Source organism: Tachyglossus aculeatus, chromosome 20, assembly GCF_015852505.1.
Source record: "Tachyglossus aculeatus isolate mTacAcu1 chromosome 20, mTacAcu1.pri, whole genome shotgun sequence".
NCBI classification, from domain to species: domain Eukaryota; kingdom Metazoa; phylum Chordata; class Mammalia; order Monotremata; family Tachyglossidae; genus Tachyglossus; species Tachyglossus aculeatus.
In genome coordinates, this window is record NC_052085.1 from 19,883,730 (window position 1) to 20,139,793 (window position 256,064).

At 44.4% G+C, this 256,064-nt stretch overlaps 1 protein-coding gene and 1 long non-coding RNA gene across 2 annotated transcripts; both read right to left on the reverse strand.

Moving 5' to 3' along the window:
- Nucleotides 1-11,021: 11,021 nt before the first annotated feature.
- On the reverse strand, nucleotides 11,022-37,235 carry LOC119941472. The gene is made up of 2 exons (XR_005455216.1): nucleotides 37,098-37,235; nucleotides 11,022-11,709 (listed from the first exon to the last, which is right to left on the reverse strand). It is a non-coding gene; the product is annotated as an uncharacterized LOC119941472 (long non-coding RNA).
- Nucleotides 37,236-81,932: 44,697 nt separating this feature from the next.
- Nucleotides 81,933-231,456, reverse strand: DDX10 (DEAD-box helicase 10). The gene is made up of 17 exons (XM_038761668.1): nucleotides 231,088-231,456; nucleotides 217,804-217,864; nucleotides 217,350-217,480; nucleotides 213,638-213,796; nucleotides 211,944-212,064; nucleotides 210,960-211,149; nucleotides 208,080-208,206; nucleotides 206,777-206,939; nucleotides 205,466-205,550; nucleotides 185,858-185,959; nucleotides 181,538-181,625; nucleotides 172,459-172,547; nucleotides 157,573-158,008; nucleotides 85,262-85,381; nucleotides 84,177-84,338; nucleotides 82,259-82,375; nucleotides 81,933-82,028 (listed from the first exon to the last, which is right to left on the reverse strand). The coding sequence occupies exons 1-17, from the start codon at nucleotides 231,454-231,456 to the stop codon at nucleotides 81,933-81,935; spliced, it is 2,616 nt and encodes an 871-aa protein (XP_038617596.1).
- Nucleotides 231,457-256,064: the final 24,608 nt, after the last annotated feature.

A 256,064-nucleotide genomic window follows, 5' to 3' on the forward strand; every position in this document is an offset into this window, starting at 1 on the left:
GAAGGGGAGACAGACATTAAGGAAGAAGGAAATAGAGTAGGGGAAATGAAGGCTTTAGTTGGAAGGATTTATACAAAACAGCTGCCTCTGTAATTATTCATTGCTTCTCCTCACTGTTACTACTGATGGAGGAATGTCTCATTTTATCAGTCAGTCAATCAGTGGTAATAATAATGATAGCATTTGTTAAGCCCTTACTATGTGCAGAGCACTGTTCTAATAATACTAATAGTAATAATAATAATTATGGTATTTGTTAAGTGCTTAACAATGTGCCAGGCACTGTACTAAGCACTGGGGTGGATACAAGCCAATTGCATTGGACACAGTCCCTGTCTCAAGTAGGACTCACAGTCTCAGTACCCATTTTACAAATGAGGGAACTGAGGCCCAGAGAAGTGAAGTGACTTGCCCAAGGTCACAAATCAGACAATGGGCAAGGCTGGGATTAGAACCCATGACCTTCTAAGGCCTGTGCCCTTTCCACTTTGCCATGCTGCTTCTACTAAGTGGTATTTACAGAGCACTTACTATGTACAGAGTATTAAGCCCTTGGGAGAATACAATATAGTAGATTTGGCAGGCATGATCCCTTTCCCCATGAAGCTTATAGTCTAAAGGGAGATTTGATTGGACTGTTATTTTTCCAGACTTTATAAGCCTGAGGTGAGTAGAAAAGCCTAAATATTGCCCAGCAGCAATCAGGAAGGCTGGTTGACTTCAGGCTCTCAAAGGAGATTTTTTCAGAAAGAACTGTTTAGTTTGCCTAGTGTGATCCCTGCAGACATTTGCTTGGCATATGCATCTTGCCCCATGCAGACACTTATTAAAAATAGATATTTCCACTGGACGAAGTATCTCAAAAAGTACAACAGCACCTTTTAGACAGGGATCTAGCATTTCCCAGTCACACCAGTAAGCCTGTGGAATTTACAGAATGCCTCGGGTGTGCCGAGCACTGTGCTAATGGCTGGTTAAAATTCAACTGAGAGGTTGTTCCTACTCTCAAGGAATTTATCACCTAACTTGCCAAAGGGCAATCCTCAGGTTTTTTTCCTAGGAATGATTCTTCCAAACTGGATCACTGGTTTTCAAACTTCTCTTCTTTTCCTGTTCTTCTTACGCCCATTTTCCCTCCAAAAAAGACCAGCGTTAGAACGATTAATAGGATGGTATTTAGGAAACGCTTACTCTGTGCTAAGCGATGGAGTGAATATAAGATAAAAATCCTCTCCCACACGGGGTTCACAATCTAAGCAGCGAAGCCTAGTGGAAAAGCAAGTGATTGGGAGTCCTTCTTTTGGTGATTATTGAGCTTTAACTCACTGCCACTATTTGGCTTCTATTCTGATACTAATAATAATGATGGTATTTGTTAAGTGCTCACCCTGTGCCAGGCACTATACTAAGCGCTGGATGGTGCTCTGCACACTGTAAGCGCTCAGTAAATACGACTGAATGAATATAAGATAATCCAGTTGGACACAATCCCTGTCCCACGTGGCTCACAGTCTCAATCTCCATTTTACAGATGAGGGAACTGAAGTAGGGAGAAATGAAGTGACTTACCTGCTGCTTCTCGTTTTTTTTTAGCTATCAATCCTTACCCATTTACATCGTGAGCCCTAACTAGGGTTAGGATTACGGACAGGGACTGGGTTTGAATTAATTTTTGTGTAAATGTGCAGTACTTAGTGTAGTGCTTCGTTCATTTTAAGTACATAATAATAATAATAAAATAGTGCCCTCATTAAATCTTTCATGTATTCGAAGACCTCTGTCGAATCCCCATTTTGCAGATGTCACAGAGAAGTGAGGTGATTTGCCCAAGGTCACACAGCACACAAGTATCGGAGCCTAGATTAGAATGCATTTTACTTGTACATATTTATTCTACTTATTTTATTTTGTTAATATGTTTTGTTTTGTTCTCTGTCTCCCCATTCTAGACCGTGAGCCCGCTGTTGGGTAGGGACCGTCTCTATATGTTGCCAACTTGGACTTCCCAAGCGCTTAGTACAGTGCTCTGCACATAGTAAGCGCTCAATAAATACGATTGAATGAATGAATGAATCCAGGATCTGCCACTCACCTGTCAGTCAATCGTATTTATTGAGCACTTATCTGGTGCAGAGCACTGTACTATATGCTTGGGAAAGTAAACTGTAACAAAAAACAGAGACATTCCCTGCCCACGGTGAGCATATCGTCTAGAGGGGGAGGACAGAGAATAAAGGGAGCAAGTCTGGGTGATGCAGAAGGGAGTGGGAGAAGAGGAAAGAAGGGCTTAGTCAGGGAAGGCCTGCTGTGTGACCATGGTCAAAACATTTCACATCTCCGTGCCTCTGTTTCCTCATCAATAAAATCGGGTTTCAATACCTGTTCTCCCTCCTACTGAGACTCTGAGCACAATGAGGGATGACCTTGTGTCTGAACTAGTTATCTTATATTAATATTTACCCCAGTGCTTGACCTATAATAAGCACTTACCAAATTTTACCCTCATTATTTATATAGGAAGTTGCCCTGAAAAACAGCAAAGCAAATTAAGCTTCCTTTTCAAATGTCAGGATGTTTTGGGAATTTGCTACCACTTTCATTCATAGTTCATATTCTGCCTAAAAGGTAAGCAGGATGTTTCTCCTCTCTCTATTTTAGCGTCTATCTGCCCCAGCTAGATTAGCACTTAGTATAGTCCTCTGCCCATGAAGTGTTTAATAAATGCTGTTGATTGATAGATTTTAGCTCCCCGAGGGCAGGAATCTTGTCTGCTAATTTTCTTATACTCTTCCAAGTGCTTAGTACAGTGCTCTGCACAGTTTACACACTTGATATAGTCTAGCGATTGATTATCTCATACCCACTGAGAAACCCATACCAAGGTTATTTTTTAAACCTAATTTCTTTAGACACACCTGAGCCTGGCTAATCATCATTTTCTGTCAACTCAATAGCTCTGGTGCAGGAAAAAAAAAAAAAAAGCAGTCTGGAACAAAGCCCTCCAGGGGCCTCATCTCACATCTCAGCAAAAACAGAGTAGTAAGAAGCAGCAGGAAAGTCTTGTATCTCGTCAGTACAGTACACTCCATTTATTTGCTTAATCAGAAGAGTGAAAGCAATTATATCTGTCCAAATAAACACTCCCTAGCCTTGATTTTCGTCACAGTTGCTCACACAGTCACTAAACTGAAAAAAAAAAAATCATTCCTGGATAATACTAATGAACCTTGACACTTCCAGGGCCATTAACGAAGTCTTGCTGTGACTGAATTACGCAGCCTGAGCTTAATCAATTCGAAAGATCCTGAAATCAGATTCTTAGATGATTTGGTGGGTTTTTTCCTCATTCTTCCGCCAACCCCCTTTATCAGGGACACTGTATTGACTGTACTCATCATCATCATCATCATCAATCGTATTTATTGAGCGCTTACTATGTGCAGAGCACTGTACTAAGCACTTGGGAAGTACAAATTGGCAACATATAGAGACAGTCCCTACCCAACAGTGGGCTCACAGTCTAAAAGGGGGAATTACTCAGAGAATTAGCATGGTGTAGGGGAAAGAGCACACAATTCAGAAGGTCATGGCTTCTAACTCTGGCTCTGCCACTTACCTGCTGTGTGACCCTGGGCAAGTCACTTCACTCCCTCAGTTACCTCATCTGTAAAATGGGGATTGAAACTGTGTGAGCCCCTTAGGGGACAGCGACTGTGTCCAACCTGATTTGCTTGTATCCACCTCAGTGCTTGGTAGAGTGCCTGGCACACAGTAAGCGCTTAACGAAGCGCTTAGTACAGTGCTCTGCACACAGTAAGCGCTCAATAAATACGACTGAATGAAATACCAGAATTATTACTGCTGTTTACTGGCAGTTGGAATCTGAGATTTTCCTAAGAATTTGAACTGTCAGGCAAACCCATTCTACAGCTTCACTGCTGTTCTTATTAAGAGTTGTGCTTCTGGTCGGTCGTTCATTCATTCATTCATTCATTCAATCAATCGTATTTATTGAGCACTTACTGTGTGCAGAACACTTTATCTTTTCATTATCTTTATCTCTTTTTTCTTTATCTTATCATTTCATGATCTGTATAACGGAGATTCCGAGATTCAGTTGATCCACTGCAGTGGTAATTATGGAGCGTCTACTGAATGTATAGTAATAATTGTGGTATTTATGCACTTATTGTGTGCCAAGCACTGTACTAAGCGCTTGGGTAGATACGGGATAGTCCAGTCCCAATCTGAATGCGCAGTCAAAGTAGGAGGGAAACTAGGTATTGAATCCCCATTTTACAGATGAGGAAACTGAGGCAAGGAGAAGTGAAGTGACTTGTCCAAGGTCACACAGCAGACAAGTGGCAGAGCTGGAATTAGAACCCAGGGCCTCTGACACCCAGGCACATGCTCTTCCCACCAGGCCGGGCTGTTTTTCCAACACTTGGGAAAGTGCCACAATGGCAAGACGCACGTCCCCTTCTCCCCAGGAGCTCATGATCCAATGCGGGAGATAATAATAATGGTGACATTGGCTAAGTGATTTGTAAACCAATAAATGATTGATCAATTGATTCCCGGGAGTAGGTAAATGAACAATGCTTATTGGCATAGTGTGTTTCTGCAGCTTTAGTCTCTGCAGAAGCAGCATGACGTAAGGAAGAGAGCACGGGCCTGGGCGTCATAAGGTCAATCAATCAATCAATCGTATTTATTGAGCACTTACTGTGTGCAGAGCACTGTACTAAGCGCTTGGGAAGTACAAGTTGGTCAATAGGGTCATGGGTTCTAATCCTGACTCTGCCACTTGAGTGCTTTGTGCCCTTGGGCAACTCACTTTACTTTTCCTTGCCTCAGTTTCCTCAATGGGGATTGAGACTGGGAACCCCACCTGGGACAGGGATTGTGTCCAACCCGTTTGCTTGTATCCACCCCAGTGCTTGGTACAATGTCTGGCACATAGTAAGCTCTTAACAAATACTACAAGTATAAGTGATCAATAAGTACCACTGATTGATCGATTGATATATGCCATTTCTTCCCACGGAACCAGATTATGCCACCATCAGGGAACAGGGAGCATGGAAAAATGAAAGAACTGTACACACAGGCATTTTGTTGGCACATTATTTCCTCTTTAGTGGCTAACGGTGACTGTGTAAAAGAGGTTATTTGAGAATGGCAAACATTTAGAAAGAAAAAACAATGCATTGGGGTGACGAGTGATAGGGCAGTAAGGAGACTGTGAGCCCACTGTTGGGTAGGGACTGTACATGTTGCCAACTTGTACTTCCCAAGCGCTTAGTACAGTGCTCTGCACACAGTAAGTGCTCAATAAATACGATTGATTGATTGATTGACCAAGATGACCTCTCATTTTCAAGGGATCTCAGTATCGTGCCACAATTTACTTGAACATATCCATATTTTATAGCCAACACCAAAAGCCGAGATGCTATGCTAATCTTGTAAAATGGCAGGCCTGCGGGGTTAATCTGATCTCAGACATTCGGTAAGTAACAAAAGGGATTTTGCCTGATATTCTCCCGAATGGGCACGAGCCAAGCACCAACAATCAATCAATTATATTTATTGAGCGCTTACTACGTGCAGAGCACTGTACTAAGCGCTTGGGAAGTACAAATTGGCAACGTATAGAGACAGTCCCTACCCAACATTGGGTTCACAGTCTAAAAGGAGAATTCCAACAAGAATTCTCAATGCGCTCAGCTTGAAAAAACACCAAGATATTTTCTTAAAGCCTCATGTCTGCTGAAGCTCACTTGCGGAAGGGGCTCCCAAACCCAAGTCCTCCCCAGGCGTGTTTCACTTGAGGTCCCCTTTCCTGATTCATCTCTCCTTTTCTGTTTTGTTTTCCTGTGGCCCTGAAGGCAAGGTGGCTGCAGCCGCTTTATTCCTATTTAGATTTGCTGTGGCTAAATCTCGCATCCAGCTTGCCGGCGCGGGTGAGTCCACCCTGGGGCTGTTTTGGAATCTGAGCTCACCTTGGCTTGCTAGTATTTAAGATGGGAGACCATCCAGGAAATTCCAGGGATTGTGGTACGATGGACAGAGTATGAGGTCTCTTCCATCTCTGTGATCCTTAGAATCCGGATTCTTACCGTGACTTTTCTTCTGACCTATAATAATAATAATGGCATTTGTTAAGCGCTTACTATGTGCAAAGCACTGTTCTAAGCGCTGGGGGGGGGGGAAACAAGGTGATCAGGTTGTCCCACATGGGGCTCACAATCTTAATCCTCACTTTACAGAGGAGGTAACTGAGGCTCAGAGAAATTAAGCGATTTGCCCGAGGTCACACAGCAGACATGTGGCAGAGCCGGGATTCGAACCAATGATCTCTGACTCCCAAGCCTGTGCTCTTTCCTCTGAGCCATGCTGCTCCTCCATAAATATGCTTCTCCAATAAACTGCTTCTCCAACGAACATGAGTGAATTCCATCTCAACAGATCAAATAATTTGCACAAAATTCTCAAATGTTAACATCTTCCCAAATGGAAATTTCCCAGCAACCTCGGCACGGTGGAAAATGACCTAGCTGATGTACTCAGTGTCAGGGAATCTGGAGATGTCTCAGGGCCTCAGTTCCCTCATCTGCAAAATGGAGGTTCAATCCCTGTTAATAATAATAATAATAATGGCATTTACTGAGCGCTTACTATGTGCAAAGCACTGTTCTAAGCACTGGGGAGGTTACAAAGTGATCAGGTTGTCCCACGGGGGGGCTCACAGTCTTAATCCCCATTTGACGGATGAGGTAACTGAGGCCCAGAGAAGTTGTGACTTGCCCAAAGTGACACAGTTGACAAGTGGGGAGCTGGAATTTGAACCCATGACCTCGGACTCCAAAGCCCGGGCTATTTCCACTGAGCCGCGCTGCTGTTCTCCCTCCTACCTAGACTGTGAGCCCCATGTGGGACCTGATTGTCTTCCGTCTACCCCAGTGCTTAGTACAGTGCTTGGCACATAGCAAGTGTTCATACCACTTGCAGCGGTATAAAGCGAAGCAGCGTGGCTCACTGGAAAGAGCCCGGGCTTTGGAGTCAGAGGTCATGGGTTCAAATCCCAGCTCCGCCGCTTGTCAGCTGTGTGACTTTGGGCAAGTCACTTCACTTCTCTGCGCCTCAGTTCCCTCACCTGTAAAATGGGGATTAAGACTGTGAGCCCCCCGTGGGACAGCCTGATCACCTTGTAACCTCCCCAGCGCTTAGAACAGGGCTTTGCACATAGTAAGCGCTTAATAAATGCCATCATTATTATTATACCACGATTATCATTAATGTGCATAAAAACGGAACCCTAGCCCCAGTAAAAAGAAAGCTCTTGGTGGTGTGCCCCTAATGGTAGTGGTATTTGTGAGTTTAATTCCAACAACTGCCCTCTCTATTAGTTCAGAACGCTCTTTTGGCCAAGTGGAAAGAGGCTGGGAATCAGGGGACTTGGCTTCTAATCCTGCTTCTCGGCCTCAGCCGCTGGGCGACCTTGGCCAAGTCACTTAACTTCTCTGGGCCTCAGAGTAAAGTAGCGATTGGGCCAAGGGCTGTGTCCCGCCTGATGAGCTTGTATCTACCCCGGGCCTTAGTACGGTGCTTGGCACAGAATGAGCTCTTAATGGTGTTTTTATGATCACAACCGTGGTATTTTTTAAGTGCTTATCGTGTGCCAAGCACTGTACTAAGTCCTGGGGCAAATACAGTGTAAGCAGATCGGACCCAATCCCTATCCCACATGGAGCCTACTGTTGGATAGTTAATGCTTCTCAGTTGAAGAGACTGTTTGAAGATGTCTACCCTGCCCACAGGTAAATCCTGTCTTGCGTTATCCTAGTAGCCATTTGCGGAGCCTGAAGCCGTTTACTAATTTGCCCCTTGGACTCTCTTATCATCATCAATCGTATTTATTGAGCGCTTACTATATGCAGAGCACTGTACTCAGCGCTTGGGAAGTACAAATTGGCAACATCTAGAGACAGTCCCTACCCAACAGTGGGCTCACAGTCTAAAAGGGGGAGACGGAGAACAAAACCAAACATACTAACAAAATAAAATAAATAGAATAGATATGTACAAGTAAAATAAATCAATAAATAGAGTAATAAATATGTACAAACATATATACAGGTGCCGTGGGGAAGGGAAGGAGGTAAGGCGGGGGGATGGAGAGGGGGACGAGGGGGAGAGGAAGGAAGGGGCTCAGTGTGGGAAGGCCTCCTGGAGGAGGTGAGCTCTCAGCAGGGCCTTGAAGGGAGGAAGAGAGCGAGCTTGGCGGATGGGCAGAGGGAGGGCATTCCAGGCTCTTATCTGCCAGAACCTTTTGTTGGAAACAAACCACTCCATTCCAGACTGTTGCATGCCAAACTCGTTTGTCAGCCGCTGTAGTCTCTCCGCTTCATCACTTAATAACAGCAATAATAATAATTGAGGTATTTGTTAAGTGCTACTTTATGCCGGGCACTGAACTAAGCACTGGGATGGATTCAAGCAACTTAGGTATAACAATAATAATGAGAGAAGCAGCGTGGCTCAGTGGAAAGAGCCCGGGCTTTGGAGTCAGAGGTCGTGGGTTCAAATCCCCGCTCTGCCAACTGTCAGCTGTGTGACTTTGGGCAAATCACTTAACTTCTCTGGGCCTCAGTTACCTCATCGGGAAAATGGGGATTAAGACTGTGAGCCCACTGCGGGACAACCTCATCACCTTGTAACCTCTCCAGCGCTTAGAACAGTGCTTTGCACATAGTAAGCACTTAATGCCATTATTATTATTATTATTATTATTATTATTGTTAATGATGATGGTATTTGTTAAAGCGCTTACTATGTGCCAAGCACTGTTCTAAGTGCTGATAATAATACTGATGGTATTTGTTAAGCACTTACTATGTGCCAAGCACTGTTCTAAGCGCTGATAATAATACTGATGGTATTTGTTAAGCACTTACTATGTGCCAAGTACTGTTCTAAGCGCTGGGGGGGGATACAAGGTAATCAGGTTGTCCCACATGGGGCTCACAGTCTTCACCCCCATTTTACAGATGAGGTAGCCGAGGCCCAGAGAAGTGAAGTGACTTGTCCAAGTTCTCACAGTAGAGAAGTGCTGGAGCTGGGATTAGAACCCAGGCCCCTCTGGCTCCCAGGCCGGTGCTGTATCTACTAGGTCATGCTGCTTCTGATTTATTATAATAATACATATAGTGATTACGATATTTAAGTGCTTACCGTGCAGCAAGCACTGGGGTAGATATATGACATAAAAGTTTTAATAATAATGATGGTGTTCTAAGAGCTGGATTTACACAGTCCCTGTCAATCAATTAATCATATTTATTGAGCGCTTACTGTGTGCAGAGCACTGTACTAAGCGCTTGGGAAGTACAAGTTGGCAACATACAGAGACGGTCCCTACCCAACAGTGGGCTCACAGTCCCTGTCCCATATGGGGCTCACAGTCTAAGTCAGAGGGGGGTAGGACTGAATCCCCATTTTATAGATGAGGAAACTGAGGCGTAGAAGTTAAGTGATTCACCCAAAGTCACGCAGCAGGTGAGTGGCAGAGCCAGGATTAGAACCCGTGCTCTCTCCGTTAAGCCGAGCTGCTTCCCACTCTGTAAAATGTTTTCTTTACGCACCTTGCTTGAGCCCACCATACCAACAGCATCTTAGGAATGTGGCCATCATCCATTCTCCCGGCGTTCCACCCAGAATGAAGTGTGATACCGGAATCCAGGGCCCGACTGTATGTGACGGTCCTGTCATTTGGAAACAAGTTGGGCACATAATACAGGTGAGACGGGGCCCAAACAGTATGCAGTGTCTGTATGTGAGGGGGCCAGATCTAAAAGCAACATAGGGAGGCAGTGGAAAGAGCAAGGGCCTGGATTCTAATCAGCTCCATCACTTGCCTGCTGTGTGACCCTGGGCAAATCACTTTGCCTCTCTGTGCCTCGGTTTCTTCTGCTGTAAAATGGTATTTCAATACCTGTTCTCCCTCCCACTTAGACCGGGAGCTCCATGTGGGACAGGGACCGCGTCCAACACGCCAGCGCTCAGAACAGTGCCTGGCACATAGTAAGCGCTTAATACCGTAATTATTATTATGATGATGATGGTATTTGTTAAGCACTTACTATGTGCCAAACACTGTTTGTGGGACAATGGACACTACTCTGGCACAATACAGTCTGTCATCATCATCATCAATCGTATTTATTGAGCGCTTACTATGTGCAGAGCACTGTCAGTCTTTTAATGACGGGACTTAGACCGCTCAGTGACGGATGAAGGGGAAAAAAATGCCTTTGATTCTGATATACTGTCATACCGTAGCCCAAGAGAAGCATTATTTGTAAGTAACTGCTAAAACCCTGGTCCAACGATGTCAAATACTTTGGAGCCTAAGGAAATAAAATAGGTCTCGATGTTGTTTCCCTAAATTTCTCCTGTATCTGCTGTGCAGCCCAGAGTTTGTCTGTCTGCTGTGTTGCACTGAAATTCTGGAAGCACAAAGTTCACGATCTTCAGAAAGTTCCTGCCAACAAGGGAGAGAAATGAAAGGCCAAAGCAAATGATTCTGTCACGTTCTTCACAAATCTACTGCTACCAGAAGTGAGGATTGTGGAGGGGAAGGAAAGAGAGGGAAAGGGAGAGAAATGAATTTGCACAACGCAGTTGGACCCAGGTTCAACGGAAATTGCCAGGGAAATTCTTTCATTCCGAAGGCCTTGCTGATGAGTTATTTTTACACCACAAGGAACGGGGTTCAAATCTCAAGCAGATATAAAATGAGTACAGGGTAAGTGGATAAGCGCGTAAGTGGATCATTTTCAGGAAAGGACAGGAGCTTTTCTAGGTGCTGTGAAAGTTGCTAGGGCAAGAGGAATGACAGTGACTTTTAGGAAAATCATTTGGGATGATGAAAGACTCATCGTCTGGGAACCGATGAAGTATCTTTATCTTAAGACTTTCCCCCTGTGAAGGCTCTCTTAAAAAGGCATCAGACAAAATGAAAACAAATCTGCATTTTATTTTGTGAGAAACACTCTTATTGCTCATCGCCAGCCACTTACAAAAATACCCTTTCTCAGGAACTCCTCTGCCGCTTTCTTTGTCTTTTCAGATGTTGCAGTTGTCGGGGCTACGTGGAGTTTTACGGGAAGAATTTAGAAACGAAAGACCAACGAAGATCTTCACCTCTCCTGGTAAGGTTCAAACAGAAGCTGTCCGTTTAAAACGGAGAGAGACGGGGAACAGACAGGGAGGGATTGCACTAGAAAGCTGGCTCGGAGACCTTGAAAAACCACCACATCCTGGGCACATTCGGAGACAGGGCATGCACAGACCTATTGTAATTTCTGGTTGCTGCCCAGAGACAAGGATCCTTCCTTCCTAGAACTCATTTATCAATATGAAGGGTAGCCAATGTGCCCTAAAACAAATTGTGTTTATATCACTTGTCAACATAATGGCAACAATGACTTTAAGAGGGAAGGGGAGAGAAATAATTATCTGTGACTGTTGAGTAAATGCAGCACCAACTCTTCATCTTCTGCCAAAGAAAGGCCCGTATCCAGTGGCTCAAATGCTTCTTTCTTCTGCATGGCCTTTTTATTTCGCTTGACCTTGGGCACCTCTTCTTCACCTTCACTGCTGCTGTAGTTTCTTTTCCGCACTTTCCATGCCTTTCCGGGGTCACTGTTGGGAAGAGATCCATTGATGATTTTTAACACGTGGGCTAATCAATTGGACGCATCATACAATCCAACCATTTATAATAATGATAATTTGGTAAGCACTTGCTATGTGTCTAGCACTGTACTAAGCGCTGGGGTAGGTACAAGGGAATCAGATCCCAAATAGGGCTCAGAGTGTAACTAGGAGGGAGAACAGGTACTGAATCCCCACTCTGCAGATGTGGGGACTGAAGCAAAGAGAAGAGAGGTCACACAGCAGACAAGTGGTGGAGGTGGAATTAGAACCCAGGTCCTCTGACTAGGCAGGTTCAGGCCTGATATGAATAAAAGGTGAAAATAAAACTGTGATTTGGAGTGAGAAAGTAGTGAAACAAGATGAAGTCATATGGCTAAACTACAACAACCTTCAGATAATAATAATAATGGTATTTGTTAAGCACTTACTATGTGGAAAGCACTGTTCTAAGCACTGTGGGGGGATACAAGGTGATCATGTTGTCCCACTTGGGGCTCACAGTCCTACTCCCCATTTTACAGATGAGGTAACTGAGGCCCAGAGAAGTCGAGTGGCTTGCCCAAGGTCACCCAGCTGACAAGTGGCGGAGCTGGAATTCGAACCCACGACCTCTGACTCCCAAGCCCGCGCTCTTTCCACTGAGCCACGCTGCTTCCCCTACAGAAGTGGGGTGGATTCACTGACAGGATCAGTTGGTTTACTAGGTAAGATTATTCCTTATTCAACACTGGTTACATTTGTCAGTAATAATAGTAATTATGGCATTTGTTTAGTGCTTACCCGGTGTCAAGTAGCGTACTAAGCATTGGGTAGATACAAGTTAATCAAGTCGGACCCAGCCCCTACCCACCATGGAGCTCACAATCTAGAGGAGAGGGAGAATAGGTTGCATCTACCCCAGTACTTAGTACGGTGCCTGGCACAGAGTACGGGTTTAACAGACACCATTAAAAAAAAACCCCAACAACAAAAATCAGGTGCTGAGCCCCCATTTTACAGATGAGGAAACCAACACAAAAGTCAAATGACTTTCCCGAGGTCACACAGCAGGCAAGCAGTGGTGCTGGGATTAGAACTCGGGTCCTCTGAATACCGGGCCCATGCCAGGAAGGCAAAACCAGATCAGTTTAAACAGGCAAATTCTGTCTGAATTAGATTTCTTTTCCTGTTTTAAAATGCTCTGCGGTTGTGGGAAGCAGTCCTTTTGGGAACCCAAGCCCTTGAGGCTACAGCCCACCTGTCTGGGAAGCAGAAACAATTTTTTTAATGGCATTTTTTAAGTACTTATTATGTGTCAGGCACTGTATTAAGCGCTGGGGTAGATATATGAAATACTCAGGGTGGACATAGACTGCATCCCCCACAGGGCTCATAATCTTAATCCCCATTTTACAGATGGTGAGGCACAGAGAATTAATTACGGTTTTAAGCACTTACTATGTGCAAAGCACTGTTCTAAACGCTGGGGAGGTTACAAGGGGATCAGGTTGTCCCACGGGGGGCTCACAGTCTTAATCCCCATTTTACAGATAAGGTAACTGAGGCCCAGAGAAGTGAAGTGACTTGCCCAAAGTCACACAGCTGACAGTTGGTGGAGCGGGGATTTGAACCCATGACCTCTGACTCCAAAGCCCGGGCTCTTTCCACTGAGCTCACAGTTTTAATCCCCATTTTACAGATGAGGTCACTGAGGCACAGAGAAGTGAAGCGACTTGCCCACGGTCACACAACAGACAGGTGGCGGAGCCAGGATTAGAACCCAGGTCCTTCCGGTTGCCAACTCAAGGGGATTTTACTCTCCCATGCACATAGTACAGTATTATGCACACAGTAGGTGCTCAATGCGGCCTAGTGGAAAGAGCACAGGCCCGAGAGTCAGAGGAGCTGAGTTCTAATCTCTGCCACCACTCATAAGGGCAATACCCCAGAAGCATCTTACCACCTGAGAGACTCTGATTCCATTTTTCCTGGGCCTCTAAGCATCCGACTGCTCTCTGTTGCTAAAATTTGGGTGGAAACCGGTAAAAATGCCCCTGAAGCGGCGCATTAAAACAGCACAGCTGAGAGTCCGCAATTTATCGTAGTGTGGGAGACTGAATTCATTCTACAGACTGCTGTAAAGAAGCCCCCCAAAATATGAACGTTTCCAGCCCCTGAATAATAATAATGATATTTATTATATGTATATATGTTTGTACATATTTATTACTCTAGTTATTTTACTTGTACATATCTATCCTATTTATTTTATTTTGTTAGTATGTTTGGTTATGTTCTCTGTCTCCCCCTTTTAGACTGTGAGCCCACTGTTGGGTAGGGACTGTCTCTATATGTTGCCAATTTGTACTTCCCAAGCGCTTAGTACAGTGCTCTGCACATAGTAAGCGCTCAATAAATACGATTGATGATGATGATGATTAAGCGCTCACTATGTGCAAAGCACTGCTCTGCTGTAAAGAAGCCCCCCAAAATATGAACGTTTCCAGCCCCTGAATAATAATAATGATATTTATTAAGCGCTCACTATGTGCAAAGCACTGTCCTGCTGTAAAGAAGCCCCCCAAAATATGAACGTTTCCAGCCCCTGAATAATAATAGTAATGCATTTATTAAGCGCTCACTATGTGCAAAGCACTGTTCTAAGCGCTTGGGAGGTTACAAGTTGATCAGGTTGCCCCACAGGGGGCTCACAGTCTTAAGTACATGCCTTCAACTCGTACTTCACAGCGCTCTGCACACAGTAAGTGCTCAATAAATTCGACTGACTGAATGAATGAATAATCCCCATTTTACAGACGAGGTAACTGAGGCACCGAGAAGTTAAGTGACTTGCCCGAAGCATCTGCCTCCCCCAAATCCCAGGAACGAAGGGCACGGCGGTCAGGTAAGGCTGTAACTTCAAGAGGCTGGCAGGTGTTGAAAAATACAACACAAACCCTCTGGATTGAGGATGGAGAGAATAAACCGGAACTGACAATTGTGACAAACCTTCACTAATTCTTCTGACTTTTAAAGCGGGAACGAAAACAAAAAGAAACCGGGCAAAGTGCTGATGTGTAGCCCCTGGGTGGAAAGTTCAATGATTCAGAGGCTCAAGGCTGGAAGTACTAGCCTCCGCAACCTACTCGCCACCACAAATGTGACCAGGGTTGGGTCCCACAGGTGAGCCTTCTCTGCGGGGCGGAGGTAGGTCCCAATGGAGAGCCTGGGGGTGAAAGGTAGGATCCACGCGGGTCTGTGTATCCAATCCGATATTCTGTCTCCACCTCCAGTGACAAGATAATAATAATAATAATAATAATAATAATCATCATCATCATCATCTGCGCATCAGGCAGAAACTCCTCACCCTGGGCTTCAAGGCTGTCCATCACCTGGCCCCCTCCTACCTCACCTCCCTTCTCTCCTTCTCCAGCCCAGCCCGCACCCTCCGCTCCTCCGCCTCTAATCTCCTCACCGTACCTCGCTCTCGCCTGTCCCGCCATCGACCCCCGGCCCACGTCATCCCCCGGGCCTGGAATGCCCTCCCTCTGCCCATCCGCCAAGCTGGCTCTCTTCCTCCCTTCAAGGCCCTGCTGAGAGCTCACCTCCTCCAGGAGGCCTTCCCAGACTGAGCCCCTTCCTTCCTCTCCCCCTCGTCCCCCTCTCCATCCCCCCCATCTTACCTCCTTCCCTTCCCCACAGCACCTGTATATATGTTTGTACATATTTATTACTCTATTTATTGATTTATTTTACTTGTACATATCTATTCTATTTATTTTATTTGGTTAGTATGTTTGGTTTTGTTCTCTGTCTCCCCCTTTTAGACTGTGAGCCCACTGTTGGGTAGGGACTGTCTCTATTTGTCTATTTTATTTTGTTAGTATGTTTGGTTTTGTTCTCTGTCTCCCCCTTTTAGACTGTGAGCCCAATGTTGGGTAGGGACTGTCTCTATATGTTGCCAATTTGTACTTCCCAAGCGCTTAGTACAGTGCTCTGCACATAGTAAGCGCTCAATAAATATGATTGATGGCATTTATTAAGCGCTTACAATGTGCAAAGCACTGTTCTAAGCGCTGGGAAGGTTACAAGGTGATCAGGTTGTCCCATGGGGGGGCTCACAGCCTTCATTCCCATTTTACAGATGAGGGAACTGAGGCCCAGAGAAGTTAAGTGACTTGCCCAAAGTCACACAGCTGACAATCGGCAGAGCCGGGATTTGAACCCATGACCTCTGACTCCAAAGCCCAGGCTCTTTTCCACTGAGCCACGATGCCTGAAGGAATCTGAGGGCCGCCCTTCTCAACAGTCCTCCGGATGTTCAAGGAAGGAGCAGTGTGGCCTGGTGGAAAACGCACAGGCCTGGGTGTCAAGGGGCTTCGGTTTTAATCCCGGCTCCGCCACTTGCTGGCTGTGTGACCTTGGGCAAGCCACTCTGTGCCCCAGTTTCCTCATCTGTTAAATGGGGATTCAATAGCTGTTCTCCCTCCTACTAAGACCGTGAGCTCCACTTGGGACTTTGCCCAAAATAATTATCTTACAACTACCCCACACTTAGAACACATAGTAAGTGCTTAACAAATATCTCCCCCTCTCCCCCTCGTCATCCCCATCTTACCTCCTTCCCTTCCCCACAGCACCTGTATATATGTATATATGTTTGTACATATTTATTACTCTATTTTACTTGTACATATCTATTCTATTTATTTTATTTTGTTAGTATGTTTGGTTTTGTTCTCTGTCTCCCCCTTTTAGACTGTGAGCCCACTGTTGGGTAGGGACTGTCTCTATATGTTGCCAATTTGTACTTCCCAAGCGCTTAGTACAGTGCTCTGCACATAGTAAGTGCTCAATAAATACGATTGATGATGATGATGAAATATCACCATTAGTATTACCACCTCATGTACCTAACTTTCCCCAACTCTATGCCTGACTTGCCTTCCATCTCCAATTTATCCTGACTCTTCATGAACCCACTGGGTAGGGAATGTGAATCTTGTTTCTGTTGTTCTTGCCTCCGAATAGATACCCCTGATTTGATTGATATTTTTTGCCCGTACAACTTTCTGAGGTAATGAATTCCATAAACTTACCTCCCATCAATCACTGATATTTATTGAGTCCTCACAGATCTTATAATCCAGTGGAAGACTGATGTTAAAAGGAATCACTGAGAGAAGCAGCTACTGGATGTCATGGCTCATTCCGAATTTCCCTTTTATCATCATCATCATCAATCATATTTATTGAGTGCTTACTATGTGCAGAGCACTGTACTAAGCGCTTGGGAAGTACAAATTGGCAACACATAGAGACAGTCCCTACCCAACAGTGGGCTCACAGTCTAAAAGGGGGAGACAGAGAACAAAACCAAACATACTAACAAAATAAAATAAATAGGATAGATATGTACAAGTAAAATAAATAGAGTAATAAATATGTACAACCATATATACATATATATATACAGGTGCTGTGGGGAAGGGAAGGAGGTAAGATGGGGGGATGGAGAGGGGGACGAGGGGGAGAGGAAGGAAGGGGCTCAGTCTGGGAAGGCCTCCTGGAGTTTTAGTTTTCCTTTAGTCCTGGCCTAAAGGGCACTTACTTGACACTTCTTTTGGGAAATTCTAACAATGTTTCGTTGCTAGACTGACAACTTTCAAAAGTCTGCATCGAGCTCAAGCTTTTAATATCTTATTCTCTAAATAGCTCCACACAATTTGGATTGATTGCAGCCTTCTGTTATTGCATAGATTTCTATTTATTACAATGAGGGCTTACGTACATCCAGTTTCTGCCATTGCACGTGCTTGTAGTCCACATTTGGCATAGAATGATGCTAAGGAACTGGGAAAGGTACTTCAAACACCACACATCTCTTTGGGTGCATATGCAGGTCTAAGCACATATGCCACCTGTGGTGACTATTTTCCTTAATGCGGGGCTCGTTAGGTAACAACAATTATTTGTTAAGCACGTACTATGTGCCAAGCACTGTTCTAAGCACTGGGGTAGATAAAAGGTAATCAGGTGGCCCCACGTTGAGCGCACAGTCTCAATCCCCATCTTACAGATGAGGTCACTGGGGCCCAGAGAAGTTAAGGGAGTTGCCCAAGGTCACACAGCAGACAAAGGGGCAGAGCTGGGATTAGAACCCAGGTCCTATGACTCATAAACCCGGGCTCTTGCCACTAGGCGATGGAGCTGGGATTGGAACCCAGATCCTCCGACTCTCAAACTCTTGCTCTTTCCACTAGGCCAGGCTGCTTCTCCTTCCTTTCCCTCCCATCCCCTCTCTTCCTCTTCCTTCCCCCTTCTTCTGTTTTCCCTCTTCCTCCCTTCTCTTCTCTCATCCACCTCTCCCTTTCCCCTCTCCCCCCAGTTCTGTTACCGTATCCCCTCGATAGTTGCATCTATTGATAGTTGCATCTATTGCATCAAGCTCATCTGTAAAATGGGGATTCAGATTGGGACTTGACTATCCCGCATCTACCCTAGCGCTTAGTACAGTGCTTGGCACACAGTAAGTGCATAAATACCACAATTATTACTATACATTCAGTAGACACTCCATAATTACCACTGCAGTGGATCAACTGAATCTCGGAATCTCCATTATGCAGATCATGAAATGAAGGCACAAAAGATAAAGTGCTCTGCACACAGTAAGCGCTCAATAAATACGATTGATTGAATGAATGAATGAATGAATGAATGAATATACGACCAGAAGCACAACTCTTAATAAGAACAGCAGTGAAGCTGTAGAATGGGTTTGCCTGACAGTTCAAATTCTCAGGAAAATCTCAGATTCCAACTGCCAGTAAACAGCAATAATAATTCTGGTATTTCATTCAATCATATTTATTGAGCGCTTACTGTGTGCAGGGCACTGTACTAAGCGCTTCGTTAAGCGCTGTGTGCCAGGCACTCTACCAAGCACTGGGGTGGATGCAAGAAAACCCAGGTTGGACACAGCCGCTGTCCCATTACGGGCCCACAGTGTCAATCCCCATTTTACAGATGAAGTAACTGAGGGAGTGAAGTGACTTGCCCAGAGTCACACAGCAGGTAAGTGGCGGAGCCAGAGTTAGAAGCCATGACCTTCTGAATCGTGTGCTCTTTCCACTACACCACGCTAATTCTCTGAGTACAGTCAATACGTGGGAATGGCATTTCTTCCATTCAAGTAATTTCACATCTTTTCTTTTTAATACTGACAAAACTCTCTCCTGCGGCAGCCACCCTGCAAATGTATTCCGGGAGCACTGTAAACCCAACTCCACATATACCAGAAAGTCAACCACCTGGGCTGGGCAAGATGGAAGGAGTCGGGAGCCGGTCCATTTACGAAAGGTCCAGAATGGAATCTAATTTAAAGAAATAAACAGCATTCTACTCTTCTATGCAACGTAGCCAATTAAATTCAAAACTCTCTTCAAAACGGGTGCTACCTCCGTAATTGGCTGGTGCTTCACTCTGGAACACTAGTTCCGAAACAAATCCAGTGAGCTAAAGCACTACTGAAAGTCAGATCTCAGGGGGAAAGAAGGGAGGCAATAGAAAAAAAGAAAACATCTTAAAACTTGGGTCACCAACCAGTATACTCCATTTCTGGTCGCATTCCTAAATCCCCGACCCCCTCCGACTTCCCCCACACAGAAAAGCGACCAAACAACCACCACAAAAACAATTCAAGCCCCATAAAAGAATCCTCCTACATTCTGGTAAGGTCTGCGGTAGGGCAAACTAGTTGATTACTGTTCCTCTTTTTGCCTCCAAAGGCTCTGTGATTTAGGGAAAGAGAGAAATCTCCTGAATATACTGACAAGCAAGGCAAATTAACTTAGGCCTGGTGTCAAACAGAAGGATGAGAAAATATTTCACTGACAGCTGAAAATATGACATGCCACCTTGGGATGGAACTTTTTATGCTAACTACCATCAGATGTAACTGTCACGATCAAGGATTGAAAACCAGACGGGAAGGCCACAAAGGAAAGGGATGCAATCTGTGTGGCCTTCAGAAAAACCTTCGGATTTCACCCCATAATGACAGTCTCTTGGACAAGGAAAAAATGTAGTCTTGACTGCTTGGCACTGGCCAGCTAGCCCAAGACAGACCATGTCCTACTTTTCTAGTTGTCTGTACCTTAACAATCCCTATTGTCCGGTTACCTTATGAATCAGGAATATTGTGTCTGCTCCACTAGATGGTAAGTTCCTTATGGGCTGGAAACGTGTGCCAACTCAAGAGCTCAGTACCATGCTTTGCACAGAATAAGGGTTTAATAAAGACCACTGATTGATAACTTGGGTGAAAGTTGCTGGTTATTTATGATGGAACTGCACTGTCAAACCCCAAGCTGAAAAGTGAACCAAACTCCCAAGGAGCAGTGCCAATGCCACAGAATGAATGACCCCGCTGGCAAGAGAAGTGAGGAAAAAAAGATTGAGTCACAGCAAACCGCTAGCGAAGAAAAACAAGAGGAAAGCAAGCAAACACCTGCGCGGCCTCCAGATGAGACCCTGAGAGGGAGGTTGACTTTGAAGTGTTCCCCAAAACAAGAAGTTCCTAATGAGTTACTCTTCCTGACCTTAGAAGCAGTGTGGTTTAGTGGATAAAGCACTGGCCCAGGAGTCAGAAGGACCTGGGTTCGAGTCGCAGCTCTGCCACTTGTCTGCTGTGTGATCTTGGGCAAGTCACTTCATTTCTCTGGGCCTCAGTTACCTCATCTGTAAAATGGGGATTAAGACTGTGAGCCCCATGTGGGACAGGGACTGTGTCCAACCTGATTAAGTTTTATCTGCTCCAGTGCTTGGCACATAGTAAGAGCTTAACAAGTACCATAATTATGGGACACAGCATGGCCTAGTGGATGAAGCCTGGGAGCCTGGGAGTCCGAAGGACCTGGGTTCTAATCTTGGGCACGTCAATTCACTTCTCTGGGTCTCAGTTCCCTCATCTGGAAAATAGTTATTAAGGCTGTGAGCCCCATGTGGGACATGGACTATTCCAATCTCAATAGCTTGTATCTACCCCAGCGCTTAGTAACAGTGCCTGGCCCATTACCACGTAAAGGAAAAAACAAACCAGAAACAAACAAAAAAAACCCCAGGCCCAGCAGAAATCCTGAAAAGGGGCTGGGTAACATAGGAAGCAAAGATGGCAGTAACTTTACATATATATAAAACGTATATGCAAGACAAGTCAGACGCTGCTGTGTCCCTCGTGACGCTCAAAGGCTAGACAGAAAGGAGAACAGGCATTAACCCCTATTTTACTGATGAGGAAAATGATGCACAGAGAAGTTAAGTGACTTGCCAATAACCACACAGCAGGCAAGCGGAACAGCCGGAACTAGAACCCAGGTCCCACTATTCCCATCATCATCATCAATCGTATTTATTGAGCGCTTACTATGTGCAGAGCACTGTACTAAGCGCTTGGGAAGTACAAATTGGCAACATATAGAGACAGTCCCTACCCAACAGTGGGCTCACAGTCCACACAAGGGGGAAACAGAGAACAAAACCAAACATACTAACAAAATAAAATAAATAGAATAGATATGTACAAATAAAATAGAGTAAAAAAATATGTACAAACATATATACATATATACAGGTGCTGTGGGGAAGGGAAGGAGGTAAGATGGGGGGGATGGAGAGGGGGACGAGCCCCCGCTCCTTCCCTAGGCCACGTTGCTTCTCAGCGTGCATTTGGATCTGTGCCAATCTGGGGCAGCCCCAAAGCACTTACGAACTTAACTATAAATTATTCATTAATACTAATGTCGGTCTCCCGCTCTAGACCGTAAACTCACAGGGGACAGGATTAACTGAGTGTAGTATGTGGCGTGGTGCAGCCCAGGCACTACGCCACAGTCACTTCCATTGGAAGTGGATAAACTTTTTCACTCACATGGCAGCATGCCACACCCCTACCCTTGAGAACTCCATGCCCCACTGGCAGGAACAAGAATGCCAGGGGATCCCTGTAAACGCTATAAGCGCTTAGTACAGTGCTCTGCACACAGTAAGCGCTCAATATATACGATTGATGATGTAAAATCTAAACACTCTGATCCATTCCTTGTGAATGGATCCAGTGAGCTCTCAACTGTTATCTCGACAGAAGATGAGCTCATCGTGAGGCGAAGTGCTGGACCGGCTCATGGATTACACCCAAGGTTACCTATCAATGGCTCGATGTCAGACCAGTGGATGTATCGAGCAGAGTGCCTTGGGCATTGATTTTGGACTGCTCTCACGCAATCTTTCTTGATGACTCAGCCCGGAAAAATCAAGAGGACGCGTGGCTTTGCAGATGACGTTCAACTGGACAGGGCTCCTAACTATTTTGGGAGACCGGGATAAACTTTTAAAGAAACCATAAGAAGTCGGAAACATGTCCCTACCAGAAAAAAAGCACGTGATTTAGCAAGGGCAAGTACGAGACCCGACGCCCAGGGACAAAGAGCACAACTACAGAACTTGGGGGGCCGGTTGCTTCAGCAGAAAAATAAGAGAGCCGTAACTACAGTGCTCCGCACACAGTCAGCGCTCAATAAATACGATTGACTGACTGGATGAATTAACAACATATTAAATGTCAACATGGCCCAGGGTTAGATAAGAACCAGCAACTTGGGCTCAGCAGGAGTTAGATCCTTATTAAATTCCACTGTCCAGTGGTAGTCACTGTAGTTTGATCAAGCTATAAAGGAACTGGAGAAAGTTAACGCGAAAGTAACAGAAAAAATTAAAAAGGTAAGAAAATGAGACAAGTGAGAAAAGGCTACAGTAATTGTTTAGCTTGGCTAAGGGAAGTGTAAAAGTGCCTTAGTAATTGGCTTCACATACAGACAATTTTAGGACTTGAAACAAAACTGGTTCCGGTGAAAGCGCGCCACTTGAAAAGCGCTAAATTGGAACACATTTCCCCACGGAAACAATGTTATGGATGGGAGATGGTTCCTCAACCAAGGTCAGATACTCCATTTTTTCCAGTTACCCAGAATTATGCCCCCAATCAATCAGGGTTGAACAATCCAGATACACACCCATGAACTGAGGCAGAGAAATTCCACAATAGGGTAGCCGAACTTCACTTCATTGGAAGCAAAATAGATACATTAACCCTCCCTGCCAATCTGGTAGTATGCTCTTCCCGCTCCCAAGCCCAGCAGCTTTTTCCAATCCATCTCTCTCTACTTCTCCTTCCAAATTTTCCCCTTACTCTACTCCCCAATTACAGCTTTTAAAATTGTTTCCCCTCCAACCCTCACTGTCTGTGCCCCCGGGGCTAATGACACAAAGCTTAGTGATATAAGGTCAAAACTGATGTGATCGGCTTTGATGTGCCGCAAAACTGAAAAACAAAATGAACTGCTGCTCATAACTTGTGGTGTTACTTAACATCAAGGGTTGCCTGAATAGGAAAAAATTTTCTAAGTAAGGCACTGATCTTTTTTCCTTGTCAAGGGAGGATCTAAGAAAAAATGGGATTAAATTGTAGGAGGAGAAAATTTGGTTGGCCTGAAGAAATATTTGAATGTTGGAATGATAAGACATATGGATAGGCCACTGAGGGCAGTTACGGAGTCTCCATCTCTTTCATGCTGGCTGATGGAATACAGTAACATCTCCATTATCTAGACTGCATCAGATACAAATGGATCATCCGTGTTTGGGCTAAATTTAGCCCGTCAGTTCATCAGGGAAGATTCCAGGATAGCATTCTGTCAGCAATCCGATACTGAGGGGTTCCCCCTCACCCCCCTACCACTTTTTATGGTATTTTTAAAGTGTTTACTATGTGTCAGGCACTGTACTAAGTGCTGGGGTGGATTCAAGCTAATCAGGTTGGACACAGTCCATGTCCCACGTGGGACTCACAGTCTTTATCCCCCTTTTACAGGTGAGGTAACTGAGGCACAGGGAAGTGAAGTCACTTGCCCAAGGTCACACAGCAGGCAAAAGGCGGAGACAGGATTAGAACCCAGGGGTTCCAAGATCAAGGGGTGTTACATAAAGCAGGTCTTTTCTTCGAACCTCAGGAATTCAAACGGCTACTGTGGCTAGTAGAGCAGGTCTCTGCTCTTCCTATAAAGAAAGTATTTCAAGGACATCTCCCATCAGTTGGATTTTCAATTCTGAATGCCCTCTGGAGGAAGAGTTCATCAGTCCTGTAGTGCAGAAAAACTGAGGTTTTTCCTACTCAGCTTATTTCTGCATGATATTATTTTGGGACTCAAAATATTCAATAAGACAAGAAGGCTTCTAATCTTAAAAAAAAAGGGGGGGTGGGGGGAATCCAAAATGAAACAGCTACTAGATTTCTGCCAAGGTTTCCAACTTCATTCCATTTGGCAGGCTGTAATGCCCCCAGGAGGGGTGGGAAGGGGGCAAAAATGACTTGGGCCTAAGAGGGTATGAAGAACTGAGGGGAAGGGGAGTTTTAAATACGATGCTGTGGGAGTTGGTTCTGAGAGAGCCTGGGACTTCCTTCTTCCTCCCCCCCATCTTTGCCCATGGGGTCCTGGTTTTCATCCACTCCCTTCCACACTCTCTTACTCCTCCCTGCCACACTCCCCTCCGATATCTGCTCCCCTTCGCAACTCCCGCAGGGTCAGTTCTGCTCTGCCAACCAAGGTGACTCATGCCACGATAACGTCACCATCCCTGGCTCCCTCCACTCGGAGCCGACAGGGAATGGGAGAGGGGAAGAGGCGGAATGGAGACGAAGCCTTGTGACGCCAGTCACTGGTTACCCATGTTGTCGCTGGTCAGTAAGAAACGAAGCGGCGCAGATTATTGGCAAGTTCTCAGCGCCGGGCAACGACAGTTCCCTAGACTAAGGCTTTCAAAATGACCATTTTTCCCATTTGGCCCTCTGACTCTTCCAGGTGGGAGAGGGGCATTCTTGGCTTGGTATCATTTAGCAATCAAAGCCACTCCTCTAATTCGTTCCCGAGAATACTGTCAGGCAGGTGGTTTTCCGCAGATAAAACAGGACGGTAGAGAGCCGATCAGGTTATTGATAGAGGGCAGAGCGCAGCAAATATGTACAAAACAAGTGGGGTCCATCGCCTTTCTCTTTCCGCCTCATAAAGGAGCAGACAACTGAGGTTTCATTCCAAACCAAGGGTCGCTTACATCCCACCCCATTTGGGGCTGCCCTGCAGAGTTTACGACCAATCTGTGGTAGAAGCACAGCTCAGAGGTCCGGCCCGCAACCCCGAGTTGGGGTGATGTGCGTGGGCACTGAGAAGACAGCCTCCTATCACGTTCACGGCCTCGTGAATTCATCGGCCAAACCGATGGTTCTACACAACAAACGCTCCCGGGGGTGATTCGGGCTGGGAAATTGGCAACTGCCGCAGGCGGCGAGGGGAAGGGAGGAAGGAAGAGAGGAGGGTTTGGTCAACTCAGATGCTCTCAGCTAGCTCCCGGCTAAACTAGCTCCCAAGCTTTAGCCAGGAGCTAGTTGAGAGCATCCAATCGACATCCCGTTTCACTACCAATTCCCTGTAAAAAGTTGATTTTGTAAGATGAATAATAATAATGGTATTAAGTGCTTATTACGTATCAAGCACTGGGGTAGATACATGCTAATCAGGTGGGACACAGTCCCTGTCCCACATGGGGCTCACAGTCTTCACCCCCTTTTACAGATGAGGTAACTGAGGCACAGAGAAGTGAAGCGACTTGCCCAAGGTCACACAGCAGGCAAGTGGTCAAGTCCGCATTAGAATCCGGGTTCTTCTGACTCCCGTTAGGTGGGTGGGTGAGTGGAGGACGGTAGTGGGAGGGGACAAATTAACGATATGTGTAGGGTGAGAAGAATCACCAGAGATCTGCTTCTCAAAAGGGACACCAAAGGATGCCTAGAGGAACAGGGGGGTGGTTGTTCTCCTTCTGTCTATTCTCATAGTTTGAAATGTACCAGAGAAGCAGCGTGGCTCAGTGGAAAGAGCCCGGGCTTTGGAGTCAGAGGTCGTGGGTTCAAATCCCAGCTCGGCCACTGGTCAGCTGTGTGACTTTGGGCAAGTCACTTCACTTCTCTGTGCCTCAGTTACCTCATCTGTAAAATGGGGATTAAGACTGTGAGGCCCCTGTGGGACAACCTGATCACCTTGTAACCTCCCCAGCGCTTAGAACAGTGCTTTGCACACAGTAAACGCTTAATAAATGCCATTATTATTATTATTATTATTATTATTATTATTATTACCAGCTAGCACTTTAACTTACCAATCAACCAATGGTATTTACTGAGCACTTACTGTGGTACAGCACTGTACTAAGCACTTAGGAGAGTACACTACAACAGAGTTGGTGGTCACATTCTCCCCCACCACCACCCAGGGATCTTACGGTCTAGCGGGGGAGAAAGACATTAAAATATATTGTGGATATGTACGTAAGCACCATGGGGGTGAGGATGAGGTGAGTATCAGCAGCTTAAAGTCGAACTTTTCCTTCTGATAACTATTACGCATTGCTCTTTCCTGAATCTAAACCTTTGGGACTTCCTAATTGTCCCCACTTACATAACCAGCTTTGGATCTCTCACCCATGAGTTTTGCCAAACCCATTTTGCATCATTTGGCTTTTCCTACCTGTACTATTTTCCGATCTAACTGCTCCAGTTGTGAAACCCTAGTCTCCTTGAAACACTGGAACAGGTTCTGATAAAAACCTACGGTTCCCAATAACCTCCTTTAACCCTTAATAAGCTCCCCACCCCACCCCAAAGTCCTTTCTTAAATCCCCATGGTCAAGAAACCCTCACATCGATGCAAGATCAAACCAACCAAGTCACAGCGATTTCAAAAAAAGGATAGATGATTAAATTTGAATTAGGAGCTAACCCTCGATACAACCCCGCCCCTTATATTTGGATATAGGCTCTCTGTAGCTGGGTGTTGATGCTTCCCCTCCTGCCATCTGCTGAATTTGAGCTCTTTGCTCAGCCATCAATCTGAATTGTCTTCAATTTGGCGGGGCCTGACAAGCTGACCTGTGACACTCATCTGTGATGGGAATGGTGGAGAATAAGAGGGAAACATCTAAAAGACCTGCCTGGCCCTCCCCAACGCACCTGTTCAGGAAGCTTACAGAAGTTCAGGGGCGTACTAGGGGTGGAAACAACTTCACAAGCGCTACTTGTTTTTCCTGTCGCAGGCTTTGCGTATTTGGGTAACGGGGAGGTACGGGAGAGGGGGAGTGGGGGCAAGATTAGTCTCCAAAATTCTAGGGCAACATTTTGTGTTTGTTACGTCGTTGCTCCGAAGCCTCCCGGATAGCCCAAATGAAGCACCTGAGGGGTGAGACTGTTTTATTATGCAGCATTATGCCTAGCTTCTTGGATGCGTTCTTAATTGAATCAGTTCCAGTTAGCCCTGAGCTGAAAACTGCTAACAAATGCATCTGTTAACAAAACACAGTTCTGAACGTTTAGAAATAACCTATCCCTTAAGTATTAGCATTTTGATATTCAAATACGTTGTGCCACCAACTTTTCTCCATATCGTAAATTTTAATTTACCGGGCCATGGCGACAGTCCTAACGAAGATTAATCACTGTAGTCTCTTCCAGGAAGCTCAGTGCTGCTTCCTTCTGACCTGTCAGAAATCTGCCATGTATAGAAACGGGAATTGAAAATAGATCACGCTGTGGTCACTCTCTTTCCTGGCCGCTCTGTGGATGTTTAAATCAAAAACGGCCTAAAATCGGATCTGCAAAACCATTTAGTCCGAAGTAAGGATTGATCTCCTTGGGCTTTCATACCAAGTTACGATTGCAAAGAGCCACAGGACAGAATGTACCTCACTCAGAAGAGAATCGGAAACATCTAAAATCAGAAAAAGCGGCCACGCCACAAAGCTGCACATTCAAACTTTCCAATTCATCTCTCTACATAGAAAATGCCCAGGGAACTTCATGATGAATGGCGTCTCTGGCCTTCTGTCCTCTACTTTAAATTATCAGTTGTACCCTACAATATCTACTTCTAAATGATTAAACCGGGGCTCTTCAGGATGTTTACAAAAGCTCCACTTCTTCCTGCCACCGGCATATCCGTTAACATTCCTCCTTTCCCTACAGCGCAGCAGGATCCCAAATTACTTTCACTCATTTACTTTCAATACCCAGAACTGCCCGTCATCAACTCAAACATATCTTCAATATCCTATTGATCTTGCAGAACAAAGACATCCTACGGTTTTGTAAATTAGCTCCATGGAGTAACTGCTTTACTTTTCAGTAGTTTCTCCGGTGATTCTAAAGCCAAGAGGTGTGAAAATCAACAAAGGTGGGTTTCCTTTCTGCTCTCTTCTCAGATGGGAGGGTGGTGATGAATGTGATCATCATCATCATCATCATCACTCGTATTTATTGAGCGCTTACTGTGTGCAGAGCACTGTACTAAGCGCTTGGGAAGTACAAGTTGGTAACATATAGAGACAGTCCCTACCCAGCAGTGGGCTCACAGTCTAAAAGGGGGAGACAGAGAACAAAACCAAACATACTAACAAAATAAAATAAATAGAATAGATATGTACAAGTAAAATAAATAAATAAATAAATAGAGTAATGTGATGGCTAGAGAGCAGGCAGGAGAATGGAGAAGAGGAAAATACCTTTAGGGAAATGGTTTATCCAAAGTCCGGCTACATGACTGGAAGACCACTGAGAAAAAACTCTTCGGATGACTCTACCCTAAGCAGGTAGATTTCATTTCGGAACAGAATTGCAAATGGGCAGGGCTCATGGTGAAAACACCCCTAAAATTACTGGGGCATTGCCCCACACTAACAAAAACAAAACGATGCTCAAACTACAGAATAATCCACCGTCCGGTTTCCTAGAAACGTTGCCACCGGCAAGTCTGCATGTCTGTCTGTGATGATGCTTCAGGCTTTTGCATCTTGCTCAGCCCCGAAACACCCACCTCACTGCTGCCTCGAGACTGTAAGCTCCTTGTGGGCAGGGAATGTGCCTGTCAACTCTGTTATATTGTATGCTCCCAAGTGCTTAATACAGTGCTCTGCACTCAGAGCTCGATAAATACGACTGATGGATGCCTGAGGGTATGTTCACTGGCTGAACTACTGGAGACATAATGCCTGAGACAGAGGTCAAATGGCTATTTGACCTCCAATTTGCTAGAAGTCATGACTTATTCCTGTTCTCTTAAATCTACCATGCTTCCTAAAGGGTTACCCTCCAAATCAATCTCAAGAGAACAGAAAGAGTTCCTTTCTCATAGTCTGTACAGCACGTAGCCCTCAATGGATGCTCATAGTAATTAGACTGTAGGCGCCTTATAAGAAAGAAAGTGTCTCTGGCTTTTCATATTACAGTTACTAGTTAACCTTGTCCCTGTAAAGCCACTAGATTTATGAATTCAATGGGCCATTTTAGACTTGATCCAAGATAAGGGCGAATTCCTTGAGAAACCTACTGTAGGAAAAAACAACAGGAGTTTTGGAATTTGTTAAGCGCTTACTATGTGACAGACACTGTACTAAGCACTGGGGTGGGTACAAGCTAATTGGGTTGGACACAGTCCCTGTCCCACATGGGCTCGTTTTACCCATTTTAACACAGGAGATAACTGAGGCCCAGAGAAGTGAAGCAACTGGCCCAAGGTCACACAGCAGACAAGTGGCAGAGCCGGGATTAGAACCCATGACCTCCTGATTCCCGGGTCCGTGCTCTAACCACTACACCAGGCTGCTTCTGGAGGCATATTGAAGCAGGCACAAATGTCTCTTTTGCTCCCATTTCCCACTCTCTTTATTGAGAGTGGCTGTCTTTCACGTTGAAGAAGCTCTGATCCTCCCTAAGAGCAGTAGTAATAATAGCATTTATTGAGCACCCACTGGGCGTAATACATTTTACTACAGTCCAAAAGATTGCCACTGTGCCAATCAATCAATCAACCATATTTATTAAGTGCTTACTCTGTAAAGGGCCATGTACTAAGTGCTTGGGAGAGAACAGTACTGTAGAGTTGGTCGATATGATTCCCTGCCCACATGGAGCTTACACTCTAGAGGGGAGATAGCCAGCGGTATAAATAAATAAATTAAGAATGTGTAGCATAGAGAAGCAGCATGGCCTTGTGGCAAGAGCATCGCTTGGGAGTCAGAAGATGTGGGTTCTAATGCCGGCTCTGCCACTTGTCCGCTGTGTGACCGTGGGCAAGTCACTTCACTTCTCTGGGCCTCGGTTACCTCACCTGTAAAATGGGAATTAAGACTGTGAGCTCCAGGTGGGACATGGCCTGTGTCCAACCTGATTACCTTGAATCCACTCCAGTGCTTGGAACAGTGCTTGGCACTGAGTAGGCACTTAACAAATACCAGAATTATAATTATTACATAAGTGCCGCAGGGCTGAGGGAGGGGTGAATAAAGGGTGCAAATTCCAGTGCAAAGGTGATGCCTAAGGGAGAGCGAGAAGAAGAAATGAGAGTATAGTCGGGGAAGACGGCTTGGAGGAGATGTGGGTTCTAATCCCAGCTCCGCCACTTATCAGCTGTGTGACTTTAGGCAGGTCATTTAACTTCTTTGTGCCTCAGTTACCTCATCTGTAAAATGGGGATTAAGACTGTGAGCACCACGTGGGACAACCTGAAAACCTCGTTTCCATCCCAGCGCTTAGAACAATGCACATAGTAAGGACTTAACAAATACCATTATTATTATTATTATAAGGCTTTGAAGGTGGAGAGAGTGAAGGTCTGTTGGATCTCAAGGGGGAGAGAGCTCCAAACCAGAGGCCAGACACGAGCGAGGGGATGATGGCTATATGGAAGTACAGTGAGTAGGTGGGTATTTCAGGAGCAAAGCGTGCGGGCTGGGTTGGAGTATGAAATCAGCGAGGTGAGATAGAAGTGATTGAGGGCCTTAAAGCCGGGCCAGGTCTCCGAGGTCCAAGGACTGACCACTGCCTTCATCCTATCGGATTTTTGAGGTGGGTGAGCAGCTTGTTGCAACTGGGAAGGTGCGGGAAATGCATCCAGGAGGTCGGTTCTAATTCTTACCCCCTGCAGACACCCCCGCAGATGGAGATTCCATCTCCAGCCTCATTCAATCGTATTTATTGAGCGCTTGCTGTATGCAGAGCACTGTACTAAGCGCTTGGGAAGTGCACGTTGGCAAAAGAAAGAGACGGTCCCTACCCAACAACGGGCTCACAGTCTAGAAAAGGGAGACAGACAATAAAACAAAACATGTGGACAGGTGTCAAATCGTCAGAACAAATAAAGCTAGATGCACGTCACTAACAAAATAAATAGAATAGTAAATATGTACAAGTAAAATAAATAGAGTAATAAATCTGTACAAACAAATATACAGGTGCTGTGGAGAGGGGGGAGGGGAGGAGGAGAGGAGAAAGGGGGCTCACTCTGGGAAGGCCTCTTGGAGGAGGTGGGCTCTCAGTAAGGCTTTGAAGGGAGGAAGAGAGTGTCCTCTCAGGGTGGGCTTAGAAACCTCTCCAGAGTCCTGGGGGTGGTCTGCAATAAGACAGATACCGGTACCACCGTGACCCGAGGTGGTTGGCGGGGACGGGATGGTAGGAGGAGGAGGTACACGGCCATAAAGCTTGGAAAGGACTTAAGAAATCTACCCAGGATACAACTGCAGTTGCCTCACAAACCTCCAGCTCGGAAAAAGCTCACCAAATTTCCTTCCATTTTAGGGTTTCGATGCTTCTGGCTAGTATCTATAAGTGTCCCAAAGCAGCAGAAGGGGAAGATGAGACAAAAGAAAAAAAAGATTCAAGGTAGTCAAAGAAATCCTCTCCTCTTATCACATGCCGTTAGTCCTGGTGCTGGATGCCGGCCGTTCAGCTCCATTTTTCAAGCGAGGTTACATGTGCGTCAATACACAGAAAAAGAACAAGTCTTTTCCAGAGAAGGTCATTCTCTTTTGTACGCTTCAAAGGCAAGCAAGTGTCCAAAGCAGTCCAAAGTAAAGAAAGATGGGGGGAACGCACATGCAAATCCATCTTTTCCACCTCACCTTTTCATGCGGGCACTCAAACACACCAAATGATTAGAAGTTTGAGTTGAGTTATTCTCAGGGCAGAACATGTGAAAAATACCTGCCTCAGGGAATTGACCCTCTTACAGTCATCAGGGTTCAGGAGAATTCACACATATCCCAGAAGGTCCTATGAGAAGCCTGGGAGGACTTCAAGACACTAATTTTCAACGCCACGATCCTTTCTGAAAAACACCCAAGAAAACTACTCTAATTTAAATACGTGCAAAACAACAGCAGCAGGAACTCAGCTTTGATCAGTCCAGCTTAATCCATACATAGCACAGGAGTAATAGCATTTCTTGAGCACCCATGGGGTAAAACGCACTTTACAAAACACTTCATTCCACTGGAATGAAAGCATTATTATGAGCCATCAAGTCAAGGTCCCGGCAGCTACATCTTGCCAGTGTTTGTTGTGAAAAGTCTATAAAATCATCTTTTGTTTTCGAGGTCAGGGCAATCTGGCAAAGATGAATCCTTTATAATCAATGTATCAACTCAGCTCCCTAGGACAGGACAGAAGAACAGGGAACGAAGAGCAACTTGTCGAGAAGTTGCAGAACAATTTTACTTAAGAAGTATCAGTGATCAATTCTACACAGGAACAGTTAGTTCAAACTTATGTGTGCAAATGATGCATTCCTAATGACTCTACGGCACCTATGATTTATTCGACAGATCTTTCTGCACCAGAAACCCCGTTTTGGTCTCTTCCCAAGGTCTACAGTGCATAGTATGGATGAACAAAACACACTGAAGAGTCCAATCACAACTGTGCCATTTCTCATTTATGAAAAAGGTTAAAGGATTATAAATATTAGAAATTCAATTTGACTGCATGATGAATATTTAAAACCCCCAGCTGCTTCTTTTCCACCCTCTCCAACCCTCTTTGCAAATTTTTCACTTCATTAACACATTCACATTAGAGTAGCCTTAAACCAAATATGATGAATGCTACTAGATACATAAAAATTAATCTTATATTACATGATCAGAGCCATTAATTATTCAACTGTTAGGGGTGTGGCTAGGAGGAGGTTTGATTCAGAGTTTAACACAATATTGTGAAACCTTGAGAGGGGGAAGGAAATCAAAACCCTTATCGGAGGATTTTGCTAAAGCAAGAAGCAGATGGTCCATTTTGATGACAGAATAAAGCACAATGCTCCATGTGGTATTTTTTAATCTCTTTCAAGTACGTAGACTGTGATGCAGTGCAATGCATTTCCATACCAGGTCGAAGCCCAGAGAATATAAAGTCTGGGTGACAAAATGGCATATTTTCTCTAAGAAAAGTTTAGCAAGTTAGGGAAAAAAAACATAAGGAAACAAGAAGGCTCAAGAATGGTTAACATGAATTATTGTTATTACTGTAATATTTCTTAAGCCCTTACTATGTGTCAGGCTCTATTCCAAGCGCTGGGGTAGATACAAGATAATCGGGTTGGACATAGTCCCGTCCCACGTGATGCTCACCGTCTTAATCCCCATTTTATAGATGAGGGAATTGAAGCATAGAAAATTTAAGTGACTTGCCCAAGGTCACACAGCAGACCCGGTAATAGAATTTATGACCCTCTAACTCCCAGACCTGTGCTCTATCCACTAGGCCACGGTGCTCTGGACAAAAGGCTCACAGTGCCATGTTAAGGTCACGGTTAAGGGTGCAAAAAAGGAATCCATAACCATGCGAATAAATGGGAAGGAGAGCATTGTTCTTTCAAGCGTATTTTGGGGTTAAAGTTGGAGGCCGATTGCTGGGATTGGAAGGATAACTGAGCCAGCCTAGAATTCCTAACGTTTCCATAGGACGGTTTAGAAGAAAAGGTTAAATTGCTTCTTGAAGCCTCTTCCTGACCAATGAATTCAATGATTCTCTGGATGTTGATTAATCATACAGTTTGCTCTGCCAACCAGATTAACTACTGAGTCTTCCTTTAATTCTTCTTATTCTTCAGAGTTTTCTTAGACTGTGAGCCCTGGGGGGGATGGTGTCCCGCCTGATTTACCTGTCTACTTCAGTGCTTGGCACACAGAAAGCTCTTAACAAGTACCATTTTTGTTATCACTAAAAAAACAAAAATCCCTGAGTGCCAAAATGACAATTCTTTATAACAGCACTGAAGTAAGAATTATCATATCATATTTATTTATTGAGCGCTCACTGTGTGCAGAGCACTATACTAAGAACTTGAGAAAGTAAAACACAACATAACAGACACAGTCCCTGCCCATAACGAGCTTACAGTCTAGAGGGGGAGACAGACCTTGATGTAAATAAATGGATTATGGATATGTACATACGTGGCGTGGGGCTTGGTGAGAACAGGGTGAACAAGGGAGCAAGTCAGGGTGACAGGAGAGAGTGGGAAAAAAGGAAATGAGGGCTTAGTTAGGGAAGGTTTCTTGGAGGAGGTGTGACTTCAATAAGGCTTTGAAAGTGGGGACAGTAATTGTCTACTGGATATGAAGAGGGAGGGCGGTCCAGGCCAGATGCAGCATGTGAATGAGAGGTCAGTGGTGAGATAGATTAAATCAAAATACAGTGAGTACATTGGCACCAGAGAAAAGAAGTGTGCAGGCTGGGTTATGGGAGGAGAGTATCAATGTGAGGTAGGAGGGGGCAAGGTGATTGAGTGCATTAAAACCAATGGTAAGGAGTTTCTGTTTCATGTGGAGGTGGATGCAGAGGTAAGCATTTAGTACAGTGCTTTGCACACAGTAAATGCTCAATAAATACGATAATATGAATGAAAGGATGAACTGGAGGTCCTTGAGGAATGGGGAAACATGGACTGAACGTTTTGGTAGAAAAACGATCTGGGCAGCAGAGTGAAGTATGAACTGGAGGCGGGGGCGAGACAGGAGGCTGGGAGGTCAGCAAGGATACAGTAATCAGTCAGGGACAGGAGAGGTGCTTGGGTTAATGTGTTGGCGGTTTGGAAAGGGTGGATTTAGTGATGTTGTAAAGGTGGAACCGACAGGATTTAGCGATACATTACGTGGGTTGAAAGAAAGAAGAGTCGAGGATAACACCAAGGTTATGGACTTGAGACAGGAAGGCTAGTGGTGTCCACAGCGATGGGAAAGTCAGGGAGAGGACAGGGCTTGGGTGGGAAGATAAGGAGCTCTGTTTCTGACATGTTAAGACTGAAGTGACAGTGGGACATTCAAGTACAGCTGTCTTGAAGGCAGGAGGAAATGTGAGACTGCAGTGAGGGAGAGACATCAGGGCTGGAGATGTAGATTTGGGAATCATCTGCATAGAGGGGCAGCTGAAGGCATGGGAGTGAATAAGTTCTCCCAGGGAGTGGGTGTAGTAGATGGAGAAGACAAGGGGACCCAAAACTGAGCCTTGAAGGACACCCACAGTTATGGGGGGAAGGCACAGAAGGAGCCTGTGAAAGCGACTGAAAATGAGCAGCCAGAGAGATAGGAGGGGAACCGTCGGCAGCATCCAAGGCAGCTGAGAGGTCGAGGAGGATTGGGATGAAGTAGAAGCCGTTGGATCTGGCAAGGAGGAGAGCATTTGTGACCTCTGAGAGAGTGGTTTCTGTGGAGTGAAGGGGACAGAAGCCAGTTTGGAGGGGGTCAAGGAGGGAATTGGAGAAGAGGAACTTGGGACAGTGGGCATAGACCATTTGCTCAAGGAGTCTGGAGAGGAATGGTAAGGAGGGATATAGGGTAATAACTGGAGGTAACCCTTGGGGTCAAAGGAGGGTGTTTTTTTTTTTTTTAGGATAGGGGAGACATGAGCATGTTTGAACACAGTGGGACAGAAGCCACTGGAGAGCAAACAGTTGAAGATGGCGGTCATGGAGGGAAGCAGAGAGGGGGAAAGTGTTTTGACAAGGTGAGAAGGGATGGGGTTGGATGCGCAGGTGGGGGTGGATTTTGAGGTGTGATGTTTCTGCTCAAGGCTTTATAAGCATGAAATGGTTGATGAGGGTATAATAATAATATTGATGATATTTGTTAAGTGCTTACTATGTGCCAAGCACTGCTCTAAGCACTGGGGTAGATACCATTGTCCCATGTGGGGCTCACAGTCTTAATCCCCGTTTTACAGATGAGGTAACCGAGGCACAGAGAAGTGAAGTGACTTGCCCAAAGTCACACAGCTCATAAGCAGCGGAGCCAGGATTAGAACCCACGACCTCTGACTCCCAAGCCCGGGCTCTTTCTATTAAGTCACCCTGTAAGTGGTACTCTCTGGGAATAGCCTCTGTTCCATGTTATCACACCTGTACAGAAAGTTTGAGCTCTTGTGGGAGAGGAAAGGGATATAGGTTATAATCTCAAATCTGCTACTGATTTGCTAGGGAGGTCACAAACTAAGCCAATTTTTTTTTCATCTGCCTGTTCTTTACTTGTAGAAACACTGTGAGGTCAAATGGGAACACACAAGAGCGGGACTTGGAGCTCTTCTGAAGAAGTACAAGGTATTATTTTTTTCTACCAAGAAAAATGGTATAAACACCGAGCACATAGGATTCTGGAAACTCTAACATGCTGAAATGAGATTTGCAAGGATTCTTCAAAAAGAGGTGCACTTGGAATATAAATGCACAAGATTCAAAGATGTGATATCTGCCTCTCAAAGTCTAGCATTTGGAATGCTTAGGTTCCACCAAACATATCAGTTCATCAGACTTCATCCTTTTAGCATGACAGTATGGACACTGCCTGTATCCATTCTGACCATCTATTAATCAATCAAAGGTATTTAGTAAGCTCTTACTGTGTGTAGAGCACTGTACTAAGCACCTGGGAGAAAACAATACTATCTAGAGGGAGAATTAAGTAGTCTAGAAATGAAAAAGCACTCCAAGCCAACATATATTTTTAATACTGCCCACTCAAAAAAACCCTGTATTGGGAAAGATACTCAATTCATTTTGCCATTTCACTCGGAAATTCAGCCACTATTTTTGTGTGAATTATATCAACAAGATTCCTTTGACACCAAGTCTAACCACATTTTCTAACAGCCCTACAAAAAAATCCTCTAGGCTTCCAGTATCTAACTTTATGCAGAGACAGCGCTTAGCTTAAGAGCCTAAACTAGTGGGAGACAGGAGAAGGCAGCAAAAAGATGACGGAAAGGAACCAAAACATGATATTAAAAGATCTACTGGGGTGTTAGGACATTATAAAGTAGACTCCAAAATTCAGACTGGGGGTACAAAAGAAAGTGTGGTAGTATTATAGCTACATTTTCCTTGTTGTCCAAGAAGGATCGATTCTCTTTTATGGTATTCTTTTGAATTATGTATTTTGTTTTCAGGAAAGAGAAAGAAGATCGAACTTACCCGTCGTTATCTTCCATATTACAATCCTCTTCATCGCCGGAGTCTCTGTGTTTATCGGGATCTGGAAGAGTGCTCGGATCAAACTCCTTGTCATCATCATCGCTCCAATCCAGGAAGGCTTCTCCTTCGTCTTCAGCCTAAGAAAGAAATCAAGGAAAGTTCGATTAAAACAGCTGTCGGGCAGAGGTACCGTGGTTTCCTTCTCCACCTCCATTACGAAGGGTGACTATGTGACAGCTCCCAGGCTGGTCACTTTTGGCCTTTCAAAGGACTCCAACACTAGGCCTCTTTCTTGAAGATGGGGATGGGCATGGGACCGTCCCCGGAATCAGTCATCGACACCCGAGAGAACGCCATATCGTGTTCACCTCAGGGGAGAAAAAACAGGATTCAGCAGGTCAGTTCCTGTCAATCCCAGGAAGCTTTGAATAAGCACAAGCTTCAGAATTATCGCCTCAAAATAATGGGATCCTGCCAGTCCCACAGGTTTTAGAGGAGTGAACCCACTCCAACACTCTCAGTGAAAAGAAATTGCTTTTAAAATATAAACTGGAGGTCATCCCAGGTTTAATAATCCCATTAAAATCAACCCTGTTATAAAATAAAATTGCTTCAACATTCTTCCCGGAAGAAGGCATCTGAGCTCCCAAATTACTCACACTTCTTGTGAACGTAAAGAGGCTTCTAGGGCCCGCTAGGTTATGTTGGTCTGACAGTTTTACAGCCAATCAATGGTATTTACTCGATACTTTCTGTGTGCTAAGACCTTGCGAAAGTACAATACAAAAGAGTAAGCATAGATGACCCCTGCCCACAAGGAGCTTACAGCTTTTAGGAGCAGACACACATTAAAGTCGATTAGGAAAAGGGGAAATACTAGAGGACAAGAATACTGAAAAACTGCAGTGGCTGGGGGAGTATCAAGGTGCTTAAGGGGACGCAACCAAATTCGCAATCAACAGAGGGGAGGGCGGACAGAGGAAATGCACGACTTGGCTGGGGAAGCCCTCTTGGAAGAGGGGTGACTTTAGGAGGGTTTTGAAGATGGGGAGAGTGATGGACTGGTGGATATGAAGGGGGAGGGAGTTCCAGGGGAAACATGGACAAGGGGTCAGAGGCGGGACACCCAAGGTACAGACAGTAGGTTGGTGTTAGAAAAGTGGAGTGCGTGGGTTGGGTTGTAGGAGGAAAGCTGGTTCACTGACTTCAAGCTGAGGGGTACTCGGCAGGAAATGATGAGTGCTTGGATCGCGGCGGTAGCGGCTCCGACGGAGAGGAAACGGAGGAGTCTACAGATGTTGTGAAGGCAGAACAGACGGGATTTCACGACAGATTGAATTCGTGGGTTGAATGAGCGATGAGTTGAGGAGAATGCCAAGATCACAGGCTTTTCAGACAGAGAGGACAGTGGTGCTGTCTACAGTGATATGAAAGCCACGAGGGGGAGGGGGTTTGGATGGGAAGATGTTCAGTTTGAGAAGTGGGTGTGGCTTCCAAGTAGTGATGTGTTGAGGGCAAGAAGCTACAGAGAAGGAGAGAGGTCGGGGTTGGAGAGGTGGGTTTGGGAACCTTCCACATAGAAATGGCACATGAAGCAGTGGGAGTGAACGAGTTCTCCAAGGGAGTGAGTGTAGACGGAGAATAGAAAAAGACCCATAACTGAGCCTTGAGGGACTTCCAGAGTTAAAGGATAAGAGGCAGAGGAGGAGGCTGCAAAAGAGACTGAGCAACGGGAGAACCAGGAGAGGATTCTTTCGGTGAAGCCGAGGTTAGATAACGCGTCCACAGAGACCAGGTCGAATGGCTTCAATTTTATCGACGACATCGGTGGTGGGAGAGGCAGGGGGTTTGAGGAGGGAGTTAAACGTCTGAAACAAACGGCCGAGGCCATTTTTTCTCACGGAGCTCCCTTGATGTTTAAGAAAGGGCACGAAAGTGCAAGTTTGCTATTAAAAGGATTATGCAGCACTCGTAATGCTATATTTTCCCCCAGCAAACTTACGGATAAGCAAAAGCAAAGAACTGTTAAATCTCATTTCACACCCAGCAACACTGACTTCTGGGATTGTCCGGGTCATATCTATATTCATGACTCCGGATTGATCGTATCCAGATTCAGATGTAAAAGCCACGGCATCCTTCAGGATATCCGACCAAATAAAAACACACTGTGGTCCTTGGGCGAAGGAAAGGACAGTGTGACTGAAATACCACAAAGCTACCCTTATCACTGACCTCAGCCCCAACATAAATGCACGCATTTTTGGGGTGACTGATTTTGTCAGGGATAGGTACCTCAAATCATTACCTCGAGTTCAGCCAATGTTTGAACACTGGCTTGATTTCCACCACTACATTGTTAGGCAATTATTATCACTCGCATCTCTCTCTGAGCTCCAAAAACCTGGTCATTCCTATTTATACACAAGCCAAGACAAAAAAGCAATGGCGTAGAAAAGGAAAATAAATGCAGGCTATTTTAGAGAGAAGAATCTTTAACTGAACAGCTTGACTGCCTGCTTGACTCTTACCTGCTCAAATACTAAACTAAAAAAGGTAGGTTATTTGTGAGTTTGATTCTTGCAAAAGGAGTTTCTTTTTCTTTTCTAGCCATCAGACTGCCTTTGGCAGTATTCAAAAAGTAAACGAACAAAAATCATAAAGTCAAGAGTGATTTTTGTAAATCACGTTCTAACAATGGAATGTTACTTGTCAGCTTGTCAGCTGTGTGACTTTGGAGAGGTCACAACTTCTCTGTGCCTCAGGTACCTCATCTGTAAAATGGAGATTGAGATTGTGAGCCCCACATGGGACAACCTGATCACCTTGTATCCTCCCCAGTGCTTTGCACATGGTAAGCACTTGACAAATACCAAAACTAATTAATTAATTAAACCAGTTTGAGATTAGAGGACACGTAGTGCTTGTTAAACATTTCATTATCCACCCCCTATTAATTGTCTTGCTTTGGAACTACATTAGTCTCACTGGGGAAGTACATTATACTCCAATTCCACTACAGTAAAGGGCTTCAGTCTGGATCCTTCCAAACATCATTATTCTCCTGATTCATTAAAAATGGTATGCCACCTGATAGAATGTCCTTGAATGTTAATTAGCAAAGGCCCAAAGTATGCTGTGGGTGCATTATAAAAACCACACCAGTAGAATGAGTATTCGGCTAGGAGATAAGTGTTCATATATCCATTCGGGTTTCCAGTTATTCACAGCGAAAATATGTCTAAAATGTGCTTCCTTTAGAAACCCATTTTCTCCTCAATTTAGGGAGATGCCGTGAATCTACTGTCAGTAAATTTAAATAATGATATTTGTTAAGCACTTACGCTCTGCCAAGCACTGTACTAAGTGCTGGGAGTGCTCTGCACATAGTAAGCGCTTAATAAATGCCATTACGCATGAACAAGATAATTGGTATCACATGGGGTGCACATTCTAAGTAAGAGGGCGCACAGGTATTGAATCTCTATTTTACAGATGAGGTATCAGGCACAGAGACATCAAGTGACTTGGCCAAGGTCACACAGCGGACAAGTGGAGGATTAGAACCCAGGTCCTCTGACCCCCAGAGCCATGACCTTTCCCTGCATGTTATTCTGTCCCTCTACTCTCCCCCAACTCACAACATTGTTACGCAAAGCAGGACTAAGGAGCAACTGTCCCTTTCAGTATCCGGGGTCCCTGAAGAGAATGGCAATATTTCCCTTTGTATTCTATTACTTCATTCAGCTTAATTTCAAACCATAAGCTTAACTGAGGAAGATAGGCATGTAAAAAAAAAATTGGAAATGCCCTTTCAAAGATCAGTTGAAGTACACTTTGACAGGTTTGGGACTTTTCTCCACTTAATTCACCACTACAGACCTTGTTGGAATCCAGAATGAGGAAGAGAAATGTTCGGACTTGGTCATATTTGACCCTCAGTAACTTACTACAAAATGATACGGTATTTCTACCTGAATGAGTCCATTAAATTTAAGAATGCCTGTTTTGTTTGGATGTTCATCTGAAATAGGTGTGGCTCTCATGAAATATTCATTTTATTATATTAAAACAGCTAACGGCTTTTGCCTCATGCCGTCTTTACTACTCATTACTTGGAATTTGTTTCTGGAGTATCCCTGGATTCCTTCAGATTTAAACAATTACAAGCAAAACTACATGAAAATACACTAATATTTTATGATCTGAGAGAAAACACTCATCAGCCTATCAAAAATGGTGCTTTTTAAACAGATGAAATATTATTTTGGTTTACGGTTGGAACACCTTCTTGTTCTATACGACAGAATCTTGTGCCTCACTGATGTGACTGACGATGGCTACTGCACTGTTGATGTCACACTACATTGCTTGTGTTATCATATTCTCATCCATTGTATGACAGTGACAAATGAATTTAAGCTGACAACCAGGCCCGTCAGGGGCACAATTTCAAGCTACGGAAAGTGTAGGGGGTATTGGGAAGACATTTCAATTTCTGGCTTTCAGTATTAAATCTGTTCTTTCTTCTTTCCATCACAATTCCAGAGATGTGTCCACTCTGTCTTCAATTACACTATGCAACCCTGGGCAGGAAAACAGCCCACCACAATCTTATTAGTGATTCACTTGAAACTCAATCTGATACAACCTTTTGAACACACTTTCCCTAACAGAATGATAAGAATCAAAACTGCGGCATTCGTTAAGGGCTTTCAACGTGCCAAACACGGTATTGGGGTAGAATACGAGATAATCAGCGTGGCTCAGTGGAAAGAGCCCAGGCTTTGGAGTCAGAGATCATCGGTTCAAATCCCGGCTCCGCTGTGTGACTTTGGGCAAGTCACTTCACTTCTCTGGGCCTCAGTTGCCTCATCTGTAAAATGGGGATTAAGACCGTGAGCCCCACGTGGGACAACCTGATCACCTTGTAATCTCCCCAGCGCTTAGAACAGTGCTTTGCACATAGTAAGCGCTTAATAAATGCCATCATTATTATTGTTATTATTACAATCAGGTTGAACACAGCTCCTGTCCCACATGGGTCTCCCTGTATAAGGAAGAGGGAGGACAGGTATTGAATCCCCATTTTACAGAAGAGGAAATTGAGGTCCAGAGAAGTTAAGTGACTTGACCAGGTTCACACAACAGACAAGTGGCAGGGATGGGATTAGAACCCAGGTCCACTGATTCCCAGGCCTGTGCTCTTTTGATTAGTCGGGGCCACTTTCTATACCATCCCTGTAACTTCTGGTTTACCTTCTATCCTTTCCTCCCCGCCTGTCATTTCCCAACGAGCCTCTCCATCCGCAGCCCACAACCTCTATATTATCCTCACTCTCTTTCAACTCTCACATTTGGGCTTTCACGAAATCATTTTGGTTTTTCTTCCACAGCAGGCAATGGTCACCACTCTAATCCCAGGAGTTGTCATATACAGCCTCATCACCGGTCTCTCTACATCCACGCTCATTCTCTTGACTTATCTCCCTGCTCTAGTCCATGCTTCGTTCTCCTGCCCAAATCATTTTTCTAAAATGTCATTCTGCTCACTTCTCCTCACTCAAGACAGTCAATCAATAATAAATGCAGTCTCCCATTTCCTCCTGCCTTTGGGATATCTCTTCTTGGATGTTCTGTCACCACCTCAAACAACCTATCCAAAACAGAATTCCTCATCTTCCTACCCAAATCCTCTCCCTTCCCCGCTGACTCACAAACCCCTCATTTGGGCATTATTCTCAACTTATCCTTATATATCCTGCATGTTCAGTCTGTCACTAAATTAAGTTCTTCCTTCACAACGTCTCTAGAATCCGCCCTTTCCTCTCCACTCAAACCATCACTTTGGTCCAAGCACGTACAGCCCACCTCAACAAGTGCTTCGGTCTCCTCGCTGTCCTCCCTGCCTCCTGTCTCTCCCCCCATCTAGTTAATACTTCATTCTAGGGGAAAGAGCATGGACCTGGGCATGGGTTCTAATCATGGTTCCTCCAGCTAGCCTGCTATATGACCTTGGACAAGTCACTGTGCCTCATCTGCAAAAATGGGGATTCAACACCTGTTCTTCCTCCTTCTTAGACTGTGGGCTCTGTGTGGGATAGGGACTTTTCCCAAACTGATTATCTTGGATCTACTTCCAATAGTGTACTTGGCATGTAGTGAGTGCTTAACAAAAGCACAGTTATTATTATTATTCCATCTGTTGTCTGAATCATTTAATCATCCTGTGCACATGTCCCCATTCCTCAATGGCTGCCCATCCCATTAAACAGAAACTTCTTTCCATTGACTGCAAAGCACTCAATCAGTTCCCCCCATCCTACCTAGCTTCACGTTTCCTACTAAAATCCAGTCCACCCATTTGGCTCCTCTAATGTCAACCTACATCCTCTACCTGGATTTCACTCACATTCCCTTGTCCACTCGCTCCTGCTCCATATAATAATAATAATGATAGCATTTATTAAGCGCTTACTATGTGCAAAGCACTGTTCTAAGCGCTGGGGAGGTTACAAGGTGATCAGGTTGTCCCACGGGGGGCTCACAATCTTAATCCCCATTTTACAGATGAGGTAACAGGCACAGAGAAGTGAAGCGACTTGCCCAAAGTCACACAGCGGGCAAGTGGCCGAGCCGGGATTTGAACCCACGACCTCAGACTCCAAAGCCCGGGCTCTTTCCACTGAGCCACGCTGCTTCTCTATCCAACAGGCCACCACTCTCCCCATCTTCAGTCTTACCGAAATCCTATCTCCTCAAGGAATTCTTCCCCACTAACTTCACATTTCCCCACCTATCCACCCTTCCTTCTGCACCGGCAACGCTCTCGGGTCTGTACCCCTTACGGAGTGTTGATATTCTTCCCACCCCAGGCCCACAGCACTGATGTCCAAATCCTCATACTCTGCGGCTTCCCTTATTTGTAACTTATTTCAGCGTCTGTCTCCCTCTACTAACTCGATTGTACTCTCCCAGTGCTTGTTCAAGTGGACTGCACACAGCAAGTGTTTACTATTGATTGACCGATTTAATATTTCTCCCTGGGAAATTCTAACCTCTCGCAAGTGTTGTTTGTAAAATTGTATATGCCGCTTACCTGTTCTGAACGCCACCCTTCCTATTTCGATTAACTGCAACTTTTGCTTTACCTGCACAGAATATGTGAAAACCTGAACTTACCCTCCCACCCAAACTCTGTCCTCTCCCTGACTTCCCCATCACTGTAGATGGCACCATCATCTTTCCTATTTCACAAGCCCGAAACCTAAGCGTAATCTTGGACTCCTTTCTCTCATTCATCCCACATATCCTATCTATCACTAAATCCCGTCGGTTCGAGCTTCACATCACCAAAATCACCCTTCCCTCTCCATCCAAACTGCTACCGCATTCATCTAGTCACTTATTTTACCCTGGCTTGATTACTCTATCGGCCCCCTTGCTGACCGCCCAGCCTCCTGTCTCTCCCCACTCCAGTCCATACTTCATTCTGCTGTCTTGTGCCTTGCTGTGCTGTGCACAGCAAGCATACTTCACAACAGGATACCGAAGTGGTGCTGGGGAGGGGGAAATGAAAAGGGGCACCCCCAAACCCAGACCACAGTCAAAATGTCCTAAAGCCCTAGTGAAGTAGTCTCTCAAAAACTGTGACAAAGCAGTTGGGTAGTGTAGCAGACGGAGCTGCCTGGAAGAGAAAAAAAAAAAAATTGGGATGGGGTTGCTCCTAGATCAGAGGGAAGGCCAAGTTCTAAGGTAGCAGCGTTCAAAGCACAGACTCAGTATGGGGGAAGTTCTCGATATAAATCTTTAGAGATTTTTCTTTCATCTAACTTTCCATACCGAATTACAGAAGGCAGGGGAGTCCGTAACCCATCGCAGACGATCAGAGCCTTATCTTTTGGTTTTACTCCTAAACCCGCTTGCTTTTTTTCTAGATTCTCACGCGGTCCTTTAGCGTCCACGGTGCCTCCACTTTGACAGCTCTTTATGGTGATCCTTCTACACTGAACCCAGTGTGGGCCAAATCCATCTGGGCACCAACAATTCGGTGGGTGAGGTGCTGATCTCCCATTGATCTCTTCGCCAATCACACACTGATAGGGCCCCACTACCAGTCAGAGGTCATGGGTTCAAATCCCAGCTCCGCCAATTGTCAGCTGGGTGACCTTGGGCAAGTCACTTAGCTTCTCTGTGCCTCAGTTACCTCAACTGTAAAATGGGGATTAAGACCGTGAGCCCCACGTGGGACAATCTGATGACCTTGTAACCTCCCCAGCGCTTAGAACAGTGCTTTGCACATAGTAAGCGCTTAACAAATGCCATCATTATTACCAGCACTGTCATCTTCGAAAACACAGGACAGCTGTATAGACATCCAATTAATAAAATGTGACTTCAATCTGTGCTAAAGGACAAAGCAGTACTTTTCTCCAGGGGTAGAGTTAAATGCACCTTTTAAAGACAAGAGTTTAGGAAAAAAAAAATTCTCTGAGCAGAATTTTTATGATTGTTCTTCTGGTATAGCTTAAAAAGAATGTAATAATATGTCAAGGCATGCCAACTGCATCTTCCTTTCCACAATGCATCCTCCTCTTGCAGGCTGTAGAGGCCTTTAGCCTGTAGAAACTCTCCTTTGCAGAAGCTTTTACGTGTTCATAATTGCAACCCTGGCAGACAAGCTTTCATATGGCATTTGGCCTTTACCAAGGGCCAGGTTGTGATTTTCAAATGTAAGGATCACACTTTCATATTAGTTAATTTCTAGGGAGGAAACCTTTCAGGAGCAATTGGGGAAAATGCTTGCCTTTAAGCACTGCCTATTTTCCTCCTCTATTCAGCTTCACATAATCTTCATACCTGGTTTCCAATTATACATGGAGTACAATTCAAGTTAACGGATTCTCCATTCGGGGTCACAACCGCAAGAAATACCTTTGCTTTATGCAGAGGAAAAGTATTTTGAAGAGACGGATGAATGTCTGGAATCCACAGCAAACCCTCACGCCACAGAAATCTACATTAAATTATTTTCAATTCCTTTCATTCTTCGGAAAAAATCAAGCTATTCTCCTTCAGCAAATTCATCAATATTCTATTAACACTCATTGGCAGACCCATAAGTCACAGAGGGAAAGTGGCAAAGTGGTCCTTTTTAGGCAGCTTGGGTTTCTGATTCCAAGATGAAATCATTTATCTAAAGAAAAATTATTTAAGACTAAAAAAGTTTTTGGGTATTTACTGTTCCACAAAACCCTAGATCTTTTGGACTGTCAGCTCGTTGACAACTCTCTTGTACTGTATTCTCCCAAACTCTTAGAACAGTGCTCTGCACATGGTAAGTGCTCACTGACTGACTTTGTACCTTGATGGGCATGAAGCATTGCCTCTTTGCCTTGGTTTGGGTTGGAGAAACATGACATCCAATGATGAAAACTCAGACTTCTAGGGCATTTTCAGAGAGCCTGCAAAATGGCACGGGCTGGAAGAACTACTAAAACTGTAATTTTGCCTAATGGCCTCATTTCAATCACTCAATCCATCGTATTTACTGAGCACATACTGTGTGCGGCACTGTATAAAGCTCTTGTACAAAGTACAATATGGCATAATAACAAACACATTCCCTGCCCACATTGAGCTCATAGTCTATATTTATTAAAATAAATCAATACATTATGAATATGTACATAAGTGCGGAGGGGCTGGGTTTGGGGGGGTGAAATAAAGGGAACAACTCAGGGAGACACAGAAGGGAGTGGAAAAAGAGGAAATGAGGGGAGGGTTTAGTCAGGGAAGGCCTCTTGGAGGAGATGTGCCTTCAATAAGGCTTTGAAATGGGGAGAGATTAATTGTCAGTCGGATATAAAGAGAGAGGGCATTCCAGACCAGAGGCAGGACATGGGCGAGTGGTCAGGGGCAAGATAAACTGAGGTAGCGTGAGAAGGTTGGCATTACAGCATGTGCGTGAATAAATTGATGGCCTCTGCTTCTAAATGCCAGAACAGGATGGGGGGACTTCCAGGAACCACAGTGCTTTTGGAAAAGTGAACCAGAACAGCCCGCCTGACATTCACTTAGAGCTAACAGGACAGACATCAGCAGGGATAATACAAGTAGACGCATGCAGAAATAGGAAATGGAAACTTGCTTCAGCTCTGGAGGAGACATCTTCCTCCTAACAATCTAGAGCTTTCCTAGTTACATGTGGCCTGAGAATTTACTCTTCAGGAAGGGCCAAGTCACCACGTCCTGCAAATGGCAAATAAATTTCCCAGGACTGTGTGGTCTTCATCCACAGTCCCTGTCCCACATGGGGCTCGCAGTTTTCATCCTCATTTTACAAATGGGGAAACCGAGGCACAGAGAACTGAACTGACTTGCCCAAGGTCACAGAGCAGACAAGTAGTGGAGCCGGGATTAGATCCCAGATCCTTCTGACTCCCATGCCTATGCTCTATCCCCTAGGCCTGGCTGCTTCCCAGTTTGACCATAAATTCATTCAATCGTATTTATTGAGCGCTTACTATGTACACAGCACTGTACTAAGCACTTGGAAAGCACAATTTGGCAACATATAGAGACGGTACCTACCCAACAGTGGGCTCACAGTCTAGAAATCCAATCTCTCCTAATACAATCCAAAAATGGATATGAGTACAGAATAGTGATACTCAACTTTAACAGAGACTGGGGAAGGAAAAGTGATGAGGAACAGATGGGAATGGAACTTTAAGGGAGACAACAAAAAGGAGATGAAAACTAGACATTATATGACAGCATCAATAGTGCTTTGGGATTTTTTGGAACTGCTAAAAACTGAATCCAGAGTTTTAAAAATGTGTAACTATTGTAACTACTGAAATGGTCAAATATTACTTGGATAATAATAACAATGACGATGATGATGATGAGACAAAGAAGAATAGAGTTCATTATTCTTCATCTTTCATTATGCCCTTATTATAATGGAGTCTCCCTTCATAAACAAGCGGATGAAATTCAGGCCAAGGGTGAAGACTTCAGGATCAAGAAACCGAACGAAATAACTGATCATAGTGTTAGTGGACACACTGTCTAATCCCTGCTAGTTGAAATCCGGCTGGAACAGCGGGTGTAAAAGGGGGGCCGGAGAGCAGTACATGACAAAACACATGCAAAAATGTAATATTTAAAACCCATTGATGGCCCAAATGGCCACAGTATTCTGCCAATACTGTGCCAGGGCACCCAACAGCAGCAACGGTTGCCAGGGTAGCAACCTCAATAACCACTGTGGAGTTTGGATTCCCGCTGAGTGGTCCTTCATACAGCAACCTTCACCACGTGGTGACATTTAAGCCTTCAATCAGTCCTCTCCCTCCTATCTAACCTCGCTCCTCTCCCATTTCAACTTAGACCACACACTTCACTTTTCCAACACCAACCTACTCACTGTGCTGTATCTCGTCCCTCTCACCATCGACCTCTTTGGAAATTCCTCTCCCTTCATAGCCAACGGACCACTCTTCCCTATCTTCAAAGCCTGACTAAAATCACATCTCCTTCAGGTAGCCTGTCTTTACCCATCTTACCCATCCTCCCTTCCGCATCACCTATTACAAACTTCTAATCTACTCTCAATATCACCCATGCACTGAAGTGTGTACCCCTTAAGCAGTTTGACAGCCTCCCAATCTTCCCCTCCACCCCCAGAATACTTCTTTATATACCCTTATATTCTGCTGCTTTCCCTTCTTTGTCTTCCCGACTAGTCTAGAAGTTCCTTGAGGGCAGGCATGATGTTAACCAACTCTACTGTGCTGTACTCTCCCTGTATGGTACTGTACTCACAGAGTAAGTGATGAATAAATGTACTGATTGACTAGCCATAGCAGCCCCTATTTAGATTGGATTTACAAAACTGATATAAAAGGATGATGTCAAGTTGAGACCTATGTTTTTCCTAGGTAGTACAGTATTCAGTCATATTTATTTATTATTTATGCATTTATTTAGTCATATTGTCTGTCTCCCCCTTTAGAAAGTATGCTCATTGTGGGAAGGGAATGTGCCCGTTTACCGTTGATTTGTACTCTCCCAAGCACTTAGTATAGTGCTTTGCAAACAGTAAGTGCTCAATAAATACGACTGAATTTAACTGAAGGCATACTACCCAAGCTGGCCTTAACTACTCAGTGGAACAAAATGTGATCACCCAAACTTTACAATAATAATAATAATAATGATAGCATTTATTAAGCGCTTACTATTTGCAAAGCACTGTTCTAAGTGCTGGGGAGGTTACAGGGTGATCAGGTTATCCCACGGGGGGCTCACAGTCTTAATCCCCATTTCACAGATAAGGTAACGGAGGCACAGAGAAGTTAAGTGACTCGCCCAAAATCACACAGCTGACAATTGGCAGAGCTGGGGTCTGAACCCATGGCCTCTGACTCCAAAGCCCAGGCTCTTTCCACTGAGCCATGCTGCTTCTCTAGACTTGGGTGAGTGTTGACAGATTATTAGGTAACAGGTTAAATGATCACTTTGTCAATTCTGAGGTAAAAATAGTTTGATCAAATTTTCTCTAAACAAGCAACAACTCAATGCCTGTGGCTAGAGATTTATTTCACTTTTTATTAATGGAGCTTTTTTATTTCCAAGTGGGGTTTTGGAAGTATCTTTAAGTGAGATTCCACTCCCCTCAAGGACCTTGCGATTGGATATACATTTCTACGGACAAAAAAGTGGATTTTTCTTATCTGGCTGGTTCCTTTCAAAATAAACCTGAAAATTCCCAACATCCATCTTGGGTATCTGACAACTCAGTGGGGAAAATCACACCCTTCGAGACAGGACCGTCACTTACTAAGGGTCTATTAAACAGATGCTTGAATTTGTGGGGAAATATTCCAACAAGAAGTGGCAACATAGTTTATCTCCCCACAAAAGCTTCTTTAAAAAAATCAGTGGCGAGCCGTAAGTGAGACCCAATTTCCCTTATGATAGATACGTTGCAAAAGCGTTTTCCTGCTTCACTCTCTATTTTACACGATGAACTTATTAAGAATTCTCCAACCTTGGCTTCACGGACTCCGTCCTCTCCTGGCTGTCATCTCTCTGGTTGTACATTCTCAGTCTCCTTCACAGGCTCCCCCTCCGATCCCCTTATTTTAGGGGTTCCTCAAGGGTCAGTCCTTGGTCCCCTTCTGTTCTCCATCTACACTCACTCCCTTGGTGAACTCATTCGCTCCCACGGCTTCAACTATCATCTCGACACAGATGACACACAAATCTCCACCTCCTCCCCTGTTCTCTCTCCTTCCCTCCAGGCTCGTATCTCCTCCTGCCTTCAGGACATCTCCAGCTGAATGTCCGCCTGCCACCTAAAACTCAACACGTCCAAGACTGAGCTCCTCAAGTGCTTTCAACAAGTCAATCAATCAATCAATCGTATTTATTGAGCGCTTACTATGTGCAGAGCACTGTACTAAGTGCTTGGGAAGTCCAAATTGGCAACATAGAGAGACAGTCCCTACCCAACAGTGGGCTCACAGTCTAAAAGGGGGAGACAGAGAACAAAACCAAACATACTAACAAAATAAAATAAATAGAATAGATATGTACAAGTAAAATAAATAAATAAATAGAGTAATAAATGTGTACAAACATATGTACATATATACAGGTGCTGTGGGGAAGGGAAGGGGGTAAGATGGTGGGGAGGGAGAGGGGGAGAGGAAGGAAGTCAACCACTGTGGGATTCACGGTCTCAAGTATCAATTTTAAAAACTTCTAGTCATGCACTCATATTGATTGAGCACTTACTGTGAGCAGAGTACTGTACTAAGCGCTTGAGAGAGTAGAATACAACAATAAACAGTCACATTCCCTGCCCACAGTGAACTTCCAAGTCTAGAGATTATAAGCTTACAGTCTAGAGACGGGTTGTTTTCCTCCAAGAAAGGATTCAGCGCAGATGATTTCCCGCGTTGTCTGGAGGGGCAGGGGACTGTGAGTAAGGTTACTCAACAATGTGGGTCTTATGAATGGACGCTCGGAACAGCTCTTTTTAGTGGTAAGAAAACTCTTTACAAAGAAAACGCTCTTTGCTCCATAAATGCTCCGCCTGGAGTTTGAAGCAAGAACGCTCACGAAAATGACCAGAGTGCAACTTCGGCCAAGTAAACTGGCACGAACCCCAGAAATGCAGGGGGGCTGGATCACAGCATTTCCCATTCCTTTATGAGAAGCAGTGTGGCTCAGTGGAAAGAGCCCGGGCTTTGGAGTCAGAGGTCATGGGTTCTAATCCCTGCTCTGCCACTTGTCAGCTGTGTGACTTTGGGCAAGTCACTTAACTTCCCTGTCCCTCAGTTACCTCATCTATAAAATGGGGATTAAGACTGTGAGCCCTCCATGGGACAACCTGATCACCTTGTAACCTCCCCAGCACTTAGAACAGTGCTTTGCACATGGTAAGCAGTTAACAAATGCCATTATTATTATTATTATTTATGCCTAGGATTCAGAGTAGACTCAGGTTTTAAGTACGAACTACACTTCTGTCACACCACTAAGGAGCACGGTGGCTACTAGGATAGATGTGAGCTCACAAGGACCTGCAATTCCCCTGGCCTTGCTTTGTTCTCCTATAACTGAGGTCAAAATGAGCAGATACTACTCCCTGCCTTTAACCTAATCAACCAGGGCGAGCGGTTATCACTCCTCCTCCTCCCTTCAAAGCCCTACTGAAGGCATACCTCCTCCAAGAGGCCTTCCCAGACTAAGCCCCCTTTTCCTCGGCTCCCCCTCCCTTCCACGTTAACTCCCTTCCCGCCCCACAGCACTTAGGAATATAGCTATAATTCTACTCATTTTTACTGATGCCTGTTTACTTATTATGATGGCTGTCTCTCCTTCCTCTAGACTGTAAGCCCATTATGGGCAGGGACTGTCTCCCTCTTTTGCTGTACTGCACTTTGTAAGCGCTTAGTACAGTGCTCTGCACACAGTAAGCACTCAGTGAATAGGACTGAATGAATGAATGCAAGAAAAGAAAAGCATCCAGGACTCTCAAGTCCTTGGGTGCCATTGATTATTCTCCATCCCCACCGTCTTACCTCCTTCCCTTCCCAACAGCACCTGTATGTACGTATATATGTTCGTACTTATTTATTACTCCATTTATTTATTTATTTTACTTGTACATATCTATTCTATTTATTTTATTTTGTTAATATGTTTGGTTTTGTTCTATGTCTCCCCCTTCTAGACTGGGAGCCCACTGCTGGGTAGGGACTGTCTCTATATGTTGCCAACTTTACTTTCCAAGCGCTTAGTACAGTGCTCTGCACACAGTAAGCGCTCAATAAATACGATTGATTGACTGATTGATTGGGAGGCCTGGGTTCTGACCCCGGTCTGCTGTCTGCTGTGTGACTTTGGGCAAGTCACTTAACTATCTGCCTCAGTTTCCCCTTCTGCAAGATGGGGTTAAAAGACCCATTTTCTCTCCCCCTTAGGCTATGAGTCCATGTGGGGCAGGGCTGTATCTGACCTGATTTCCCTGTATCTACCTAAGCGTGTAGTACAGGGAATGACACAGAATAAATGTTCATTCATTCATTCATTCAATCGTATTTACTGAGCGCTTACTGTGTGCACAGCACTGTACTAAGTGCTTGGGAAGTACAAGTTGGCAACATATAGAGACAGTCCCTACCCAACAGCAGGCTCACAGTCTAGAATGTGTAACAAATATCGCTGTTATCATAATCACGATTATCATCATCATCATCATCAACCGTATTTATTGAGCGCTTACTGTGTGCAGAGCACTGTACTAAGCGCTTGGGAAGTCCAAGTTGGCAACATATAGAGACAGTCCCTACCCAACAGTGGGCTCACAGTCTAAAAGGGGGAGACAGAGAACAAAACCAAACATACTAACAAAATAAAATAGAATAGATATGTACAAGTAAAATAAATGGAGTAATAAATATGTACAAACATATATACATATATACAGGTGCTGTGGGGAAGGGAAGGAGGTAAGATGGAGGGATGGAGGGGGGGACGAGGGGGAGAGGAAGGAAGGGGCTCAGTCTGGGAAGGCCTCCTGGAGGAGGTGAGCTCTCAGTAGGGCCTAATTATTATCCCTATTAAGGGAACAAATCAAACAGTTGCACTGGCCCGCTCGTTTGTGTCCTGAATTTTATTCTTAGTGATGCTACAGGAGGCCCACGTATTAGCAATCCCTAGATGGCTGCCACTGAATCCCCGCACCATGCTATGTGGGGTGAAGTGAGGTGCCAGGAGAAGTTACACAATAGGAGTACAATGCAAATCTAAGCCGGGGGAGGAAGTTCTGAGAAGTCACCAAATTGTTCTGCACTGCACTGCAAAATTATAGGTGAGACTGCCGGGGGACTTTTTCCCCCCCCTACCTCTCCACACTTTACCTTGTATGGGAAATACTCAGGAAGTACAAAAGAAGTCTTGCAAAAGCGAAGCGACCTAAGCTGAAATTTGAAATGGGGAAAGCCAAAGGCAGGAAATAAGAATTTCAATCGAGCAGTGGTATTTATTGAACACTTACTATAGGCAGAGTACCGTACTCAGTGTGTGGGAGAGTACAATGCAGTAGAAATGATAGACAAAATCCCAGTCCACTTGTCTTGTTTTGTTGTCTGCCTCACCACTTCTAGACTGTGAGCCCACTGGGGAGGGATTGTCTCTATCACAGTAGCCACATTGTACTTTCCAAGGACTCTCTGAACACAGTAAGAGCTCAATAAATATGACTGAACTGAATGAATGAATGAGTCCACTGACCAGGGAGAAGGGGAAATGACAGGCTCTTTGATTTCCTTCTGATCTCCTCAAAGCTCTAAAAATTTAATTTGCTCAAAACAACCCAGCCCAGTGCAATTAGTAATCTGTGAAACCGTGACCCACTGAAAGTTGACTTTGAGTTATTTCTGGAAGACAAACAAAATCTTGCTGAAGAAAGTTTGCTGAAGGTATATTAGAAAATACAACAGCATCACACATCTCTTGGAGATTTTTGGAAAACTCAGCTCTTGTGCATCGCTCAAAATCAGTTATAAATACGCGACGTCTTTTATGGCTGACAACCGAACTGATCATCTAATTTTAGCGGCAGCGTCGTTATCTGAAATGAGGAGGGCACCGACAAATCAACGGAGAGCACCTGTAACATCTTTTTATGCTAGAATCTGAGAGCCATTCCAGAAACGCGTGATTCTATGTTACAGTAATAACTGAGGTACTGAAACCAAATTAAGTAAAGGTGAGACACTTTTAAAAAACCCACCTCCCTACAAAAAGGGGTTCGCGAGCCATCACCTCACAGCCTGTGGCTCGCTCAAGCTCCGACTGGCCCAGACACCACCTTATTGACCCCAGAAAGCTACAGTGGGAGGAAGAAATCCACTTCCCTGTCAGAGGAACCCTAATAATAATAATGATGGCATTTATTAAGCGCTTACTATGTGTAAAGCACTGTTCTAAGCGCTGGGGAGGTTACAAGGTGATCAGGTTGTCCCACGGGGGGCTCACAGTCTTCACCCCGCTTTTACAGATGAGGGAACTGAGGCCCAGAGAAGTGAAGTGACTTGCCCGAAGTCACACAGCTGACAGTTGGCGGAGCTGGGATTTGAACCCATGACCCTTGACTCCAAAGCCCGGGCTCTTTCCACTAAGTCATGCTGCTTCTCCTCCCAGCCTGCGCCTCACTCAGACCCTAACTGTGGCCTGGAAACAATCGCAGTGATCTGCAAAAGATGCAGGAAAGAGACGGGAGGAAGGAAGGCCGGTGATGAGGCTGGCCGGGAGGGCGTCCATCACATGGTCCCTCCGAAGCATCCTGGTACGTTCTTAGAGACAAAATACAGACTTCAACACACCATCGGTCTAACCGAGGAATGGCGTTTTCCCATTCTCATGTTGGCTACTAGAACCAGTTAAATACTCTCTGCTGCTGCAATTTAATTTGGACCACCTTCCCAACAAAATCCTGTCCTCCCCTGTCTTTCCCATCACTGTAGACAGCACTACTATCCTCCCTGTCTCACAAGCATGAACACTTGGCATTATTTTGGGCTCATCCCTCATTCAGCACCCGTATTATATGACCTAAACAGGCACATAACATCCCACAGGGTGAGAACACAGGTTTGATTGATCTATTACATAAAGAGACTTAAGGCTCACTAGGTACGCCCTAAGACGCTGAATGCCTGGGTTATGTTGGAAGAAAGAGATATTGATGTAACCTAAAAAGACTCCTTAAGGGAACATCCATTCATTCATTCAATCGTATTTATTGAGCGCTTACTGTGTGCAGAGCACCGTACTAAGCGCTTGAAAACTACAATTCAGCAACAAAGACAATCCCTGCCCACAATGAGCTCACAGTCTAGAAGTCGAGAACATTCATCCGGGGCACACACTTCTGGAACTGGAAAAATCACCTCGGGGGAGGCAAATGCCCTAGGGAATATTCTTTTTATTCATTCATTCATTCAATCGTATTTATTGAGCGCTTACTGTGTGCAGAGCACCGTACTAAGCGCTTGGGAAGTACAAGTGGGCAACATACAGAGACGGTTCTTACCCAACAACGGGCTCACAGTCTAGAAGGGGGAGGCAGACAACAAAAGAAAACACGGGGGCAGGTGCCAAGTCATCAGAATAAATAGAAGTAAAGCTAGATGCACATCATTAACAAAATAAATAGAATAATAAATATCAGAATAAACAGAAGTCAAGCTAGATGCACATCATTAACAAAATCAATAGAATAGTAAATATGTACAAGTAAAATAAAAAAGAGTAATAAAACTGTACAAACATATATACAGGTGCTGTGGGGAGGGGAAGGAGGTAGGGCTGGCGGGGTGGAGAGGGGGAGAGGAAGGAAGGGGCTCAGTCTGGGAAGGCCTCCTGGAGGAGGTGACCTCTCCTTAGGGCTTTGAAGGGATTTTTATCAATTGCTGGGTTGCTTCAGAGAAAGAACAGTATATCGAAAAATGTGATGGGAGATGGGGACCACACTTTCTGCGGCTATCGCTCTAAGTGACCACAGACGAAAGCTTAATGCACTTCTGAAAACGACTCCAAATTGATGAGAAACTTCGGAAGTGTTATCTAGAAGTCTGTGGCACATATGCCAGCCGGTCAGTCAGCGATCAGTATTTACTGACTGACTTCCAATGCAGTGGGCAATCAGGAGCGTACACTAAAAGAAGGGAGTGATGTTTAAATCTTTGTGGATCTCTGTTACATTGATTTGGGAAAGGTCAGTTGGCCTTCTTTTACAGTGAGAATTGAGGGTTAAATCAACAATAATAAAAAAAAAGAACGGTCTCATCTACAAGCCTCCGCTTCCTGAATGAATGTAACCATTCCTACGTTGGACATTTTCTCTCCAGGGTAGGCTTGAACAGAGAAGATTTAGAGTGAAAGATTATCCATGTATTCCTTTTGCAGGCCCAGTCAAAGAAAATAACACCTCTTCAGGACTTTTTTTAACCTCTGAAATTAAGGTTAACAGGAAGTCCAAGAGCGATGGATAATTATGGATATTTTGCTGGACAGTTAAGGGAAAGATATGAGTGTAAAATCCACTCCAAGCTGTGATAAATACTCCCCACATCTAGGCTGCAGATCCAGACGATTCTGTCTTCTTAATTAGTGGAGTGTAGCTGCAGGAATAATGTTCGGCCAGTAATTTACATTTAGAGATGCTTTGTATCACCTGAGCAAGGGGGCCTCGGGGTCAGCAGGTTGTCTGCACTGTCATTCCACGGAGGGGTGGCTGCTAGTGAAATAGTGCGGAGAGCTGGAGCCTTTGAATTCATACTCAATAATATGAAATATTTGGTTCAGTGACTGACTGACCTGATCCCTGCACAAAAGGAGCTCACAGTCTCTATGGGGAAACTGACATTAAAATAAATTAGCGATACGGTCATAAATGCTGTGGGGCTGTGAGTTGGGGGAATATCAAGCGCTTCAAGGGGACAGATCCAAGTCCATAGAAGACACAGGAGGGAGGGGGAGAAAAGGTGGCTTAGCCAGGGAAGGCCTTTTGCAGGGTATGTGATTTTAATATGGCTTTGGAGGAGTATGTTGGATAAGGAAGGGGGAAGGAGATCCAGGCCAAGGGAAGGATGTGGAAAGGGGGTCAGCAGCAAGATAGACAAGATTAAGATACAGTGAGTAAGTTACCATTAGCGGAACAAAGCGTGCAGACTGGGCTGTAGTTGGACGTTATCAAGGTAAGGAAGAAGGGGGCTAACTGGTTGAGTGCTTTAAAACTGATGGTAAGGAGTTACTGTTTGATACGGAGGTGGATGGGCAAAAATTGGAGGTTCTTGAGGAGTGGGGAGAGATGGACTGCATGTTTTTTGAGAAAAACAATCTGGGTAACAGAGTAGAGTACAGGATGGAGTGGGGAGAGATGAGGCAGGGGGGTCAGAGATGTGGATGATGGCAGAAGTCGAGGCGGAATAGGAATGCTATCATTAGCTCAGTAGCAGTTTGGATGGAAAGGGAGGACTTGGGTGATACTGTGAAAGAAGAACAAATGGAATATGGTGACAGATTCAATGTGGGTGGAATGAGAGAGATGAGTCAAGGATAAGGCCAAATTTACTGACTTGTGAGATGGGAAGAAGAGTGGTGTTGTCTACAGTGGTGGGAAAGGCGGGGAGGACAGGTAGAAAGATGGGGTGTTCTGTTTTGCACATGTTTAGTTTGAGATGCTGGCAGGGCATCTGGTGTAATTCTGTGTCAGTATTCAATTTCGGCTGGCCAACGGAGATTTGTCTGAGTGCCTTGCTTGTCTGTCACAGGCCTGTAACATGATCTCAGCCTTCTTCACACTGTTACTTCATAGTGCTTTCCTAAGTATTAAAAGGTTCATAATCATTGGTGTGTGTGTATGTGTGTTTTGGCACTTTCAGCAGCACAAGGAAGCTTTCTAACATCTTCAAGAACCTGCTTGACTTCATTGGCTTGAGGGAGATGATCACATAAACCCCTCGGATTCTCCTATATCCATTTTGTGTGATTTTAGGACCTAGATAGACTTTTCAAGGCAGTAAAAGTGGCTATGCAGTTGTCACAGCCCAGGCTGCTGATTATGTCAAGTACTCCTGAGTGAATGAAATTACTGGCTTGAGATAGCAATAACGATAATAATAATGGTGATAATAATACTACTAATGATAAATGATAACAACAATTGGGGTATTTGTTAAGTGCTTACTAGAAAAGCAGCATTATTATTATTTACCTGACAAAAATTGTGAGGGCAGGGGATGGGGATTGGGCTCACCTGACACGACCAACCCGAGCCTGGAAATTAGGGAAAAAAAGATCGTCACTGCAGCAGGGCTGACTTTTAGAGCACACGGGCTGCCTGCACGGGAGCAAGCCCCCTATCAAGGCTTTGACAGAAACAATATGAAGGAGGGAAGAGACTGGATTTATTTCTCTCCCAGAGATATAAAACCCACGACAAAGAACACTTTACAATGAATTAAACACTTTTCTCCTTGCCTACCTTAGCAGCATGCCCAGTTCTCTGACATCCAAAATAATCAGGACTACAGTATGCACACACTATGAATACACATTCATACATAATACACACACATATGCATATATTTATATTTATATATCTATACATATGTAGATGTGCATATGACTATATCTAGTTCTTGATCCTGCATAGATCTACACTCACACTACTGGCTTGGCATTCTTCCCGAATAATTATCTAGAACATGAAAAATGAAGGTGGAGAGGATAAAATGCTCAAAGAAGAGCAAAGTAAATTAAAAAATACATATTTGCCGGTTGGAGCTTTGTTCCATTAGACATCATGCAAGCTGAGCTCTTTCCAAATGACTGTATTTGTACTTGGATTTTTACTGTATTTGTACTATTAATTCACCCCACCCTCAGCCCTTATGCATATCTCCCCCTCAAGACTGTAAGCTCTTTGTGGGCACGTAATGTGTCTCCCAACTCTCCCATGTGCTTAGAGCAGTGCTCTCCCCCTCACCTCCTTCCCCTCCACACAGCACCTGTATATATGTATATATGTTTGTACGTATTTATTACTCTATTTATTTTACTTGTACATATTCTATTCATTTTATTTTGTTAATATGTTTTGTTTTGTTGTCTGTCTCCCCCTTCTAGACTGTGAGCCCGCTGTTGGGTAGGGACCATCTCTATATGTTGCCAACTTGTACTTCCCAAGTGCTTAGTACAATGATCTGCACACAGTAAGCGCTCCATAAATATGAATGAATGAATGAATATGTGCTCAATAAATATGACTGATCATCTAGTAAATATTTTCTCCTTTTATAGAACTTGAAAAATTGATCGAGGAAAGCTACTGTGGGAATTGAAACAAGGTTTTATCAACAGATGACATTTTGAAGTATGTTAAGCCACGCTCAATGTACCCAGCTTTATTAATTCAAAGGAATAACAATTAAAGGGTCCGGCTAATTGCTTTAGGGTAGGGTCTCTCCTAGGAGAGCTAAGTAAAATGGGGAGTGTGCAATTTAGAGGTCTGATGAGCAGGGAGTCTACATTTTTGGTCAGTTTCAGTTCCGTAATCAGAGGTAAGGAGCAAGTGTTCTACTCCCAGGTTTATCAATGGAAATAAATGACTATTTACATTATCCAGTATTTTAACTGACCCCAAAGCTCCTGGAGCTAATGAATCTCATCTCTTGGCCAATCATAAGAGGATCAACAGCAATTCCTTCACTGCGTCACTGCTAAACTACTCAGACTTACAGCGAGGCTCCACAGCCTTTCGTTGAGAATTGTCATCTCAGAGTTTTTGGGTGGAGTTCGTTAATATCAAAGGGTAATTTGTGACACTCGGCTTTACAAAATGCAACAAAGTTCACTTCAATTCAGCTAAGGGGGACAGTTTTCATAAGAGGCACTGAAGACAGCGGTCCAGCCCAGTGGACAGAGCCCAGCTGGTTCTATGGTGCAATGGTTAGCACTCTGGACTTTGAATCCAGCGATCCGAGTTCAAATTCTTCTAGACTGTGAGCCCACTGTTGGGTAGGGACCGTCTCTACATGTTGCCAACTTGTACTTCCAAGTGCTTAGTACAGTGCTCTGCACGCAGTAAGCACTCAATACGATTGAATGAATGAATGAATGAATGATGCTAGATCATTATCTATCACCTATGTATTTACCTCTTACCTCCTTCCCTTCCCCACAGCACCTGTATATATGTATATATGTTTGTACATATTTATTACTCTATTTATTTATTTATTTAAATTGTACATATCTATTCTATTTATTTTATTTTGTTAGTATGTTTGGTTTTGTTCTCTGTTTCCCCCTTTTAGACCGTGAGCCCACTGTTGGGTAGGGACTGTTTCTATATGTTGCCAACTTGTACTTCCCAAGCGCTTAGCACAGTACTCTGAACACAGTAAGCGCTCAATAAATACGATTGATTGATCAACCAATTAATCAATGCTATTTACGGAGCACTTTCTGTGTGCCGAGCACTATATGAGGCACTTGGGTGAGTATGCTACAACAGGGAAAGTAGGGAAGAACCCTTCCCACAAGGAATTAACAGGATTTCTCTCCTGTGAGACTCCCAGCTCTGCCACTTGGCTGCCGTGGGACCTTGGGCAAGTCACAACTTCTCCGTGCCTCAGTTCCCTTATCTGCACAATGGAGATTAATCATCATCATCATCCTCAATCGTATTTACTGAGCGCTTACTGTGTGCAGAGCACTGTACTAAGTGCTTGGGAAGTACAAGTTGGCACATAGAGAGACAGTCCCTACCCAACAGTGGGCTCACAGTCTAAAAGGGGGGGACAGAGAACAAAACCAAACATACTAACAAAATAAAATAAATAGAATAGATACGTACAAGTAAAATAAATAAATAAACAAATAGAGTAATAAATAAATAGAGTAATCCTGTGAGCCCTGTGTGGGACATGGACCGTTTCCAACCTGATTAACTTATATCTACCCCAGCGCTTAGTACGATGACTGGCATATAGTAAGTGCTTAACAAATACCATAAAAAAGTAAGCTCCCAGGGACAGGGAATCAAACAGTCAGAGGTAGATATCGAGCATTTACTGTGGGCAGACCACTGTACTAAGCGCCTTTTAGAGAGTGCAATGCAACAGAGTTGGTAGACACACTCCCTGCTGAGAGTCTAGGGGAATGCATCTCCTCTCTCTGGAGTTTTCTCATGAGTCACAGAACCAGACAGGTGCGCAAACACTCTTACTAGAAGAATTTCAAACTCCAGGTTATGGAAAATTACCTGAATAACAGGCACAAGGAACCATGAGTCTGATTGTTCTGAGTGTGAATTATCAATTAACCCAGTTGGATTTGGGAGAGTCCAATCTGGCAGAATTAGCAGACACGTTCCCTGCCCATAACGAGCGTATGATTTGGAACAGCATCAGTTTATTTTCGACCGCTAATCCCCATCAGTGGCTCCTTTTTTGCTTATCGTTCCAAGATGAAAGGTAGCTATATTTTGGCCACAAACTCTACAAAAGGGTAAATCTGCTGAAGGTCTATCCGGGTTGAAAACTCTGGGCACCGGTGAATATGGCAATTAAGTTAGCTCCTTTTGCAAAAAGAAATGGAACAGCAACAGTGCCAGAAAGGATTTCAACAAGTCAGATGAGAAAGCTAGGACACTGAACTAAAATGAGCTCATAATTTTGCTGTCAAAAACAGTTTTGTTATAAAAACCTCTGCTGTCTGGCCATAAGCAGAATACTCTTAGCTCAGAGTGGAATCAGTTTTGGGCGACTCAGATGTTGCTTGTGGAAAATACTTTTCCCCTCTCTTATATAAATGCTAATTTGAGGAAGAAAACATGACCTCCTCAAAAGTGATTTCTTCACTGAAATTTTTCTCCCTAACGCTGAATTACTGGGGAAACTGAGCTGTTTTGGAGATGGTTTCTAAAGCGGAATTTAACGTTCTTAAAGGATTGTCAGTAAACACCACTGCTTAATGGCCAACCAATTATGTAACGTTGACCTTAGCTCTAATTAAATAGATCTTAATCTTATTCATTTTGTGATTTATATTACTAATCTGTACCCCTGTACCATTAATTAAAAGTTCACAAGTACAAAAATATGCAAAAATGAGAGGAAGAACTAGAAATAACTAAAGGATTTTAACAAAATTCACTGCCTTTCCAAAAATTACTATCATTATTATTATTATTATTATTATTTACCTACACAGCTCTTCCTATTTTTATGCCAACTCTCGAGGACAGAGTCTGTGCTTTTTACTTTGCAATGTTCCCCAGGACTTTGCATGCGGTAAGCAATCAATGAACAGTATTTAATGAGCGCTTACTATATGCACATCGCTGTACTAAGCGCTAGGAAGAGTAAAACATAACAGAATCAGCACACATGCTCCCTGTCCATAACAAGTTTGCAGTGTAGAGGGGGAGAATAAAGCCTCAATTAATACAGATACTGATATTAACATTTAGAGAAGCAGCATGGCTTAGTGGAAAGAAGTCAGGCCTGAGAGTCAGGGGACCTGGGTTCTAATCCTAGATTTAATGGTTTGCTGTGTGACATTGGGCAAACCATTTAACTTCTCGGTGCCTCAGTTTCCCCATATATAAAGTGTGGATTCAATACCAATTTTCCCTCCTACTTAGACTGCGAGCCCCATGTGGGACAGGGACTGTGTCCAAACTGATTAACCTGTATCTACCCCAGCACTTCGGACAATGCTTAACACAAAGTAAGCGCTCAACAAATGTAACACTCAGTAATTCTGCGTTCTTCTAACTTCCTGGATAAAATTAAGGGCAGAGTAGTTGGAAGCCCTCAGAAAAGTCAGAGTGTATCTTTCTGTTTTATGCCTAATACTAATCATAACTGTGGTATTTGTTATGTGCTTACTATGCCCAGCACTGCACTAAGCACTGGAGTAGATACAAAATAATGAGGGCGCAGAGTCTATGTTGGAGGGATAACAGGTATTGAATTGCCCGCAAATGAGGGAACTGAGGCACACAGAAGTTCACAATGCTGGCACACGGCAGAGCCGGGATTAGAACCCAAGTCCCAGGCCCATGCTTTCCACTAGGCCATGCTCCTTCTTCGGTCAACTGCCTACCATTTCCACTGGATTTGCAGAAATCCTCTAGGGCCAGTGGCACCTAACACGAAACTCTCCGATTTTACATTTCTTTGGATAGAATGACAGTATTGAAAATTATGTCCCTTATGTCCCGATTATGAAATGAACTTCCATATTTTTTTAGTCACACGTTAGACTCTCCTCAGCCCAATTCCTAATGATAATCTTTTATTCCAGCTTTGCCTCTATTTCTCATTTCCCAGAGGCCTCTAAAGCCAATCCTAAAGCTTACTGGTGCCTTTAGAACAGTTTTCCGAATCCCCCATAAAAAGATTGGGTCACTCACATCTTCGTGACTGGGGCTCATGAGAGACTTTTCTTCCCTCACACTGACAAGGCCTCTTCCCCTAAAGCCAAAATAAGTGCACCTGAAGCAGGGGATAGCAGCCCTTACCTTAAATCAATCACATTTACTGAATGCTTACTGTACGCTGAGCCCTGTTTTAAGTGTTTGGGAGGAACAACAAGCTTATTCATTCAGTCAATTTTATTGAGCGCTTACTGTGCAAAGCACTGAACCAGTCCACCTTTTGGATGAGGGTGAATTGGACAGAACTGAAACGATTTCAGGTAACCTCTTGTTGTACTTTATTTGCTTAGAATAGTAATCCAGAAAGTGATTTGGTGATTGATATATATGTGTATATATGTGTATGTGATATATATGTGTATTACTCTATTTATTTAATTTGTACATATTTATTCTATTTATTTTATTTTGTTCTAGACTGTGAGCCCGCTGTCGGGTAGGGACTGTCTCTATGTGCTGACGACTTGTACTTCCCAAGCACTTAGTACAGTGCTCTGCACACAGTAAGCGCTCAATAAATACGACTGATTGATTGAACTAAGGACTTGGAAGAGTCAATAAACTGACTCATTTCCTGTCCACAACCAGCTCACGGTCTAGGGGGGTAACCGACATTAAAATGAATAAATAAATGATGGATCTGTATGTAAGTGGACAGGGAATGTGTCTGCTTATTGTTATAGTGTACTTTCCCAAGCACTTAGTGTAGTGCTCTGCACACAGTAAGCGCTCAATAAATTCATTCATTCATTCAATCGTATTTATTGAGCGCTTACTGTGTGCAGAGCACTGTACTAAGCGCTTGGGAAGTACAAGTTGGCAACACAGAGACGGTCCCTACCCAACTGCGGGCTCACAGTCTAGAAGGGGGAGATCAAGGCGGAGTGAGCGGGTTGGCATTGGAGAAGCGAGGTGCGATTGTAGGACGACAGCAGTGGGGTGAGTTAGGAGGGGGCAAGGTGATGGAAGGCTTTAAAGCCAATGGTGAGAAGTTTCTTTTGGATGTGGAGGCGGATGGGAAACCACTGGATGTTCTGGAAGAGTCGGGGAGCATGGACTGAACGTTTTGGGAGAAAAATGAAATAACAAAGCAAAATATGGGCTAGAGTGGGGAGAGATAGGAGGCAGGGAGGTCGGCAAGGAGTCAAGGCGAGCTCGTATACGTGCTTGGATTAAGGTGGAAGCAGTTTGGATAATAATAATAATAATAATGATGGCATTTGTTAAGCACTTACTATGTGCAAAGCACTGTTCTAAGCGCTGGGGGTGGATACAGGGTGATCAAGTTGTCCCACATGGGGCTCACAGTCTTAATCCCCATTTTGCAGATGAGGTAACTGAGGCTCAGAGAAGTTAAGTGATTTGCCCAAGGTCACACAGCATGTCCACAGACATCATCATCAATCGTATTTATTGAGGGCTTACTAGGTGCAGAGCACTGTACTAAGCGCTTGGGAAGTACAAATTGGCAGCATATAGAGACAGTCCCTACCCAACAGTGGGCTCACAGTCTAAAAACAGTGGGCTCACATGTGGCAGAGCCGGGATTCGAACCCATGATCTCTGCCTCCAAAGCCCGTGCTCTTCTCCACTGAGCCACGCTGCTCCTCTGGATGGAGGGAAGCTGGATTTTAGTGAAGTTGTGGAGGATTTAGTAATAGACTGACCACGTGGGTTGGAAGAGAGAGAGGAGTCAGGGATAATCAATCACATTCATTTGAGTCCTTACTGTGTGAACAGCACTGTTCTAAGCGCTGGGGAGATTACAAGGTGATCGGGTTGTCCCACATGGGACTCTCAGTCTTAATCCCCATTTTACAGATAAGTCAATTGAGGCACCGAGAAGTTAAATGACATGCCCGAAGTCACACAGCTGACAATTGGCGGAGCCGGGATTTGAACCCATGACCTCTGACTCCAAAGCCCGGGCTCTTTCCACTGAGCCACGCTGCTTCTGTACCAAGCGCTTCAGAGAGTACAACAGAGCTGGTAGACACGTTCCCTGCCCACAGTGAGCTCATAGTCTCGACGGGGAGGTAGACATTAATATAAACAACTGCGGATACACTCATAAGTGCTGAGGGCTGAGAGAGGGGTGAATAAATGGAGCAAATCCAAGTGTAAGGGTAATAATAATAATAATAATGATGGCATTTATTAAGCGCTTACTATGTGCAAAGCACTGATGATGCAGAAGGGTGCGGGAAAAGTAGAATTGAGGGCCCAGTCAAGGAAGGCCTCTTGGAGGAGATCAGTTTTTAATAAGGCTTGCTTTGGGGATGTGGCACACTCTTTGTTTTTCCCTTTTCTCACATCCCTTTTACACGGAAGCAGCAGCAGCAAAAAAAAAAAAAAAAGCTTCTTCCTCCTCCCCCCACCTTCCCACATGGATTCAGCATTTACAATTTACAACTACTCTCTCCTCAAATGCAGAAAACCAGGGCGAATCGAAAGAGTGTGAACCGCAGGAATAAAAAATGAAGAATGTAATTTCATCCATTCTAACATCTTACTCGAAACTGGAAAAAATGACAAGGCAGACATAAATTTCCAACATAAGTAATGGCACGAAGTCATTTCTGGTACACTTTTCGGAACAGCTATTAGGTAGTGCCCCAAAATACATGCTATTCTACCCTAAAAGCGTACGATTCCACTCAGGAACTGTACAAACGCACAGCATTTTGTGCTGAAGTGGTTCACCCTGTTGCTATTCAGAGTCCTGCTTCTCGGCTAGGCGTGCTTTGGTCAGGTTATTTTTTTCTTTTAACCAAGCAGTTTAAAAATAGGATTCGGAAAATCAATCCGCAAAACCAAGTTTGCAACCGTTTAGCAAGGTCCTGATTGAAGCAAGCTGCAGGAAGTACTTTGGGCTCGCCAGTAGACAGAGTGCAAGACATCCAGGGGGTGGGCTAATGAAAATGGGTGGCTAGAAGGGGATGGGGCCACTCGAGTCCCATGCTCTTACATTCCCTTTCTCCCGAATGGTGAGCATGCCATAATCTGGATCAGTTAGGAGTCGCTCTAACATTTCGAGCAAATCATAATTACGGTGTTTGTTAAGCACTCACTATGTTCTAAGCGCTGGGGTGATCAGGTTGTCCCACGTGGGGCTCACAGTCCTTAATTTTCATTTTACAGATGAGGTAACAGGCACAGAGAAGTTAAGTGGCTCGCCCAAGGTCACACAGCAGTACAGTGGCCGAGTCAGGATTAGAACCCATGACCTCTGACTCCCGAGCCCATACTCTTTCCACTAAGCCACGCTGCTTCTAAGGGTGAGGAGAATAGTGGGTCTTAACTGTTCAATTGCAGAGACAAAACAACATTGACTGGTGAGGTTATAGTGAAATGTGCCGATATGGTAAAGAATATAAAGGGTATTAAAAAAAAGGCAAAATCTCCCACTAATGAAAACTATAAGAGGTTGAAGAGAAGGCACCTGATTTCACGTAATGTATTCTGCCACCTGAAATGGTTCAAGAATATTCACTAAGAAATCCATCTGCTACACATTAGGGTGAGTGCACTGATTTCAACTGAAAAGAGAGAGAAATGATTATAACGGAGCACATGATCGCACTCGATTACCAAAGGCTTAGTGAGGGGAGTCCCAATAAAAGGTCCCTTCACAAAAGGTTCCTTGTTTCCCCTGAAATACGTTCACTTTCAGACATTTTGCTATTATAGCCAACAGTGATTTGGGGGTGAGGCGGAGAGAACGCATCATGGGAATGGCCGAGATCAAAGTGCAGATGCGAATGTGCTCGGGATATTTTCATTTTGCAAAGGACTGGCTAATGGGAAGATAATTAGAAAGAAAACAGAGGGGTGAGGTGTGATGGGGAAGCAGCAGCTCAGATTTTTTAAGTAGTGCAAACTGGATAATATTTACAAAAACACTCATATTATGAGCCTAACGTCAAGAAATGTTATTAAACACAATTCAACCCAAGAAATCCTTTTTTACATTCAGTTTCAATAGATTTGGGGATATGATTCAAAAAGCCCAGCTAATAAAGCTCATCTTTGAACTGTGTAGCCTTTTAGACTGTGAGCCCACTGTTGGGTAGGGACTGTCTCTATATGTTGCCAACTTGTACTTCCCAAGCGCTTAGTACAGTGCTCTGCAAACAGTAAGCGCTCAATAAATATGATTGATTGACTGATTGTAGCCAGTTTCAGGTAAGATCCGTGAAAGAACACATTTCCCCCCAAATCCCTGTCCCCTTTATGCTCTTCTGCTCCAAATGAGAAGGTAGCAGCTTTGCATTAAAGGGCAATCTTAGGAGACAAAAAATCCCCAACAACAACAAAATAAACCCCTACACCTACACCGCAACCTTGGATAATAAGGGGATTGCTGGAAGCAATAAGTAAATTTAAGCATCTCTTCTGATAGTGAACCCAAAATTTTGGTCTGTTTAACCTCAGCTGATGAATCATTCACCATCTGCTGAAGCACAGGGTTTAATAGAAAAGCATATAATATGTTGATTTTCAGAGAAGAGAAAGATCCTGAGAAAAATGAAATCACCAACCGAAAAGTTATCAGTGCAATGCAGAAAAACATATACAAAATAATAAAGCAAGGAATCACTGCAACTCTCTTACAATTCATTTTTGTCAGCTTACCGACATGTCCAATTCTAAATGACTTGCTTCGGAAGTTTAAGTACCAACGCTTTCTGATTTGAACATTAAATGATGAAAAGCATTTTTTTCCTATTCAGACCCATCCAAAGAGAAAATGAGGGATGGAAAGTATTACAGGCTGTGACAGAGCATAATGGTGGTTTTAGACCACTGTGTCTAATGCATAAATATATCAGAATTTCTCTAAGACCACAATAAACTTTATCCCAAAAGAGAACAGAGGCAAATTCATATAGCTATCCCAAGGTAAGGAAAAACAAATGCAGCTTGAATCTTGCTTTTACTTGAATAGATAGCTAAAGAGCTATCTTACACGTCAAAACACTTGTTATAAATTTACTTCCAAAGAAAAACATAGCATGTCCTTCCTAGTACAATCTGCAGGTTTCCTTTTTTATAATTCATTCAAGAGGATAAGCTGGTGATGGAAATTCAGTCTCCAACTAAGCGATTTTAAGACCCAACTATGGAAAGAAGTGGCCTGAGTAAGGCAGTACATAAAAGAGCAATAAAGTGACAGAGACTGGAAAAATGTCTTGAAACCCCCGACAGAGAAAGGAAATTTAAGTGAGGGGAGGGGGGGAAGGAGGAAAGATTAAATTGTTCCATTTCAGACATGATGAATTTGAGATGCCGGCAGGATATTCATGAGGCGAGATGAGATGAGAGATGGAATAGTGGGAGAGAGGTAAGGAGTGGCAAGGCAGAACTGGGCATTTGTAAGCATAGAGGTGGTAGCTAAAGCCACGGAGCGAGATGATGATTATAGGACAAGAAGAATATGGAAACCAGAACGGCAGCTTGTGAGAGTCATCCGAATTAGGAGATGAGACAGAAGAGGAGTCAGCAAATGATCCTGGTATGGAGCTTTCCGTGAAGTAAGAGAACGAGGTGAATACCATGCCAGCAAAAGCTAGATCGAAGGTCGTTCTACTAAGGGGAGAGTGGAAAACACCGTAGAAGGCGGATGAGGCATCAAAGCTTCGAGGAGATTCTTGGTGACTTTGGTGAGGCAGTCTCCAGGAAGTGAGGAGGGTGGAGATCTGAATGCAGTGGTCCGTACTAGTGGAGAGAAGGTGGAGACAGAGGGTAAGGATCGGGACCGGAAACTTCTGGCTTGTGAAGGAGCTGTAGCTCTGCAAAGCCCCCAGCTGATGCTATGGGCATGGGAACTGAGGACGGAGAAGTAGGAGCAGGTGAGGGTGAATCTGAAAAAAGGCGCAAGTAGGCCCAGTCAATGGATTTCCAACAACGATGCTCGGCTCCAAGACTGCAGGGGTGGAGGAGGGAGGTTGTGGGAGTGGTGGAGGGCTAGAGATTGGGATTCAGAGAGGGAAGGAAGTAGAGGGAGGCAAGAGTTTGAGCTTAGAGCTTGGAGCAGCCAGCGTGTCCAGGAGGGGATTTCACGGGAGCTTAGGATAGTGGAGGAAGTCCAAGGTGGGAGATCTCTGTGGGGGAGAAGAACAGTTGTGGTGGAGTGGAGGGGTGAGGTGGTTGTTAAGGGATACGGCTGTGGTGTCGGTTTAGGCTTTGTGGTTGAAAAGTGGAATTTCAGAATAAATAAAGTTAGTAACACAAAGAGAAGCAGTAAGACCTGGTTGGAAAGTGCTTGACTTAAATACCACAATTATTACAAAATACAAATGTGTATACATTTTTAAACTATGTAATCAATCGATCATATTTTTCAAGTGCTTACTGTGTGCAGAGCATTGTACTTAAGAGTTTGGGAGAGTACAATCTAACAAAGCTGGGTAAACACCTTCCCTGCCCACATCGAGCTTATGGTCCAGAGGGGGAGACAGACATTTATTATTAATAAATAAATTATGGATATGCCCCCATAAATGCTGTGAGGCTGAGGGAGGGATGAAAAAGGGTGCAAACATTAGTGGAAGGGAGATACAGAAGGGAGTGGAGAATAGGAAACGAGGGCTTAGTCACGGAAGGACTCTTGGGGGAGATGTGATTTTGATGGGGCTTTTAAAGTGGGGAGAGTGATTGTCTGTAAAATATGAAGTGGGAGGGCATTTCGGGCCAGAGGCAGGATGAGGGTGAGAGGTTGGTGGTAAGATACTTGAGATTGAGGTAGAGTGAGTGGGTTGCGTTAGAGAAGGAACAGGTGCAGCCTAAGTTGGAAGGAAAGTCAGAGAGGCAAATTAGAAGGGGGCAAGGTGACTGAAGCCTTTAACGCCCTATGGTAAGGAGTTTCTGGTTGATGCAGAGGTGGATGGGCAATCATTGGAGGTTCCTATGGAGTGGCGAAACATGGACTGAACGGTTTTGGAAAAAAAAAATGATCTGGGTAGCACAGTGAAGTATGCACTGGAGTGGGAAGACAGAAGAGGCAGGGAGGTCAGCAAGGTGGCTGATACAGTAATCGAGGTGGGATAGGATAAGTGATTTGACTGAATGATCAACTGACGGATTTCTGAGTGGAAAAATGTGAATGAAGATAAAGAAAGAGCTCTGCCCAGTCCACAATATTTCCATACTTTGCCTATGTCATGCTTTAGTTTATCTGATGGCTGCGCTCGGAGTTGTGGCTCCAATTTTACTACATTTTGAGAAGAGAAATGGATTTTCCAAGGACTTTTTACGCAGCCAGCTTCTTCTGGATTTCTTGGTTGCGTGGAATGACGTTTTCAACGATTTGCATACCTGTATGCAGGCTTGCATAATGAGTCTTAAAATAAGCTAAGGCAACAGGAAAACAAGGAGAACAAGGGAAAAGCCCTAACCTCCTGTTAGAAAACAGTTTAAATGTTTCCTCTGCGGCAAAAAACGGCAAACTAGATGGATTGGAATTTCTTCATCTTTCATTTCTTCTCTAGTAGAGGTGCGAAGGACCAATGAAAGATTTTACCCCTAGTATTTAGATCTATAAAGAGAAGTGGGCATTAAGGACCTGAATAAAGGAAGCCTGAATAAGTCAGAAATTACTGGAAAAGTATGCGCAAGTTTGAAAAGGATACCTTGCGGATAACTGCCAGGCAGCCTAGGGCTGGGCTGTGGAAAAATCGGACAAGAACCCACCCAACTTGGGCCGTGTTGAAGAGCTACATGTGGAGCAGCATGGTCTAGTGGAAAGAGCTTGGGGCTGGGAGCCAGAGGTTCTGTGTTCTAATCCTGGCTCCGCCACCTGCCTGCTGCGCCACCTGTCACTTCACTCCTTGGGGCCTCGGTTTCCCCAATCTGTAAAATGTGGATTCGATGGCAGGCAAGAGGAGAGAAGGTAATCAGGCTGTCCCACATTGGGCTCACGCTCTTAATCCTCATTTTACAGATGAGATAACTGAGACACAGAGACGTGACTTACCCGAAGTCACACAGCTGACGTGGCGGAGCCGGGGATCGGAACCCACGACCTCTGACTCCCAAGCCCGGGCTCTTTCCACTAAGCCACGCTGCTTCTCCTAAAGGCAATACAGGCGAGCCTTAGCTTTATGGGAACAAGCAGAGTCCTCTAGTGACATGCTAGACTGCTGTGAATCATCAGTAACAACCCAGGAGAACCAGAGAACCATTAGCCCTTCGAAGGCTTGTTGGCTCATGGGCTGGCAGTCAGTCAGTCAATCAAATTTATTGAGTGCTTACTGCATGAACGGCCCTGTACTAAGTGCTTGGGAGAGTACGATATAACAGACATTCCCTGCCCACGACAAATTTACGGTCTAGAGGGGGAGAAGGCTAGAGGTTAGATGGCTGCTAAGGATTGCGGGACTCTCACCCTTTCCATTTGCCCTCTGTCAGTTTCCAGCCAGGGATGGGAGTTAAGGCCAGGGCCAAGCCCAGAAACGTTATGCCTAAACTCCTTCTCAGAGATTGAGGCAAACGCCAAACTCTACCATATTATGTGTGGAGCTCTAGCAGCTGCAGGTTGTTTAAATGTACCCCTTCTCTTTCAAACACGTCTCACTAAAATGCCAAAAATAAAACTTTGCGAAAATAATCTCACGAACACACTCCGCTGATTAGATCGGCTAAAGAGATAACCTGGAACTTGGGGGTAAAGTTAATCTCAAAACCCCAAGTCTATGCACAGACATTAACCGATAATCTCATTCTTTTATGATGGCTTACGTTCCATCCAGTCAGCGATGAATATTGACTTAGAGATCGTTTTTCCTCTACGCTTCTGGCCTTTCATCTTCACACTGGCACCAGAGAAATGTGCTGGACCAGTGAAGGCTGAAAACCTTAAGGGTTGGATGCCAGCAAGGGGCAATCAATGGCAGAGATAATGTTCTTTGAATTCAGAACGGACTTCTGTTAACAACTTAATCACGCTGAACCCTTGCCAAGGGAAAGCGGCACCAAAACAAACAAATTGATGAGGACGGTGCAATGTGTTATTTGAAACTGCCAGACACAAGACGTAGTTTTAAGGGAAAAAAATGGTCAAGTCAACGGGATCGGGGAAAAAAGCACAAAAACAGGAATCGCCAAGGCCACAAAGGCGTGCTCCTCCCATAACCTCTCCAGCATTTTCTAACCGTACCTAAGATGACTTTGAACCGGCTGAGAAAATGGGCAGTGCAAAAATATGTGAAAAGTGGCAACAGCTGGATGGAAATTCATTCATTCAGTCGTATTTATTGAGCGCTTACTGTGTGCAGAGCACTGTACTGAGCGCTTGGGAAGTACAAGTTGGTAACTTATAGAGACGGTCCCTACCCAACAACGGGCTCACAGTCTAGATGGTAGCAGGCCTCAAAAATGAACTATTCCACCATTCCCCCAAACCCTAACTTCGGAACATCTGAAAACTTTTCCTGAGATCCATCAGATCACTAGCATTTGGGTCTCGGATGCTGTTAAACTATTTAGAACGAGGGCTCTGGACAAACAATAATATTTACTGAGTGCCTAGTCTATGTGGAGCACTATACCAAATACTCAATACAGTGCTTTGCATAAAGTAAGTGCTCAATAAATATGATTGACTGAATGAATGTATATACTAAGGGCTTGGGAGAGAACATGGAATTAGATAAAATCTCTGTCCTCATATAAAAGCAGCGATGTCTAGTGGATAGTGCCTGGGAATCAGAAGGACCTGGGTTCTAATTCTGACTCTGCCACTTGTCGGCTGTAAGACCCTGGGCAAGTTGCCTAACTTCTCTGGGTCTCAGTTACCTCATCTGTAAAACGGGGATTAAGACAGTGAGTCCCACATGGGACATTGTCTATGTCCAACCTGATTAGCTTGTATCTACATCACTTCTACAGTGCCTAGCACATAGTAAGCTCTTAATACAATTAAAAAGAATAGTTTACCACCTAAAGGAAGAGACAGACATCAAATAATTGAAGATGGGATATGGAAAGAACCATAGTCACTCCAATTTCTGCAGAACGCCCGCTTTATAAATCAAGTAAAGTCACATGGGCCTGGAAAGTTATTTCTCTAACTGCTAAACCAGCATGAAAACCATCTGCCTTCAATCCGAAAACAATTCGTCACAGCTCAAAAAACTAAAAGATGCTAAAAAATATCACATTTTAGAGGCACATGTACTGCTACAATGTAACCTTGGGCCCCCCTATTATGAGGAGATCTCTTAGCAATCAAAAGGAGAATGCTTGTTTCTGACTGATTTTTTTTTCTTTCCTGCCATTTCTTTCTTTCCCTCTCTCTTTCAGCTCATATCTGAGGATGCTGATCAGGATGTCAAGAACAGCTTTTTCTTCTTCCTCAGATTTATCTGGAATTTAAAGTGTTCAAGGATACAAAAGCCAAATTCAACTCTCTTATCCTTTGGTACAGATCACGATGCTCAGCTCCTATCCCTAAATAATGTGATGGATATTCTCATATAAAGCAATTGGGGGCTAGGGTGGAAACGGCATATCTCATAATAAGGAAGGAAAATTATTTGAGAAAGAGAAGTAAAAGATTCAAACTCCCATCACAGAGTCTGAGAGTCAGCCCTGAAAGAAAGTTACAAGATCAAGGCCAAGGGAGCCCTAACTGTGGCAAATTGTTGCCAATGTCAGAGGCAAATTGCAAATGTACAATTGGTCTGATCCGGTAATGACATTTTTTATGGCATGCTTACTCGTTATTTTTCAGCCCAGAAAAGCAGCCACTGAGGAAGTGAAGGTGGAGGTCGGGGGGTGGGAGAAAAGAAGGCTCTTCTGGGGATTACTGCAGGCAGTCTCGAATCAGTGGGGGATCATAGGTGGATAACCCAGTCTTGTCCCTCTTTGTGGAAAATAAATCAAGAAACACTCCCCAGAGGAAAGAGCACAGGTATGGAAATCAGAGAATCTGGGTTCTAAACTGCCACTTGCCTGCTGGGTGACTCTGGGCAAATCACTTAACTTCTTGTGCTTTACTTTCCGGTAAAATGGGAATTAAATAGCTGTTCTCCCTCCCACTCAGACTACGATCCCCATGTGGGACAGGGGCTGTGTCCAACCTGATTATCCTGTGACTATCTCAGTGCTTAGTACAGTGCTTGGCACTCAGTGAGTGCTTAGCAAATACCACAGTTAAGATGTATCTTATTGACCGCGTAACTCCTCAGCAAAATGGGCTTCGTAATCAGAGGCTAAAAAAAGAAAATTTACTAAACGGTAATACTTCTGAGCTGATGCAACATGGTTCTCTACTAGGCCATAAAGTTACTGCCCATTTTAGTTCGGGCACATACAAAAATGGATGGTTATCTCCTTTCTAATATGTCAGCTATACAAAAGAACCTTGCTTACGGAGGCTGAGAAATTTCCACTCGGAAAACGAGCAGTTGGAAATGTTAGAGAATTAAAAATGAAAAAAATAAAAACAACCACCACCTCAGAAGCACCAGAACACTAATAATACAATTTGTTCTCAGATAAAACACAAAGCAGATTTGGGGGCTAGTGGAACTTTACAAACTAACACTGGTTCATGAATATTGTATCTTCTCTAGAGGCTGTTATCAGACCTCAAGTTACCCATGAAGGAGCCAAGTTTTCACTTATGTTTGCAGGTTTATTCTCCTCTTCTTTCAAGTCTATCCTTCCACCATCACCACTGCTGAAATGGCTTAAATACCAGATAATGTAACCAAAAAAGCCCGATCACAACTGAGCTGGAGTTTAACACAGCGATGGATTAGCACAGGACCACGGGCCAGAAAATCTAGGCCAGAACAAAAATGAAATCACGCTTCGGGCAAAGCAGAAATTTAATAATTGAAAATCTGATCCATGGCCCTGCTTATTCAGGATAGTAAGCCTCACTGTCATCAATTTCATCATCTTTTTTTCCATGAACTGGTTAAGCGTTATTACAATTTTTAATCTCTGATGACTTTTTAAGCTGTCAGCAAAACTGGTTTCATGAATATGATGAGATCCCTAGGGAAAATACTATAGTGTCATAATAAGAATATGTTGAGGCTAAAATTTATAGAGAACTGGGACTCCTTTATAATGAAGTGGCTAGCAAACTCTTGCCACTGGCCACTAGTCATTGTGTATCTCAGAGCTTCTTTTTGGGATGGGAGGCTTGAATCTAATTGTAGGTAAGAAGCTTTGAATCTCTACAGGAAATCTGCTGTGGTAATGGGGTAATTTACAACTTTTCACTTGGATCTTACAAAGCTGTAAATTAGTACACCTACATTTTGCACTGTGAAAATGATTGCGTTTCTACTCCTCAGCTGACTTCGGAAAACATCCAAAAGAGCTGCTTAGGATCCTATTTCATTCATTCAATCGTATTTACTGAGCGCATACTGCATGGAAAGCTCTGTACTAAACACTTGGGAGAGTACAATATAACAATTAACAGACACATTCCCTGCCCAAAACTAGCTTACAGTCTAGAGGACGAGCTTACAGTCTGTCTTGTGGCATCAGTGAATAGACATTTGGACGTCGGCTTAGCTAAGTCACAATATTCGTTCATTCATTCAAACGTATTTATCGAACGCTTACTGTGTGCAGAGCACTGTACAAAGCGCTTGGAAAGTACAATACGGTAATAAAGAGAGACAATTCCTGCCCACAATGAGCTCAAAGCATAGGCGGGGGGGTTCATCACCTATTCTGGACACCTAAGAATGACATATTGTTAGTGTGATATATGACAAGTGTTAGCAGTGCCATTATGGAGCACAGCATTAATAATATTTTATGGTTGGCCATCGGGACTGGTAAAAAAAAAAAGTACCCAACCAGGTAACAAACCCGTGATCTTGTATTTTCATTGGTACATCTTTACGCCATTATACCCCCAGTTTGACATTCAGCGTCTCCCAGGGCTGTCTTTCAGAGGCACAGGACTAAGAAAAGCCACTTAACCTCTAGATGTCTCAAGTATTTCATCTATTAAGTGAGAATTAAGACTGTGAGCCCCTTGTGAGACATGGACTATGTCCAACCTGATTAACTGGTATCTACCTCAGCACTTAGTACAGTGTCTGGAACAAGGTAAAGTGCTTAACAAATATCATTATATGTGTGTGTATATATATAGGATATAGATACATACATATATATGTGTGTGTGTGTGTGTATATATATATACATACATATATACATATGTACATGTATAATACATATATATATGAAAAAGCCACTTGTTTAAATCCATCTAAACTTCAGTAGGCTGAAAAAACAGTCCTTTAACTCAGATGCACCTCCCCACCTGATCTGGCCCAAAGATTCATTTGCACAAAGGACTAAAAGTCCACCTCCATGGTCACTGTAAACTCCTACACTGGACTGTAAACTCCTTGAGGGCTGGGATCATGCCAACTCTATTGCATTATACTCTCCCAAGGACTTAGCACAGTGCTCTGCTCACAGTAAATGCTCAATAAACACCACTGATAGATTGACTCAGCCAGTCACAAGCTTGTCAGCAATCCCGACTCAAAGGCTGCTCTTAGATGCTGACAGTACTCTAACTGGGGCAGACTCAAAGCTAGGTAGAAGCCATCCTGAGTATCTGCAAGGCCCTTCTCCGTCTCAAACACCTCTCTCCACACGTCCCCTACTCTCCCTAAACCAGCATGAGGAATCTGAGAATAATCTCGGGAAGTGCCTGCCCTCGATTTAAAACACATTCTGGGCTTCCTGGTATGCTTAACACTTCCCTCCAAAAGTCCATTTGGGATCCACTGGCATGAATTTATCCAACTCCCTCTTGAGCCTATTTATATATCTGCCTACACAACTTTCTGTGGTAACAAATTCCAGGCTTATACCCGCCCTCTCTGCTCCCACTGCATGGAAGTGCTTTTGCTTATTTTAAATCTACCACTTTCAAGCTTCAGGAAGTTGCCCTCTTGTCCCGGGATTCTGTGATTTGGTGAACATTCTGGGTTAGCTCGCTTCAAATCCGTTACGGTGTTAGAGACTTCTATCGCGGTGCTCTCAGTCTTCGTCTTTCCAAGCTGAAATGCCCCCATTTCCTCAGGCAATCTTCTTCGAAACCGGAAATAGTGTTTATGTTTCTACGAAGTTGCTTTTCGTTTCAACAAAATCTGTCCTATAGTTGGTGGCTCAACAATTTATTTTTTAAATTAATCATGGCGAGGCGCCACTTCTGGATACCACAATTATGTGTTAGGGCATGAGACGCAAGAAATTGTTCCTGAGAATTTCATGGCGTAAAGACAAATAAAAATTATTGAGAATATTTTGGAAACTTTTAAATGAATGGAAAAACTCTTCCCTTCAGTTGATAAAGTCCTGTCGGTAACATAGGTATAATTTCTTTCTCCAAATGGGCCAAATTAAAAAGAAGTGGAAATAATTCCCATTCCCTCCTGCCTCTCTTCCTCCTATTTCTCCAGACCAAGCCCAGGCATTATGATTATTATTACTTTATCTGAGAAGCAGATTTCACAATCTCCCAAAGCCAACAGTTTAAGGCACAGTTCCATAATCCTCCAGGACCTGGAAGCATTTCCTTCCAGAGCTTAGTGTCTGTCCCAATCCTGACATCCTAAAATTGGGGAAGATCTGTATTTGAACCTCGGTTTGGGGAGTGATTTTCCAGGGTCAGTGCACGGTGCGTAGCCTGCTAGGGAGCAAGGAGGCTCTCTCCGGTGCAACGTACTCCCCCCAAAAAACAGAACTACAGAGCAATAAAAGAACAGAGGAAGACCAAAGAAATCCTTCAGTTGCCTTTGCTTGTTTTTACTTTCCAACTCTGTTGGCTATCTGTATAGCCAACATGATGAACAAATACTTACAGGGATTTTGGGAAGGTTCAGCTTAGTCTGACCCTGTAATCAATTAAATCGGTGGCATGTGTTGAGTGTTTTACGGAGTTAAGAGGGCTGTAGTAAGCACTAGGAACAGTACAATGAGAAGCAGCATGGCCTAGTGGATACAGCACAGGCCTGGGAGTTAGAAGGACCTGGTTCCTATCCCGGCTCCATCACTTGTCGGCTGTGTGACCCGGGGCAAGGTCGCGTCACTTCTCGGTGCCTCGGGGACCTCACTGGTAAAATGGGGGTTAAGACTGTGAGCCTCAGGTGGGACAGGTTCTGTGTCCAACCCGATTACCTTGTAGCTGTCCCAGCTCCGAGTACAGTGCTTGGCACATACATATTAAGCGTTTAACAAACACTATATCATTATTATTACCATTATTACAATACAACCGAGTTCTTAGATACGATCCCTGTAAGCCTGGGACCCAAGGGCCAATCAGTTCTGGGTGCTTTGCTTCCGATAACCTCCCCAGTAGTAGTGACAGAATTTAACCATCGTAGTAAGCGCCGGGACAGAATACCCAGTTGGGAGTTAGATACAACCCCTGTTCCTCAGGGGGCTCACACCAATCCAGCTCCTCTCACCTAATTCTCCCTCTCCCCACTCTCCTGCTTCCTCCATCCCATTTGTACAATGGCTATCCACAACTGCTCAGTTGGTGGCAGATTTCAAAGAGGGCCTGAGGAGGAAATTGAGAAGATATTTCCTGGCTGAACTCTCTGGGGCGACAATTGTCCCTTGAGTAGACTTCCCTAAAAGATCTACACATTAATGGATTGGGACATCATAGGTCATGAGCCTCTGGAGGGAAAGGGTTTGTGTCTAATCCCCACCTGAATACCCTTTCCCAAAGCTTACTGTAGTCTTCTGCACACAGTAACTACATGTTTTTATGGCACTTGCTGGGTGCTTACTAAGTGCCAAGCACTATACTAAGTGCTGGGGTAGATATAAGGTAACCAGGTTGGATACAGGTCCTGTCCCACAAAGGGTTCAACAGTCTTAATCGCCATTTTACAGATGAGGTGACTAAGGCATAGAAGAGTTAAGTGACTTGCCCATGGTCACACAGCAGACTCTTAATAATAATAATAATAATAATGGCATTTATTAAGTGCTTACTATAATAATAATAATAATAATAATAATAATAATAATAACGGCATTTGTTAAACGCTTACTATGTGCAAAGCACCGTTCTAAGCGCTGGGGAGGTTATAAGGTGATCAGGTTGTCCCACGTGGGGCTCACAGTCTTAATCCCCATTTTACAGTTGAGGTAACAGAGAAGTTAAGCGACTTGCCCAAAGTCACACAGCTGACAATTGGCAGAGCCGGGATTTGAACCCACGACCTCTGACTCCAAAGCCCTGGCTCTTTCCACTGAGCCATGCTGCTTCTCTTAATAAATACCACTGCTGTTATTATTATTATTATTACTAATGGAGGCTTTTACAGCTAAGGATACATTAAGAGGAGAAGAGAGGAATATCAAAACCACAATCTTTATTCTGAAAGAAGGCTCAAAGGTTAAGGTTCACCCTGAGGCTAGACTACAAATTTCTTAAGAGATCATCACCTTCTAATGAAGGCTGAACACAGAACTGAGTTTTCTACTTACCTAATCTGCTTTTCGCTCACATCTAGCCAATTCCAAAGGAGGCTTTACTTCTGAATCACTCACATACACTTTCATTTTACTGTCTGTCGTATCTCAAGGCCCTGCGTCACGAAGCCTTCATTCAATCTCCGCTGTTCGGTCCTATGGGTCCGGCTGTCTTGCCTGGCCTTTTGGGAGCCAAGCAGGCCGTCACACGTTGTCACTTCCATTCCAAGAAATGCAGAGGGAATGACTCAAGTTAATTCCTCAGGCTCTGCTAGCCAGACTGGGCCTGTCAAGGCGGTTGCTTGGTCTGGGCTGGAAACTGTGCCTTTGTGCCCCTGGAAGTATTATTCTTTCCAAAGGGCAGGGGCTACTTTGTTATTTCGGTGACAGGGAAGGTGCTGAAATGAATTTGGGTCCACAGTTCTGAGCAAGGATGACTCAAAGCGGTCTACTGAAAATCCCAGACCGAGGAGCAAAGATGTGAAATCGCTGTTGGGTAGGGACCGTCTCTAGACGCTGCCAACTTTCAAGCGCTTAGTACAGTGCTCTGCACACAGTAAGCACTCAATAAATACGATTGAATGAATACAGAATCCCCTGTTGGGAATGTAGCCTTCTGAGGTTGTGGCAACCAGGGATGAAAGACAGAGAGGCGGATACCTCAGAACTGGGCTCCCAAGTATTTCTTCCAGCCGCGTTTCTATCCGAAAGATGTCAAGAATCCAATAAACAGAAGGTACGGAACAAAGACAACCTGAGTTTGAAGAGTTTGTTTACAGAAATACCCTTCCCTCAGAAACAGAATCAGGGAACCTGACATCGGTAAAAACGTGGGGCAGTTCAGACTGCAGTGGGCTCAGTTGTGCCCAAGCAGAGAAGAAAAAAGAATCCAATGTGAAAGCAGCTCGTCACCAAAAATTCAAATGAACCACATCAACTGCATCTAAAAACAAGGTGTTCGAATTACCTAAAGAAACAAATTCTTCCCCCAAGAGTGGAAAAGGTTTCTTTTTAATTCCGGGCTGTCATTTCATTTGAGACATTTTAATGCTCACTTACTGTGAAATAAGGCAAACTTCCTTGAGTGTGAAGATCAAAACAAATTCCACATATAATATTTGTGAAGATTAAATACCTCCGATTAGGGTCAGACGCTCCTCCTTCTTAAATTGAAACTTGCCAGTTCACCCTCCCCAGAATACAATTTTGTACCATTGGTACACGCTTACATATTAAAAACTTGATGCACAAATCGACTATCGATTTAGCGGTCAAACTGCATATGCACCATTTTTGAAGATAAAGGGTATTTAATACTGACTCCGGATAGTCTTTTCATCTTATATTGTAGAGGAACTGTCACATGAGTTATCTCACACTTGTTCTCTTTAGTACCATGGCCGGCATGGAAAAATCTGACATGGAACATTATGCCTTTGCTCAGGGGACTCGGATCTTTGCTAACTGCCAGGCAGAAATCATGACCATTCAGCCACAGCATAATGAGACACGGAACGAAAAATGACATATGCTATTGGGCCCCTGTCCTAGGAAATCACTTTAGCTGAACGCCCTCCGATCGGCACAAGCCAAACTCTCTGCAGTACTGAATATGCCAGAGAAAAATGATTACTCTACATAGCCTGGATGTGTTTACAATCGTACACGCACATCTGAGACTTAGCATTTCTTGGCATTATCATTTATGGAGTGTAATAAACTGAAATTGAGACACAGAACATTTCCTCCTGAATTTTCCAACATGACGGGAAGATACAAAATATTTTCAGAGTTAATTGCTGCCAGGTTGACTATTCAGACTCTTGGGCACACAGCCTTAAGAAGAGGAAGCTTAAAACTACATCAAATTTGACATGAAGAGCGGCCAGACTATTGCTCTCAATGGGCTGAGAAGAGAACCAGAGAGAGAGAAAATAAAAGCCACGTAACCTAGCACCAATGATTACGAAAATTGCACGCTTTCTCTCCTATTGAGCTGCAAGTTGTCACATCAGAGACGGGAAGTATGTGAGGGAAAATGGCAGGCAACCGAGAAGAAAATATGTTAGCATAACACTAATTCCATTCTGAGGAAATGGAATAGAAAGCACTTCAATTAATGACTTTGAAGAGCAACTGCACTTGAATTATATTTCAACATTATGCTCGTGATTCTGGTTAAAATACAAATTCTTACCGCTGTTTGTTTCTTCCGGGCATCTCTCTTCAATAACTTTTCTTTCAGTCGCTTCTCCTGGTGGGGGGAGAAATTCACAAAAGTTTAGTCAGTTATTATTCCGTCTAGGTGTTTAAAAAAATTAAAAATCATATTCTGCAGTTGTTTTAAAACCCTATAATAATCTTGTCACCGGTTACCAGTGGAAGAAACAAATAGAAGATGAAGATTATTTAGATTTCTTTTTCTCAGAATGAGGCATTTACGGATAACATTAACACGTGGGAACCTTCTGATTCTCACAAAGGATGCAACACCATCTACTAGAGGTTGCTGTATTGAATTGCCCATAACTCTCTCCGTTGTTTCCACTGTCCAGACATTTATTCAGGGCTTGTAATGCCTAGAAAATGGAGGGAATGAAGTGCATTTATTTCTACGAGAGCCTTACAGCTATATTACCAAAGGTCTTTTGACCTTTACACATGCTTTTCCAATAATTACAAATATACAGGTTGTCCTCGGCAGCCAGCATTTTCCCAACTGCAGCTCCGGTTCTTGTGTTTAAGCTTCTCCAGACCACTCTGACTACTATGGAATGTAATTTTTGCTGGCCCTGGATAACATGTTCTGTCTCTACAGGGATCACAGAGTAGGTCATTAGCATTAAACAGAAAATAAATGCAATTGCCTGGAGTTCAGGCATACTGAAGGGACAGAAAAGCAGTGTGGCCTAGTGATAAGGAGCATGGGCTTGGATGGTATTTATTGAATGCTTACTCTAGGCACAGCACTGTACTAAGCACTTGGGTTCTAATCCTGGCTCCGCTACCTGACTGCCGTGTGAGCTTGGGCAAGTCATTTCACCTCACTAGGCCTCAGTATCGTCATCTCCAAAATGGGGACTCAAAACCAGCTCTCCCTCCTACTTGGACTGTGAGCCTCGATTATTTTCTATCTACCACAGTACTTGGCGTGTAATAAGTGCTTAATAGATTCCACAATTACTACTACTATATTACACATCAAATATCCAAGAGCTGTCCAGAATTCTTTATGGCTGTACAACCTGGATTTACTGGCAAAGCCACAATTATGTTATTGAGTAGTTTCACCAACATTTGAGAACTAAATGTTCAGTGACAGGCCCTGGAATGCAGTTTAGCCCCAGTTTCAGAGCAATGAGGAGTGATAATGATTCATTCATTCATTCAACCGTATTTATTGAGCACTAACTGTGTACAGAGAATCACACTTGATTCCTCGTGAGGTTATACAGCAAATGCTCACTCAATACTACTGATCAACTGACAGAACTACCATTACCATCTTCCAAATGTGAGGTCCACTCTAAAACGATAAACTGAAAAGTGAGGCTGGAGTGAGGATACTAATGCTATAAGGTTTTTGTGGGCAGGGAACGTGTCTGCTTAATTCCATTGTTTTATGCTCTTTCAAGTGCTTAGTGCTGTGCTCAATAAGTATGGCCGACTGATTGATCGACTGACTGAATGTGTTATCAACCGCCAAATATCGGAATGTTTCACTCTGGTCTGATGACAGATAAATATTTTGAGAAGCTGTGTGAAAAACTAATCAGTAATGTTACAATTTATGAACGCCAGTGGTGTCTGGCAGAAATATGACCACTGTATGAATATGAGCGATTAATGACAATTTCTGAATAATCTGGGCCAGCATTTTTTGTTTTGCCAAAATTGGATACGCTCAGCTCGCTGCAATTGCTAAACTGAATAAAAACTGTAAACTGTCTAAAATACCTGGAACATTCTTTCTAAGATTCAACACACTGAAAGAAATCTAATTCTTGTTTGACAGGGTCCCATCTCCCCACCATTCTTTCCAAGTAAAGACTTACCCTATGCTTTGCTTTAATTTTCTGCCTATATTCTTCTTTATCGAATTTGTCCTCTTCCTGTAGTCTCTCTTTGGCTTTATCCAGGTCGATGCCAGCAGAATCATCGCCCTCGTCAGTTTCATTCACGTTGGATTTCTGGGCAGGTGGCCACTGCTGAACTAACTAAACACACGAACGAGGAAGGAAACATTAAGGGAAACTTGTACCCCCTTCAGTAGCGAAACCGGCATTTCCGATTGTACATCTAGCAGAAATCACCATAGAGCAACGTTAACTTTTACTCCTTAAAGCTGAAGTGAGGGGTAACTATTGCAGTGAATATAGCGGTTATCGGCTTAGGAGCCTTATCTCTCAGGTTTCATTATCATCATCATCAATCGTATTTATTGAGAGCTTACTATGTGCAGAGCACTGTACTAAGCGCTTGGGAAGTACAAATTGGCAACATATAGAGACAGTCCCTACCCAACAGTGGGCTCACAGTCTAAAATCTAATTCATTATATGGACACTTCCTTTACTTAGTGTGGACTGGAAAACTTCAGTAGCCAATTTCACATGCATTTGACCTTCCCCTTTAGGACTTTGGGGAGTGGCGGTATCTTTTAAGGTCCTGCCCGCAGGTGTTTTAATCATATAAGAGGTACCACGGACCATGTCATTTATGCCACAAAACACCACCTCCTAGGGCATCGGATCTTCTGAAGCCTGTTGGGTTCTTTTTTTTTCTCTTTTGCTGAATATTTTACTAGAAGTACACGGCTCAGATATTTGTCAGGGTAAACCAGAATAAAAGGGGATATGCAGAGGTGGCAAACTCCACATTAGTTGAAAAGGAGGCAAGACGGCCACCAACTGTCTCTCTCAGCTAGTTCTTCATCCTTTGCCTCGGTCCTCTAAAGGGTATAAAATAGGGGGCTTGCGGTGATTTCGGCGCTTCGACATCACGATGCCTGGGCCACCCAGCCAGCAAGTGGCCTACGATTTCAGGCAACTGCCTTTCCTTTGATGCTGAACCTGAGTCATCCCTGTTCTGAAAACAGTAACACAATTTGGCAGCACAAAAAGGATGTGATTGAGCCTTACCTCGCCCTCTTCGGTAAAGGTGATTTTTGTGTTGACTTTGAATTTCCTCTTCAAAACTTTTTTAGCTTCTGCAGCTTTCGTTCCTTTCTTCTTGATGCCAGAATTTGATGATTCTTTCTTCTGTGTAGGAAAAGACACACAAAACACAGATGGCTGAGCACATGGTTGCTTTTCGCTAACAATTTAACATTTGGCGATGCTCTTTCCAAAACTGAGCGCATTTTATTTCTTAATAGGGTGCTGGAAAGTGAACTATTATGTAAAAGGCTATATCCTGGAAAGGCCAAAGCCACAATGCAAACAAACATTTTTCTATCTGCAGGTGTCAAAAGGTAAAACCTAGGTTTGCCACGGAAGCTTGCTTTAAATTAGGACGAATCCAGCTGGAAAATGAACTATTATGTAAAAGGCTAAATCCTGAAAAGGCCAAAGCCAAAATGCAAACAAACATTTTTCTATCTGCAGGTGTCAAAAGGTAAAACCTAGGTTTGCCACGGAAGCTTGCTTTAAATTAGGACAAATCCACAAATGAAATTTTAAAATGTTACATTTAGGAGGGGGGAAAAAACCCAACAATGTAACAAGAAACACAACACCTACTTTGGCAGTCAGTTCAGACACAGACACAATCAAGGTGTTTAAGGTAACGCTGCCCTCATTAAAACAAGGGTTTGTAGATCATTCAATCGATCAATAATAATAATAATAATAATAATGGCATTTATTAAGCGCTTACTATGTGCAAAGCACTGTTCTAAGCGCTGAATAAGCAGCGGATACAGCACAAGCCTGGGAATCAGATTGTCATGGGTTCTAATCCCGGCTCCGCCACTTGTCTGCTGTGTGACCTTGGGCGAATCACTTCACTTTTCTCTGTCTCAGTTACCTCATCTGTAAAACGGGGATGGAGACTGTGACTCTCACACGGGTCAGGGACTGTGTCCAAAATGATTTGCTTCTAAGTGCTTAACAGATATAAACATCATTAATCAATCATATTTACTGAGCACTCACTGGGTGTAGAGCACCGTACTAAGTACTTGGGAGAGTACAACACAACAATAGAACGGACATATTCCCTGTCCACAATGAGCTTACAGTCTAGAGGGGGAGACAGACATTAATATAAGTAAATAAATTACGGATATGTACCGAAGTGCTGTGGGGCCGGGACGGGGGAGTTTGAATAAAGGGAGCAAGCCACGGCAACGCAGAAGGGAATGGGATAAAAATAAATGACGACCTAATCAGGAAAGGCCTCTTGGTGGAGATGTGTCTTCAATAAGGTTTTATAGATGTGTTACCATCATAGATAATAATCATAAATAATAATTACGGTATTTGCTAAGCGCTTACTATGTGCCAAGCACTGTTCTAAGTAGGCACTGGGTACAAGGTAATCAGGTTGTCCCACGTGGGGCTCAGTCTTAATCCCCATTTTACAGATGAGGTAACTGAGGCATAGAGAATCAATCAATCGTATTTACTGAGCGCTTACTGTGTGCAGAGCACTGTACTAAGCGCTTGGGAAGTACAAGCTGGCAACATATAGAGACAGTCCCTACCCAACAGTGGGCTCGCAGTCTAGAAACTAAGTGTTTTGCCCAAGGTGACACAGCAGACAAGTGGCGGTGTCGGGATTAGAACCCACGTCCTCTGACTCCCAAGCCCGAGCTCCTTCCACTAAGCCACGCTCCTTCTCTAAAAGAGTCACCACTGGGTCTTCGAAAGAGAGGAAGAAAGTACAGTCTCTGTCTCTCTGATTCCAGGGGTCCTGAGGACATTCTTTCTTTCTGCGGCCGATTCGGTCCATTGGGCCCAGGAGCTATGCTCGGGGGTGGTGGGGAGGAAGAAGTGGGGAGTTTAGTATTTTCCTCCATTGTGTCATACTCGCCCATGCTCTCTGCACACAGTAAGTGCTCAATAACCACTGATTGACCTTTTAGGCTGTGAGCCCACTGTTGGGTAGGGACTGTCTCTATATGTTGCCAACTTGTACTTCCCAAGCGCTTAGTACAGTGCTCTGCACATAGTAAGCGCTCAATAAATACGACTGATTGATTGATTGATTGACCAAGTGCTCATTGCGACTCCCTCCACAAGGTCAATATTACCTGTGGCAATCAAGTGACCGGACTCTTTTCCGTAGCATGCGACAGTATCGATATGTACCTCAATTCAGGGCAGAGAAAAAAAAATAATAATAATGATGACATTTAATAAGCGCTTACTATGTGCAAAGCACCGTTCTAAGCGCTGGGGAGGTTACAAGGGGAGCAGGTTGTCCCATGGGGGGGTTCACAGTCTTAATCCCCATTTTCCAGATGAGGCAACTGAGGCACAGAGAAGTTCAGTGACTTGCCCTGAAAGCGACACAGCCGACAACTGGTGGAGCCGGGATTTGAACCCCTAACCTCTGACTCCAAAGCCCATGCTCTTTCAATCAATCAATCAATCAATCGTATTTATTGAGCGCTTACTGTGTGCAGAGCACTGTACTAAGCGCTTGGGAAGTACAGGTTGGCAACATACAGAGACAGTCCCTACCCAACAGTGGGCTCACAGTCTAGAAGGGGGAGATGGAGAACAAAACCAAACATACTAACAAAATAAAATAAATAGAACAGATTAAAAGTAAAAGTAAATACTTCCATTGCTTGTATATAGTGTCAGCCAGTTAAGCAGCGTGGCCTAGTAATTTTTTGCCTCAAACAGTTTTATTAACTACCTCAAGAAAACAGGAAAGAAGTCATTTTATGGGAGCAACAGGTGTTACCTATAAACATCTTAATCCTAAATACGCTGGGACGAATCGGACGGCTTTCCTGGGACTTGGATTTCTAATGCAAATTCTTCGCTTGTGTGGTCTTAAAATGTGCATTTGCAATTGTCAAAGCAAAGCTGCATGGCGGAAACCAAAAGCTTTCTTTCCTTTCATTCATTCATTCAATCGCATTTATTGAGCGCTTACTGTGTGCAGAGCACTGTACTAAGCGCTTGGGAAGGACAAGTCGGCAACATATAGAGACGGTCCTGACCCAACAGTGGGCTCACGTGAAGTCACAGTTCCTTTCACTAACACATAGCCAGAACATGCTCCCACACTTCTCCTCCAATCAGTTATACTAAGCGCTGTACTAAGCGCTTCAGAGTATACACTATGATAGTTGGTAGACATGTTCCCTGCCCACGAGGAGCTTGCATTTCAGTTACCCACGTGAGCGGCAGCACAGCATTCATTCAGTCGTATTTATTGAGTGCTTACTGTGTGCGGAGCACTGTACTAAGCGCTTGGGAAGAACAAGTTGGCAACATATAGAGACGGTCCCTACCCAACGACGAGCTCATGGTCTAGAGGGGGAGACAGACATTAATACAAATAGAGAAAACAATCAATTACAGATATATACAGATAGATACATATGTGCTGTGGGGAGTCAATCATTCAGTCGTATTTATTGAGCGCTTACAGTGTGCGGAGCACTGTACTAAGCCCTTGGGAAGTGCAAGTTGGAAACATATAGAGACGGTCCCTACCCAACAACGAGCTCACAGTCTAGAGGGGGAGACAGACATTAATACAAAGAGACAAAACAATCAATCACAGATATATACAGATAGATACATATGTGCTGTGGGGAGTCAGTCATTCAGTCGTATTTATTGAGCGCTTACTGTGTGCAGAGCACTGTACTAAGCGCTTGGGAAGTACAAGTTGGAAACATATAGAGACGGTCCCTACCCAACAACGAGCTCACGGTCTAGAGGGGGAGACAGACATTGATACAAATAGACAAAACAATCAATTACAGATATCTACACATAGATACATATGTGCTGTGGGGGGTCATTCATTCAGTCGTATTTATTGAGCGCTTACTGTGTGCGGAGCACTGTACTAAGCGCTAGTGGCTAGTGGCCTGGGAGTCCGAAGGACCTGGGTTCTAATCCTGCCTCTGTCACTTGTCTGCTGTGTGACCACGGACAGGTCACCTACCTTCTCTGGTCCTCAACTGCCTCGCCTGTAAAATAGGGATTAAGCCGGTGAGCCCCATGTGGCCCACGGATTGTGTCTAAGCTGGTTAGAAACAAGTCTTCTAGACTGTGAGCCCACTGTTGGGTAGGGACCGTCTCTATACGTTGCCAACTTGGACTTCCCAAGCGCTTAGTACAGTGCTCTGCACACAGTAAGCGCTCAATAAATACGATTGATTGATTGATTAGCTTGTATCCACTCCAATGCTTAGTACAGATCCTAGCTGCTCAAGAGAAGTAGCGAGGCCTAGCGGTTAAAACAAGGGCAGGGGGCGGTCAGAGGACCTGGGTTCTAATCCAGCTTCGTCGCTCGTCTGCTGTATGACCTTGGGCAAGTCACTTAACTTCTCTGTCCCTCAGTTACCTCACCTGGAAAATGGGGGTTAACACCGTGAGCCCCGTGTGGGACATGGACTGTGTCCAACATGATTAGCTTGAATCTATCACAGTACTTAGTAGTGTGCTGGGCTTCGCAAATATCGTAAAAAAGTGAACGTTGCCTTGATAATAATAATAATAATAATAATAATAATATTGGTATTTGTTAAGCTCTTACTATGTGAAAAGCACTGTTCTAAGCACTGGAGCACTGTTCTAAGTGCTGGAAGATTACAGCTGCTACAAATGGGCACCACTAAGAGCCAAATTACGAGTAAACTCCCTTCTGTGCCATCCTGACTTGCTCCCTTTATTGATTCTTTATCAATTCTTTATCAACAAAGGATTCTTTATCCTTTATTTATGTTGCCAACTTGTACTTCCCAAGCGCTTAGTACAGTGCTCTGCACACAGTAAGCGCTCAATAAATACGATTGATTGATTGACTGATTCTCCCCTCCCAGCTCCATAGCACTTATGGGCATATCTGTAATTTATTTATTTGTATTAATTCCTGTCTCCCCCTCTAGACTTAATGCTCGTTATGGGCAGGGAATGTGTCTGTTATTGTTAAATTCCTAATCAATCAATCGTATTTATTGAGCGCTTACTGTGTGCAAAGCACTGTACTAAGCGCTTGGGAAGTACAAGTTGGCAACATATAGAGACCGTCCCTACCCAACAGTGGGCTCTTAGTACAATGCTTTGTATACAGTAAGCGCTCAATAAATAGGACTGAGTAAACCCTAATAGGCTGAAACTTTCTTGCGGACGGGAATCCTGCCTTCTTCCTCTAGTACAACCTCCCAGGTAGCATGCTTAACCTCTTGGCAGATGCCCAGTTAAAACTATTAATTCACTGATCAAAACAATTAAAAACGAATTTGCCTCAGCAGGAAGACCTAATGGCCTATACTGCCTTTGGAAGGAAATTTAAAAAACTGTGTTGCAAAAATCTAGTGCCTAAGTCCACCAGGCAGCAAACTATTGAAAATAAAAACAAAAAATGAAATCCATAAAAAGCCACGGGACAGTTCGATTAAGGGGATTTTTTGGTCCTAAAGAAATCTGATTTCTATCTTTCCAACTCCCACACGCACACCCCAGATGGTTCACAATATCAGTCAATAATTTAGTAGCAAAACTAACTTCGAAAGCAAAAGTAACAAAGTAAAAAAAATCTAGTAAAGTAGGACTATCTACACACAAGAACATCTTGCTCTGAATTAGTGATCTTTCCCTCTTCTCTTTCAGATGGGTACCGCCCACCCAATATTTTTTTCCTATTTTAAATACTTAACTCACCAGGTGTTTTCCATAAACAGAAAAACGTTCACATTATACTAAAGGAATAACTTCAGGTTTCATTAAAAACACTTAGGAAGTGACTTCTTAAAAACTGCCTTTTAAAACTTTACACCACGAGGTAGAACATATTTAGCACTGTAAGTTTATGCATTCTTAGCTTCGGCTGACGCAGCAATTATACGCCTCTTCCTCATTCTCTTTCTTTCTGTAGTAAACCATCAATTAATAAGCCTGTTTCAGGAACAGAGATAATTTGGCAAGGGACAGAACTGCTATGAAAACGTGAATGTCAAAAAAATACAAGACAAAACCTCAGCTTGGCCTTCAAAGGCAGTAAGGGGCACCAGGCGAAACCAGGAAGAAGATTTCAGCTCAACTGGAGAAAAATCCTACTTTCTAAAACTGATGGAATAAAATAGAATTAAAATAACTACCATCAGCCCATCATAATTTAACTGAAACTTTTAAATGACAGATTAATGAATAATCCTAAAGGATTTCAAAGGCTGGTTTTTCTGATTATTTTTTCTATACAACACAGGTGAGAAAAAGAAAAATGTTTTCTTAACTGAAGTGACCTAATTTGATGGGGGTTAATGAAACACGTTTTTAAAAATGTCTAGATATCAAGAAAGCATGAAGGTTAAGATACAATAAGTACATAGTGTTCATTCATTCATTCAATCGTATTTATTGAGCGCTTACTGTTTGCAGAGCACTGTATTAAGCGCTTGGGAAGTATAAGTTGGCAACATATAGAGACGGTCCCTACCCAACAGTGGGCTCACAGTCTAGAAGGGGGAGACAGACAACAAAACAAAACATATTAACAAAATAAAATAAATAGAATAAATATGTACAAGTAAAATAAATAGAGTAATAAATACGTACAAACATATATACATATATACAGGTGCTGCGGGGAGAGGAAGGAGGTAAGGCGGAGGATAGGGAGGGGGAGAAATAATTAAATTTTATCAAAGACTGAAACTAGTTACTGCATATTCCCTATGCAGAATGAGATATAACAGCTCTGAAGTAATCTTTAGAAATGACTTCAGTGTAGTCAGAAAAATTAGCCTCTTAATAATAAAATAATGTTTTTTGCTAAGCGCTTAGTATGTACCAAAGCACTGTTCAAAGTTCTGGGGTAGATACAAGGTAATCAGGCTGCTCCACGTGGGGCTCACAGTCTTCATCCCCATTTTACAGATGAGGTAACTGAGGCACAGAGAAGTTCAGCGGCTTGCCCCAAGTCACACAGCTGACAAGTGGCGGAGCCAGGATTAGAACCCATGTCCTCTCACTCCTAAACCCGTGCTTTTTCCACTAAGCCAAGGCCTGTGTAATGAGACAAGGAATTAATCATTTGGGTTTTTAGGTCTTGCACCTCAAAAGATGTCATGCAGCTTATGTTAAGGTGGAAAGCTGGAATATTTTTCCTTTTCTCTGCCTTTGTTTATATTTCACCATTTTGCAATGTTCACATAATGTATGACAATTCAAAATACTGGGATTTTTTTTGCTGCTCTTATGGAAGGAATATATCCAGGTATTATCTTCTAGCACTTGCTAAAAGAATCCATCAGTGCGCATTAGGAATCTCCTATCAACACTATTATTTTCCCATTCAACCCTCCCCAGGGAGTTGGGTTAAGGGCAGTAAAGCTAATCCCAGACCCCTAAAATACTCAGCATGCAGAATTCCACCTGGTTTGAACGGCTCAAAGGCAGATAGACATAGGGGACTTTATTATCTGTTTTTGGGGGGGCATGGGAACCATTTTATTGGCCTTGTAAATGACCCAAAGCTTTCAAGACCCCCAAATCCTCCCTTATTTAGGGCTCAATGAGTATTGACGAGAAACAGCTTAAATAATACCGATCAATCAGTGATATTTACTGAGCACTACCTATATGAAGAGCACTGTACTCATCAAAATAGATATCTACACATCAAAACAAGTAAACAGGCATCAATGTAAATAAATAGAATTACAGATATGTACATATATACACAAGTGCTGAGGGGTGAGGAGAGGGGGAAGAGCAGAGGGGGCTAGTCGAGGAGAGGGAGCTGAGGAAAAGGGGGGTTCTATCTATGCCTTTCCCCAACCTTCTGAATAATAAGCCCCCTGTTGCCCCAGTTTCTTGTCTAAATTAGAATCAATCCATCAATCATATTTATTGAACACTTACGGCACGCAGGGCAGTGTACTAAACGATTGGGAGAGTACAACAGAACAGAGTTGGAAGATCCGTTCCCTGGCCACTTTGTACGCCGCTTTGTACAAAGCAAACCCTTAACAAAAAATGATTGTTAGCTTGAGACAGACTTAGAAATGTCAAAGAAATTTCCCTCTCCTGAAGCTTAGTTAGGTCAGAGTTGTACAGTTACACGGTTCTACAGTCCAATTAAGCAAAAAAAAAAAAAAAATCAAAATGTGGTTAGAATCTTCTATGCACTGAGGCACAGATTCACTAAGAAATTTTAGGCGGTACACATGCTAATTATTTTAAGCTAAAAACCACTATGTCACCAAAAAAAAATCACAGCAGTATGTGAAATGCAAATAGATTTTTTTCCCTCTTCATCCATTTAAGAAAACATTAGGCCTGAAGCCCTTCTAAGTAAAGGAAATAAAGACATGCATGGAATTACTCTACTTAAAATTGCATTACAGAGCTCATAGTCATTTGAGGAATTCAGGTAAGAGCCATGTGTCCATTACTGCTCTGACAAAGCCAGAAAATGAATGTTTACATGTCCTCATTAGGTGTTTTTAAAGCATTAAGCTTAACAAATAATAAGAAGTCTAAATGCTGACCTGGAAACTACTTGCTTCCAGGCTGTGCTTCATGTGATTTTTCCCTGTCTCCTTCTTACCTTGTCTCTTCCTCCTGGATTAAGACTCTGAGCCCTGTGCGAGACAGGGGACTGAGTCCAACCCAATTTGCTTATACCCACCCCCGCGCTTAGTACAGTGCCTGGCGCTTAGTAAGCACTTAACAAATACCGTTATTATTCTTATTAGCAGCCCAGCTCACACTCTTATTATCAGTGACACTAACAGTAATAGTGATAATTGTGGTATTTGTTAAGCGCTTACTATCTGCCAAGCGCTGTAGTAAGTGTTGGGGTTGACTGAAGGTTGGAGAAAGTCCACGATCCCAATTTACCGATGAGGAAACTGAAGGCCAGAAAAGTTAAAGCTCTTCATCACCATGTCCCCTCCTACCTCACCTCCCTTCTCTCCTTTTCCAGCCCAGCCCGCACTCCCCCCCACTCCTCTACCACTAACCTCCTCACTGTATCTCATCAGCACTTAGAACAGTGCTCTGCACATAGTAAGCGCTTAATAAATGCCATTATTATTATTCTCACTTACCCTCTCCTTCTCCCCATCGCCCCCGCCCTACCTCCTTCCCCTCCCCACAGCACCTGTATGTACTGGTACATATTTATTACTCTATTTTATTAATGATGTGTATATATCTATAATTCTATTTATTTTGATGGTATTGAAACCTGTTTACTTGTCTTGTCTACACACTGCTTTTGTCCCCGATTGATAAAGCTGGAATCCCCTATGCAAAAGTGTGGTCCTCATCTCCTCAGACACAATTCCGCCCACTTTTCCCTGAACAGCCCTCTAGTATCGTAGGGCCTGGGCGCCTTTCAACCTTCCCTCAACTCATCCTTCCCACTTTCTCCCACCTTGAATACAGTACACTTAGTAAATCCATTTTTAAAAGTGAACCGAGGCACGGAGCACTTGGAGTGGCTGGGTTTTTTTTTCCAAATGAATCACTGCTATAGACGTTTGAATGAAATCCTGTCATTCTCCATTTCTAAAGGGAAGGGGATGTGAAGTAGCATGTTAAGCTAACAATTTATTAGCTGCATGAACTGTTAGTGCTAAAATTCTCTGAGTGAAGTAGCATGTTAAGCTAACAATTTATTAGCTGCAAGAGCTGTTAGTGCTAAAATGCTCTGAGTGGCCACCAACTCCCTAGAGACAAGTCCATAAAACAAACACTTTCATTCTCTTGCTCTTCCCTTCGTTTCATCTGAGGGAAATTACTCCCCTAAGGCTCCTTCCATTGTAGTTCCTTTCTGGAAAACTACCGGAAATTCTTCGGAAATGGCCGATTTTCCTGACGAATTTGCATACCGTTCCGGAATACTGGGCCAAGTATGTGTCATTAACATCCCTTGCATGACAACTGCTATCTGAACAACCATTCCACATCTTGACTGGAATAAAGCACAGAATGAATAGAAATCCATCAACGTTTCCTCTGTTCCTGAGCAAAAATCACAGACCCGATCATAATTTGGTCTTGGGAATCCAGCTGTTTTCCTGCCACTTTTCACAGAGAACACTTCGCCCGGAAAGAGGCGGCTGGAAATAAATTTCTTTTTGCTTCTGTTTAGATCTTAAACAGCGACAATACTGTTTATGAGGCACAAAACAAAGATTCTAATCATTGTGATTTGCTTTGGGATGAGGGTCTGAGCCTTTGAAACACATCAGAGTTTGGCACTTTGTTATGGTAACTCATTTGTCACACTTCAGAAAGGTAAGAATAATTAATACTTTTCTCACTGGCTGCCCTTAATGTTCTGGAGTAATAGAGTAAGGTAATTGAAAACACTAGGAACAAATGATCCGGGACTAGGAAGGCAAAGCTTGGCCATTTTGTTTACAACACTCCGCAAAATCCCTGGTGTGGGAAAGAAATAAGAGGAGGGTTGAAACTACATTGTGTTATTTTAACTCATTCAAATGACAAGACGGTAGGAATGCTTACTTGGGTTGATATGAGTACCTTTGATTGTTTCGGATGCTTAGGAATGAGTTTGCCATTGGAAAAAATAATCTGAATACGGTTGTTCTGCTCTTCCCAAAATTCATTCATTCATTCAATTGTATTTATGGAGCACTTACTGTGTGCAGAGCACTGTACTAAGCGGTTGGGAAGTACAATTTGGCAACATATAGAGACGGTCCCTACCCAACAGTGGGCTCACAGTCTATTAGGGGGAGACAGAGAATAAAACAAAACATATTAACAGAATAAAATATATAGAATAAATATGTACAAGTATAATAAATAAATACAGTAATAAATAAGTACAAACATATATACATATATACAGGTGCTGTGGGGAAGGGAAGGGATATTTTGTTCCTACGAGCAGCACCGTTCAAACACAAGAATCCTTTTTAATTTCTACCTTATCGTACCCATTTGAGAAATCTAAGGACAAGTGGCGAACATTTAACCTACGGCTGAAATGACAGTACGGTGTTGATCCTTTGGAAGAAAACACCCCAATTCCTGATACCTCCTTCCCCCACTCCCAATCCAGACTTTAAACAACGTAGCTGAGACACTTCATCAATCTGGACCCATAACTTCGGGATAATGGGTCAAGTTTGAAAGTCTGGGATGGAGGGCGCAAAGCAGGAGTCCATCCTGGAAACTTGGGCGGGGGGTGAGGGGAGGAGGAGGAGAAGGGAGAATACGAAGAACTAGGACAAGCTGAAGTGTCCATAGTGGGTGAAACTTTGAAATTATTCCGTAGAAAGAATGAATCAGTAAAACCATCTAAGATTTGGATAAAGTGGCTACATCGTGGCCTAGTAAATACAGTACAGACCTGGGACCCAAAAGGACCTAAATTCTAATCCCGGGTCCGCCACTTGTCTGTTGTATGATCTTGGGCAAGTCACTTTACTCCTCTGTGTCCCAGTGAGCCTCATATGGGATAGATACATATAGATATATGTTGCCAACTTGTACTTCCCAAGCGCTTAGTACCGTGCTGTGCACACAGTAAGCGCTCAATAAATACGATTGATGATGATGATAGAGACTGTGTCCAACCCGATTTGCTTGTAGCCACCCCAGTGCTCAGTACAGTGCTTGGCACATAGTAAGTGCGTAACAAATGCCATTATTATTACTATTTCTAAGAAAGTACGGAAGCCATTAACTCGCCCATCCCAGCTAGAAAAAGGGACACGGGGTACAATTCTGTCACTAGTACAAATGTCACTGGTACAAATCAGTCACTAGATTGATTGATTGATTAGTAATTTATGGGGTGTGCTTGGCATGCTGAAGAAGCTGAAAATTTCCTCTATCTCTGGCTCTTTCGCTTGTGGGTAATCATTTCAGCTTGGATTTCAACCAAGTGCTGTGTACATTTTGAGTGTGTTCTGTGGCCTTTTACAATGCATGGAGAAAAGGGACAGATCTGATGTGATGATCTGTCATTCACTAATAAATTGTTGATCACAATTGAAAATGAATTCCCTATACATGGCTTTTATCTCTCTCTCTCCCTCTCATCTCCCTCCACCCCCAAATACGATGGTGGTGCTGCTGCCAGTGAGATGGGCATATGGGGCTGAAAAGACTGATAATAATAATAATTACGGTATTTTTAAGCCCTTGCTATGTGCCCAGCAGTGTCCTAAGCGCTAGAAAGGAGAGAGTACTCCACCATCGGCCCCAGTGGTTGGAGATGAGGCAGAAGGCTGGAAATGCAAGCTTAAGTCAACTTCAGTGCAGTGCTGTAATTCTTGAGTAACGAATTTGTGCAGAGCACTGTGCTAAGCACTTAGGGAAGCCCAACACTCCCTTCCTGCAATGTTTACAGGTAGAAATCCCTGCTGTGCAAATGTCTTGCTACAAAGCCCAAACATCTCATGAAAATGATTAAAAAGTGATTTGTGACATTTACAATGATTTATGATGTGCGGGAGGAAAAGAAATCGCGGTGTTGCTTTTTGGTTTGGTTTGATGGTGTTCGTTAAGCACTTACAGTTTTCCAGACACTGTAACTAAGCACTGGGGTAGATACAAGCTAATTAGGTAGGACACAGTCCATGTCCCACATGGGGTCCACAGTCCATTTTACAGATTAGGTAGACTGAGGCACGGAGAAGTTAAGTTGCTTGTCCAAGGTCACATACCGCAAGTCATTTAACCTCTTTTTACCCTGTTTTCCTTGTGTTGGAGAGAGTACAACAGAGTTGGTTAGACATGATCCCTGTCCACAAGGAGCTTACAATCTAGTATCGGTTTTGTTCTCTGTCTCCCCCTTTTAGACTGTGAGCCCACTGTTGGGTAGGGACTGTCTCTATATGTTGCCAACTTGTACTTCCCAAGCTGCTTCGTACAGTGCTCTGCACACAGTAAGGCGCTCAATAAATACGATTGACTGATTGATTGATAGTAAGGGAGATAGACATTAAAATAAATTTCAGAGAGGAGAAGCAACAGGGTATATGGAGCCTGGGCCTGGGATCCAATCCTGACTCTGCCAATTGCTTGCTTTGGGATCTTGGGCCTCAGCTTCCTCATCTATGTATATGTATTCCTCATTTATGTATATATATTACATATTTATTCATTATTTATTATTATTTATTATTTATTATTATTATTTATTACATATTTATTTATTTATTTATTTTACTTGTACATATCTATTCTATGTATTTTATTTTGTTGGTATGTTTGGTTTTGTTCTCTGTCTCCCCCTTTTAGACTGTGAGCCCACTGTTGGGTAGGGACTGTCTCTATATGTTGCCAATTTGTACTTCCCAAGTGCTTAGTACAGTGCTCTGCACATAGTAAGCGCTCAATAAATACAATTGATGATGATGATATTAAGCATGTATTACATGTTACATTACATGTGTATTATATGTATGTATATGTATATATATATGTATATGTACTCATTTATATGTATATGGGGGGTATGTATATGTATATGGGGTATTTATATGTATATGTTGCCAACTTGTACTCCCCAAGCGCTTAGTACAGTGCTCTGCACACAGTAAGCGCTCAATAAATACTATTGATTGATTGATTCATGTATATGTTTGTTATATGTATATGCTTGCTATATGTATATATGTTTGTATGTATTTATTACTCTTATTTGTACACATTTATTCTATTTATTTTATTTTGTTAATATGTTTTGTTCTGTTCTCTGTCTCCCCCTTCTAGACTGTGAGTCCACTGTTGGGTAGGGACCGTCTCTATATGTTGCCAACTTGCACTTCCCAGGCACTTAGTACAGTGCTCTGCACACAGTAAGCACTCAATAAATACGACTGAATGAATGAATCCATAAAAGGGGGATGGAATACCTCTTCGCCCCTCTTTGACTGTGAGCCCCGTGAGGGACAGGGACTGTCTGACCTGATTTTCTCTTATCATCATCATCATCATCAATCGTATTTATTGAGCGCTTACTACGTGCAGAGCACTGTACTAAGCGCTTGGGAAGTACAAATCTACCCCAGCACTTAGTTCAGTGCTTAGAGAACACCAAAATTACTAATAAGAAACACTGCCTTAGTAAATACCTAACTGAGGCACTGATAAGAACCCTAAAAAGGAACTGCAAACAGCAAAAACACTGAAAGTAATGTGACTATCTAAAAGTCTTTGGAATTACACCAAATTGCCAGAAAAAAAAAACCATATACATAAAAAACCTGGACCATGGGACTCGGGTTTGAAACTTAGCGAGCTTGTAGCTTTTAAACTCATCTTCTATGAGAGAACGGCTATTAAATTAAAAACAATTGTGTGTGAAATGAATATGCAGAAGGAACTGAGTTTATAGATCCCCCCAAATCAAATTATTTAAACATCAGATTTGATTCATAAATTACCATCTGATCTACCCAAACCATGAAAGTAATTAAACCCATTTTACCAGCGTATAACCAGGTATTTTGAATATGTCCCGCAACAATGAAGTATCCATTCCCCTGGTTGATTTAGTTCAATATAATGCTCAGAATCATTCAGGGACTCAAGAAAAATAATGATATGATGTGTTACTGGGCAGAGCTGCCACCTTGTATACATAATTCTTAAATTAGAATCATCACAGTCATGGCCATTCGTGGAGAACGCCTTCCCCCAAAAGGAGAAGTCCACGTTTGCCAAGATCAAATTCCCTGGGCCTCAGTTACCTGCAAAATGGGGATTATTATTATTATTAATAATAATAATAATAATGGCATTTATTAAGCGCTTACTATGTGCAAAGCACTGTTCTAAGCGCTGGGCCGTGATTAAGGCCGTGAGCCCCATGTGGGACAGGGACTGTGTCCAAAGCGATTATCCTGTAACTAGCCCAGCGCTTAGTACAGTGCCTGGCACATACTAAGCGCTTAACAAATACTATCGTCATCATCCTCAGAAGAGCTTGAGTCTATGCAGGCAATAGCAGCGAGAAGCAGTGTGGCCCAGTGGAAAGAGCACGGGCACAGGAGTCAGAGGTCGGCTGTGTGACCTTGGACAAATCACTTACCCTCTCTGTGCCTCGCTTAGCTCACCTGGAAAATGAGGAATAAGGCTGTGAGCCTGTATCTACCCCGGTGTTTAGTACGGTGCCCGGCACATAGTAGGCACTTAACAATACCATAAAAAAAGGGAAGATTTAACCCCCATTTTCCAGATGAGGTAACCGTAATGAGGTAATTCACTGACTTGGCTGTTTTTCCATAAATAGAGTTTAGCGTGCTTTGGTACAGACGGTCATAACAAGCCACAAGAAAATGAATGAGGTGGCTCTGGACTATTAATGAAAAGTGATCAATAACTCACTTCGCAAAAAATGGGAGGGCAGTAAAACTACCTCAAATCATGTGCCAGAAAAACAAAATAGCACATTTCTGGGAGACACAAGGTCATGGGTTCTAATCCTCGCTCTGCCACTTATCTCTACGTGACTCTGGGCAAGTCACTATACTTCTCGGTGCCTCAGTTTCCTCCTCTGTAAAATGGGGATTGAAACCGTGAGCCTCATGCGGGACAAGGACCGTGCTTGTTTCCACCCCGGTAATTAGTACAGTGCCTGTACATAATAGATGCTTAATAATACCATAATTATCATTATTAATAAAGCAACTGTTAGGTTCTTCCTCTTACTCATCACATATGAACACCAGCGCTTTTAGCATGCACTGTAAAAAAAAAAAAAGGCCTTGTGTCTTGTCTTATGCCGTCCGGTCGTTTCCGACCCGTAATAATAATAATCGCTATGGTATTTGTTAAACGCTTACTATGTGCCAGGCACTGTACTAAGCGCTGGGGCGGATACAAGCAAATCAAGTTGAACACAGTCCCTGTCCCCCGTGGGGCTCACAGTCTCAATTTCCATTTTGCAGATTAGGTGACTGAGGCCCAGGGAAGTGAAGTGACTTGCCCGGGGTCAAAGAGCATAGATAAGAGGCAGAGGCAGGATTAGAACCCATGACCTTCTGATTTTCAGGCCTATGCTCTATCCACTAGGCTATGCTGCTTCTCTATATCGACACCACGGACGCATCTCTCCCAGAACATCCCACTCTCCATCTGCAATCGTTCTAGGAGTGCATCCTGTGAGCCCACTGTTGGGTAGGGACTGTCTCTATATGCTGCCAATTTGTACTTCCCAAGCGCTTAGTACAGTGCTCTGCACACAGTAAGCGCTCAATAAATACGATTGATGATGATGATGATCCGTAGAGTTTTCTTGGTAAAAATGCGAGTCTCGAGTCTCCTCCCTCGACTCTCTCCCGTGACGCGGCAGCCCAGCGTCACTTACCAATTACACACTCATTTAAATTCGATCCACATATATAAAATTCTTGGGTTTTTTTTCAAATAGTACTTGTTGAATGCTTACTGTGTGCCAGGCGCTGAATTAAGCACTGGGGTAGACACACGGTAGTGCGGTGCTCGGCACAGGGTAAGTGCTTAACGATACCATTCATTAATTCAAACGAATTTACTGAGCGCTTACTGTAGGCAGAGCACTGTACTAAGCGCTTGGGAAAGTACAATACAATAAACAGTGGCAATCCCTGCCCACAACGAGCTCACAGTCTAGAGGCGGGGGAGACTGACCTCAATACAATAAATAAAATTACAGCTCTATACGTAAGTGCTGTGGGGCTGGGGTGAGGGGAGAGCAAAGGGGGCAAGTCAGGGTGACACACAATTTATTATTATTAATTATTATTATTAATAATAAATATTATCATTTATATTATAATAATGTAATATATTATATATAACATAATGATGATGATTATTAATAATAATAATAATAATGATGGGACTTGTTAAGCACTTACTATGTGCCAAGCACTGTTCTAAGCACTGGGGAAGGGATACAAGGTGATTAGGTTGTCCCACGTGGGGCTCAGAGTCTTCATCCCCATTTTACAGACGAGGGAACTGAGGCACACAGAAACTAAGTGACTTGCCCAAGGTCACACAGCTGACAAGCGGTGGAGCCGGGATTAGAACCCATGACCTCTAATTTCCAAGCCCAGGCTCTTGCCACTGAGCCACGCTGCTTCTCATTTATGTATGTATGTATGTATGTATGTATGTATGTATGTATGTATGCATTTATTGAGGGCTCACTGTGTACGGCACTGTACTAAGCGTTTGGGTTTCATCACGACCGGCCTCCCTCCAGGTAGAGCTGAGGAACTTGCAGTCTAATAGGGGAGATTAGCCAAAGCCCTCAATAGTAATAAGCACAAATCAATCCAATCATTAAAAGAGGAATTGAAATCAATCAGTCATATTTAAAGGGCTGGGTACCATGTGCTTGGGAAAATACAATAAATGGTAGAGGTGATTCATCATCATCATCATCAATTGTATTTATTGAGCGCTTACTATGTGCAGAGCACTGTACTAAGCGCTTGGGAAGTACAAATTGGCAACATATAGAGACAGTCCCTACCCAACAGTGGGACAGTCCCTGTCACAGTCTCGATCCCCATTTTACAGATGAGGGAACGGGCCCAGGAAAGTGAAATGACTTGGCCAAGGCCACACAGCGGACAAATGGCAGGGCTGGATTAGAACCCATGATTGCTCTATCCACTGCACCTGGACACCAAGGGATCATCATTATTATCTCTGTTGAGTTCCCCCAAGAGCTCGCACAGTGTTCTGCGCACAACAGGATTCAATCAATATGACTAATATGTAATACACTCCAGAAAAGCATCAGTCGTCCTGGAGTGTGCAAAACAATCAACCAATGCAATTTACTACGTATATATTTGGAGAGTACTGTTCTAAGCGCTCTAGTGGGGTAAATGGAAAGACCAAAGAATGGGAATCAGAAGACTTGGGCTCTAATCCCAACTTCATCACTTACCTGCTGTGTGACCTAGGGCAAGTCACTTGACTTCTCTGTGCCCGATTTCTCCATCTGTAAAACGGCGTTTTAAGTAAATGTTTTCCCTCCCCCAAGGACTGTGAATCCCATATGGGTCAGAGACTGTATCTGACCTGATTATTTTCTTTCTACCCCAGTTCTTAGAACAGTGCTTGGCACCTTGTGAGCACTTAAATGCAATTATTAATAGTAGTTCTTGATTAATTTGAATGAAAAAAAGACCTCAAGTATTGGCCATTGCTCTCTCCTGGCCTCCTTTAATTATTTTAAATGGCATTTATTAAGCGCTTACTATGTGCAAAGCACTGTTCTAAGCGCAGGGGGGGTTACAAGGTGATCAGGTTGTCCCACGGGGGGCTCACAGTCTTAATCCCCATTTCACAGATAACTGAGGCCCAGAGAAGTTAAGTGACTTGCCCAAAGTCACACAGCTGACAATTGGCGGAGCAGGGGTTTGAACCCATGACCTCTGACTCCGAAGCCCGGGCTCTTTCCACTGAGCCACGCTATTCTATTCCATTCAGTCGTATTTATTGAGCACTTACTGTGTGCAGAGCACTGTACTAAGCGCTTGGGAAGTACAAATCGGCACGCTACTTCTCCTTCCTCTACCCCAGAGAGAACAAAGGGCTCGCGTGATCTAAGTATGTGTAACACCCAAGAGACACTATTTTTAGGCTTTCTAGCACAAAAATAAAACTGGTCATTCGCACAGTAACTTATCTTGGAAACCATAAACTCTCAGTCTTTATCAACATTAACCGCCACTATGAATTTTCCTCTTGAATACCCTCAAAACTGCCGTTGACGCAACGGAGAAAAATTTTATATTCATAAACGCTTCACGAATGTTTTCGTGGCCAATGTCAAAATCAGAAATACTGTTGGAAAACAGGAACAGAGGCTGCCCAATTCTCAGAACCTCAGTCTGAGCCCCAAAACCTACCAGGATAATGATGTCGACAGGGCACGGATACGATTATACTAATGGATGAGGGAAGTGCTTAGGGCTCCTCTTAAACCATTCCAAAAATTATTTTGATTTTCTTCGTGTTTTCCCTCAGACCATTAACCTTTCCATCAGGCCTGGGCCAGTAAGATTTGAAGAGAGCATTTCTCCTTGAATTCACCTTTTTAAAATAAAGTGAGTTTATCCAAACGGTGCAAATTGCACGATTCATATAAGATTACTTTGGACACTTCTTTTCTTAATCGGAGAAAGATAAGCAAGTTCCAGCGATTGCAAAGGGACGAGAAAAAAAAAAAGCCCCGGATCGGAACATTTTCCAAAGCCTATTAAGACAGCCAAAGAATACCACGTATTCCCAAGGTTAAGGACTGAGAGGAATAATTTTATATAAAATGGAGCCTACAATCCACACACAAATCGCTTTATGTTGTCACGCCACTGACTCTCAGTGTTTACAACTGAGCGCAGAAACGGTACGAAAAGATAATTCCTCAGCGGTACAACGGGGTGACCCAACTTCACTGAACAAGTGCCACGCAACGAGAACCTCCTCGGTCCAAATTAATTTAATTTGATTCAATCTTTCACTGTAGGACAGGCGCTCTGTAGGCCCAGGAATAATCAGTGCACACAAATAAACCCAGCACAGAAGCGCCGAGGACGCTGATTTCTCCCCATTTACGAAGAAAATTGTCCTCCTCCATTGGAACAGGAACTGGTGCTGGCCTGGATTTACTTGTGCGAGCGCTTAGAACAGTGACTGACACGGAATAAGTGTGGAACAAACACCACAGTGTTAATTAATAATTACTCCTTCAGAATTATTATGATCGAGTGCCATGCCCAGGGAGCCCCTATTGCTTATGGGTTCCCCTGTAACAATAATAATAACAGCTGCATCTGCTAAGCGCTTACTATGTACCAAGCACTGTACTAAGCGCTGGGGTGGATACAGGCAAATCGGAAGGACACAGTCCCTGTCCCAAGTGGGGCTCCCAGTCTTTATTCCCATTTTATAGCTGAGGTAACAGAGGCCGCGAGAAGGCAGGTTTTCTAAGAGCTGGGGTCGGATTAAAAGTGGAAAATGACCGAATCTCCCCTCTGTGCCTCGGTTCCCTCACCTGTAAAACGGGGATGAAGACTGGGAGCCCCCCGTGATCCCCTTGTAACCTTCCCAGCGCTTAGAACAGTGCTTTGCCCATAGTGAGCGCTTAATAAATGCCATCATTATTATTATTGGCATGACAAATGGAAGAGCTTCGATCCCGGCCAGGGTGAAAGAATGGATGGGAGCGCCTAGCGTCCTTCCGCTCACTCTTCCCTGCCGGGCCATCAATCTATCCATCCATCAGAGGGATTCACTAAGCACTTACTTTTTGCCGGGTGCTGTACTGAACGCTCGGGGGGGAGGCACAAGACCTGATCGCCGATCTCAAGGAACAGGGAGTCTAACGGGGCAAGGGTGAGGCACATTAGGAAATACACGTGAGGAATTTCACGTACAGGGACTATTTAGAGCTGGAGTGACCGCGATCCAGGACTGGTGCGATTCTACGCTACAGTGCCGTAGTCCAGCGGAGGGGGACGAGGCCGGACAGCTATTTTTCGGGGTTTCCACCAGGCATATCCACCTCGCGGGCTCTTCTTCATTCATTCAATCGTATTTATTGAGCGCTTACTGCTTGCAGGGCACTGTACTAAGCGCTTGGAAAGTACAATTCGGCAACAAGGAAGGGTAAGTGGGACACCCCTTGACCTCTCTTTCAATGACCACAAATTCCTTTGTTTCTATTAATGTCTGTCTCCCCCGCTAGACTGTAAGCTTGTTGTGAGCAGGAAAGGTTCACTCATGAGAAGCAGCGCGGCTCAATGGAAAGAGCCCGGGCTTTGGAGTCAGAGGTCATGGGTTCAAATTCTGGCACCGCCAATTGTCAGCTGAGTTTGGGCAAGTTACTTCACTTCTCTGTGCCTCAGTTACCTCATCTGTAAAATGGGGATTAAGACTGTGAGCCCCCCGTGGGACAACCTGATCACCTTGTAACCTCCCCAGTGCTTAGACCTGTGCTTTGTACATAGTAAGTGCTTAATAAATGCCATCATTATTATTATTATTCTCTGTGCCTCAGTTACCTCAACTGTAAAATGGGGATTACGACTGTGAGCCCCCCGTGGGACAACCTGATCACCTTGTAACCTAATAATGCCAGCATTATTATTATTATTATTCATTCAATCAATCGTATTTATTCAGCCCTTACTGTGTGCAAACCACTCTATTAAGTGCTTGGGGAAGTACAATATGACAGCAGACACAGTCCTGCCAACAATGAGCTCACAGTCTAGAGGGGGAGACAGACATTAATATAAATACACAGATAAATAAATTACAAATATATATAGATATACATATGTGCTGTGTGGATGGGAGGGAGGGTGAATTCATTTATTCATTCAATCGTATTTATTGAGCACTTACTGTTTTCAGAACACTGTACTAAGCGCTTGGGAAGTACAATACAGCAAAAAAGAGAGACAATCCCTGCCCACAATGGGCTTACAGCCTAGAGGAGGGGGGAGACAGACATCAAAACAAACAGGCATCATTATAAATGAACAGAATTATAGATACATTCATAAGTGCTGTGGGGCAAAGGGAGAGAGTTGAGGTGACGCGGAAGAGACAGGGAGCTGAGGAAAAGGGGGCTTAGTCTAGGAATAATAAATAATGATGGCATTTATTAAGCATATTATTACTATGTGCAAAACACTGTTCAAAGTGCTGGGGAGGTTACAAGGTGATCAGATTGTCCCACTGAGGGCTCACAGTCTTCATCCTTATTTTACAGATGAGGGAACCGAGGCCCAGAGAAGTGAAGCGACTTGGCCAAAGTCACACAGCTGATAATTGGCAGAGCCAGGATTTGAACCCGTGGCCTCGGACTCCAAAGCCCAGGCTCTTTCCACTGAGCCACGCTGCTTCTTTAGGAGGTGTGCCTTCAGTGGGACTTTGAAGGGGGCAAGAGTGATAACCCCTGGCCCTGGTTGATTAGATCCAAGGCAGGGAGTGGGATCTGCTCACTTGACCTCAGTTATAGGAGAACAAAGCAAAGCAGGGGTAACTGCAGGTCCTAGTGGGTAGGGAAATGTGCCTGTTTGGTATTGAACTCTCCAAAGCGCTTAGTACAGTGCTTCGCACACAGTAAGTGCTCGATAAATATGACTGAATGAATGAATTGTCCCAGGCGGAGAGTCATTGCTGCCGGTCTTAAAGTATGTATGAGTTTATCAGGATTTATTACTACAATAAAAAAGTGAATATCAGTGGGAAATTGTAATATTTTTCGGTAAATACAAATTTATCTGGGGCCAGACCCATTCTCTCAAGGAGCTCTGGATCACTGCCCTGCTCCAGCAAAGATGAGCCGATTCTTGGGTTCTAGTTTTGAGCCCAGGGAAGGGACTACCTGGGTTCATTCATTCAATCGTATTTATTGAGCGCTTACTGTGTGCAGAGCACTGTACTAAGCGCTTGGGAAGTCCAACATACAGAGACGGTCCCTACCCAACAGCGGGCTCACAGTCTAGAAGAGTCTAGAACTCTCCCTGGATAGCACTCAGGTTAGTCTTCAAAATTCAAATTCTCCATCGCCCACTCAGCAGAGTCGCTCACTAGTTCAGCTGACCTTCCCTTTAAGCAGCACAATCATCATCATCGATCGTATTTATTGAGCGCTTACTGTGTGCAAAGCACTGTACCAAGCGCTTGGGAAGTCCAAGTTGGCAACATTTAGAGACAGGCCCTACCCAGTGAAGAGTCTGCAAAGGCCAAGAGATGAAATGACCTCCATCTGCCACTTACCAAAACCCAGCGTGACATCGTGGCCGCGCAAAAAGTCAAAACAACGGCATCTCACTGGTCATTTTATTCTACAGCTAAGGAGGCCTGAGAACGTAACCCTGAGGATGAAGCTGGATTTGTTAGGCGTGTACTGTGAGCCACGTCCTGTGCTAAGCACTGGGGTAGATACACTCCAATCAGAGAAGCAGCGTGGCTCAGTGGAAAGAGCCCAGGCTTGGAGTCAGAGGTCATGGGTTCAAATCCCGGCTCCGCCACTTGTCGGCTGTGTGACCTTGTGTCACCTCTCTGTGCCTCAGTTCCCTCATCTGTTCAGAATTGGGTTCCCCGCGCCTAGTCTCTCGAAATAAACAGGAATCCTGACATCAGCAGATTCAGGTGCAAATTGTGCAGGCACCAGAATTTAGTGAAGGCAAGGAGTGTGAGGTCCAGGTGGAAAGACTGGCAGTCGAGTAGGAAGGGTAATGGCATTTATTGAGGATTCGCTCAGTGCATTACACTGTCTAAATCACTTGAAAAATACACAGCAGAAGATGTGAGCCCATTGTTGGGTAGGGACCATCTCTATATGTTGCCGATTTGTAGCTCCCAAGCACTTAGCACAGTGCTTTGAACACAGTAAGAGCTCAATAAATATGACTGAATGAATGAATGTATCTCTTATCCTGCACTTCTGATCTCGTGTGGACGCTGCAACAGCTGTATATCCCCCTTCTAGACTGTGAGCCCACTGTTGGGTAGGTACCGTCTCTATGTGTTGCCAACTTGTACTGCCCAAGCGCTTAGTACAGTGCTCTGCACACAGTGGGCACTCAATAAATACGATTGAATGAATGAATATATGTTTGTACGTATTTATTACTCTATTTTACTTGTAGGTATTTATTCTATTTGTTTTATTTGGTTAATATGCTTTGTTTTGTTCTCTGTCTCCCCCTTCTAGACTGTGAGCCCGCTGTTGAGTAGGGACTGTCTCTACGTGTTGCCGACTTGGACTCCCCAAGTGCTTAGTACAGTGCTCTGCACACAGCTCTCAATAAATACGATTGAATGAATAAATATGTTTGTACGTATTTATTACTCTGTTTTACTTATACATATTTATTCTATTTATTTTATTTGGTTAATATGTTTTGTTGTCTGTCTCCCCCTTCTAGACTGTGAGCCCGCTGCTGGGTAGGGACCGTCTCTATATGTTGCCGACTTGGACTTCCCAAGCGCTTAGTACAGTGCTCTGCACACAGTAAGTGCTCAATAAATACGATTGAATGAATGAATGAATGAAACTCCGTATTGTCTGAGGTTGAGCTGGCCTTGACTATCAGAGGAAATTCTTCCCGTCAATCACCACTCCCTACTGGTGCTAGAAGAAGCAGGAGCCCTAATAAACTGGTCTCTGACCCTCCCTTTTGAACCCAACGTGGAGTCTGTGAACTTTTCTTCCCAGGTGGCCCCACTTAGGGTGAGGAAACTGTATTAATTGAATTAATTAATTAATTAGGTGTTTGTTAAGCACTTTCCGTGTGCCAGACACGGTCCTAAATGCTGGGGTGGATGTGAACAACCGAGTCTGGACACAGAACCTGTCCCACGTGGGGCTCGCAGTCTCGCTTCCCGTTTTACAGGTGAGGTGGCTGAAGGCACTGGGAAGTGAAGTGAGTGTCCCAAGGTCACATGACAGAAAAGCGGCGGAGCCGGAATTAGAACCCATGACCTCCTGGCTCCCGAGCCGGTGCTCTCTCGGCTACAGGGGACTGAAGGTTAAACGAGAAGGCAGCCATTTTCTGCAGCAAACTGACACTTGAAGTGACTTTCTCATGAAGGCACATTATTTTGGAGGTCACAAAGGAAGAGCAGCTCTCTATGATAATGCTGTGGTTTTAATTCCATTAGCAAAAGTGATTTTGCGAAATTGAATTTTAGAGTTACAAATTCTCTCCAGCGGAATAAAAGGGCATAAGTCCACCAGCCGTCTCTCCCCGTTCTTTTGCTATTAATATGCTCCCCTCTCCCCTTTCCTTTTCCCTTCTTGTCTGCGCCCACCATTGCTAAGTGGTTTACTATTTGTTTTTTTCTATCTTTCAGAGAAAGAGAAGTATACCTTGGCCTGAAACTGTTGGTTTCCTTTCGCGTTCTGGTCCTTTCATCGGCTTCCAGTCTCTGACCCATTATTATTATTATGATGGCATTTATTAAGCACTGTTCTAAGCGCTGCGGAGGTTACAAGGTGAGCAGGTTGTCCCACGGGGGGCTCACAGTCTTCATCCCCAATTTACAGAGGAGGGAACTGAGGCACAGAGAAGTTACGTGACTTGCCCAAAGTCACAGAGCTGACAACTGGCGGAGCCAGGATTTGAACCCAGGACCTCAGACTCCAAAGCCCAGGGCTCTTTCCACCGAGCCACGCTGCTTCTCTTTCTGCATCACTGCCTGCCCACCTTTCCCATCACCTGCTGTGACCTCATCCGACTTGTCTTTTTCCTCTTCATTTTTTTTCCCCAGTTCCTTTCTTACTCGCTCTACTCACGCCTCGATCAATCAATCAATGGTATTCTTTGAATGCTTACTATATGCAGAATACCGTACCGGGTGCTTGGGAGAGTCTAATACAAAAGAGTTGGCAGACACCCTCCGTGTCCACAGTGAGCTTACAGTCTAGAGGGGGGATGCAGGCATTAATATAAATGAATTTCAGACGTGTACATGATGATGATGATGACGATAATGGCATTTATTAAGCGCTTACTATGTGCAAAGCACTGTTCTAAGCACTGGGGGGGGGGATACAAAGTGATCAGGTTGCCCCATGTGGGGTTCACGGTCTTAATCCCCATTTTACAGATGAGGGAACTGAGGCTCAGAGAAGTTAAGTGACTTGCCCAAGGTCACACAGCAGACATGTGGCGGAGTCGGGATTCGAACCCATGACCTCTGACTCCAAAGCCCGGGCTCTTTCCACTGAGCCACGCTGCTTCTCTAACATGACTACAACTTCTTCAACCCCGTTCTCCATCTCGCTCCTCATCTCCCGCCTTCCGACGCTACCTAGTCCGCTACGAGATGCTCTTTCCCCCAAATCGATCGTTCTGTATTGAGCGCTTACCAGGCGCAGAACTCTGTACTAAGCGCTTGGGAGAGAGTACAATACAACGGACCTTTACTTCCTGTCCTCCTTCCGTCTCTCTCCCACAGACACGTCGATAATAGCCACATCATCATGCTAGTCCGCGCAGCGATGCTCTCCTTCAGATCAGCAATTCATTCAATCGTATTTATTGAGCGCTGACTGTGTGCGGAGCATTGTACTAAGCACTTCTACTTGCCATTTGGGTAACAGTCCCGCCTGCCCCTTGAGCTAAACGGCACCGGCCAAAGGGAACACAATAGCAGGCAGCTATTTTGGGCATTGGTTCGTACTCCCTATCTGTGCATGCACCTTGTAAGAAAAATCACACGCCCGGCATTGCTTTTCCTTATCCATTCCGGGAATGGAGGGATGGCAGAAAGTAGGCCATGTGATCAGGCTGGGAGCTATTCAAGTTTAAAATACCAATTCAATAAATGAGCCAAACTGATCAGGAACTTGGGCGGAATAAGTGTTAGAAAAGCAGCGTGGCTTAGTGGGAGAGTGAGAAGGACCTGGGTTCTAATCCAAACCCTGCCGCTTATCTGCCGTGGAGCCGTCGGCAAGTTACTGAGCTTCTCTGCGCCTCCGATTTCTTATCCTGCTTAGAGAAGAAGTGCCCGGGCTTGGGAATCAGAGGTGGCGGGTTCGAATCCCGACTCCGCCACTTGTCAGCTGTATGACTTGGGACAAGTCTCTTCATTTCTCTGTGCCTCAGCTACCTCATCTGTAAAGTGGGGATTTAAGACTGTGAGCCCCACATGGGACAACCTGATCGCCTTGTATCCTCCCCAGTGCTTAGAACAGTGCTTTGCACATAGTGAGCGCTTAACAAATACCATTATTATTATTATTAGCTGCAAAATGAGGATTCGATACCTGTTCTCCCTTCTGCTTAGACTGTGAATCCCGTCTGTGACAGGGACTACGTTCAACGAGATTATCTTGTATCTACTTCAGGGTTTGGCACGTAGTAAGCGAATTACTGGCCTTCACTTGAATTGTGGGTCTGTTGGTACTTCCCAAGCGCTTAGTACAGTGCTCTGCACACAGTAAGCGCTCAATAAATACAATTGATTGATTGATTGATTGGTAGAGCAATTTCGTGGATTGCATTTCACACCTGGCCTTCAAGTTGTCACCCCCAAATTCTATTTACAATAGAAAACAGGCATGTTTCTCACAATTTCCAACCCTTTCCTTTCCCAGGGTAAAGTGAGAAAATGAACATGTTTTTCACATGAGAGCGCCACTCTTTATGAGGGGAAGAAATCATGAAAAACAGCGATATCAGAGAATGATAGCTATTTGGGGGGACTTGTTTAATGTCTTCTCACCTGCCAGTTGATTCGGTAACCTTGTTTCCGAATAGATCTGCGGCTGTCGGGCACAGTAAAACCGCACTGCAAAAATCACGTTTCTCCTCTGGTGAGTTTCCATTAACAGACTTATGTAAATTAAGCACTACCTTTATTAAATGCCCTAGCCAAATTAAAACCGAACAGAGATGTCAATAACACAGACATTTCGCAACACCGTAACGCTGCTGTTTTCATTAATAAAGTGGTTCAATGGAATAGCAAAATGATACTATTTCCACAAGCTGTGACAAAATAGCATCTCCGGGGACCTATACGCCAGTCACGTGTGTTTATTATGGGGGCCCATAATGAAGCAGGAGAATCATCAATCCGATTACGCATTTGATAAAGGCCTGCATCACAAAGCGTTGCAGAAATTTGGGTTACTCAAAGGGCAACTCAGGGGGTAGAAACAAAGAAGCAGCACTGCAGGTAGTCGTGCAGAGAGACGGTTTTCCGAAGAGAGAACTATGCAGGTGCCACATGGATGTCTCTTTGGAAGCATTCCTATTCCGGCGCCGGTCATACGGGCTAGCTCATCGTTTGGCAGTCAAGAACCGAGCCTGACAACCTGAGCACCCAGCGATTTATGCTCCCGTATGAACGTGAGGGTAGAGGATGGCTAGAGCCATCCACACTATACACGTCGTGTGATTATTTTTTACCTTTAACGTCCAGTTTCATAGAGATATCACAGCTAACGCATTAATGGAAGTTCGGCTTTGACTCGGGTTGCTTCTCCTCAACTCAATCAATGGTATTTGAGTAACTGCTGTACTCAACTACGAAACATTCAGGAGAGTGTAATATAACATAATTGGCAGACCTGATCCCTGCCCTCGAGGAGTATATTCCCAACCCAAAATGGATTTGGTCAACTCCAGAAACGGTGGGTAGAAGATGGTCGGTGTTGCTGGAGAAGCAGTTTAATGGACAGAGCAGGGGCCTGGGAATCAGAAGGTTATGGGTTCAAATCCCAGCTCCACCACTTGTCTGCTGTGTGACCTTGGACAAGCCACTTCACTTCTCTGGGCCTCAGCTCCCCCATCTGTAAAATGGGGATTGAGACGGTGAGCCCCACGTGGACAGGGAGTGTGTTCAACCCGATTTGCTTACATCTACCCCAGCGCTTAATACAGTGCCTGGCACACAGCAAGCACTTAAGTGCCATAATTATTATTATTGTTGTTCCATTTGGGGTAACTGAGGGTGACATCATGGATTTAAGACCGCCAATCAGTTCTTCCTCACAACTAACCTCTTTTGGTTTTTAACAATGGTCACTTTTGCCAAGGTTGTTTTCTGTTTGAGGCTAGTACTTCTGACGGCTGGTTTTGCTTGTCTGCTCCTCTAAGGCCCAGTGATAAAAAAAAATAAATCTGCTGAAATTTCAGGTTTGGGAAGGGAGGTGGGATGTGCTGGGTGGTCGATAAATGGCCACTTCATTAGTTGATGCTGAGAGTGCCTGTTCCTCATGGGCAGTCCATGAATTGCTTCAACATGTGCATGGGGAGAGAGGAAACGATGGAGCTAGAGATCTTGCTAGAGCAGTAGACTGCAAACTCCTTGAGGGCAACATTGTGTCCCCTAATGCCGCTGTATTCTCTCAAGTGCTTAGCTCAGTGCTCAGCTCCCGCAACTTCAAAAAATGACTCCACAGACTCTGAAGTTCAGCTGAAGTGCGAGGAAGGTTGCCCGAAAAGATCGTTCTCGTCGCTACATCACGCGGGAAGTGGTGTGGCTTACTGGAAAGAGGATAGGCCGAAGAGCTGGGTTCTAATCCCCATTCTGCTACCTGCCTGTGTGACTTGGGTTAAATCACTAACTTCTCCGTGCCTCAGTTTTCCCATCTTTAAAATGGGGATTAAATAAAATGTCCGCCTCCCCCTCTAGCCTGTAAGATCGTTATGGGCAGGGAAAATGTCTACTAATTCTGCTGTAGTGTGCTCTCCCGAGTGCTAAGCACAGTACTCTGCCCACAGAGGGGCTCAGTAAATACCACTGAAATAAATAAAACATCACGACACACCACGACAAAGTCTCATGTCCCAATTCCCTAACAATGTTTCAGCCAAAATGTTTAGGGGAAGGGACATTTTATGGCAGAACTGAGTACGCAAGACTGCAAACAAAAGGAATACATAAATAACGCTGTTGATGAAAATGATCCTTGTTTCCTAGTATTCCAAAGTTATGCCATATTGCCTGATGCAGTCCTATCTTGTTTATGAAGGTTGGGGGAATTCTTCAGTGCCATTAAAAAATGGAATTTACTGAAGGTCTACAATATGCAAAGCACTTGGCAGTTATTTGAAGTGCAAGACATAATTCCTCCTCTCTAAGGCTTTAAGATGTAGCAGGGGAAGACAGCAGAAATAGTGGGAAAAGGAGGAACCACACGAGTATACGAGGAACATAAACTGAGGCACTTTCCTCAATCAACCAATCAGTCGTATTCATTGAGCACTTTGTGTGCAGAGCACTGTACTGAGCGCTCAGGAGAGTACAATATAACAGACACATTCCCTGCCCACAAGGCGCTTACGGTCTATACAGGGAGACAGACACTGATATAAATTACAGCTATGTACATAAGTGCACTAAATCATTTTGTCATTTCATCACCCATTTCTGTACGGAAAGCACTACCATCTTATTGAGTTTAATCGTGAATTCGCTACAAAAATGCATTATACATCTCCTTACTACACAGGCCGACGGAACCTTTCCCGATGAGAATCGGAACCCACAGAGGAACCAATTTAAGATTATGAATGTTTCACATTTCCGTGATTTCCCGTTCTCTTATTTACTTCATTGGCTTCCAAAGTTAGAATGTACATAAACAGTTCAAGATTAAAAGAGCTAAAGCTGCAATAGGATGTGACCTAAAAATCTCACCCATAACTTTTCCCTCTTGATGGTGATGAAGCAATATGCGGAGCCCTATCTGGGGCGGTTGAAGGGGAAAGAATATTTCAAATCACAAGTCACAGTGGCTGCTTTCACTCATTAATATTTTCTGCGTGTTGGAGGGTACATTTTAAGGAAGTAAGAGGAAAAACTGCCCTCTGGGGGAAAACAAAGGACAGGAGGTCTGCTGTTTTCAAAGACACTTGTATTTGACAGTATTTTCTGCATATACTCACCTTCCAGTGGACGACTGACGAGGTCATTTCTGACTGCTGAAAATGGCACTTCAAGCTCAGTGTGTCCTCAAAGTCACTGAGTTTTATTTGGATAGTCGTGACTCAAATGAGTCTATTGGAACTTGAACGTGCAAAAGGCAACTTGGACTGGGGGCTGTCTAGGATGGTGAGAGAGAGACAGAGAGTGTGTTTGTGTGTGGGGGTCTCTATAAATGAAAGGAAACAAAGCTGGTTCCCACCCTTCCTAATTCTTGACGCTATGCACTGAACACACTCTGATTTAAACTTCATACACTGCCAGTCCAATGCCCTGGACGTGCCTGGAGCCGGGAGAAACAGGAGAGCACCACAAGGACAATCTCAGCGTACGCACTGTGTACTATCAATCAATCAATCGTATTTATTGAGCGCTTACTATGTGCAGAGCACTGTACTAAGCGCTTGGGAAGTACAAATTGGCAACACATAGAGACAGTCCCTACCCAACAGTGGGCTCACAGTCTAAAAGGGGGAGACAGAGAACAGAACCAAACATACCAACAAAATAAAATAAATAGGATAGAAATGTACAATTTAGATAAATAAATAAATAAATAAATAGAGTAATAAATAATAATAGAGTAATAAATATGTACAACCATATATACATATATATACATATATACAGGTACTACTAGTCCCTAGTACTAGGGACTGCGGGACCTGCATTGGCCACGCCTAGGCCCGTAGGTCATTTCCCCATCATTTCTGTCTTCTGCAAGTATGAAGACACATACACACACAAGCACACGTGAGCGGGATGGGCTACCCAAAACTATCCACTACTGGGTTGCTGTTTCTCTTGAAAACTGAAGAGAAAAAGATACAGTCTGCTACGAGAAGAGAACTTCCATAAATACTTGTGAATTTCATAACGATAATATGGTATTTGCTAAGGGCTAACTACTGGCCAAGCGCCGGGTTAGACGTGATACAATCGGAGCTCAAAGTTCATTACAAAAGGGGCTGCCAGTCTTAGGGGGAGGGAGTACGGGCCTTTAATGTTCACCTAACGGGTGAAGAAAGTGGAAGGCAGAGAAGTGATATGCCCAAGGACACCTAACAGGCAAATGAAGTTTGTATTAGAGGCCAGGTCTCCTGTCTTTCAGCCCCGTGCTCCTTCCATCAGACAACCTTTAGCATTTCTGTCGATCTTCCTCTCCATGAAGAAACGAGGCTATATCCCGCATTATTTGCTGCCTCCCTCAGCATACATTATGGTCACTCGTGCAAGGAACTCAACACCCTCCCCCAAGGACCCTTTCACCTCTTATTCTGCACCCGTCCTAACTTTAGATAGAAATTTTGAAATGGCACTGTTAGGTCACTAGTATTTCAGACCTTTACACTGATTAAGAAGAAATTCTAGTTAATGATGATGATGGTGGTATTTGTTAAGCGCTTACTATGTGCAAAGCTCTGTTGTAAGCGCTGGGGAGGTTACAAGGTGATCAGGTTGTCCCATGGGGGGCTCACAGTTTTAATCCCCATTTTACAGATGAGGTAGCTGAGGCCCAGAGAAGTGAAGTGACTTGCCCAAAGTCACTCAGCTGACAGTTGGCGGAGCTGGGATTTGAACCCATTACCTCTGACTCCAAAGCACAGGCTCTTTCCATTGAGACACGCTGCTTCCCAATGTCCCAGACTCCAAATTGTTGTTAACAAGTAACACAGTTATTATCAAGTGCTTACTACGTGCCAAGCACTGTACTAAATGCGGGGATGGACACAAGCAAATGGGTTGGACACACTCCCTGCCCCCCTTGAGGCTCACAGTCTCGATCCCCATTTTACAGATGAGGTGGCACAGGGAAGGGAAGTGACTTCCCCAAGGGCACTCAGCAGACAAGTGGCAGGGCTGGGATTTCGAACTCGTGACCTCCTGAATCCCAGGCCCAAGCTCTGTCCACGACGCCGTGCTGCTTCTCTGAATTGGAATGTCAAAAATCGGACTGACTGGAGAGACGATGGCTGATTTCAATGGATCCGGAAAGACATATACACTGCACTTAGAACAGTGCTTTGCACATAGTAAGCGCTTAACAAATGCCATTAAAAAAAAAATGCAGATTTCGGGGGAGTTTATGGTTTCTCTGGACATTGCTTTCGAAACTCAAGCAAGGGCTGGGAAAGGCACAGAAGTACCTACGATGAGTTCACACCAACGTCAATAGTGCCCATGTCAAAATCAATTAAAAACCCAATTATTTACTACCTACTCTACCAACCAATGACTTCCCTTTTCCTAACAGTGAATGACTAAGCTGGTAGGTGCAACCCAGCTCAGCAAAAAACTACACAGTGACAATTTCAGGTCTCTGCATCTCTCGGAACCAAGAACAAGTCACTTGAACTATGATGTTATAAACTTTTCTATATATGCTTCAATTTAGAAAGACACAGAGATGCCGGAAGGAAAGCAGTATGCTCCCTTGAGTCCTTTTCAGCTCTGTGAAGACCCTACCAACTGACCGTGTCTCATCTGACACCATGAAATTGGATCTTTTTAGACTGTGAGCCCACTGTTGGGTAGGGACTGTCTCTATGTGTTGCCAATTTGTACTTCCCAAGCACTTAGTACAGTGCTCTGCACATTGTAAGCGCTCAATAAATACGATTGATGATGATGATCTTTATCGCTAGAGCAGGTGCCTACTTTAAAAAAAATAACTAATGAGCGTTTTAAAGAATGTCAAAATCCACGCTAAGGTTCCTTGCTTTCTTCATCTATTTATTCTATTTACTCTCTCCTATTATATTTTATTTATTTTGCCAATGATGTGCATATAGCTATAATTCTATTTGTTCTGATGATTTTGACACCTGTCTACATGTTCTGTTTTGTTGTCTGTCTCCTCCTTCTAGACCGAGAACCCATTGTTGGGTAGGGACCGTCTCCAGATGTTGCCGACTTGTACTTCCCAAGCGCTTAGTACAGTGCTCTGCACACAGTAAGCGCTCAATAAATACGACAATGAATCATCTTGGGTACGGTGAGGTCAGACAGTGCATTCACTAAAGGGCTGCCAATCCTGAGCCAGTGTGATCAGTAATTCAGTACCTTTAGATATCTCATTTTTCCCCCCCTAATCAGTCAGGGGAAAAACTTCAGTTCTGCTTCTCTAACACATAACAGATAAACCTACAGTCACCTGTCAAACCAAAGCCTGGAACAGCTGTGAAAATTCAGTTTAATATACAAATGGGGAATTCAAATATCTAAGCCACATAGGTTTTGGTTCCTACCAGAAAGTGATAAATTTCCACATTTCCTTCATGCACCCATTATTTATCTGTGTATACATACACATACACCTACAGATATATGTATGTATATATATATTTGCATACAAATACCCAAAGGTAGAATAACAAAAAAGGTGGGTTTTTTTCACCCCGGTTTTGGCACGACATGAAGCTCACTGAGGGCAGGGGATGTGTCTACTAATTCTGTTATATTGTACGCTCCCAAGCACTCAGTATAGCGCTGTGCACACAGTACTACTGAGTGGGTGAGTAAAATCATCAATATTATAATTCAAAAGTGGTGCGGAAAGGAAATACATGCACACGGGGTAAGTGTTGCATGTTTAAGATAGGGAGGGGAGTCATGGCCAGATGTGTGATGTCCATGGGATTTATTCATTTACATTCATTCATTCAATCATTTAATCGTATTTATTGAGCGCTTACTGTGTGCAGAGCACTGTACTAAGTGCTTGGGAAGAACAAGTTGGCAACATCTAGAGACGGTCCCTACCCAACAGCGGGCTAACAGTCTAGAAGGGGGAGACAGAACAAAACAAAACATATTAACAAATTAACAAAGTAAATTAACAAAATGAACAAAAAAAATAAATAGAAAATAAAATAAAATAGAATAAATATGTACAAATAAAATAGAGTAATTAATATGTACAAACATATATACATATGTGCTTACTGTGTGCAGAGCACTGTACTAAGCGCTTGGGAAGAACAAGTTGGCAACATCTAGAGACGGTCCCTACCCAACAGCGGGCTAACAGTCTAGAACGGGGAGACAGAGCAAAACAAAACATTAACAAATTAACAAAATTAATAAAATAAATAAATAGAAAATAAAATAAAATAAATTACATTAATGCCTGCCTCCCCCTCTAGAATGCCAGCTCGGGTTTCTTTAAAAAAATATTATTTGTTAGGCACTTAATATGTAACAGGCCCTGTACTAAGAGATGGGGTAGAGAAAAGCTAAGCGGGCTGGACACAGTCCATGCCCCACAAGGGGCTTACAGTCTCCATCCCCATTTTACAGATGAGGTAACAGGCACAGAGAAGTTGAGTGACTTGCCCACGGCCACACAGCAGACAAGCAGTAGAGGCGGAATTAGAACCCAGGGCCTTCTGATTCCCAGGTCTGTGTTCTTTCCATTGGGCCATGCTACATCTTCCCGTTTTGCCCATTTCCTAACCCTACAGGAAGTGGAGCTGGGCACCGTTAGCCTACCGGTGGAATGTGTGATATCGGATAAGAATAACTTGCTGTCGCTACTTCAAAAAAATCCCTGCCAGTTTCCTTCAAATCACTACAAACCAATCCAATCCAACCATTTTTCTCTGCTCCCCCGCTCCATAACCCTAAACCATAAGGCAGCATCTCACTTCAGGTAAGTCCATTTAAATATGATTAAGAAATTCTCGATCTCTTCCACTGATTAAGTCTTGTTGTTTAGGAAAGAGAAGAGTATTGCCTGAATGCTGTAAAGGCTAACACGTCTAGGTCCCCGGCATAACTAGCCTCGAAAGCTAATACGTACAAAAGAAAAATGCACGTGGCCACTAATGCAGTCACTTTAGGTAAGAGAAATGAGAAGATCTGAAGAATCACTGTTTAATTCATTTAATCGCATTTATTAAGCGCTTACGTTGCGCAAAGCACTGTACTAAGTGCTTGGGAGAGTACAATATAACAATAAACGGACACATTCCCTGCCCACAGTGAGCTTACAAGGATGACCAAAGATCTTGCTACGCCATGGCTATTATTGTTCAGGGTTTTGATTCTACTTTCTCCACCTCAACCACCCATCTCTCTTCAGCCCATCCAGTTTAATATAGTTCCAGATGCCAAGTTTGTCCTGAAACTCCACCGGAAACAGTTTAGGGAAAAATAAGCCCAAAGGGGACAACGTTCAACATGATCAACGATCCCAGTCTTCTGACTCATTCCCGCTTGAGCCTTTCAAGGGGGGCGAAAGTTGTCATGTTTTTCCTTCTCTTCTGTGGAAGATAAAGGGCTGGTCTCAGGTTATCTACGGCTACTGCCTTTTTTAAAAAAATAACGATTTTAAAGCTCCCAAGCCTAATTAAAGCGTCTCAGCTCACCAAGTCAGTAATCTGTCTGCAACGGTGATGGCAAAAGAGGGGGTCTGCTCAACTAATTAAAGGCATTTATTTACCCTGTCTCTACGGCGTCTACTGTGCCAAACGCCGGGGAGTTACAACAGTAGCGAGACACACATTCCCTGCCCTCAGGGACACCAGAATCTAATGAGGAATACCAACGAAGGGTCGTAGGGCACGGAAATACACATCCACTGCTTTTCTGGGCGGGTCTGTGTATTGCGTATGGCCTGAAATCAACCAATTAATGGTATTTTACTGAAAGCTTCTTGTGCATTTCTTGCGCGCTGCGCTTCTGTCCTACAATCCAACCCGCCCACTTGACTCCCCTAGTGCTAACCTTCTCGCTGTGCCTCCATCTCGCCTTTCTCGCCACCAACCCCTCGCCCACGTCCTGCCTCTGTCCTGGAACGCCCTCCGTCCTCAAACCCCACAGACAATTACTCTCCCTCTGTTCAAAGCCTTACTGAATATTTATTTTTTTTTTATTTTACTTGTACATATCTATCCTATTTATTTTATTTTGTTAGTATGTTTGGTTTTGTTCTCTGTCTCCCCCTTTTAGACTGTGAGCCCACTGTTGGGTAGGGACTGTCTCTATATGTTGCCAATTTGTACTTCCCAAGCGCTTAGTACAGTGCTCTGCACATAGTAAGCGCTCAATAAATACGATTGATGATGATGATGAAGGCACATTTCCTCCAAGAGGCCTTCCCAGACTAAGCCCCACCTTTCCTCACCTCCCACTCCCTTCTGAATCATCCTGATTGCTCCCTTTGCTCTTCCCCCTTCCCAGCCCCACAGCACTTACAAACATATCTGTAATTTATTTATTTCTATTGATGTCTGTCTCCTCCCCGCCCAGATTGTAAGCTCGTTGTGGGCAGGGACTGCATCTGTTTATTGCTGTATTGTACTCTCCCAAGTCTTTAGCACAGTAAGTGTCCAGTAAATCTGACTGAATGAACGAACTGTGCGCTTGAGAGACTACAGTAGAGTTGGTGGACTAGATCCCCATCCTCAAGCTGCTTACAATCTAATGGAGCTGCAGTCACACGAGGGAAGAACGGCGGCAACAAGACAGGAACAACTGGCATACGTCTTAGTTGGATGGGCACATCTACAAAAGTTCAAGGACCAAATCCTCCCCTGAAGGGCTTACAACCTCCTGGGGAACACGAGGAGGCAGAAATCCATGAAAATACAGTGATTAAAGAATACAAGAAGGGATCTGAGTAACGGATGCAGGTGGATACGTAAATTTTGATGCAAGCATAGGAGCACAATTATGACTGGTGTAATTAGGAAGAGTGGCTTCACTAGGTAATGAATACAATGAAGTGGCATCTATTAACAGCGGTGTCATCTCAAAAATGATTCCTCTCTCTTGCTTTCTAACCCCCCCCCAGCCCCCGCCTCCCCTAAGACTGAGTAGCCACAAGGTAAAACACCAAGCCTGCAGCAGAAAACCAAGGATAACCTAACCAAAGGACACACTGAACTCTGGTTGAACTGCCACTATGGCTGGAAGAGGAGGTTGCCCTTAAAGGGCACCAGAGACCCCTAAACACAAACCGAATTCAGGCTCCCTTCCTAAAACTGAGGTGCTTACACATTCCAAGGCAAGAACAGCTGGCCCTGAATCAATGGTATTTACTAAGTAATAACAATAACTACTAATTATTATTATGGTTAAGCACTATGTGCCAAGCACTGTTCTAAGTGCTGGGGTAGATACAAGTTAATCAGGTTGGACACTGTCCCTGTTCCGCATGGGGCTCACAAACTTCTCCCCATTTTACAGATGAGGTAACTGAGGCAGAGAGAAGGTAAGCGACTCGCCCAAGGTCACGCAACAGACATGTTCCCAGACTGAGCCCCTTCCTTCCTCTCCCCATCGTCTCCCTCTCCATACCCCCATCTTACCTCCTTCCCTTCCCCACAGCACCTGTATATATGTATATATGTTTGTACATTTTTTTACTCTATTTATTTATTTATTTTATTTGTACATATCTACTCTATTTATGTTATTTTGTTAGTATGTTTGGTTTTGTTCTCTGTCTCCCCCTTTTAGACTGTGAGCCCACTGTTGGGTAGGGACTGTCTCTATATGCTGCCAATTTGTACTTCCCAAGCGCTTAGTACAGTGCTCTGCACATAGTAAGCGCTCAATAAATACGATTGATGATGATGATGATGATGTGGCCGAGCCGGAATTAGAACTCAGGACCTGCTGACTCCCAGGACCATGCTCTATCCACTAAGCCACGCTTCTTCTAAGTACTGAGCGCTTACTATGCGCACAGCGTGAATGTCGGCTGGGTGACTTTGGGCAAGTCACTTACCTTCTCTAGGCCTCAGTTACCTCATCGGTAAAATGGGGATGAAGACTGTGAGCCCCCCCCGGGGGACAACCTGATCACCTTGTTACCTCCCCAGTGCTTAGAACAGTGCTTTGCACATAGTAAGCACATAATAAATGACATCATCATCATTATTATTATTAATAAGCACTTGGGAGAGTACAATACAACAGAATTAGCAGACAGGTTCCCTCCCCGTAATGATTTTACAGTCAACAAACAGGGTTAGGGGGGAAATGAGTGGTTAAGATTACCAAGTACACTGTACTTTCCTAAATGCTTAGTGTGATGCTCTGCAAACACTAATCACCTAATAAACACCACTGATTGAGAAGACGAGCTAAGGGGACTATAATAACCATAAGGGGAACTGGAAGAATTTTAGTAACTTCTAAAAGGGGGTTGGGATGGGTTTGCAGAGGTAATCAATCAATCAATCATATTTATTGAGCGCTTACTGTGTGCAGAGCACTGTACTAAGCGCTTGGGAAGTACAAGTTGGCAACATATGTAAGGTAAGCCGTTGTCTCTGCTGCGATGCTCTTCCGCCCACAAGATGATGTTGTGAGGGTGAATCCCGCCATGTGGGGCTTGGAGGGTTATGCTTTGAGAGAAAATACGTCGTAAACTGTGATCCTTGTGTGTGTGTGATTCCTTCGGTAAGCGCGAGCGACTCTCCCATGACCCGAGCGTAACACTCGGAGCGGTGTGTTAAATGAAACGGTACCAAAGGGTGGCCCGTAATTGAGGACACTGCTTTAAGGGCTCTGATTAAGGAGAGGCTTTTGTTAATCTGCCGCCCCGCTTCTCAAGTTCCGGAACCATCCCTGCGAGCTAAAATGTCGGCATTCTGGGACTAGTCGGCTCCAGACCGAAAAACACTCTGTGGTTTTGTTACATAAAGGATGGGAAAAGGTTAGACTCCAAATATAGCCTATAGGTGGTAAAACAGTTCTCGGTAGAGAAGTCTATTAAGCTCAGAATAATTCTTAAATTTAATATTAAGTTGGCAAATCGCTCATCTCACCATCAAAATGTTTTTTTTTTTTATAAATGGTATGTTTCTGCCAGTGTTTTGAAAGAAAATTACCTTGGTTGGCCAAACGTCAGCAATATCACCTCATTTTTCTCTCAAACTACACTTGTCACCTAATCAATCAATCAACCAATCAACTGTATTTACTGAGCGCTTACTGTGTGCAGAGCACTGTACTAAGCGCTTGGGGAGTACAAGTCGGCAACACATAGAGACAGTCCCTATTCAACAGCGGGCTCACAGTCTAGAAGGGGGAGACAGAGAACAAAACCAAACATACTAACAAAATAAAATAAATAGAATAGGTATGTACAAGATAAAGAGTAATAAATATGTACAAACATATATACATATATATGTACACATATGTATATATATAATCAAATATATATATATATATAATATATATAATCAAAAGCAACATTCTCAATCTGAAACGATTCCTGAAACCCTTGGAACTGTCACTTCTAACAAATTCATTCGGGCACACAGTGCAACAAAAGGAAAGTTTCTTGTAGATCAATCAATCAAATTTATTGAGTGCTTACTATGTGCAGAGCACTGTACTAAGCGCTTGGGAAGTACAAATTGGCAACATATAGAGACAGTCCCTACCCAACATTGGGCTCACAGTCTAAAAGGGGAAGACAGAGAACAAAACCAAACATACTAACAAAATAAAATAAATAGAATAGATATGCACAAGTAAATAATAAATAAATAAAAAGAGTAATAAATATGTACAAACATATATACATATATACAGGTGCTGTGGGGAAGGGAAGGAGGTAAGATGGGGGGGATGGAAAGGGGGACGAGGGGGAGAGGAAGGAAGGGGCTCAGTCTGGGAAGGCCTCCTGGAGGAGGTGAGCTCTCAGCAGGGCCTTGAAGGAAGGAAGAGAGCTAGCTTGGCGGATGGGCAGAGGGAGGGCATTCCAGATGCCCTCTTTTCATTGTAGATGAAAAAAGTTGGGGGAGATATGGATGAAGGCTTAATTAAATACTGTTAAATTCCCCCGCCTTAGGCCTACTTTGAAATCCGCCATCACAGAAGGATCCCCGTTTCTCAAAAATCAAGCAATCCGTGGCATTCACTGAGGCGGTACTGTGTGCAGGGCACTCTATTAAGCACTTGGGAAAGGACAGAACGGAGCTGGCAGTCCTGATCCCTGCCCGCAAGGAGCTTACAATCTCTGGAGGGAGACAGAAATGAGAGCAAAGTCAGCAATGGGCTCAGACTAGACTCCCTCCTGCTGCAGGACTATTAAGAATATTCTGGAAGAAGCCTGCCTTTTGGCCAGGGGGGTGGCAAGGCCACTTCCCCCCACCCCCGTCACCAACCAAGGGGAGTTAAGATTGAGAGGTTTTTAAGTTTGAAAGCTGCCCTGGTAACGAAGCGTGGCACTTCGATGGGTGCTCCTGTCGGTTATTTTCCTTAAAAGCATAACTTGGGGGGTGATTCGGGTTGAAATCCTGTTTATCAGCTGCCTGCCCGGCAGGGCTCTCAGAAAGGAAGCCCACAGTTTGACCTCCTGGCCTGGAAATCAGACATCCAGTTGGGCTGACCTCCAGGAGCGCTAAGTAACTATCACGCAAGCTCCTTCTTTAATAGTCTCTCGTCTGATATTCCTTTTTAATTAAATCCTGATTTTGAGCTTGCCTGGCTTGGGAGGCTGCTGCAGTCAAGGCCTCTGGGGTCTAAATGGAACTTTTAATTAGATCTCGGGCGGGTTCTTAATTCCACATTTTCACCCGGTGGTCTTAAATACAGGATGGCGGGCATTGGTCCTGGTTTATGGCTCCAAATTGGATTCAGTGGAGGAAAACCCTACCTGGACTGCAACCCTATTCATTCATTCATTCAATCGTATTTATTGAGCACTTACTGTGTGCAGAGCACTGGACTAAGCGCTTGGGAAGTACAAGTTGGCAACATATAGAGACGGCCCCTACCCAATAACGGGCTCATAGCTACAGAGTCCATTCTCCAGGGACAGGCACAGCTTCCCACGGCAAGTCTCCTACCGAGCATGGTGTCGGAGAAACAATCCACAATTGTGCTGTACAGCCCTTGCACTTGGATTTCTATGCTCTATTCACCCCACCCTTAGTACCACAGCACTTATGTACATATCTGTAATTTATTTATAATTTATTTATATTAGCATCCATCTCTGCGTCCAACTCTGTAAGCTCCTTGTGGACAGGGAACAGGTCTACCGCCTTTGCTATACTGTATTCTCCCTAGAGTCGAAAGAGCACGGGCTTGGGGTCAGAGGACATGGGTTCTAATCACGGCTCCGCCACGTCTGCTGTGTGACCTTGGGCAAGCCACTTAACTTCTGTGTGCCTCCATTACCTCATCTGTAAAATGGGGATTAAGACTGTGAGCCCCGCATGGGACAACCTGATTACCGTGGATCTACCCCGGCACTTAGACGAGTGCTAGGCACATTCATTCATTCACTCAGTCATATTTATTGAGCACTTATCGTGTGCACAGCACTGTACTAAGCGCTTGGAAAGTACGATTCGGCAACAGATAGAGACAATCCCTACCCAACAGTGGGCTAACTGTCTAGAAGACGGGCTCACAGTCTAAAAGCATAGTAAGCGCTTAACACCATAATTATTATTATTATTATAAAAGTGCTCTGTACCTAGTAAATGCTTAATTGATGTCACTGATTGACTGAAACATGGTTTCCGGTTTTTGATTTCTCCAAGTCCACCTGCCCTTCACTCAAGACTTCTGAAACTGAAATCCCACCAAATCCCCAATCAAGTCAACTGAAAAGAAGGATACTATATTCCCAAAACAATTCAAAATGAGGGCAAGACACTTTGGTTATCATTATATCTTACATTACAGATTTAAAAAAAAAAAACCCAAGGCCCAGAAAGTTAAAGTAGCTTGTCATGGAGCAAACACAAAAGGGCCATTCTAAAAATGCAATCATGTTGCTGGATTCCCAAACTGGCATTCAAACTGCTGACCCCAGACAATTACAATTTATTAAGATGTCCACCTCCAAAACTCCATCTGGAAAACCATCTAATAAAAGAGAGAAATGAACGTAATCTGGGCTTAAAGCCTAGGAAACAACTGCATGACCATCTGGATAACCAGGCATTTAGTAAAAGCTAACAGAGCACAGAATCCGAGATGATTTACGCTATAATAGGACTTGTGCTCTATATTTGGCTTTTGACGCAAAGACGGGTTCCTTTATTTTTTTTTTTTTTAAGAGACGGCAACAACTAACGGAGACCCTCTGAGAAAACACTCAAGTGCCCAAAGGTGCTGAATTCAACGGGTCATCCACTTTTCTAGGTAATGTCCCAACCAGGAGAGGCCTGCTTAATTACCCGCAAAGCTTATCACGGAGAACCAGAACTGAAAATTCATATCAGGGCCTTCGATTTTTTCAAAAGGAGACAATCAAAAGAAAATTCGACCACTCTTGGCTCTAATGTACTTTGGCAGAAAGAAGCACTGTGACCTAAGGGGAAAGAACACGAGCCTGGGAGTTGGACGGGCTTGGGTTCTAATCCCGGTAATGCCAACTGCTTGCTGTGCAACCTTGGCAAGTCACATGGCCTCGCTGACTCAGTTTCCTCAAATGTAAAATGGGGATTAAATGCCCGTTCTCCCTCCTACTTAGACTGTGAGCCCCATGTGGGATAGGAACTAGGTCCAACCTAATTAATTTCTACCTACCCCAGTGCTTTGAACAGTGTTGGACACATAGTGAGCATATAAGAAACACCACTAAAAAAAAGATTTAAGTGGTAAATCTCATAATAAAATCCACAACAATCCTCTGCCCAGACACTTCTCTTGTAGCGGCTAAAAATTTTAATCTGGACTGGTCACCATGCAGTGGCTAAAGAAAGATTTCCTAAGCCTTTAAATTGCTCCTTTCCTGGAGGAAGAACGAAGGAGAGGCCATGCCAAGTCCTTGGGGCATTTCTCCAGGAGACATTCTCCGTGCCAGACTTCCGCAGATTAGTATTGAAGATTAACATTAGAGATGAAGGGAGAGTAGGCCAAAATGTCGAGGCACAGACATCGGCACGTTCTTTCCAGACTGAAAAATCAGAATAGAACGGTGTCCGATCGCCTTTCGATAAGACCAGTCCAAATAACAGGATGCCCTGAATCATCATCATCATCAATCGTATTTATTGAGCGCTTCCTGTGTGCAGAGCACTGTACTAAGCGCTTGGGAAGTACAAGTTGGCAACATATAGAGATAGTCCCTACCCAACAGTGGGCTCACAGTCTAGAAAGACTATCACTGAGGACTTTGCAAAAACAGCAAAGCTAATATTAACAGGTACTCACATGAGCGCCCGTAAATATTTGTAATAACTTTCATGACTCTTTGGTATAAATAAAAATGAAACTGTTTAATACAGGACATACAACAGTATTGTACTGTACCCTCCCAAGTGCCTGACACACCAAATACCATAACAAAAATACTCTGCACACAGTAAACTTTGAATAAAGACCACTAATTTCTTTCCTTTCTCCCCTCATGTCATCTTCCTGCTTTGTTTCTCCTCTTTCCTTCTGCTCTCCTTACTGCTAGACTTAATTCTCATATGGCCCAGCACAATAGCTGTTTTTGGGTTGAAAAAAATATGAAAAAAGAGCAGGCAATTATCTGAGTAAAGGCGCTACAAGGGGTTCTTCTTCTTCTTCAATTGGATTTATTGAGCGCTTACTGTGTGCACAGCACTGTACTAAGCACTTGGAAAGTACAAATCGGAAACATATGGAGACGGTCCCTACCCAACAGTGGGCTCACAGTCTAAAAGGGGGAGACAGAGAACAAACCAAACATACTAACAAAATAAAATAAATAGAATAGATATGTACAAGCTAAATAAATAGAGTAATAAATAAATAGGCCATGGGTTTAAATCCCAGCTCCGCCAGTTGTCAACTGTGTGACTTTGGGCAAGTCATTTAACTTCTCCGTGCCTCAGTTACCTCATCTGTAAAATGGGGATTAAGCCTGTGAACCCCTCATGGGACAATCTGATCACCTTATTACCTGCCCAGCACTTAGAACAGTGCTTTGCACATAATAAGCACTTAACAAATGCCATCATTTATTATTATTATTATTATTATTATTATGGAGACAGGTGTCAAAACTGTCAGAATAAATAGAATTATCGTGGCTCAGTAGAAAGAGACTGGGCTTTGGAGTCAGAGGTCATGGGTTCAAATCCTGGCTCCACCAATTGTCAGCTGGGTGACTTTGGGTGAGTCACTTAATTTCTCTGGGCCTCAGTTACCTCATCTGTAAAATGGGGATTAAGACTGTGAGCCCCCCGTGGGACAACCTGACCACCTGGTAATGTCCCCAGCGCTTAGAACAGTGCTTTGCACATGGTAAGCACTTAATAAATGTCATTATTATTATATATTATTATTAATTATAGCTATACTGAGCATTTACTGTGTTCAGAAGCAATCAAAGGGGGAATCCTCTGCCGTCATATTTTTAGCCGGCCAGTAACGGCGAGTCGTCATTAGCAATCAGGTTGTTCCATAATATCTGAATTAGCCGTGTTAACCTGAAATGGTCCCTGCACTACTAGTTATGGTACTGAAAGGAAAGATTATCGTAAAGAATGCCCTTCCGATTTGTTCAGAAAAATCGATCAATGTACTGACTCAGTGCTCCTGAGTGTGACGCTAAGAGCACTGTACTAAGCGCTTGGGAGAGGACAATATGGCAGAGACTTCCCCTGCCCCCAAGTTTACATATAGAGGATCACAATAAGCTAATCTGCCAAATAAATTCACAGCAACTGTATCTTTGTTCCTATAAAAACAAATCGGGCAGATTTTGTAGCATCCCATTTAACTTTGAACACCCTGATTTTCCTTAACTGTGGAAAAGAAAGGTGAAATTTTACAAACCCAAATCTGAAATATTTTATTGAACTGGCAACGTTCAAAAGAAACCAAATTTCACCCCTGTTACTTATTATGAGGCAGACCTTGCTGTTCAGACTAAACCTATATAAACCACGTGTAAGTGCATTTAAACTCATCAATTCTGCATCTTCATGATACGTGAGTTCTCATCAGATGGGAGCCAAGGGTGATTGGAGGCATTACTGTTTCAAAGTTTTTTATGCCAAAATCAGCATTTTGAAAATTGAACTATATTATCTTTTACAGGGAAAAAATATTCTAGTACCACAATTAAATGTGAACACCACAATGATTGTAAAAAAACTAATACGATTAAATTTACTGATCCTGTAACTTTGTAAAAAAAGAAAGAAGATACTCTTTCAAAATTCTTAATCGCTTAACATTTGCTTAGGGCTTATGGAGCTGTCCGATCAATTTCATTAACAAATTTTTACACGTTAACTGTGCTTTTACCACTGTTTACATTATGAAGTCTCACGCACTGAATTCTGGCACTTACAAAAATACATTTCAGCAGTGACATTAAGAAGTGTGAAGGAGGAGCAAGCTGAAATATTTTCAGAAATCTCTCAGTAGCACAGATGCAGAATATTTTCTACCCCTGCTTTCGAATAAGGAGAAAAGGGGTCAGTTCCATCACTGTCAAGCAACCTGAGTTGTTTTGGGTTTTTTTTTTTTCCTCACTTGCTATATGAAAACCATGCCATTATTAGTTGACTAATATAAATCGGGGTGGACACAGTCCCTGTCCCAAATGGGGCTCACTGTCTTAAGCCCCATTTTACAGATGAGGTAACTGAGGCACAAAGAAATTAGATGACTTGCCCAAAGCCACAGAGCAGACAAGAGTGGCGGAGCGGGGTTACACCCCAGGTCCATCTGATTCCCAGAAATGGGGCCTATCCACTAGACTACCACTGATCATGAAGTAAATGATAATTCTCTATTTCTCACTTAATTCTGCCTTTAGAAGTGTTAGTAAAGATTCATGTTTCAGGAATTTCAGCACAAGGGGGAAAAATACATTGGAGACAAAATTCCATCCAGCTTGTACATTCATTCACTGGAAGTTGTAGTTAACCCATTAAACCACATCTATGCTAAATGTAGAAAAACAGAGTTCAGATAGGAAGTCCTAAGAGATAATAGAAACGATCAAGAAAACAACTGGTTTCTAGGTATTCACAAGAAAATGCAGATTTTTAAAATTTACGTTGAAACACTAATTTAGTGGTGAATATAATTATAAAGAGAAATAGGTGTGAGTCCTAAGAGATAATAGAAACCATCAAGAAAACAACTGGTTTCTAGGTATTCACAAGAAAATGCAGATTTTTAAAATTTACGCTGAAACACTAATTTAGTGGTGAATATAATTATAAAGAGAAATAGGTGTGAGGATAATTTACTAAAGTTTGACGGAGGAGTACCCCAGGGGAATGCAACAAAGTCAAATCTTGCTTCTTTTTTTAAAGGTTCCTATGACAACACTAACAGATTTGAATAAGCTCTTACAGTTCTCAACTACAGCAATAACGAAAGGAGCAAGATTCCCATGCCTTACCACAGGAAAGACAAATGTGCTTTTAAAAATGACGAGATAAAGTTAAAATGTGTACGACTAGGCTTTGGACACACATCAAAACCTTTCTACTCCGTACATGATTGGGTGAAGAAAATGAATTTTTGGTGTACTAAATGCTACACAATTTAAGGGTCAGTTGTTGCATTCCAATTTCTCTTTCTGTTCTTGGGGAGGAAATTGGTTTAAGGAAAAATGATTGAAATTCAAGGGTGATTGCTGAATTCTTGGCTACCAGTCATATTCATTTAGAAGCAGAGAAATTCTAAAAAAAAAAAAAATTATCTCAGATTACAACAGGTGATGACAGAGCTCAGATCACCCAAGCTATACTCAATATGTGCATATACTTCTACCTGGATTCATCCAGACAACCATTCGAAAAATTAACTGCAGTTCTACTTATCTACAAATAGCTATCTATGCACAGTAAGTTCTCACATATCCAAACAGCAATTATTGAATTATCTAATAAGTATCCCAACCTTTTCGTGATGTAGCCAGGAGACCAGCAATCGAGAACGAAGGGCATTTGTCTATGCGAATAATGATGGTATTTGTTAAGCGCTTACTATGTGTCAGGCACTGTGCTAAGCAATGGGGTGGATTCAGGCAAATCGAGTTGGACCCAGTCCCTGTCCCATGTGGGGCTCACGGTCTCCATCCCCATTTTACAGATGAGATAACTGAGGCCCAGAGACGTGAAGTGCCTTGCCCAAGGTCACTCAGTAGGCGTGGCAGAGCCGGGATTAGAACCCATGACCTTCTTTCCCAGGCCACTGCTCTATTCATTACGCCATTCTGCTTCAGATCCCCGGAGATCGGGATACAGGAAGGAAATTCAAAGGCAGGCACCGATACAGAAATAACGGTGTGTGTGTCTGTCCCACAAAAAACGTGTGCACGGATACAAGCTCTTACGTCATGATAATAATAATCATGCCTGAAGGTTTACTTCCTCGGAGAAATGCTTTCATAGTTCTTATGTAACATGCAGATTCTTCAACAAGGATAATATCTCGAATCACACCCCCTCTCTTCCTCACACTCCTACAGGAAGCTGAAAAGGGACTGAAAATATAGCATGGAAGGGTGGCTCTTCTGTTTTCCACTTTTACTGAAAAGTTATCCACTCTGTAAAATGCCCAGTCCTTAAAGACAACACAAATTAATATTCTAAAACTTTCCATTGGGCCAAAATGTCAAATACTCGGGACACTTGAAGTCTCTTGAGCAGAAAATACAGCAGAACCTAAGAACAGAGCAGACTGGCTTTTCCTATAGAGGCTCAATTTTTGAGTCTGTTTGTCCAGCCCAATTTGAATACCTGAATAGGTAGCTTTCTTTAAATTGAAATCCAAAAATACTCTGGGGGATGCCCTTGCGAAAAACGACGCCGTCGGCACAGTGGGAACAGGCTTGGAATGGAGAGGGGAGAGGAAAAGTAACCATGGGGTCTCCCGTCGGGAAGGCGAGCCACGGCCCCGAGGTTTGAACCCGAGAGCCCGCGAGGAGACACGGATTACCGTCCCAGTGGCTTCCAGTGTAGCAGTGCTCGATTACCAGCAGCTGGGCTTCCGAAAAGTGAATTTAATTACCATAAATACCTGTTCTCTCTGTGGCACAGTGACCTGCCCTTTCCCTTCCCAGACCGCAGCACAGTGTCTGACACATAGTAAGCCCTATGTCCACGTCTATCTTGAAACTGTTCCAGTACTGAGGATGGTTGTACATATTTATTACTCTATTTATTTATTTATTTATTTATTTATTTTACTTGTACATTTCTATCCTATTTATTTTATTTTGTTGGTATGTTTGGTTCTGTTCTCTGTCTCCCCCTTTTAGACTGTGAGCCCACTGTTGGGTAGGGACTGTCTCTATGTGTTGCCAATTTGTACTTCCCAAGCGCTTAGTACAGTGCTCTGCACATAGTAAGCGCTCAATAAATACGATTGATTGATTGACGGTACTCGAAACACAGCTTAACAAATACCACGGTTATTACTCTACTACTTCCCCCTCCCTAATTTAAAGTCCATGTCTCCGTGAAGACATGTGGGCAGGGATGGAGCCTTCCAACTTCTGTTGCATTGCACTTTCTCAAGTGCTCCACACATACTAAGCGCTCAATAAACAGGATTATTATTTTGTCCAATACAATTCCCTTTCTACCCAATGCCACGGAGTACGTTATGTGCTAAAGATCTGAGCCATTAAATTTTGGCTTTTTGGGTGTACATCAGAACAGAGTTGCTAGACAGGATCCCTGCCCATAAGGAGCTTTCGGTTTATAGGGGGACACAGGGATTAAATTACAGAGAGGGGAAACGGCAGAGGGGAAGGATGTGTACGGAAGGGTTGTGGGGTGAATATACGGTGTTGAAGGGGTACAAATGGAAGTGCAAGGGCCTTCGCACAAGGACAGTGAAGATGGAGGGAGTTGTGGCCTTTCTTGAAGATGAAAGTCCAGCAGGAATGACCAGGAAGTGGGGTCAGAGATGCCACCTAAATTTAATTCTTGAGCACTCCTCCACTTCACAGTGACTTTTTCTGTAGGAGAGTAACTCCTAGAACTTCACCGGTAAGGATCCTGCCCTCCGTTTGGTATTGCCTCTAGCCTGGAAAGCCCGGGCCTGCGTGATACGGCCACACAGATGAACCAACTCCTCTCACATTTTTATCACTGCTCCTGCTCTTTACCCATTCTGCAACAGCTTGGAAAAGCAAAATTCTCAGCATCCCAGGCTAAACTGGAAAAAAAACGTGTTCCGCTACTGAACAAATTTAAAAACTACAATTCAAGAGAATGTTTTGACTAAAAAAGGCAGAAAAGATATTTCTACATTTTGGGGGATTTTTTTTTTTTTTTAAAGAGGCACATGTCACTACACTAAAGGCCCAAATCAGAGAACCAGAGAAAAGGGCCCATAGGACTGTTTTAGATCATCCATTCAGTGTACTCCCATCACCCCCCTTGCCATCATTTTTCCTTTTTTTAATGGTTTCACCTAAATCCTAATAATGATGGCATTTGTTAAGCGCTTACTATGTGCAAAGCACTGTTCTAAGCGCTGGGGAGATTACAAGGTGATCAGGTTGTCCCACACGGGGGGCTCACAGTCTTAATCCCCATTTTACAGGTGAAGTAATTGAGACACAGAAGACAAGTGACCTGCCCAGGGTCACAGAGCAGACAAGTGGCGAAGTCAGGATTAGAAACCAGATAATAATGATGGTATTTGCCAAGCACTGTCCTAAGCACTGGGATAGATACAAGGTGATCAGGTTATCCCACCTGGGGCTCAGAGTCTTGATCCCCATTTTACAGAGGAGGTCATTGAGGCCCGGAGAAGTGAAGCGACTTGCCCAAAGTCACACAGCTGTCAAGTGGTGGAGTTGGGATTAGAACCCACGACCTCTCACTCCCAAGCCCGGGCTCTTTTCCACTAAGCCGTGCTGCTTCTCATCATTCCCTTCAGTGGGAATGATGAAAGTTACCCAAAGTTGACAGCTGGATTCAAAACTGTACAGTTTTGAAGAAGTTTCTTTTGGAGAGTGCTGGCAAAAGGCATGTAAAGTCAATAAACCTCAAAATCGAAACCAACGGGCCACTACGACAAAAAAACCAGAGCTTTACATGGGAGGGCATGTTTTTGCCCTTCTTTCCAAAAGGAGAGCTGAAAATCACTGCATTAGCCTTTAGGAGGAAGATCTGGGCTTGTGGATGAATCATTCCACTCTCCTTTTTCTCTCGCTTTGAGAATCGACCATAACCTTACAAATCCCACACCACAGAAGAACCCAAACACAAGGGGAAAGACGAAATTATAAATGAGCCAGCACCCTGAACCTAACCTGACAACGGCCAAACGTTGCAGAGCTTTAATAAATATAATGAGCGTAGTCATCAGTCTTTTGAATTTGGGGTTACAAGAAGTGTAAAATGGGTTCTAATGAGATCATAGTACAGGAAACAGCTTGTTTGGACTTTGAAAAATGATTCTAGTAAAGGATTGGCATTTCACTAATTATCTGAATTGTTCCGTACTTTTTAGCAGGTCACAAACCCAAATGACCCATCTTCTCCACTATAAATGCAAATATCCAATCAACATGGAAGCACTCAATCAACAATCAGGGTGGTGAGGGGGGAGGATAAGGCGATAAGGGGAAGGAGAAGGGGAAAGTTTATGGGGGAAGGAGATAGTTGCACAGGAACACAGAAGTGTAGGATACAGAGTGTGAATTGGCCTTGGTAGTCAATGTATAAGAAGATTTTCACACGGATCTAATGCTTTACAGGTCTTAGTCCTTTATTCCTTGGAGGAAATATATAAAATGGTCAAAATTGCATCTGATTCCATTGACTCTCCCTGTGTCCCTGCGATGAATATTAATAATAATAATGATGGCATTTGTTAAGCGCTTACTATGTGCAAAGCATCTACATTGGACATCAAAATACCAAAGTTCTAGCACTTAGTATGGTGCTTCACATACAGCAAGCACTCAAATATCATTGATTAGGAAGGACATTGTGCCTGCTCCATTCATTCATTCACTCAATCGGATTTATTGAGTGCTTACTGTGTGCAGAGCACTGTACTAAGCGCTTGGGAAGTACAAGTGGGCAACAGATAGAGACGGGCCCTACCCAACAGCAGGCTCACAGCCGGGAAGGGGGAGACAGACGACAAAACAAAACATATGAACAAAATATAATAAATTCATTCATTCAATCGTATTTATTGAGCGCTTACTGTGTGCAATTCATGCTCTGAGCCTATCTGCGGAGCACTTAATCTTACTGGACACCCTTGAATATCCAAGTTTTTCTGTTTTGTTTTTAACGGTACTTGTTAAGCGCTTACTACGTGCCTGGCACTGTACTAAGTGCTGGGGTAGCTACAAGCTAAGCAGGATGGACACAATCCATGTCCCATGTGGGGCTCACGGTCTTAATCCCCATTTTACAGAGGACGTAACTGAGGCACAAAGAAGGGAAGTGAGTTGCCCAAGGTGTGACAGCCGACAAGTGGCGGAGCTGGGATAGCTACAAGCTAATCAGGACGGACACAATCCATGTCCCATGTGGGGCTCATGGTCTTAATCCCCATTTTACAGAGGAAGTAACTGAGGCACAGAGAAGGGACGTGAGTTGCCCAAGGTGTCCCAGCAGACACGTGGCAGAGCTGGGATTTGAACCCATGGCCTTCTGACTTCCAAGCCGATGCTCTATCCACTAGGCCAGACTGCTTCTCTAAGCAGTCTGCAAGTAGGGGGTAAACAGGGAAGCAACAATTTATTCCAACAGTAGATCATCATCATCATCAATCGTATTTATTGAGCGCTTACTATGGGCAGAGCACTGTACTAAGCGCTTGGGAAGTACAAATTGGCAACATACAGAGACAGTCCCTATCCAACAGTGGGCTCACAGTCTAAAAGGGGGAGACAGAGAGCAAAACCAAACATACTAACAAAATAAAATAAATAGAATAGATATGCACAAGTAAAATAAATATGTACAAACATATATACATATATACAGGTGCTGTGGGGAAGGGAAGGAGGTAAGATGGGGGGGATGGACAGGGGGACGAGGGGGAGAGGAAGGAAGCGGCTCAGTCTGGGAAGGCCTCCTGGAGGAGGTGAGCTCTCAGTAGGGCCTTGAAGGGATAAAGTGGATAAAGTTGAAGTAGATAAAGTGGCTCCCACCGGCCCGCTCTCATTCACCAAGCTGGGCCCGAGCGACCACTACCTCCTTGTTGGTGGTGGGGAGGGGGAGGCGAGGGGGTGAGGAGGAGCGTCACCTCATTGCCGGCCTGGAAGACTGGGAGATTGTTCATTCCCAACAGCATTAACAGCCTCTGGTGGCTCTGGGCAGCTCATCTTCATGGGCTCTAAGACCAGAAGTCCAGTGAAGGAGGAGGGCAGCGGAGAGGATGGGTTGGGGAGGGGATGAATGAAGCAGGGAAGAAGGACGGAGGAGAAGCTGGAATAGAAAGAGGAGGAGGAGGAGGAGGAGGAGACTGCCCAGCAACAAGCCCAGTACTAACCACCTTGGTAAACCTCTAAGGCAGACCCCCGCAGCAGGGCCTTGGGAATGAGCTCCCTGATCTCAAGTGCCTTTTCCCAGTCTGTCTCTAACCTTGTCTTTCTCTTGATTCATTTCCCCTTGTGCCTCCCTCCCTCTCGCCCTTTGTCCAGCCGGGCAAAATCCCGCCCACTAGACAAGCCACCCCCAATTCACAACCTTCCTCAGAGTGAAAACTTGTCCGTCCTGCCCCGGCTCTACATACGGGAGCATGCTTGTGTACAAACACCCTACAATACACACAACTAGGGAACGCATTCTCACCCTCTCAACAAGTCACCCGAGTTTTTTTTACTTTGATGGCATTTATTAAGCTCTTAGTCTGTGTGAGGCACTGATAACAACAATAATAATGATAATAATAATTATGGCATTTGCTAAGTGCTTACTATGTGCCTGGCACTGTACTAAGTGCTGGGGTGGACACAAGCAGAACGGGTTGGACACAGCCCCTGATCCACTTGGGCTCACAGTCTCAATCACCATTTTAGAGATGAGGTAACTGAGGCCTAGAGAAGTGAAGTGACTTGCCCAAAGCCACGCGGCAGACAAGTGGCAGAGCCGGGATTAGAACCCAGGTCCTTCTGACTCCCGGGCCCCTGCTCTATCCACTAGGGCATGGTATTAAAACTACCTCCTCACGTTTCCTTGCCCCTTTCTGGTTTTATCATCACCTGTTGGGGCTCGGGTGAAGTCGGGAAAGGGAAAGAGATACGGTGGGATTGGCTTCTACTGCTACAACTTCAAAAAAGCAGAGAGAAAAATAGATTCTGAAGTGCCAAACAAGGGATGAGCTGACAAGCAGCGATGATAAAGGCTCTCATCCCAGGCCAGCCACCTGTCAGCTATGTGACCCTGGGCATGTCACTTAACTTCTCTGGGCCTCTCGTGTAAAATGGGGATTGAGACTGTGATCCCCACGAGGCCTGCGTCCAATTTGTTTATTTCTAGACTGTGAGCCTGTTGTTGGGTAGGGACCGTCTCTATATGTTGCCAACTTGTACTTCCCAGATGCTTAGCAGAGTGCTCTGCACACAGTAAGCGCTCAATAAATACGATTGAATGAACGAATCCGGTGTCTACCCCAATGCCTGGCAAATAGTAAGTGATTAACAAATGCCTTAAAAAAATGTTGGGGGAAGAAGAGGCTAAACTGAAGGTGCACAGAGGGCAGAAAACTCACCAGGGAAAGGGCAGGGAAAGGAAAGGGGCGTGAAGGGGAATTTACAGTAAGTATGATTTTTCACTTACCTGTAAAAAGGCTCGGTAGCCAAGTCAGGACTGGTTATGAAAACGAAGTCTAAGCTGCACTATAAAGCTTTGGAAAACCCAGAATACGAACCTTCACGACAACGCGAAAAACTGGCTGAGCAGTGCCGAGAGGAGAACTGGGTAAAAGTAACGTGTGAGAATTTGGTAAAATAAACCGCACGTTCCTAAATGAAAGATTTGAGTAAATCACAATGACACAACCTGACAAGCTGCGTTAATTCCATTTCCAAAGTTCCTCTGCCAACTAAGAGTTCAAATGATTGAAACTGAGCTTTTTCCCAGGCTTGCTTAGCTTCGAAAAGAACTGCTCCCCAAAGAATTCTCCGGTTAAAGAGCCCAACCCAATTTCACTAGCAATGGAACCGCAGGAATTAAGACAACTCTGATCACTCTACAGCAGAGGCTGCAGAGCAGAGAAAACATATTAATATTGAACCATTCCTTCAGAGAGCCCATTTTTCAGTATGGGCTCGCTAAGTGCTGTGGAATGGGCAATCACACACTTGATGCAAATATTTGGAAATTAGCACACAATTTTCTGAAATTGGGTAGCACAGTAAGGAGGCTTGCTTCCTCTTGGCTTCATCACATAACAAATCAGGAAATGCTTTCGTTTAAATGGGTTAAAGCAGCAGAAGAAATTCAGATGGGTGAGTCATTCTAAAGAACATCTAGATCCAGATGACGTTATGCTTAAATGCTTGTTGAAATACACCCCCAAAACATTGAAAAGAAGACATAAAACGAAGAAACCCATGAGCAGCGATGATCATTTTCATTTGGACCGAGCATTTCATTTGCAGCCACCTAAACAGCAATTTGCACAGAAAGACCCAATTTCACAGGTCTTACTCTCAGAGATTAGCATTGCAGGGGATAAAGACTGCAGGATTAAACCGGGCAAATGAGTCCATGTAAAAACCCGTGCAGAAAGCCCACTTACAAGATATAACTCTTCTCTCCACCGAAATAAGCCCAAAATGGGAGAGGAAAAAAATAAAAAAAGATCTCGAAACACATCACTACACAACGCTCGATAACAGGAAGGATTAAAGGGTTGAAAAGTCGGCCCGATGAAGGGTCGGGACTGTTTCTGCCCAAAGACAGGACCGAGAACTGATCTAATAACATCCATCTGACAAAAAACTCTTCACATACAAAAAGCTCCTAGCCAGGCCATGTCGGCAGAGGTCTAAACAGCTTTAATATTGAGAAGAGATTCGGGGTGGACATAGACATATAGGGTGGCTTCTTGATTATCAGGGTCGTTAGACACGGAATAGGCTACCAAGGAGCCCGTGCAAGTTTTCCATTCTGGAGGCTGTTGAAGTAAAGGACAGACAAGCCATCCATCCCGGGTAGTTTCACTGGAAGTCTGCCTGGAGGTGAAACCAGATCGTCTCTAGAGATCCCAGCCAGCTCTCTGATGCTCTGATTTACACAGGAAAACTTCTGGAATAACTCAGTTGAACTTCCTTCGCTTTCACCACTCGGCTTCTACGCTATCTGAAAGGCAAGTCGGTTGCAGAATAACTCAGTTGAACTTCCTTCGCTTTCACCATTCGGCTTCTACGCTATCTGAAAGGCAAGTCGGTTGCAAGGGGCCTCGGGGAGTGGGATACCTTCGCCTTCTTTTAAGATTTCCAAACTTCTTCACACTAATCCTTTAACCTTTAGAATGTGAACTCCAATTTAAAACCTATACTGACAAAATACGACTTCATCGTGACTTGCGGTACTTGACTTATCGCTAAAAATCAGAGGGAGGGTGGCACCTGAGAGGTCGGAGGAAGATTAGGGTGGAGTAGAGGCCGTTGGATTTGGAAAGAAAAAGAGGTCACTGGTGACCTTTGAGACGGTGGCTTCTGTGCCGCGAAGGGAACAGAAGCCAGACTGGAGGGGGTCAAGGAGAGAACTGAAGAGGAGTTTGGGAGAGTACAACAGAATTAGCAGACACGTTCCCTGCCCACAATGAGTTTACAGTCTAGCTTATACCCAATCAATGGTATTTACTGAGAATTTAAGGTGTGCAAAACACTGTAATGAGCACTTGGAGGAGTACAATTCAACTCAGTACACAAAAAGTGGCAGAGACTAGTAGAAAGATCACAGGCCTGCGAGTCAGAGGGCCTGGGTTTTAATAGCAGCTCTGCCGATTTTCGGCTGAGTGACCTCGGGCAAAGCATCTCCTCCAAGAGGCCTTCCCGGCTCAAGACCTCTTTTCCCCAGCTTGCCCTCCCACCTGTGCAGTCTATGCCCTTGCATCTGTGACCTTTGGACATTTGATATTAGACATCCAACCCCACGGTACTTTACATTTCTTTATGTTATAATTTACTTCTATTTACACTGATGTCTGTAGACTGGAAGCTCGTTATGGGCAGGGAACACCTCTGCTGATTGTGTTGTATTGCAAAGATAACCATGATGATGGTATTTTTTAAGCATTTACTGTGTGCCAGGTACTGTACTGAGCCCTGGGGTGCAAACAAGCAAATCAAGTTGGACACAGTCCCTGTCCCATGGGGGCTCAGTCTCGATGCCCATTTTGCAGATGAGGCAACTGAGGCACAGGGAAGTGAAGTGACTTGCCCAAGGTCACACAGCTGGGAAGTGGCGGAGCCGGGATTAGAACCCATGACCTCTTACTCCCAAGCCCATGCTCCATCCAGTATGCCCAAGAGCTTAATACAGTGCTCAACACATAGTAAGCTCCCACTAAATACCACTGCTTGATTTTCACTTCTCTGCACCTCAGTTTCCTCAACTGTAAAGTGGGGAGTCGTTCATTCATTCAATCACATTTCCTGAGTGCTTACAGTGTGCAGAGCACCGTACTTAAGCGCTTGGAAAGTATAGTTCAGCAACAAATCGAGCCCACCAGCGGGCTCCCAATCTAGAAGGGGTGGAGACAGACATCAAAACAAGTAAACGGGCAACGATAGCATCGATATAAATAGAATTACAGATTTACACACATCATTAATAAAAATCAATAGAGTAATAAATACGTACTGTGGGGAGGGTGATGGGGAGGGGAGGAGGAGCAGAGGAGAAAGAGAGCTTGCAAAGAATAAACAAACCTGATATCCAACTTACACAATAGAAAAGGAGGTGTTCAGAGGCACCTGGGAAATGCTCTTAAATATGAAAAGGAAATTCGATAACTGTTCTCCCTCCTACTTAGACTATGAGCCCCACGTGGGACAGAGACTGTCCCTTGCCCCTTTCTACCTCACCTCGCTCTTCTCCTACTCCAACCTCGTCTGCACATTTCATTCCTCCAACGCCAACATACTCGCGGTACCTCCGGCTCATCTATCTCAGTGCCGTACTCTCGCCCACGTCCCGTCTCTGGCCTGGGACCCCCTCCCTCTTTATATCCGACAGATAATAACTCTCCCCACCTTTCACTGCCCTTTCTCCTCCTTTCCTCTCTCTTACCCCTCCTGCTACAATCCTTGGCATGCTTTCTGCCCCACAGCTCCCAAGTAAGTTAGCCAGAAGTAGCCGGTAAGCTTCCATTTTCCATTCCCTTTGCCAAGGCCATTTCAATCTTGCGGCTCAATCGGGAAATGCGTCTCTGCCTTTTGCTGTCATTTTTCAGAACTTCACCATAGCCCGCAGAGGTTAAGATGATGGAAAAAAATGGCCTTCCTTTTGCTTTCGAGGGCAAAGGACGGCCTTCTCCCGGCCCCCAGCTGAAGGATGAGACTTTCTGGCCTCCGTCTAAATGGGCGGCAATCATGACGGTTGACATTTGCTCCCTACATCGTACGGCTGAGGAAGTCGAGGGCGAGCAGCTTGCCCTCGGCCAATCGGTATCCGAGCGGGACCCAGAGCTGTCAACTTTCTGAGTCTGGTCAGCCCACTGGGCCGCATGGCTTCCCTGTTGTTTGCTAGGAAAGAAAATAACGCACCGGTCGGAGTGGGGGAGAACAGACTCTGAAAGAGGCCGCGGCTTTATGTGTTGCACGCTTCCTGCCTCGGCTCTGCTTCACGTCCTGAACTTCTCTTTTCTGGATCTCAGAACAAATGTACTTCTAGAATCACCGCTCAGGTGGCTTCATTAGGACGGTAATGGAACACCATTCTGATTTCAATCATTTACACCCAAATACAACAGATCCTTTGCCCAATCCTCGAGCAAGGACATTTTTACTATGACAGCTAGTAGGCAGAAATGGAAGACGAAAACAGCAAGCGGTGACAAAAAAAAAAAAAAAGCCCGTTCATACTACCTGATTAAAAGAGGCAAGCGTTACGGCTTGGCAGCACACACCTCTTACGTCAGCTCTGTGCAGTTCACTTCATCGGCAACTAGCCTCACAGACCTATTAAACTATGATGTGGGGATGAGCTGTAGCTCTAGAACCATCCTCTCTGGAGAAGCAGAACCATCCTCTTTTGAGAAGCAGCAGAGTGGACCGGGAGTCAGAGGACCTGGGTTCTAATCTTAGCTCTGACACTTACCTGCTGTGTGACCTTGGGTAAGTCCCCCGACTTCTCGGGGCCTCAGTTCCCTTCTCGGCAAAATAGGGATTCAACAGCTGCTCTCCCTCCTAGTCAGACTGTGAGCCCCATGAGGGGCCTGAATATCCTGTATCTAACCCAGCACTTAGTACAGTGCTTGACACAGTAATAATAATAATAATAATCATGGCATTTATTAAGCACTTACTATGTGCAAAGCACTGTTCTAACCGCTGGGGAGGTTAGTCCCATGGGGGGCTCACAGTCTTCATCCCCATTTGACAGATGAGGTAACCGAGGCACAGAGAAGTGAAATGACTTGCCCAAAGTCACACAGTTGACACCTGGCAGAGCTGGGACTGGAACCCGTGAACTCCGACTCCAAAGCCCAAGCTCTTTCCGCTAACCCACGCTGTTGCTCTGTTAAGCAGTAAGCGCTTCCCAAATAACAAAATTACTATTATTATCCTCGCTATCTTCGCTACAACATTGCCATTAAACACTAACCAAGCCTCTCGCTTCCTTGGATGAAAAGGACTGGGGCGTCAATCTAGAGCCAAACAGTAACCCGAATGTACAGAGTGGGATAAAAAGCACTAACCAAAAATCAAACATTCTAGATTCTGTGGATACTAGTACGGTTATCGCAAAACCGCGGTGTCTGTTTACCGTAAAAAGAATTGACGAAATGATGCAAGTCAAAGTGAGGCACAGGGTTGAAAATGCTCCCCGCAACTGTGCGTGTCGGTTCTGAAAAAACAGCCAGGGCTGGCTTTAATGGTAATTACCATGTTTCTATTACCCTTGAAAGTCGTTAAAAAGAAATGGCTACACCACCTTTAATCATTAACACGTACACTTCATCAGAACGATATTTTAATCAACTCTATTGTATTCTACCAAGTGCTTAGTACTAATAATTGAAACTTTATAATGGTACAGTAATAATTGTACTAAGTGCAGAACACTTTGAATGCTTTGCATAAAAGAGCTCAATAAATACCGCTGATTGATTAATCTGAGCCGTGTGTTATTATGAAGATATTTTGTATCTTCACATTCATACTCCCGCTCCTCTATTGTTTTTATTATTGGATTTAAATGCATACTATTGCCAAATACTATTCTAAGTGCTGGAATAGGTACAAGTTAATTAGTTCATCATCATCAATCGTATTTATTGAGCGCTTACTGTGTGCAGAGCACTGTACTAAGCGCTTGGGAAGTACAAGTTGGCAACATATAGAGACAGTCCCTACCCAACAGTGGGCTCACAGTCTAAAAGTTCAGACAGTTCAGACAGGTCCCTGTCCGACACTGGGCTCACAGTCTCATTATGAGGGAGAACTGAATTCCCATTTTACAGATGAGGAAACTGAGGCTCGGAGAAGTGAAGTGACTTGCCCAAGGTAACACTGCAGGCAACTGGCAGGGCCGAGATTGGACCCCAGGTCCTGTGATTCCCAAGACCGTGCTCTTTCCATTAGGCCACGGTCGTCTTCCCGGCAAACTTTTCCCGGTTGGTAAATTTGAATAGATTTTTAAGATGAGCGTCCAGGATTTGCAAAGACCAGAGATTGAGGGGAGGAAAACTACTCGGCTCTGCCCCTGTGAAGACACACAGTGTGCTCAAAAGGAAAGAGCCAAGGTTAATATCAATATTTATTAAGAGCTCTGCATCTAGCAATCCAGCATCGCTCAGGTTGCCAGCCGGGTATTTTTAAGCCCTTCTCTGTTTATACAAGCCTATACGGACTTATAACTTCTAAATTCCTCAAGAGTAAGTCGTATAGCGTTGACACCGACAACGGACAGTGCCTAGACCAAATTATTCCACAGAGAGAATTTCAGAAATGTGAGTGGTACTCTGGTGGTATTTCGTAATCAGATTTTTTTTATTTTCACCTCTTTTCCATTTTAAAGACTCTTCCCAAGCATCTTGCTACAGCTGACAGAAAGTAATAATAATAATAATAATAATAATAATAGCATTTATTAAGCGCTTACTATGTGCAAAGCACTGTTCTAAGCGCTGAAGGTAACGGCTTAAGCCCCTGGGACGTTCCTGCAGAGGACAAGCAAACACATCCCTCCTGGTGCCGGAGTCCGGCCATTTAGTGCTGTCTCTCACGGCCTGGCGCTACTGATGACAAGGGAAGAGACTGGATACCAGAAACCAACACGATAGAGCTCTTATCAAGAAGCAGCGTGGCTTAGTGGAAAGAGCTGGGGAGTCAGAGGTCGTGAGTTCTAATTTCGACCCCGCCGCTTGTCAGCTGTGTGACTCTGGGCAAGTCACTTCACTTCTCTGGGCCCCAGTTCCCTCAGCTGGAAAATGGGGATTAAGACCGTGAGCCCCTCGTGGGACAACCTGATCACCTTGTATCTACCCCAGCGCTTAGGACAGTGCTTGGCACACAGTAAGCGCTTAACAAATACCATTATTAACTGCCAGGGGTTGGGCTTCTGATACCAGATCTGCCCCTAAACCTCCACGTTAGAAAGCTCAAAATTATCCCCGTCATTCTCTTCGCAGGGGCTGATTGCCCTGATTGAGTTCATTTTACCAGAGTGGAATCTTAAGTGCCTCCTCGCCGAATCCTCAGTGACCCTGGATCGTCGCTTGGCTGGAAATTGGACAGGACTATACTACTTCGCAAAAAGGAACGAACTTACAAAGCTCCAGACCCCATTATACATCACAGCCCGATAAAGCAACTGCGCTGACGAGACTTTTAAATACTTTGGCCTGTAATGATGTTTACAAATAGCTTCTCTTCCGAGATTATAATAGGACAGATCGACGCAATATTTTATCTAGCTTTCAAAGGACAGTTAAAGGCCAATAGTCATTAATTCTACACCATAAATATCTCCGAAAAGAACCTATCGCTAGTACCCGCGGAATCAAGGCACTGACAGTGAAATATATCCAATTCACAGAAGCCGCCGCTCGACATGTTGATCTATGCACTCGCCCTCAGAATGACTAATTTAGTGTCAAGTGACTAGGCCCCAGACAAGGTTTATGGTAACCTCCGTTTCAGCCCACAGAAGATGGAGGATTCAAACAGAACATAATGAGCACCCTGGTCGCTTAAAAAGTACCGCAAAAAGTTCACACATAAGGATGTCAAACGCCATTTAAAATAATACTTTCTCCTACCTTAAATGGGGAGGGAAGCGCTTAGCACACTGTTCCGCACACAGTGAGCACTCAGATACCATTGGTTGGTTCACAAGAGACCTTTCTATGATATGCTTCAATCAACCGCATTTATGGACCGTGTACTGTGTGCAGAGCACCGTACTAAGCGCTTGAAGAGTACAACGTAACAGTTGGTAGACATATTCCCTGCACATAACAAGGTTACAGTCTAGGGGGAGGGAAACGGACATTAATATAAATTATGGATATGTACGTAAGTGCTATGGGGCTGAGGGAGGGGTGAATAAAGGGTGCAAACAGAAGTGACCTAAGCAAATACAAACACAGAAAGGAGTGAGAGAAGAGGAAATGAAGGGCTCAGTCAAGGGAGGAATCTGGGACGAGATTTGCTTTCAGGAAGGTTTTGAAGGTGGGGAGACTGATCAGACATGAAGAGGGGGGGTTTCCAAGACAGGGTCGGAGGCGAGATGGACGAGACTGAGGTATAGTGAGTACGTTGGCATTAGAGGAGGCCTTAAAGAGGGTGTGGGCTGGGCTGAAGTCAGAAATCAGGGAGATGAGGCAAGGCGATTGAGTGCTCTAAGGCCGACAGGAAGGAGTTTCTGTTTGATGCAGACGTGGGTGGGCGAATACTGGAGGTTCTTGAATACTGGAGTGAGGAAACAGACTGAAAGGTTTTGCAGGACAAATAATAATGATAATAATGATGGCATTTGTTAAGCGCTTACTATGTGCAAAGCACAGTTCTAAGGGCTGGGGGGGATACAGTGTGATCAACTTGTCCCACGTGGGGCTCACAGTCTTAATCCCCATTTTTACAGATGAGGTAACTGAGGCTCAGAGAAGTTAAGTGACTTGCCCAAGGTCACACAGCAGACTTGTGGTGCAGCTGGGATTCGAACCCATGACCTCTGACTCCAAAGCCCGGGCTCTTTCCACTGAGCCACGCTGCGAGCTTACAGTCAAGAGGTCTACCCCATCGACATTAATTATCGTATAAAGAGGGCTTGAAATGGTAGTAAGTCTTCTCTGAAATCATCAGAAGGCAGTGCAGTTAAGTCTTTCTTAATTCACTTGTCTATTTACTCACTAAAAAAAAACTGTATGACCTCTCAGCCTGAATACCCTTTCTGAGAACCTCAACAATAAGAACAAGAGGAATAACAATAAGAACCTCATAAATGATAATAATAATTGAGCCACAGAGTGAAGTGTGGACTGGGGTGGGAAGAGACAGGAGGCAGGGAGGTCAGCAACGAGGCTGAAATAGAATAATCAAGGTGGGACAGGGCTAGTGCTTGGACTAATGTGGTAGCAGTTTAGACGAAAAGGAAAGGGCGGATTTTAGCAATGTCGTAGAGGTAGAACCGACAGGATTTAGCGAAGGATCGAGTATGTGGGTTGAATGAGAGCGGTGACTCAAGGGGTACTGCCAGGGTTACAGGGCTGTGAGGCAGGAAGGGCGGTGGTACTGCCTGCAGTGATGGGAAAATCAGGGGGAGGTCAGGGTTGGAGATGGGAAAGAGTTCTGTTTTAGGCATGTTACGTTTGAGGGGTGGGAGGGACAGCCAAGCGGTGACGTCTTGAAGGAAAGGAGGAAATGAGAGCAGGAGAGAGGTCGGGGCTGGAGATGTAGACTTCGGTTTCATCCACAAGGAGCCTGTGGTTGGAGCCACGGGGGCAAATGAGTTCTCCAAGGGGGTGGGTATAGAAGGAGAAGAGAAGAGGATACGGGACAGAATGCTGCGGGACTCCCACAGCTAGAGAGAGGAGGACCCTGCCAAAGTGACTGAGAATGAGCAGCCAGAAAGATGGGAGGAAAACTGACGGGGTCGGTGAAGCCAAGGTTCATTTATTCATTCATTCAATCGTATTTATTGAGCACAGCACTGTACTAAGCACTTGGGAAGTACAAGTTGGCAACATATAGAGACGGTCCCTACCCAACAGTGGGCTCAAAGTTTAGAAGGGGGGAGACAGACAGCTAAACAAAACATGTGAACAGGTACATTCTATATGGATAGTGGACATCCAACATCCACGTCCAGAGAAGCCATGTCTTTCCCTCTGGCTAGATTAGGGAAAGGAACTGGAGCACCCATGAAACTCAACCCAGTCCAGAGGCAAGAATGGATCTTCACTGAATGATCAAGGCTGCCCACGTCCCCATCCAACACGCATATCCAAAGAAACCGTGTCATTTCCTTGCTCCAGCAAATCAAGGACCGACATCTTTGAAAACAACAACCCCAGAGCCACCACAGTTAGCTTGGTTGCAGCCACAGGGTTGTCCAATTCTTTGCCGGGCAACCGGTCATGCAGAGCGACCGGTGCCACCTCCCAGATTCGAGGAGAAATATTCAGCCACTCGATCCCCGACGGCAGACATGTGCCATCATCTTCTGCAGCACCAGATGGGGCTAACAAATTGTGCAGGCCATGAAACAGCCTCGTTCAAAGCCACTGAGGAATATTGGACAATGGTCGGACAATGTCTGCAGGAGAGAGGTGGTCAACAGTGTCAGAGGCAGCTGAGAGGTCAAGGAGGATAGGATGGACTAGAGGCCACTGGGTTTGGCATGAAGGAGATCGTTGGTGACCTTTGAGAGTCATATGCATAAAGTGCATAAATCAACTGTATTTACTGAGCACTCACCGGGTGCACATCACTAAGCCCTTGGAAGAGTATATTCTAACAAAGTTGGTCTACAGCCATTTTCCCTCATCCTTCTTGCCCCTAAACTATCTTAAGCCTGTAGGGAGGGAGCTGGATTTCAGCAAACCGTAAGCCGGCTCTGCAGTGTTCTGCCATCATTTTATTAAAACTTTGTTCAAATACTGTGATTCATTAAATACACAATCTAATGGGGGGAAAAAAATCAATTCACATCTGAACTAACAAGATGTCCTCTGAATAACTCAGCTCTGGTTTGTTATATAATTTATCCATCAGCATGAGGGGAAGCGGTTGTGTTTTTTTAACGAGCAGTGCTGATTACAGCTGATTAAATTTGTAAAGTTTCCTCCGATTTATAATTAAACCCACATTTAACCCAACCTGCCCTTAAGCATGCATTTCCAGCTCTAAATATTTCAGTTCTTGAGTGATGAGACTTTGCTCGGACCCGGTGAATCCACCGGGTCAGTCAGAGCCCACATCGCTACTCAACATCAAATTCAGTCACTCCATTGTATTTACTGAGCGCTTACGGTCGGCAGAGCACGGTACTAAGCATGGAAGCAGAAAGGTAGGGACCCACCAGCTGCTATTTGGTGGACTCAAAGAAAACCTCCACAGGCTGGGTGGGGAGAATATATTTCTTAAAGACCATCTCAGAGGCTACAACACTGCAGTGAACTGATAGAAGACTGTCCAACCTTCCTACCTCATATCTACCCCAGCGCTTAGAACAGTGCTTGGCACTCAGTAAGTGCTTAACAAATCCCACAATTATTATTTCGCTACAAGGAAAAGGAGCGGGCTGAAGAAAACTGGCCTAGTTGCAAGAGCCGGGGCCTCCAAGTCAGAGGACCTGGGTTCTAATCCCAGTTCTGCCGCCTGTCTGCTGGGTGACCTTTGGGAAGTCACTTAATTTCTCTGTGCCCTCACAGGCAAAACGGAGATTCAATACCTAGCCTCCCTCCTACTTAGGAGTCCCGTGTGGGACCAGCGTGGCTCGGTGGAAAGAGCCCAGGCTTTGGAGTCCGTGGTCATGGGTTCAAATCCCGGCTCCGCCAACTGTCCGCCGTGTGACTCTGGGCAAGTCACTTCACTTCTCTGTGCCTCAGTTACCTCATCTGCAAAATGGGGATTGACTGTGAGCCCCCGGTGGGACAACCTGATCACCTTGTATCCCCCCAGCGCTTAGAACAGTGCTCTGCATATAGTAAGCGCTTAATAAGTGCCATCATTACTATTATTATTATTACCCCAGTGCTTGGCACATAGGAAATGCTTAACTAATACCACAATCATTATTATTACTATTATTATCATTATTATCTGCCTACAGAGCATAAAGAAATTTGAAACTCCTTTGGTAGTTAAAAAAGTGACGAGTTCTCAAGCCATAGGAAAATTATTCCTGTAGAACTGGAGAGAGCTGGTAATAGTGGCGGGAAAGTGGAGTAAGACCGGAAAGTGGGAGCAAGGAATCATCTGCAGCTTTATGGAAGCTATCCTACACGGAAGCTTTAAAACCAGGCCTGCCTTCACACCTCAGAGTCATAAATATTTTCTCTACCCCAGGCTGGAAGAACTGTAGCCACTCATAAAGTGAGGCCGTATATTTTTCAGTTGCTTAACTCTGAAATGCCGTAATCCAAGGCCTGATCCTTAAATTCACTTACCACCCAAGGGCTTCATAATTTTACAGCAGCATGCTGACTCTAGCACTTTACTTCTCCAGTTGGCAATGCAGAAAATGCCATCCATAGGCAATTTCAAAATACACTATTGTGTTCCGGGAAAATCTGAATTCATTTATCGAATGCTTATGAGACAGATGACCCAAGTCTTTCTCCACACTTCTTTCATTGATTTCCAAATCCTGAATTCCAGCAATAGTTATACACCTAAACTCCTACAGTTTAAGACATATTTTTTAAATGACATTACATGGCATGTTCATTAATGAACCTATCCAATGAGGATTTAAAACCTGCTCCCTCCCCTGACCTCCATGGCAATTTCTGTGGTGTTCCCGCAATACATCCCAAGTCTATAGATACTATACAAATTTCTCTGTCCCTCCTGCAGCTCTACATGTAGACAATCACTTCATCTCAGTTATGCATCTTCCTTCCCTATATCAGCTGTTTATTTTTTTTTTCCATTTTGGTGTCAATCGATGGTATTTAAGTGCTTACTATGTGCAGAACAATGTTCTAAGCTCTTAGGAGAGTACAATGCAAAAGAATAAGCAGACATTTTCCCTGTCCATAATGAGCTTACGAAGCCTAGGAGATAAGAACCTGGTCTGTGAAATATGCTCAGTTCAGATAGATGGGAGATTATTCCAATGGAAATAGAATTAAACATATATTCCGTTAAGCACAATGCTAGTGTGGGACCTTCTTAGGTTTTTTTGCACCTTCACAAAACTGGAATGTATCAGTTCTTTTCTTGAGGCTCAGATGCAGCAAAATAATGAACTTAATGAAAAAATGAAAAACATAATGCATTGTGGTATTTATTAAGTGAAATACTATGTCAAAATTGGAAATCACAGGTACCCAACTTGAAACTTTGTACATGGGCCAAAAGGAGGACAGGGAAGCTCGCTGCGGGCAAGGAACATGCCTAGCAACTCATCCAAGTGCTTAGTACAGTGCCCTCCACTAAGTGCTCAATAAATATGATTAACTGGGGAATGAATATAACAAGGGTAAGTACTGGGAAGGAACAGGCTTCCGAGAGCTACCATAGCAGAAGAAATCCACCATTTTGGTTCTTTTCTGTCCTGACTGGAAAGTCTGGTTTCGTTGGGAGTCCTAGGATGAACAAAGTTGCAAATCCAGCTCAAAAGAGGTTGGGTTGACGAGAAGGAGGGCGCAATCATTCCCATATTCCACATGGATTGGGCACCTATGTCAGACACAATCCGTGGCCGACACGGGGCTAATAATCCGGGGTGATGGAATCGGAGGCCCAGGGGGGTTAGGTGAGCCACCCGTGTTCACACAGCAGAACAGGGATGGCACTGGGAATAGAACCCAGGTCTCCCGATTTCCAGGCCACAAAGGCACGTGTGCTTTGGAGGAAATTCTGAGACTCTTTTCTGAACCACGAAGGCACAGTACAAGAAAATGGAGATTGCTAGGAGCGACAAAGAGCTGGGTCGAAGAGAATGTCTATAAACCAAACAGAATTCTGAAAGTTCTGCACTTGCCTGAGGCCAAAAGGTAGATCTTTCTCTTACCCAATCTACCACTCTGAATGACCAAGATTGAACCTTATCTTGATCTAGCAATTTGAAGATTTCCTGCTCCCTCTTGCAGCTTGCCCTCCCTGCAAAGGAAGATAATAATAATGATAATAATAATAATAATAATGGCCACATTCTGATCGGCCCAGCTGCTCCCCAGGAGACTTAATGGCCCAGATGCATTTCCTACTATAATGCACCAACAGGAAGGTTGGAGTCTAGAGACGGTGAAGAACCTGGCTGGCAGTGAGGTAGTGAAATACCCGGCAAGAACAGTGGTAAAACAACTGACTGCATTCATTTATCGGGTCAACGGGGTTCGCTAGGGGCAGTTGAGGGGTAGAAATAGGGGATTATATGGCTCTAAAACCATTAGTCTTGCCTTCACAAAGCGATCCCGGCTACTGCTGGTCTGGGGCTTAACATTAAGTTGGTTCCTTTCTTTAAAAAAAAAAAGGCACCGTTAGGCTTGGGCAGATAGAGCAAATGCAAATTTAAAAAGATGATCAGAGAAAAAAATGCCAACACTGTACGCTGCAATACTTTATACTGTCAATTTTTATTGCCCAAATGTATTATAAAGGGAAAATCATTCTCAGCTCAAAGCCCCTTTTAGACTGTGAGCCCGCTGTTGGGTAGGGACTGTCTCTATAATGTCGCCAACTTGTACTTCCCAAGTGCTTAGTACAGTGCTCTGCACACAGTAAGCGCTCAATAAATACGATTGATTGATTGATAACAAGATGAAATGATTTGATAAGGCAGAAAACAGCGGAACACAACACAGTGCTTCTTCAAACTTTCTGCCTGTGCTCGCCGCCAACAGATTTCTCTTTTGCAGTGGTGTTCAAATCTAAAGAGAAACTGCAGTTCTTGATAAAGGGACCTCAACAATCAACTCTCAAACCAAGAATGGTCTGAGCTTTCACCCAAGCTTAATTAAAACTGATCTGTGAACGTTTACTTTCAGACTAAAAGGTTACCTGCTGAGCTCTAAAATGGCTCTCCTTTTAATTACTTCAGCGGCCTCCTTGATGATGTTATTTTTCCCTCAGTACCGAATGCAGCCCCTAAATAGCTTAGAAAATGAAAGAACTCACCTGTTGTTCTAAAAGACAGAAATTTTGGTATAGGCCTGTGAAGGCAACGGAGGTTCCGGGAGAAGTGGGTGATTCCCACATTTGTCAAGGCAACATCATCATCATCATCATCAATCGTATTTATTGAGCGCTTACTGTGTGCAGAGCACTGTACTAACCGTTTGGGAAGTACAAGTTGGCAACATATAGAGACAGTCCCAACCCAGCAGTGGGCTCACAGTCTAAAAGACGGGGGAGACGAGGATGGAGTAGAGCCCATTAGGTTTGGCAAGGTGATCACTGCTGACCTTGAAGAACAGCAGTTCCAGTGGAGTGGAGGGCGCAAGAGCCAGACCGTAGAGTGCCAAGGAGGGCATTACAGAAGAGGAAGCAGTAAGGAAAATAACCCAATCAAGGAAATCTGCCCAAGAAGGAGATGCGAAAGATAACTGGATGGCGAAGTTGGGTCAAAGGAGAGCTTTTAGGAAAGGCTACCCTTGAAAACTTTGACACTTTGAAAATGGAAGGGAAGGAGCCATTAAAGAATGAGGGTTTTGAGATGGCACTGATGTGGGGAAGAAAGACTTTCACTGGACCAAAATGCCCCAGTCTGCCAGGGGTCAGCTGTATGGTGAGTTAAAATGTGGTGACCAACAGCATCAGCATTACTCTATTTATTTTGCCTGTGCATATCTATTCTATTTATTTTATTTTGTTAGTATGTTTGGTTTTTTTCTCTGTCTCCCCCTTTTAGACTGTGAGCCCGCTGTTGGGTAGGGACTGTCTCTAGATGTTGCCAATTTGTACTTCCCAAGCGCTTAGTACAGTGCTCTGCACATAGTAAGCGCTCAATAAATACGATTGATGATGATGGTGATCAGGGGATGGGGGAAAAGTCTCAAGGACCCACTGAGGACCAGCGTCAGAGAAAGGGGCATGGCAACTGAAAACGGGATGCAGCCGCCTCAACTAGCCCAGCCGCTGAGTTGCAATCATTCGTTCAGTCGTATTTACTGAGCGCTTACTGTGTGCAGAGCACTGTACTAAGCGCTTGGAAAGTACAGTTCGGCAACAAAAAGAGAGAATCCCTACCCAGCAGCTGGCTCACAGTCTAGATGGGGGGAGACAGATAACAAAACAAATCAAGACAGTTATCAACAGCATCAATATAAATAGAATTTTTTATGGCATTTATTACACACTTACTATGTGCAAAGCACTGCTCTAAGCGCTGGAGAGGTTACAAGGTGATCAGGTTGTCCCACGGGGGGCTCACAGGTCTTAATCCCCATTTTACAGATGAGGGAACTGAGGCCCAGAGAAGTTAAGTGACTTGCCCAAAGTCACACAGCTGACAGTTCATTCAATCGTATTTATTGAGCGCTTACTGTGTGCAGAGCACTGTACTAAGTGCTTGGCTTAGTACAATTAGTGGAGCCGGAATTTGAACCCATGACCTCTGACTCCAAAGCCCGTGCTCTTTCCACTGAGCCACGCTGCTTCCCTTATAGATATATACGCATCATTAATAAAATAAACAGAACAATAAATATGTACACATATACACAAGTGCTTGGCGGACCTGGGTCCTAATGCCACCACCGCCACTAGTCTTCTGTGAGACCTTGGGTAAGTCACTTGCCTTCCCTTGGCCTCAGTTTCCTTGTCCATAAAATGGGGATTCAATACCTTGTCTCCCTCTCCGTTAGACTGTGAGCTCTATGGGGGCCAGAAACTGTGTCTAATCTAATTGCATCTACTACAAAGCTTAGTACAGTGCACGGTACAGTGTTCGGCACTTCAATACCATTATTATTATTATTATTATTATTATTATTATTATTATTATTATTATTATTAGAAAGGAGTGCCTCTCTTGGAGAGGCTTTGGGACTGAACCACAACCTGTAACAGCACTATGGGCCGCTCGCTCCAAATAGCCAAACGGGCGACGGTATTTGTGGGTGCTCTCAGTCACAAGTTGGACTTTTCAGCCCGCCCTGCCTGCAGAGGGAAAATTCAGTCAGAAGCACGATTTGCCAATACACAGGACAAACTGATTAATGACTATGGCAAACTTCCGGACGTTATGGATTTTACGTTTATAATTTTTTTTTGCCCTGTAGGGAATTCCCAGGAATAAGAAGCAATTGAAGTCAAAAGGGGTTTTCTTCTTAAACTATTACCTGGATTCAATGAATAGCCATACTGGATGGGCCCGCCTTGGGCCCGTCTCTCTATGTTGCCCATTTGTTCTTTCCAAGCGCGTAGTACAGTGCTCTGCACACAGTAAGTGTTCAAAAAATACGACAATGAATAAAGTCCAACTACAAAGGTGGTTCATTAAAATAGGGGCCTGTTTTATTGCTAGGCACATAAAGTTAGTGGTTTTTCTATTCCGCCCTTGTTCACTAGAGAAATGAAATGCTGGAGACTCTATTCAGACATTATACATTGCTCTGCACACAGCAGGTGCTCAATAAATACGATTGAATGAATTTAGTTAAGTTTCAAATGACTCTCTCTTCAACAACCAGTCTACTCAATCTATCAACTGCATTTATTGAGCATTTACTGTGTGCAGAGCACTATATTAAGTACTTGAGAGGGTACAATAATAGTAGATGTGGTAGACATGTTCTCTGCCCACAAGGAGCTTACAGTCTAGGGGTCAGAATCAGACATTAAAACAGTCTACTAATAATTATGGTATTTGTTAAGTGCTTACTATGTGCCAAGCACTGTTCTTATTAGTCTATTGACTAATCCTAAAGTGCACATAAAATATGATTTGTTTGCTGGAGAACATTACTCCAAGTACAGGATAGTCGAGGATAAGGCTGAGTAATAAGAACGTCCACGTCTGCCACAGGAGTTAAAATGTACATGAATATTTTACATTAGCCTTTATAAGGAAAGGCTCTTTCTCTCTGCTACTGGCTGGGTTCCCCAAAGCAAAGGCCTCATTAAAAATGAAATTCATGGTTCGAAGGATTACATTATTGTAAAGAACATTCGTAACAATATATATTAGGAAGTACCACGGCCATGAATTCTAATGTGGGGGGGGGGGGCTCATTAGAATAACTTCCCCAGCAGCTTATTTAATGTTATGACCATGGTTTTTGCTGTTTTGGGGGCCGTTACTGGGAACACGGAGCAGGCGGCAATTAAAGGCATCGCTTTCCCAGGGAGACCACATTCATGACGTATATGACTTCATCCTGAAGTCATATTTTATTTTATTTTGTTAGTATGTTTGGTTCTCTTCTCTGTCTCCCCCTTTTAGACTGTGAGCCCACTGTTGGGTAGGGACTGTCTCTATATGTTGCCAACTTGGACTTCCCAAGCGCTCTGCACCCAGTAAGCGCTCAATAAATACGATTGATGATGATGATGATCCTGAAGGAAATGGTGCATTTAAAAAATTATACACACACATAGTGTAAGCCAAACGTAATCGGCGCAAGAAGTAAGGAATGAAAAAGAGCGGACTTACCACTCCTGCGCTTTCTTTCAGGTCCACTCCAAACACGTTATGTCGCTTCACCCTGAACAAGTCATGGTCTTGCTCTTCATCATCCTCTTCATCTTGGGCCAGGAACTGCAAGGATCTGACTCGCTCCCTCTGAGCACCAGCGGCCCCATGGTCTGCCTTTTCTCCCTCAGACGCCAGCTGCTTTTTGGTGGCTGAGGTGGACGGGGTTTTTTCGCCTTTCTCTTGGATCCTCTTCCCCCCGCCTTGGAGGAGACACATTTTCTCGTTGAACTGGGCTCTGAATTCCTCCACTTCGTCGTTGCTGAGGTAGGATGCTGGGCTCTCCCTTTTGTCTCCGGCGTCTCCCTCGCCCTTCTCAAAATCTGCTTCGCTGGTGGTCAGTTTCTGGATCCTCTGGAGAAACCTCACCCGCGGTGCGACAGCCAAGCCGAGAGAACTACAACGTAGAGAAGAAAGAGGAATGGCGAAAGTGCAGATCAGTACAGAAAATAATACATTTGGTTCTGGGATCTTCTGATCACCTAAGACCGCTTTTGCGAAAAGTATTAAGGAATGGAATGAAAAGAAATAACTGTTTCCTGGTCTTAAAAATATATTACATGGGCTAAAAGACAAGAGGACAGGTACAGGATCTAATGAACAAGGGCAGATGTTGAACGTGATTAGCCCAACTAACTTCCAAACCCACTGCCTAATCAACGGGACACTGCGGCTTGTTTCTACTTGAAATTTTCTGACTTTTGTTAATAATTAGTCTTAGAATTCCGTTTCCAGAGCGGGAAGCAAACAAAGGCATAATAGAGGCAGTTCAAAAATCAATAGTTAGCCTAGAGCCTTTTTCTACTTACTGGAGAAAAGAAGATTCCAGGTTAAAAAACAACTCAATGTTTGTAAAAAAAAATCCATGTTATATGCCCATCAGGGTAGAATTGCTTTCTTCTACTCTGATGAGATACGGTATTGAGTCACTCGTATCAGAATCATGAGTTCGTGGAGGAGGGTTGTTTTTTGGGCATGATTCAGCAGCCAAAAATGATGGGATAAGAATGAGTCAGTGGGGAATGAGAACGAGTCAGTGGGGAATAAGAGAGGAAAGAAAATAGTGGGGGGAATTGAAGAAAGGTAAAGTGAAATCATGGTGCTTGAAGATGGATTCCTGGGGGCCGGTACCCCATTTTCTCCCTTCCTTGGTCTTGAGGAACTAGTCCTGTCCTCCCTTTCCTCGAAGTCCCCCTGGGGACCTGGGACTTTTCAGACAGGCGGCAGCCTTTCACTAAACCCTGCTGCCAAACAATGACGGACATACAATTTCAGAGAGGGGAGGTAAAAAGACGAAGAAAACAGCTAACCAAAACTCCTTGGTTTGTACGTGTTTTAAAGCCTTTGGGGAAAGAGCACTTAGGAAACCCTGATACTATCCTTAAAGTGAGTCAAATGCAGAAATTTTAGGGATCTGAGTCAAGAAACCTAATGTTAAACCAACATGCATGCTTCATCCGTAACAAAACGTGTACTCTGGATATTCAGAAGTATACACATTCCTTTCCATGACCGCCTCTATGCGGATGGCTCCAAATATGCCTTTCCCGCCCGGACTTCTCTTCTTCTCTGCAATCTTGCATCTCCTTCTGCCTTCAGGGCATGGACAACCTTGGGCCAGCCACTTAACTTCTCTGTTCCTCAGTTCCCTCCTCTGGAAAATGGGGGTTAAGACTGTGAGCCCCACGTGGGACAACCTGATGACCTCTCAGCGCTTAGCACAGTGCTTGGCATCTAGCAAGTGCTTAACAAATACCAGCATTATTATTAGGATCCACCAACACCTTACACTGATGGTGTCTGAATCAGAACTGCTCATCTTCCCACCCAAATTCTGTCCTTCCCATCACTGTAGACAATGCCACTCTCCTCCCTGTCTCACAAGCCCGAACCCTTGGCATTACCTTGCTATCTCCCTCATTCGACCTACATATTCAATCTGTCACCAAGTCCAGTCGATTCAACCTTCACCGCATCTCTACAATCCGCCCTTTCCTCACCCAAATTTTACTGCACTAATCTGACTGCTTATCAAACCCTGCCTTGATGACTGTGTCGGCCTCCTTGCTGACCTCCCCGCCTCCTGTCTCTCCCCACTCCCGTCCATACTTCATTCTGCTGCCTGGATCATTCTTCTATAAAACCACACTGCCCATATATCCCCACTCCTCAAGAACTCTCCGAAGTTGTCCAGCCACTTCAGTGTCAATCAATCAATCAATCGTATTTATTGCGCGCTTACTGTGTGCAGAGCACTGTACTAAGCGCTTGGGAAGTACAAGTTGGCAACATATAGAGACGGTCCCTACCCAACAGTGGGCTCACAGTCTAAAACCAAAACTCCTTCACATCAGCTTTATCCATTCATTCAATCGCATTTATTGAGCGCTTACTGTGTGCAGAGCACTGTACTAAGCGCTTGAGAAGTACCAGTTGGCAACATATAGAGACGGTCCCTACCCAACAATGGGCTCACAGTCTAGAAGGGCACTCAATCACCTTGTCCCTTCAGTTCTCCCTTGCTGATTTCATACTACAACCCAGCCCAAATGAGTCGCTCCTCTGAAGCCAACCTATTCTGGGAATCTCCATCTAATCTAGCTTAATAATAATAATAATAATGATGATGATGATGATGGTATTTGTTAAGCACTCACTATGTGCAAAGCACTGTTCTAAGCGCTGGGGGGGGATACACGGTGATCAGGTTGTCCCACGTGGGGTTCACAGTCTTAACCCCCATTTTACAGACGAGGGAACCGAGGCACAGAGAAGTGAAGTGACTTGCCCACAGTCACACAGCCCACGTACTTCCTCTGGCCTGCCTGGACTTCCCTTCCCCTTCATAGAAGTCAGACCACCATTCTGCCCACCTTCAAAGCCTTGTCAAAATAACATCAGGTTGTCCCATGGGGGGCTCACAGTCTTCATCCCCATTTTACAGATGAGGTAACTGAGGGCCAGAGAAGTGAAGCGACTTAGCCAAAGCCACACAGCTGCCGCGGGGCGGGGCCGGGATTAGAACCCACCACCTCAGCCTCAGGCCCGTGCTCTTGCTACTAAGCCACGCTTCTTGGGCAGATAATTTTCCCGCCCACGAGGAGCTTACGGACTAAGAGGGGCATCCGTTAGGCCCTTACTATATGCCAAGCCCCGTCCTAAGCACAAGGTCATCAGGCTTGACACAAATCCTCTCCATTATCGGGCACGTGGTCTAGGTAGGAGGGAAAAACATGTACTGAATCCCCATTTGACAGCTGAAGAAACTGAGGCACAGAGAAGTGAAGTGACTTTCCAAAGGTCACCCAGCAGGCAAATGGCAGAACTGGAATGAGAACCTTTCTACTAGGCCATTCCTCAACTTAGAAGGGTATTGGTGCTTCCCTCTGCTTACCCTGCTCATTCAATTGTATGTACTGAGTGCTTATTGTGTGCACGGCACTGTACTAAGCGCTTCGAAAGTACAATACAACAACAAAGAGAGACAATCCCTGCCCATAATGGGTGTGTAGCTTCAATGATCTTACAGACCAATGGGAGGGGCACTTGGATGATGGGAGACAGCATGGCCTGGTGGAGCGCTTAAAACAGTGCCTGGCACGTAGTAAGTGCTTAACAAATGCCATAATAATAATAATAATATTAGAACAATAATAATAATAGAATAATAATAGAGAAGCAGCATGGCTCAGTGGAAAAGAGCTCGGGGCTTTGGAGGCAGAGGTCATGGGTTCAAATCCCGGCTCCGCCATTTGTCAGCTGGGTGACTTTGGGCAAGTCACTTCACTTCTCTGGGCCTCAGTTACCTCACCTGTAAAATGGGGATTAAGACTGTGAGGCCCCCCGTGGGACAACCTGATCACCTTGTAACCTCCCCAGTGCTTAGAACAGTGCTTTGCACATAGTAAGCGCTTAATAAATGCCATTATTATTTATTATTATTATAATTATAATTATTATTATTAGAAAGCCTGGCTCTGGGAGCCAAGAGACCTGGGCTCTCTCCCCACCTTTGCACTTGTTTTGTTCTGCGACCTCGGGCGAGTCTCTTAAAATAAAACACTCGCTCTCCCTCCCTCAAATTTTAAACCCCAGAGGGCATCTCACCGTACCTCGTTCTCGCCTGCCCCGCCATCGACCCCCGGCCCACGTCATCCCCGGGGCCTGGAATGCCCCCAATCCCTCTGCCCATCCGCCAAGCTCGCTCTCTTCCTCCCTTCAAGGCCCTACTGAGAGCTCACCTCCTCCAGGAGGCCTTCCCAGACTGAGCCCTTTCCTTCCTCTCCCCCTCCTCATCCCCCCATCTCACCTCCTTCCCTTCCCCACAGCACCTGTATATATGTTTGTACATATTTATTACTCTATTTATTTATTTATTTATTTTGCTTGTACATATCTATTCTATTTATTTTATTTTGTTAGTATGTTTGGTTTTGTTCTCTGTCTCCCCCTTTTAGACTGTGAGCCCACTGCTGGGTAGGGACTGTCTCTATATGTTACCAACTTGGACTTCCCAAGCGCTTAGTACAGTGGTCTGCACACAGTAAGCGCTCAATAAATACAATTGATGATGATGATGATCAAAACCGGGTCTGATCTAGGTAGCTTGTACTAGACTGGAGACAGATAACTCCAGTTGTAAACTCCTTGAGAGTAGGGATTGTAACTACTAGCTGTACCATACTGTCCTCTCTCAAGCACTTATATATCTATATATATATACATATATATATATATATCTATATATATCTATATATAGATATATATATATATCTATGCTCTCTAGACAGTAAACTCATCTCTGGATTTTATGCTTGTGTCTACCAACTCTGCTATATTGTTCTCTCCTAGAGCTTAGTACAGCCCTCTGCAGAGTCTGTACTCAATTAGGGGAAGCCGCGTGGCTCAGTGGAAAGAGCCCGGGCTTTGGAGTCAGAGGTCACGGGTTCAAATCCCAGCTCCGCCACCTGTCAGCTGTGGGACTTTGGACAGGTCACTTGGCTTCTCTGTGCCTCAGCTGCCTCATCTGTGGAATGGATATTGAGACTGTGAGCCCCACGTGGGACAACCTGATCACCTTGTAACCTCCCAAGCGCTTAGAACAGTGTGCAGCACATAGTAACCGCTTAATACATGCCATTCTTATTCTTATTATTAAAAATACCATTCATTGATTGATTGATTTTGAGCAACTACCGCTCTGAAAAAAGGAAAGTCCCCGTGCTTAGATACCTAGCATATGCATATCCAGAAAACTGGGTTACCAAATTTTTGGTTGTGATAAACAGCTCCGCCACTTAGCTGTGTGACTTTGGACAGGTCACTTGGCTTCTCTGTGCCCCAGTTGCCTCATCTGTGGGATGGATATTGAGACTGTGAGCCCCACGTGGGACAACCTGATCACCTTGTAACCTCCCAAGCGCTTAGAACAGTGCTCGGCACATAATAACGGCTTAACACATGCCATTCTTATTCTTATTATTATAAATACCATTGATTGATTGATTGATTTTGGGCAACTACTGCTCTGAAGAGGAAAGTCCCCGTGCTTAGATACCTAGCATATGCATATCCAGAAAACTGGGTTACCACATTTTTGGTTGTGATAAACGTTTAGAGGGGTGTGCTATCTATATTCAAGTCACTATGTAGGTATGTTTGTACATATTTATTACTCTATTTTACTTGTACATATTTATTCTATTTATTTTATCTTGTTAATATGTTTTGCTTTGTTGTCTGTCTCCCCCTTCTAGACCGTGAGCCCGCTGTTGGATAGGGACCGTCTCTATACGTTGCCAACCTGTACTTCCCAAGCGCTTAGTACAGTGCTCTGCACACAGTAAGCGCTCAATAAATATGAATGAATGAATGAATGAATATATATATGTCTATAAACCGTAAGCGCTCAAGAAACACCACTTATTGAGTGGGAGATCAGCTCTTCTTCTAGAGTGGGGAAATGGGGAGCAGGAGATACTCCCCGCAGATAGCCCTGCCCTGGAATGGGAACTCCTTAAGTCATGAGCAAATGTTTAAAGCCAAACAACCGGGCCTGATGTATCGAATTGTTTACATTCTCAAATCGGCAATGTGTTCAGAAAGCCGACACCAAAGAGCTCAAAAAGGACAACCTTATCGGGAATTTTGATCCACAGGCAAACGGGGATGGCGTACTGCGGGGACTGATTCCATCAGTTTCCCGGAAACATACAGGATTTCAAACCAATTTCCTAAAAGCAATTCTACTACAAACTGAAAATCCCCTGAATTATACCCATGAAATCCCATTTGACCCCATCAGAAAAAACATTCTCAGCCTCTGACGGTAACTGAGGCAATTATATCTCTATTATGGGTCGTCAGGAACAAATTGTCATTAATTGTTGAATAGAAGTGTTATCCCAACTACCCAAAGGACTAGTAGTGATATTTACACATAACTGTCTTGGGAAAAGATATTAAGCAAGAAAAATATAACTGGAAGGCAAAAACAAATACCACGACCCCCAATTTTCTAAAATCAAGAAAAACACAGACAGCAAAATGGGCAAAGCAACAGTCTACTTTTTAAAAAAAAAAACGGTATATGTCAAGTGCTTACCATGTGCGAGGCACTGTTCTAAACTCTGGGGTAGAAATGTGGTTAACTAGGTTGGACATGGTCCATTTCAACCACAGGGCTCACGGTCTTAATTCCCATTTGACGGATGCGGTAACTAAGGCACAGAGAAGCAAAGTGACTTACCCAAGGTCACACAGCGGCAGAGCCAGGACTAGAACCCAGGTCCTTCTGACCCCCAAGCCTGTGCTCTACTCATTAGGCCACGCTGCTTCACACTGTCTACTGTTACACGGAGTATAGAGAATGAGTACGGAAAAGAAGAAATACATTCGTTTTCTATATTGCTTCACTCGAGCGATATATAAAACAAGATTACAAGGCTTTTAAAGAATGAACATATGTGATCTGTAGGCACAGAACGTGGGAGAGAAAGCAACTACGGGGCTGGATAGGTTACACAATTGACAACATTAAGAAAACAGTAGTGGTTGTCAGAAGCGATCTCACGCTTGTTTCCCCCCCGCGACGAGCGGAGGAAACCTAACAGGAAAATCAAGCCCAAATGCCAAGGACACGCTCCCGACTGCTTTTCATCAATAATAAATTGCCAACTGAGATTCTTCAAAGGGCAGCCCATCCCTCTTAATGACTTGCTGGTGTGGGAAGCAAATTTCCTAGACAAAAGGGCCCCTTGGCCAGCTAAGCGCCCTTCCTTAGCAAGGGGCTGGAGACTTGGGGGGAAGAAGCTTGGGAGCTTGCAGCCAGAAAAAATCCTCTCTCAAGTTGTCCGGGTGGGGGGAAGAAGCTTGGGAGTTCGCAGCCGGAAAAATTCCTCTCTCAAGTTGTCCAGGTCGGGGGAAGATTGGCCTCAGAAAGGCAAAGACACCATCTGGCCTAACCTAATGCTCAATGGGTCCGAAGACCAGGCAGATGTCCGAGCGGAGAAGCGGGAGGGGTTCGTTGTAATGGCCAAGTTAGACTAGTCCCGTTCTCGAAGGAGGAAAAGAAACTCAGAAGTTTCTAAAAATGGAAGACACACCTCAAAGGAAAACTGTTAGGCGTAAGTAAGTGTTCTTCCCCCCCTCCCAGCACCACAGCACTTAAGTAGATACCTGTAATTTCTTTATTTATATTAATGTCTGCCTGCTCCCCTCTGAACTGTAGCTTGTTGTGGGCAGGGAACATGTTCGTTTATTGTATTGTACTCTCCGAAGCGCTTAGTACAGTGCTATGAACACAGTAAGCGCTCAATAAATAAGGCTGACTGGATGAATAAGTTCCAATCACTTACTGCTGGGGTCCCCTGGACCCAGCCAACCAGGAGAGGATTAGGAAAAGAGGAGATGGAGAGTGATTGGGAAAAGAAATCTCATGGCCATTTTAAGGAATTAGGGCTGTGCAATTAGAGGGCCCGGCCTTGGAGAGCACTTAGTACAGTGTTCTGCGTAAAATATGGGCTCCATAAGCACCAGTCAAGGGTATTTACGGAACTCTTTCTATTGCAGAGCACTGTAGTAAGCACTTGGGAGAGAACAATACAAGAAAGATGGTAGACACATTCCCTGACCATAACGGGCACAGAGTCTAGAGGGGGATTCAGTTCGTTTCCCCACCCATCAAGAACCTCCCGTAGTCGCCCATCCACCTCCGCATCCATGAGAGGAAGCGTGGCTCAGTGGAAAGAGCACAGGCTTTGGAGTCAGAGGTTAGGGATTCAAATCCCAGCTCCGCCAACTGTCAGCTGGGTGACTTTGGGCAAGTCACTTCACTTCTCTGCGCCTCAGTGACCTCACCTGTCAAATGGGGATTAAAACTGTGAGCCGCCCCTGTGGGACAACCTGATCACCTTGTGATCTCCCCAGCACTTAGAACAGTGCTTTGCATATAGTAAGCGCTTAACAAACACCATCAGCAGCAGCAGTGGAAACTCCTTATCATGGGCTTTAAAGTGCTCAAATCACTTTGTCCCCTCCCTGATTTCCCACTACAATGCACCCCGCATATTTGGCCCCTCTACTGCTAGCCTACTCACTGTACCTCCATCTCCTCTATCTCCCCGCTGACCGCTTTTTCCCCACATCCCGCCTCCGGTCTGGAATGCCCTCCCGCTTCACAGCCGGCAGACGATCGCTCTCACCACCCTCAAAGCCTCATTAAAAGCATTTCTCCGAGCTGTTTTCCCCAACAAAACCCTCATTTTCGCTTTGCCCACTCCCTTCTCTGTCACTCTTGCACTTGCATTTGCACCCCTTAGTTACCTCTCCCTCATCCTCACAGCACTTACGCACTTAACCATAATGTAACCGCATTAACGTCTGTCTCCCTGTCTAGACCGTAAGCTCGGTGAAGGCAGGGAACGTCTCTACCGACTCGGTTATACTGTACTCTCCCAAGCGCTCGGTACAGTGCTTCGCACATGGTAAGCACTCAATAAATACCACTGACTGATTAGCAAGTGGCCTCCAACTGGTTACTATGTCCTTAGCTAACAGCATGGTGGAGAGGGTAAATACCAGCCCGGGAGTCAAAAGGTCATGGGTTCTAATCCCTGCTCCACCACTTACCTGCTGTGTGACCTTGGGTAAGTCAATTCACTTCACTATGCCTCAGTTACCTCATCTGGAAAATGGGGATTGAGACAGTGAGCCTCACATGGGACAAGGACTGTGCCCAACCTAATGTGCTTGTATCCACTCCAGTGCTTGGTACGGTGCCTGGTACATAGTAAGCACTTATTATTATTATTAATGCCCTTTTTCTGGTTGCCACAGTCCTTGATTTGTAGTTTGATCTGATCGACCCTTCTCAGCGTGGCATAATAGATAGCGCACGGGCCTGGGAGACAGAAAGTCATGGGTTCCAATCCCGGCTCCACCACATAATAATAATGGCATTTATTAAGCGCTTACTATGTGCAAAGCGCTCTCCCAAGCGCTGGATGCTGGCTGTGTGATCTTGAGCAAGTCACTTCACTTCTCTGGGCTTCAGTTACCTCACCTGTAAAATGGGGATTAAGACGGTGAGCCCCACGGGGGACACGGACTGTGTCCAACCAGACTTACTTGTACCTACCCCAAAGCTTAGAACAGTGCTTGGCGTATAGTAAGCACTTAACAAGTACCACATTTATCATCAATCGTATTTATTGAGCACTTACTGTGTGCAGAGCACTGTACTAAGCACTTGGGAAGTACAAGTTGGCAACATATAGAGATGGTCCCTACCCAACAGTGGGCTCACAGTCTAGAAGGGGGAAGTTTATAAAATATATAGATTATATTATATTATGTATATTATATATTACATAATATAATATAATATATTATATTATATATGTAATATAATATGTGATGTATTACAATATTATATATTATATTATATGATATCATATATAATAAATATTTATATATTATTTATGATATAATATAATAATATATATAAGGGGAAAGAATATAATTGAATATTTATCAATTATTATTATTATCTCTCATCAACTACAAGGAGTCCAGCCGAGGTCGGGGCTTCGAGAGTCCGTCAACCTCATCTAGGGTGGGGATAGAAGGTCCAGTCTGGAGCACTTGGGAGAGAACAATATAACAGAGTTGATGGGAACCTTCCCTACCCAATACGAGCGGAGACAGGCGTTAATATGCATAAAAATAAATTACGGATGCGTAAGTAAGTGTTGTGGGGCTGAGGGAGTGCAGTTCAAATGCAAAGGCGACACAGAGGGGAGTGGGAGAAGAGGAAATGGGAGCTTAGTCATGGAAGGCCTCTGGAGGAGGTGTGCTTTTAATAAGGCCTTGAAGGTGGGGAGAGTGATCGCCTTTCGGAAATGAAGGGGAAGGGCATTCCAGGCCGGAGGCGGGATGTAGGCAAGACGCAAAACAGGCGAGACTGAGGTAAGGTTGAGTATCTTTCAGACAGCATGCTGCTTTATCAGGTTAAAGAGAGTGAATTTCTACATTCAGCAGTTCGGTGGGCCTTAGATTGGGACAGAGGATATGGTGAAACTGGCTTCCCTAGAAACTATTAAGAATGGGATATGTATTTGCCTAGGCGCTGGGGAATAGAGTAAATGACCTCCTGAAATCCATTCCTGCCCAGTGATTTTATGGCCCATAAAGCAGCAACATTACTTCCTTCACCACGCTTCCCAAATGAAAGATAACAATGTCCCTTACTAGGACAGCAGGTACAAGAAACGTTACCTGATAAGATCGCATTTAAGTATGGCCCAATTCGGAAACAGTTGATCTCTGGGAGCCAGGCGTGTCCGTGTTAAAATTTAAATTACAAACTAATAGCTGGTTTAGCTTGGAAGGTGGCATTAACCATCCCAAAAGGCATTCCTTGAAGTGGCAAGATCATTATAATTTTGACATTATTATTATTCCTTGTAAGTGAACAGTAAGCAAAAATGACCCAACTCTGTTGATTCCAAACCCTGGTCCATCAACTACAAGTTTCATTTATCGATTGTCCTCAAGTGAACAATAGCTCTGTCACTATATTTTGAAAGCGTCTACCTGTCACTGCTTCCTGTCACCTTTTGGGCAAGTCATAATTATTGGCTCAAATGAAATATTCTAAGCAAGAGAAAGTTACCAATTAGCATCACCTCATAAGCCCAGAGCTTGAAAGACACTTAGCGTTACATGAAAGACAGCAAGTTGCAGTGTGGCCTACTAATTAAAGCATGGGCCCGGGACCCAGGGGACCTGGGTTCCAATCTGAGCTCTTCCACCTAGCTGCTGTGTGACCTTGGGCAAGTCACGTAACTTCTCTGTGCCTCAGTTTCCTCAGCTGCAAAATGGGGCTTTGATACCTGTGCTCCCTCACACTTAGATTGTGAGTCCCGTGTGGGGCAGGGACTGTGTCCAACCTGACACAGTCAGGTACCTACCCCAGTGCTTAGAGATTTAAAAAAAAAAAGCGAGGAGGAAGTAAGATCATTTTATACCAAAAATACAGCAAGTACCCTGCTTCTTCAGGTTGCTATCAGCAGCTCACAGAGCTCAGAAGGAGCTCTGACCTCATAAATGGGAGCACAGGAAAGGTTGGTCCAGGGTTTGGAATACAAGTTTTCCCAAGAAAATAGTTTGGAAACCTCTCTGAAAGACCAAACTAAAATGCCAGTACAACACTTTTATTCCATCACACTAATTTCTGCGGAAAATGAAAACACATAATTCCTTGGGCCAGGTTTTTATCCGAAGTCAATTCAGAATAAGAAAGCAGACATTCTCCCAATGCAGGAACAAAAAGTACTCAACTCCAGAACAAACCGCATCTAAGTCACACTATGCTTCCATACCCGTTTCAGTATAATAATAATAATGGCATTTGTTAAGCGCTTACTAAGTGCAAAGCGCTGTTCTAAGCACTGGGGAGGTTATAAGGTGGTAAGTAACTTCAACAGCATTAGTATTTATGAAGCTCCTACTATTCAGAGAGCACTGTATTAGATGCTTGAAAGCATACGATAAAAAGCATCCAGGCCCCGACATTTGTAGTGCCTACAATATGAAGGGAGGGAGGGGGGGATAAAAAAGATACAGCTGGAAACAGCAAATTATAAAAATGCTCATTAATAAAGGAGATTAACGAATGCATAAGGATGGCTTGATGGGCTGACCAGATCACAGAAATGGTGAGTCAGAAAATGCCTTCAGGTGGAGGTGGTTTCCTTCAGGAGGGCTTTGAAGGGTGTTAGGGAAATGGTTTGGTAAATTTGAAAGGGGAAGACAGAGTCCCATGAAGAGGGAAGGGTGAGAGCAATGGCTTGGAAGTGAGAGAATCGAAAGAAAGCGGCTCAGATACCAAGTTGGGTTGAGAACAGCAAAGACGAAGGAGCCAGAGGATGTGGAAGCAGCTGACGGGGAGCCTGGAATCCAGTTGTCGGGAGTTTCCGCTTGAGGTTTGGAGAAATGGGGAGCTACCGCAAGTTTCTGAGGAGGGGAGTGTCCCCCCTTGAACCCCTGTCTTTCTTGACGGAAGAATCCCAACTCCCTCCGTCCAGCCTCAAACGGAAGTTTCTCTATTGCCCTGAACACTTTGGTCGCTTTTCTCCGAAACTTCCGCTCTACTGCATCCTTCCTGTGAACTACCCTGTTACTATTCTATTACTATTTTATTTTGTTAGTATGTTTGGTTTTGTTCTCTGTCTCCCCCTTTTAGACTGTGAGCCCACTGCTGGGTAGAGACTGTCTCTATATGTTGCCCACTTGTACTTCCCAAGCGCTTAATACAGGGCTCTGCACACAGTAAGCGCTCAATAAATACGATCGATGATTACTATTAGTATTCTATTTTTGTTAATGATGTGCATATAGCTTTAATTCTATTTATTCTGACAATTTTGACACCTGTCTCCATGTTTTGTTTTGTAGTCTGTCTCCCCCTTCTAGACTGTGAGCCCGTTGTTGGTATAGAGACTGGGACCGTCTCCATCTGTTGCCGACTTGTACTGCCCAAGCGCTTAGTCCAGTGCTCCGCACACAGTAAGCGCTCAATAAATACGACTGAATGAATGAATGAACTACCCAGAGCGGCCCAAGGGTTGCAAGGATTTTCACGTGGTTGCAAAAACTGGGCCTTTTATGTTCCTGATGGTGCCCAGCAGTTGGTTGGCATTTTTGGTTGCTGCTGCACATTACATTATAGATAATCAATTATTTATTTATACTAATGCCTGGCTCCCGAAGCTGAAAGCATGTTATGGGCAGGGAAAGTGCTTAGTACAGTGCTCTGCATATAGAAATAATAATAAGTGCGGTATTGTTAAAATGCTATGTGCCAGGCACTGTACTAAGTGCTGAGGTAGACAGAAGCAAATCGGGTTGGACACAGTCCTGTCCCACATGGGGCTCACAGTCTCAATCCCCATTTTACAGATGAGGCAGCCGAGGCACAGAAGTGAAATGACCCGCCCAAGGTCACTCAGAAGACATGTGTCGGAGCTGGAATTAGAACCCTGGTCCTCCGGACGCCGAGGCCCGTGTTCTATCCAACCAGGCCATGTTGCTTCTAGGAGCACTCAATAATGCCCTTGATCGATTGATTACCTGTCCAACCTGATTAGCTTGTATCGACCCCAGTGCTCAAAACAGTGCTTGTAAGTAAGGGCTTAACAAGTCCCATTATTATTTGGAGAAGCAGTGTGACTTAGTGGCAAGAGCCCGGGCTTGGGAGTCAAAGGACGTGAGTTCCAATCCCAGCTCTGCCACTCATCTGCTGTGTGACCTTGGGCAAGCCGCTTAACTTCTCTGGGCCCCAGTTACCTCATCTGTAAAATGGGGATTAAAAGTGTGAGCCCCATGTGGGACAACCTGATTACCTTGTATCTAACCCAAAGCTTAGAAGAGTGTGTGACCCTGGGCAAGCCACTTCACCTCTCTGAGCCTCAGTTACCTCCTCTGGAAAATGAGGATTAAGACTGTGAGCCCCATGTGGGACAACCTGATTACCTTGTATCTACCCCAGCGCTTAGAACAGTGCTTGGCACACGGTAAGCGCTTAAATACCATAATAAGAATAATTAAGTGACTTGCCCTTGGTCACAAAGCAGGCGTGGCAGAGCTGGGATTAGAACCCAGGTCCTTCGGACTCCCAAGATTGTGCTCTATGAACGAAGCCATTTCTGTCCTCTCAGTTTCTTAAGGTCTTCCTGGATCCCCCCCGCCCCCTTTATAGAGAGGACAACTAATTTTTCTCATTTTCCACTAAGATTCAGTGGGAGAAAGTAGGCTTAATCAGTAGCTCAAAGGTATAGGCAAGATATAAGGATCTATTTCCTGACAGGCAGGTTGTTAGAATTCGAATATGCAGCCTGGAGAGGTTCTGAACATCTTTAGAAATGAAAAGAGATTCCCACCTGTCCTTGGGTTTGTTGTTGGTTTTTTAAAATGGTATTTGTTCGATTCTTACTGTGTGCCAGACACTGTTCTAAGCACAGGGGTTGATCAAGGAAATCTGGTTGGACACAGTCCCTGTCCCACACGGGGTTCAAAGTCTTAATTCCAATTTTACAGTTGAGGCAGCTGAGGCACAGAGAAGTTAGGTGACTTGCCCAAGGTCACACAGCACGCAGGTGGCAGAGCTGGGATTGGAACCCAGGTCCTTCGGACTCGCAGGCCCATGCTCTGTGAATTAAGCCATGCTGCTTCTTTCTCCAAAAGACAGAGATAAAACCAGATGACCTCACAGAATCACTTTTCATCTCAAGTCCAGGGATCCGCTGTAGAAAGTAAGTTGACAATCCAATGAAAGACATTACTTACAGGGCGTATTCAGCAAGGGGCAACTTGTTCACATTGAAGACTTCTTTATTCTTCATGAGATACACCGAGCGTAAGTAGGACACAAAACACTGCAAGAGGAAAATGGAAATTAAAAACCAGAAATGGACAATTAATTGAAATAATTACAACTCTCCCCTCAATGTACATACCCTCAGAAATTGTGCTGGGATTTTTAATAACCTTGACGGAAACCCACTAAAAAAAACACTAAATATCTGTAAACACTTTCAAAATTATAAAGACACCTAAAAAAAATCTTTTTTATTGAGTGCTGTTTGCAGAGCACTATACAAAGTGCTTGGGATAGTAAAACACAATACAATACACACTCCCTGCCCACAACGAGCTTACAGTCTAGAGTGGGAAACAGACATTAGTATGAATAAATACACTACGTCAGGCTAAAATGTTACCCTAAGTGCAATTTTGTGCAACAGTTCATTACAGATAACTCTGGAGGCCAACACAAGGAAGCTTTAATTTTGCTAATAATAATAATAATAATAATAATAATAATGATGGCATTTATTAAGCGCTTCCTATGTGCAAAGCATTGTTCTAAGCGCCGGGGGGATACAGGGTGATCAGGTTGTCCCACGGGGGGCTCACAGTCTTAATCCCCATTTTACAGATGAGGGAACTGAGGCCCAGAGAAGTGAAGTGACTTGCCCAAAGTCACACAGCTGACAAGTGGCGAAGCGGGGATTTGAACCCATGACCTCCGACTCCAAAGCCCGTGCTCTTTCCACTGGGCCACACTGCCTCTCTAATAAAACTGCAACTCGACAAGATTAAGACAGAAAGGTTAATTTAAAGGTAGGTTCTCAATTTCCATCCCTCCAGGGCAAGGTTTCTCAGATCTAATTTTGTTGAATTGTTCTTTGTATGCTAAACTGACGTTTCCTAGTTTTATTATCCTACCATTAATTTGGGGTCTCAGTCTTCCTACATTCCCATTTGTTTATAATTGTGGCAACTGTGGCACTTACTATGCGCCAAGTAAGGTAAATACAGGATAACCAGGTCGAAGTAACAGGGAGAACAGGTGCTGAATCCCCTTTTGCACAGAGAAGTGAAGTGGTTTACCCAAGGTCACACAGCAGACATGTGGCAGAGATGAATTGAGAACCCAGGTCTTCTGACTGCCAATCTCATTCATTCATTCAATCGTATTTATTGAGTGCTTACAGTGTGCAGAGCACTGTACTAAGCGCTTACTAATCTCATGCTCTGGCCACTAAACCACGCATCTTCCCACTAGGCCACACTGCTTCTCCCTGTTCTCCTTGCTTCTTTCCTCTATTCAGTGCTCAGTCTTTCAATCAATCAATCGTATTTATTGAGCGCTTACTGTGTGCACGACACTGTACTAAGCGCTTACTAATCTCGTGCTCTGGCCACTAAACCACGCATCTTCCCACTAGGCCACACTGCTTCTCCCTGTTCTCCTTGCTTCTTTCCCTTATTCAGTACACAGTCTTTCAATCAATCAATCGTATTTATTGAGCGCTTACTGTGTGCACAGCACCGTACTAAGCGCTTACTAATCTCGTGCTATGGCCACTAAACCACGCATCTTCCCACTAAGCCACACTGCTTCTCCCTGTTCTCCTTGCTTCTTTCCTCTATTCAGTACTCAGTCTTTCAATCAATCAATCAATGGTATTTACTGAGCGCTTACTGTGTGCAGAGCACTGTACTAAGCATTTGGAACAATACAATAAAACAGAGTTGGCAGACACATTCCCAAACAAATCCAATACACTCACAATCATTTTTCTCCTTGAAACTGGCTCCATTTCTTCTCATCTCACCAGATGTGAAGGGGTTGGGTTTTTTTTTTCTCCCAAAACTTCTACATTTGAAGTCACCAAGTTCTGGATAGGTTTTACTCTAACCAGATTCCAATCAAGAGCTAGAAAAACCCCTTCCACAAAACAAGATTTTCTGCGATTTTCTATTTATTTATTTATTGTACTTGTCCATATCTATTCTATTTATTTTATTTTGTTAGTATGTTTGGTTTTGTTCTCTGTCTCCCCCTTTTAGACTGTGAGCCCACTGTTGGGTAGGGACTGTCTCTATATGTTGCCAACTTGGACTTCCCAAGCGCTTAGTACAGTGCTCTGCACACAGTAAGTGCTCAATAAATACGATTGATGATGATGATGATGAGGGCTGCCGGCAACATAGCTAGGCATTCTGCTAGCCCATGCGTGTCAACCAATAAATCATGTTATTTTTTTTCCGTGTGCCATTCTGTAACTTTTGTTCTGGGAAAATAACACACGACACACCCACTCGCCCACACCAACACAACAGCACATCTTCAAATTGCTGGTTCACTGCTTTAATTCGGAGGTGGCATCCCTTGTATTGACAGATATTACCAACCAAAATCCATATGTATATGTTAAAAAGGATAATTCCTACAATTTTCCAGTCACCAAAAAAAAACAAACCAACAAAACCTCAGCATGATATTTGTTTTTAACAATACATACACAGAGACATGTACACCCTGCAGATATCAAAGTTATAAAATCAAAAATGTACGCTGACTGTATTTTCTAATGTTATGAGCTTTTAAGATTCTAACTTGACACAAGAGGTATTATTTTCATCCGTAAAAAACAGGAAAGTGAGTTTCTTCGAAGCCCTGAAGCTCCATAAAATACGGTGATTAGCATATGGGGGGGGGGGGTTCGCCACAGGCATTACTTAGGGTAATATACTGTATTAGACTATGCATTTGCAAAAATTTGGAGAAATGGGGTTGCTTTTTGGCAAGCATAATACGCTATCATCATTGACAGTGAATTACACCCCTACCATGATTCAAAATAGGGAAATACTTTGGGATATGGTCTCTTTCACAGTCTCTTTTAGACTGTGAGCCCACTGTTGGGTAGGGACTGTCTCTATATGTTGCCAACTTGTACTTCCCAAGCGCTTAGCACAGTGCTCTGCACACAGTAAGCGCTCAATAAATACGGTTGATTGATTGATTGCATGCTCAACGGACCCACTATAAAGTCCTCCAAGTTTTCTATTTCCCCAAGTACTTCTGTCCCAAGCGCTTAGTACAGGGCTCTGCACACAGTAAGTGCTCAATAAATACGACTGATTGATTGATTGCATGCTCAACATAATCCACTATTAAGTCCTCCAAGTTTTCTATTTCCCCAAGTACTTCTGGGATGATAATAATAATAGTATTAAGCACTTACTTTCTGCCAAATATTGTACTAAGTTTTGTTTTGTTGTCTGTCTCCCCCTTCTAGGCTGTGAGCCCACTGTTGGGTAGGGACCGTCTTTATATGTCGACGACTCGTACTTTCCAAGTGCTCCGCGCACAGTAAGCGCTCAATAAATACGACTGAATGAATGAAATCAATGTGGACCCTGCCCTATGCTGGGCTCACAGTAGTGTAGTGGAAGAACAAGTATTTTATCCCCATTTTACAGATGGGGAAACTGCGGCCCAGGAAAGTTAAGTGACTTACCCAAAGTCACCCAGCCGACGCGTGGCAGGTTCAGGACTAGAACCTAGACCTCCTTGACTCCCAATCCTATAGCTTTCCAATCGGCCAAGAATATCTCTTGGTGATAATAATAAAATTAAGCATTTCATATTTTCTGAGGGAGGCCCGGGCGGATGAGGTTACTGAGGCCCAGAGAAGTTAGGTGACTTGCCCAGGGTCACACAGCTGGCAAGCACTGTTCTAAGCGCTGAACACAGAGCCCCGGACGAAGCCCCCTTTTTCCTCTCCTCCTCCCCGTCCCCGCCGCCCTACCTCCTTCCCCAGCACCTGTATAGATGTTTGAACAGATTTATCCCTCTATTTATTTTACGTGCCTATATTTACTATTTTCTTTATTTTGTTAATGATGTGCATTTAGCTTTAATTCTATTTGTTCTGACGACTTGACACCGGGCCACATGTTTTGTTTCGTTGTCTGTCTCCCCCTTCTAGACTGGGAGCCCGCTGTTGGGTAGGGACTGTATCTATATGTCGCCGATTTGTACTTCCCAAGCGCTTAGTACAGTCCTGTGCACACAGTAAGTGCTCAATAAATACGATTGAATGACTGAATGAAGATATTCCTTTGTTTTGTTGTCTGTCTCCCCCTTCTAGACCGTGGGCCCGCTGTTGGGTAGGGTCTGTATCTATATGTCACCAATTTGTACTTCCCAAGCACTTAGTACAGTGCTCTGCACACAGTAAGCGCCCAATAAATACGACTGAATGAATGAATGTGCGTAAGCACTGGGCTAAGTGCTGAGGTAGGTACAAATAATCAGATCAAAGATGCACAATCTAAGTGGGGAGACGGGGTGTCTTAGCCCAGTTGTACTGTTGAGAAAAATAAGGCTCAGGGAATTTGAATTCCATTGTCGTGGCAGAGCTGGGATTAAAATGCAGGCCTACACACTCCCCAGGCTGATTCCCTGCCTCTTGCAGGGAATGTCTCAATAATATCAATATCAACATCAATGTCTCATAATAATAATTATGGTACTTGTTAAGCACTTACTATGCATCAAGCACTGTTCTACACAGAGGCCCTGTCCCACATGGGGCTCACACTCTCACCCCCATTTTGACAGATGAGGTAACTGAGGCACAAATAAATTAAGTGACTGGCTCAGGGTGTCACTGGAGACAGGTGGCGGAGCCGGGATTAGAACTCAGGTCTTCTGACTCCTGGGCACGGGCTTTATCCACTAGGCTACGTCGCTTCTCACTAGTCTTATGGTCTGTTAACCCCAACATGGATAATAATAATCGTGGTATTAGTTAAGCAGTCACTATGCGTCAAGCACTGTACTAAGCGCTGGGGGTAGATAGAAGATAATCAAGTCCCACGTGGGGGTCACAGTCTCCGTAGGAGGGAGAACAGGTACTGAATCCCCATCTTGCAGAAGAGGAAACTGAGGTAGAGAAGGAAAGCGACTTGCCTAAGGGCTTACAGCAGACGAGAGGCCAGGTCCTCTGACACCCAGGCCTGTATTCTTTCCAGTAATAATAATAATGATAATGGCATTTATTAATCAATCAATCAATCGTATTTATTGAGCGCTTACTGTGTGCAGAGCACTGTACTAAGCGCTTGGGAAGTACAAGCTGGCAACATATAGAGACAGTCCCTACCCAGCAGTGGGCTCACCGTCTAGAAAGCGCTTACTATGTGCAAAGCACTGTTCTAAGCGCTGGCGAGGTTACAAGGTGATCAGGTGGTCCCACGGGGGGCTCACAGTCTTCATCCCCCCCATTTTACAGATGAGGTAACTGAGCCCAGAGAAGTGAATTGACTTGCCCCAAGTCACACAGCTGACAATTGGCGGAGCCGGGATTTGAACCCATGACCTCTGACTCCAAAGCCCGGGCTCTTTCCACTGAGCCACCCTGCTTTCCTCGGATACTTATGGCATCTAGATTCTCAGCCACCTACACATCCCTCAAGGCAACCGAGAGTCATTCAGTGAGGTACGTTGGCCTATTAAACTACTCATAAAGTTATCTGTGTGAGCTCCTCGTGGGCAGGGAACCTGTTTATCAACTACATTATTCTTTCCCAAGGGTCTAGTAAAGTGCATGGCACACGGTAAATGCTCAACAAACAGCACTGACTGACTGACTGTGATCCCGAATTTCCTGGTAGCGGTCCCTTCTACCACTTGCAGCTCTGGATCAATCCATGTTTACTGAGTGCACAGCACTGTCCTAAGTGCTCAGGAGAGAACAATAAAACAGCCGGGAGACAGGTTCGCTGTCCATGACAAGCTTAGCGTATGGGATCGTCTCCATAGTACACTTCCCTCCACTCAAACTCAATCCAAGGAGCGCTGCTGGAGCCGACCTCTCAAATTCATCCTCGCCTGCTCGATTATGCCCTCTCCTCCGCCCGGCAGAGCTACTTCTCCTTCCCTCACTACTCCCGTGTCCGCCACCCAAGCCAGCTGCTTCAGACTAACTCCCTCCTCAAACCTCCTTCCCCATTTCTTGCCCCTGATCATCTTGCTACTAAAACTGAAACCTTCAAGGCATGACCTCCCTCAATCTCCCCCGCGCCGCTCCGATTTCCTCCTGTTCCCGTCTGCCGTGGGACCTTGAGACGGTCACTTCACTTTTCTGTGCCTCAGGTCCCTCATCTGTAAAATGGGCTTTGAGACTGAGCGCCCCACTGGGACAGAGACTGTAGCCAATCTGATTAGCTTGTATCTACCTCAGCATTTAGTAATAATAATAACTATTATTACTATAACTAATAATAACTTCTAGACTGTGAGCCTGTTGTTGGGTAGGGACAGGTTTTTGGTAATACTTTCTTTCTCTCCACCCCCGTTTCTTCCTCGTCATTTCTTTCCTTCTCACTCCTCTTCCACTCTTTTTTCCTGCCTCACACCATTACTCTTTCCCGGCTTCCTGATGCCCTGTCCTTAAACTGCCCCCTCACCTAAAATGTAAACTTGGCAGTGCCGATTCAGTTTCATTTCAGATTCCTTATAATATTCGACCCACAGTAAGCACTTTCAGCGATGAAAGGGGAAGGCAGAGGCTACAGGGTAAGATATTAAAACAATCTAGAGACTGAAGAGCAAAACCCTAGAACAATTCAAGTTACTGACGGTCAGTAAAAGCAAATTTCAGGGGACATGTCTACCAACTCTGTTGTATTGTAATAATAATAATGATGGCATTTATTAAGCGCTTACTATGTGCATTGCACTGTTCTAAGCACTGTAATGATGGCATTTATTAAGCGCTTACTATGTGCAAAGCACTGTTTTAAGCGCTGGGGAGGTTACAAGGTGATAGATATATGTATATATGTTTGTACATATTTATTACTCTATTTATTTATTTATTTTACTTGTACATATCTATTCTATTTATTTTATTTTGTTAGCATGTTTGGTTTTGTTCTCTGTCTCCCCCTTTTAGACTGTGAGCCCACTGTTGGGTAGGGACTGTCTCTATATGTTGCCAACTTGTACTTCCCAAGCGTTTAGTACAGTGCTCTGCACACAGTAAGTGCTCAATAAATACGATTGATTGATTAGGGTGTCCCACGGGAGGCTCACAGTCTTAATACCCATTTTACAGATGAGGTAACTGACTGTACTCTCTCAAGTGCTTAGTATAGTAAATACCACTGACGATGACCACACACCTATTTAATGTCTTATGATAGAGCAGAGACCCTTTACCAAGAGGGAAAATAACAGGCAACTAGCACTAAACACCCCAAAGATTTTTGCATCTGTTTCACTTGATCCGTGTCCAACGTCTATAAGGTGGATCCAACTCTAGCTGATTACTTCTAGACTGTGAGCCCTTTGTTAATCAATCAATCAATCGTATTTATTGAGCGCTTACTGTGTGCAGAGCACTGTACTAAGAGCTTGGGAAGTACAAATTGGCAACACATAGAGACAGTCCCTACCCAACAGCGGGCTCACAGTCTAAAAGGGGGAGACAGAGAACAGAACCAAACATACTAATAAAATAAAATAAATAGATGTGTACAAGTAAAATAAATAAATAAATGAATGAATGAATGAATGAATAAGTAAATAAATAAATAAATAAATGAATGGATGCATAAATAAATAAATAAATAAATAAATAGAGTAATGAATAAATAAATAAATAAATAAATAAATAGGGTGATGAATAGAGTAATAAATCCCTAAATCCCTTTGTTGGGTAGGGATCGTCTCTATCTGTTGCCGAACTGTACTTTCCAGGCGCTTAGTACAGTGCTCTGCACACAGTGAGCGCTCAATAAACACGACTGAATGAATGAATTACTTTTACTTTTTTTATCCAACGACTTTTATGACCGAAAGGAAACAAGCGTTCAATAGGGGTGCCAAGGACGGAATACTGAAATGACAAAAGATAAAAACAGAATTCAAAGCAGTCTGAGACCAATGAACCCTCCAAACGTCTGGGCAAGTTCAAGTTCAAGGAAAATGAATCGCTCCTGTGAATTATGGAGCGAGAATGACGAGGCACAAATATAAAGAGGAAAAAGTCAAGTTGAATGAGTCACTAGCATGACACAGGAACACTGAAGGCAAAAACTGCTCTATTCAACGTGTCTCAACCTTACTAAAAGTACTGGGTACTTGGAGTCCCTTGTATTTGTAAGTCCCTTCTCAGAAATAAAGCTACAGTAACCAGAAGAAAAAAGGATCTACGAGACAAAGGTTAAAATAATTATAATTATAGTATTTGTTAAGCACTTACTATGCGCCAAGCACTGTTCAAAGCGCTGGGGTAGATACAAGTTAATCAAGTGTCCCACATGGGGCTCACAGCCTTAAACCCCATTAAAAGGAGCTAATATTTCTAAGTCTGGAGAACCGGCTAAGAGATGGCTTAATCTTTATGGCCACGAAATGTTATTTTGAAGGGGAGTCCACCTTGCTCCTCTTCACCTCCAGAGAAATGAATGTCAGAAAACGCATTTAAAATTACGAGATTGACTAAGATTAGATTCTTAACAGTGTGAGTTGTCAAGCACTGGAAAAGATACCATGGGAGAAGACAGGCCCTTCATTCCCTAAATAAAAAGAACTCTTCTTTATTCCCTAAACATCATAATAAAATTTTCCAGGACCTCTGCTTGCTTAATTTTCAGCATTATCCAGGGCATATATCAAGCTGCGTTCAGACAGAAACCCTCAGCAAAATGTTGGCATTTACCCTGTTGACAATTTATATTTTCTCCAATATGTTCTATCAATTCCCTCAAATGCTCAGTTTGTCCATAATTTCTAAATTGTGAGGCTAGTTAATTAGAGAAGATAAATGTAATCCCATTCAGCATTATGGAAAAGCCACTGACACGGAGGAGATTAAGATCATTTTCACTGCATTTGAAAACAAAGCCATTATTTCCCAAGACATTCACTGCGGACTGGAAATTATCAGGCTGCACACATCCACTTTTGGACAACATGGCAAACTAGTTTCAAAAAGGCCTTGCATTACGTTTTTAACAAAATGTTCCAATGAGACCTCCCTACTTATGACTGACTTACCCTTTGGGCTCGCTCCTTTAATTCTTGATCTTGGGCTAAAAAGGCTTCCAGCCTCTTCTGGATATCTACAAGCTTCTCTGGATTGATTCTAGGTAACAAAAGAACAAAGGGAAACCCAAATTAGATCATTTTACTGGCAGAAAATGGATTTAAGGGCGACTCTCAAGTGCGCTTCCATTTTTTCTAAATCATCTGAAAATGCAGAAAGCAAACTACAACTCTGTGAATCGGATTCAGTGAGATTGAGGAGAACAGTAATGCAGTTTTCCCGTTTCCTATGCATAATGCAGGAAAGGCAAACTGACGCTTAGACCGTTACCCGGAAAACCCTGCGTGCCTAGTGAGGTATAGCTGCTTTAGAGTAAAACTGCGACTAGAATAATTCTTCTTCATTGTTGAGTTCGTAAAGGGAAGGGACTGAGCTTCCATGGGCACTGATACGATGTTTAATCTAAAAAAGGACAAATTAAAAATTAACAGCAATTACATAACCACATTCATCTACAGGACTTGAACAATAGTAAAGCAGCTGAGCCTGAAAATGCTGAGGGGAACTAAATCAGGAAAACATGGAGAACATCAGCCCACAGAGGTTTGAACCCCCAGGATCTTCTACCCGTCTATACCCTGACACATCAATTTCCACCAAATCAGTGGTTACAACAACATTGTCTTTCCTAAAACCCAAGAGTTTTCGGGAACACATTCCAGTATTAAAGAAGTGCATGTTCTAACTTACAACCCCCCGGCCGGCCATCCCAGGGGAGAAAGCGCTGCTCTGGCAGTCGGGAGACCTGGATTTTAGCTCTGGTTCATCTCGATGAGACCATATGCTATGGTGAAGAGCCACCCATGAAGTGGAAGGGCACTGCAAGAATCCTGAAAAAAGCTGCTAGCTAATGTGAGTAATGAGGGCCACACCAGTTATAATAATAATAATGGTATTACTATGGTAATACCAATATCAATGCGGAAGCAGCATGGCTCCCCATGCTGCCCTTCAAGCTTTGCCTTGAAGACCTTGTATAGAGAAAAGACTGCTGGAGACTGCATGAAGCAAATTCATCCTTTCTGACCTGATATATTTTCTTTGATGGTCCCAAAGCCCTTAGGTTCACAAATAAGCGGGACATTTTTTGGCATGAAGAGAATTTTTTAATGACAAATACTCTCTCGTCAGGCCTTGAAGACCTTATAGAAATAAAAGCCAGACTTTGTGTAAACCAAATTTCTCCTTTTCCACCTCAAATGCTCTCTCTGGAGACCTTGAAGACCAAAACCGTACAGAAATAACACCTGGAGATTTTTTGCCTGAAGTAAACTAATACTTTCTCACTTCATATATTCTCTTGGAAAGGCCTTGATGATTCAAATCCCGGCTCTGCCAATCGTCAGCTGTGTGACTCTGGACAAGTCACTTAACTTCTCTGGGCTTCAGTTACCTCTTCTGTAAAATGGGGATGAAGACTGTGAGCCCCCCATGGGACAACCTGATCACCTTGTAACCTCCTCAGTGCTTAGAAATAGTAAGCGCTTAATAAATGCCATCATCATTATTATTATTATTACCAATAATAATGACGGTATTTGTTTAGCACTTCCTATGTGTAAAGCATAACCACTGGGGTAGATACAAGGTAATCAGGTTGTCCCAAATGGGGCTCACACTTTTAATCTCCAGTTCACAGATGAGGTAACTGAGGCGCAGAAAAGTTAAGTGACTTGCCCAAGGTGACACAGCAGACGAGAGGCAGGGCTGGGATTAGAACCCACGTCCTCTGACTCGCAAGCCCAAACTAGGTCACGCGGCTTCTCAATAAATATGATTGAATGAATGAATGAACCGAGGCAACCCCTGACCGGGTCAAGGCAGCAAGGCCCGGATCGGGGACTGTGGTGCTACTTGGGCCGTAAATGGGTCCTGTCCATGCCTTTGTGTGCCCTTCCCATTGTGCAAAGCCCCTTACCGCCTACTTCACTGTTGTACTCAGTGATGAGGATGAGGATGGTGGTATTTCCTAAGCGCTTACTGTGTGCCACTCACTACTCTTACTACTACTACTAATAATAATAATGATGGCATTTATTAAGCGCTTACTATGTGCAAAGCACTGTTCTAAGCGCCGGGGAGGTTACAAAGTGAGCTGGTTGACCCATGGGGGGTTCACAGTCTTAATCCCCATTTTCCAGAGGAGGGAACTGAGGCCTGGAGAAGTAAGGGACTTTCCCAAAGTCACACGGCTGACAACTGGCGGAGCCGGGATTTAAACCCATGACCTCTGACTCCAAAGCCCGCGCTCTTTCCACTGAGCCCCGCTGCTTCTCAGAAGCGCTGGGGTGGATGCAAGCAAATGGATTTGGACGCAGTCCCTGTCGTTCATTCAATCGTATTTATTGAGCGCTTACTGTGTGCAGAGCACTGTACTAAGCGCTTGGGAAGTACAAGTCGGGGACATATAGAGACAGTCTCTACCCAACAACGGGCTCACAGTCTAGAAGGGGGAGACAGACAACAAAACGAAACATGGAGACGGGTGTCAAAATCGTCAGAACGAACAGAATTATAGCTATATGCACATCACTAACAAAATAAATAGAATAGTAAATATGTACAAGTAAAATTAATAGAGTAATAAATCTGTACAAATATATACAAGTGCTGTGGGGAGGGGAAGGAGGTAGGGCTGGAGGGATGGGGAGGAGGAGAGGAAAAAGGAGGCTTAGTCTGGGAAGGCCTCCGGGAGGAGGTGAGCTCTCAGTAGGGCTTTGAAGGGAGGAAGAGAGCCACGAGGGGCTCACAGTCTCAATCCCCATTTTCCAAATGAGGTAACTGAGGCCCAGAGAAGTGAAGTGACTTGCCCAAGGTCGCACAGCAGATAAGTGGCAGAGCCGGGATGAGAACCCATGACCGTCTGACTCCCACGCCCGGGCTCTAACCATTATGCCACGCTGCTTCTCTGTGGGGAACATGTCTGGAGGGAACAAGAGAGGCACTTCACAAACCCTTGCACTTTAATCAATGCCTCTGTGCAGGCTCTCGGGCCCAGAAAGTCTCATTCCCAACTGAAGAGTCCATTATATATATGGACATATATGTATATATGTATATATGTTTGTACATATTTGTTACTCTATTTATTTTACTTGTACATATCTATTCTATTTATTTTATTTTGTTGGTATGTTTGGTTTTGTTCTCTGTCTCCCCCTTTTAGACTGTGAGCCCACTGTTGGGTAGGGACTGTCTCTATATGTTGCCAACTTGGACTTCCCAAGTGCTTAGTACAGTGCTCTGCACACAGTAAGCGCTCAATAAATGCGATTGATGATGATGATGATTAGTAAACCACGCAGAGACACACACTGCCCTTTATAATTGAAGATGACCCGACTGACAGACAGGGCAAGGAATTCTCACATCCAAAGCAAGACAAAATTATCTTAGAGAAAGTTTTCACAGGTCTCTGTGCCTTTACAGTCAGCCTTACCCCCTGTAAAATACTACGGAACCAGAACTGTTCCGTGTCACGCTTTGGCCGCTGTTGAAGCTCAGTTAACGTGAGAATTGTCAAGCCTTTATTGGGCTGGAAAATTGAGGCCAGGCACCGTTCATAATGGTTATCATCATCATCATCATCAACCGTATTTATTGAGCGCTTACTGTGTGCAGAGCACTGTACTAAGCGCTTGGAAAGTACAAGTTGGCAACATATAGTGACAGTCCCTGCCCAACAGTGGGCTCACAGTCTAAAAGGGGGAGACAGAGAACAAAACCAAACATACTAACAAAATAACAGAACATCCAACAATCTCATTTATAGTTTCCTCTGCCACAAAACATTTATCAGAGTCTACAAGTAACAACATCGACCGATGACTCCGACCGAGGTGACTGTTTTCTGAATAACTGAATTATTCACTGAATTATGGTCTTGTTCTCTTTTTCTATTGGCAAATAAAGCTAATCAGAGAAGCAGCGTGGCTCAGTGGGAAGAGCCCGGGCTTTGGAGCCAGAGGTCAGGGGTTCAAACCCCGGCTCCACCACTCGTCAGCTGTGTGACTTTGGGCAAGTCACTTCACTTCTCTGTGCCTCAGTTACCTCATCTGAAAAATGGGGATTGAGACTGTGATCCCCCCGAGGGACAACACTGATCACCTTGTAACCTCCCCAGCACTTAGATCAGTGCTTTGCACATAGTAAGTGCAAATAAATGCCATATTAATGATAATAATAATAATATGATAATAATAATAATAATATGATAATATAATAATATAATTAATAATAAATGCCATTATTATTATTATTAGAATCCTTACTTGATTTCATTCACCGGCACCTTCTTCTGGATTAGCTGCTGCACCATTCCTTTTTCTTCTGAGGGAAGCAAAACGAGCAAAGCTTCACCACCTTCTTTATACCTGGTCAGGAGGAAATAAAGAGACAAGATTTAATTATTTTTCCAAAAAACTTTCTCCAGTCACCCGGCCTCCAAGGGACACTGACCATGTCTAATTCCCCTCCAGACTGTAAACTCACTGTGGGCAGGGACTGCGAGTTAAATTATGCTATATTGTGGTTAGTACAGTGCTCTGCACACAGTAAGCGCTCAATAAATACGACTGACTAGCTAATTCCCACCTGTGAAATATTTTTCCCAGAGCTTAGTACAGTATAGGGAAGCAGCGTGGCTCAGTGGAAAGAGCACAGACTTGGGAGTTAGAGGTCATGGGTTCTAATCCCGACTCCGCCACTTGTCAGCTGGGTGACTTTGGGCAACTCACTTCACTTCTCTGGGCCTCAGTTACCTCAGCTGTAAAACGGGGATTAAGACTCTGAGCCCCACGTGGGACAACCTTATCACCTTGTATCCTCCCCAGGGCTTAGAACAGTGCTTTGCACATAGCAAGCGCTTAACAAATGCCATCATTATTATTATTATCACTATTACTCTGCAAATAGTAAGTACTGTTACTATGACTACCCAGCTTAACAAATGCGCTGTGGCCGTCCAAATCACTGTGGCCTTCAAAATGTGTTCGTCGGGACAGTTCAATTCCCCCAGATGGATGAAATGCACGTATGTGCACTGAAAAGTGTGAAAATGTTCCACAATAAACACGTTCTACAGCCACGGAAACCGGGAACCAAAAGCTGACTTAATTTTCCTTTGACTCAGTTGCTCTTGGGGCCCCTGAAAAGAAGCCTGCTCGGAGGATGGAGTGGTAACCTACGGCCCGACAGAGCGCCGGTTGTAGAACTCGCCACCCTTTTAACTAAGCCTCCTCAGTGGTGAGGGAAGAGGAGGTGGTGATCCTGCCGGCTACAAGGAGGATGGGGCAGAGATGAAGCAAGATGGCAGGGATGGGGAGAAAAGACCAACGAGGAAAAAGCACCTCAAAGAAAAAGCGGTCCGCTTCCTGCCGCCTTTAAGCCGCGTTCAGAATAATAATAATAATAATAATAATAATAATAATAATAATAATAATGATGATGATGGCATTTATTAAGCGCTTACTATGTGCAAAGCACCGTTCTAAGCGCTAAGGACGTTACAAGGTGATCAGGTCATCCCACGGGGGGCTCCCAGCCTTCACCCCCATTTTAGAGATGAGGGAACTGAGGCCCAGAGAAGTGAAGTGCCTTGCCCAAAGTCACACAGCTGGCGATCGGTGGAGCCGGGATTTGAACCCATGGCCTCTGACTCCAAAGCCCATGTTCTTTCCACTGAGCCACACTGCTTCTCTGGTTACGATCCGATTGCGATTACTGTTCTATTTGGTTAATGATGTGCATTTAGCTTTAATTCTATTCATTCTGACGACTTGACATCCGTCCACGTTTTGCTTTGTCGTCTGTCTCCCCCTTCTAGACGGTGAGCCCGTTGTTGGGTAGGGACCGTCTCTACGTGTTGCCGACTTGTAATAATAACGATGGTATTTGTTAAGGGTTTACTATGTGCAAAGCACTGTTCTAAGCGCTGGGGAGGTTACAAGGTGATCAGGTTGTCCCACGGGGGACTCGGAAGGCCGACACTCAACTAGCACGTTTTGTACCTACACCAAATTGGGCCAATTAGCCAGGTGTATCACTGGACTGAGCCCCGCCTGGTCATTCATTCATTCATTCAATCGTATTTATTGAGCGCTTACTGTGTGCAGAGCCCTGGACTAAGCGTATGGGAAGTACAAGTTGGCAACATTTACAGACAGTAAACTGAGGCACAGAAAAATTAAGCAATTGGCCCAGGGTTGTGTAGTTCGCAACTGGTGAAACCTGGATTAGAACCCAGGTCTTCTGACTCCAAGGCCTGTGCCCTTGCTAAGATACTTGGGTGAAAAATTAAACACTTTCAAAGTGTAGACCACCCTATATTTTTTCCCCTTTAAACATAATCAAACCAAGATGTTCTCAGTTTCAACTGGATGACTGATTCTATTTCTTCTAAAATAGCAGATCTGATGATCATCAAGCAGGCTCCTGATTTAAGGCTAATTGCAGACTGTATAATTTTATATCATAGCAAATCTACGTATTGGCTGCTACTGAATTAGAAGAAATCACTTTAAAACAAAGTAAGAAAACAGAAGTCACTGGGAGCTAATCACCCTCAATCTCACTTTTGGCAATTTCTTTTAATCGGCTAGTTCCCAGCAAGACTGTACGGTCTTTGAGGGCAGAGAATGTGTCTACAAGAAGCAGCATGGTATAGTGGACAGAACACGGGCCCGGTAGTTGGAAGGTCATGAGTTCTAATCCCACCTTGTCTGCTGTGTGACCTTGGGCGAGTCGTTTCACTTCACTCGGGCGCGTTCCCTCATCTGTAAAATGGGGATGAAGACTGTGAGCCCCACGTGGGACAACCTGATCACCTTGTATGCACCCCATTGCTTAGAACAGTGCTTGGCACATAGTAAGCGCTTAACAAATGCCATTATTATTATTACAAGGTAATATTGTCACCTTGTAATAATTATTACAAGGCCTGTTGCCTTCTAGACTGTGAGCCCGTTGTTGGGTAGGGACCATCTCTATATGTTGCCAACTTGTACTTCCCAAACGCTTAGTACAGTGCTCTGCACACAGGAAGCGCTCAATAAATACGACTGAATGAATGCTGGGTGACACTAATCAATTCACTTGGCCGGTCTGGGCCTCGCCAACCTCATTTGTAATATGGGGATAAAATACTAGTATCTCTCCCTCTTAGATTGTGAGGATAGGGGATGTGTCTAATGTAATTATCCAGTACATGCCGCAGTGCTTAGCACCCAATAAATACTATAATTATTATTGTTAGAAGTAATGGAAATTAATCAGGACCTCATTACACTGCCAAACTAAACTATCATCTGGAATCTGCCAAATGACTGTCTCTCTTTCATTAAGCACTGTTATACTAATTAAGCAAAGCACGTCTCTTTCAGAGCTCCTTAGTAAAGAAATGCTGCTCTAGAGAAGCAGCGTGGTCGAACAGAGCCCAGGCTTTGGAGTCAGAGGTCGTGGATTCAAATCCTGACTTCGCCAATTGTCAGCTGTGTGACTTTGGGCAAGTCACTTCACTTCTCTGGCTCTCAGTTACCTCATTTGTAAAATGGGGATGAAGACTGTGAGCCCCCCGTGGGACAACCTGATCACCTTGTAACCTCCCCAGTGCTTAGAATAGTGCTTTGCACACAGTAAGCGCTTAATAAGGGCCACCATCATTATTATTACTATTCTATTGAGGCAGACATGCATCACTCCTCTCTCAGCACTTAATAACAATAGTGGTGGTATGTGTTAAACGCTCAGGCACTGTGCTAAGCGCTGGGGTGGATACAAGCAAATCAGTTTGAACACAGTCCCTGTCCCACATGGGGCTCCCAGTCCCAATCCCCATTTTCCAGATGAGGTAACTGAGGCCCAGAGAAGTGAGGCGACTTGCCCAAGGTCACACAGCAGACGAGTGGCGGAGTCGGAATTAAACCCAAGACCTCAGACTCCCAAGCCCGGTCTCTAGCCACTAATACCTGTACATAGCCGGAATTTATTTTAATGTCTGTCTACCCCTCTAGACTGTAACCTCCTTGCGTACTGGCAATGGGTCTCCATTCCCTGAACATTCGGTACGGTTTTCGGCACACAGGAAGCGTTCAATAAATACCACTAAGTGATTGAGGAAGAAAAAATAAATGAGATTTTGGCCAAAGCCTAGATTTTGGACAAAGCTTCGAATGTAGCCTATAGAATATGAAGTATTTTCACAGCACAGGTTATTTATGGTATCTTGAGGGGAGAGACGGAGGGAGAATACTTCAGGGAATATTCAATAAATACCATTAAATGACTGAGGAAGAAAAAATAAAAGAGATTTTGGACAAAGCTTCGAATGTAGCCTATAGAATATGAAGTATTTTCACAGCACAGGTTATTTATGGTATCTTGAGGGGAGAGACGGAGGGAGAAAACTTCCTCTAGAGAAACAGGAGCAGTGTGGTGAAGTGGAAAGAGCAAGGGCTTGAGAGTCAGAAGTTGTGGGTTCTAACCCCGGCTCTGCCACTTGTCAGCTGTGTGACTCTGGGCAAGTCACTTCACTTCTCTGTGCCTCAGTTCCCTCATCTGTAAAATGGGGATGAAGACTGTGAGCCCCACGTGGGACAACCTGATCACCTTGTATCTACTCCAGCGCTCAGGACAGTGCTTGGCACATGGTAAGCGCTTAACACACACCATCATTATTATTATTATTATGTTGGACTCCTCTGAAGAACCAGCCGATTTCTCGATCTGGTTGCCGCCATCTAAAATGGGCTTTTGACGAGATGGGGAGTGGAAGGTGGGAAGAAAACGACAGCTATAAAGCACAAAATAAAAGATACCAAATGGACTTTTAAAGAAAATAGACGAAAAAGATTTTTAAATAATGGTAGCTTAGTGAGGCAATATGTCTTGTTTCCTCTCTCACGCACTGGAACTTCATGGGACTCACAAATCAAAAACCTCTCCAACCCTGTGAGATCACTATAGGCAAAATGGACCCAAACTAGCTTTCTGCACAGGAAAGGGAACGTGAGCTTCGTAAGGTTTGCGGCAGATGGGAAGGAAGCCGCCGTCGGAAAGGTACGGCGTGGCAGGTCCTTCCAGGAAAGGAGCCTCAGGCCTAGCTCCCAAAAGGGCTCAAGCCAACCGACGATTGATGCCGGAATTGTTTAAACGAGATAAACCAAAACCCATCCACAATTCTTCCCATTCGGAAGCAGCGTGGCTCAGCGGAAAGAGCACTGGCTTTGGAATCAGAGGTCAGCGGTTCAAATCCCAGCTCCGCCAATTTCAGCTGTGTGACTTTGGGCAAGTCACTTAACTTCTCCGTGCCTCAGTTACCTCACCTGTAAAAATGGGGATGAAGACTGTGAGCCCCCCGTGGGACAACCTGATCGCCTTGTAACCTCCCCGGCGCTTAGAACAGTGCTTTGCACATAGTAAGCGCTTAATAAATGCCATTATTATTATTATTATTGTTATTCCCAATGAGCAGGCCTTCAACTTTAGATTTAAGGCCTCTAAACTAAAGGCTTATTGTGGGCAGGGAACGTATCTGCCAATTCTGTTTGCACAGTATTTATTTTACTTGTACATATCTATTCTGTTTATTTTATTTTGTTAATACGTTTTGTTTTGTTCTCTGTCTCCCCCTTCTAGACTGTGAGCCCACTGTTGGGTAGGGACTGTCTCTAAATGTTGCCAACCTGTACTTCCCAAGCGCTTGGTACAGTGCTCTGCACACAGTAAGCACTCAATAAATACGATTGATTGATTGTACTCTTCCAAGCGCTTCATTCAGTGCTCTGCACATAGTAAGCACTCAATAAATGCAACTGATGATGATGACCACATTGGTCTGCCCCCCTGCCCTTTTCTGCCTTGCCTCTCCTCCTTGAGGGGCAATGAGACTTGTCTGATTATCTTTTCAGGCGGTCCTCGGACTTACAGTTCAATGGAAAGTACTGTGGCTTAGTGGAAGACTGGAGAGACCGAGGGTCTGGGTTCTAATCCTGCCTCTGCCAACTGCTTGCTGCATCACTTTGGGTAAGTCACTATGCCTCAGCTTCCTCATCCTGCAAAATGGGGATTAAATACCTTTTCCCCCAATACTTGAACTGTGAGCCCCATGTGCCACAGAGACTATTTCCAATCTAACTTGAATCTGTTCCAGTGCTTAGAAAAGCGACTGACACATACCAAGTTCTTCATAAATGCCATTATTATTTTTTGAAAACGTTACTGGTTCCTGAAAACATTCTGAATCAGAACCAATTATCCCATATGAGCAATGAAATTAATGGGGGATTGGAACCACAGTCAGGTGCCCTTATTTTTAAAGAAATTGATTCAGAATTGTGAACTCAATTATAGATGAGCAACAAAGCTATGTGACTGCATTGCTATTGAGCGAGAACGCTCACACAACAGGAGAGTCAGCTTTTATACTTTCAGAAGTAAAACGGACAGGCTCTCGTGAGCCTGCCTACCCACCGGGTAACCCCTTCCCTTTCAATCCCGGCTTCTCCTGCTCCCGAGTGCATCCCCTCTTTCAACAGTCTCCCACTTTCCACCCTCTCTCCTTCCATCACAGCTTTTTAAATCAATTCCCAAGTTCCCCAGAGCTCCCATAATAATAATTATGCTATTTGTTAAGCGCTTACTATGCGCCGAGCACCGTTCTAAGCACCAGGGTAGATACACGGTGATCAGGTTGTCCCACTTGGGGCTCACGCTCTTCATCCCCATTTTCCAGACGAGGTAACTGAGGCCCAGAGAAGTGAAGTGACTTGCCCAAGGTCACACGGCGGACAAGTGGCAGAGCTGGGATTAGAACCCATGACCTTGTGACTCCCGGGCGCAGGCTCTAACCACTAGGCCAGGCTGCTTCTCCTCCCATCTGGCCACCAGCGCCCTTGACGCTATAAACCAGGATCCTGTGGTAAAGTTGAAACCAATCTGTCGAAAGCTGAAACAGAGTTTAAACTCAGAAGCTTAAGACCCTTTCGTCCCCAGTGCTCGGCACTCTGCCACTTGTCTGCGTGACCCTGGACAAGTCACTTCACTTCTCTGGGCCTCAGTTCCTCATCTGTAAAACGGGGATTGAGTCTGTGAGCCCCAGGTGGGACAGGAACTGTGTCCACATCCATCTGTTTGTAATCCACCCCAGCACTTAGTAATAATAATAATAATGATAATGATGATGGCATTTATTACACACTTATTATGTGCAAAGCACTGTTCTAGGCGCTGGGGAGGTTACAAGGTGATCAGGTTGCCCCACGGGGGGCTCACAGTCTTAACCCCCATTTTACAGATGAGGTACGGGCCCAGAGAAGTTAAGTGACTTCCCCAAAGTCACACAGCTGACAATTGGCGGAGCTGGCACTTGAACCCACGACCTCTGACTCCAAAGCCCGTGCTCTTTCCACTGAGCTATGCTGCTTCTCTAGTACAGTATCTGGTATACAGTAAGTACTTCACAAATACCACAATTACATAGTCAACACCTCACGAATACCCCAGTTACAATTAGCTAGGCACTTCCCCAGTGGCAGACCCCGAGGCAGCGGGAATGAGGGAAAGGCTGGAATAGTAACTGGACGACGAGTATCGACTTATGGAGCTCTGTTGTATAAGCAGTCACCGCGACGTCTACGGTTTAAAAATGCGTTGCTCTCCCCAGGTCTCCACAGAGAGAGACGAATGGCTTCTGGAGTTGACTGGGAGTCCAGGGGCTGGGGAAAAGTCAAGGCTCAACACTCCAACAACCCTCTGGCTGCCGCCCAACCATCTTCCTCGCAGGAACAACAAGCTACCAGTGCATCTGCAGGTGAGATGCGGAGAGTTCACGCGGCACTATGCCGCACAAACTCCATATATCCTTTTGAAAGCTTCTCTTTCTCTGTGCTATTATGCCCAGCGATCCATCAGGTTGCCCTAGTTTTGAACCGTACCCAGAGGAAGAACAGAAAACACGTTCAGAGAGGAGCTCGAGTCAAGCCTGTTACACGGGTCCGCCAATTTATTCCTGAGGCAGGAAGCGTCGTTTAATCCGGGGGGGTGCAGTCCTCTAGACTGGGAGCTCGTTGCGGGCAAGATTGTGTCTGTTTCTTGTTATACTGTACTCTCCCAGGTGCTTAGCAAGCGCTCAATAAATACAATTGAACGAATGAAGGAAGAAGGGCAAGGGAGAAGGTTGGGGTTGCTCTCTTTCTATTTTTCTTTAACCAATCCATGTGAACAGGGAGCACTTAAGACCCACTGGGTCCCTGAGCCTTTAGACGTTAATGTAAGAGATGTTTTCCCGTGCCCTTACAGTTACCGTTCTGAGAACACGTTGACAAACACAAAGTAGAACAAGACTACTGTGTAATATGCTATTTTTATCCGTGAAGCTGTATCTGCATTTTAACTGTACAGCTGGGCACTTTGAAAAGTTCCTCATGGTTTTTTCATTTTTAGGGACTTCGGTTGCCTTAAAATGGGTTCGAACCTTAAAAAAGATGGGATGCGATGCTTTACGGAACATTTTACAAACTAAAAATTCTACAAAGAACGGTACAATTTTGGAAATGGCTGACTACATACAGGAAGAATATCTCTGAGGCACCCCAAAATCTGGGTCTCTGGATCTTTCTTTCAACAACATTACGTATCATCAGAAAAGCATATATTCTTCTAGGGCAATGCAAGGCTAGGATTATTCCTGTGAAACTTCCTAATGACATCACCACATTTAACATTTTCCAGACACCCCAGCCTAAAGCACCTGAAAAACATAGGCTTAAAATACCGCATTTACCACTGGAGACGGTAAGAGGTAGAGTGCCAATACACTTCTTAATTTTTTTTACAATTTATAAAGTCTTGTACCATTTACAGTTCCAAAAGATAAATGTCTGCAACTTAATTGCGGACTTCATTTTTAACCTTCTATTTTCCAACCACTGGGTTGTTATAGAACTATCCTTTCCTTAAGATTGCAATACATTTCCTTCGATCTAGCCCCGAATGTTTGAAATCAGATACTGCAGAATAACTTTAAAAGGAGTTTAGATTTTAATATTCTCAAAGACTCCACATGTGCCGTTATTTCTAAATTGAGAAAAGTCTGTCATCTGCTGTCCCCTGGTGGCACCATATTCTATCACTAACGGGACCGAATGTGTCCCAAACACAAAGTAGCACAGCAAAGCTCAAGAAAAACAGGCTGCAGAAATGTGGTTTGCTACCATCCCCCAAAAAAGTAAAAATACTAATAATAATCAGATTTTACTCTTCCTTCAAATGGATCTGAAATGCTGCCGGGTGGGAAGGAGGGTTTGGAAGTTATGAGTAGGTAAGGGAACAGCCGACTCTGTGTATTGCACCCTCCCAAGAGCTTAAATAATGGGTTCTAATCCCGGCTCCGCCACATGTCTGCTGTGTGACCTTGGGCAAGTCACCTTATCTTCTCTGAGCCTCAGTTACCTCACCTGTAAAATGGGGATTAAGACTGTGAGCCTCACGTGGGACAACCTGATCACCTTGTACCCCCCCACCCCAGCACTTAGAAAAGTGCTTGGCACATAGTAAGCACTTAACAAATGCCATTATTATTATTATAAACAATTGATTGATTCACTAATTGAATGGAAGCAGCAGTACTTTGGAATTAAATCCCTTACATTTCATCAATTTCATTTCCCTACATCTGGGCTTTGCCATTTTTAAAAAGTCATATTCAAATCATCATCAATCGTATTTATTGAGCACTTACTGTGTGCAGAGCACTGTACTAAGCGCTAAATCTCCAGGACACTGAGGCCTACACAGAAGTGACTGACCACTGCCTGACTGATTTGTGGCGTTATAGCCACTGACGGGCAAATTCGTGAAGTGTTCCATATTTTTCTAATTCTGTTAATTTATACTGATGCCTGTTTACTTGTTTTGATGTCTGTCTCCCCCCTTCTAGACTGTGAGCCCATCGTGGGCAGGGACTGTATCTCTTTGTTACTGAATTGTACTTTCCAAGAGCTTAGTAAAGTGCTCCACACACAGTAATGATAATAATAATATTACTCTCCCCCTCGTCCCCCTCTCTATCCCCCCCATCTTACCTCCTTCCCTTCCCCACAGCACCTGTTTATATGTATATATGTTTGTACATATTTATTACTCTAGTTATTTATTTTACTCGTACATATCTATTCTACTTTATTTTGTTAGTATGTTTGGTGTTGTTCTCTGTCTCCCCCTTTAAGACTGTGAGCCCACTGTTGGGTAGGGACTGTCTCTATATGTTGCCAACTTGTACTTCCCAAGCGCTTAGTACAGTGCTCTGCACACAGTAAGTGCTCAATAAATACGATTGATTGATTGATTGATAATAATAATAATGATAATAATAATGGTATTAAGCGCTTACTATGTGCTGCGGTTGGACACGGTCCCTGCCCCACATTGGGCTCAGTCTCAAACCCCATTTTACAGATAAGGTAACTGAGGCACAGAGAAGTGATTTGCCCAAGGTCACACAGCAGACAAGTGGCCGAGCTAGGATTCGAACCCATGACCTCCTTTCTCCCATGCACACGCTCTATCCATTATGCCGTGCTGCTTGGCGACCAATAAATCAATCAATCGTATTTACTGAGCGCTTACTGTGTGCAGAGCACTGTACTAAGCGCTTGAATATGCTTAAATACGACAATGAGTGAACGAGTGACTCCTGCCGACACAACCCAAACTGTAGTCAGTGGACAGGGAGGAGACTGACCTCAGGGAACGTAAGTTAATGGGTCAAAGGGGACACAATCATCAATCGTATTTATTGAGCGCTTACTGTGTGCAGAAAACTGTACTAAGCGCTTAACAATAACACGAGGAGTTACGAGAATTGACTGAGCAGGATGCTGACCGGGTCATGCAGACAACGAGAAGATGCTCCCCCAGAAAGATCTGTTGGACCCCAGAGGTTTTATCTAACTTACACGAAATAAAGATTTTTGTCACAAAGTGATTCTGGCCATAAAGAAGGCTTGTGGAGTGAAGAGGCACTGCCATCTTCATTCCTCTAGACCTATGCTCCTTGCGGACAGGAACTGTATGTATCAACTCTTCCAAGTGTTTAGCACAGTGCTTTACACAGAGTAAGCGCTCAGTAAATACCACTGACTGATTCCACAGACATTTGTGTCACAAATGTAATGATCTCCTTACTCCTCCGTAATGTTTTCTAGATGAAAGGTGGCAGCAAGGAGCCTTCCAACCGGCAGCCAAGTCCATGTCTTTGAGAGCCCGGGCTTGGGAATCAGAGGTCATGGGTTCGAATCCCTCAGGCGCCAATTGTCAGCTGTGTGACTTTGGGCAAGGCACTTCACTTCTTTGTGCCTCAGTTATCTGTAAAACGGGGATTAAGACTGTGAGCTCCACTTTGGAAAACCTGATTACCTATCTACTCCAGCACTTAGAACAGTGCTTGACACATAGTAAGTACTTAACACACACCATCATTATTATTATTAATTGTTAAACTCATGCTTAAAATATACATTTCATGTTTTCAGGCAACTGTGAGCTGATTTTTGTGACTATTAAATATTTTCCATAACGAATACTCCTCTTTCCAGAAACCCTAGGACACATTCTTATGCCACTGGTAATGGCTTTTCTAATACAGGTGTGACTGAGGAACACGGTGCCTTCACTACCTGAGGTAAGGCTGCGCCATATATAGGGATATTTATAAATTAATAAGCATAGGACATGGTTCCTCAACCTAGCGTAAATGCCCCTCGTCTCACATATTCATTCAATCGTATTTACTGAGCGCTTACTGTGCGCAGAGCACTGTGCTAAGTGCTTACGGCAGCTCTCCACTTCCAATAGCACCCAAAGTCACTATGAGCAGTCCTCGAGAGACGGATTTGTGAATATAGGCTGTAAAGGTTTCGGAGGGAGGAAGTTATCTGTATTATCATTTGCAGCAATTCGAGGAAATAAGATACTGATTCCTAAACTACTAGAAGTAGGGCACATTCTTTGCGCAATGCCTTCCCCATTGCCTTCATCGCACTATCATTCATTCAGCGACTTCGATCTCTGAGTAGGTTCATTCATTCAATCATATTTATTGAGCGCTTACTCTGCGCGGAGCACTGTATTAAGCGCTTAAGATCTGTAGGTTCTGTAAAAAGCACCAAAATGCCAAAGCCCTGGGGTTTACCCTTCGTTTCCATACATACATTCACTTTCCCGGACTCATATATTATAATTTCAATTCCAGGTAAAAATAGTACCCAGCAAACTGGTTTTAATTACAGCATCTTATAGCTCTATCTTACAGAGGATTTTAGCTAGCTTCGAACATTGAATTTAGTCCTCGGTCTATTCAATTATGCACTCTCGTGGCCCAAGAAACTTCCCAATTATCTCTAAGCTCATTAATGACCACTTTAAAACCGCAGTTTGGTTGGTTTCTATTAAAATTTCAGAGATAGAGTAGGCATTACATATGCTATCTGCTTCCAGTGAATGTAAAGCTAAATGATCTATATAAAACTTCAAATTGGTAAGAAGGGTCACAGACGCTTGTGCTTTAAAAATTAATAATCAACTTAGATACTGCATTAACATTTTTTTGAGATACTCACCCTCCCAAAACATCTCCTGCACCAATTTCTCTTTGCCTCTAAACAATCCAAAGTCAGTCGTATTTATTGAGCGCTTACTGTGTACACAGCATTGTACTAAGCGCCTGGAAGAGTATGATAACAGTGCTGTGGCAGACACGCTCCTTGCCCATAACGAGCTTGCAGTCCAGATAGGGAGACAGACGTTAATATTAATAAATAAAATTATGGACAGATACGTGAATAAAGGGTGCAAATCCCAGTGCCAGAGGGATGCAAAAGGGAGTGGGAGAAGAAATGTCAGGGACGATCTCGAGGAAATGTGTTGTTAACGAGGCTTTGAAGGTGGGGAGAGTAATCGTCTGTATATACGACTGAATTAATTAAACACTATGGGCCAAGCGCTGTATTGAGCACTGAGATATTATATTATTATTATTATATATATTATTATATTATTGAGATAATCAGGTGAGGCGTTATCCCTATCCCATACAGGGCTTACATTTTAAGGGATTCACATTCTAAGATCCTTGATGGCAGGAATCATGTCTCTTGAGGGCGGGGATCATTGAGAAGCAGCGTGGCTCAGTGGAAAGAGCCCGGGCTTGGGAGTCAGAGGTCGTGGGTTCGAATCCCAGCTCCGCCAATTGTCAGCTGTGTGACTTTGGGCAAGTCACTTCACTTCTCTGGGCCTCAGTTCTCTCATCTGGAAAATGGGGATTACGATTGTGAGCCCCAAGTGGGACAATCTGATTACCTTGTATCTACCCCGGTGCTTAGAACAGTGCTTTGCATATAGTAAGTGCTTCACAAATGCCATCATTATGTCTCCATGCTCTATTGTACCCTCTCAAGTGCTTAGTACAGTGCTCTGCACACAGGAAGTGCTCAGCAAGTATCATTCATTGATTCAGCTCCTCCTTTCCAACACTCTCCTTCACGTTTATGTTTCTTTTTTAATGGTATTCCTTAAGCTCTTATTATTAGGCACTGTACTAAGCACTGTGGTAGAGATACAGTCTAATTAGGTTGGACACAGTCCATTTCCCATTTGGGGCTCACAGCCTTAATCCCCATTTTACAGGGAAGGCAACTCAATCATACTTGAGTGCTTACTGTGTGCAAAGCACTGTACTAGGCGCTTGGGAGAGTACAGTATAATAGTTGAACAGAGCTCGTAGAGACGTTCCCTGTCCCCAACAAATTTAGAGGGAGACCACGGAGCCATAGAGAAGTTAAGCAACTTGCCCAAGGTCACACCACAGCCATAATAATGCTAATTATGGTACTTGTTAAGCCCTTCCTATGTGCCAGGCACTGTAGATCTAAATTAATCAGTTCCAACTCGCCCAGGGTCCCACAGACTTCTGGCGGAGCTGGGATTAGAACTCGGGTCTTCTGACTTTTCAGGCCCGTTGTCTTTCCACTTGGCCATGCTACTTAGCACTTACACTTTTTCCTCAGTTTACACTAACTTACACTTATTAACCAGTTCATCCCCTTCAGGTACCAGTTCCTTCCTTCTCCGGCTATTCGTAAAATGACTCGTGCCTGTCGGTCGCCCGTTAGATAGCAGGCTCCCGGAGGGTCAGAATCATGTTCCTTACTTATTTGCAATTATTCCAGGTGTTTTTAGTGCAGCCCTCCTCCCCAGGTGCTCAAATACTGTTAAGAGATTGATCACTGAGTAGAGACCATGCCCAATCAGCAGAGAGCCTAGGGAAAACCCACAGCAAAGGGATTAAAGGAAGGAGAAGATCTGGATCTAGCAGAAAAACCACAGAAGGGACAGTGAGGAAGACAGGGAGGACGGGATGTAGCTCAGTGTGACAGCATATATACTGGGTGTACGAGGCCCCGAAAGCCTGGCGTAGTGGCTACAGCATGGGTTCTAATCCCAGCTCTGCCACTGCCCTGCTGTGCGACCTTGGGCAAGTCATTTCACTTCCCTGGGCCTCAGTTACTTCATCTGGAAAATGGGGACTGAGGCTGAGAGCCCCATGTGGGACAGGGACTGTGTCGTACTGGATTTGCCTGTACCCATCCCAGCACTTTTGAACAGTGCCTGGCACACAGTAAGCGCTTAACGAATATCAGAATTATCATCATCATTATTAAAGCCAGAGGAAGAGATCTGTCCGACGAGTTGACCATCGTAGATTATTTCAACACCTATCGTGGCAGTTACGCTAAATTTTGGGTGGGGGGAAAATGGGAAGGAATCCTTGGCCCTAATGAGACTGAATAGCAAATGAGTTTAGCTTAGCAACTATGCCCAGCAGTGGCCCCAGAGAGTCAGTGGCATTTTCCACCGAACAAACAACAGAAAAGACATTTCTACTGAAATTTTCAATTAGGCTCCTTCAGAGGTATGGACAAGCTTTTCCTGAGCCCAGAGGCTCACTTGGAACTCTGAAATGTCAGGGGATTTCATAAAGAAAAGGGAGAAAGCGGACTGGCTACTAAAGGCATTGCTTTGCTTTCCTTCACTGGTGGAATGCCATTTAGCCATCTCGATCAATCACCGCATAGCTTGGTCAGACCTCGACCTGCAGTTCCGGAATTCAATTCGGTGTAAGGCTACAAATGTGGAACAGTGGATATCATCTGTGCAATTTGGCGAGTACAGGAGGGAAGAAAATTTCTACTCTGAATTCCTTGACCTTTCAGAGGCTCCTGAAATGACCGCTGCCTGGTTGCGGAAGCCGTAAAATTAGAAAGAACAAGAGTGGACGCCGCTAGTTTCATGTTCTCTTATTCTCCACAGAGATAATCTGATTGCAATGTAGTTTCGGGTGCAAGCATTTTTTTTGAAGGCCAAAAACTTAATTTCCCTGGAGATAATCTCTTCCCTGTTCATTTCTACCTTTTTAAGAAAATATACTTACGCTTCGCTTTTAAGGAACTGGTTAGATGAATCTGAATTTACCCTATGGCCACCTTCAAATGTGGCTATTTAATCCCTTAATACTCATAATCGAGATTTACTCATTTATGTTATATTAGGGTTTTTTTACGACTGGTAGGGTGGAGGAGTTTTAAGGGAAGGGAGGGAGGATTTATATTCCCATGGCACATATTTAGGAACTCTCCCTTCTGCATCCCCCAGGCCTCTGGGTCTGCACCCTTGAAGCACTTGATAGTCAACCAACTTTCAGCCCCAAAACATTTATATACATATCGGTAATTTAGTTTAACGTCTGTCTTCCCCTCTAGGCTGTAAATTCATTGTGGGCAGGGAATTTATTGCTATTTACTGTTTATTGCTATATTTTACTCTCCCAAGCGCTTGGTAGTGTGCTCTTCACACAGTAACAGCTCAAAAAATATGACTGAATGAATTAATTAAAATAAGCTCCTTTTGGGCAGGGAATGTGCCTAGCAACATGGTTGTCTTTCCTTCTCCTAAGGGTTTAGTATAGTGCTCTGCCCACAGTAAGCATTCAATAAATACCATTTGTCGGTAAAATGGGGATAAGATTCTGATGCTCCCTCCTTATATTGTTACGGATAGGGATTGTGTCCAATCCGATTATATTTTATCTAGCCCAGTGTTAAGCGTGACACTTAGCACATAAGAGGTTAATAAATACCATCATAATTAAGAGCAAAAGGGAAGCCTGAGGAGCCCAAAGGAAAGAAAAGCAGTGTGGCTCAGTGGAAAGAGCCCGGGCTTTGGAGTCAGAGGTCAAGGGTTCAAATCCCGGCTCCGCCAATTGTCAGCTATGTGACTTTGGGCAAGTCACCTTATCTTCTCTGTGCCTCAGTTACCGCATCTGCAAAATGGGGATTAAGACTGTGAGCCCCCCGTGGGACAACCTGATCACCTTGTAAACTCCCCAGCGCTTAGAACAGTGCTTTGCACATAGTAAGTGCTTACTAAATGCCATTATTATTATTATTATTATTATTAAAGGGGAATTGAACCGTGAAACCTACGGGATGGAGCGAAAGATTCCCTAGCTGCAAGAACTATGGGGAAGTGGCAGAGAAACACATAAAGGGCTAAAATCCACCCCAGGCTGAATATGAATTAGCAGGGTAATGCTCTCAATTAAAAAGCCAAGATGATAGGCTCCTGCAAAACCCAGAAATCTGGGCCCGGCCCTCTCCGAACCTTATTCATTCAAGTCTGCCTGTTGCCAACCTGACCCAGACTCAAGGGACTCCGGGTTGGCCACCTCCAAATCAAAAATGACCCGGGCTGAGGTAGACAAGGTACGACATTAGATCAGAGACCACAGGTGTCCAGGCAGATGACACCAAATTAGAAGTTAACCAACCAAGGTGATAATGCTAAAATAAGCCAATAAAGAGATTTTGGAAGAAGAAGTCTTCAGATTCCTCACCCTCTGGGAAACGATTCTTAATTTCTAACTGTTGTACCTCTTCCGAGTCCTCAGGGTGGTAAAATGACTTGTAAAGGGGTGCTGAGTTCTTTGCCTCTGGTCGGTCTGGGCGTGGGGCAGGGGAATACGCCTTCTAATTCTAGTGTAATAATAATAATAATGTTGGTATTTGTTAAGCGCTTACTATGTGCAAAGCACTGTTCTAAGCGCTGGGGTAGATACAAGGTAATCAGGTTGTCCCACGTGGGGCTCACAGTCTTAATCCCCGTTTTACAGATGAGGGAACTGAGGCCCAGAGAAGTTACACAGCTGACAAGTGGCGCAGCTGGGATTTGAACCCACAACCTCTGACTCCCAAGCCCGGGCTCTTTCCACTGGGCCACGCTGCTTCTCTAGTGTACTCTCCCAGGCGTTTAGTACAATGCTGTGCGCAGAGATAGTGCTCTGTAAATACTATTAATTGGTAAGACTGGTTAGCAGAGCCCAGCGCTTCCGTTCTTAAAGTACTTGCATGCCAGATAACTTGCTGTCGTTCCTTCAAGCTCAATGGTTCTTTTTGTAGATGGAGAGAGGCCATCTTCGTAACAAGCAAAAACTCCTCATGGCTTCAAGGCTGTCCATCACCTCGGCCCCTCCTACCTCACCTCCCTTCTCTCCTTCTCCAGCCCAGCCCGCTCCCTCCGCTCCTCCGCCGCTAATCTCCTCACTGGGCCTCCTTCTCGCCCATCCCGCCGCCGACCCCTGGTCAACGTCCTACCTCTGGCCTGGAATGCCCTCCCTCCTCACATCCACCAAACTAGCACACTTCCCCACCTCCAAAGCCCTCCTGAAGGCTCACCTCCTCCAGAAGGCCTTCCCAGACTAAGCCCCCCTTTTCCTCTGCTCCCCCTCCCCATCACCCCGACTCGCTCCCTCAGCTCTTCCCCCTTTCCAAACTAACCCACGTTAGGGCTCGAAAAGCATGAAAAAGACAATCTCCAAGGAGGGATTAAGGATATGTATCTCCACAAATACCCCTGCTTTTCATTGCCATCTCCCTTCAACCTTTATTTACTGCCTTGTTAGATTTGCTCAAGTCAGTCACCTAAAGCAAAGTACTTTCAAAAAAAAAATACTGGTGTATGCAGGCACTCACCAAAGGACTGAAACTCAGAAAGTCTTCCCTTTTCCTCAGTCGATTTCCCTATTATCTCATCCTGCCTGCCTCCCAAGCTTACACCTTTGGGTGATTATTCACATTTTTCTAACCTTTACTGCCCTTGTTGACAAAATTCTGCCTTTCTTTCATCATAAATTTGCTCCAAAATAGAAGACATTAACCCATAATTCTAGTTTTATAGGCCAATATTTCTTGGGGGGAGGAGAGGGTGGCGAGGCGGGGGGGAGTAGAGTCTGAGAAACAGCATGGCCTAGTGATTAGAGCACAGACCTAGGAGTCGGAAGGTCATGGGTTCTAATCCCACCTCTGCCACTTGTCTGCTGTGTGACCTTGGGCAAGTCACTTCACTTCTCTGGGACTCATTTACCTCATCTGTAAAAAAAAATGGAGATTAAGAGTGTGAGCCCAATGTGGGACAGGGACTGTGTCCAACCTAATTACCGTGCATCTACCCCAGCACTTAGAACAGTGCTTGGCACATAGTAAGCACTTAAACAAGTACCATAGTCTTATTTTATTATTACTATTACCTCCTTCCACGTCTCCTAATTGCCCTTTGAAGGAGGTGCTAATGAGCAGAGAAAAGGTCAATTTGTGGGCACCTGACTGGAGGCCGAAAAATCAGAAAACACTGGAAGATTTCCCAAAATTGAAAGTGTACCAAGGAACCCTGAACAATGCAGTGTAGTGTAAAATTTTCAAGGGAAAATGGAGAAGTGAGAGGCTTTTATATAGCTATTAGACTGGTATAAGCTGGTTACATTCATAGACAACAGCAGTGGTAAAGTATTAAGCCCTTACTGTGGTCAGGGCATTGTACTGCTATTAGATATTAGCGCTGAATTATTAGCTATCCAAACTTTGCCACAGTGCCTCACCAATATGCTGAAGCAATTTGAGAGCCTCATTTTGAAGGTCTCCGCCTAATTTGCAAAATGGGGATTAATTCCTTCTCCCTCCCATTTAGATTGCGAGCCCTATGTGAGACACAGACTGGGTCAAACCTGATTATCTTGTACCTGCCCCGGTGTTTCAGTTGGTTCTTTTCGCGGCTTGGGAAGGTACAACACAGTTGGCAAACACATAATTATTAGATATCCAAACTTTGCCCCAGTGCTTCACCAATATGCTGAACCAGTTTGAGGGCCTCATTTTGAAGGTCTCCGCCTAATTTGCAAAATGGGGATTAATTCCTTCTCCCTCCCATTTAGATTGCGAGCCCTATGTGAGACACAGATTGGGTCAAACCTGATTATCTTGTACCTGCCCCGGTGTTTCAGTTGGTTCTTTTTCACGGCTTGGGAAGGTACACTACAACACAGTTGGCAAACACATCCCCTGCCCACAACCGGTTTACAGTCTAGAGGGGGAGAAATAAATTAATAAAACTGGCTGCTCTGTTAGCCAGGCCTTATTTCGGGTTTCTCCCACCTATCTGCTGTTCTTTTCAGTGCTTGATAGCACTCCCCCGCAGAATACTAGGGGGAAAGATGCAAAGTGAAAATAAGAGCTAGTTTGCCGCTCTGTGAAGACCATTTTAATGAGGTTTTTTTCCCTAATCACACAGGGCTTTAATTTATCCACACCAACCCTCAACTCCAAAACACACAGATCAACCTAGCCTGGGTTGGCTGTGCACGTTACTCACTATGAACGACTCCCACCATTCAGAGAAAGACGGTGATTCATCCAGCCTCAAAAGACCACTTCCCTCAGTCCCGCCAACGTTCCTCTGAATTTAGAATATCCGCAGGATCAGAAAAAAGTTAACTCTACCTTGCTGTTCTTCCAGCTCGATGAATATAAGTGTTGGCGTCTTCTGGACAATCAAATTGAAGAACCCAGTTCACAGCTGGGAAGTCTGAGCAAAAAGGAAATGCCGTGTTCAAAACCAGTTTCCAGACCCACTCAACATCAGATTCACAATAAATGCTCATTCACGGGGTTCGAAAGCACACCCGACCGATAAGCTAAGAGCAAAATTAAAACTAAGGATCATTTTAAATATCAACAAATAACACACAACTCTCCTTTTGACAGAGTGAAATAAAATTAATGGTATTCTCAGGTGGTTATTGCATGCTTTGAATGAATTACTAGGTGCCGAGCACTGTACTAAGGGTTGGGGTAGAGAAAAGGTAATGAGATCAAAAAAGGAGCAGCGTGGCTCAGTGGAAAGGGCACGGGCTTTGGAGTCAGAGGTCATGGGTTCAAATCCCAGCTCCGCCAACTGTCAGCTGTGTGACTTGGGGCAAGTCACTTAACTTCTCTGCGCCTCAGTTACCTCATCTGTAAAATGGGGATTAAGACTGTGAGCCTCACGTGGGAAAACCTGATCACCTTGTAACCTCCCCGGGGCTTAGAACAGTGCTTTGCACATAGTAAGCGCTTAATAAATACCATTATTATTATTATTATTATTATTATTATTATCATCATCCCAATTGGGGCTCAGAGTCTACGTGTGAGGGACAACAGACATTAAATCAGACCGTGAGCCCGTTGCTGGGCAGGGACCATCTGTATATGTTGCTGACTTGTACTTCCCAAGTGCTTAGTACAGTGCTCTGCACACAGTATGCGCTCAATAAATACCACCAAATGATTTTTACAGATGAGGAAACAGACATAATCAGTTTAAGTGACTTGCCCAAGTTTACCCAGCTGTCAAGCGGCAGAGCAAGAATTAGAAATCCAGATGCTCCAACTCCCAGGCCTACGCTCTCTCCGCTCGGTCATGCTGCTTTCCATTCTACTTTCTTTCCTGTAGAGATGTCTGCGGTCTAAAACACTACGACTGCATAGGATCGCTGATTGAGACCTCTGGTTTCAACAACTCGAGTATAATAAACCTTAATTTCTCAGTTCCCGAAGTCACCAAAAATCGGAGCAGAGTCACGATGACCAGTTCAGACTTCTGCTTAATAATAATACCAAAGGCGTTACTTGTACTTTACTGATTGCTGCCCCGTGTGAAACACAGCAATCTTCCGAGTAAGGTTTAGGACGCATGACCACCACCCTCCTACAAATTCGCTTTTAATACAACATAAATCGGGATAAAGTTTCACTATGGGAGTCACTCACCTAGGCCCCTGGCTGCAATGTCCGTAGCAAAGAGCACTGCCGATTTTTTGCGAACGAAATCATTGTACACTTCCATTCTCTTCATCTGCTGCTGTTTGCCGTGGAGAGCAAGGATGGACAAGCCCGGACGCAGTCGGCAGAAGACTCTAAACAGATACTGAACCTGTGAAATGACACCGAATAATAAACGTTAGTCTTTCAGGCAGGCAACGGGGACTAAAATACCAACTTACACCACTGTTGAAACAAAGGAAAAAAAAAAACCCCACACCGTGACAGTAAGAATAGTATTATAGAAAAATCAAAGCAAAAATACAATTGTTCCTAGCTTTAAATTGGGGCTCCTTCCTGAGAAACAGCATCGTTAAGTGCCTCAGTGGAAAATGGTCCCAGTTTTAAGTAAAAACATTACAAATTAGTGTCAAAAGGACTACAAAAAGATGAGACTTCTCTAAAGGAGGTCGGAAAGGGAAATTTCTTTCCCTTCCTTTTCTCATTTCAAGGGGTCGTGCTCAACAAGACAGTAAAACCCCCTCATAGCTTTTTTCCTCCTCACGGAGCCAGTAACTGAAACGTTCTCAAGGCTGGGAAGGGAAGATTATAGCCTATTCGGAGAGAACAACCAGGAAAATTGAACAAGCAGAAACTTACGGTGTTTTGATTATTGAGTCTCACGTCAGGAATGACAAATGAGCCTCCTGGATTGAGAGCCTGAGGAGTGATGATAGCATTCACACTCTCTCTTTCCTCCTAGTCAGAGATTCATTCATAAACTCTAAACACCTTTCTTCCTAGATCAAAGTGTCCCCCAAACACTAGACTTTAAGCTCTGGGAACGTATCTATTGCATTGTGCTCTACCAGGCGCTTAGTAAAGTGCTCTGCACGTACTAAGCACTCTGTAACTACCACTGATTGATTCTCATACAAGACTCATACATCTTATCCCTCTGGGAAAAAAGTCCTTACCATCAATACTCAAAATAAGCCAACAATTTCCTCCAACGCCTTCAACAAGGCCACGTCTGCTCATACTAACAACTTTAACCAAATTACGACTCATTTTAGAATCCCCAAGCCCAGTCAGAAATACTCAAGGTTAAGTATTGTGAAGCTTCGTAAAGTACATCCCTGTTCGCCATAAAAAATGACCCCCCTCCCATTAAAAAATTATGAATACACTTTACAAAGCTAAGGTTAAGAAGGACTTGGTTACATAAAGACATATTTTCCCTGTCTAAACCGACTGAATTCGAGAGCACTTTCAAAGGATTTGGTTGAAAGAAATAAAAAATATTCAATACCTCTTTACAACTGGAAAAAAATACAATACTCTTTTTCTGTAGGTGGCTTCTTAAGAAGGAATAGAGCATATTTATTTTCTGCTGCAGCTCACAAACGATATAGTTCTGTTCTAAAGTGGCTGGGGTGCTGAAAAAATTAAAAGGAGAAACAAGTTAGAAGTTTCTTGTCATTAAAATAGAAAGTCATGATTAGATTGTTGCAGGATCATTTTAATTCCGTCTCTTCTCCCAGAAATAAGAAGAACCTTGAATTGCATGACTAGTTTTGCTCCATATCCCCCCACTGCAGTAACTTAGAAAATGGCAACTGCATTTAGGCTAACAGATGACCCTCCACTCCATTTGGAATGATCATACCTCCAGGGAAAGACAAAAAATGTTTGGGTTTACCCAAACTTTTCTAGAACTGAACTTTAAGCTCTATATTTCAAGTCCAACTTGATTCAACTCTAGATGGTGACAGTCAAAATGCCCTTCGCCTAAAATGCAACTGTTTCTCTACGGAACCATGAAAGCACCATTTGTGCTTTCAGCAATAGCAGACGCTCAAGCAAACATGCTAGCAATTTTTTTAAAAAAAAAACTGACTGCCTTCTAACTTGCCCGACAGCTTTGGAAAGTTCTGAATTGTCATCTTAAATTACTCTGTAGCTCCTTCACCAACAACACACAAGCGAGCACAAAAAAACGATTGCCTCTGAACATTCTTTAAAAAGTTACTGACTCCCAGCTCTTTTATGGGGGGTTGACTAACTGGTTGATCGATCATAGATCCCTGAAGCAAAAAACTCAATACTGACATTAAAGAACATTTGCAATCATTTCTCTTTTTTGAGGTGCTGTTGAGTCAGATTGAGTCCACCGCACTGTACTTTCACTGCGATGAAATTCTTTTCCTAAGAACTGCTCTTTATATGCGGACAGAGCCCTGTGTGCTTGGGTACCACAGAAATAAAACAGCTTTCCAATTATCCTTTGATTTAGTCAGAGACTATATCCAGGTAACAGCCAAAACTCCATTTATCCACAATAATACATTCAACGGTATTTACTGAGAGCTTGTTATGTGCACAGCACTGTGCTAAGTGCTTGGGAAAGAACAATACAACAATACACAGTGACATTCCCTGCCCACGGCGAGCTTACAGTCTTGGGGGGCAAGAGGGGGGCAGGTGACAGGCATCAATACAAATAAATAAAATTACAGATATATGCATAAGTGCTGTGGGGCTGGGAGGGGGGAAGCCGAGATAATCCAGCATTAATCAAAAAAATCTCATCGAAACCAACCAATTTGCTAATACAGCAATTTAGCAGACTGAAACCTTGCTGTGGGCAAGAAGCGTATCCAATAATTCTGCCAGATTTGAGTAATTTGAGTAAGCACTCAAAATACCATCGATTCAAAGACTTTTGAATGTTTAAAAATCCTCAGGATTTAACTGTAGTAAAATGGTCTAATCTAAAACTCCATCTCTTTTCTCTTCCTCTGGCCTTAAGCCAGAAGCACTGATCAGCAATAAAAATCAGTTATATTTATTGAGCACTTACTGTGCACAGAGCACTGTACTAAACGCTTGGGAGAGTACAAGATAATATAAGAGACACATTTCCTGCCCACAGTGAGCTCAGTCTACGGGAAATGGATTAAAAGGTAGGCAGCAAAAGGGAAAAGAATCAAAGAAATGGAAAACGACTCCTTCGATAATCCAGAGATGGCAAACAACTTCTAAAACTCTAAAATAGTCCAAAGGCACTTTGCAAATTGTGAGCTCATTAAAGGTAGGGAATGTGTTTGCCAACTCTGTTGTACTGTACTCTCCCGAGGACTTAGTACAGTGTTCTGCACATAGTGCTTTGCAAATACCATTGATGAAGAGGATAACTCCAAAGTGGAGCACCAGATTCTTCGGCCTTTGTCCGGAGAAGCTTCCTTTCCAAATCTGATGCCGGAGGAAGCGTTCTACCCTTTCCGCCCTTGACCCTCATTTTAACAGCTCATCCCACTGCCCTTAAAAGCAACCTAATTTCTCAGGACTCATGATTGGGAGGTGGGGACGATGGAGAAGGTGAAGAAAACTTGTCTCATGGGTAGTTGAAATCTCTGTACATCTACCAATTTTAGTCAATAATGGTGTTTACTGAGCTCTTACTGTGTGCAGAGCCCTGAACTAAGTGCTTGGGAGAGTACAATGTAACAGTCAACTGCCACATTCCCTGCCCACAGCGAGTTTACAGTCTAGATACAGCCTACTAGGCCAATCCATTTTTAAGATAAAGAAATTCTTTTTCACGGTTAAGACCACCCCCTCTCGATTAAAGCTCACTGTGAGCGGGGAATGTGTCTGTTATACTGTACTCTCCCAAGCGCTTAGTACAGTGTTCTGCACACAGTCAAGTGCTCAATAAATACAACTGATTGATTGATTACGGCCAAGAGCAGAGGTGGCTGCAGCTTTCTCCATTTATTCTTATTCTCCCTTCACTGCAGAGTTATAAAAGGTAGGCCTAGAGTCAAGAAAGTTCTTGGACATTCTCATTTCCTTCCCAATCAATAACTTCCGGTGGCTCATCTCAGGTCCACTACACACTCAGATACCTTAAATTCTTGCCCTGATTTTGAAATCAAAAGGAAATCTGACGGCATGGTGCTAAAATACAGGCAGATGAGTAGCTTTTATGCTAAAAAAAAAAAGCATTCAAAAAACCTAATTTTAGACTATACCATGACCTCACCTATCATATATGATAGAGGGCAAAACATAAGATCACTGGACATGAGTCAGGATGAAATATGTAAAAGCCCTAATTTGAAAAGAAGATTTCTAGATGAATATGTACAAATCAAATTTACCTTTTTCCTGAAGAGCTAGAACCTACCTGAATTTTGCCTTTTCGTGAACCCAAACATATTCAGGATCTTTCAAACTCAAACGGGCAAGGTCCTTCACAGACTTGGTCTGGGTTGCTGAAAAGAGCAAAGTCTGGCGCTTTCTCGGGAGGTTTTCTATAATGGCGTTCATTGTATCAGCAAAGCCCATATCCAAGATTCTATCAGCTTCATCAAGAACTAGGAGAGGAAAAGTATATGATCATTCATCTGAGATTAACATTTTAATTTCTATCACCACAGACAATGGAGAAGTCCTAATCTGACTCCTTTTGGAGATTTAACAAAAAGCACCTTTCATTTAAATTAGAAAACCTTCCCTCCTCTAAATGGCTTCCGTGGATTACATCTCTCAGGCATTTACTCTGGGAAAAGTCTCATCATGCCCTTTGGACAAACTCTGCTCATGAAATAACTCAGAAGCCTTATTTTCTGAAACTGCCCAACTAACCATGAAACATTTCGGCAGTTTAAAAAAATTCGGATGATAATAATAATTTTGTCAAGTATTTACTATATTCCAACGCTACGAGTAAATACAGTCAAATTAAAGTCCCTGATCAACATGGGAACGGATATTTAACCTCCGTTTCACAGAAGCGGAAACTAAGGCAAAGAGAAGTTGAGTGACGTACCCACGGTCACACAACAGACAAGTGGAAGAGCCAGGATTAGAATCCAGGTCCGTTCTTTCCATTAGGCAACCCTGCTTCTTGATAGTGTTTCAGACCAGTCGTCATCATCATCATCATCAATCGTATTTATTGAGCGCTTACTATGTGCAGAGCACTGTACTAAGCGCTTGGGAAGTACAAATTGGCAACACATAGAGACAGTCCCTACCCAACAGTGGGCTCACAGTCTAAAAGGGGGAGACAGAGAACAAAACCAAACATACTAACAAAATAAAATAAATAGTCAAACATAGCCTAGACCTTTCAGGTTCTTCTCAATTAATTCTTTATTAGACTCACCCAACATCTGAAGATTAGAGGCGTGAAAATAGGTTGTTTCATCCATGTGTTGAAGCAGTCGACCCGGGGTGCAGATAAGTATGTTTATTTGATTGATTCTCTCGGATTCTTGCTTCAGATCCTAAAAACAACAGTTTTCTTCTAATTAGACGCACACGGCTCCTGAGTTTCCTAGAGGCTCAGGATACCTGCTGCCTGCTGAGAAACTTTACCACTGCAGTTTGAATTCTCGAAGAATAGGCATAAACTAATTCCTCACCTTCCTTCGCGGTCTCCGCGACACTATCACACCCCTAGTTTGAACACTTTAGGATTCACCTGTAGTCTGAACTCCGTTTGTTAAGACATCGGTCAGTGGAGTTTGTTTTTTAGTACCGACTGCAGGCAGAGCATTAAACTAGGCACTTGGGAGCATAAAAAACAAAAAAACATGATTCCACCCGCAAAGGCTTATAAGCAAACGGACACAATGGTCACACAGTACTGAGCTAGCACCAGCTAACGAATCTCATCTTGAGAAGCAGCATCCTGGCTCCGTGGAAGGAGCCCGGGCTTTGGAGTCAGAGGTCATGGGTTCAAATCCCGGCTCCGCCAACTGTCAGCTGTGTGACTTTGGGCAAGTCACTTCACTTCTTTGTGCCTCAGTTACCTCAGCTGGAAAATGGGGATTAAAACTGTGAGCTCCCTGTGGGGCAACCTCATCACCTTGTAACCTCCCCAGCACTTAGAACAGTGCTTTGCACACAGTAAGTGCTTAATACCATTATTATTATTATTGTAATTATTATTATTATAAAGAAGCAGCATAGCCTAGAGGGTAGAGCCAGGGCTGGAGAGCTGGAAGGAGCAGAATTGTAATCCCGGCTCCGCCACTTGTCTGCTGAGGGACGCTTCACTTCTCTTTTCCTCAGTTTCCTCATTTTTAAAACGGGGATTAAGAGTGGGAGCCCCATGTGGGGCTTGGGCTGTGTCCAAACTGATTACCTTCTGTCTACCCCAGTGCCTGGAACATAGAGAGTGTTTAAATAACATTTAAAAAAAACCCTGAATCCCCATCATCCTCCAGAGCAAGGTTAAGAGACAGTGCGGAGACAAAATGACCCCAGCTCCTTGCCACCGCTAAAGGAGCGGAAAATCATTTAATTCTCCAAGCCCTGATGTTTTTCCTCCTTTCGGTAGTAATACAGTCTTGACAATTACTTTTCTGTGGGCTACTCTGTTGAGGGAAGGAGAAAAAAAAATCAACTAACTGCTCAGAGATTAAACTTCTCCTCAGGTTGCCTTCCTCCAATTCAGACAGAGGTTTCTGAACTCATGTACACAACAAGCCCACAAAAATGTGACCTCTCAAGAAGGAAATGAGGAAAGAAACAGTAAGGCCAGCAACTTCTTGCTGCAATTTCTGCCTGCCTTCCCTTTCTTTTTCCTCCCCTTAAAAACTGGTATTCCTACAAAAGTGCTTTCCTGATGATTTACTTTTGATATATGGCATGAGATCTGAACAGGTTGGTTATAAGGTGAAGGAAAAAAAAAACCCTTCAAAAATGCAAAACTTCAAAACACACACATGAAAAACCACTTCGCACATTTAGTGATTTTTTTCTTAGCTAAAATACTTCCCTGATTATGATTTATTTGATCGTCTTGCACTCGGAATCTGTGAACGTGGGAGAGAGTTGAAACAAAAAACAAACCTTTCCACCAATGATAAGTCCAGCTGAGAATTCATGGTTCTTTCCTACTTTGCGCAAAACCTCAAACGTCTGGTAGGCCAGCTCTCTGGTAGGTGATATGATCAGAACGCCGAGTCCATCCATAGAGGTCCACTGTTGACGATATAAGCTCTCCAGAACCTAACAAATTTATAACAGATTCCGTTTTACAAGTGAGCCCATCTGTGACCAATCTAAGGAGAGCAAAATGCAGTCATCAACACTACAAAACACCACACTTTATGCTTTGATTAGGACAAAGTCAGCATGAGCATGATTGTCTGGAGGACTCTCTGGTTCTCTGCCCAGCGAACATTTAAGTGTGAGGATAGCAATGCTCATTTTTAGATTGTGAGGCCCCAGAGGAATAGGGACTGTGTCCAATTCCCCTTCTGTATACTGTTTTCCAGCGCTTAGGACAGTGTCCTGCACACAGTGAGTGCTTAAATACTATTACTTCCCCCCTTCAAAGCGCTCCTGAAAGCTCACCTCCTCCAGGAGGCCTTCCCAGACTAAGCCCCGCTTTTCCTCTGCTCCACCTCCCCTCCCCAATGCCCTGATTCGATCTTTGCTCTAGCCCCCTCCCCACCCCAGAGCACTTGTATATATAGGTACATATTACAATTCTATTTATTTTTATTAATGATGTGTATAAATCTATAATTCTTTTTATTTATAACGATGCTATTGATGCCTGTTTACTTGTTTCGATAACTGTCTCCCCCCCACTAGACTGTGAGCCCGTTGAGGGCAGAGATCGTCTCTGTTGCCGAATTGTACTTCCCAAGCACTTAGTACAGTGCTCTGCACACAGTAAGTGCTCAAGAAACACGATTGAATGAATGAATGAATATTACTACTCCCTAAATCAATGTTATTTATTAAATATGTACTGTGCGCAGGGCACTAAACCACACACTTGAGGAAAATATAACAGATTTGGTAGACCCGATCCCTGGCCTCGAGGTCGTAAAAGTCAACAGGGAGCTAAATCCCACAGAAGCAGAGTGAACATCTCAGAGATAACAATGCAACAAAAATGAAAATTACTAGGCTCAGAACGGGATGATTCTTCTAAGTACTCTATTGAGCAATGAAGGCCAGCTGCAATAAATTTTTTTTTTTCAAAATAATGGTGGTGCTCTTCTAAGTTAACAAGCTGTCTCATTTTAGAATAATAATGATAAAAATGATAATAATAACAACAATTATATTTGTTAAGTGCTTTCTTAAAGAAGCAGCATGGCCTAGTGGAAAGAGCACGGGCTGGGAGTCCAAAGATCTGGGTTTTAGTCCCGGCTCCACCACCTGTCTGCTATGTGACCTTGGGGAAGTCACTTCACTTTTCTGTGCCTCAGTTCCCTCATCTGCAAAGAGGAGATTCAGTATCTGTCTCCCTCCTACTTAGACTTTGAGCCCCATCTTCTATCTACGCCAGCACTTAGTACAGTGTTTGGCGATAGTACGAGTTTAACAGATACCACAGATATTATTATCTACTACGTGCCAAGCATGGTACATAATCAGGTTGGACACAGTCCCACAAGGGGCTCAAAGTCTAAGCTGAAGGGAGAACAGGTACTGAACCCTCATTTTACAGATGAGGAAGTCGAGGCACAGAGTACAGCGTGGCTCAGTGGAAAGAGCCTGGGCTTTGGAGTCAGTGGTCATGGGTTCAAATCCCCGCTCTGCCAACTGTCAGCTGTGTGACTTTGGGCAAGTCACTTCACTTCTCTGTGCCTCAGTTACCTCATCTGTAAAATGGGGCTTGACTGTGAGCCCCCTGTGGGACAACCTGATCACCTTGTAACCTCCCCAGCAGCTTAGAACAGTGCTTTGCACATAGTAAGCGCTTAATAAATGCCATTATTATTATTATTATTTTATTAACGGACTCGCCCACAGTCAAACAGCGGGAAAGTGGCGGAGCTGGGATCTTCTAGACTGTGAGCCCGCTGTTGGGTAGGGACCGTCTCTATATGTTGCCAACTTGTACTTTTCAAGCGCTTAGTACAGTGCTCTGCACACAGTAAGCGCTCAATAAATACGATTGAATGAATTAATTAATTAATTAAAATCCAGTTCTTCTGACTCCCGAGTCTGTGATCTTTGGCCACGCTGCTTCATTAGAATACAGCCCAGACGGAGGGGTCACGGAGGCTCCCGTCGATCGGCAACATCGGGTGAAAAGCGTACTTTTCTCCTATTTCCCTCCAGCTCGTCGGCATCTGGCGTAGGACAAGTAGGACAAGTCCAGCCGCAGTACACGGAACCTTGACCGATCCATCTTAAAAGTAACGTCAGGCCCTTGTCCCCTAAAGAACCTGGCAAATCCATTCTTTAAAGGGTCCTATTCCAACCCAAAATATAATCACTAGACTCAGGTTTGCTTGGTGATGGGCAGAACAGCGGAGAATGCTGAAACTCATCAAGCACTCTAAGGGCTAGAGAGAACAGGCGTGATAAGAAACGATTTTAAGCCTGGGAGTCAGGTCATGGGTTCTAATCCCGCTCCGCCACTAGTCTGCTGTGTGGCCTTGCGCAAGTCATTTCACTCCTCTGTGCCTTGGTTACCTCATCTGTAAAATGGGGACTGAGACTGGGAACCCCAAGTGGGACAGGGACTGTGTCCTTTCTCGTTTGCTCGTATCCAGCCCAGTGTTTAGTACAGTGTTTGGCACACGGTAAGTGCTTAACAAATAACACAATTATTATTATTATTATTAGTAGTAGTAGTAGTAGTAGTAGTAGCAGAATTATTAAAAGTGCTTTAATTCCGGCATCACAGTAACATATCCGTAGCCATGGACATATCAGTTGTTTATATGAAGAGTGATCTGATCATTAACTAGAGTGGCTTACTATGGTTCACGAAAAGGACGTACCACTTTATTCCCTATGCTTTTTAAATGAAAAAAAAAACCTACCTCTGAAATATTAATGCTTCAAGTATTCAGACATTTAATGATAACTCAATCCGCCATGCCATAAAACCTCTACCTACCCTCCCATTGTCATCTCTGGCCCAAACATCTGCAGGTACACACATCTGCTAATATTGTGTAAGAGCTACACTCCGCCTAGCCTTTCTAGGCAAACCAATATCAACTGCTACAAAGTTTCATGGCTCGGGGAAGACTCAGAACGTGCCTTCTAAATGACTGGGCCTAAAATAACCCCCAACGATCCCCAAATCAGATCAGGAAGGGAAGAGAAGTGATCTCTCTTGATCCGAGGCCAGAAAGTCAATACCGAACCCATCCAGGTCAGATGACTGTGTTAAGTTTCCCTCCCACCCCCTTCCTCCCCTTGCCCTCTCCCCACATTTCTAGGGATGAAGTCTATACCTCCTCCCTTTTTAGTAGCCTATTTTATCCAGATTCTTCCTTAAGCCTAATTTCCACCTAAGAGAGGGAGGACTGAGAAACTTACACTCAATCATCTCATCTATTTCCTCTGAGAAGTAAATAAGTTTCCAATTTATCCAACTGGAGCTAAAAAAAAGACGCTTTTCCTCTAATTGACTATCCCTGCCACACATATCAACAGCACTGAGCCTTTCCAACTTTCTATGGTGGGATTCGGCGTGCTTGGTCCCTCCCCGATCGGCCAGGCTGGTCCCACACGGCTCTAGCAGAGTAACCGACTTGGAATGATTCCTCACATCATCACCTCCCGCAGGGAAAATGCTTACCGGAACGAGGAAGGCCAGCGTTTTCCCGGATCCTGTCTTTGCGGCTCCGAGCACATCTTTCCCTTGCAATGCCAGGCCAATGGTCTGCTTCTGAATCTCGGTCACCATGCGATACTGTGCTTCTTGCAGACCTAAAAATGTGTCAGAAGATTGTCTTTGGAAGGTATCACACACCAGCGGTGAAGAAAACCTTGAGAGAGGGGAAATATTCTAATCTTCAACTGAGACTGCAAAATCATAATTATTCAGAAGTTCCTTGATTTCTTCCTTTCTGTTCTCCAACTCCCTCCAGATTGGAAGAGTCGGTAGAACAAATGAAATTTAAATCCAGTGAGGGACTGGAATTTCTGTCTAAAAGGAGATTTCAGATTACCAATGGATTTAGTTTCTTCAAACTACCTCTCTGCCTTTCTATTAGCAAAGATAATAACGCGTTGGCCTCTACTGCACTTACCTTTCAGTGTCTTCTTAGACAAGGGGAAATCAGAAAACCGTAGGATTTCATTTGCATTTATCTGAAAAGAAAGAGGGCTGAATCAGCACAGAAAATATTTCCCCGCGTGCTGCCGCCCTCAATTCTCCTTCATTAGGATGTTTGCAGGATAATAAACTCAAATAGTGCAGGCTCAGCCCAATTAACAATTGGTGAAATAAAGGAAGACATACAGTGCATTGAAAATCAGGATGCAACCATCAGAAAACCCCCAAAAAACATTGAAGTGTATCACTATATATATGATGGACCAAACAAAGGCCCCAATTGCTCTTAATTCCTTCTTCTGGGTCACCAAAAGATCTCCTAGGTAATGATTTTGTCCCATTCTGTCCATGGACGACGTAACACGCATTGCTGAACCTCAACGAGGGATACTGCAATAGCAATTAAAGCAACTTAGCAAATATTTTGCCTCTTTTCCCCAGCTCATCTATCTTCTTGCTTGGCTGTGGGTGTTTCCCCCCCTCCCACAGCCTTAAATCTTGTGGGAGCTGTTGTAATTCACCATGCTCCGATCTACTCATTTCCTCCTCCACATTAATCACTTAGATCTCTGGGACGCAGTGGAAAGCAGCCCACATTGAAGGCATTTTTATTATTACTTTTTAGGACAGAACTTGCTAATGGATAAGCTGCTCCTTAGGAATCAGACGTCCACTCTGGGTGAAGCATCCGGCCATAACCATTAAACAGTCCACACTAGAAGAACTTAAAGCGATTCCTAGGGAACGACTTATTCTCTGGCTAACAAAAAGCTAATGAGGGGCTTTGGTGTCGATATACCAAACTCGGCAACGGACAGGGGTCCTTGTCGAGTGGGTGTCCATTAAATCAGGGTTCGGGAAACAGAGGTGGGTAGAAGAGGAGTCATCGAGATGGGTCATGTGGGAGTTTGAAAGTAGGGAAGAAGCAGTTAGCAAAATATTCATGCTCCCTTGGAAAGAGCACAGGCCTGGGTTCTCATAGCTCTGCCTGCTGTGTGAATTTAGGCAAGTCACTTACCTTCTCTGTGCCTCAGTTTCCTCCTCTATAAAATGGGGATTAAATATCTGCCCCCCTTCCCCTTTAGACTCTGAGTTTCACGAGGGGGAGGACCTGTATTTGACTGGGCTGTATCGTATTTTCCCTGGTGCATAGTAAACACTTAAATATCACAATTATTACGATTCCATTTTCTCCTGCCCCATCTGGAGGGGTAACTACTACACTACTGAGAGGAGGAGGATGGAGAAGAGGAGGGGGAAGGGCCTCGCCATTGGCTTTAAAGCTCTCCATCACCTTTCCCCCTCCTACCTCACTTCTCTCCTTCTACAACCCAGCCGGCACACTCCGCTCCCCCGCCGCTAACCTTCTCGTTGTCCCTCATCTCGCCTGGCTCACCGCCAACCCCTGGCCCTCCTCGATCCCGCCAATCTCTCCCCACGCCTCAAAGCCCTTCCGAAGGCACATCTCCTCCAAGAAGCCTTCCCAGACTAAGCCCCACTTTTTCTCATCCCCCACTCCCTTCTGCGTCACCCTGACTTTCCCCCCTCCAGCCCCACAGCATTTATGTATGCATCTGTAATTTCATTTATTTGTATTGATGTCTGTCTCGCCCTCCAGACCGTGAGCTCGTTGTGGGCAGGGAATGTCACTGTGCTGTACTGTACTTTCCCACGTGCTTAGTGCTTCAGTGCTTAGCATTTAATAAATATGACAATGAATGAATGGGAGGGAGGAGGGGGAATTCATTTACCAGCAGTGACTGGATGCTACTGCAGGGGTGGGGATTATTCGATCATATTTCTTGAGTGCTTACTATGTGTTAAAGCACTCTACTAAGCATTTGGGAGGCTACAATATAGCAGACGTTCCTGCCCACAATGAGCTCGCAGTCTAAAAGGGGAGACAGACATTAATATAAATAAATTACGCACCCAAAGGTGCAACTTTGCCAGAGGCCCTCCCCAACTTGTGTAACTGTGGGATGACAGTAGCCTGGGACGCACAGATTATTAGGATTTTAAAGTTCCCAGGCCTACCAGGACAGATGACCTTGGGGGTAATGCATATAAACATCCTGAAGAACTAAAGCGGTCCAAGAATTTTCACAAGTTTCTCAACCTCCACTGCACCACCGCGGCAAAAACTTCAACAGATTCAACTTGCGACCTACTTGTAAAGTATCCTGCAGCCACGGGCTTTTACGCTGAGATCCTGACAACTTAAATTCCAGTTCTGTTCTACAGATTTCTCTCCCAGAACCCGCCCCCAAAAAGTACGAGTGACATTTTTCACCGCTGATATAAAAGAAAAAAAAAAAAAAAAGATCAACAGGATAGTCCATTTCACTTGAAAAATTGCTGGCCAGAAATCTGCCAGGCAAAATTCTGTCCAAGTGCATTTAAGAACTTGATCTGATATCTTTTTTTAATGACAGTATATCTGAGACTGAAGGATATCCATAAATCCTTCCATCTCAGATATAGGTATTTAAAATAAAAAAAGTGAGATCGAGTGGATAGCTTTTCCCAATCAGTTCAATGACCCATTTTGTTCGGAGAACTCCGCGCCTGAGAATCAGTTCCGGTACTCCGTCGGGCTCCAATCTCACGCTGAGGGTGCTGCTAGCTCCAAAATGCTACCATCACCTATCAGTGATCTATGAAGTTTTAATTGGGTCTCAGGCAGCCTTAAAATGGTGTCAATTAAATCGAGATAATGGCGTTCTTCGAGGAAAAGTAATTTTACAAATCACACTTACATGGGACTACCTCGATTAATAGAAAGATTGGACTGAAAATTAGCTGGTGAAGTACATCTTATTAGGATTAATTGCTAATGTTATCAATCGGGGGTGGCCAGACCGTGACTCGTTTTCACTTGCTGGGTGGCTGGAGCGCACCCGCGCTTCACTGTTTATGGTGGACTGCGGCCCGCCACTGAATCCGGCCCTTCAAGCCGTTTCAAAGGCTTCCCCACCATGTGGACCCTGGTGAGGGGTGGGGGGCTTCCAGTCCCACCCCCCTCAGCTCTTGCCACCCCCTCATTCGCCCCTGCCCTGAGACGCCCACTGGCCCTTCTACACTGTGAGCCCGTTGTTGGGTAGGGACTCTATTAATACAATAAACTGATTAATATTAATAAATTAGCAGGGACTGTCTCCCCACAGCACCTGTATAGATGTTTGCACAGATTTATCACTCTATTTTACTTGCACATATTTACTATTCTATTTATTTTGTGAATGATGTGCATTTAGCTTTAATTCTATTTGTTCTGACGACTTGACACCTGTTCACATGTTTTGTTTTGTCGTCTGTCTCCCCCTTCTAGACTGTGAGCCCGTTGTTGGGTAGGGACCGTCTCTATATGTTGCCACCTCGTACTTCCCAAGCGCTTAGTACAATGCTCTGCACACAGTAAGCGCTCAATAAATACGATTGAAAGAATGAATCCGTTGCTGAATTGTACTTTCCAAGCCACCATGTTTAAATACTGTGTCTATCCCAGCGCTTAGAACAGTGTAAGCGCTTAACAAATGCCAAAATTATTATCATTATAACTGAAGGCATTTGATAGCATAACATACACAAAATTTGCTGAGCAGATTACTGTATTAAGCACTTGGCAGAACAGTGTAAGCGCTTAACAAATGCCAAAATTATTATCATTATTACTGAAGGCATTTGATAGCATAAGATACATAAAATTTACTGAGCAGAGTACTGTATTAAGCACTTGGCAGAATCTCATACAGATAAATTCATTTAATCACATTTATTAAATGCTTACTGTGTACAGAGCAGAGCTCTTAGGAAAGAACAATAAAATAATAGAGAGTGACAATCCCTGCCCACAACTAGCTCCTGCCTTCAAGGAGTCTCTAAACACAGGAGACAAAAAAAAAAAAAGGATTATCATTATGAAGAAAAGATAGATAAGTGAATAAATAAGTTATGACAAGGTAGAGTGTAAGCTCTTTGAGAGCAAGGATCAAATCAACCGACTGTACCATCCTCTCCCAAGCGCTCAGTACACTGCTCTGCACATGGTAAGTGCTTAATATGATTGAATGAAAATATCTGTAGTAGTAAGCACTCAATGATTTGATTAAGAGGAGATTCATTCAATTATATTTATTGAGTGCTTACTGTGTATCCATAGCACTGTACTAAGCGCTTGGAAAGTAGAATACAGCAATAGAGAGAGTTAATCCCTGCCCAAAACGAGCTCACGGGCTAGGAGATGACCTGGGGAGAAGAAAATTAAATGGAGGGAGTTGGAGGAAGTGATATTTCCTGACGATGGTTGTGGTCTGGTAGCTCTGAAAGCGAGAGGGAATGCTTGACAGAAGAAAGCATGGACAGGAGATCAGAGGTGGGAGAAGTGAGAGTCAGGGAAAAGGGCAGAGCTGGGACTGTGTCTGTTTGATGATGTATTGTCCTCTCCCAAGCACTTAGTACAGTGCTCGGCACACAGGAAGCGCTCGATAAATATGACTGACTGCCTGGGGAGTCGGCCAGATAAGGAGAAAGTTGCTGGAGAACCTTGAAAGATGGCTGTAAAATAAAAAATAAATCAGGAGGCAGATTGGGGGTTAACTCAGGGAAAATCCACTTCCTCTCATATCCTGGCCAGATTTAGAGCTGGGAAACCACCATGACCAATGAACAATTTCCAGAGGAGGGGGATGAACGCTCACGCAGAAGCGATAAATACTTGCTTCTTAGATAACTAGTGTTGCGCTACTCTGAGAAAATGACTAAAATGTTACTGAGACATAAAGAAGCAGCCACCAGGATGAGCACAGTGATTCCAGCTGCCCTATATGCCATCGCAGACCGATGGACTCGGGCAAAGAGCTTGAAACTGGGAGTCAGGAGACCTGGGTTCTAGTCCAGGCTCACCGTTTGCCTGCTGTGTGACTTCAGGCAAGTTACTCCACTCACCTGTTTTCTCATCTGCTTTGACCTACTCGCAATCTGTCACCAGATTCACACACATTCAATCTGTCACCAAATCCTGTCAATTAAACCTTCACCAAATCCAACCGAACCACGTTAATCCAAGCATTTCTCCTTTCCTGCCTTGATTACTGCCTCAGCTTCCTTTCCAGACCCGTCTCTCCCCACTCCAGTCCGCGCTTCACTCTTCTGCCTGGGTCATTTTTCTACAAAACCGTTAAGTCGGTGTTTCCTCTCTCCTCAAGAACCTCCGGTGGTTGTCCATCCACTTACACGTCAACTGAAAACTCCTTGCCATAGACCTTAAAGCCCTCAATCACCTGGTCATCCTCCTCCCACCCCTCTCCGATTTCCCAGAGACCCAGCCCGCAAGCTTGACTCTAAAGGCCAACCTACTCACCGTACCTCGGACCTCATCAGTCTGGATGTCAACCCCTGGTCCACATCCTGCCTCTGGCTTGCAACTCCCCCCACCGCCCTTCATACCCAACAGATTCATTCTCCCCACCTCTGAAGCCTTTTTGAGATCCTCCAAGAGGCCTTTCCCGAATAATCCCTCATTTCCTCCCTCTCCCTTCTGCGTCTCCCTTGCGCTTGGATTTGCTCCCTTGATTCCCCCAACCCTCAGCCGCAAAACACTTAAGCACTTTTCCACAATTTATTCCTTTCCATTGTCTCCCCATCTAGACTGTAAACTCCTTTGCAGGCAAGAAAGGTGTCTACCAGCTCTTTTATTATACTCTCCCAAGGGCTTGGTACAGGGCTCTGCAATCAGTAGGCGCACAGTAAATACAACTGATGGATTGACATGGATTTCTTGGGCAAGTCACTTCTCTGGGCTTCAGTTACCTCATCTGGAAAATGCGGATTGAGATCGCGAGCCTCATGTGGGACAGAGACTGTGTCCAACCCGATTTGCCTGTAACTACCCCAACGCTTAGATCAGTGCCTAGAATACAGTAAGCACTTAACAAATACCATTATTATTATTCTGATGGGCCCTACGTATCCTGCCCTGACCCCAGCCTACCTTTCCGCTCAGCTTCACCTTACTGTGTCCTTCTCATACTTTTCCCTGCCTTTGTTCAATCAATAGTATTTAACGTGTGCTTAACTGCATACAGAGCACTGTCCTAAGTGTCTGAAAGACTACAAAATACAACCGAGTTGGTAGAGATGATCCTTGCTCAGAAGGGGCTTCAGCCGAGAGGAGGGGACAAATACTGAAATATATTACATATGGAGGGAAATGCGGGGGTCTAAAGATGTAATAATGATAATAATGGTATGTGTTAGGTGCTTACTGTATGCCAAGCGCTGTTCTAAGCACCAAGGTAGATACAAGGTAATCAGGTTGTCCCACGTGGCGCTCAGTCTTAATCCCCATTTTTACAGATGAGGTAACTGAGGCACAGAGAAGTTAAGTTACTTGCCCAAAGTCACAGCAGAAAAGTGGCTGAGCCGGGATTAGAACCCTTGTCCTCTGACTCCCAAGCCTGTACTCTCTTAACTCTTGAAGCATGATCGTAAGTGCTGTGGGGCTACAGGTGGGGTGAATATCAACCGGCTTAACGGGCACAGACCAAAGTGCACAGGTGAGCAGGGTGAAGAAATAAGGGATTAGCCTGGCAGGGAGGCCTCTTGGAGGAGACATGAGAGAGAACAGGGGAGGAGCTGTAGATTTGGGTATCATCGGCATAGAGATGGGAGTTGAAACCTTGGGAGCGAATGAGTTCTCCAAAGCAGTGAGTGTAGATAGAGGACTGAAGGGGACCAGGAACTGAACCTTGAGGAACCCCTACAGTTAGGGAATGGGAGGGGAAGGAGGAGCCCGTGAAGGAGACTGAGAATGAGGCGACCAGAGAGATAAGAGGAGAACCAGGAGAGGAATGAGTCAGTGAAGACAAGGTTGGATAATGTGTTGAGGAGAAGGGGGTGGTCCACAATGTCAGAGGCAGCTGAAGGGTCAAGGAGTATTAGGATGGAGTAGGAGCCGTTGGATTTGGCAGGAAGGAGGTCACTGGTGACCTTTGAGAAGGGTGGTTTCCATGCAGTGGAGGGGGCGGAAGCCAGATTGGAGGGGGTCCAGGAGAGAGTTGGAGGAGAGGTGTGACAGTGAGTGTGGATGACTCGCTCAAGGAGTGTGACAGAAAAGGTAGGAAGGAGACGAGGTGACAACTGGACGGTCAAAGGAGGGGTTTTTTTCTTAAGATGCGGGAGACGTGGACATGTCTGAAGGCAATGGAGAAGAAGCCATTGGAGACTGAATGTTTGAAGATGCTGTTAAGGAGGGAAGGAGCAAGAACTTTTATAAGGTGAGAAGAAATGGGGTCCGATGCACACGTGGAGGGCGTGGCATCTGAGAGGAAGCAGGAGCTCTCCTCTAGAGATACTGCTGGGAACTCATTCGCTCCCACAGCTTCAACTATCATCTCTACGCTGATGACACCCAAATCTACATCTCTACCCCTGTTCTCTCTCCCTCCCTCCAGACTCGTATCTTCTCCTGCCTTCAGGACATCTCCATCCGGGTGTCCGCCCGCCATCTAAAACTCAACATGTCCAAGACTGAGCTCCTTATCTTCCCTCCCACATCCTGTCTTCTCCCTGACGTTCCCGTCACTGTGGACCGCACTACCACCCTTCCCGTCTCACAAGCCCACAACCTTGGTGTCATCCTCAACTCCGCTCTCTCATTCACCCCACAGGTTCAATCCATCACCAAAACCTGCCGGTCTCACCTCCACCACATCGCCAAGATCCGCCCTTTCCTCTCCATCCAAACCACCACCTTGCTGGTTCAATCTCTCATCCTATCCCAACTGGATTACTGCATCGGCCTCCTCTCTGATCTCCCATCCTCCTGTCTCCTCCTGCTTCAGTCTATACTTCACTCTGCTGCCCGGATTATCTTTCTACAGAAATTCTCTGGGCATGTCACTCCCCTCCTCAAAAATCTCCAGTGGTTGCCTGTCAACCTACCAATCAAGCAAAAAACCCCTCACTCTCGGCTTCAATGCTCTCCATCCCCTCGCCCCCTCCTACCTCAGCTCCCTTCTCTCCTTCTCCAGCCCAGCCCGCACCCTCCGCCGCTCACCTCCTCACTGTGCCTCGTTCTCTCCTATCCCGCCGTCGACCCCCGGCCCACGTCTTTCCCCTGGCCTGGAATGCCCTCCCTCCACCCATCCTAGCTCTCTTCCTCCCTTCAAAGCCCTACTGAGAGCTCACCTCCTCCAGGAGGCCTTCCCACACTGAGCCCCCCTTTTCCTCTCCTCCCCCTCCCCACAGCACTTATGTTTATTTGTAAATATTAATTACTCCATTTATTTTATTAACAATGTGTTTACAGCTATAATTCTATTCTGATAGTATTGACGCTTGTCTACTTGTTTAGTTGTCTGTCTCCCGTTCTAGACTGTGAGCCCTTTGCTGGGTAGGGACCGTCTCTATATGTTGCTGATTTGTACTTCCCAAGCGCTTAGTACAGTGCTCTGCACACAGTAAGTGCTCAAAATACAACTGAATGAATGGATCATGGGAGAGTTGAAGAGGGAGCCGGGGAGGGGTGCTTTTCGGGAGCTCACACCTGATGGTGCTAATTTTCCAGGTGAGGGAACTGAGAAGTGACTTTTCATTCATTCATTCATTCATCCATTCATCCATTCAATTGCATTTGTGTGCAGAACACTGTACTAAGAGCTTGGGAAAGCACACTACAACAATAAACGGTGACATTCCCTGCCCATTACAAGCTCACAGTCTGGCCTGGGGGAGAGAGACGTCAGCACAAATAAATGAAAGACTTGCCCAAGTTCACACGATGATGAGGGTATTTGTTAAGCGTTTCCTATTTGCCAGACACTGTAGTAACCAGTGGGGTAGATACAAGCAAATCAAGTCACTTGGGCAAGTCACTTAACTTCTCTGAGCCTCAGTTCCCTCATCTGTAAAATGAGGATTAAGACTGTGAGCCCCACGTGGGACAACTTGATCCCATTGTATCCCCCCAGCGCTTAGAACAGTGCTTTGCACATAGTAAGCGCTTAACAAGTGCCATCATTATTATTATTATTATTATTGTTATAAGTTGGCCACCGTCCCTGTCCCACGTGGGGCTCAGAAGCAGCGGGGCTCAGTGGAAAGAGCCTGGGCTTTGGAGTCAGAGGTCGTGGGTTCAAATCCCAGCTCCGCCAGTTGTCAGCTGTGTGACTTTGGGCAAGTCACTTCACTTCTCTGGGCCTCAGTTACCTCATCTGTAAAATGGGGGTTAAAGACCGTGAGCCCCCCCGTGGGACATGATCACCTTGTAACCTCCCCGGCGCTTAGAACAGTGTTTTGCACATAGTAAGCGCTTAATAAATGATAAAAAAATCCCATTTTGCAGAGGAGGTAACTGAGGCCAAGAGAAGTAAAGTGACTTGCCCAGGGTCGCACAGCAGACAAATGCCAGAGTCAGGATTAAAACCCATGACCTTCTGGCTCCCAGGCCTGTGCTCTAACCACTAGGCCATGCTGCTTCAGAGCAGACAAGTGGCAGAGGTGGGATTAGAACTCAGGGCTTTCTGAATCCCAGGCCCGGGCTCTACCCACGAGACCACGCTGCTGTATGGCACACAAGTGGCAGAGGTGGGATTAGAACCCAGGTCCTTCTGCCTCCCAGCGCTGTGCTCTCCCCACTCGGCCACACGGCCGAGGCTCCAATGCTCGTCCCGTCCTCCCAGCCTCCCCTCACCCAAACACCGCATGGCCTCGTGGCCACCAGAGCCCGGGCTTGGGTTCTAATCCCACTTGTCTGCCGTGTGACCTTGGACAAGTCACTTCACTTCTCTGAGACCTCATCTATAAAATGGAGATGAAGACTGTGAGCTCCACGTGGGACAACCTGATCACCTCCTAGCCCCACAGTGCTTAGAACATAGTAAGTGCTTAACAAATACCATTAGCAGCATGGCTCAGTGGAAGGAGCACGAGCTTTGGCGCCAGAGGTCATGGGTTCAATTGCCAATTGTCAGCTGTGTGACCTTGGGCAAGTCACTTCACTTCTCTGGGCCTCAGTTCCCTCATCTGGAAAATGGGGATGAAGACTGTGAGCCCCACGTGGGGCAACCTGTTCACCTTGCACCTCCCCAGCGCTTAGAACAACGCTTGGCACATAGTAAGCGCTTAACAAATATCATTATCATCATCATTATTAGGGGGAATGAAGACTGGGAGCCCCACGTGGGATGGCCTGATGAGCTTCCTTCCCAAACGCTTAGTACGTTCATTCATTCAATGGTATTTATTGAGCACTTACTGTGTGCAGAGCACTGTACTAAGCACTTGGGAAGTACAAGTCGGCAACATACAGAGACGGTCCCTACCCAACAACGGGCTCACAGTCTAGAAGCGCGCTCTGCCAAAAGTAAGCGCTCAAGAGAAGCAAAGTGACTCAGTGGAAAGAGCCCGGGCTCTGGAGTCAGAGGTCATGAGTTCAAATCCCAGCTCTGCCCATTGACAGCTGTGAGATACTGGGCAAGTCACTTGACTTCTCTGGGCCTCAGTTACCTCATCTACAAAATGGGGACGAAGACTGTGAGCCCCCTGAGGGACAACCGGATCAGCTCGTGACCTCCCCAGCGCTTAGAAAGGTGCTTGGCATATAGTAAGCGCTTAATAAATGCCATCATCATCATCATTATTGCACTCCCTTGGTGACCTCATTCGCTCCCACGGCTTCAACTATCATCTCTACGCTGATGACACCCAGATCTCCATCTCTGGCCCTGCTCTCTCCCCCTCTCTCCAGGCTCGCATCTCCTCCTGCCTTCAGGACATCTCCATTTGGATGTCCGCCCGCCACCTAAAGCTCAACATGTCGAAGACTGAACTCCTTGTCTTCCCTCCCAAACCTTGCCCTCTCCCTGACTTTCCCATCTCTGTTGACGGCACTACCATCCTTCCCGTCTCACAAGCCCGCAACCTTGTTGTCATCCTCGACTCCGCTCTCTCGTTCACCCCTCACATCCAAGCCGTGACCAAAACCTGCCGGTCTCAGCTCCGCAACATTGCCAAGATCCGCCCTTTCCTCTCCATCCAAACTGCTACCCTGCTCATTCAAGCTCTCATCCTATCCCGTCTGGACTACTGCACTAGCCTTCTCTCTGATCTCCCATCCTCGTGTCTCTCTCCACTTCAATCCATACTTCATGCTGCTGCCCGGATTATCTTTGTCCAGAAACGCTCTGGACATATCACTCCCCTCCTCAAAAACCTCCAATGGCTACCGATCAATCTGCGCATCAAGCAGAAACTCCTCACCCTGGGCTTCAAGGCTGTCCATCACCTCGCCCCCTCCTACCTCACCTCCCTTCTCTCCTTCTACTGCCCAGCCCGCAACCTCCGCTCCTCCACCGCTAATCTCCTCACCGTACCTCGCTCTCGCCCGTCCCGCCGTCGACCCCCGGCCCACGTCATCCCCCGGGCCTGGAATGCCCTCCCTCTGCCCATCCGCCAAGCTCGCTCTCTTCCTCCCTTCAAGGCCCTGCTGAGAGCTCACCTCCTCCAGGAGGCCTTCCCAGACTGAGCCCCTTCCTTCCTCTCCCCCTCGTCCCCCTCTCCATCCCCCCATCTTACCTCCCTCCCTTCCCCACAGCACCTGTATATATGTATATATGTTTGTACATATTTTTTGACTCTATTTATTTATTTATTTAATTTATTTGTACATATCTGTTCTATTTATTTTATTTTGTTAGTATGTTTGGTCTCTGTCTCCCCCTTTTAGACTGTGAGCCCACTGTTGGGTAGGGACTGTCTCTATATGTTGCCAATTTGTACTTCCCAAGCGCTTAGTACAGTGCTCTGCACATAGTAAGCGCTCAATAAATACGATTGATGATGATGACGATGATTATTAAATCCCGGCTCTGCCAACTGTCAGCTGTGTGACACTGGGCAAGCCACTTGACTTCTCTGGGCCTCAGTTATCTCATCTGCAAAATGGGGATGAAGACTGTGAGCCCCCCGTGGGACATCCTGATCACCTCGTGACCTCCCCAGCGCTTAGAACAGTGCTTTGCACGTAGTAAGTGCTTAATAAAACGCCATTATTATTATTATCATTATTATTATTAAATCCCGGCTCTGCCAACTGTCAGCTGCGTGACTTTGGGCGAGCCACTTCACTTCTCTGCGCCTCAGTTATCTCGTCTGCATACTGGGGGTGAAGACTGGGAGGCCCCTGGGGGGCAACCGGATCAGCTCGTGACCTCCCCCGCGCTTGGAACAGTGCTTGGCACATAGTAAGTGCTTAATAAATGCCATCCTTATTATTATTATTAAATCCTGGCTCCACCAACTGCCAGCTGTGTGCCTTTGGGCGAGCCACTTGACTTCTCTGGGCCTCAGTTATCTCGTCTGCAAAATGGGGGTGAAGACTGGGAGCCCCCCGTGGGACAACCGGGTCACCTCGTGACCTCCCCAGCGCTAATTGTACTAAGCAATCATTATTATTACTATTAAATCACTTAATTAAGCGCTTAGTGCAGTGCTCTGCATACAGTAAGCGCTCCCTAAATACGATTGATTGATTGGCACATAGTAAGCGCTTAATAAATGCCATCATTATTATCAGTAGTGAATCCCGGCTCCAGCAACTGTCAACTGTGTGACTTTGGGCAAGCCACTTCACTTTTCTGGGCCTCAGTTATCTCGTCTGCATAATGGGGGTGAAGACCGGGAGCCCCCCGGGGGGCAACCGGGTCAGCTCCTGACCTCCCCAGCGCTTGGCACATAGTAAGCGCTTAATAAATGCCATCGTTATTATCAGTAGTAAATCCTGGCTCCGCCAACTGCCAGCTGTGTGACCTTGGGCGAGCCCCTTGACTTCTCTGGGCCTCAGTTACCTCGTCTGCAAAATGGGGGTGAAGACTGGGAGCCCCCCGGGGGGCAACCGGATCAGCTCGTGACCTCCCCGGCGCTTAGCACATAGTAAGCGCTTAATAAATGCTATCATTATTATTATTAGTAAATCCCGACTCCACCAACTGTCAACTGTGTGACTTTGGGCGAGCCACTTCACTTTCCTGGGCCTCAGTTATCTCGTCTGCATAATGGGGGTGAAGACTGGGAGCCCCCCGGGGGGCAACCGGGTCAGCTCGTGACCTCCCCCAGCGCTTGGAACAGGGCTTGGCACGTGGTAAGCGCTTAACAGGTGTGATGATGGTGGTGATGCTGAGGTGATGAGGTGATGATGAGGTGATGAGGTGATGAGGTGATGAGGTGATTCCCCCGCCCACCCCTCGCCCCCTGGCACCTTTCCGTAGTCGTCCACCAGGCGTCCGATGGCCTCCCGCTCCAGTTGCCAGTCGGGCTTCTTGAGCTCCTTCCGCCGCTGCTTCAGCTTGTTCTGCTTGCGGCGGTGCTTCTTCTTCCAACGGTTGAAGCTGCGCACCGGGTCGGGACGCCCCACGGCCGCCATCCTGCCGCCCGTCCGCCCTCCCTCCCTCACGGGACGGCGCTCCCCCTCACACCGGGCGCGCGCTGATGACGTCAGGAGCAGGCGGCGGCCTGCCTCGCTAAGCGCCCGCGCGGGCCGCCGAGCCGGGCGCGCGGGGATGACGTCGGAGGGGCGGGAGTCATCGACTCGGCCTCGCGCTTCTTTACCTCGGCGTCTAGTCTTCATTCATTCATTCACTCAGTCAGTCAGTCAGTCATTCAATCGGGCCCCTTCAAGCCGCGCATGCGCCAGCCGGTCCTCGTGCCTTTTCACCTCAACGTTTAGTCTTCATTCAGTCAGTCGTTCAAACGGGCTCCTTCAAGCCGCGCATGCGCCGGCTGGGCCTCGTGCTTTTTCACCTCAGCGTCTAGTCTTCATTCAGTCAGTCATTCAATCGGGCTCCTTCAAGCCGCGCATGCGCCGGCTGGGCCTCGTGCTATTTTACTTCAGCGTTTAGTCTTCATCCCTTCATTCACTCATTCAGTCAGTCATTCAATCGGGCTCCTTCAAGCCGCGCATGCGCCAGCTGGGCCTCGTGCTTTTTCACCTCAGCGTTTAGTCTTCATTCATTCATTCACTCATTCAGTCAGTCATTCAATCGGGCTCCTTCAAGCCGCGCATGCGCCAGCTGGGCCTCGTGCTTTTTTACCTCAGCGTCTCGTCTTCATTCATTCAGTCAGTCAGTCATTCACTCATTCAGTCAGTCATTCAATCGGGCTCCTTCAAGCCGCGCATGCGCCACATGGGCCTCGTGCTTTTTCACCTCAGCGTTTAGTCTTCATTCATTCATTCACTCAGTCAGTCAGTCATTCAATCGGGCTCCTTCAAGCCGCGCATGCGCCAGCTGGGCCTCGTGCTTTTTCACCTCAGCGTCTAGTCTTCATTCATTCAGTCAGTCATTCGATCGGGCTCCTTCAAGCCGCGCATGCGCCGGCTGGGCCTCGTGCTTTTTCACCTCAGCGTCTACTCTTCATTCATTCATTCACTCATTCAGTCAGCCATTCGATCGGGCTCCTTCAAGCCGCGCATGCGCCGGCTGGGCCTCGTGCTTTTTTTACCTCAGCGTCTAGTCTTCATTCATTCATTCAGTCGGTCATTCAATCGGGCTCCTTCAAGCCGCGCATGCGCCAGCTGGGCCTCGTGCTTTTTTTACCTCAGCGTCTAGTCTTCATTCACTCAGTCAGTCAGTCATTCAATCGGGCTCCTTCAAGCCGCGCATGCGCCAGTTGGGCCTCGTGCTTTTTTACCTCAGCGCTTAGTCTTCATTCATTCATTCACTCAGTCAAAGTCAGTCAGGAGAAGCAGCGTGGCTCAGTGGAAAGAGCGTGGGCTTTGGAGTCAGAGGTCATGGGTTCGAATCCCGACTCCACCGCAAGTCCGCTGTGTGACCCTGGGCAAGTCACTTCACTTCTCTGAGCCTCAGTTACCTCTTCTGTAAAAAATGGGGATTAAGACTGTGAGCCCCACGTGGGACAACTTGATCACATTGTACCCCCCCCCCAGCGCTTAGAACAGTGCTCGGCACATAGTAAGCGCTTAACAAATGCCATCATTATTATTATTATTATTATTATTATTCAATCGGGCTCCTTCAAGCCGCGCATGCGCCAGCTGGGCCTCGTGCCTTTTTACCTCAGCGTTTAGTCTTCACTCATTCAGTCATTCAATCGGGCTCCTTCAAGCCGCGCATGCGCCGGCTGGGCCTCGTGCTTTTTTACCTCAGCGTCTAGTCTTCATTCATTCACTCATTCAGTCAGCCATTCAATCGGGCTCCTTCAAGCCACGCATGCGCCAGCTGGGCCTCGTGCTTTTTTACCTCAGCGTCTAGTCTTCATTCACTCAGTCAGTCAGTCATTCAATCGGGCTCCTTCAAGCCGCGCATGCGCCAGCTGGGCCTCGTGCTTTTTTTTACCTCAGCGCTTAGTCTTCATTCATTCATTCACTCAGTCAGTCAGTCATTAAAGAGAAGCAGCGTGGCTCAGTGGAAAGAGCATGGGCTTTGGAGTCAGAGGTCATGGGTTCGAATCCCGACTCCACCGCAAGTCCGCTGTGTGACCCTGGGCAAGTCACTTCACTTCTCTGAGCCTCAGTTACCTCTTCTGTAAAAAATGGGGATTAAGACTGTGAGCCCCACGTGGGACAACTTGATCACATTGTATCCCCCCCCCCAGCGCTTAGAACAGTGCTCGGCACATAGTAAGCGCTTAACAAATGCCATCATTATTATTATTATTATTATTATTATTATTCAATCGGGCTCCTTCAAGCCGCGCATGCGCCAGCTGGGCCTCGTGCCTTTTTACCTCAGCGTTTAGTCTTCACTCATTCAGTCAGTCATTCAATCGGGCTCCTTCAAGCCGCGCATGCGCCGGCTGGGCCTCGTGCTTTTTTACCTCAGCGTTTAGTCTTCATTCATTCATTCACTCATTCAGTCAGTCATTCAATCGGGCTCCTTCAAGCCGCGCATGCGCCGGCTCGGCCTCGTGCTTTTTTTTCCCCTCAGCGTTTAGTCTTCCCTCGTTCAATCAATCAATCAATCGTATTTATTGAGCGCTTACTGTGTGCAGAGCACTGTACTAAGCGCTTGGGAGGTACAAGTTGGCCCCACTGATCAGAGCTGAGGTGGAGACGTGGAAAGGGCCAAAAAAAGAAAAATGTCTTGCCCACCCAAAGCACACAGTGGGTCGGCGTAAGAGCAGAAGAGGTCACAGACCTGGGAAACTTTCTTTTTAAATGCCATTTAGTAGGTGCTTCCTGTCAGTCAGTCAATTAATCGTATTTATTGAGTGCCTACTGTGTGCAGAGCACTGTACTAAGCGCTTGGGAGACTACAGTGAAACAATAAAAACATTCCCTGGCCACAACGAGCTTGCGGTCTAGAGGGGGAGACAGACATTAATATAACTAAATAAATTACAGGCATATAATAATAATAATAATAATAATGGTATTTGTTAGGCGCCCACTATGTGCAAAGCACCATTCCAAGCGCTGGGGAGGATACAAGGTGATCAGATTGTCCCGTGTGGGGCTCACAGTCTTAATCCCCATTTTACAGATGAGGTCACTGCGGCCCAGAGAAGCTAAGTGACTTGCCCAATGTCACACAGCTGACAAGTGGCGGAGCCGGGATTTGAACCCGTGACCTCTGATTCCAAAGCCTGGGCTCTTTCCACTGAGCCACGCCGCTTCTCAAATAGGCGCTTCCTGTCAGTCGGTCAATTAATCGTATTTATTGAGCGCTTACCGTGTGCAGAGCACTGTACTAAGCGCTTGGGAGACTACAATGAAACAATAAACACATTCCCTGGCCACAACGAGCTTGCAGTCTAGAGGGGGAGACAGACATTAATATAACTACATAAATTACAGGTATATACATAAGTGCTGTGGGGCTGGGAGAGGGGATGAATAATAATAAGAAGAATGATGATGATGGCATTTGTTAAGCGCTTACTATATGCGAAGCACTGTACTAAGCGCCGGGGATGGGGGGATACATTCAGTCATTCATTCACTCATTCAATCGTACTTATTGAGCGCTTACTAGGCGCACGACACTGTACTAAGCGCTTGGGAAGCACAAATCGGCGACATCTAGAGATGGCACGTACCCAACCGTGGGTTCACAGCCTAGAAGGGGGAGACAGAGAACAAAACCAAACATATTAACAAAATAAAATAAGTAGAATAAAAATGTACAAGCAAAATAAATAAATAGAGTGATAAATATGTACAAACATATATACAGGTGCTGTGGGGAAGGGAAGGAGGTAAGACGGTGGGGAGGGAGAATAATCAATAGGTACATATATACCCAAGTGCTGGGCAGCAGAGGGAGGAGGAGTGGGAAAAGGGGGGCTCAGTTTGGGAAGGCCTCCTGGAGGAGGTGAGCGCTCAGTAATAATAATAATAATAATAATAATAGCATTTATTAAGCGCTTACTATGTACAAAGAACAGTGCTCAGCCCATAATAAGCATTTAACAAATACCATCATCGTTATTATTCTCTAATCCCAGCTTTGCCACGTGTCTACTGTGTAACCCTAGGCAAGTCAATGGCATTTATTAAGCACTTACTATGTGCAAAGAACAGTGCTCAGCCCATAGTAAGCGTTTAACAAATACCATCATCGTTATTATTCTCTAATCCCAGCTCTGCCACGTGTCTACTGTGTAACCTTAGGCAAGTCAATGGCATTTATTAATAATAATAATAATGACATTTATTAAGCGCTTACTATGTGCAAAGAACAGTGCTCAGCCCATAATAAGCGTTTAACAAATACCATCATCGTTATTATTCTCTAATCCCAGTTTTGCCACGAGTCTACTGTGTAACCTTAGGCAACTCACTTGGCCTCGGTTACCTCATCTGTAAAATGTGGATTGAGACTGTGAACCCACCTGTGCCCAACCCGATTTGCTTGTATCCACCCCAGCGCTTAGTACAGTGCCTGGTACATAGTAAGCGCTTACAAATGCCACCATTATGATTAAAACCTCACCATTATGATTAAAACCTCGGCAATCACTGCCAGTTTTCCATTGAGAGGCGGCATTGTCTGACACATTGGTTTTAAAAACGACCATTAGAAATGGCCACTAGAGGGCCCCGGTGAGGCACAGTAATAATAATAATAATAATAATAATAATAATAATAATAATAATGGCATTTATTAAGCGCTTACTATGTGCAAGGCACTGTTATAAGCACTGGGGAGGTTACAAAGTGATCAGGTTGTCCCACGGGGGGCTCACAGTCTTAATCCCCATTTTACAGATGAGGGAACTGAGAGGATCTGTGGACTGCTTTTTAATATTAGTTAATTACTTAATATTACGTAATTATTGATTTCATTATGTCATCGTTTGTTATTATTATTATGGTATTTGTTCAGCGCTTACTAGGTGCCAAGCACTGTTCTAAGCACTGGGGGGGAGACAGGATAATCAGGTTGTCCCATGTGAGGCTCATGGCCTTCATCCCCATTTTCATCATCATCATCAATCGTATTTATTGAGCGCTTACTGTGTGCAGAGCACTGTACTAAGCGTTTCGGAAGTACAAGTTGGCAACATAAGCAGATGAGGTAACTGAGGCCTGGAGAAGTGAAGTGGCTTGCCCAAGGTCACACAGCAGACAAGTGGCGCAGCCGGGATTTGAACCCGTGACCTCTGACTCCAAAGCCCGGGCTCGTTCCACTGAGCCGCACTACTTCTCTAATATTTCAAGGCTGAATCCGATTCCACGCTTTGATACTGTGGCTTTCTCTAGTTCGTTGGTTGCGGTTGGAGAGAGGAGACCAACGGGGGTCGTCTCTATTGCTGGATTGTACTTTCCAAGCGCTCAGTACGGTGCCCTGCACACAGTAAGCGCTCAATAAATACGTCTGAATGAATGAAGCTGCTTTTGGATCCCACGTGCTCTTTGGAGGTAAAGCTGAGCCGGCCGACCTAGCAATGCTTCTCTCAAACTTTAGACTTCAGTGACACTTCGGATGGACCCAAAGTTCTCACTGCCTGCAATCCACCTGGAACTCGCAGGCTTTTTTGACAATTGTGCGACAATCCCCAGGTTGTGTAGCTCTCATTGTGAATTTCAGTTCTGCTCTGGTAAAGCACGAATGAGGAATCTAATTTATAAAAGACTGAGCCTTAATAAGCTTGAGTTATTAGCCCGGTTGACCAACCCATCTTCTGTTGTCTGTAAAGCACTCGCTGTAATATTAATCCATTTGGTATGAAAATAGGTGTTGCGGAAGGGCATTAGTGCCAGCTTGAAACCTGAGCCGGAAAAGCAGGTCACCTGTAGTGACTATATGCAAAACCTAACCTTTTAAGGGTTTTTAATTATCTCGGTTCCCTTGGAGGCTACCTGCAATTATTCATTCCAGGAGGCAAAATAAGTTCCCTGTGATAACAACTTCTCTGATTGTTACCTGAGATAGCATCTCTTCTCACGGATCGGGAATGCTGAAGAAAGAATGCTCTCTGTTCAGAGGGCATCTGTATCTGCACAGCGTTATTTTCTCAGCTGAGATACTCCTCCCCTTCCAGAGAACCCGATCTAAAGGACAAAGGAGGAAATGAAGTCAGAAAAGGCTTCAGCAGCTCGCCAAAGTTCACGCTTTATGCCCGACGTGGAGCAGAGAACGGCACGCTGGTAGCCACGTCTTGAGTCCGGTAGCCAAATTTTCATTCAACCCAGACTTCCTTAAAGGAATGAAAGACGAAAGAAGATTTGAATCTTAGGTCCCTGTGAGCTGTGCATCTGAGGTGTGATCAAAATGAGAGGAAAAAAAAATTATCTCGCCACCTACTTCCATTCAACAGGCTATGGATGGCTTTTCCTGGTTTTTCCTTTTCCTCCATGATTAGTTCGGGCCCACCTTTTCAGCAACCCTCTCATCTTCTCTCGCCCCCAATTACGTAGCATTGATGGACAAGGAGGCAGGATTGGGATGTGGACAAATTGCTTGGATCTCTCTGATTCAACTCCCTGAATTTTGGGTTTGGTACAGCGTGAGCTGGAAACTCCTTTGTTGCCTTGGAATCAGGTCGGCCTGGGGCTCTCCTGCCAAGAGAGTTGGAGAAGGGTAATTGGTTCGTTCATTCATTCACTCGTATTTACTGAGCGCTTATTTATCGGTGCTTATTGTGTGCAGAGCACTTGGGAGAGTCCAATACAACGATCGACGGGCCCGTGCTCTTTCCAGAAGCAGAGAAGTGGAGAAATAGCGTGACTTGGTGGCAAGAGTCAGAGGACGTGGTTCTAATCCCGGCTCCGCCACTTGTCTGCTGTGTGACCTTGGGCAAGCCAGTTAACTTCTCTGTGCCTCAGTTACCTCATCTGTAAAATGGGGATTAAGACTGTGAGCCCCATGTGGGACAACATGATTACCACGTATCTACCCCAGCGCTTAGAACAGTGCTTGGCACGTAGTAAGCGCTTAACAAATACCAGCACTATTATTATTATTGTTATCTCCATTAGGCCACGCTGCTTGACTGCATGCGGAGCCCTTTTCTTTTGTTTTTCTTCCCTCTTTCTTTTTCTGTGGCTTCCAGCTCCTCTTCCTTTCCTCCTTTTCTTCTCCCTCTCCGTGATTTCCCTCATCCTCCTCTTGTTCATTGTGAAAATGACTCTTCGCCTAAGCGGGAAATGGAAAAGGTCACAGGGACCGGAGTTGGTGGGCCATCTGCAGTTGTAATCTCCTCCAGTAGATTGGATGGATTTAAATACGGCATTCCATCTTGGGGTGTCAGAGAGGCCCAGCCACCTGAAAAAAAAAAAGATTACAATATAAAGGAAAATGAATTTCATGCCGAAGTAGAAATATAGGCTATTTAATTCCTCCTATCCAAATAAATTGACATTTTGGAGAATAATCTCTCATAGTCTGGAAACATTACCCTATAAGCATGAAGTTATTGCATTATTTTTCTGTCTTCCACCCCGTAGTTTCTAAAAGCAAGGACTAATAAGTTATCAACGAGCAGGGAGAACGTGACCGAATAAGCACGACCGATATTAATATTAATAAAACAGCGGATCTAAAAATGCCAGTCAATCAGTCAGCAAGTCGAGCTCCAGGAGAAAGGACTGGGAAAAGTCTAGCTGCCTCGGGCTCATAAATAATAAATTGGACTGTTAAAGTCCACAGAGACCCTTTAGCTTCAGCTGAAGGGTGAGCAGAATTGCTTATACTGGTGGTTTAAACCAGGAATGAAGATGGAACGAAAACTCCCTATCCTAGGCAAGTGCTATTGGAAAGAGAGCTTCTTCCGAGAGAGAAGCAAAGCAGCAGCGAGGCCTAGTAGAAGAGGCATGCGCTTGGGAGTCAGCGGACCTGGGTTCTAATCCTGACAGTAATAATAATCATCACGGTATTTGCTGAGTGCTCATTATGTGCCAGGGACTGTACTTAGCGCTGGGGTGGATACAAGCAAATCAGATTGGATACAGTCCCTGGGGCTCACAGCCTCGATCCCCACTTGGCAGGCAAGCTAACTAGGCCCAGAGAAATAAAGTGACTCACTCAGGGTCACACAGCAGACCTTTTGACTCGGCCACTTGCCAGCTGAGTGACCTTGGGTGAGTCACTTAGCTCCTCTCTGCCTCAGTGACCTCATCTGTAAAATAATAATAATAATAATGTTGGTATTTGTTAAGCGCTTACTACGCGCAAAGCACGGTTCTAAGCGCTGGGGTAGATACAAGGTGATCAGGTTTTCCCACGAGGGGCTCACAGTCTTCATCCCCATTTTCCAGATGAGGGAACTGAGGCCCAGAGAAGTGAAGTGACTTCATCATCATCATCAATCGTATTTATTGAGCGCTTACTATGTGCAGAGCACTGTACTAAGCGCTTGGGAAGTACAAATTGGCAACATATAGAGACAGTCCCTACCCAACAGTGGGCTCACAGTCTAAAAGGGGGAGACAGAGAACAAAACCAAACATACTTGCCCAACGTCACCCAGCTGACAAGTGGCGGAGCCGGGATTTGAACCCACGACCTCCGACTCCGAAGCCCGGGCTCTTTCCACTGAGCCACGCTGCTTCTGTAAAATGAAAACTGAAATGAAAATGAATAAAAATGAAAACTAAACACGGCTCTCCCTCCTGCTTAGACCGTGAGTTCCGTGTGGGGCAGGGACTGTGTCCAACCTGATTATCCTGAACCTACTGCAGTCCTTACCTTGGTGCGTGGCGTATAATAAGCTTCTTCTTGTCCTCCTCCTTCCTCTTCTTCCTCCTCCTCCTCTTCCTTCTTCTTCCTCCCACCCCCACACCTTCGGGAGGACTTCAGAACCACGCCAGACTGCCAGTGAGAGACTTTGCCTCCATCGTCATCATCAATCGTATTTATTGAGCGCTTACTATGGGCAGAGCGCTTGGGAAGTACACATTGGCAACATATAGAGACGGCCCCGACCCAACAGTGGGCTCACAGTCTAAAAGGGGAAGACGGAGAACAAAACTCGGATCTTATCTAGCTCGCAAACCCAAACAGGCCATTATCGGCCCATCCGCCATGGATAGAGTGGGAATCCAGAGTGAAGAAAAGAGAATGAATACAGCCACGGGGATTCCCAACCAGATCCCGTGGGAGAATATCCACATTCAGAACCACTCAATTAATCAGTCACATTTATCTAGGGCTTCCTACTTGACGAGCACTGTACTAACCGCTTGGGAGACGGCGATACAACAGAACTACCAGCTATGTTCCCTGCGTGTAACGAGTTTAAGGTGTAGAGGGAGCTTACAGAACAGGTCCCTGTGGGAAGAAGGGGGAAGAAACAGGGGGTGGAAAGTCCTTCCCTCCCTCTTTGGCTATGGACAATCCAACCGATGAGGAGTTTGCCCCCAGGAAGAGTAGAAAAGTAAAGCAGAAGGGATTACTACAGTTTATCGCTCACAGTATGAGGAAAGTGGGTAATTGCTTGGTATTTGTGCAATTCCACATGCAAATTCAAGGAGTACTTAAGCAACCCGAGTTGGTTACTGGGCAAGGGATCATCGTCATGTCATTCATCTTCTCTCCTCCACCCGCTCAGTTGTAAGTACCTACACGCGTTGTTTTTTTGCTGTATTCATCATCATCATCAATCGTATTTATTGAGCGCTTACTATGTGCAGAGCACTGTACTAAGCGCTTGGGAAGTACAAATTGGCAACATCTAGAGACAGTCCCTACCCAACAGTGGGCTCACAGTCTAAAAGGGGGAGACGCAGAACAAAACCAAACAGACTAACAAAATAAAATAAATAGAATAGATATGTACAAGTAAAATAAATAATAGAGTAATAAATATGTACAAACATATATACATATATACAGGTGCTGTGGGGAAGGGAAGGAGGTATTCGGTCAGAGAAGTCTGGCTTTGTTTTTGTTTTTCTACTGAAGGAGAACAAAGTGGGAATAAGGCCTCCTTTTGGAACGTCTCTCTTGGGCTACCACTGTTACGCCTTCGCGTTTTCTTACATTGGTCTTCAGGGTAGAAATGTGTTTAGAAATATAAAGTAGAAATACTTTGTATTGGGTATTGCTTATTTAACACTTCTCTCACACCTATCTGGCTGCTGTGCTTGTCTGAAGTTCCCCCTCTCTGCTTCCAGAAGCGGGATCCATATCTCTGTGGGAAGCAGCATGGCCTATCAATCAATCAATCATTTGTATTTATTGAGCGCTTACTGTGTGCAGAGCACTGTACTAAGCGCTTGGGAAGTACAAGCTGGCAACATATAGAGACAGTCCGTACGCAACAGTGGGCTCACAGTCTAGAAGGGGGAGACAGAGAACAAAACCAAACATACTAACAAAAGAAAATAGAATAGATAGGTACAAGTAAAATAAATAAATAGAGTAATAATAAATAGAGTAGTGGATAGAGTGCACTTCATCGTCAATTGTATTTATTGAGTGCTTACTGTGTGCAGAGCACTGTACTAAGTGCTTGGGAAGTACAAATTGGCAACATATAGAGACAGTCCCTACCCAACAGTGGGCTCACAGTCTAAAAGGGGGAGACAGAGAACAAAACCAAACATACTAACAAAATAAAATAAAGAGAATAGATATGTACAAGTAAAATAAATAAATAAATAGAGTAATAAATATGTACAAACATATATACATATATACAGGAGCTGTGGGGAAGGGAAGGAGGTATTCGGTCAGAGAAGTCTGGCTTTGTTTTTGTTTTTCTACTGAAGGAGAACAAAGTGGGAATAAGGCCTCCTTTTGGAACGCCTCTCTTGGGCTACCACTGTTACGCCTTCGCGTTTTCTTACATTGGTCTTCAGGGTAGAAATGTGTTTAGAAAGATAAAGTAGAAATACTTTGTATTGGCTATTGCTTATTTAACACTTCTCTCACACCTAGTGCTTGTCGGAAGTTCCCCCTCTCTACTTCCAGAAGGAGAGGGGCTTTTCGAAGCGGGATCCGTATCTCGGTGGGAAGCAGCAGGGCCTAGTGGATAGAGTGCACTTGTCAGCGGTGTGACCCTGGGCAAGTCACTTCACTTCTCTGGGCCTCTGTTCCCTCATCTGGAAAATGGGGATTAAGACTGTGAGCCCCACGGGGGACAACCTAGTGACCTTGTATCTACCTTGGCGCTTAGAACAGTGCTTGGCACATAGTAAGTGCTTAACAAATACTATTATTATTATTATTATTATTATTATTATTATTATTATTATTATAGACTTGCCCAAAGTCACACAGCTGGTGGAGCTGGGATTAGAACCCATGACCTCTGACTCCCAAACCCGTACTCTTTCCACCAAGCCACACTGCTTCACATATATATATATATATATATTTACGCTTTCACACATATATATATACATATATACATATAAATATATATGTATATGTATATATGTATATATATATATGAATGCATAAATGTATACATAAATACAAAAACTCCCACAGTCTCCTGTGTGCCTCTGTCCCCACGAATGTACTTACTTACCTGCTAAAATGTCCCTGCTTACACATTCTGTGTGAAGCAGCGTGGCTCAGTGGAAAGAGGCCGGGCTTTGGAGTCAGAGGTCATGGGTTCGAATGCCGACTCCGCCACATGTCTGCTGTGTGACCTTGGGCAAGTCACTTAACTTCTCTGAGCCTCAGTTCCCTCATCTGTAAAATGGGGATTCAGACTGTGAGCCCCCCGTGGGACAACTTGATCACCTTGTATCCCCCCCGGCGCTTAGAACAGTGCTCTGCACATAGTAAGTGCTTAACAAATACCATTATTATTATTATTATTATTATTATTATTCTAATACCAAGACTAGCTATTTAAACTGTGGTTCTGTAATACTTCAGAAGCACAGGTCATTCTTGGAGAATTTAAACGAGATTGGATTCGGCAAGATGCCTAGGACCCCGTTCAGCTGGCCGAGGCATTACGGAATTTTAATTTTTTATATGGCATTCGTTAAGCACTTAGTAGGTGCCAGGCACTGTACTAAGCGCTGGGGCAGATACAAGCTAATCAGGTGGGACCTAATCGGGTTGGACTTAGTTCCCGTCCCTCATGGGGCTCGCAGTCTCAATCCCCGTTTACTGTCAAGGTAAACAAGGCACAGAGAAGTGAAGTGACTTGCCCAGGGTCACACAGCAGACAAGAACCAGAGCTGGGATTAGAACCCAGGTCCTTCTGATTCCCAGGCCCGGGCTCTATCCACTAGGTCACACTGCGTCCCTTGCCGTGGTTCAGAGCACTGTACTAAGCGCCCGAGAGAGTACAGTAGAGTTGGTAGGTAGGATCCCTCGAGGAGCTTATGCAGGAGATTGGTTTGGCAAGACACCATCACTCTCCATGAGATGGTTAATTATTAATTTATGATGGCAGGAGAAAAATGTCCCAGATTTTTTAAATTAAGTTAAAGATAAACTAACATAACCTATCTCTGTGGTCTGCGTGAGGGCAGCGATTCACATACCCTTCATGTTTTCAAAAAGGAATTTAATCCAGACAGTGTGGAAGAACACCCCCAATTTAAAAGCGTAGTTATTTTCCTGCTATCTGGCTCTTCACTGGAACTTTTAAAACTAAATACAGAGCGGACGACACCGACTTACTCCCTTTATTCACCCCACCTCCAGCCCCCCAGCACATATATCTGTCTCCCCCTCTAGACTGTAAACTCCCCGTGGGCAGGAAATGTGTCTGTTTATTGTTATATTGCACTCTCCCAAGCGCTTAGTACAGTGCTCTGCACACAGTAAGCACTCAATAAATGCAACTGACTGACTGACCCCAAAACTACAGACTAGTAGGTGGAAATTATTAGGCAATGGAGTATGCGCGTCTGATTTCAATTTTCTTGATCGTATCCTCTCGCTCTCATCCAAATCCCCTCCACAGTGATTTTGGGATCTTAAACTAACTTCTTTAAAGGACTGCACGTGTTGAAGAAAAATCTGAAAATGAAAATCAAGATGACGGAGAGAAGCCGCAAAGACTGCATAAAATATCTGAAGGTGGGGGTGGGAGATGGGAGTGAGAGATGGAAGATGGGAAATCAATCAATCAATCAATCGTATTTATTGAGCGCTTACTGTGTGCAGAGCACTGTACTAAGCACTTGGGAAGTACAAGTTGGCAACATCTAGAGACAGTCCCTACCCAACAGTGGGCTCACAGTCTAAAAGGGGGAGACGGAGAACAAAACCAAACATACTAACAAAATAAAACAAATAGAATAGATATGTACAAGTAAAATAAATAAATAAATAAATAGAGTAATAAATATGTACAAACATATATACATATATACAGGAAATGGGAATGGACGGTCGGAGATGGGAGTGGAGGAAACATTGATTTCTAGACTGTGAGCCCGTTGTTGGGTAGGGACCGTCTCTATATGTTGCCAACTTGTACTTCCCAGGCGCTTAGTACAGTGCTCTGCACACAGTAAGCGCTCAATAAATACAATTGAATGAATGAATGGATGAATTGGTGCAGAGAGAAAAAGAAAGCAGTTCAAACACGCTAAAAGGGGCACAGAGGGCTGAAGGGATGGATTCAAATATCTGACGGGCTCGCAGTAGTTTGGCAGTCATATGAAAAATGAACATTTCAGCGGGTTATCATGTTACACCTGGTAACCCAACCCGATATAGAACAACATAATGATCTGTCATTCTGTATTCAAATATTTACATTTACTGGGAGAAGGTCAAAGGGTTTGCAAGTTTTGTACTCCCCATCCTTCAAGCTTCTATGTCACCCAGTAAAGTATATATCTGAAGAAATGGCTACAGGGAAATAGCCACTGATGAGTGAAGCTTCTTGGGTCTCCCAACTCTGTTTTTATTGTCCTCTTCTAATCGCTTTGTGCAGTGCTCTGCATAAAATAAGCGCCCAATCAATACCACTGATTGATTAAAACAGAAGTGTTGCAGAAGCAAATGTGTTTTCTTCTGTACAAACTTTATTTCCTTGGCTACATTACCATTCTGGGCTTAATACCTGAATGATTATCTCCTTAGTACAGTGCTAAGCGCTTAGTACAGTGCTCTGCACATAGTAAGCGCTCAATAAATACGATTGATGCTGATGATCTCCTTAGACATAAAGATTTTTGCTGAGGTTAATATTTTGGGTATTTTTTTTCCCAATATCTGCGATCTGGTACTGTGCTTATTTTCTTAAGCATAGTGTTCATTTTAAAAAAAAAAACACCTTTCAGTGTCTAGTGAACTCATTGAGCAGCGCTTTGGAGTACTTTCAGAAGGGACTAAATAATAATAATAATAATAATAATGGCATTTATTAAGCGCTTACTATGTGCAAAGCACTGTTCTAAGCGCTGGGGAGATTACAAGGAGATCAGGTTGTCCCACAGGGGGCTCACAGTTTTAATCCCCATTTTACAGATGAGGTAACTGAGGCCCAGAGAAGTCAAGTCACTTGCCCAAAGTCACACCACTGACAGCTGGCGGAGCCGGGATTCGAACCCATGACCTCTGACTCCAAAGCCCGGGCTCTTTCCACTGAGCCACGCTGCTTCCAAATAATAATAATAATGATGGCATTTATTAAGCGCTTACTATGTGCAAAGCACTGTTCTAAGCGCTGGGGAGATTACAAGGAGATCAGGTTGTCCCACAGGGGGCTCACAGTTTTAATCCCCATTTTACAGATGAGGTAACTGAGGCCCAGAGAAGTCAAGTGACTTGCCCAAAGTCACACAGCCAACAACTGGCGGAGCCAGGATTCAAACCCATGACCTCTGACTCCAAAGCCCGGGCTCTTTCCACTGAGCCACGCTGCTTCCAAATAATAATAATAATAATAATAATGGCATTTATTAAGCGCTTACTGTGTGCAAAGCACTGTTCTAAGGGCTGGGGAGGTTACAAGGAGATCAGGTTGTCCCACAGGGGGCTCACAGTTTTAATCCCCATTTTACAGATGAGCTACCTGAGGCCCAGAGAAGTCAAGTCACTTGCCCAAAGTCACACAGCTGACAACTGGCGGAGCCTGGATTCGAACCCATGACCTCTGACTCCAAAGCCCGGGCTCTTTCCACTGAGCCACGCTGCTTCCAAATGCATTTTAAATCAACGGGATCATTTCCAATCGAATTCCAGGGAAGACTCGCTTTCTGCAGTTTTTGCTTTCGAGCAGCTGAACTTACCGCTCTGACTGAATTGAGTCTTGGGCAGATTTCTTTACAGTCTGCAGAAATTTTCCAGGCTCCCTAGATCGGGAGCTCATTATGGGTAGGAGAGGCGTCTACCGACTCTGTTTTGTTGCCAATTTGTACTTCCTGAGCGCTTAGTACAGTGTCCTGCACATAGTAAGCGCCCAATAAATACGATTGATGATGATGGTGATGATGTTATACCACCATACTGCACTCACCCAAGCCCCTAGTACAATGCTCTGCACACAGCAAGCTCTCAATAAACATGATTAATTGATTGCTAGTTCTGTTGTGCTCTCCCAAGTGCTTAGCACAGTGCTCTGCACATAGTAAACTCTACTTATTTTAGTATTACTCTATTTATTTATTTATTTATTTATTTATTTTACTTGTACGTATCTATTCTATTTATTTTATTTAGTATGTTTGGTTTTGTTCTCTGTCTCCCCCTTTTAGACTGTGAGCCCACTGTTGGGTAGGGACTGTCTCTAGATGTTGTCAATTTGTACTTCCCAAGCGCTTAGTACAGTGCTCTGCACATAGTAAGCGCTCAATAAATACGATTGATGATGATGATAGTAAACGCTCAGTGAATAATAATAATAATAATAATGGTATTTGTTAAGCGCTACGTGCAAAGCACTGTTCTAAGCACTGGGGAGGTTACAAGGTCATCAGGTTGTCCCACGGGGGGCTCACAGTCTCAATCCCCGTTTTCCCGATGAGGGAACGGAGGCCCAGAGAAGCGAAGTGAATTGCCCAAAGTCACACAGCTGATAAGCGGCAGGGCCGGGATTCGAATCCATGACCTCGGACTCCAAAGCTCGTGCTCTTTCCCCTGAGCCACGCTGCTTCTCTGGTCAAGAGGCGCTCAATCAAGTGAATGCCACTGATTGATTAATTGGCCAGTCTACCATATGGAAGGCCTCATAATCAATCAATCGTATTTATTGAGCGCTTACTGTGTGCAGAGCACTGTACTAAGCGCTTGGCAACATACGAGAAAATGAAACACACATTTTTTTTCCCCTTAGCAGTATTTTTCGAGGAAACCAGTACCCTCAAGAGTCTTTAAATCTGTCAATGTTTAACAGTAGGTGGGTCAGCATCCTGTTTGGTGGCATACCTGGCTTGTTAGGGGACAATATTCCTTTACGTAAGCGACAAATGCCGCTGTAGAACCTTTTGCCGACATCTTTGCGGTGCCACGGTAAATGTAATAGCCCCAAACTATCGTAGATGTTTTTCCAGCCTCTGCCTTGCCTCGAGGAAGCTCTGTGGAAATGAAAGGACATCACTAACAAGCTCTGTGAGCCTAAAAACAGGAAATCAGGAAGAAGATGGAGCGCGTCGAGCTACGCTGCTCGGATCGGCAGGCGGTTGGAAATCTTCTGACATTAGAGAATGTCATCATCATCAGCATCAATCGTATTTATTGAGCGCTTACCGTGTGCAGAGCACTGTACTAAGCGCTTGGGAAGTCCAAGTTGGCAACATCTAGAGACAGTCCCTACCCACCAGTGGGCTCACAGTCTAAAAGGGGGAGACAGAGAACAAAACCAAACATACTAACAAAATAAAATAAATACAATAGATATGTACAAGCAAAATAAATAGAGTAATAAATATGTACAAACATATATACATATATACAGGTGCTGTGGGGAAGGGAAGGAGGTAAGATGGGGGGGATGGAGAGGGGGACGAGGGGGAGAGGAAGGAAGGGGCTCAGTCTGGGAGTTAGGGAACCTGGGCTCGAATCCTGGCTCTGCCGCTCATTGGCTGTGTGACCTTGGGCAAGTCACTTAACTTTTCTGTGCCCCAGTTACCTCCTCTGTATGATGGGGATTACGACGTGGGCCCCACTTGGGACAACCTGGTAATCTTGGGTTCACCTCCCGAGCCTAGAACAATGCTTGACTCATAGTCAGTCCTTACCAAACACGATCATTATCGTCATTATCTTCGAGTCCTAAATGAGGACAGCACCGACGATCGCAAGAGAAAGATTAAGGTCGTTATCGAGGCCGGTTGGTGTTATTTTCTCTGCCTGAAACGCTTTTGTTTTCTTTATGGTATTTTTTAAGCACTTACCGTGTGCTACGCAGCATAGTTAGCGCTGGGGTGGATTCGAGGTGATCGGATTGGACACAGCCCCTGTCCCACTTAGTCCTCACAGTCTTAATCTTAGAGAAAAAGATTCATCCAAGTTGGATTTGGTGCGGGAAGACGGGCTAGAAGACCCGTGGAAGTCGGCCGGTTGCATTTATTTAGACTGTGAGCCCACTGTTGGGTAGGGACTGTCTCTATATGTTGCCAACTTGGACTTCCCAAGCGCTTAGTACAGTGCTCTGCACACAGTAAGCGCTCAATAAATACGATTGATGATGATGATGATGATTTGTCAGTCCATTTTATTTACTGAGTGCTTATCATGCGCAGGGCACCGCACTAAGCACTCGGGAGAGTAGAGTGCAACGATACAAGCAGCATGGCATAATAATAATAATAATAATGGCATTTATTAAGCGCTTACTATATGCAAAGCACTGTTCTAAGCGCTGGGGAGGTTACAAGGTGATCAGGTTGTCCCACAGGGGGCTCGCAGTCTTCATCCCCATTTTACAGATGAGGGAACTGAGGCACAGAGAAGTGAAGTGACTTGCCCAAAGTCACACAGCTGACAATTGGCGGAGCCAGGATTTGAACTCATGACCTCTGACTCCAGAGCCCGGGCTCTTTTCCACTGAGGCACGCTGCTTCTCTGTGGAATAGAGCACAGACTTGCTAGTCAGAAGTTCATGGGTTTTAATCCTGGCTCCACCACATGTTGGCTGTGTGGCCTTGGGCGAGTCACTTCACTTCTCTGGGCCTCAGTTCCCTCATCTGGAAAATGGAGATCGAGATTATGAGCCGCGTGTGGGACAGGGACGGTGTCCAATCCGATCTGCTTGTATCCACCCCAGCGTTTGGCCTGCCACACAGTAACTGCTTAACAGATGCGATTGTTATTATCATTGTTATTATAACAGACACATTCTCACCCCACAATGACAGTCAATATCAATTTTATAAAACCACATAATATATAATATTCCTTCCTCTCCTCTCCTTCCTCTCCCCCTCATCCCTCTCTCCATCCCCCGCATCTAACCTCCTTCCCTTCCCCACTGCACCTGTATATATGTATATGTTTGTACATATTTGTTACTCTATTTATTTATTTATTTTACTTGTACCTATCTATTCTATTTATTTTATTTTGTTTGTATGTTTGGTTTTGTTCTCTGTCTCCCCCTTTTAGACTGTGAGCCCACTGGTGGGTAGGGACTGTCTCTATATGTTGCCAGCTTGGACTTCCCAAGCGCTTAGTACAGTGCTCTGCACACAGTAAGCGCTCAATAAATACGATTGATGATGATGATGATGATAATAATAAATATATAATGCTGGCAGTGGAAAGAAAAGGGAAAGCTTAACCTGAGCATGGGAGACCATCTGTTTTTCTGCCTCAGTGTGGAAAGATTGGTTTCCTCCTTGAAAGGGACCCAGAGAAACTGGTTTTCCTATCCTGGAAAGGGAGCATCCCACCTCAATTGAGAAGCAGTGTGGTCTAAGGGAAAGAGCACAGGCCTGGGTTCTAATCCCGACTCCATCACTTGTCTGCTGAGTGACCCTGGGCAAGTCACTTAACCATCTCTGTGCCTCATGGGTAAAATGGAGATTAAATCCTCATCGTGGGATCTGTGGTATTGGTTAAGCGCTTACTATGTGCCTGGCGCTGTTCTAAGCACTGGGGTTCATGTGATAGAGCTCACCTCCTCCAGGAGGCCTTCCCAGACTGAGCCCCTTCCTTCCTCTCCCCCTCATCCCCCTCTCCATCCCCCCATCTTACCTCCTTCCCTTCCCCACAGCACCCGTATATATGTATATATATTTGTACATATTTATCACTCTATTTATTTATTTATTTTACTTGTACATATCTATTCTATTTATTTTATTTTGTTAGTATGTTTGGTTTTGTTCTCTGTCTCCCCCTTTTAGACTGTGAGCCCACTGTTGGGTAGGGACTGTCTCTATATGTTGCCAATTTGTACTTCCCAAGCGCTTAGTACAGTGCTCTGCACATAGTAAGCGCTCAATAAATACGATTGATGATGATGATTGATGATAGAATCAGGTCAGAGACAGTCCCTGTCACAAATAATAATAATAATGTTGGTATTTGTTAAGCGCTTACTATGTGAAAAGCACTGTTCTAAGCACTGGGGGGGATACAAGGTGATCGGGTTGTCCCACGTGGGGCTCACAGTCTTAATCCCCATTTTACAGATGAGGTAACTGAGGCCCAGAGAAGCTACGTGCCTTGCCCGAAGTCACACAGCTGACAAGGGGCGGAGTCGGGATTTGGGGCTCACGGTCGAAGTAGGAGGGAGAGCAGACATTCATCATCATCATCATCAATCGTATTTACTGAGCGCTTACTGTGTGCAGAGCACTGTGCTAAGCGCTTAATGAGGAAACTGAGGCGCAGAGGAGTTAAGTGACTTGCTCAAGGTCACACAGCAGGCTAGGGGCCGAGCCAGGACTCTGATTCCCAGACCCGTGCTCATTCCGATAGTTCACGCTGCTTCTAGATCATCATCAATCGTATTTATTGAGCGCTTACTACGTGCAGATCCTGCTTAGACTGTGAGCCCCGCGTGGGACGGGGACCGTGTCCGCCGAATACTTTGTACCCATTGCTTAGACCAGTGCTAGACACATAGTGAGCGCCTAACCAATCCAATAGTAACTGGGTGATCCCGTCCACAGGGCCGTGTGTCACTAAGCTTTTGCCAAGAGCCCGAGAGAGTCCGTATTTAATCGGCCCTTTTGCTCCAGTCGCATCAGATCCGGGACTTTCCCTCCTACGCCGGAGCGTCCCGCTTCCTCGTCATTCCTGACGGAACGAGGCGCCGCGGATGGTCAGCCCTGAACCGTGTGGCTGAGGGAGAACTGAGTGCGAGGAGGTCGGAGCGAGTAACCGGTTTGGGTTGCTAGCTGACTGGTCCACGGGGCCGAAACGGGGGTGTTGGATGTTTTTGATCTTCACGCGGGACACGGAGGGCAAGGGGCCCTTCTGGTTGAGGCCCACTAGCCGCCATGGGTTTCCAAGAGAAGCAGCGGAAAGAGCGCGCGCTGGAGCGCTAGTAAGCGCTCAATAAATACGATTGATGATGATGATCTAGCTTCTGCTTATTCTGACGACTTGATTTATTTATTTATTTTTTCTTGTACATAGCTATTCTATTTATTTTATTTTGTTAGTATGTTTGGTTTTGTTCCCTGTCTCCCCCTTTTAGACTGTGAGCCCACTGTTGGCTAGGGACTGTCTCTAGATGTTGCCAATTTGTACTTCCCAAGCGCTTAGTACAGTGCTCTGCACATAGTAAGCGCTCAATAAATACGATCGATGATGATGATGGAGAGTCAGAGGTCGTGGGTTCTAATCCCGGCTCCGCCGCTTATCGGCTGGGTGACTCTGGGCGAGGCGCTTCAATCAATCAATCAATCAATCAATCTTATTTATTGAGCGCTTACTATGTGCAGAGCACTGTACTAAGCGCTTGGGAAGTACAAATTGGCATCACATAGAGACAGTCCCTACCCAACAGTGGGCTCGCTTCACTTCTCTGGGCCTCAGTTACCTCATCTGGAAAGTAGGGATTAAGACCGTGAGCTCCACGTGGGACAACCCGATTACCTTGTATCTCCCCCACTGCTTAGCAGACACCAAAATTATTATTATTATTAGTCAGCGCTATTTATTGAGTGCTTACTGTGCGCAGAGCACTGTACTAAGCGCTTGGGAGAGTACAAATTCACAATAAACGGACACGTTCCCTGCCCACAACCAGCTGGAGCTATGCGATCTTCCGGAGCAAGCGAGGCCTGCGTTTCATCTCCGCACAAGTCTTTGCAAATATCTCCTTGACTTATTCAGGCCAGCATCTCTCCTGCCTCTCTTTCTCTGGGGGTGCATCAGAGCGTTAGTGGGTAGAAAGGATATTTCTTTTTCACCCGAATATAAAACCTCCCTTCGAAGGCGGTGAGGCGAGTCATGCCAGGAAACTCCTTCTGGTTTGGGTGAAGGGAAGCTGCCTCCTTCGGACCTCACGGACATGCGGATTTTCTGCGCGTTTGCTGGCTTTATGGAACAGCGGGGAATTCAGCACGAAAATGAGACGAGGGTAAGAGCAGCCTGGAGGGTCGTGAGTAAACGAAGCGGAGTCCGAATCTGCGCGGTGCGTTAAGGAGTTCCCGACATAAGGACGCGGCAGCAAATGGAGCAAGAAACGATAGAAGAAAATGCAATTCAAGAATAGGCAAGGCATCCGGCGTTTAGAACAGTGCTTTGCACATAGTAAGCGCTTAACAAATGCCATCATCATCATTATTATTATTATTATTATATCATCAATCGTATTTATTGAGCGCTTACTATGTGCAGAGCACTGTACTAAGCGCTTGGGAAGTACAAATTGGCAACATATAGGGACAGTCCCTACCCAACAGTGGGCTCACAGTCTAAAAGTGTCTGTCGTATAGTAAGCGCATAACACAAACCATTAAAAAAATGCAGTTACTTGGAGAAAAACCCTGGAAATGTCTTCTGTCCTATCAGGGAAGCGGCATGGCCAAGTGGAAAGAGCGCAGACCGGACAGTGCTCTGCACACGGGTAAGCGCTCAATAAATACGACTGAATGAATGAATGAATGGGAGTCAGAGGACCTAGGTTCTAATCCCCCTTCCTGCTCTGTGACCTTGGCAAAGTCACTTAACTTCTCTGTGCCTCATTTCCTCATCTGTAAAACGCCTATCCTCCCTCCTACTTACACTGTGAGCCCCATGTGGGGCAGGGATTGTGTCCGACCTGATTAACTTGTATCTGCCCCAAGCGCTTGACACATAATAAGCACTTACATATAATAATAATGGCATCGAGAAGCAGTGTGGCCCAGTGGAAAGAGCACACGGGCTTGGGAGCCAGAGGTCATCATCATCATCAATCGTATTTATTGAGCGCTTACTGTGTGCAGAGCACTGTACTAAGCGCTTGGGAAGTCCAAGTTGGCAACATATAGAGACAGTCCCTACCCAATAGTGGGCTCACAGTCTACAAGGGGGAGACAGAGAACAAAACCAAACATACTAACAAAATAAAATAAATAGAATAGATAGGTACAAGTAAAATAAGTAAATAAATAACTAGAGTAATAAATATGTACAAACATATATACATATAAACAGGTGCTGTGGGGAAGGGATGGAGGTAAGATGCGGGGGATGGAGAGATGCGACCTAATTGGGTTTGGCACGGTCCTTGTCCCGCGTGGGGCTCACAGTCTCAATCCCCATTTTCCAGATGAGGAAACTGAGGCCCAGAGAAATGAAGTGACCTTGGGTTCTAATCCCTGCTCCGCCACTTCTCAGCTGTGTGACTTTGGGCAAGTCACTTCACTTCTCTGGGCCTCAGTTCCCTCATCTGTCAAATGGGGATTAAGACTGTGAGCCCTCCATGGGACAACCTGATCACCTTGTAACCTCCCCCGCGCTTAGAACAGTGCTTTGCACATAGTAAGCGCTTAACAAATGCCATTATTATTATTATTGTTATCCTCACCATCTCACGGAATTTACCCAGGGCCTATCTGACTAGCCGAGCTCAGTTCTGTGTTGGGGAAAGTACCAAGTATATTCATTCAATGGTATTTACTGAGCGCTTACTGTGTGCAGAGCACTGTACTAAGTGCTTATATTATCCCAATAAAAGCCCTGCCCCCTAAGAGCATACAATTTAAAGCAGATGTCCCCAGCTCCGGCAAGTAAACAAATGAACATTTATTGGTTTTTGGCAATCCAGCTCCGTGCAGTAGATAATCAGGAGAGCCCTAGAGTCCTACCACAGGTCAATCTATCCATTTAGAGCAACTGAAGCATCTCCTTCTCCAGCAACCTTGAAGAAGTGCCCTCATTATTTTAATGAATCAATCAACAGTATTTGCTGAGTGCTTCTTGTGTGCAGAGCACTGCATTAAGCACTGGGGAGGGTACAACCCAACAGAGGCGTTAGAGGTGTTCCCCGTCTACAGGGAGCTCGTGGTCGTTTTAAACCTCTTAATGGATTCCTCTGACTGCCCCAAATCCGCTTCCTGAGATGCTTAATTGGTATTTGGCAGAGCTGACTGTCTGTGAATGTCTTTTGGGGATTTCTCTGGAAATGATTTTGTTTGGGTCAGAAATGGGCTGGCTAGGAATATCAAGTGCTGGTGGCCATTTCTTCTCACAGATTACTAAGAATTTTCCCAAAAACTACAGGACAATATTTAATTGGCACATTTTGCCGCCATCAACCACAGTTAAAAAATATCAAGTGCTTGTGGCCATCTCTTCTCGCAGATTGCTAAGAATTATCCCAAAAACTACAGGACAATATTTAATTGGCACATTTTGCCGCCATCAACCACAGTTAAAAAATATCAAGTGCTTGTGGCCATCTCTTCTCGCAGATTGCTAAGAATTTCCCCACACGCTACAGGACAATATTTAATTGGCACATTTTGCCGCCATCAACCACAGTTAAAAAATATCAAGTGCTTGTGGCCATCTCTTCTCGCAGATTGCTAAGAATTTTCCCAAAAACTACAGAACAATATTTAATTGGCACATTTTGCCGCCATCAACCACAGTTAAAAAATATCAAGTGCTTGTGGCCATCTCTTCTCGCAGATTGCTAAGCATTTTCCCACACATTACAGGACAATATTTAATTGGCACATTTAGCCGCCATCAACCACAGTTAAAAAATATCAAGTGCTTGTGGCCATCATCATCATCATCATCACCAATCGTATTTATTGAGCGCTTACTATGTGCAGAGCACTGTACTAAGCACTTGGGAAGTACAAATTGGCAACATATAGAGACAGTCCCTACCCAACAGTGGGCTCACAGTCTAAAAGGGGGAGACAGAGAACAAAACCAAACATACTAACAAAATAAAATAGAATAGATATGTAGAAATAAATTAAATAAATAAATAAATAGAGTAAAAAATATGTACAAACATATATACATATATACAGGTGCTGTGGGGAAGGGAGGGAGGTAAGATGGGGGGATGGAGAGGGGGACGAGGGGGAGAGGAAGGAAGGGGCTCAGTCTGGGAAGGCCTCCTGGAGGAGGGCCATCTCTTCTCACAGATTGCTAAGGATTTTCCCACACACTACAGGACAATCTTTAATTGGCACATTTTGCCGCCATCGACCGCAGTTAAAAATATTGCACAATATTCCTTTATTTATCCTAGAACTTCAAACAGGGCCCTGGATTCATAGTTCAAATTCCTCCGGGGCATTTGTAAATGCTCTTTCACTAGCACTTGTTTAAAGGAGCCACTTTAATTGTATTTGTTTCTCTGGCGGCCCTGAACTCTACCAGGCGCTTAGTTCAGTGCTTGGGAGAGTTCAGTACCATTGATCGATTGATTTAAAAATCTTCCAGTCGGCTGTGTTCACATTCTGACAGCGGAGCCGGCCAATGCAAACGCTTTGGCGTCCA

Excerpts from the sequence above, each read along its gene's own strand:
- DDX10 (XM_038761668.1), bottom strand. The coding sequence starts at position 231,456 with ATGAAGACTAGACGCCGAGGTAAAGAAGCGCGAGGCCGAGTCGATGAC. Across the intron at positions 217,481-217,803 it reads GTCTAAGAAGACACTGAAAG|GTCTGCAAGAAGCACAGTAT; the intron begins GTAAGTGCAGTA and ends ACACATTTTTAG. Across the intron at positions 82,376-84,176 it reads AAATTAAAGCAAAGCATAGG|GAGAAGCGACTGAAAGAAAA; the intron begins GTAAGTCTTTAC and ends TCCCCCCACCAG.